General features: G+C 39.4%; 5 protein-coding genes across 5 annotated transcripts; 2 read left to right on the forward strand and 3 right to left on the reverse strand.

The window, feature by feature from the left end:
• Window positions 1-11,732: 11,732 nt before the first annotated feature.
• LOC117003434 (macrophage mannose receptor 1-like) lies at window positions 11,733-42,769 on the reverse strand. The gene is made up of 30 exons (XM_033073407.1): window positions 42,619-42,769; window positions 40,739-41,137; window positions 39,322-39,495; window positions 38,066-38,230; window positions 37,660-37,776; window positions 37,287-37,430; window positions 35,759-35,941; window positions 35,388-35,542; window positions 34,460-34,573; window positions 32,837-32,952; window positions 31,889-32,037; window positions 31,231-31,433; window positions 30,734-30,855; window positions 29,870-29,957; window positions 29,036-29,180; window positions 28,537-28,572; window positions 28,278-28,447; window positions 27,394-27,461; window positions 26,033-26,133; window positions 24,699-24,841; window positions 23,041-23,155; window positions 21,695-21,843; window positions 20,123-20,225; window positions 19,063-19,295; window positions 17,435-17,600; window positions 16,289-16,441; window positions 15,916-16,032; window positions 14,335-14,502; window positions 13,678-13,719; window positions 11,733-13,281 (listed from the first exon to the last, which is right to left on the reverse strand). The coding sequence occupies exons 1-30, from the start codon at window positions 42,677-42,679 to the stop codon at window positions 13,043-13,045; spliced, it is 4,338 nt and encodes a 1,445-aa protein (XP_032929298.1). The 5' UTR covers window positions 42,680-42,769; the 3' UTR covers window positions 11,733-13,042.
• Window positions 42,770-47,458: 4,689 nt separating this feature from the next.
• On the reverse strand, window positions 47,459-96,463 carry LOC117003600 (macrophage mannose receptor 1-like). The gene is made up of 30 exons (XM_033073645.1): window positions 96,400-96,463; window positions 96,113-96,296; window positions 94,473-94,646; window positions 90,629-90,790; window positions 87,449-87,562; window positions 84,060-84,206; window positions 79,527-79,709; window positions 75,646-75,803; window positions 73,519-73,632; window positions 71,579-71,694; window positions 70,106-70,254; window positions 68,831-69,030; window positions 68,089-68,213; window positions 66,899-66,986; window positions 65,862-66,006; window positions 64,623-64,664; window positions 64,336-64,499; window positions 63,373-63,440; window positions 62,308-62,408; window positions 61,686-61,828; window positions 60,869-60,983; window positions 59,346-59,515; window positions 57,252-57,354; window positions 56,131-56,360; window positions 54,843-55,008; window positions 54,351-54,503; window positions 53,441-53,557; window positions 51,778-51,945; window positions 49,151-49,210; window positions 47,459-48,753 (listed from the first exon to the last, which is right to left on the reverse strand). Exons 2-30 carry the CDS (start codon window positions 96,192-96,194, stop codon window positions 48,503-48,505), a joined length of 4,008 nt encoding a protein of 1,335 aa, XP_032929536.1. The 5' UTR covers window positions 96,195-96,296; window positions 96,400-96,463; the 3' UTR covers window positions 47,459-48,502.
• A 15,531-nt stretch (window positions 96,464-111,994) lies between these two features.
• Window positions 111,995-150,204, reverse strand: STAM (signal transducing adaptor molecule). Its single transcript, XM_033063998.1, has 14 exons — window positions 150,101-150,204; window positions 135,394-135,478; window positions 126,318-126,393; window positions 126,137-126,232; window positions 125,474-125,620; window positions 125,107-125,197; window positions 123,918-124,110; window positions 123,494-123,588; window positions 122,169-122,257; window positions 120,503-120,590; window positions 119,558-119,612; window positions 119,075-119,228; window positions 118,380-118,555; window positions 111,995-117,064 (listed from the first exon to the last, which is right to left on the reverse strand). Exons 1-14 carry the CDS (start codon window positions 150,138-150,140, stop codon window positions 116,812-116,814), a joined length of 1,638 nt encoding a protein of 545 aa, XP_032919889.1. The 5' UTR covers window positions 150,141-150,204; the 3' UTR covers window positions 111,995-116,811.
• A 10,403-nt stretch (window positions 150,205-160,607) lies between these two features.
• HACD1 (3-hydroxyacyl-CoA dehydratase 1) lies at window positions 160,608-178,920 on the forward strand. The gene is made up of 7 exons (XM_033063025.1): window positions 160,608-160,866; window positions 164,942-165,059; window positions 166,262-166,280; window positions 166,368-166,450; window positions 169,117-169,238; window positions 171,677-171,855; window positions 173,321-178,920. Exons 1-7 carry the CDS (start codon window positions 160,739-160,741, stop codon window positions 173,401-173,403), a joined length of 732 nt encoding a protein of 243 aa, XP_032918916.1. The 5' UTR covers window positions 160,608-160,738; the 3' UTR covers window positions 173,404-178,920.
• A 39,600-nt stretch (window positions 178,921-218,520) lies between these two features.
• On the forward strand, window positions 218,521-264,412 carry ST8SIA6 (ST8 alpha-N-acetyl-neuraminide alpha-2,8-sialyltransferase 6). Its single transcript, XM_033062958.2, has 9 exons — window positions 218,521-218,738; window positions 218,975-219,070; window positions 228,030-228,128; window positions 232,979-233,065; window positions 245,134-245,278; window positions 247,569-247,681; window positions 248,829-248,921; window positions 252,449-252,921; window positions 257,049-264,412. Exons 1-8 carry the CDS (start codon window positions 218,644-218,646, stop codon window positions 252,915-252,917), a joined length of 1,197 nt encoding a protein of 398 aa, XP_032918849.1. The 5' UTR covers window positions 218,521-218,643; the 3' UTR covers window positions 252,918-252,921; window positions 257,049-264,412.
• The last annotated feature ends 3,768 nt before the right edge of the window (window positions 264,413-268,180 follow it).

The raw sequence follows: 268,180 nt of genomic DNA on the forward strand, positions 1-268,180 counted from the left end.
AAGACAGTCAGCTGAGTGATAAAGAGCTACAAGGGTGCTGGTCATGGAAGGGATTTATAGATCCCATTTTCAGGAAGAGTTTTGTTTGCCTTGTTGGTGCTGACAGTGCAATCTATGTGTCCTGCAGGGAGCCAAAGCCAGGCATGTGCTAGCCCAGCCACCAGCCACGGGCATCCAGTGAGAACAGCCACCTCCTAACTCTTCTCTCTCTCTTCTCTTGCTCACTCCTTGCTGGATAGACACAAAAAGAGGGGTGGGGAATGGTCTTACCTGAGGTAAACCAGGCACCACATTCAGGAATTTTGAAATAATACGATTCAACTTCCTTTACCTATTGTTAGTACTTCACAGCACCTTGACCTGTGAACAGGACAGTCAGTAAACTGCAGAAACTTCTATCACCTTAAAACCACCAACTTAAAAAATACTTCTTCAGACCAGAGCACTACCCAAACCCATCCTGATTTTAAACACATGCAGGAAAAAAAATAAATGCAAAGGTTACTGTACCTGTTCCCAGCTCTGCCCTTGTGCCACCTATCAGTTGCTCCCCCTTCAAGTCAAACCATAAATCCTCTAATTTTTCCATCTGTACAAAATTATGGTGTTATAAGTCTATATGACATCTAGAAAAATGTTTTTAGTTCTTCAGGTACAAGACCTTGTGTCAAGGCGCACTGCACTAAAAACTGCTAGGATGATCTGAATAGCCTCTAGAAAGCTGGTGAGCCTTGGTCAAAGCTTCAAATTCAAGTCAGAGCCAGCTTCCAACTAAAAGACTATCCAAGGTCACATTGTCTGCAGCCAATGTCATGATTTTTCAGTCACCACTTTTCTGTAAATATTCATCTAAGTAGGAATAACATCCACCAAAGTACATTTTTTTTGGATGCTGTTCAGATCACTGCATATACAGAGGACTCTTAATTTAGCTGATTTTCCATATTATGAAGCCAATGTGCATTTAAAATGAGTTGGGGCCCCTGCCCACATTTGCAATAATCTCACACTTTTACTTGGCAGCATTATAGTCTATCACACTTAAGTCTGCTCTGGAAAACTTCAGTGCAGAATGCATTTTTCTTCTGATTTTAAATGAGGCAGTGTTGCTACACTCATGAGCTTAATGCTTCCTACTAAAACAGTATGCACTGTTTAAAACCTATTAAAGTAATTTCACGATTATAAGCCACACATAATTATAAGCAGCACATTACAATACAGAGTGTGATAAAAGGTATCTGTTCTATCTCCTATCTGTTGAGGGTGGGGGCAGTGATCCTTATCTCTGTGGGAGATATTCTGCTAATGGGCCATCCATTGAAACCAGGCAGGGCATTGTTCCTTATCTTTTCAGAACCCATCCTTCCTCCGCCGAGTCATTTTCTGCTAATGGCCCATTGAGTCCCACTGTATGACTAATAAAATTACAGTAATTTCACGACTATAAGGCGCACCCTTTTGACTAAAATTTTCCCCCGAAACCGGAAGTGCGCCTTATAGTCCGGTGCACCTTATCTGATGGACAAAGTGGCAAAATTTGCCAAACCGGAAGTGCAAGCCGCGAGGGGAGTGGCCCCGCAGCAGGGCTGGGCTGTGAGAGGGAGTGGCTCCGCGGGGCTGTGCCGGGCTGTGAGGGGAGAGGTGTCCTGTAGCAGCATCAGGATGTGAGGGGAGAGGGGAAGCCTGCCAGCATCAGGGTGGCTACCGCACGGGGTGGGAAAGCCGCTGGAATCAGGGCAGTGGTGGCGCGGGGCGAGCATCAGGGACCTCCTGGAGCAGCAGGGCCCCAGGGACACCGCACAGAGCGGCGGCGGGCTTTCTCTGGCCCCGGGGATGCCACACAGAGCGGCGGTGGGCTTTTTCCAGCCCCGGGGACACCGCACGGAGCGGCGGATACAGGCGGGCCTGGGGGCCAATGGCTGCTGGGTTGGGGCAGGGCCTTGGCCAGCAACCACGTGGGGGAGCTGGGGGCGGAGCCTCACTGCAAAAAAAAAAAGGTGCACCTTATAGTCCGGTGCGCCTTGTATGATCTACAAAGTTGCAAAATTTTGCCAGCTCCCAGGGGTGCGCCTTATAGTCTGGTGCGCCTTATGGTCGTGAAATTACTGTACTTCATCCCATTGGAAGTTGCTCCAGCCAGGGGGAAGAGCCCAACATTTCTTACCAAGATAAAAACAGAGGTTTTGGGACACTAAGGGAGCCCCTTTCTCCACTGGACTCCCGAGGGAAGCTGGATTTCTCCACATCACTACTAGACCTCCGGAGGGAAACTGCACCTTCTACAGGAGCACTGCTCCAACTGAATCACATCTGTCACTGCAAGAGGATGCAGCCACCATTGAATGGGTCTGCTACCAACACCCTGCCTGACGAGGTGTCAGGTTGTACTCTGACTTTGTCAGGGTTTGGAGTTTGTTTCTTTGTAGTACTGTATTTCTATTTTAATTTCCCCAGAAAAGAACTGCTATTCCTAATTCCCATATCTTTGCCTGAAAGCCCCTTGATTCCAAAATTATAATAATGTGGAAGGAGGGGGTTTACATTCTCCATTTCAAAGAGAAGCTCCTGCCTTTCTCAGCAGACACCTGTCCTCCAAACTAAAACAGCAACTTTTTGTTCTTTGTCCATATATAAGCCACACCTGATTATAAGCTGCACTCTGGGTTCAGACCAAAATTTTAGTCAAAATGGTGCGGCTTATAATTGTGAAATTACTGTACTCTTCATTTCCATAGCATTTTGTCAGACACTTCATCAGAAGACATGCAAACAATGCAAGATAAGGAAATATTTGCAAGACCATTTCCTATACCATTGTATAGTTTATACAAATTGTGCCCAACTCTGCATAAAAAAACAGGATAGATTAAAGATGAAAACCTAATATGATTTTTGAGCTGCAAACCAATCCTTTATATTTATTTATTTATTTTTAAGCAGCGGAATTTGATTATTTTGAGCTCTTAGAGACAAGTTGTAATACTTGAAGAAATTTGAAATTCTGAGTCAACACTGGGGGAAGCTAGGCAAGGTTTGAACATATCAAAGAAATAATAAGACAGGCAGACTAACTTGGATTCCTGAAAAGATAATAGAAAAAGCAGTACTTTTTGCTAATCATGAGATGATGACTAGATAATGAGGAATCATAGTCCTAAAGAAAGAACAGTAATTGGTAGCTTATGCTGAGTTGGTAGGTGTACTGACAAGGGTTTGATGGAAAGATTTGGTGCCATTCTGTATGTTAATAGCTCAAATAATGCCAAAGTGTACTTAAGAAATTATTTAAGCTTTGTTTCATGGTTTAATCCCAGCTGGTAACTAAGCACCCTTAATTAAATCAAATTTAGTACTCAGGAAAAGGCAATATTGCAGGGCTGTCTATTCAGTACATGAGTACAGGCATGTGTCCTTCACCCATGACAGTGAACACTTCCCCAAAGGGAATTCTAGGTCCAGTTTGGCATGTCCAGCATTCCAGGGACTGTTCCCATGAAGCAGGTTGAACACAGCCACTGCCAGCCTGTTCTGCAGCAAACAAGAGATTCTTGCTGGGCCACCCACTCTAGACCAGCTGTCCTGAGGAGCCAGCCACACAGCAAAACACTACAACATTATTAGGACAGAAACTTTGACAAGGCTGCCCAGGAAAAAGGTGAAATCACAGCTGTTGTTTGAAACTTTAAGAGGTGTTGGATCTTTCAGCAGCTGATCAGTTTTAGCTGACACTGCTTTTGGGCAGGACCTTTTCAGTACCCTATTTCTATTATGGATCTGATTATAGGTTCTTATTCACATGATATATAGAATTCTAAGGCCTTTAGGCTTTAAATTACATCATGTCTTCTATTGTTTGCCTTATCATTTGAAAAAAGGAATGGGATTCTTTCAGTAGCATTCAGAAGCACAGAGAGCCTGCTTATTCAGGCATCTTGAAAATCCCTCCTAAATTGAAAATAAGGTGTTTTGAAGCTTAAAAATATGAAGTGGCACATTGTTTCACAATACAGTTGGTGTGGCATGGAAGTGACATATTCCAGTAAGATAACACACCGTGTCTGTGTACTGAAGATTTATATGTTTGTTTTTATAAGACTATGAAGTAAAGTGCAAGGTAAGAATTTGATAGCTACTGCACAAGAACAAATTGGCACAATGCTGTTTGTTAGGAATTATAATTGTTATTTTTTCAATTGCCTTGCTGAACTTCACATTTTGAGTATCTCTGAGAAAGTGAGGCATCTCCTTCCATGTGAGGCATCATCACCAACTTTTCTGCACACACCAGGTGAAGCATCTTCTGGGCTTTCCTTTCCTCTGCTTCCTCTGTGTATTCACACAGACAGGAGTGATATGAAGGAAGATACTGGATCCACGTGTGGTCCCTCCATGGCAATTTGCTTTTGCAGAGACCAGTAAGTAGTGGGCATTCATTGAGGGACCCTGCACATCAGTCTCATCACGAAGAGTTTGAGGAAAACAGGCAATTGCAGGGGTTAAGGAACAGGAAGCAGAGTACTGACAGCAGATAGAAGTCTTGGAAGAGAATCTGGTACTGGGAGACAGTATAAGTGACTGCAGAAAGACAAAGAGGTACCCACAGCCACTCAGAAATATGAGGATGAGGAAAAGAGCTGTTTTTAGCTCCTATTTCCTTACTCTCTTTTCACAACTGATTTCTTTGGATTGATTAGTTTTATTTCACACTTGCAATATAATTAATTTCCTGAAGATTTGGGACCCCAGTTTCTGAAGGTTCACATCTGGTTTGGACCTTGATTTGGAATGTACAGTAATTTCACGATTATAAGCTGCACCATTTTGACTAAAATTTTGGTCTGAACCCAAAGTGCAGCTTATAATCAGGTGTGGCTTATATATGGACAAAGAAAAAAAAAGTTGCCGTTTTAATTTGGAGGACAGGTGACTGCTGAGAAAGGCAGGAGCCTCTCTTTGAAATGGAGAATGTAAACCCCCTCCCTCCAAATTATTATCATTTTGAAATCAAGGGGCTTTCAGGCAAAGATATGGGAATTAGGAATAACAGTTCTTTTCTAGGGAAATTAAAATAGAAATGCAGTGCTACAAAGAAACAAACTCCAAACCCTGACAAAGTTAGAGTACAACCTGAACCCCGTCAGGCAGGGTGTTGGTAGCAGTCCCATTAAATGGTGGCTGCATCCTCCTGCAGTGACAGATGTGAATCAGTTGAAGCAGTGCTCCTGCAGACGGTGCAGTTTCCCTCCGGAGGTCCAGTGGTGATGTGGAAAAATCCACTTTTCCTCTGGAGTCCAGTGGAGAAAGGGGCTCCCTTAGTGTCCCAAAACTTCTGGTTTTATTTTGGTAAAAAATGCTGGGCTCTTCCCCCTGCCTGGAGCAACTTCCAATGGGATGCAGTAATTTTATCAGTCCCACAGTGGGACTCAATGGGCCATTAGCAGGAAATGACTCACTGGAGGAAGGACAGGTTGTGAAAAGATAAAGAACAATGCCTTGCCTGGTTTCAGTGGATGGCCCATTAGCAGAATATCTGCCGTTGAGATAAGGATCACTGCCCCCCTCCTCAACAGATGGTGATAGAACAGATACCTTTTATCACACTCTGTATTGTAATGTGTGGCTTATAACCAGGTGCGGCATATGTATGGACAAAGAATGAAAAGTTGCTGGCAGCCAGAAGTGTGGCTTATACTCAGTGCAGCTTATAATCGTGAAATTACTGTAACTTTTACAACTACTGGTAGCACTCATCTACTTGACCATGGGATTTGAATACAAGGGAGCATCAACCCAACATTCCAAGGGAGTTAATGTACTAAATAGCCACAGAAAGAGACTCAGTGTATCTGATATATGACATTGTCCAAAGAAAGGGTCAGTGAACTATAATGAATAAAGATACACACATTTTGAAATTATTATTGTTTTATAAGCACTGCTTTCAGTTGTTAAACAAACAAAACAAAAATCTGTATTAAATACAAACAGTATTTGACAGTGGTGTTAGAAGATAATCCTCTATTTGTGGTACCGTGATGACAAGCCTAGCAGTCATCCATGCCCTGAACAATCTGGCTGCAATGCCAGGCACAGCTTCACTGCCAAGCTGCTCTGAGCAGAATTGGGGAATCCGGGCTTGCACATCTCATCTGTAGTCTTGTTAAGGACTCCACTCAGTGGTAAATAAAAGATGCTGCATCTCCAAAGTGCAGCAGCGTGTCAGGGAAGTTGCTTGGGGTCCACATTCCAGAGCCATTGGCCCAAGCTGGCCTGGGATCACACTAGTCCTGTCTGCAACCAAAGCCTTGTGCCCAGGCTGACCTGCTCCACAGAGCAAGAAAGGTGCCAGAGATCCTCCTGTGCTGTCCTTGCACCTGCTCTGCCTCTGAAGAGGCTGGAAATGTCTGTGACTGATCTCATGGGCACCTCAGAGCTACAGTAAAATCATTCACTCACTGATGAAGAGCAGACAGACAGCTTTCCCTGAACACAGTAAAAAATTTGAGAATATTTCAAAGCACAGAGTAAGGAATTCCCTTCTTTCACTGCCATCTCCATCCCTATTTCAGCAATTGCAGGATATTTCCTAAAGCATTACCAGTGATACAGGACCTTTAGGTCTTGTTGTCTGCAGGCTAATTCACAAAATAGGCTGGCCCTTCCAAATTTCTTTAATTCTTACTCTTTATCAGTAACTGTACTTAATAGTCACACCAGAATGAATATGCCTTTTCATTTCAGGCATTTTTACATATGAAAACTTATGTGGATTATTTTCACCACTGTTTAAAAGATGTCAAGTCCTGCAGTTTTTGGGCATGTACAATTCCTGATGAAGTCCAAAATAATAGGGCACAGAGTGGCAGCAGGAAATATTCAAAGACTTAAACACAGAATTAATTTCATGAAGAATATGCAGTAACTGATTTGAGAAATTAAATTAAAATTGAAGATTCTGAAGTAAGGAAAGACTGATCAGAGAAAATTTCTTTTAATGAAAGTAATAGTAAAAAATACACACAGAGAGCTACCATTTCTCTTCATGGAAAGGAGTGAATCTACATCTTAGGCCTCTGAAATAAATCATAATAGTCTACCACTGAGCTATTTACAAAAAAGAAGTGTACTGTTCTTCAGAGATATTTCTTTTAGAAGTCATCTTCAGCTATGAGTCAAGCTGTGTTGGCATGAGAACAAGAGTAGAATGTCATGTTATGTTGAACACACTAAATGTGAGAACAGGCAGAAAGCACTTACAAAATTCACTCTGAATGACACTTGAGTTGTCTGAACTATCAGACACCATATGAATAATTGAGGAAGAAAAAAATTTTTGAACATTTGGAATTATAGGAAAATACTAAACTTCTGGAATTTAAATGTTATGGTAGCCATTGCAGTTTTAGTCAAATTATAAAAGTGCACAAGAAGCAAAGGAAAATTGTTAATGGAAGAAAATTCATAAGCCGTCGTTTTCTCTTGTGATTCTTTAGGTGAATGCAAATGGCTTTCAAGCAAAATTTAAGGATTTCCTTCCTTTTTATCTTGCTTCCTCATTTGTTTAAAATCCATTTCCGATTTGTGTCACTATGCTAAAATCCTGTATCATTGAATTTAACATATTCAGTGAAGTAATGATAATGTAGCCACTTCTTTGTGGTATAATCAATTCCTCTTCATTTGTAATCCAACTAAGAATGGACATTTTCACTGTTATATGCGCTAAATGAACCTGCTTTGGCAAATAAACAGTCAAGGAGATAAATGACCTCTTATTTTCCAGACTTTTGTTATCTTTGCAACATACGGAGATTGCATATTTTTAATTTCCCACTTCCTGTGAAAAATTTGTGGTAAACTCTGAATAGAGCCCAAATTTTTTGCACTTTTAAGTGTGTCATTAAGCCAATGCACACAGGTGTCTTTGACAGAAGTTAACTTTCTGAAACAGCCTGACAAGCATGACCACCTCGTGTGGTAGCTCTGAAATGAAAAGCACTATTACTAGGATAAAAGGCTACTGTTCCCACTGCCCAGAATTAAAAAAACAATATATTTTTTGAAACGTGAGGTGGAGGAGAAATCTGTGGGCAGATGGGAGATGTGTAATCAAGCCTCATTTTTCCTATTCCATTTACCTTTGACAGATTATTCACCCCCCCACACTCCCTTCACTAAATACAGGCCAATGTACCTCTTCTTTTTCCTTTTATTCTCGCTTCTCAACACCCACTGAGAGTGAGCCCCAGGGAGGACAGATCCAGCAGGTTGGAAAAACAGCAGCTTTTCTTCAAACTGGAGGTGTTCCAGAGGGAACGAACACCAGGGGGTGTTTGTTCTAAACAAGTTGTTTCAAAACAAATGTTTTCACTTCTCCCAGTATCTTTGCAGAGAAAGTGCTTGCTGTAAGCTTTCTCTCAGTGGCTTCTTGGGTTGCAAAACAGCCCATGCAGTTCCTCTGTAGCACTTTAGCAAAAACCTCTTCCTTTCCAGTGCCCCAGAGGCTTCCCCACAGGTCCACTTTCTGTTCCTCTTAGGAAAACCCCGGGTCCCCTCCTATCCTCTGCACTCTAGCAGGATGCTCTGAAGCATCAGCCCCACCCTTTGCAAACTCACCATCTCCTTATCTTTCTCGATGTCTCTGCCCTGTGGAAGATATCAGGAGCCAGGGCAAGGTGGCGAGGTAGCCTGCCCTTATCCCTGATCCCCAGCTGTGGCCTTTCCAAAGAGCACAAGAATGTCCAGGCAAGTAGGAACAAACACACAAATATCTTACACACTCCAGCCCTTCCCTATCCACACACACACACACTCTCTTTCCTGGTCTGAACAGTGCTCCTGAGGCAACAGTTCACTTCAGGTACATCAGCAGGTACATCTCATATGCAAAGTGTATTCAACCCTCTATTCCTTCCCCACAACCAAGAGTCCTATTCTCCTGCACTTCTCCTGCAACATCTGCATTTCCCAGACCCCTGTTTTGCCATGCTCAGCCTTGTCTGTCTCTCCTAGGAAGGGTCAGCACTTCTAGCTCAATTCAAACTCCTTCATTTCTGCTTCGACCTTTCCCTTCAATCTCCTTTTTTTGGACACTTTGCATTATATTTTGGTTTACCATCCTCTTACCAACCTCAGTCAATGTTTTTAAATGCAGAAATCCTTATTCCTCCAATTACTGAATATTATTCCCTCCTGTTCCAGGAACATCTTTGTCATCTTTTGCCTCTTCTGGTGGACAACGAAACAACTGCAAGTCCTCCATATATATTACTGATTATCAACTATAAACAAAACTATGTCAGTCAGTTCTAAAAGTAAGTGACATGGATTTCATCTAGATATCTAGATCAATAGTCTGGGTAAAAAGCCAGTATAATGATTGCACTGTATGCATTCTCCAGAAATGAGAGCAAATATTTCCTCAGAGGAACCAAAACCACTAACCACATCCTTAAAACACTAACCACATCCTTCAAAATTTTATATAAAAGATAGTGAATAGATGTGCACAGTAAAAACTTGTGCCCAGAAAGCTGGGTATGTCAGATAAGGACACAGCTGAGAAGAAACAAAATGAGCACTAACTCTTCCTCTGTCCGGATACAGTGACATCAGGACAGGGTTGTGCTTATGGAGCAGTTTATACCTTCCCTATTGACCCCAGAAAATCTGGCTCTTGCCCATTGGAATCTGGCCTGGAGGCACTAGCTCATTTCACAACTATCTAACTATTCTCTTTGTATTTATAGAACTTCCTTGCATTTTGCTCCAAATTACTCTTCACTTCCTTTTTCAGTCCCCCAGTTTCAGAAAATTAACTGACTTGTAGTTCAAGTTTCTTTTTAGACTTGTGTTTAGGCAGGGGCCTGAATCTAACAGGTACTGACACTGATATTAGCAAATTTTCTCTGTAAACTGGTATTCTTTTGGAGGAGGAGGATGTTCCATGCTTCTTTGTATATCTGTTTGCCATGGTTCTGTCATTGTCTGACCTTAGAGAAAGTTACAATTATGAATTTTTCCCCAGCTTTTCCTTCCTTAAAGACAGTTACTACATACTTTATAATAAGTTCAGGTAGAGAACCAATTACCTTTTCATCCATGTTATAGGCTAGGGATATAATGAAAATAGTGAGAAAAGGCAGGACATTCTCTCTAAAATACCATACTAATCCAACTGAGAAAGAAGGTGTCAACATCTTTTCTATGTGGAAAGACATTTTTTAAATGCTATTTTGTTGCATGTAAGACCAAATCCACAATCCACGTGAGAGCAAGACAAGTTGGAAAATTTTGTTTCCCACATTTCTGTTTATAGCAGTGCAATGCCAAAGGTTCCTAGGCCTGGTAGAAAGATTGCTTTTACCACTAAATTATGTATCCAAGTGCTTGATGAGTATCTCTTTCCTATCACCACATGAGTAGCCTTTAAACTAAGTACTGGACTTGTCTGACGAGCATGCCTGGAGTTGGTCTATTAGCTAGGATTTGGTATGAAATAGTGGCCATGGTTGCTTTCCTTCAGGAAACTAGCTGCAGAAGACTAATTTGGAATGAAAAATCCTACAAATAACCATTAAGTTTGAGAAGAAAATCCATCATACTAGGATGTATGGAAAACTAAGGTTTCTTGTAAATTCCTGATAGGGAAGAAATGTAGATCATAAACTGCATTTCTTAAAGCAAACTGTTCTGTTTGTTTGGGTTTTTCTCTAACTGTTATTGTTTTCTCTAGCTGTTATTGTGAATAGAATTAAGCTCTTCTAATAACAAGCAAGTAACACTTGTTTCATTCACTTCTTCACTCACAGAGTTCATTCACAGGCAATGATCAGTGTTGGTTGGACAATATTCTGGAACTAATCCCAGCTGTACACTCAGTTTCAAGGACCCATACTGGCACTCCAGAGAATTCTCAGGAAATGTCTGGAAAGTTCCTCAGAGGGTCTTACTCTTCACCACCAGGCATCAGCCACTGCTGTCTCCAATATGGTCCAAGGTACACAATCCTCTCTCTGCTGATGCTTGCGGGCACTAGAAACTCTGACCCAGTGATCTCTGTGTTCAGTTCTCACAAATGCAACAGGACTGCTAAGGCTTATCAGTCCTTGAAAGCTTTCACTAATTAACTTCTCATTAAGCATATTTCCTGGGTTTGGCCTATTGTTTTCTGGTTGCCACTCCTTTGTCCAAAATTACGCATCCTGTGAACCAATTCAGACAGGCCAGACAGGAGGGACCTTTATGGAAAGTGGATTAAATCTCTTTAATCTACTCAGTGCTGTGAGAATCTCAGCTGAAATACCTTATCTATGGTGCAGTGAGCTGTCAGAAGGACCTACATACCACAGCACAGGGTCTAGGAGGGAACAGCAGATGGGATGAGGGATCTGGAAGATGTAGCCAGTGAAATGCGAAAGGAAGAGCTATCAGCAAATATTGAAAGGAGATATGAAAAAGCTGTCAATATGTAAAATCTGTCCCAGAAACTTCTAGTGGAGAACAGCACATGCAACACTTTCATTAGACAATTATTAGGGTAAAACCTTCAAATGTAAAGATAAAGAAGCAATGTGACAGTTTCACAGATTGGTGAAGACCATTTAAGAACATGCTTGACTAGGAAAAGTGAATGCTCATTTGTGTATAAAAATTTAAGCGTCCTACATCTCCTTCCTCTTTTTACTATTATGATAAATTGTTCGGTTTAAGAAGAGATACACACATACTTTTACTTAGAATCAGCCTTTTAATTCCCATTTAATGAACCAATGCAGAATAAAAACTTATTTACATATATTTCATACACACACAAAATGTTTTAACTTAAACACAATTAAAACCTGTCAAAAGGTTAAAATATCAAAAAGTATCAAATTAAATAAGGACATCCACTGCACTAAGAGCTTTGAGGCATTTGGTTGTTTGCATTTGGCATAAGACACTTGGAAAGTAAAAATTAAAAACACCTGTATGTGAGCCTCTTTTAGGGTTTATGAAGCCTGAGAATGTACCAGTAGACCAGTATGAGATGCAATGTCATCAGCTCCATCATGATGGAAGTCTTGAATGAGACTCAAAGGTTTAAAACAGACTTGGACAGGAAGAATTTGGTTCGAAATTAGAAAATACTTTCTCAAGGTAAATTTCATTGGGCTTTGAAAAAATGGCCTAAAAAATTAATGAAATCTACCCTGGCATCGGAGACATCAAGAATACTTTTATGTAAATGTTCAGGTGTGAATTAAGTATAATTTCTTTTTCCTTCCCACCCTTTTGCAGCATTCTTTGAGAACACTACTTGACTGTTTAAATGATAAACCACTATATTCAGAATACATTCCCACCTCCTATAATAGTTGATCTTTCAATGCATGTGTTACAGAACTACAGCAGCAGAAATACAATTTACACTTTGCTTTTCATCAGTCATAAACAGAGGAGGAAATTATGTTAATTCTGATATTATGGGCAACACAAAGAGTTTCTGTGGTACCTCAGTAGCAAAGAGAAGGCATGGACCCACAGCACTGGAGCATGTTGCCTGTCTGAGGCTAGGACCTGGTCTTCCTTCAAACAGGGATGTGACCAGGTGAGCTTGGACATCTTGTCCAACCTATGCAATTCTGCCAGTCTGTGCTGGAGATCAACAGGACACTTTCAGGATACTTATAGGTCTGGATATACTTTCTGGAACATGCTAAGGACCATATTCTCACAACTGAATATGGTGAACACAGTTCTTGTGCCTAAAGATGATGCTGGATGTGCGCAGAGACTGGAGCTGCCTGAGTGTTGGCTGACACAACACAGCTCCAGGTCCATGTGAAAGTTCAACAACCCTCCCAGGTACTAAAGTTTGTGAGCAGATCTCTGCATCTGCCTTGCAAGTTTGCTTGTTCCTGCTAGTAGAGAAAGCAAGAAGCACCCCATGCAAAATTAAGTAGAATTTCCATAGGAGAAAATTGCTTTCCTTAAGAATTGTTTTATACCAACACTTTAACTCTTTTCAAAATGAAGCTGAAGATTACCCAGCCTATTAAATTGTTGCCTGCTCATTTTCTTCAATATTGGTCACAAGACAATTTGATTCCTGAGTTCCAAGGTCACCACGGTATATGGCATTGTCAAACCCAGCTGTAAACATTTGTCGATCACGTCTTCTTTTATAGAAACAATACAATGTGAGGCCAGTGCCAGCTAGCAGAACAAATATCAACATAAAAATCATCCCACCTAAACTACTTGATGATGAAGCAGCAGCTTTGTTCATTGATGCTGTGGAAGACAAAACAGAACAATTGCTACAAATGCCCAGAGACTGCTGTTGCACACAACAAATATCTCCCTAAGTAAGCAACTGAGTTAAAAGAAAAGTATGGAACAATCATAATAGCAGTTAAAATTGATGCATGTTCCAGGTAAATAATGCAATATTTGGCTTAATCTCTTCTAAGGAGCATTATATTGTACTATACATACAACTTGTAAGAAAAAAAAAAATGAAGACATCCAGTTTGAGAGAAGTGTTCTCATTTTAAATATATCTAATATATAAAAATAGAATAATCATGACAGTTAAATGGGTATTTAAGAGAAAGTTTTTGGAGGAAATTCCATGCCTATAAACCTATTGAAATTTTTGTCTATTGGGCCTAAAAGAAACCAACTTACCATTATTGACAGGTGAATCATGGGTTGGCTCAACTTCAGCAACTTCAAAATTAAAAAATATGTATATTACACAGTTTGAAAGTAACAATTCAATGAAATAAATACTGCATACATAATTTTTACTTTGTGTTCATAACAAATTTTAAATAATCATAGAATCCCAGAATGGTTTGGGTTGGAAAAAGCTTTAAAGATCACCTAGTTCCAATGCCCCTGCCCTGGACAGGGACACTGCTGGCAGGAGCTCAGTAACTGTGTCCTGCTTCCCCTCAGCTTACCTATCAAGAAAATATCTGCCTTTCTTCTCAGCTCTCTCTAGTTTAATCATCTGTTCATCATCTACTGCTCCTTGCACTCTAACTATATTATCCATGAGTGTTCTCTGCACTCTCAACAGATGATTTGTCCTTCCCTACTCTAGTGTCCAGTAAATGCCCAGAAATCAATGTCTTTAAACTGAGGGGAGAGAACAGTGACTCAGATTATTCTCCAACATTATTTCGGATTATTTTTAACAGAAATTACTTTGGCTTTGATTCATATGCACATCCATCAGCAACAATGCACGAACTGTACCCAGTGCCTAAACGCTGATTGCCTGGTGTGTATTAACCAGTACTTTGGAAAGAACCCAATGCACAGAAATTCAGAACTTACTTTTGGGGACTTTGCAAATAAAGTTCTGGTCAACAGAGCAGTAATAGGTCCTCCAGGTTCCGCTTGAGACATCCATGTCCACACAGTATTCATCAAAAAGTACTGTAGGCTCTCCTTTCTCCCAGTTGACATATTCTACTGCACTTCTGTCCATCCATATCCACTCTCCTAAAATCAAATGTATTACCTAGTGAGTGAATGAAGTGGAGAATAACATCTAGTCTGCTGATCACTATGACATATCAGATCAGATCAGGAATTTTTTAGTTGATTAAATTGGTATCACAGAGCACCCATTTCTCCCTCCAGAGCACTTATTTCTCACTCTCTTAACTGCCAGAGCTTTTCAGGCAGGAGTGTACCAAATGCAAATGCTCTCAAACTTAACTTCATTAGCATTCACAGCTGTCAATGATGTAAGGAAGCCCTGTCCAGCTACCCAGGGACCTTTAGCTGAAGCCTGCACCCAGGGCTGTGCTTGGGATCCTTAAGAAAAGCAGAGCACCTGTACAAGCCAGTATCAGCAGTGCAAGCATAGAGAATGCTCAGGAGATTTTTATTTTTTTAATGTGTGTATTCAAGATCAGAAAATAACTGCATTATGAGAGCTGGATTAATTAATTATCTTTGGAAATTGAATTAGCTCTCTTGATTAGTCATCCCATCTCCTGTTGACAGTCAAGCATCTCCCATCAAACGGGACTAATAGCACTCTTCTCTCCCTCACCACGCGCTTTTTGGTACATCCAGCTGCCTCAGAGCCCCTTCCTGTGTCTCTCCCTGCAGCTGCAGCTCCCTCCTGCCCCTGCTTGCACAGCCTGGAGCACTGGGCACTATCAGGGACTGGCCAGGAACAGGTCACTGCTTCTGTAGTGCTCATTTCCAGCTGGAACAGAAGAGCCTGGCCCACCACTGGTGGGGGTGAGACACAGACTCGAGCAGAAGTGAGTCTAGACTCACTCTGGAGGTTTACCCTTAAAGTTTGCCAAGAAAAACTGGATTCAGAATTTCGATGATATAGAGTACAGTGTCAAATTTGATATTACAGCAGTTTAAAAAACAAACAAACAAAACAACCACATTAAATATATCTGGATTAAAATGAAAGGGTCCACCAAAAATTTATGGAAAAAAACATTGAAATTTAGATTAATAAATTTTTCTTGGCAGCTCATATAAGTTACGCCCTGTGTCGTCTAGAAATAGATTTTAATTTAATTTAACTCATCATTTAATGACAATACACCATTTTTCTTAAAATACTACAGTGGTTAAATGTCAAGTTATTTGAGTCAAAAAAGGTAATAAGAAACATTTTTAGTCAACTACTGCAGTGTTAATCTAAAACCTTTTACAGACAAGCTCTGATTGCAACAGAGATACAGAAAGCATAGATCCCTTGGTGGTTTATATTTTGCATATTTTAGCAGAAAAGCTATTAAATATTAATTAGTTTTTTTACATATTATTTATTAATTTTTAGCATATTGGGTCTATTATGTAGTATGTTAGTAGTACTTAGTATTCACTCTGTTTATTTAGTATCTATTTTCATCTCAGTATACATTGTGAAATAAATACCATCAATATTTTTGAACAATCCTATCCAAAACTTTCTGAAGTCACTTGCAAGTGGAGACAAGTAAAGTAAGAGAAAATTCATTTCAGCCGAATCTTCAATGGAAACCAGAGAGGCACCTAAAAATATCAATTAAATATTACATATAATGTCAGTAAGATTGTTCATTTTAAATTAATTATCTCAATTAAAAAATCATTACATGCTTCATGATCAGCATTGCCATATAGTAAAAATGCTTGATAATAAATTTAAATTAGGTGTAACTTATAATTGATACACACATACTCACATTGCATATTATCTTTTGGCTCTGGATTAAGAAGTCAAACACATAAAGAACCTCTAAAATATCGTAATAAAAAAGGCACTTACCCATTTGAATACACGCCATGGAAGCATCAGGCCAGCTTTCCTCAGAAGCGGTGTGAACATAGTAACAATGCCCACGGAAAGGAATCCAGGATCTCCCACGCTTCGGTTCAGGACACCTCCCCGGCAGCTGTGGTGGTTCACTAGGGATTAACTCTAAGAAGAAAACAAACAGGTTTCAGTAGAGTTTCAAAATCCAAGTGAAATATGTACCACATATCAGCCCTACAAATAAGATGTCTATTCCTGGAAAAGGAATATGGTGGAGATCTAACTAATTATAAAGTGTTGAATTAAGCTTGACAAACTAGTAATAAACTATTCTGGTTGGAGCTGGTTCTCTAGTCTGTTAAAAGAGGCAGTCTACACCAGTTCAACTGCAATTGTCTTCAACATGGCAATTTTTACCTAAAACCTGTGAAACAGAATGAGGAATGAGTCAGCATACATAAGGGATCTGAACACCACAAGTCTGTGGCTTGTGTCTAGCCTGTTTCTAGAAAAGTCAGACAGAGAGGTTGTTTGCACCTGCCTTTGTGCAGCATACATCTTAATCAATGTACAAGCAGAATTTATAGCCTGTTGCATCACCTGATTAAAACCAAAATAGTGCTTAAATTAGTATAAAATTTACTGTGAATTTTGGTGCAGAAATGATGAATTTCTTATGTAATTTGAAACATGTTCAAAAACTGCATGCAATATTTGAGTGCTAAAGTATTTGAGCAGAAGCAAGAGACCAATAATTGATTTGGCTCCTACACTGACAGAAGTTTCTTAACTCAAAACATTTCAAAAGACACTTTTAAATATATAAGTTTATCATTAATATATTTCTAGTTAGGCTACAGGTGATTGATTCTGTAGTTCTTGAAAAACAAGGATGCAAAAAACCACTGTGGCATGTGACATGAAATATTGCAGCTGTCTTTATAATGTGCATCTGTTGACTGGCCTGTGAAATGAAATATCTGGAAATCACACAAGACAGACTGTACCTGAGAGTTATTCCTTTAAAAAAGCAAGAGTTTCTCACAAGGCATACACTCTCTATCACAACCTTTGCATATGTGGAAAAACTAAATTCAAATAAAGACATTAACTCAAATTCCAGCCTCCCAAATCACATTTGTCCTATTCAGAACTTACCATTGGATTGCTTACAGAGAGATAAAAATGTTTCATTGCAAGATGCTGTCTTCCAAAATCCATCCAAATCTAAATAGACACAGGCTTTGTTTTTATTTGGTTCTCCACTGGCCCAGTTAAGATACCTGCTCCTCCTTCTATCTGACCATAAGTACTGGCCACCACTCTAAAAGTAAAACATAATTATAATTATGTCATACACAAGAATTAGATTGGAAGAACATTAAGATTGCACTTGAATTTATGCAAAAATTAGGAAAAATTTAGAATCATGACTTCTTGCACAAGATTATGTCATGAATATGTAAGAAACTGGTCCACAGTCCCACTCTCCACAGCAGGTAGAGCAGTGTTCCTACAGATGTTAGTTTAGCATGCAGCATGCATTATTCAATTCACACCATTTTTCTTATTCTTTAAGTGGGCAAAGGGCCTTGAGGTAATAAAATGTGATTATACAGATGAAGATTTAATCAAATGTGTCTGATATACACACAGATCAAATAAAGACTGCCAAGAAACTATTGTCAGCATTTCTCTAACATAGGCTTCTTTAGGTACCTAGAAAGCAAAGAGAAGAATCTGAGGTTTCACTGGAGCGAGAAGACCTGGCTTTCCTTGTGGCTGGACCACAGACCCATGGCACCCATGCCAACTGCACTTGTGGTAAGTTTGTGGGTCTTGCATGGACCAGCTAGCAGAGATGAGCTAAGCATGTATTTTGCCGGGGGATTTCACCAGTGTTTGCAGAGGGTGACTGACATTAGTCACACCCATGGCTTCTGTCACCCCATCCTGTGCAGCACAGATCCTTCCTCCCATCCTGTTCTTTGTGCCATTTCCTTTCCTGTCTGCTTTGAGCCTCTTGGCCAAGTTTCATTCCAGATTCCTGTCTAGTCCCAGTTTCCCAGTGCTCTCACTCAGGTGCAGGTCCAATTCCTCTCACATCAGCACCTATGCCCTCTCTCATACCGGTGTCCCACCAAGCTCTTGCTCTACCTCTCTCCACTTGATTTCCTCCTAGCTTCAATTCCAAGCATATTTTATTTATACATGTTCTTTTTTGCAAGCCTCTGCTGATGTTTCTCATTTCAGACCTTTCCACTCTTAGCTGAGTTTGTTGTCAGTTTTACTCAATGCACCAGCTTTAGCTCCAAAAGCAAGCCTAAGGAGCCTTTGTTGCCAGAGCCCTGCTCTTTCCACTATTGCCCAACACAAGCTCTTGTACTGCTGGGCTGTGAATTGAAACAAAAACTTAAACACACAGAGAAAGAACTATTTCTAACCCATTTCTTTTTCTTTGGTGTGTTCCCCAATGTGCCTTCAGAAACAGCAGTGCTCCACCACAGGAGTTTGCAGTAGACCATGGAGCAGGAAGTGAGAACTTCATCACCGCTTTTACCACTGAAGCCACTCAGTGCTGCAGCTACATCCTTGGTGGCCTTTGAAGTGTGGGCTGTGGCAGCTCTTGTTTACACCATGGACAAACATGTAAATGTGTAAATCCCCTCAATGGAGGGAAGTCAGGAACCTCTGCAAGGTTTTGATTCCTGCCACACGTCTGTGGATCTGACCAATAGCTCATCTAAGGTATTAGTGTGACTGTCACAAGCAGATGGTAGACTCACGATGTTGCTGTTAAGGCCAATCCATACAGGCTCCCCTTGCTTTAATATCTGTAACCACAGGAAAGATTCAGCATAAGGGTCCAGGATACTGGCCAGTTCTGCAGACTGGTCCTTGCAGTACTTCTCTGCTTTTTCCCAGCTCATTTTGTAGTTGACGAGCTCATAGCGGTCATCACCATAACTGTTAAAGCCAAACACTGGGTCTGTGGGTTGGGACTGCGGCAATTTGGGGTCTGTAACAAGCAAAAGAACAACCAAAAATACAACTTTATGTTGGCTTAGATTTGTAACAATGAGAGAAGATCTAGTATATTGGAGTTGTCATGTAATTAAGAGAAGCTGCAATAACAAATTAAGATATGTCTAAAAAATCCCTGCAGTGATGAAAGCCACATTTTCATGTACTGTGATAAAATTTTGTTAGAATACTCGTTAGAATGATCTTTTAGCATAAGTATCCGGAAATACACCAGGACCAGACCTACCTAAACCATATTGTACCAATATAGGGCATTAAAGGGAACAATTTCTTCTATTTTCCCATTATATGTTGGCATTTGTTACATTTCTGACAAGGAACAGGGTATGATAAACACACCATGAGGAGAAGGATGTGACTACTGCTGCTGAAATGTGACTACTCCTGCTGAAATTGTCTGAGAAAGAATGCAAAGGAAATCAAGAAATGCAGTTTCAAAAAATAAAGAACTTGCAGTGGTTTTAGTATACTGTTAAAAATTTCAGTTTTGAAGATGTAAAGACGGTGTACTCAGCAACCTTTGATTTCCAAAAGTAGTAAACTACATGATGATACATAGATATATTTTTTTATTATTATTTTATTTACTGGTCTAGTCTTTGAAATAGAAAAAGTTAAGAGATTTTCTCTAAAAAAAAAGATGTGTGATCATTTTGTTAAAATTGTCCATAATGCATGTGATTGATACTGCCATCAATTTCAGTTAGGATAGGGCAGAATGACAGGAAAGTCACTTTTAGCACCAGTTTGAAATTACCACAATAAATCTGGTCTACTAAAAAGTAGCAAAAGAAAACTCACCAGAATTTTTTTGGCAGATGTAACTTTTGCTTGCTTTACATCCTTCATCTTTCCATTTTCCTGCCTGTTCAATAGGGTTCTTTATCAAAAAGACACAATCATCCTACAAAACAAAGGAGATTAACAAGAAAAAAAGATGTGGGTAGGTAGGAAGCATTCCTACTTCTTCTGAATACACATAGAGAGGAATCATATGAAGGTCATAAAATTCATACAACCAGTGGTTAGGCACATTATATGGCAATAAGCCTTTGCAATCTAGGGAAGCCTGTCCTTGGATGACAGAGGGATTTGCAAAGCACAGCACAGAGGGAGAAGGATGTGTCTGGGACCATCTGGGTGTTCATAACTCTGGGCATGGCCCTGTATGTGAGTGCATGTGTGTGCCAGGTCTGGCCCACAGGTCTGTTGCTGTTTCACTGGAAGTTATGGAGAATTGCTCCTCAGCACTGAAGCTTCGCTGGAGAGCTGAATTCCTCCTTCTGACCCAGTTCAAGACTAAGAAGCAAAGTGGTCACCACAGCAGTAATGTAGAGGTAGTTTGTTAGAAACAACTTTTTGTGGGAGACACCTCCAGCACTCTTTCTGCTGCACTTTGGATCCTTTACCTTCCTCCTTTCCTCCCACAGCACGAGAAGATGTGGCTTGGCCTCCTGCAGGAGGAGGCAGTAGCTGCCCCACCTCACCTCAGTGTAACCTTTTACTACCTCTAAACCCCCTTCTGGCAGCAGCCCAAGTCCTGTCTGCAAGAGAAAGAAGTTGTATGTGTTGTGATTTCTGGAGGGGAATGGTCACAGCCTTCTGCAGAAAGCATAGGCATGTGTGAGATGGGGAAGCCCTGGAGATCCCCAAACCCAGCTCTAGCCTGATGGTAGCTGGACCTCAAAGAACTTTTTTACATTTTAACTGAATGCAAAGCAATTCTCTTATGAAAGGAGAAAAACTTGGTAGAGCTAGTGCAGGAGTGTAGAAATAATACTCCTGGGTAGTATTCTACATTGGCCATTTCACAATTACTGAGTAACATTAAGTTTTGTCTAACAATTACGCACAACAAGGTATAGAGATGCCAGAAATCTCAAAGCACAGAAAAAAGATTTTCCAAAATGAAGATTAGGGGAAGATAAAAATTAGAAAGGAAGACCCAGACTCCCTCTTTTGGGTATCTCATTCAATGCATTTATCTTGACAGGCTCAGATCCAAGAACTTATCTGAGTTTTTTTCATCAAATCTAAATAATACTCATCACATCCCAAAATTATATAGTTTATGCTATGGTTAAATTGAATATCCTGATGAGTCATGGTAAAGTGAGGGACATTGTTCACTTGTCTGAGTTTTGCATAGTTCTTACAAACCTCTGTCTGGACTCGTACAGAACTATGACAAATAAAGAAGCTGAAAAAATGTGTGTAGATACATTTCCCACATGGCTACTCTGCTTTTAAAAAGCAATGAGACCACTAAAAATCTTCATAGAGGAAAAGACAGAAAGATGATAGTGGCTACATACATTTTGTTCGTCTCCCCAATTTGTCATGTTTAAGTGACAAACAGAAATGGATGCTTACCATACTATAATAACTTCGGGAACCTTTTGCCCAATTTGTATAGTCTACTGGGCTTCCATCTGTCCATAAGTATGTGTGCTCCTGATTTATGTCATTCAGTCCGATCCAAGCATCTGTTGCAGCATTTTTTAAGAGGGACATAAGGAAAGCTGAAGGGAAAAAAGAAAAGTTGTATAAGGAAGGAAACTGAATGCACTCTTCCCCAGTGCTACAACTTTAGGGTGCCTGGAACCAGGTTGATGAGTTTTCTCTTTATAATAAGGTGCCAAACTTATGAAAAAAGTAAAATTAATATATATTAATAGATGTTTAACATCAGTTATCTGAAGTTAAAATTGGAAAAAATATTTACAAATTCAAAGATGGGTAAATCTTTAACAAAACAGGAATTTATTTGTATGCTCTTCTATGTTATTCATCATCTGAGGAAGCATGGAAAAATGTTCTAATGTATTACAGAAGTTAATATGAGTACACTAAGCCTTCGCATGTAGAAAATGAGTCCATTGAGTGTGCACTCCCTTTTCTTCTTTGGTTAATTCTTTGTTAACCTGACTTAATAACTTCATTTCTAAACAGGCATAACACCAAAAAAAACCTTACTTAGTAGCCAAGTATGTATGAACCAAGTATGTATGAATTTGCAGAATGCCAGATGCTGATCTCCTTAGCTCCTGCCTAGACTGACTTTCCATTAAAATAATCTCTTTGCTACAGAAAAGAAGTTTAAACCACTAGCACTGATGGAGTGATGGTCCATGTGCATCCCCCAGGACTTGAGGCAGCACATCTCCCAAGCAGTCATGAGGCAACACGCTCTTAAAACATTTGCTGAGCAGCAAGAGCAGCAGGTGCTGAGGTCCAGCAGAGCAAGGGCAACAGGGGGATCTGGAGCTTCCTGCTGCCTGAGGATGTGTCCTCCACTGACACCCACAGCATTTGGCTCAGCAGCTAGGTGTCTCATGATTTGGGTTTGGATATTACTCCTTTTGTGTGCCAATTTGGCATAGAATCATAGATTGACCAGAGTTGGAAGTGACCTCAAGGATTAGCTAATTTCTTTAAAAAAAGGGAAAAAATGGACATTTAATTATATGACAAGCCTCTAATGAAAAATTATAATATTTCAGCAGTACATCCTATGTTAACCTCCAAACTATGATTTTAATAGTTAATCAAGCCACTAAAACACTATTCAAGCATTTTTCCACTCAAGAGTTCATTCATTCACCATAAATTGTATTAATATGGAATAAATAATTGCATATGTGGCAGAAACTCTAACATATTTTTAAAATATTTTTATCATGGTGGGTCATCAGAGTCAAAACATTGGTATTTTATACCTTGCTCTTCTTTTTTTGATATAGTAGCCAGATTTCCTCCAAGATCAATGCAGTTATTTCGTGCAGCATGCCATGTCAATGTGTCATTTTCATTGAAGCCAAAGACTTTGAAGCACTGAAAAAGGAAAACGTGCCAAATCTGAATCTAGACACTATTTCAATTTCTGATAAAAACATCTGTTTGTAACAAACAAATTAACTGGAAATTTTAAATGCAAGGGGAGGTTAGCTAATTGACTAGCACTTTCTAGCTTGTCTTTAGGTTTAAATAACAGAGAAGACCTGTATTAGAAAATGAGTATAAAGCCCAATACTTTGGCATATACTTAAAAGAAGGAATATTTCAGTCTACTGATCTCAGCAGAAATTGCACTAGACCTTCTGAGCACCATTCTGAAATGTGACCGTGAGAGAAATGCTGAAGAAGACCTCAGAAAACAAAATAGGATAAGACTTGTTATTGGAGCAAAATACCTCATCTTCTGTTGTACTATTTCTGAAACCAGATTTGGCTCTCCCAGGATAATCACAGAAAGAAAACTATTCTGACATAGTAAAGAAAGCCATGAATCTATCATTTCTTGTAATATAGAGATAATATCTTATAGTAAGCTATTGCAATACCTTGTAATATCTTATGAGGTTTAAGTCATTAGACAGCTTTGTCAGAGTCAAGCAACCCAAATGTGCTACCAAAAGGAGCAACTGAGAAGTTAAGCCGTCAGTTTGTGGAAAAATGGAGATAAAGGGAAGATGGTCAGAAGTGGTGCATAAGCACTCAGGGAAGAGTCAAAATAAGAGCCTTTGAAGCTCCTCTTCCAGGTGGTGAGGAAGAGAGAGAGATTTTAGCTTGAGAGAGTGCCATGAAATGGAAAACACTAAGTTTATGACTTTTCCTCAGGACTGAGAGAAAGAGGGAAAAGGAAGATAGTAGCCAGTGGATCTCAAAAAAAGAATCTCTATCAAACCAAAAAATTTTTGCTAAACCAAAGGGAAGACAGACAGAACTAGACAAAACAATATTATTGAGAATTATCTTCATTACTAGGTGCATTCTAATTATTAGTATTGTAGTGTACACTGTTGCTTTATGCTCTTTATAGCTTCATTAATGAGAATCTAAAGATTTTTATCATATACAGTCTCTTATCCTGTAGTTTTGTCCTTTGAGAATGCTAAGATTGATTGCACCAAATCTTATAACTGTATTATTTAAAAGCCTTAAATTGTTTGGTTATAGAAAAATCTGATAAATTTGTTCAAGTGAAGGTGCCTTGGAGACTTCGGAGTCATTGCACAGTAGGCAAGGGATGAGTAAGTGTCCAGGCAGCATGTGAGAGCCAGATAAGCTCAGTGCAGTAAATGAGAACATACATATTTGCTAGTGTTTTGTGTTTCCAAAGATAGGTAAGCAGTTTCCCTCAAGTAGAGTTGCTGTAAGATGTCTTGTAGGTCTCAAGATCTCCCTCAGAACTGCTGTGGTCCCAACAGAGGCCGTAATTTCTCTTTCAGGATTTGTAACTTTAAGGTCTTTAAGTACACACAAACAGAACAAATTTGTTATAACTAAAAACCCTGCTACAACTGAAAAACTGATTCAAATATATTTCTCATTCTGCCCTTTAAAAAATACAATATATTGACATTCCATGCTTCACCTTGTTATCAAAGAGGAGCCAGTCTTCCGTACACCCACCCTTTGGTGGTGGTGAAGTGGGAGCAACAGTTGGACGAACAGTATTGTTAAGCCTTTCACAGATGAACAACTCAACACTGCCACAGTTGATATCATTCCATGTACCTGAAAGCAAATTAGTATTAAAACAAAACAAAATGCAACTGAGACTGAGATGGAAAGTGTCCTTTCCTAAGGAAAATCTATTGTAGGAAGTAAAACTGGTTACAGCATTTGTATTTCTGTCCCCCAGGAGCAATAAGTAATTGCATGTCTGTTTCTTTGAAATATTCAGGTTTTCAGCAAAATTTAGAATATAAATAATTAATCTAGAAACAGACCTATTTCAATATTGCAAAACCATAGCATTGACAAAGGGAGATTTAGTTCAAATGCTTAAATTTCTGATGTCTGTGAAGTCTCTGGAAACATTCTCTCTATATAAGACACTCAGCCCTGATTACATTCCTACCTGAGCTTCTCACAGTCTTAGAGTTTTCTGGTATCTTTTCTGCCTATTGGAGTGTGGTTTAAGAGGATAACATTAACATCATCCCTATTTTACAGATCAGGAATGAATAAGAAAATGACATATATTTCATTGACTGCAGACAGTTAGAGGTAACTACCTATGGCAGAATTTTTCACACCTAATGTTTAATGGAGATGTCATTTTAATTCAGAGAAGTTAAGGACATGGCTCATCTTATCTGACAGAAGATTTCCAAAACAGGACATAATATTTACTCTCCAAAAGTGTCCATATCCTTCCATTCAATTCTAAGAGAGCCTAGGAAGATCACCTCATCTATAGATTTTGAGACTGGAAATGTTTAAAAGCAGATTTACTGATCCAAAAAAAGACAAAGTTCTTGCCTATTTCCAGTTCTCTGTATTAATGGATATTAAAAAATATTTTATTTTAATTAAAATATTGTATAACATTGCTAATCCAAGCCATGGCCAAACCCTCAGTTTTTAGGAACAGCACATGAAAAATGAAAACAGATAGCGAATATCCTGGAGAGGTGGGCATAAAATGGACAGAGGTTAGAGAAGAAAAAATACTGACGCTATCTGCCAGTTGTCTGATGCTTACCTGATTTGTTCACTTAGAATTTTTCTCACAAAATTGCAGGTGTAATTCAATGTGTTTGCTAAATAGAGTTCAATTTTTTTAAGTACATAAATAAAATAAGATACTCCTGAAATATCATCCTGCTCTCCTGCTCAGTCTGGTAAACCACCCAGCCTTGCCTACACAGCCCTCCAGGCCCAAGACACATCCTGCAGATTGAATGTTGTTACAGCACCCACCTGTATGGGTGTACATGACCACACAGTTTTCATCATTGTTTGCAAAATTGGGTTCGTTTGGAGCCCAGGCAACATAGTTCACTGGTGTTCCATCCATCCACCTGAAAGAAGTAATTTGAGGGAATTATAACTCTAAGCTGAATTAGTTAATAGTACTTTGCATAGGATACGTCTGAGTTTTGTATTTTAAGTTTCATGTATCTTAGCTTACAAACTCATGTTTGTTCTCTGTTAAAAGAACAAAGAACAAAGCCAAGACCTTCCACTTCAGATTAGCAAAAAATATTTTCATATCAGTTGCCTGCAGTGTTGACTCAGACCAGGTCCGAACAAATCATCTTTACTGGTGTCCCAGCTTAACCTGGTCTCTGAACGCTGACAGAAACTGGTGCTGGAAATGCACCAGTCTAGCACTGGACCTGGATTTCTCTGGAGCACAGACACCTGAGCTGATTTTAGCAATTTCCTGGATCAAAAGCAATAAAATAAGTTCTTGCAGGGTAAGAAAGAGTCTTCAACCATATACTGGGAACCACTTGGAATCATTTTGCTACGCATAGGAAATCTTTAATGTCATAAACCTATTTGCTATTTTTTTTCCAACTATGCATCAGTAGTTTCTTATCTTGGTGATTCACAAATTTGTTTTCAAAAACTATCCAAGAAAAAAGTGAAAAGGTCTCAGTGTGCTGGAAGTCTAATGATTACTCAGACAAGAGTGACAATCTTCAGGTCAATAACACCTCCAGGACAATCCAATATTTTTCCAGTTTTGGAGACTGAGTAAGTACATGCGTGTTTTTGGAAGCAAATTACAGATTAGGAATTCATTAGGATGCCTAGCTACTTGCAAACCTCCTGAATCAAATTGGAAAAAAGAGTACATAGTAAACTTGGAGAAAGAATATGAAGCAAATACTGACATCTTCATCCAACAGGAAAGAGAATGAAACTAGTGAGGAAACAAGGGAGAACTGGGAAAACAACGATTCTCTAGCAGTGAATGTGATGTAGAAAGCAGAATCTCCAGGACCTGAGACTACAGAGTCTCTGTGGTCTGTGGTTTGTGGCCAACAAAGACTAAAATGAAGACTCATCTAACCAAGCTTTGAATCTCAGAATTACTCTCTAGGAAAAGAAGCAGTGGGAGAGAAGAATGTCACAGGAGTCAGGTCTGCAACACATCCAAGGCTCCAGGGGTAGAAATAGATAGATAGTGAAAATATGATGGGAGAAAACTCTGTATGAGGACATAAACCTGTCTACAGGTAGTGTCAGTCATTGAATTTCACCTCCTGGAGCCAACCATGTCAAATGTGAATACATTATGAGTCTGACAAAATTAATTTGTTTTCCCTTACCGGAATGTTCTGTCAAGGCTCACACTTAAGCCAATATAGAAGTTGTTCCCCCAGTCTTTGTAGAAAACCTAAAACAAACAAACAAACAAATTTACTTTAGTAGTAATAAAACAGATATCAAATAAAATCAAGAAGTTCAAAAAATGCTGTGGTTTCTGTGGCACAATTGCATAGTATATAATGTGCAGGGAGTTGCTGGAATTATGTGTCCAAAATGCAAAATGCAATATTTTTCCTCCAATCCTCAGTGTATAACTAGGGGGGAAAAATCCAGCAAATTATTTGAAAAAGAAATGGAGAAAAAAAGCTATCTTAAGAAGGCAAGAATGACCTCTTAAGCTGGCTTATAACAATATTTTTGATTGTTTTAGCAAAACATAATCAGAATTCACTGACAGGTTGCCAGTAAATTGTGGGGATTTGTACTTAGTCATGTGGAGGAAAGAATGTAATAAAATTTGATTTTATTATGTCATCACCAGGCCAATTTCTTCCTATAAGGAAATCTCTAACTTAGACCTTTTTGCTGCAAATATGAGAACAATTTTGACAAATTCTTCTTTGAATTCTGTGAAAAGAATGAGTTAGAAAAAACCATAATTAGTAATTGCAGCTTTCAGCTTAACAGAGCAAAGTCTTTGAAAGTTGCACTGTGAGACCTTTCCTCAAAGGAACCTGAGAATTTGAGTATGCACAGAAAGTTATTAAAATAATTATTATAATAAAGCTTGTAAGTAGATAAGTCAAAGAAAGGATGAAAGGTGGAACTGAGGGGGGTTTTTTTATGCTGGGGACCACTTCCTAATATTTCATGTACCAGCTGAAAAAAAAGTGCCTCAGTTCACAGCAAAATGGTGCATTTTTCAAGCAAGCATATTTCTTACATATTTCCAAAGAAAATTTTTTTCACTTTCACTCTCAATGACAACAAGGTCACCACCATTCTTCTTGCAAAAGCCTCTGGCTCTTTCCATAGACATTGAATCCCTGCTGAAGTAGTATTCCTTGTGCTTATATATTATCCAGTCATCTTCACCAGGAACGTGTTCATAACCTGCAAATTAAAACATTAATTAGCTCATAATAGAAATTAACTTCATTACATGTTAATTAATTTTTTTTCATTGGAAGCACAAGACTTACTGAATGTGGAATTAGGTTCTGGTTTCAGTGAAGTTCCTGCAATATAAATCAATATTTGAGTATATTATGTTTCTCAGCTCTCTCCTAATTATATTTACACAGTAGTCAGCATTTTAATTCCAAGTAATAAACTTAATGGTTACTCTGTATATGTTTATTTTTTGTCACAGAATTTCTCAGAGTTTCTGTAAAAAAGGTTCTACATTCAGCAAACAGCATATCAGCTCACATCATCAGTTAAGCTTACAGAAACAGTGCCCATCTTTGGGCTGCTGTGTTTCTCTTCCCCAGCATACTGCATATACTTTACAAACCTGCCTGTGTATTATGGATTAATTAATAGTTTTTAACTGCCTTTACTGAAAAAATATACATGCAAACTGTTTTATTGTGATTGATGGCACAGCTGTCACTAATACAATGCAGAGAGTGTGATCTGACCCAGGAAGGATGTTCTTATCTACCTCTAAACATCATTAAAAGCAGAAAATTATTTCACCTTTTTTAATTTGGCAAACAAAGTCCAGCATGTGTTCGCAAAATAAATCATTCCAGTTCATATTGAGATAGCCAGTAAACACGCCACATTTTTCATTCCCATCATAATTGTTTGGTTCTCCATGTGACCATTTCTCAAAATTTACCTGTGGTGGAAGCACAATTTTGTTACTATTTTCATTTTAAAGGAAACATTTGTCTGGTATCATTCTATTAAAGAAGAATCTACTTCATTTGATTTCATGGTCCATCATGTTCTTTAATGCCAAACCTTTTAAGGAGACGCTAGAATAGAATAATAAATCATCTGTTTGTTTATAAGCCATGTTACTAAACCAGGAAGTTCTTGCCTCATTTGTTACAAGGAGAGTTGATGTTCTCCTTTCAAGCTCTAACAACAAATACATTCTCTGATTTCTGGGTTTTTTTTATCCTGCTCTGATGTTCCAACCCAAGAAAATCCATTGGTACTGCCATATGGCCTTGGGCTGGCAGATCTTGATAGACTTATGACAATGAGGGCAGCAAAGTCATGCTGGTATAGATGTACAACATTATTTCTTGCAGCAAATGACAAATGGGAATATAGGGATCAGCACAATCAGACTTGCTTAAATCAGGAGTTAAACTTCATCATCTTTCATTACTGTAAATGTTGTATTTTATCTGTAACTATGAACTATCAGAAGATTTAAGACTTTTCCTACAGAGCAATCAGGTACTAAAGACTTAAGGTCACTTGCATTTTGTATAGCAGTTATGAGAGTTGTCTGCCAAGAGAGACATAAAAAAAAAAAAAGAGTCAAAAAGCTGGAACAACAAATTATTTACTTACTGGTGAGCCATCACTCCATGTAAATCCAGCATCAGAGTCCAAGGCACTTAAACCCATCCAGTAAGAATAGTGAATATAACCTCTCTCTCTGAATAATTACAAATAGACAGAATCAGACACATCATGAAACAGAGAAGGGGAATGTATAGCATTACAATATTGTAGGCACACTTGATACTTCAAGTATAATGTGAAACAATCATATAAAGTCATATAGAATCATTCAATTGTCATGTGGGGAAAAACAGCCTGGAACTACATGTGCCAGGAAGCAATGAAACACAGAACTTTAGGGGAAAGACCAAAAAAAACATAAGTCCACAAAAACTGAATTACATGACAATATATTTAAAGGTCTTGGTTCCACTAAGTAGATTAGGCATTCAAATTCAGATCTGCCTGTACTCATGGACTTGATTTAAACATCTATACAATCACATCAATAGGTCAGACTTTTCTTAGTCTTCTGATTTTCCCCCTTACTTAATGTAGGAAACCAGCACAAAATATTGTTTCAATCAAGAATTTTATCTATTGATCAATTTCAATCAAGTATTTTATCTACTGATCAGCTACAAAGGAGGTAAAAAGATCTGGTTTTCTCTTTGAATTAACTTCAGTTAAAGCCAATTTCGTTGGTACTTCTCTCAATTTTGTTTATGTTCAGGAAACTTTTAGTGCATGGCATCACCTTCCCAGAGGTGTGTCAAGAAAACCTTTTGCTCACCTCTTTTTACCCATTTTTTTCTGCCACTTTTTACACCTTTGTAAAGCAGAAATTGATCATCACAAATCCTTTGTCTTTCAGACAGGCAATTTTTTTTTTCTTTTTGTATTTAAATGATAGACTTTTCAGATACTTACAATCGAGTTATCAGGTTTTGCTCTTCTTCACTGTGGATACATGCAAGATCTCCTCCAATGGTTCTGCAAAAATCTCTTGCTTCAAACCATGTTTGCATTTTTTCCCTTCCTCCCTGAAAAATCTATAGAAAGTGGGCAATTAAATACTCTGTTGGGTATTACAGATATTTAGAAACACAAATACAGGCTTCTATCTTTCTGTCATTTGGTCTCGTTCTATTACTGACTATTGAATTGTTCAACCAATCAACCTGTGGTTGTCTTTCAAATTTGATTATTGCTTTTCCTATCATCTCAGAGTTCCTATGACTCCAAACTTCAGTTCCATTCACACAGCTTTTTCCAACATTCCCCAGCTGTACTACCTGGGGATGGCTGCAGACATGGTGCCACTGACTGTATGTCAAGTAGGCAGGGTAAAATCCACCTTCCATGCATGAACGAAATATATTCCTATTTAAATGGGAAATATTTGCATTCAGAAATGAAATACCTACTTTGAAGCAGAAGCTGCTCTGAGAAACAGACTGCCATCCCTCCGGACAAAATAGGAGAGGGGATGTTGTTGGAGGAGGTGGGGGGGGAGTGACTCCCTCCACCAGCTGCTTGCAGAGGAAAGTGTTCGTTTCTTCACAGTTCAGAATATCCCATAATCCGGCTGAACTCCCTGTTGCCATGGCCACACAGCCTGACTCCTCTCCTTCATAAAACATAAAGTTGTTAAATCTTTTAAAAAGGTGTAGTTTTAAAAGTAGAATTGATGACTACATCTTCTCAAAATATCTGCTGCTTATTAAAGAGTAACCTGTTCCTGCTGTGTTTGGACACCTGTGGCTCACAATGCTCATATGCATTCCCATTAAATCATTTAAAGATTATTTTTTAACATAAGTTCTTTTTACATTATTATAGGAGTTATTTAAAAATAGCCATCAAACAACAAAAACCTAATGATACCAACAGACATATGCAGTCCCAAGTGATCTTCTAGGCAGAGTTACCACAATCCCTGGTCTATCCCTTGAGCACAAATAGAAAGTAGCATTATCCTTTCTGCTGCTTTATGCCAGAAGAGTTTCTAAACCACTTTTTAGCTTTCAAACCTTCACTTTGTCATTTCCCAGAGCAGGAGCTCCATGGTCCCATGGCACTTACCAGGCATTCCCACATTCCAGTGGGTGAAGGTGACGGGCTCTCCACTGGCCCACCTGAATGTTCCATGTTCTTCCACATCTGAAAGACCAATCCAGAAGTACTTTTCTGGTTTGAATCCAATTATGGAGGTCAGAAAAGCTTGTTCATACCTGTGAAGAGTAAGCACCAAACTATTGTATCACATTTTATCAGAATTTATTCTTTTCTTCAAACAGTTCATGGTAACAATCTGGTAAATTTAAGGTGATTTTTCAATACATATGAAATGAAGCAAGCATAATTATCTTACTTCTGTAGTTCTAATTATCATGCAAAATAACTTTTCCCTTACATTTTGCTAATGTAAACTATGTCTAGAATTTAGGATTATTCTATTCACCTTTTATACCGCACTGTGAACACAAGCCAAACAATATTTAAGTTAATGTTTATATATTTCTCATTCTGCAAAAGTAAGATCTACAGTGTTTTACTGAGCTTTATGATAAGGTCTAGATCTTTTAGTCTTGTTACTGTGGGAAAAAAAAATCTACTTTTATTCTAAAATTCTTCCAGATCTGGATGTTGCAAAGAAAGGAAACAAATGGGCTGAAAAGCTTGAATCCAAGAGAAATAAATAGTTCCATGTTTATCTGTTTATTTTTAGTTCAAAAAATTTTAAAACAATCTATCAATCTGGGGTTGTTATGCAGGTAACCCAGTTTTTTAATTCCCAGAGGCAACAACAGTGCAAGTGTGCAGTAGCAATATCCTGAATGTTTGTATTGATGACCTAGAAGCCTCTGATGTATTATGCAATACTTCATCAGGTGTACCTGATTTTTTTCTGGAAAAGAGTGCTGTCACACTAGATAGACATTATGAATAACTGCTAAGTAAGAAGAAATTTCTGTTTGACACTTCCATTCTGGCTACACACATTAGAGGACAAGAATTATGTTTCCATACCTGTCTCTCACAGTAGCCAGGTAACCCTTGTTTTCTTCACAAACTTTCTTTGCTGCTGAAAATGTTGTTGGAAACTGCACCAAGGAGTAACAGTAAAAGCCATGCTTCATCCAGCCCTGTCAGTGTAGAAGCAGAGATGTGCAGAGAGACTGTCAGATTGCACAGCTTTGTGCACTTCCAAAAGCCACGCTAATACCACACCCCAAGTCAAAACTGATCTCAAAGGGCACAAAAGGAACCAGGAGGATAATCAAACATAGCTTTTGTGACCATAACTGTGGACACTGATTTGCGTTGGGGCAGGCAGCCACAGTCACAGCCACTTTGCAGCTCTCTGTGGAAAGCTTACTCTGCCTTCTCTTTGCATAAGTAGCTGTTGCAAGAGTCCACAATCTGCAAAACAGTCAGCTCAAATATTCCTGATTCCTGGAATATTGATTCCCAATTCCTGGCAGATTGACAGAACTGAGGAGGCGTGCAACCCTTGACTCGTGTGTCACACCCTGAAAAGACTGCTCTGCAGACAGTGGCTGTTAGGGGTGCAGGACTGGTTCTGCAGTAGGAGAGAGCTGAGTGAAGTACACTTGAAATGAAAAAAAGGAAGTCAATCTCCGTTTCGGTTAAATAAAGCAAGAGTTTCTCTATCAGTTCCTGAAGTATGAATATCTATGAAATTAACAGTTTTCTAGGCTCCACCAAGAACAGTCAAAATAATTTACAGTAATTTCATGAATACAAGCCGCAGCAATTTGACAAAAATTTTGGTGGAAACCCAGAAGTGCGGCTAATAGTCGGGGGCGGCTAATATGTGAATAATTTTCTGACATTTACAACCCCAGACGTGCCAGCCAGGGTGCTGAGCCAAGCACCTACCAGTATAAGCCAGCATTCCGCAATTGTTACAATGCTCCTGTGTTGCCCTGGCTGCCTGCAGGCAGCACGGGGGGCGGGGAGAGAGGCGGGAGAGCTCTCTTCTTCCCTCCTCTGCCGCAGCCCGGGGGAGGACGGGTGGGGGGGCGCGCCGCCATTGCCGCGGTTCGGGGAGGAAGGGGGGGGGGGGCGCCGCCATTGCCACGGCTCGGGGAGCCGACGGGAGCCCCACGCAGCCATTGCCGCGGCCTGGGGAGGAGGCGGGGTGCTTTGTCCGCGCCCGCCGCCGGCGCCACGGGCGCGGGAAAGCTCCGTCCCCGCCCGCCGCTGCTGCCGTAGGAGCGGGGGAAGCTCCGTCCCTGCCTGCCACCGCGGGGCAGCGCCGACCCGGAGTGACCGAGCCCAGTGGTAGCGGCGGCTGGCCCCGAGCAGCAGCACCGGGCTGGGCCACCTGGCCCCGTCAGCAGCCCCTAGCGGGCCGAGCCTGCACAGCCTTAGCTCAGCCAGTAAACCCCGCCCTGCCGCCGTTCTGTTACTAATTGCACGCCGGTCCTCGCTGCGAACGACAGAGCGGCTTATATTCGGGTGCGGTTTATTTATGGACAAAAACCGAAATATTTGCCAACACCCAGAGATACGGCTTATACTCAGTGCGGCTTGTATTCGTGAATTTACTGTACTTCTGTCATGGTTATTATCATGGGAGTGAAAGCAATACACAATCACCTTTTGCTGCCTTTGTTTTACACTTACTTTCTGGCAGCCTGGATAAGCAACTTCAGCTTCCCCTGGTTCTTCAGCCAAGGGTTTCCTTTTACAGATGTAGCCAAATTTCATGTCACAAGCGCTGTCAACCCAGGATCCATCCTAAGTATTGCAAGAAGGAATCACAAAGAGAAGTGAAAGCTAGAGACAATTCAGATCCACCAAGAATATCCATCCTCAGAAAGAACCCTTCTGTCTTCCTATGGCTGAGACTGTTTCAGCTCTCTTCCTTGCCTTGTTTTTTCCCCCCAAAATTCCCAAATACAGACAGTAATTTCCTCAGAGGTATAAGAATGAGGGTCGTATCTATTCAAGATTCAGGGAGTGATGAGAGCAGGAAAGAAAAATCACATTCCTCTCTATTTCACCAGCATAGCATCTATTATGTTTGTATAGCCAGATGACTATGGCAAGGAAATGCTGGATAAACCAAACATAAAATATGAAATAATGTCTTGTGTAAGGCTTTTCCCACAAAATCATACTTTTTTAAATAATGAGTGGAAAACAAAATAAAATCTGGTTTTGTGCCTCCAGAGTAACTCTAAACCCCATATAATTGACTAGTTTTAGAGAAAAAAGTCCATGCTGCAAGAATCTATTTCTCTATGGTCAGTAATGTTCCATGTGGATGATGAGTGATTTCAACCAATTTCAGATGAGAATTGTCCCACAGAAAAACAAATCTCCATGGAGTGCACTGCTTCTGGTGCATCACACAGTTTCCTAGATCTGACCTTGTGTATCCTTCCACACTAAGATATCCTAAATTAAACCAAGTCCATAAATACTTTCAATATTTTTAAAACCAGCATCCCCCCACCACCACCTTTTTTTTTTTTTTTTAAATTATGAATGTTTTCCTTTCAGGAGACAAAAGAACAAGAAAGTATGAAAGTAGGGAAGAAGTTTTTACCTTTCCCTTCATAAGGATGCAGTCTGCCTTATTCCAAGTGTGGGTTGGCTCTCCATAGTGCCATTTGGTATAAGTCACAGGTGTGCCATCACTCCACTCAAAGTACATTTGAACCTTGAAGTCATTTAGACCAATCCAGAGCTCATCATCTGGCTCTGAGAACACAAAGTTAATTGTCGGTATGGATATATCTTGTAAAGGAAAAATTACAAATTACATCTTACACCCACTTTTGACTGAGGAACTTAAGAAAAATAAGACCATGGTTACAATGATTAAGTGAATAATAGCAACAGTATCATCCCAGATTAAAAAAAAAAAAAAGGCAAATCAAACAAAACAAAACAAAAGTGGTCTTCAGGAATACTCACTGTAACCAAGCTGTGACACTGTAAAACTGTACTCTTCAACATTATGAATGCTTGCCAGCTCTCCATCTTCTCTTCTACAGGAAGATTGGGCTTCTTTCCATATTTTTGGTGTTCTATAAATTCTGTAGCAATGACCTGCATAGGGCACCCATTCCCTGGGGCATTTAATATGCTTTGAATCACCTAAAAATATATCATAAATGACATATTCTATTCAGTGTTTTATTTGCATCAAAAAGAAAACTACCTGCACTGAAGAGGAGAGAAGCCAAAATCTGAGGGTTCAAAGATCAAAGGACAATTTTTCCCTCCTATTTGTGCTTGGAGATCCCAAAAACATATTTTACAGGAGTAAGCAAATCCTGAATAATTTGACATGCAAATGTACAGGGCACAACTCCACATTAAATCCCTCTCTGCGAGGCTCTGGATACAGCCAAGTTCTACAGAAAAGGGACTCCTTTCCTCCTCAGGAACTTCATCTTGGTGAATTTTGTAGCTTTTTGTAATTTTTTCCTTGGAAACACCAGCTGCTCAGGATCAAGTTGGAGTTCCTAGACACCCAAATTATCTATTAGAGAGTCCAGATACAGCCATATTATACCAGAAATGTTATACCAGAAATTCCAGCTGCACAGAAACAGTTCACACTTTGTTCAACACTTATTTCTTGGTATGAATTCAGTGTGGCCAGCCCACCTTCCCTTGTTTGAAAGGTTCCCATGCTCTGCAGAGCAAACTGGAGGGGAAGATGTGTGCCCAGAATTAGTGTGTGGTCAATTGCTTTGTCTGATGCTCCCTGGACATGATTTGGACCTGGACAAATTGCATTCTCCTAAGCAACATCCTGACATGGTTTGAAGGTTAGCAGGGTCAGAAACTTTTCCAAGTGAACTGCCTGGATACAGTCAGAAAGTACAGGATATTCATGTGTCATGCATCACTGAGCTATATAATCTTATATACTCTTATATATTAGGGGAAGAAGTGATTTCACTGTGAGGGAGTGATTTTACTGTGAGGGAGTGATACTGTGGTTTTAGTTGCATGCTGGGAATTCCCAGTTAAGCAACTGCATGCCTATTTCTTCAGATAGCCAAGAGCTAGTCTGCCTCAAGTAAAAAGGGAATTAAACAGGGGAAAGGTTCCAGATGTTTAGTCTGATTTTTTCCTTTCAGAGTAAAATGAAAAGGGTCACAGAGATCAGGGCAGCATGAAATCTGGCTCACATTTTTTAGCAGGACATAGGTTTAGAGTATATATCAGAGCAGAGCAAGTTGATGGTCTGGATAACATGGTTAAATACCTTATCCTGCCTTCTTTGGTACCCTGGGCTCTTTTCCAAATGATGAACAACATTCAGACATCATCTTTAAAATGAGCCAGAAAATTGAAGTGTTCTCAGTATTTGACCCAGGTCAACAAGTGTAAGGCTTTTGTTTTGACAATATGTTGCCTTTTCATACATGCCATCCTCACAATATTTCTCACGGACTGTAAAATTGTCCTTAGCTTTTGACCAGCGTACCTGAGGGGATGGTGAAAGAATCCAGGGAGGTGTTTCTCTTTTGGCAGATATATCCCAGTTTCCGATCACACTGCTGGTTTCCCCATTTTCCATTCCTACCTTGGAAGGTCCCACATATTTTTCCAGGTTCCACAGAGGGATTTCCTTTTAAAAAATGCAACAGAATCCTTCTGTTAACAATGAAACTTTTCACCTCTTCATGAGATGGAATGTGCTTTGCAGCTGCAAAGCCACTGGGTATTATTCTTTAGAGTGATAAATCCCAAGAGGTGTGACAAGGGAGCATCACTGTGGCGGGAGGGGAGAAGAGGAGAGAGAGGCGGAGGAAATTTTGGCCCAGATGTTGATAATCATCTAAGAAAAGTGCACTTACCTGGAGCCCAGTTGAGGTATCTGAAGGGTTTTCCCCCAGTCCACTTCCAACCACTGTCAAGTGCATTGTAGAGACCAATCCAGAGCTTTGCATTGATGCCTAGGTCACTAGTGAGCCCTAAATGTCCAAAACAGTCAGGTTATTAAATGCCTCTGATTTTTTAAGTTATTCAATAAAACTGGAAATAATGTTTTAAAGCATGAGGGGTATTTTTTTTTTAGTGTAAGTTAGATTATTTCCATTACTTTAACTCAGGTTTTTGTGAGAAAGGGACAACTCCTTTAAGAATGTCACTGAGACCTATTTTTATGAGATAAATATAAGTATTCATGTTAAAAACTTAGATCTGTCTTACATTTTAAACAGTGCATTTTTTAAAATATATTTTAGGATATTTTTACTTTACCTAATAAATACATTTCTTCATGGAGGTCTGTGATACTTAATAATTCTGCATCCTGCTGCTGGCAGCTTTTTCTTGCTTGGTGCCATGTCAAAAGTGACTCTGAGTTTATCTGATAGTGTGTTTCTGTCACTGGATTTGTTTTCCAAAAGTTATTGTGGGTGGTGTCTATAAAAGATCATACCAGCAATTTGACAAGATAATCATGTTTCCTAACCCAGAAAATAAAATCTTTGCTGCAGACTAAAACTATGTAACTGTGCAATTTGATGATTTTTACATACAGAATTCACAGAATGACTGGGTTGGAAGAGACCTTCAAGATCATCAAGTCCAACCCATGCCCTAACATCTCCACTAGACCATGGTACCAAGTGCCACATCCAGTCTTTTCTTAAACACATCCAGAGATGGTGACTCCACCCCCTCCCTGGGCAGACCATTCCAGTACTTTATCATCCTTTCCATAAAAACTTTTTCCTTTTTTCCTATCCAACCTTTTGCCTCACATAAATGTACTTTGTCCATTTAGTATTAAAAATATTTCAATCACATAAGGAATTATTTATCCCTGAAAACCTAATTTTTTTTACATTGACCCTCTTCTTTTTATTTATGCAACTCATCTACTTCTCTCACATTGCAATCCACGTTAATCCACTCACTGATATATTCTACCTCTACAAGTTCTTCTCTCTTCTCTATATTGAAGTTTTGGTATCCACACTCATTTTCTTCCCTTCAAATCCCTCTTATGCTCTTCCAGACCACCCAATAACACAGAAATTACCATTTCCACACAATCTCATGTGAAGTGGGGATGGAGGGGCAGGGAATTTATGTATGGAAGCACTTGAGCACTGAAGGCAGGTGGAGGTCACTGCCTGTGTCGTGCACCCTCCCCTTCACTAAAGCCCTCCTGTTCTCTTCTCCATCCTATAACACATCACAGCCTCCTGATACATCTCACCTTCCTCATCCACTGCACTTCTTTTTGTCTTGAAACCCAGTCCTAGGGGCTTCCTCTTCCTTTATCCATCAGTCCAAGCCACCACCCTCAGAATACTCCCTGCAAGTAGCAGTCTTGATGACACTGCAGGACAGTGAGTGCCAGGAGCAGATGCCTCATTTCCTTGTTGCACAGCTCAGAATTCAGCTCTCTGTCCAGTGCTACTTCCACACTCCAAGAACATTTTGACCATAACAGTGGGTTACACTTTTGCTTAATAGTTTTCCTGAGATTTTTATAAATAAGTTACCTTTTAGTGGGCAGTTTCCAAACAACTGGTCTTTATCAAAATCTGAAGAAGTTGCACACCAGAGAGAGTCTGCATCATCCCTCCGAGGGATGCATTCAGCATACCATTTCCCCTGGTACTTAAAAGGGAACACACAGGGTGCACCAAAGGCATTTCCTCCCAGTGTGTAGATTTCTGTGGAGAAATGCAGAGATCAATACTCAACAGTCAGCTGGCATCAGATGCTCACAACAGTGACACTCATAGCCAGATTTCCATGGACAAAGATGGTTTATGCAGGGCTCAACACACCAGTACTTTGCTGTCCCAAACCTCTAAAAGGCTATTGTGCCAGTCAGGTATGACTGTGGCAAAATATTCAGAAGTGAGACTCTTAAACACTTAATTGAGCCTCAAACTAATTTTTGGTTAACTTTGTCATTCTGGACTATTGTGTCAGAGGTCCCTGTGACTCAGCTTCTCCCACGGCATACATACTTCTCTCCTCAGATACATTATCTTCTTTTTTTTCCCCTGCATCGTTAAAAAAAACTTGGAAAGGAGGTATCACAGTATTTTTATTAGTCTATTAGTCTTCATGAGAAGAAGTTATATCTTAAATTTGCAGGGACTATGCTAGGAAGTGACCCTTCCATCACTCTTCAGTCTAATTTACTGTTGTCTGTAAAAAATTATGACAGACTTCATTCCTGGGCAACAGCTGTAGTATGCAACAAAAATTTATTCTATTGTTATTTAAATTCCCAACATACCTGTGTCACAACAGAAAGGAGATTAATTACTTGATCCTAAATGCACCCTCTACATAGCCCAAGAGCCATAAAATTGTCAGAAATGACCTTACTCTCTAGGCATCCTTTTCCAGGATGATAAAACATTTGTATCCTAAACCATTATGCACCATTTTTCCTTTTGCTTTTTCTACCTTCTGTTTTTACTAGGCTTGGGAAACACTATATAAATAGTGTTAATGGTGAATTCTGTCTGTCTAAATTAGAAATTCGCTTCTTAGAGATTGTTAGTGGTCAAACCAAATAAAAGCAATAATAAAAACTAAACACAACACAATCATCTCTTCTACAAATTGATAAAAATATTTTAAAACAGTTATAGATTTCTTTTTGGTATTGTACAAACACATTTCCTATTCTTCCTTATATTTACATCATGGGCCTTTGTCATTTTATTCTATCACTTGAAAGAATTGCACTTTACAAGTTATGCAGGATGTATACAGCTATATTTGCTGAAAAGAATACAGATATATTCACCTTTTATTTCTAAGCTCTATTCATAATTGGTTGCTCTGCTGATGTCACTCTAAGAAAATGGTTGCTGCTTGTCAAGCAGGCAGTGGAATGCTTTGAGTAGGGGCAGTCAAGTTACCAAGAAATAGAGATGGAATTTCAGTACTCACCCTCGAAGCGCTGAGAGCACACATTGTCTGCACTTCCATGGATTTTCCACCTGCTCCCTTTGCTGGATACTTTGGACAGCCTGATTTTCTTTCCCTTCCCCTTACCATAGTTGAGAAATAAATCCTTGCCATGGGTTGCAAGTGTGTCATTTCTGCATTCCCACCACTGGAGTTCATTTGTCCTGTTGCACGGCTGCAAGGTGACGGGAGCCTCATCGTCCTTGTCAAGCACTCCCAGGCACAGCTTGAGTGCCACACTCAGCAGCTGGGTGGGAGAAACCCACCTGAACTTCTGAAACCCATCGTGCTCATCACAAGTGGTAGTTATGACTGAGCTGGAGTTCTGAGCTTGGGCACAGAGCTTGTTATCTTCATTATAGATTGAAAATATTCCCCTACCTATACAACAAAAAGATAATGCAAACATTTGAGAAGAAGTTTGTTAGGAGATAAAGTCAGTTAGTTACTATATGACAGTCTGCTACCAAAACAAAAACAAAAAGCCAACCAAATAAACAAACAACCAAAACAAAACCAAAACACCCCAAAATAGTATATATAGTTCATAGAAAGAGAAATCAAGGGAGGTTACTCATTGGTATAAAGGATATTCTTAAAATGGGGGGAAAAAAAGCTGAAAATACAACTCTTTCAAGAGAAATTGTTCTTCTTCATATCCCTCCTGAAACCACAGTGGTCCCAAAAATCATGCCAAAAATGACCTTCATTACATTCCATTTCATAATTTCTTCAAAGTTTTAAATGGGCTTTAATTCTGCAAGTAGAAGGACCTTTTTGCTTTAGGTCAATTAAAAATAGTTTGCATGCTCAAAATTAAATAATTTTTATATTTGGCCCAAAACAACATTATAGTTTTCAGCTCACCAAGAAAATGATGTATTTTTCATTTTTGGTTAATTATCTTGGAAATTTTTAGCAGCTGTGCAAAAAGTAATTTCTTCAAAGAGTTTTATTTGTAGGTTTCTCAGGAGGGAAGCCACAATTTGCAGCATCATCAGTTCTGAGCAGTTAAACTAAGCCAATATCCTAAGTGCTATTAATATCTACATTTGTAAATAGAAATGTGAGACACTGCAGATCAGGGGCTTGTTTCATAAGATCAGCTTCAACAAAAAGCCTGCTCCAAATCTTCACTCTTTTTGCAGCCCAGCCTGCATCTCTTCGGTCCCTTCTAGGTGAGAAGGGATCACCCAAGCAAGCAGTGCCATCGAGTTTTACCCAAGGTTTCTTGCCAAGTCCAGAATATTTAGCTGGGCCTCCATACCCTCCCATCCCAAAGCTGACAGGCAGTGGCTGAACAGCCTTGGTATTGTTGTTCTGAAGGGCTGTAGACAAGAGCAAGCCAGATCATATTTTCTCTAGCTGGGAACGTGCCATGGAAAACTCACAGCATCATTTTTTTCCTCTCAGCAGTAGGAGAGTGTGAAATCTAATGGACAGGTGAGCTGCTAAACTTCCTAAAGCTCCCAGCTTGGAAATTAGTCTTCACTATGCACTGATCAGTATGCCACAGTCTATATGAGCTGCCAAGAAACTCAAAGCACACATCAGCCAGTAGTTCTGTGCATGCTGAGAATTCGCTGCTCTGTACTGAGCTCTTCTAGTCTCTGATGGAGTAAACTGAAATCAGCTTTTCATTCAGCTTAGCACTGCCAAGGTTCTGGCCACATCTGTTGGCATATTCCCTTCACTCATATACCTGGGTTAAGGAAACAGAATGCCTTTGCAGAAAGCACCAAACTTCAGAGCTAAACAAAATATTTTCAAATTATACACTGGGACTAGAACTAAGGGAGATAACTAGAACACATGTTAAAACACTTGAAAACTTTCACACTCAGCAGAGGACAAAGGCTTACCAGACATTTGGAGAGATGTACCAATGGAGAGAAGAAAAATCAGAGGCAAGTAGAGAGACATGGCAGGTATTTCTTTCCTTTCTTCCTTTCACCTCGTATTGTTCCTAAAGACCAAATCAGTGCCTTGCAGAAAAACCCCACTGCACTGAAGTGGATTAACAAACCCTTTTTAAGACCCAACAGATACAGGGAAGTTCTGAGCTTCAAATAAGGAACTGTGTCATGTCACATGAGTAATTTTGAAATAATACATTAATGAGTAAACTTTGCTTTCTAAGCTAGTTTTTCTACTGTATAAAAGTTTGCCATGGAAATAAAAGATCTAACAGGTAACATTTTAGTGTGGATTTTTTAGACATATCTCATAACTCAGAATCATTCTTTTTTATCAAAAGGTGAGATTACTTTCTCATTTGCAGATATAAATGAAAGAAGTAATAAAGAAGAGAAAGATTTGTCTCTGTCAATACATGATGAAAAAAGTCAGAGCGCAGAGCAGTATTGTGAAAAATCTGCTGGGACACCACACAAATCAAGTAACTATGACCGTGGAGTCAGAGAGAACCAAAATTTTCTATGCCTGAAATTCCACAGAAAAGATAAAAAGCTGTTGAAACTCAGATCTGTATTCTTCAGGAGGCACCTATTCTTTTTTTTCCTCCATTCTTGACAATATGCAGGAATAATTACCCAACTGACAGCAACAGCTGAAGAAATTTGGGAAAGAAAACTCAATTCGAGGAAGAAGAGAACATGTAACTGGAAAATACTGGATTTTCAATTACTGCTTGTGAGGAAAACTAAACTGATGAGGAATACTGCCTCATTTTTCATCCCACTAGTGTGTGGAAGTTTGCATCCAATAAAGTGCATACCCTACAGGCATTCTGACAAAATTCTGATGTTTACTTTGATAAAACTTTCTCCATGATAATTTAAAGACCTCAAAAAACTTAGAGCACAGGGAGGAGAAAAGGGACTCTGGAGGAAGCTTTATGTCAGATTTTGCACTTGGACTTTGAAAAATTTCATTCCCATACCTCCAGGAGTGGTTAGTGTGGAATACCTTCCCCAATATTGCATCTGCAACAATATTCCTGCTGCTGTGGGTAGTGAAAGTCCTGGACAGCCACATGAAGATGTGAGATTTTGCCTGTATTACTCTGACTCAGATGTAGATGAACGACACACTGGGTCTGAAAATGTAGGGAATGCAGGGAATTAGAGTAGAACAAAGCCACAACAGTGAGGGAGAACAGTGGGACATCAAGGCAAGCAGACACAGCTACAGCAAAGCCATGCAAAGAAGGAAGCCTGGAAAGGATGCTGAGATCTGAGGAAAGTGAAAGAAATGAGGGCTGCTCCACAAAGCAGCAGATTCCAATTACTCAGTAAGTTATGATCCATATGAAAGGATGGTTGCACTGAGTCTGGAGTCAAGCAATCTAGTACCCCTCAACATCAGAGCGCTTGAACACGCAACCTCAATCTTCCAACTTTCCTTCCTTCCTTGTTCGGGAGCAAGACAAATGTGTCTTGTGATTGTGCTGTATAAAACATCTCAGAATATCCAAATCTACCAGGGGGCAACAAGGACAATTACAACAGAAGAAAAGAAACTGGCTCTGTTCTGAACAAATATCAGTAGTTGGTGAGGGACTAGTATTGATAAGCTGTTGAGAGAGGCTGAAAAAGGGCAGAACATACTAAGTCAGTTTTACCTCAGTGTTTGTGTGTTTGTCTGAACAGATTGCATCACAACCCACAATGAGGAAAAGAAAACCAGAGGACTGTGAAGATGTGCTCCAGGATCTGACATTTGGCAGGGCGCTGCCTGATATTTTAAAAGTGGTGAGGAACAAAAGCTGCTGGGGTTTGTGTTGAGTCAGCATTGTTCCTTTGGCAATCTCTGCTCACAGGCAGGAAGTTACACTCACAGTGTGCAGATTCACCACCTTTCTTCTGAAGTCCAAACTTCAGAGAAAAGGGGAAGCGAGAATAAAATACACGGGCATAAAGGAACACAGCAATGTGAAGAGACAAAACCTTACAGTACTGAATATTGCCATCAAGCCATTCCTCAGGTGTCCACAGAAATGGATAGGTGAGTCCATCTGGGTTCAACTGGATGCTTCCCAACATTCATTTTCATAAATCCACTTATATTATAAAATATTAAGGTGATTTTTTGATCATTTACCCTGCTATAACTTGATATAAGATTTCAATTCAGAATCCCCATATATAGGACCATCACAGTTTCCAAGCTATAAACATCTATTTATTTCAAGAAACATTCAGGAACATTCTACCTTAAAAAAAAAAAAAAAAAAAAAAAATGAACAATCTTCCTATTTTTCTATTTTCATGCTACATCATGATTGATTTTTTCTTTTCTTTCATTTTTATAAACCTGATCGAATATAAGAAATCTTGGTAGCATCAGAGGATTGTAGATATAAAATATTAGGGATCAGTTAAAACATTTATTTGCTTTTCTACTCATATTCCCTTGTTCACACTATTCATCATCTTGTTTTGCAAGGAATTATACTCCTTGTATTTACAGTAAGTATATTTCATAAAAGCAAGAACTCAATTCCTCCATGAATATATACAATAATTTCACAATTATAAGCCGCACCAGATTGTAAGTGGCATGTCCGGGTGTCGGCAACATTTAGGTCTTTGTCCATATATAAACCGCACCAGATTATAAGATGCACTTTCGTTCGCAGCAAGGATCCGCATGCCACTTTCACAAAGTTGCCAATTAGTAACAGAATCGTGGGATCGCGGGGTTTACTGGCTCGGCTTGGGATTGGGCGGATTCGGCCTGCTTGGGGCTGCTGACGGGGCCGAGTGAGCCAGCAGCACCGCTGCCACCGCCATGTTCGCTCCTCCCAGCCCGGCGCTGCCCCGCCAGGTCCGGGTAGGTTCAGCTCAGCTCGGGGCTACTGTGGGCTCACACTTCAGGGTTGGCAAATTTCAGAACTTTGTTCGTATATTGGCCATTCTGGATTACAAACCGCACTTCCAGGTTCGGACCAAAACTTTAGTCAAAATGGTGTGGCTTATAATCGTGAAATTACTGTACATGTATTTGCAAAATACAGCCTGAGACCTCCCCTAAGTAGTATCATCTACCTGGGAGACAAAGTAAGAGATCACAACAGTAACAGCTTGGTTCTAAGGCACCTGACCAACCGCAATATGAACAGCAGTCAGTAGCAGAAAATGGTTGAAAGATGGTGAAGCATCAGAGGATCACAAGGATCAGAATACATAAAATATAAAATTAGAGTGTGTCATGCAAACACGAATAATTTCCAATAAATCATTTATTTTTTCCAGTCAAATAGAGAAGCATATTTTACCTATCTCTGTTTCTAGGTAAAAGCTATTTGATCTTATATTAATTAGATATTGCTTAAAGTTTTCAAACTTATTTGTTTCTCTACTTTCTATTCAAAACCATTTTTGAGAGTCTGTGTATAAAGTATCAATGCTCATCTTCTGGCTATGACATGAAACTGTAATGATTTCCTGTGCTGTAAATGCTACCTTTTCTATATTAATCTTTTTAATGGGAAATTTTTTCGAATTCCATTGTCTTGAAATAGGAGGTACTGTAAGCCATGTAGATTAAATTTCCTCCTCTTCTGAAAATCTTTCAAGTCTTTTTAACTCACACGTTCTAAAATGAGCAGGCTAAGTAGCTCCATCTTCAGAGCAAGGCTTCTTATTTGGAACCTTCTCTATGTTTTCTGTACCTATTTGGACAGGAGAGCAGAATCGACACAGCATTTCACAGAAGCACCTACATCCACTGCCAGCTATGAACTAGCATGGCATTTTTGATTCTCTTCAAATCTGAGATGATGCTGGATTTCAGGAAAAATAAATGGATGGATGAGTTCAGAACTATCCAGGTTCCAGTATCTGGATTCCCTCCTTGACAAGAGTTAGTGATGTAATTTTTAAGTATGGTAAAGAACCAGAAATGAGACGTACCCTCTAATTTTATCTTCTTTGCAACCATACCTTGCATACGTGCACAGCAATAAAAGTTATCTGGAAGAACTACTCAGTATACAGATACCATTTTAAGATTGTGCAGGGCCCAGAACAGGACTGATCTTCCTTTAGGTGACTGCACCTGTTTGTTGTCTGCTCAACAGCCAGCACAGTGAGGCTGGGATTTCAGTCAGGCTCTCTTGTCCTTTCATTGCCTGTTTCACATAAACTCCTACCTGGCACCACTCCTCCATGTAACTGAAACAGCATGACACTTGGTACCATTAATCAGTCAGTCAAGAGCTTTCTGTCTTGAGCCACATCAGATGGCATAAAAAAATTACAGGTACTGATCCTTGAAAAAACATGCTTGAACAACTTTGCATTAAAAACGGAAACAGCAGTAGGAACAGAGCAAGGAAATAGCTGGGAGAAAGAGAGCAGAGTCAGAGAAAAGGAGTTCCTGGACGAATTTTCCCATCTTACCTACATATGTATGTCATTGAAAATTTTTACTAAATCCCTCAACTCACATTTTTGTTTGTCTTTAAGCAGATAGTCCTGGGACAGATTCAGGCAAATATGGTAAATATAATACTTGATCACAACTTTTGCTGGAATAGCCCAGTGGTATTGTCTCCTTTTTTCACTTTATCATATCACAGCATCTTATATAGATGAGACTATAAAATGCAAACCTATGTGAAAAATCAAAGATAGTTATTTTTTATTTCACAGAGCAAAATCTGAAACCACAAAATGAGTCCTTGCAAACATTTGTATGCAAGTGAGGAATCATGCATGATTTACATTTTACAGGATCTACAAAAATTAGGAATATAAACTCCTTGGGAAGTATAAGATGTCCATAAATAGTAACTGATTTAACCATTTTAGAAAGTAAATAAAATCAGTAGTAACTATTACATTGGTAAAGTTAAATTGTTCTTTACTTGCAGCACACCTTCCACAAACCTATGTTACTTACTGAGAAGCTGTAGAGAGCAGTACCAACATGTAATTGCCATAACAGCTATGCAGACACCTTCTGCTCCTAGAAACCTTCAGAACATGCACAGGCAATTCTCCCTCTCCTCAGTAACTGCTGCCTGACAAGAAGGAAGTTTTGCCATGACCTTCATCACCTCTCACCAACAAACCCACTTGTGGCCAGCCGAAGCTCTCAGCTAATATCAACCACACTTTTCCACTCCAGAGGTCTGCCTCCAGATTTCCCCTGATTAAATTCTAGAATACATAAACTAAAAGTACTACATTCTTGGTTTTCTGTGTTGTATGAAGTTGTGAAAGCTGAAATATCATAAAGGTATTTTCCCCCACATAGTTCAAAGGGGAAATGTGCCCAAATTCAGACTTACCTGTAGTAATTATGCCTGTACTTAAGTCTATGGGAATACTTGAAAGATGGTAGAATTAGAAGATAGTTACTGAACAGTTCTGAGTATCTGTTCGATAGCACGGTTTGAAATAAATCCAATGCAGAAACATCAAATCTGGTCTGCATTCCTCAAGTGGATCTACCTGCATTTTACTTTATTTTATCCATTTCTATTGTTCCATTTAATAATTAGTCAACCATATCACTTTTCTTATATGCACATTCATCAGTGTGATCATAAAATCCTGAGACCTGAAATCTTTCACCTTATATAATGGCTACAAAATAAAGTAACTGCAGTTACTTTATGCATATGACATTACACACACACAGAAACAGGCTGTTACAGTAATTGCACGTGAGAAAATACCTTTGGCTTCATTCTAATTGCATAATTTTAATAAAAAAGGCACAATTTATTTTATTACATTACATTTAATATTACATATTACATTTCCTTTTGTTACATTACAGAGTTGCATGTTCATTCTGCTCTATGTTGGTCACAAGATCCTTTGTGTCACTGATTCCAGGAACTGCATCACCATTAAAATACAAATTATTCTCAAAGCTGTCATTTGTTGGCAAGCAATTCTTTCTTCTTTTGTAGAAGAGATATCCTGCAAGGCCACTTCCAACTAGGATGATGACACCAACAATAACTATAACTCCTGTTTTGCTGTGATTTAGGGTAGAAGCCTTCTCATCTTTTGTCATTGCTGAAAACAAACAGAAAGAAATGAAGAGAATGCTACATACTCTTTATCTGGTTACTGGAGACAAGTTCTTTAGAATGCATGATCCTTTAAGAAAATGGGGTTCATTTTATTTCAAAGTAATGAGAAGAATATGTAGCAACATAAAATAACTTGATTTTAAATCACTAATATTGCATACTATATCGCAAATTATTATTATTTTTAATTCTGCATTTGGAGATGCACCCAAATAAAGTATATTGTGTACTACTAGGAAACAGTGTCATCCTAGGAAACAGGTACAGTACTTAGGTATATCAAAAATTTAAGAGACATAATACAGAATAGAATATTTTTGGTTTATGATCTTAATGTGGGAGTAGTTTCTAGTTTTTTTCTACTTGAAAGACATTCTTACCCATTGTAGGTATTTCAGCGGGTGGCATTTCAGATGCTGGTGGCATTTCAGTTGCTGGAACTTGAAAACATTAAAAAATAATTCAATTTTTTGTATTCTTATTTATTTCTACATAATTTATTATTTATTTCTATGTTTTGGAACATACTGAGAATCATGCTCAGATAAATATACGGTAATAAAACCATACAGTGTGAAAACACTTGGCTTTAGTTCATAGAAAATTATATACAGCTAAGGCATAGCCCAATCGTTGAGTGTATTCTGGTCTCATATGTACTTATTTACATAAACTAGCAAAAAAGAAGGAATATCAAAATCTCCATGAAGACTGATCCAGACATCACAGTGAAACCACAGCAAAATCTATACAGCATCTTGAGGACAGACATGGTCAAACATAATCCTCAATATAAATAAAAATTCTTGCAGTACTTGAGATATAAACATAAAAAGTGCAATAAATTTGGTTTCTCAAGAGATTTTGATGGCTTACCCACATAGAGACTTGAAAACACTCATAAACTTCACAGTTTACATCTGTGACTAAACTGTGACTTCACAGTTCACATCTGAACTAAAAGGATTGTAGCTCATTTAAATTTTAGCATCTGGACCATGAAATCTGGCCTGCTGGGTAAATGTGCTATAATTTAAAAGAAAGGTCTTTATTTTGCCATGTGGATATAAAATCAGTTTATTACTAAATCTTGAACCAATGCATCATGTTTCATTCTGAAAAAGGTGAGCTCAGGAATTTAAATTTTACCAGTCCCCACGTACATCTTTTTCATAGTGCTGTCTAGTGAGAGTAGAGAGGGTGTGGGCACCATTGTGCAACACAGATGTTCCCTCTGAATATCGCGAAACACTTTTTCACTGTGAGGGTGACTGAGGAGGGGCACAGGCTGCCCAGGGAGGTTGTGAATTTCCATCCTTGGATTGTCACTACAGGTCCTAATAAGAAGACCCTTTCCAGCTGTCTCGTGAGCCCACTTTAGGTGCTCTAAGGTCTGCCTAGAGCCTTCTCTTCTCCAGACTGAGCACCTCCTCACTTATGAAATAAAGTTAGATGCTTTATGGAATAGACCTGCTACAGAACTCTCAAATTACTACGGTAAAAATTAGCTCAATAAATGAAACAGAAAACAACACCTATTCTATGGAAAGACTTCAGTCATGATTTTGTGTTTCAGCCTCTTCACAAAACAGCAAACATAACCAGCAACAGTCAGTGCAACTCAAAACCATGCTTCTGGTGTTCCATTTATTGGTCTGTAGCCATTTAATAGTTTTTTTTTTTAATTCTGCACATGGAGCATTGTCACAGTTCTGAAAAACTATGCCAAGAAAAGCTGCATTTCTGTGACAATGTAGGACTAGATTGTGTCTTGTTTCGTGGTGAGTGACTATACAATCCTTGCATTCACACTGGAATTAGGTTGAATCCATGGCATTCCAGATCAGTAGACTTGACTGGATGAAGATAATCCTAGAAAAAGGAACTAGCTTTCATCTGCTTCAGCTCTTTGTAATGGCTCAGCATCAAAAGAGGTGAATGCCAGTAGCAGCACGAATAGTTTAATTGAATGGTCAAAAAGGAAGAGTGGTGATTTATTTTAACACTTGGTACCCACATCTATGAATTTTTATCACTGACAATGCAAAAAGTAAACTCTGAAAGGGTGGGTATATTGAGATTTTGCAGTATTTCCTGTAAAAGATACAGTCATCATTACAAGCATTTGAGTAAGTAAGAATAATTTTGCATGAGAACAAATTTTCAGAAAGGGTAGCAGAAATTCTCTCGTTTCCAGTATTGTAGAGGAAGTGGGTACATTGCAGCTACACATTTCAACCTTCTTAGGAAGCATAAGTAAGAGATTTTGGCATTGCAATATATGATGAAAGAAATTATCATGATGACTTTTAGGAATACATATGCACTTGATGTCCCTACTGCCAAATTTGCACATTCAGTTATTTCAGGACACCTTCTGTTTAGCACATTCAAGCTATGCTGTTTGCTTTGCTTTTCATTCATTCATCTTTTCCCAAGAGGAGGACATAGAGACAAAAGATCCCAATTAAATAATTGGGATAAAGTTAAATAATTCACACTTCATAAATATTAAATTCATAGAAGCACTATGTCATATTCAGAAAACACAGATACATGACACTGGCAGAGGGAAACTAAAATGCTGCTCCACAGGGAGAGCAGAGGGGATTCCCTGAGGAATATGTTTGCATATAGATGAGACAGATTTGTGTGTGCAAGGAATGGTCCTTACACTGTGATTTCTCAACAACTGTCAATAGAAAACATGCAAACTTTTCAAGTGTATATGCTATGAACAGTTAAGATATTTAAAAGCAATTCTTAGGGGACTTGACTACTGTCCAGAACTATTTTCTGATAAGAGTCATTCTATGATTTTGTTGGCATAGAAATTTGCATCCTTTGGCATTTATAAAAATTCAGAACATCCAGCTGAAATGTATTGTGTGTAATGGCTATCTGCTAATACTAGCATACAGAGCATAAAACTAATACATAATACATAATACATAAAATATAATACTAAAACTAATACATAAAACTAATGCATAAATGCAGCACTTACTTTTTGGTTTTTTACAAATATATCCTTTATAGGAAGAGCAATAGAAATTATTCCAGTACCCAGAGTCTGCATACATTTCAACACAGTGCTCATTTTGTTGAGGAGAAGGTTCTCCTACATTCCAGTTGACAAAATTCACTGCAGTGCTGTCTAGCCACAACCATTGTCCTAATTGAAAAAGCATTGCATACAGAAAAGGAAAAAAAAAAAAGATGGTATTAATTTCCACACTGACACCTTCACATGCCTCATAGTTATTGCCTTTGTGAGAAATTTACCTGTCACCACTTTTAGAGACAGACGACTAAACTATTTACTTCTGACATTACATGTTGCCGCTAAGTTTTTATGCAAATTATGCAATATCAAATTTTGGAAAATGGCAGACAAATCTGGCTTATGGTCTTGCAAAGGCAAGACAGTTCCAAGAAGAATCTCCCACAAATCATAGGATTGGTGCAGTGTTAATTATTTATTCCATTTGTAGAAATAAGTGATGTTAAAATATAACTTCACTAGAATGCTCTTTATTTCAGTAATTTGTAGAAAGGTTTTGTGTTACTCTTTTCAAAGCCCACACTGAAGTCTTTCTAGGCCCAATTTTATTTCATTTGTTTTCTAGTTTCTGCTCCTTTCCACAAGCTTTACACACACAATTTTCCTTTTTATAGCTCTCCTTCCAAAATCTTGTGATCATTGTTGCTCAGCTATGCTTGAGTCTTTCTGCTTCTTCCTTCCGGTTCTTTTTTTCTTTCTTTCTTTTAATAGCACTATTTATTTAGAATAAATGTACTCCTTGTGACTTTAAGTTGTACTCAAACAAATTCTTAGACTCAGCATGAAAATTGTATTTTGATGTCTTAAAAAATTCTACACATTTTGCATTTGTTTTGTTTTTGTTTTTTTTTTTTAATAATTCTTGACACCCTTCTTGTGAGGACATGGTAACTGCATACAATCTGGATACACATAAAGGTATGAAATTTAGGTATGCAGGTATGCTGAAATTGCTATAATCACTATCTAGAGCTACAATGAAGAGCTGAAGAAGTTTTGTGTTTATGATCACTGTAAGAAGTGTGCTGTTCTACACTGCTCTAGAACTACTTTAAGAAACATTTTTCGTGTCAATTGACCGCACAAGTAAACCTCAGTTTTCCTCTATATATCATGCATATAAATAACTACTCTCAAATTATTTCCTTTATCAAAAATTTTCACTATTCCTGGTTAAGACTGAAGCAATGTAATTGAAAAGTTGTCTTCTCCCTAAGAACTTTGCCATTCAACTGCTTGGGTAGGCAGTTGTGAAAATAATCTTCCAAAGCTCAGGAAAACCCCAAATCAAGTCACCTGAACTCTTTTGCAACCCTGCCCCTGACAGCCCCGCTGGCATTTTTTGCCTGAACAGTACAAGACTGTAAAGTCTATTATAAGAATAGAAGTATCTGTCTAACTGAATATTAATTGCATTAATGTGAAAGCAATAATCCTCAAATTTAGGATTTAATTAAAGCAGCCTGTTGACTATTCTGTCTTGCTTTATCTTCCTTATTACAGAAATATAATGTGAAATTTTCAATACTCATGTCAAATAGCTTTAGTAATTTAGTAATTATTCACTGAAAAAAAAAAAAGAAGAAGTTAAAAGTAGAGAAAGTACCATCCACGTTTCTGTACATTCCTGTCCAAAATGTTGATGTTTTCCCTTCAAGTGGTTCAAGGTTGTAGGTCAGAAAGCTGGCTTCCGCTGAGTCTTCAATTGAGACCAAAGAGGCACCTGGAAGATAAAGGGAAAGAAATATCTCTTAGAGCTGTTTCACAGTGGGAAGCATTCTCATTGTCCTGTCAACAAACTACTTCATGAGAACCCAGGAACAAACCTGAGTATCAGAAAAGAGAGGGAGAATCTTCTCACCCAGTACCAAGAGTCTACATTTGCTGGGGGTTTTCCTGGTAGGTTTTTATTGACCACATTCAGTATACACTTCCAGTGAAGATAAAGCCATAATCAGTTCCGCTGGAGAATGAGATCCCTGCATAATCTAATGGGAGACCAGACACCTAAGTCACATTGCCACCAATGTTACAAACAACAGTGCTACAGACACGTGAGGTCCAGCGTAATAGATCTTCAGCCTTTCCCAAAGAAGGAAGTTGAGAGAATGAAACTGCACAGCAGCCCTAGTTTAGTCATATATTACCCAGCCTAAACAGCTTTCACTCCAGTGGCATAAAACTGCAATAATCAAGGGAGGAATTAGATCAAGAATACAAAATTAAAAAATTCCATTAAGCATTACTGATTGCTGTGGATGAATCAGGCTCAAAATACAAGTTTTCCATTTTCATGACCTTCACTCCAGGCCACACAGCTCCTCTCATGTCTGGTCCCACACACGAGACACAGTGTGGGCCATTGGTAGGCAGAGGTTTTTCATTACCTCGCAAATTAAGGCAATAATTGGATGCAACTGTCCAACGCTTCAACCATCCTCAAATGCACAAAAACACATTACACATGTTCAGCTTTCCAAAGTCAGGAACATGTGCTCATAAAGTAGGATACTCACCTAGTCGAAGACATTCTAAAGATGCCTGGGCCCAGTTTCTTGAAGATGAAGATTCAATGTAGTAGCAATGACCTCGGAAAGGGAGCCACGACCTGTGTCCTTCTGATTCAGGACACTTTCCTGGAAGCTGAGGGGGCTCAGTGGGAGCTTGAACTGATTAAAAATAGTTTTAAAAAAACATGTCACTACTCCCTTACATTCATTGCCTTTTGATTTTTGAGCTTTTTGATATTGTAACTTCATTCAATAGCAGAATAAATAGCAGAGTAATGTGAGTCTAAGCTTTTCAAAATTTATCTAACATTACTGATGTAAAGTGATAACTATTCAGTCACCCTAGCCATTTCTTACTATGTGTTTTCCCTGATTTTAAAGCAGCCCATTTCAACCTAAGTAAATTTTAATGACTTCATTTATTTAGCTCTTGAAATAAACCCCAGCATCTCTAATGAGGTATTGATTGTAACTACAATGGTAACATTAAGTTCTTACCATCAGACTTTTTGCAAACAGAGAAGTAACTTTCATTGCAGAATCCTGTCTTCCAGACTCCAGTAATGTCAAGATAGACACAGCCTATGTTTTGCTTTGGCTCCCCTTCACCCCATTTTGTGTACTTCATTCTCCAGTTATCAATCCATTCATAACGCCCATTGGTCTAAGAAATAAACACATGAACTGGAATGATTAAACTCTGTCAGTTTACTCTGTCTATGTAGCACTTTGTGCTAAGAAGATTGGGGTTTTTCTTAGAAACAAATAACAAATACAAATGGCTCAAACTTTGAAATTTTTGTTGGGACAAACAGATATTAATTGAGAAATACAGTAATGCAATAAGTACTTTTCAGTGAAAGGGAATGAAAAGTGACATTGAGTTAATTTTAAACTTAACAATACCTTTAATTTGGGACTAAAAACAATTTAATTTAAAATAATTTATGGGAGTAGGAGTGAAATTCTGATGACTAATTTTTGGACTAGCTGTTTCCCCAGATGTTTCAAGACACATAGATTACTTTAACTTGAAATGCATTTAGAACTGTAATCATTTCCCACCAAAGCTGGTTAACTCAGCGATTCACCCTGGTGATTAATGTTAGAGGTATCTTTAGATTTTTGGGAAGTGGTGTTTCATGTTCATATATTTGTTGTTTTTTTTCATTTGCTCAGCCAAATGGAGTGTGTGGGACAAGTGTCTGTGCCAAGAAAAAAAAAAAAATACTGTATTTAAGTACACAGAAGGTATTAAAACACCAAACAACAGAGAAGGGGGAGACAAATAAAATTACACTAGATAAACTAATTATTTATTTTTCTATCTATCCTCAAAAATGTCATAATATTCACAGTTTCATAGTTTCATATTCATATATTCATAGTTAAAATATTCATATCGATAAAATATTCACCTTCTTATATTTCTCAAAATTAGGTATCATTATGAAAATAGAGGTTTTCTTTAGCAAATTCTAAAATATGATAATTTTATATCACATATATATCACATTTATAGCTAATATATATAAAGAGATATTCCAAGATGCTAGCCTAAAATGCTTATTTGGAAGCGCATAGAGTGGAATATAATAGAAAAAGTGTGAAGGTACGGACAATAATCAGATTAACAGAAGAGGATGGATTCCTGGGACAGCACAAAGAAGTACTTAGGCCCAAGGTATTAACAAATGAACTAAAGTAAAGAGAGATGATAAGACTTTTCAGCTCCTGATATCTCCATAAGAGAAGCAGTATCATGCAATTAGTTAAATGTTCTTACCACATTGCTGTTAAGACCAATCCACACAGGCACCCCATACTTTAATATCTTCAGCCAAAGGAACGAATGACTGTAGGGGTCTAAGACACTGGAAAGGTCAAATTGATTTTGTTTGCAGTTCTTCCTTGCATCCTCCCATGTCATTTTGGTATGGGTGAACAAGTAACTACTATTCCCATAACGGATAATGTTGGATAGGGAGGAAGTTGTAGAAGACAGAAATTCTGCATCTGTAAAACAAAGGATGAAAAAGACCCACATCCTTGTTCAAAAGTGGAGTATGATTTCACTGTGGTTGGAAATAGAGCTAAACAAAAGTCTTCCTTCTTTATTTCATATTCCCTGATTTATAATCAGCATGGGCTAGATGCACTATGCTTTAAGCCAGCATCAGTAGTAAAATTCGATTACAAAGCTGTAAAAAGGAAAAGAGTTGCATAAAGCAACTTCTGACAAAGGGTAAAGGAGCATTCTCTGTAATCATCAAGAACAGTATCACTGAAATTACTTAGGATTAGGTCATAACTTTTGTCATTAAATCTTATTTCATCAAATGAAATGGTGTGCAAAAACTATTTGGTTTCCCAAGAATTTTTTTCCCAAGAAATAAAATGTTCTCAACAGAGCAGTCCTTAAAAATAACCCAGATACTTAAACAGATGCCAGATTTAAATACTTTAATCTATTTTTTTGGAGGTGATTTTGCTCAAATTCAGTGCAGATGAGTTACAGTCTCACCCCAGACAGCTCAGGCTACATGTACAAACCAGTATTTTCTATAACATGTTTTGAAAGCCAGTATGCTCATAAAATTAAAAAAACTAGGGACCAAATGTCATATCAAGGGTCATACTAGACACAAAGATGCAGATGCAAATTCCAGCTCAGGAAAATAGCAACACAGCACTTGCTGGGAAGGGTCAGATGAGAGCGGTGACTAACCGGACTTCTGGTACATTTGACTATTTGACCCTTTTGTTCCTGCCTGAAGAACAATTTGTGCATTTATCTTTATTGGAAGCAAAATTATGTTTAAATACACATACATAAGCAATTCTCTGGCAAAAAAATAAAATCATCTTTTTTTAAAAAGTTTGGTTTTTGACTAAAAAGAGAAGTACCTGCATTAATTTGGCATATATATCCTCTGCTGTTATCACAACTCTGATCAGCCCACTTCCCTGCTTCCTTAACAGGTTTGTTTTTCATGGCAACACAATCAGCCTCGAGGCAAAGAGGTACAACATTAGTTTAAAATAGCTAGAAAGAGCAAATATTAAACTTTTGTCTCCCATTTACATCTTCAGACACAAGTAATGCTGTAATTCTACTCTCATATCTTTGCAACATATAAGAGCACAAGTTTTAAGTTCCACAAGTGATGTGCAAGTTCTATTCCTCTTCACAAATTTCTTTGTTACTTTCTATTGCACTACATTGGGGTGAGAAAAAAGACCAGAGAAATTCTCAGTCCTCAGACATACAGCATGGAGAAGAGTCATAGGCAATTTAAGGAGAAATTAGATCAATCATTGTAGAAAAGACTGGACAACTTTGCCCAGAAATAAAACAGAACCCTTAAAGTGCAATGCAACAATTTCTTTTTTCAAGCTGTAATAGTACACACACCAAAGTTAGAACAGCTCCTGCCCAAAGGCAGCCACTGTTGTCAGGACCACCCTTACTATGACATTACAGCTTCTGTGACATGGACACAATAGCTAGAAATTAGATTAGCACATATTGAATAAATAGTGATTTGTGCAAAAATCTGCAGGGTTAGAAGTGGCTTTGTGCAATGAAACGTTTATACTAATTTTATTCTGTTTACTTGTTTGCTTTTTTTCTGTCCATGAGAAGATGTTCAGATAATTACTTCATTTGTGGGTAGAAAGCATTGGGATTTAAATCTTGCAGACTGAATAGTTGTATAGTAATTTTTACTATGGTTACATTTTTTTTGCTAAAATCGGGTAAACTTAAATCTCAAATTTATGAAAAAGGGTCTTCATAAGTTATCACATAAGACTTCTTTAAAATCCTATTAATTAATTTAAAAAAAGAAAGTCATATATTTTTTCTTTGAGAAGTGGCATTTATTAAGTATTTTCCTTTAGAACTCCAAATTCTATGTAATTTTTTTCTTCCCTTAGAGATAAGAAGCTCACAGGTTCTACTTTCAAAGACACAGAAAAGGATATTATACATAAAAATAAAATTTCTCGATTAAAAATGCCATTCAAGAGAAATAGAGTTAGCACTATAAAGTGCTGTAGCTCCAGATCTATCGACACACACATGATCAGAGAGAAAAGAACTCTGCTACCTCTCGGATCAGTTTATTCGACAGAGAAATAGAGAAAGTGATTTTCTGGTAGTTTGGGGCCTTTTTTTCCTTGTAAAAATTTGAATGGCTGTCTTTTTATGGGTTCATGTCCTTTCTGCAACTGTGACTGGTACAATTTGCTTATTTGCTTAAATACAAGACACCTGTTTCAGGGGAATGTTTGTAAATGGCCCCTTGTAAACTACATGCCAGCTGGGAAACCTGCCAAGTTCCAGCACAGCTGTCACCAGAAGACTGGGAGGATGTTCTCATTGTTGTGCTTTTGGGAAAGTGCCATGGGGCAGGAGAACCTGTGCCAACTTAACACAGCCCATGGGAGAACACAGGCTGAACACAAAAGCTGTGCAGCCTTTACAAGCACAGAGTCTTTGTAGGAGCACTCCACGGATCCTGTCACCAGCTGATACAGCAACTGCACAGGGGATAGAAACCATTCACTCTACCTGGATTTATATTCAACGTCCATAAGTCAAGCAGCAACATACCTAAAATCACCACAAATGCATTAATTCAATCTTAGGCAAGGTGGGTATTGGTCTCTTTTCCACAGTACAACAAGTGATAGGACAAGAGGAAATGGCCCAAAGTTGTGCTAAGAAATTGACACAACTAGATTGGATATTAGGAGAAATTTCATCAGCAAAAGAGTTTTCAGGCATTGGAACAGGCCGCCCAGGGAAACGTGTTTAAGTCACTATCCCTGGAGGTATTTAAAAAAAGATGTGTAGATGCAGCATGGTTTAGTGGTGACCTAGGCAATGCTGTATTAACAATTGAACTAAACAATCTTAGAAGCCTTTTCCAGCCTAAATGATTCTATGATTCTATAAAATCAAATTTCAGTGAACAATTTGTAATTGCTATTTACCTGGCCACTATAAGCATATAAATCCATGTGTCCTGATGGGAAGCCTTTGGCCCAGTTTGTAAAGTAAACTCCTGTTCCATCTGTCCAGAGGAACCTCATTTCATGATTTATATCATTTAATCCAATCCATGTCTCAGTGGCAAAATCTTTCAAATGGAAGGTGAGGAAAGCTAGAATAAAATAAAAATGCAAAGAAAAAGAAGAATAATTTTGATATAGGACAGTTGGAATGTTCTCACTGAGATTGGTGATATCAAATACTTTTTCTGAAATACATAACACTCCACTGCTGGTAACACAAGCAGGTGAGATGAAAAGGGGATTAATGTTGAGTTTGATGAACAGGGAACTAGATATATAACTGTGGCTTTGGACAAAATACTTCATCTAAGTATCTAAGCTGGTACTGGAATGAACCCCAAAAAACATGACAGGAGAGGTTTTTACAATGTCCCAAGACACTTTTGAATCCTATTTCAAGACATTAACAGCCACGGATATCACACACATTTTTGATAACCCCACAAGAGTGGCTGCCCCCCAGTGACAACAGCACCATTGAGCCCCTGCCATTTGTGTATCTGCCTGCAGTGATAATAGTTTTGTGCTAACAGCTCCATTGCTCATTTCTCTCTTACCCAGAATTCAAGTCCTGTGCATGAACTAACCATCTGAAATATGTACTGCAGAAATTAGTAGGGTAAGACTATGACTGTTTAAAAAATGGATTCTTCAACTCTTCACAAGCGGAAAACGTAATTAGTACTAAGCTCTTATCAGCAGTTTAAATTAAAACTATTTAATTATTCAGACTTCAGACCATTGTTTTACAAGGGTTGAGTTTTCAGTGCACTCTCTTCAGTTCGCATTCAGTATGTGTTTTGCAGCATCTGTTTTTCATCACATTCACATGTAGGATAAAACAGTATGCCTAAAAAAGATCTATCAAAGTCAATCTAACATCTATCAAGGTCGTTGGACATGTGCCTTGTTTATTCAAGAATGAGGTAGTTTTCCCCTACTCATCTCCCTGAAGCACGGATGCAGCTCCTAGGTTCATTACAATAAGCTCCTCTAGAGAAAAGAGTGGCACATCTGTGTGATGAGCTCTGGGTATGTGTATGAGCACTCAAGCCTGTTTTCAAGTTGCTCAAAAGCAAGTTCTCATCCTTAAGGTGCTCTGCTTGATTTAATAGGAAAGCCATGCAGCAAGTTTATGCCACCTAGTGAAAACAGTTTGTTTGGAATGGAAATTGCAGGGTCCAGCTGGAATCATGCGCAAGCAGGAAAAAAACACTACTTTGGCTGCCAGGACAATATACACACATATATATATCTGAGCCAACACTAAAATTTGGTAGATTCAAGTGAAGACTTGTAGATTTCTAAAAATTATTTGTTTTGGAACAAAAATCAGATGTGCGATCATTATTCAAATCTGTTTCTATTCAGACAAAAACCCCAGCCAGCCTGTAAGGATTAAATGTCATCTCATCTAGTTGCTACAAAACTGTGCACAGTACCTTGCACTTGTTCATTAGGGATCGAGGCCAGGTTTCCTCCTAAATTCATGCAAGCTGTTCGTGCAGCATGCCAAGTAACACGTTCCTCTTCTGTAGATCCAAATATTTTGTAACACTAAAATATGAACAAATTCTCTATATATTATTTTACTCCAATATCCCTCAAAAGATACTTATCATTTTAAACAGAGCAGGATGGAGAAAAAGCAGTAAAATAATGCATTTATCTGAAAAAATACGTTCAACTTTAAATGAGCTTTTTTGTTGGTCCTGGTTCTATATAAAACTAGAAGTCTCATTAAAGTGTTTTGCCCAACAATTAGATTTGACCTGAAATCCCTAGAAAATAACCAAATCCTGGCTTTTCTATAGACAGTTAATAGAGCTAAGTTATGCATAACTGATCTTAGTATGCCTGATTATTAATTTTATTCTACAATACATACCATATTAATAAAGTTAAGGAAAACAAAATACAGTCAGTAAAAACCATTATGGTTACAAAACACCAAGATCAAGATATCAATACTTTAGGAATTCTGACTTAATGTATATCAAAAGATCTGAAGAGCTGACTAGCTAATTGTCTTTCATCATCTACAACTGAATTTTCTTCATTAGAAGCACCAGAAATGCACTTTTCCTGCAAAACAATGGATGGACAAACAAAGAAAAGCATGCTTGTTTCACAACTCTCTGCAAAAAAGTAACAATATTTTGTTTTAGTAAGGAACATTCTGACTAAATAATTATCTTTTTTTTTTTCTATTTAAATGCTTTGCCAAACATCCAGCATGGACTGTATTTGTTATGGTACCTTATTACGAAAAGAAAGCCAAGTTGGACGACATCCTCTTGGAGTTGAAATTGTTGTTGGAGGAACAGTGGAATTAATGGAACTGTTGTGCCTTTCACATATGTAGGGATTTGGATAGCCACAGTTTATATCATTCCAAAATCCTGGGTGTAAGATAAATGGGGAACTGTATGACACCACATCTCAAATTTGTTAATAGAAATAATTTTCACTCATCCCCACGTACAGTGCTTTTAGTTTAAAGATAAGATCAAAGCTGTCTCTAGGAAAAATATGTCACTTTATTCACACTGTAATTACAGAATCTTAAAAGCTTTGTAGAAACAGGTACTACCTATTTCATAGTGACACATTAGGTCAATTTTAATAAAAAATATAAATCAGCAATCACAACCATAGACTTCTAGCCACAGACCTCTATCAGATCTTCCCCATGTTAGGCTAAAGATAAGCACAAGTGTACAAAATCATTAAGTCCTGTAAGTGATACTATGGTCTACTTCAATGACTTTCTGCAAAAGAAAAAAATAAATATGAGGAAGAGGTGCTTCTCAGAAGAAAAGAAATGTTGTGACACAAACATACAAACAACGAAATTCATGAGAGAACATACAAAACTCACCTAAATTCTTATACATAACTACACAGTTTTCATCATTATTTGCAAAGTTAGGTTCATGTGGTGCCCATGCCAAAAAGTCCACTGGAGTGCCATCCATCCAGCTTGAGAAAAATAATCCAACAAAATGCTTCAATAACATAAAACAGAACTTCTTCCATGCTAAAAAAGTAACTTTGCAATATGCTTAGTATAGCTCCTCGTAGTAAAGTGTACAAGCTTTTTCTGGCCAAATTGCCTCTTTACTAATTGCACTAAACTTACTCTCTGCTCAGACATAAAAGGTAAAATACAAACATTGAAAAAGCTGAGCATTGATGTAAATTAGGCAATGAAGAACAAAATTGTAACCAGGTAAATTACAGGACACATCTTTCTAGTGGTCTGCAAGTGACAGAAGTGCCCAGGTTCATCCTTCAGACACATGCACCAGATATAATAAGTATATTCATCTGAGGGTCCCTACAAAACCAGCAAGGCAGAAACCCCTCCTTCTCAGAGGCTCACCTAACATCCTAACTATCCTCTGGAGGTCCCTCATTGCTACTGTGGACTATAACAACTGAGAACTACTAGGCATCTATCCAGGCACTTCAAACACAGACTGGACTGAATCCAGGCCTGAATACACATCACATGTCAAAATCAATAGGGTGCTGCATACTGACATTCAGAAAGGCCTGCAGAAAAGCGGCTTGACCTCACAGTCAGCTATCACCGTTCTAGAAAAAGAAAATATGTTTCATTTTTCCTTTATTAGAGTCTGTTCTCAACAGTTAAGGATGGGGAAAAAGAACATTTTTACTTACCAGAAGTCTTATATATTTACAGTTAGAACAGTTATTTATATTTTCAGTATAAATCACAGAATAAAGGAAACTAGAATTCCTGAATAAAAATTCAAAATGCATTAGCTGCAGTGTAATTTTTTTGTCTAACTTTGAGCAAATTCTATTTAGGAAACATACAGCATTTCTTCTGGATAATCTAGAGCTAAATTAGGATGTAATTAAGCCACTTGGGAATACAACAATTTTAAATTATGTCTCAAAACTGGGTATGACGTACCTTGTACGTTGGTCAACACTCAGTTGTAAACCAATGAAATATGCATCCTCTTTGCCATTTTTCAATATCTAGAATGCAAAAATTAAAATTTTACAAATACCCTCTATTATATTACTGATGAGTAATATACCTCTAACTGACAGAGGATATGAACTGGGTACATTCTCTAGCGACCACATTTAAGTTAAAGCAGGTCACAGCTGACAATCCACAGTCAAACTTCACCATTGGCCAAAAGGTGTGGTAACTGCATCGACACTTCCCACATTTTACTTGAAATCCACTGAAATCAGCACCTATTGCACAGTCTCTGCAGTGGATTTTATCTGACTGATTCCTTTCAAACACAAGTCCCTTCCTACATTTTGGATATAAATTGATGCATGTCCTTGTGTCCTCTCACTGTCACTCCTCAGCCAGTTCAGGAAATGTTCTATGTAATTCAATTAGAACTTTTAAGCACATTCCTGATTAAAAATAACTTGGCCTCGGTCATCATAAAAAGCAAACAATTCCAATGGTATAGGAAATGGGATTTCAAAGCTCTTTCTCATGGCATAATCCATGTCCCAGTTTCTTCTCTCTCCATAATTATATTCTCACAAGAAGGAAGTGAAGGAGAAAACTTGAGGACCAAAAAGAGACTGCTAGGTAGACTACAGGCCTTATAAACAGGTAAGATCTAAAGTCATGAATGACTTTGCATTTAAGTCAGTTGCTGCTTTGATCCACTACTTGAGATATCCTACACAATCATAATTCACCAGTGTAATACTTCTTCTTAAAATGAAGCCACAGATCCCTTAAAAATTAGCATTAGTTTGTTCTTTATACTAGTCTTGTTTACTGTAACTGCAATTTCACTATCAAAACTTGCAGAAAGGACACCATGGTGAAAAGGATCTGTGCCCATGCTCACTTTTTTTGGATGGTTTATTCCATAGTATTAATGATTTTTCTTACATATCGCCAGAGGAACTTTCTTTCACTTTCACTCTCAATGACAGAAAGATCTCCAAAGTTCTTTTTGCAGAACTCACGACCCTGTTCCATAGGAGCAGTCTCCGTGCTGAAATAGTACTGTTTGTCTTCATGGATAATCCATCCATCCTCAGTAGTCCTGTATTCTGTAAGATAATTGCCAAGTTAACTATTCTGCTCCTGAGATAAAAGACATCCTCCCTAATAAAATTTTAACAATGCTTTTGAACACACACTTACACACAAAGAGCAATAGCAGTAACACCTACCTGGAGCAGGAGATTCTGTTGGTTCAGGCTTCACGCTTGCCCCTGTAAGAAAAAAAATATTTATTATGATTGTATACTTTCTGTCTGAAAAGAAGACATTTACTGTGACTGATAGGCATGTTTAAATACTGACATTGACTTTTACAGTTAGCAATAGATTTAACAATGAAATGTAGAAGGAACTAAATAGCCTGAAAGTCTTCTTTTTGGAATACTATTAAATTTTAAATTTATAGTCTTTCTCCCTGAGGCTATTATTGATACCTTGAACTTTGCCTGAATCAAGTACTTTTATTATTCATTGAAAGCAGTAAAGCTTATGTCCCAAAGCACAAACTCTGTTTATTCAGTTGTTCTGGATGTCCATCTCTCTCTTTTCCCCTGGTCTCAAATACTTGAATTCTGGCTTAAACCAGAGGCAGCAGGAATGCAGGCTGGGTTATCATCTGATGTGGTGTCCTAACTCCTACATAGTGAGGTTCTTTCCGGTTTTTTCTGGTTGAGAGCAACTTCTACCTTGATCTAACAAATTTCCCTAGATAAAATCTCACTGGAAAAGATCTCAAGAAATTAACCAGTCATTAGTGAATTGAAAAATTTTATACTAAAGAATTCCCCTGTTTGTTTTTGCTATGGCATCATGCAGATGGGCTTTTGGACATTATCATTAGTATCTCAGGAAAACAATTTTTTATACAGAAAAACTCAGTTTAGGCTTACCAATTAGTTTTGTACTAAAATGTAATGTCACAAATAACAATATTTATTAAGAAAATCTATGCCTAAGAAATTCTCATATCAATAAAAGGCAGAGCTGATAGTGATTGTCAATAATCTAATGCAGAAAATCTATATTTATTTTGCTCCTCCGTGTCCCACCATAAGAATGCAATAAAACACTTAAATGTGCGCTTTCTAAAAGGCTCAAATTTAGATAGATGCACTGCAAGTGAAACTGAAGTGTTCCCTACATTATAAATATTGCCTTGATATCGTCAGTAAATAAAATCATCCAAACACATATCTCATGAGAATTTAGCAAGTAATCAACATGTACATGCAGAAATAAAGTGTCTTGAAACCAGGCTCCATCCTGAAACTACACAATCTTAGCAGACAAAACAGCACCTGAGGCAGGAAGAGGAGGGAGCTATTCTTATAAAGAGATTTTGAATTTTTTTTTTTAAATTTAGGTAAAAATAATCCAATAATATCTTCTTATTTCTTTCTTAGAAATACCTTTTCTTATTTGGCAAATCCATCCATACAGATAATCACAGTGTCTGTCATTCCACAGCATGCTGGAATCACCACTGATCTCTGTACAAAGTTCAACTCCTTGATAATTATTTGGTTCTCCAAAGCCCCAGTTTTCATACCTCACCTATGACAGAAGTAGATTCTGTTATATGGAAATAAAGTAAGGAAAAGAGGGAGGAGACAGCATCAAAGCACAGACCTACAAATTGTTCCTATTGTCAGGTTAAAAACTTAGGTAGGAGGAATCCAGAATCTTCCTGTGCAAATGCTAACATTTCAAACTTTTTTCAGATTGCAAATGGATTGCAGTTTAGGTAACAGTTGGTTTTGTTCACTCTTGGAAGAATATAAACATTTTTATGGGACCTAAATTCTGTGAAATACATTTAATAACATTGTTGGGGCATGCTACATCTTGATATTGAACTAATTAAATTTACAATATGAGTAAGATAGGATATTATACAGATACAATAAAAATGTTGGCATTTGCCTCAGAAAGCATTACTGCTATCCTAGTTTTTCTATATAAAATCCAGTTGCAGGTTCTACTGTAAATTGCCATCAAGCACACCTACATCTCCAAAACTACTTTTGTTTCTACAGTTTTAGTTTTATACCTTATACCTTAAACTTTTATATCTTAGTTTCAAGTGCAGTAAGTCAAACTGGCATTAAAAAAGTGTCTTCATTTCCACGGAATGTAAGCCATTTCAGATAATCAGCATAGAAAAGAACAACTAAAGAAGGACTATTTTACACAAAAAAATTCTTGCATTTGTAAGAACATCCTTTTAGTCTACATGTATTTAATTTCCTTGCTGATTCAATATGTATCTTCTAATCAAAAATCATTATGTTTTAGTCAAAAATATCAAGCCATGAAATTGCCATTCATTAGCTTTCCTAAAGAGAGCAAGATACAGAGGGTTATGATGAAACACAAAATTACACAGAAACACATACACTACACATAAATAAGAAGCACACGAAATGCAGAATATTAAATTACTCACTGGAGATCCATCACTCCAAGCAAAGCCATCGTCAGGATTCAAGTAATACAAACCCATCCAAAAATTTTGGTGGTAATAGCCATTGTTTCTAAAAAAAAATGCACCAATACCAATAAGGGCATTACAATATTTTTAACAATCTATCATTTACTAGAGTTAAGAGTTCTCTAAGGATAACTTAATGCTGTTAAAAACAACAACAATTAAGATGGAAATAAATTAAAATGCAACTAAATGCAACTGCTTCTAGCTGTTATCACTATGCATTAACTCAGATTGAAATACAGATCAAGAAAATTACCAGACACAACTCCTGTTCATAAAGTGGCCTAATATCTTTCCATAATGGTTCACTGGCTACTGCTGCTCCATTTCTCAATTCTTCATTTTTTCTGTAAAGGCACTTACAGTTTTCAAATAGAGAGTTACTTTCTGCAGTTGAATCACATTTTTAAAATATCACCTTCTGTAAGCAGACACACTTTACTGATTTATCTGAATATATTCAGTCAATTTGTGGCAATGAAGCATCTGACACTTCTTCCTTACTGTAAATACACAGCTGGGATTCTAGTACGGTCAGAGCATTTTGCAGGGCCATGATGTTTCTTGCTTCTTGGTTAGCCAGGAATGTACAAGATCCTTGAGCCTGGTTTGTTCTTGTCGTACAGCAAGTGTTACCTTTTCATCTTGTTTAGAAATCTCACATCTGTTTTTTGCAGTTCAGGGACTTACTAACCTTATTTACCTTCCTTACATAAGAAAAAAAATTAATCTGACATTGCCTCTGCTTTTTGATTAGTTCACAAAAGTGACCAGACAATCAGCATATTATTCAGATTTATTAAACTGTACGTGAAAACAACTGGCATCTGTAGTAATTTTATAATATCAACTCCTCCACAGCAAATAGCTTTACTTCAGATGACAAATGTTGCCTTAACTAGATATCTTGCCAATGTTATTGCAGCACTAGCTTTTGAGATGTGTTATTTCAGACTAGCTTTGTATGGCTATCGCTGCAAGTCACACAACTGCTATTTCATCAGCTCCACGTTTTTGCTGTGTGTTTGACACAGACACGGAATGCAGACTGGTTCATACATAAATAAACACATACACCCAAGTAGAAGTATTTCAGAAAGATGAGGAGGCTGGCTGGAGCAGCAGCTGACCCCGCGGATACTCACGCGATGGAGCGCCATATCACATACTGCTCATCCTTGCCATTAATGGAGGCCAGATCCCCACCTATGGCCCGGCAAAACTCCTGCGATTCCAGCCATGTCTTCTTGTGCTCTGCTCTGGAAAAAGGCTAAAGAGACCATTGTGCCATCAGACAAAACAGACCATGTAGATCACAAGATCAAGAAATATTAGTTACCCAAAAGCAATTGATTTACAATTATACTCTGTGGGGATTACAGAAACTCTGAGTACAGGCTTAGGAATGTGAAACACAGGCTTGGAACCAACTCTTTAAGTCAAGTTAGCACACTGCATTGCTGATGGGAGTGTCTACTGCACGGCAACAACCAGACAACAAGCTGAACAGAACTGGAATTTAAGAACAGAAGGTCAAACATGAAGACAAGTCTTTAACAGAATAAACAAGACCATGAGCATTTCAGTAGAAAGGAAGACTTCTACATATAATCTGAAAAAAGGTTATGAAACAACAGGACACACATATGCCAATTATTATGAAACAACAGGACACACATATACCAATTATTATTTGGATCACAAAATATTCCGAGTTGTAAGAGACCCACAAGGATCAGCAAGTCCAACTCGTAAGTGAATGGTCCATAAAGGAATCAAACTTTCAACCCTGGCATTATTAGCACTATGTTCTGACAAACTGAGTGAATCACATGTATGTGAAGCAAACAGAAACTACCTTAATGCAGAACTAAGCATCATACTTACTTTGAAACAGAAGCTAATACGATTGCTGGAGTCCCAGCCCTCTGGACACCGGGGTACAGGAGTTGTTGTGGGAACAGGTGGAAGTGTCACTCCTTCTGCCCACACTTTGCATATGAACTTTGATTTTTCTTCACATTTTATTACATCCCATAATCCACCTGCTATTCCAGTCCTCATGGCAACACAGCCTGGCTTTCTTCCTGATTGCAAACAGGAATGCACAAAAATGGTATTTAGGGCATTCTAAGTAGTTAGAAAATTTCATATTCTATCCTGGCAGAAAGAAAGCTGTTGTACAGAGTCAAAAATGTTTCTAATGTTAGAGCAGGTCCCTGGGAGGACCATGAAAGTCATCAGAAGGCTAAAACACCTCTCCTACAGAGAGAGGCTTAGGAGTGGGGTTGTTCACTATGAAGAAGACTATGGGGAAACATTATCATGACTACTCATTATCTAAAGAGTGATTATAATATGAAGAAAGACTTTTTACTAGAGTTTATAGTGACAGAACAAGGGACAACCATTTTAAAATGAAAGAAGGTAGGTTCAGATTTGTCATAAGGAATGAATTTTTTAATTATCAAGGTAGTGAGTAACTGGAATAGATTGCCTGGAGAAAAGTTCCTTCATGAAAGTTCTCAGGGTCAGGTTGGACTAGGATTTGAACAACTTGGTCTAGTGGAAGGTGTCCATGGCAAGGGTTGGGGACTAGGTGTTCTTTAAATGTTTTTTTAAAAACAAACCATTCTGTGATTCTGTGATTCTAATTCATGAAGGAAAAAAAATTTCTTTGTGATGAGATCATGTCAGAGATTAAATGACCTCCCACTGCTATATTTTGTCCCTCTTGTCTCACCTTGCAATCCCATTTTGTCTAAGACTCAGAGATGCTTCATGCATGCTGTGGTCCCACATGCTCAGAAGGTGGAGTGAACAAGTGAGATGAGATGTGGCTGCACAGGCAGGACTCACAAGGAGGGTCACTAGGCCTGCAGAGATTGCTCCTCCAGAGAAGTACAGGCACTGACTTCCCCAGAACAGTTGCAAATCAGAAACATGATCTCAATTAAATGTTTCTTCCCAAACGCATAGTAAAAACTCATTTCGGCACTAGGCAGGAACTTAGCAACCACATCAGATTCTTGGGGAAAGCAACTGGATGTATTTGAAAGTCATTGGCCATTATGTCATCAAGAGAGTGCTAAGGAAAATACTTCAAGCAGTGAGTGACTCATTTTGGGCCCTGGACTCATTAAACAGCACAGTCATACCTACCAGGCATTTCAGAATTCCAGTGTGTAAATAAGACAGATTCACCATTAGCCCACTTGAAGGTTCCCTTTTCTTCTATATCTGAAAGCCCAATCCAAAAATATCTTTCTGTTCTCAGCCCAACCAGGCTGGTCAGATAGGCTTGTTCGTATCTATTCAAAAGAAATCAGTCGATAAATTAATATTGTTAAATTTATTTTTTAAAGTTGTAAAAGGTTTGCTATTTTCTCAGAATTACTGCTGCACCTTCTTGAAACCATAGCTTGGATGGATTTTCTCTAGTAAAGAATATAACAAAATCATCAAATAGATATTTTACAAGCTTCAATACTTTGCTTTCTTCTCAGATGCCCAGTGAATAAGATGGCCTAATCATGAACTGACATGAAATTGGTGGTAAAGAAGAAACCTGACATGCTTATGTTTTATACCACTATATTTTGTAAGCTTCTAGTACTCCTGTATTTTATTACTTCTTGCTTCAGACAAATCCAAAACTGAAAAGGGCATTTCAGCATTACTGAAGAAAGCTACAAAAAGTACATGCAAAAGTAATATGACACTAAATTATAAAACTGAGGAACATTGTAAATTAGATCCAATGATTAAGTAAGACAAGTTGTATTTAGCAAACAAACCTTTTAGAGGTAAAGCCTGTCATAGTTCACTGTGGTGTTTAAATAAACAGCTCCTAAGAAATCAGAGCAAATTAAAAAAACACTCCCCTTAACAAGCTCTGAAGGTCACATTAATATGAAAACATTTCTATAGCAGCTGCAGTGCTATCTATGTTTAGAGCTAGCATTTTTGATAGCTGGAGCTTTCACAGTAGAACACACCTATTTTGATTATATAGAAACAAACAAGAGATTGTACAAAGCATCAAGTCATCTACAGGAAAAAATATTTTGTTTCTTAAACCTTATATTTTTCCTATATTTCACATGAAGTAATGTGCACTACTTCTCCAGCAATTTTGCACACTGTGAACCCTGGTTGCATTGTGACGGAGTTTCAAGTACCAAGCACTTTAAATACTTTGATTTCTCACTTTATTTTTTTAAAAGCACCTCAATTCAAAGACCAGATAGTTGAAAATTATATCCTTTTGCTTATTTTTACCACCTTTTGAAAGGAATTCAGAGTCATATCTCTTCATTTAATAATCAAAATTGGATTCTGTATTCCTCACTCAAGTTAGTCACCACAACTAAGAAGTGGAAGATATAGTTCTACTTTTTCTTTGACATAACCATCTATATCAATACTGATTTCACAGCTATGACCTACTTTCAGTATAAACCAGATTCCTGGATTTGAACTTACATGTAAAAACTGTGAGAAGTTCTGTGTTGACAGATAGTTGTCCTCTGAAGCTAGATTTTTGCTGATATCAGAGTCTTTATTCTGATATGCAGGTGACACTAGAAGTTGAATCCTCACGTGATCCCCTCAGACAAGTAAATGTTTACCTACCTGTCTTCAACAGTTGCTAAAAAAGCCTGATGACTTCCACAGGTTTGATTTGCTTGAGCAAATGTTACAAATGTATTTCCAATTAAGTAACAATAAAAACCATGTCTTTTCCAGCCCTGTCAAAATAAATGTGAAGTGATCACATGCGGGAAAGGGAGACGGAAAGGGAAAGGGACCAACAAAAGAGAAAACTGATTTATGCCACTATTACCTAACCACTAGACTGTGGAAAAATATACAGTAATTTCACGATTACAAGCCGCACCGGATTATAAGCCACAGGTCCGGGTGTCGGCAACATTTCGTTCTTTGTCCATAAATAAGCCGCACCTGATTGTAAGCCGCACTTTCGTTCGCAGCGAGGATCTGCGTGCAACTTTCACAAAGCTGCCAATTAGTAATCGCGGGATCACAGGGTTTACTGGCTCGGCCCTGCTCGGGGCAGCCGCCAGGAAGCAGCCCCAGCCCTGCTCGCTGCTGCTGCTGGGAGGAGGGAAAGGGGCGTGCCCAGCTGGTGCCACCACCACACCCCCTGGGGCCAGGCAGTGCCACCGCTGCGCCGCCACCCGGGGCCAGGCGGGCTCTGGCTTGGCTTGGGACTGCTCCTGGCTCAGACTTCCGGGTTGGGAAATTTCCAAAATTTGTTCATATATAAGCCGCTCCTGAATGTAAGCCGCACTTCCAGTTTGGGAGCAAAATTTTAGTCAAAATGGTGCGGCTTATAATCGTGAAATTACTGTAACTAAAAAAGTCAGAGTGGTAACAGGCAGGATCAAAACTTTTTAGAATTTTGCTTCATAAAATAATTTTCCATATCTAATAAATTATCAATCAATGCATTCTACTCACAAAGGGATGAGAGGCTTTGCTGTGCACCTTTTGTGCTCAGAACAGGATTGTAACCAGCACATAGGTATCATGCAATCATGAGGCTGATCTTGAAATGCAAACTCCAGCTTGAATTTTCAGAAAGGGAATGACACCTCAAACAAGTTTATTTCTTCTTAGCTAACATTAAAACTCACTCCTAAAGTTTTGTCAAGCAAATATCATTTACCCAGGAGCATGCTCTCAGAGAAGCTTGCTGTGAATAGCCACAGTTCACAAAACATTTCTTCTGATGGTTTTCAACTCATCACTTTTGAGAGACTTTTTCTACAAGCATGCACTTGCTTCTGTAGGTAATGGTAATATCCATAAGCATGAGGAACCTTAATTTTCTCCAACACTTGTAAGGATTCCAGGTACTCTTTATAAACACTGGGAATAATCATCAAAGACTTTCTCTGAAGCTGTGTAAAGCAGACTTGGAAGAAAAGGCAATTTCTTCAAGGAAAATAAATACTCCGTAAGATTTCCTATGACATAATGAATTTCAGTAGTTTTTTATAATTACTAGGTGTTATGCCATTAGGAGGCAAGCAAGTAAGCAATAGATCTGCTGACAATTCAGAAAAGGTACAATAGATTCATTTTACCTGGTCGCTCATAATAAGTTATTCAAAGTAGAAAGCACTCCCAGAAACCACAGCAAAGCCCTGAGAACAGTATTTAGACAGGAACACCCTCCCTGCTATGAACAATTTTGTTAGAAAACTATAGCCAGAGCTGAAACGCAGCTGATGGTACAGGCAAACTCTTTAGGGAAGTTTGAAGGCCAATCAAGGATAAATGGTCTGCTGCAGGGATAACAGGTTTGAGATTTGGTTTAGGTTCTGGAAAAAGAAAGGGAATATCAAGAGCCAAATGACAGACATAGACTAGATTTAGTCATATAGATCACCTAGCCCATCTGCCATAGAAATGAGAAGGTAAACTCTTCAGATTATGATGAAACAGAACCTACTTTTCCTGGTTTTTTCTGTCACCTAGGTGACAGTTTCTCTTTTTTTATCATTCTTAGCAGCTTATTCATATCAGACAGCTTTTTCTTCACTTACTCTCTGGCAGCCCATGTCAATAGCTTCCTCTTCTGTAGGAGCATCTGACATAGGTTTCCTTTTACAGATGTAGCCAATTTTCTTCTCACAAGAATGGTCTGCCCAAAATCCATCCTGAACATACAAAGAGAACCTCAGTCAACTGGGCTTTAATCTCAAAAAAAAATATCTGGTTTATACTTCGAAGTATGTATAATTTTTTGCTAGCTTTCAATAGAGAAAATCCTTAATCTAAGTTCAATGCTTAGTTCCAATGTCACTCCTATCTCACTTTTTCTGGAGCTGATTTACCATTGACTTACATTTTCTTTGATTTTCTACTCTTCTGAAAAGCAATCCCTTGAGCGTGATCACAATACACCATCTTTAAAAAGACTACTGATTTAATAATCACGTGGAGGAAAGAGAGATATTATTTATCCCCACAGAAATACAGCTCTAACAGCAAAAAAAAAACAACATCAGAAGACAGCACTCCTTAGTTAATACTTCCACAAAACTTTGAAGATATGAAAAGTTCTTTGTCAAAGTTAGAATTAATATTCTTATTCCTCATAATGCAGGTTCTTTGAAGGAACAATGACATTCAGTGGGAGTTGTACTGAAAGTGAGGAACATCACACCATGTTCCCAAAATATTTTACATGCACTTTGGCTGGACAGAGGAACTGAAGTATTAAGAGATTAAGGGAAACTTGTGTGCCATTCACCTGTGCCTTGAAGACTACACCTTCGTAATTGCAATTTCATACCAGTTGGTGGCAATTTCTTTTTTTTTTCCCGTTCTTTTATTCTTTCAAACCACCCCTCCCCCCAGCAAATGTAAAATAATCATCAAGGCAATACACAGACACTTGCATCAAATATTCCAAGCTGTCAGGAGCACATGGTGCTTGTGTCTGTCCTGTACTTACTGCAAGGCAAGTCCCTTGGTGGCTGTCACATCATCCCCTGCCCTGTCTGTCTCATTAACCCTTCAAATAATCACCCAAATCTCTGACGTTCTCAGACTGGGAGAAATCACCTTTGCAAAACCTTCAGACTTTTCCGACACAGGAGAACCTACTCTGAAGCTATGGGTCTCTAGTTGCAGAAAGATCATTTGCTACCTTTCCATAACTGTGTCTTCAGTAGGAATTTCATGCAGTAATTTCTAGATACTTCTTACTATCTTATGAGCTGCCTTCTGCTAATATATCTCTGTTCTCTTACTTTCTTGTTAACTAAACCCAAACACTTCCTTGAAAAAGAAGGTGGTGTTACAGACAGGCTTTGCTCCATAAAAATGTGATGGATTCAGATGGCTTCTGCCAAGGACTAATCAACCCAAAAATATCAACAATGGAAACATAAATGCACTTAGGTAGGTTAAAGTCAACAAACTGAGAAGGTCAATTTATGCATTGTTAATTTTCCAAAATAAGAAAATAACCTTTGGTATGTGTACATGCTTTTTTCCCTCCTGATAAAATAGAAAAACTCTAAAGGAGGTAGGAGTTTAATATTTTAATCATCACAAAAAGGAAAAACACAGCATCAACCCAGACTGACTTTTATACCAGGTATTATCTCTGTTCCTATAATACTCCCAAGTCAGTAATGCACATACAAGCATAGTAATTAAACCACCTAGATCCAAGATTTATAACTTTGTCTAGAAACATAAAATTAAGATTTCTATTTTCTTCTAAAGAGAGTATTTCTCTCTAGCATCAATAAAAATTGCTAGTGTAATTTTTTAAGGTGAATCCCATATTCAGTCAAAAGATATACAAGCCAAATAGATCCAAAATGTCTTTTTAGCTTCCTGAAGAAACACCTTTACATATTCATCTGTTTCCCAGTGTAATTACAAGATTCTTTTAAAATTCCACATGCACAAACTGAAATATGGATGTTGGAGGACAGTTGTCACTTCATGTCTGCTTCTCAGAGAAGACAGTGAAATTTTCCGGCAACATCAATCAGACATTCTACCTCAAAAAACTAATTCCTGACTCTAAAATAGGCTGCTTCAAGCAGTAATAATTTCATTTAAAAATTATTTTATTATTTGCTTTTGCATAGAAAAGTCCAAATGATAAATGAAATAATAAGACTATTTAATCAATGGCTTTGTGACTTTACCTTTCCCTTCATAACAACACAGTCCTCTTGCCTGTTGTTTGCATGAGTGGGTTCTCCACGAAGCCACTTAGTGTAGGTGACAGGTGTTCCATCACTCCATTCAAAATACATCTGAACCTTGAGGTCATTCAACCCGATCCACAGCTCATCAGATGGCTCTAAAACATACAATTAACAATCCTGTCACAAAATGTGAATTTTGGTCTTTGTGGAAAAGAAAAAAAATTATTCTCAGGAAGTTGAAAAGGAAGTCAGGAAATTAGGGTTCTCAGTCTCATTGAGGTCAGACTGATTCTCCTATACCCCTTCCAGTCATCAGGAAAGGCCACTCACCAAAGTGAATAAATAATAAATAAATCATAAAATAAAGGTGTTCAACTTCATAGAAAGCAATCAAAATACTCCCTTTGGTGAATTATATTGCAGCACAACTAGGTTAATCTTCTTTTCCAAATCAAAACTCTTGTAACAAGATATGAATAAACACCTATATAAAATATTACCTTGCCTTCTCCTTCTACTTTTAGTATAGTGAAGAAAGAAATTTCCTATTTTCTATTGCTAAGACACACAATGATGTCTTTCAGAGCTGAAAACCAAAGTACTTGCAAGTTTTCCCATTATATGTATTCCTATATTTCATTCAATTTCAAATTAAAATGCAATTCATATGGTTTTTCAATTTTTTTGACTTTACAGTTAAAGGAGATAGCTGTTGGCTTTTGGTTGGAAGGAAACTGCAGGACTGGTCAAGGAATTTACTTCAAAGTATCTGTTTTTGGGAGGTTTATTTGCATGTGTTTAAATTCCACTCTAACACACTGCTACTATAATGTTCATATCTAGCTTTACTCTGAATAAACTATTTGAATAAGGAGGATTAAAAATTTGGGCATTTATAATCAGGCTGAATTCCATCATTGTCACAGGGTATTCCTCCCTAGATACTTTGACTTTGTTCAGTGAAATTGGCATTTTTAAAAATATTATTTCATTATTTATTTCCAGTCTCTTATCCAGCATATACTATAGGGATCAAGTACTTGTTTTTGTCCACAGCACTACTACTCACACTGACCAAATGCATGCTCAGTCCTCTCCCTGGATAGCTGTCTTTCCAAGCAAGCTACTTGGTTGCTAGAATTTGCTCCTTATTAACGTTCTTCATGAATAATAAGGAGACTACATTTTAACAGTTTTCTCCTTAATTTATGACCTTTTATTTCTACTCATCAAACTCAGAGATTTTTCCCTGTTTAGTTTGCTATCAAAGTTCTTGCATTCTTGAATAAGTCTTCCTCTAACACACTCTATCCAGACTGACCATAGTCAACATGACAATGAAATCACCCATGGAAATTAAAATATCAGCTTTTTGTGAGCCCACACAAAAGGTCACCAGTTGCAGAGCAGGTCTCTCAATGGAACTGGAACTGTTTCTTTTCTGTTTCTGCTGTCCCTAGCAACAGAAGTGCCTATAAATAAGCTAAAAGTCATTGTCCCTAAGGCACTCTTTGTGATTAACACATTTCAGACAGAAGTTTTCCTAGATTCCACCACAACCTAAAGTTCTTCAGTACCATTTCTGCTATCTGCTAGTTTAGGAACATGGAGGTTTCCCATTCTGGCCAGCCAAGACACAGCAAATATCACCCTCCCAGCCAGACACTTGAATGACAGTCAGCCCTCTGCCCTTTCTCCTTCCCTTCCTTTACTCTCCTGCCTTTATTACACCTAAGTGTGATCAGCCCTCATAGCCTATCCATAATTTCTTTTATTTTTTTCCATTTCTCCCCTCTGAAGAAGCCCTCAAATTCACAGGCTCTCAGGCTCCATTTTCAAACACACACCTTAACACTTTACTGTAGACTGCGCTTTATGTTCAGAAGTCCCCCAAAACGACATTTCAGTACCCCTGTGTAAATTCTTTAATTTTTTTGTTTGTTTGTTTAGTTATCTCTTAAAATCTTTCTGTCTGTGTTTATTGAGCATTTGTCAGAGTAGAGGCACCGTCCATGGCCAAAGCTCCTACTGTGGTGGGCTCACAACAGGGTAATAAAGACAATAAACAACATTCTTCTGTAAAATAGCTATACCAAAGCCATCAAAATAAGCCATGCAAATCTATGGAGTCTCTTCCTACGTAACCTTCTTTTCCTCACTAGAGCTGTTGCATTTTTGCAATCATCTCTACAGCTGTATGTATAAATACTAAGGGAGTTTTCTTTCCAGCAGTTTGTAAAGCTGCTTCCCATTCTCAGTCATGCACTGGGCCACATTTGTGCCACATCACATGCTGGACTTCCGTGTAAACATCCAGAATGCACTTCTTCATTCTTCATGTTCCTCTCTAAAGTTCTCCTTTGTGGGTGATGCCAACAAAAGCTCAGCTACCATGACAATATTCATCTCATTATACCCTTTCTTCCTTTGTTTTATCATGGGACTGTGAATTGTTTGGCACAAAGACTTTTGTTCTTTCTGTACAGCAGCATTCTGATGCAGACAAGACTTTCTAGGCATTGCAATTCATGGTGTTCTCCTCTCAGTGGTGAACAAGGGTAATCCAATACAGTCATCAACTGTCATAAAAGCCTTCTTTACTTGTTCCAATTTTACTCCTATAAAAGAATACTTTCAAAATAGGCTGTTGCAGCTAGTGCGCATTTTTGAGAAGCCTGGTTTCCTTCAAGACTATTCACCTTTCAGAAACACACAATTTTACTAAAACAGAATAGCAGTTCAGGAAAGGTCTCTGGAGGAGGTATTAAACTATGAAATAACCTACTTCCCATATGTAAGATGAAAATACAACTAGTTTCCTTTAGAATCTAACTTCTATCAAATGTCCTAATGTCTCATCAAGAGGTCCCACCTTTCCTAAGAATATCTTTTAAAAGAGCAAAAGTTGTTCATGAAAGACCAAGTCACTCTTTCAAGAATGTGAAGGTAAGCACAAGTTGCCATGGAGGTAGCTAGGATACAAAAGCAAAGCATTTCAGCTGTTTGATGATTTCCACTCCAGGACTGCTGCTGTGCTGCAGCTCAAGGCACATGGTTACATTTCAGGTGAAGGACAAACTAACTCATCTTTTCCTGGCACTGAAAGCACACACAGGATCAGGACACCTAGGTGTAAACCTGCTTCTCCCACAAAAAGCAGGTAACTGTTCCTCCATGCAAGAGCAGGTTCATGTAAAGCAATAGAATGACGAAATTGCCTCAGAATCAGCATAGCTGCATCCTCTTAATGAACATGTCTTGCATCTCTAGACTAACTTGCCTTGCAACAGCTCAAATGTGTGCCCAAAAACCAAGCAAATAAGTATTGTATTTGCTATGGGGCTCATCTGAATCCATGCACAGGACAGATGGATTCTTTTTTCAGGAGAAACACAACCAGCACAACTTGAAACATAAGGACATGGCAGTGTTAATAATAGGACATGGATCTTCCCAAACTATCTTGGACCAGCAGACTTTTCTTCCCCCCGTTTATTTTTGAAGAGGAATTGTAAAATCCTTTCATCTTATGAAAAAGTTTTAAATTTCTTTAATCTATATAAAAGGAGAAAGGAAGAAGAAGCAGCCCTAAGAAACAGGAGTTTGGAGATAATGCAATTTGCATCAGTGACCACAGCTTTTCTGTGGCAGTGAAGTCTGTTTGAGTTTTGTGCTCCCATTCTGTGTTTTTTTTTCCCCTGATTTTTTGAATTAAAAATTTAACTCCTCCTGCACCTTGTGATAAGGACAATTATTTTTAAACAGTCTCCTCATTTTATTAACAGGTAAGACATGTTCAAAACCCCTTCTTTACTTAGTGTGTGTATATATATATATATGTATGTATATATGTATGTATGCTATAATGAAATACTCACGGTACCCAAGTTGAGAAATAACAAAGCTGTATTCTTCGACATTATGGATGCTCGCCAGATCTCCATCCTCTTTCCTGCAAGATGTTAAGGCATCTTTCCATATTTTGGGGTCCCTATGAATTATGTAACAGTGACCAGCATATGACATCCATTGATCAGGACACCTAACAGGCACATTAGTCTCTGAAAAGAAAAATTGCCATGAAGAGTTTCAGAATTCTGTTCTTAACTAAAGGCTAAACTTCACATTAGAAAATATTTAACAAAAATATTCAATTGTATATTTTCCTTACAAAGAGCAGTAGAGATGAAAAATATGTACACTGATAAAAATCTGCATGAATAATTGAAAGTTGGAGCTTCCACACTGTTTTTAAGAGCACTAGAGTTGCAAACAAGTGCTTGCAACTTGCAAAAAGATAATTAAAACACAGTTTGGGGTTTTATATGCATGCATATATGCATACTAAAACATAAGGTCTGCAGAGTGGTGCTTTCTAATTTTTCTACACTGATGCCAGCACTTCTCTTTAACCCCATACATTACAAAACATATTTATGAGAGTAATTATATTTCCCAAAAACTTAGGCACCTTATGGGTTAGCCCATCTGCTAGACTACAGAAAGAAATAACTGATTATACATAATCCTAAGAGAAAACAAATTGGACTACTGCTTTTAAGAATCCTTTTCAGAAGCTTAACTGAAAAAATTATGTTGTCAAAGTAAATGATTTATGCTGAAAACTTGCTTTCAGAAGCTCAGTAGAAGAGCATCAGAGAATTGCCAACAAACACATTACTGTTCAGCAAACAATTCAGCCTTGGGAGAAGTGCCACCTGAACATATAACAAACAGAGTATTGCTGTTGTAGAAACAAATTATGATTCTTGCAGCTCTTTATTTATAATCAGCAGATGGGTTTAGCAAACACCAATATATAGAGTAGAACAAGGACAGCAGGTTTTCAGAAATTCTGCTGCAAAAAAACTTGTATATGACAGAAGAAAAATTGTGTTTGTTTAACAGTGGGATAGATTCTGTAGAAATATTTAAATAGCCACCTAAACTCATTACCAGTCAGGCCCATGTTGCAGGCATGTATCCTGTTTCAACTGGACTATAGTGATGATTAATACTTAGTGTCACAACACACATTTCTGTTATAAACAGTACCTGCTCTTTCAGATCTGTGTCTAAAAAGTGCTAGCATGTTCTCACAAAATTCTAATAAAACTCAGCTTTTTTACCCTGGACAAAAGGCTCAATGCTTGGTCAAAGACTTCTCAATTCTGTCAAAGGAGAGGAAAAATTGAAATAGAGGGTGGGGGAACCCCACAAAACAAACAGAATGTACATGCTGATGTTGGGAGAAACCAGAGAGCACAGAGGTGTCAAATGCTGTTGTAGAAGTTGGTCTGATGCTCCAGACAGCCACCTAATTCATCTTACACCTGGCCTCAGCTCTGAGTGTATGGCTTTGCCATAAATCAGAGAACACTCAACTTACCCTTCTGCAAACTGCAAACACTGCATAGAACAGAAATCAGCAGTTCAGACACAGCCACAGAGTCACAAAGGTATTTATGTCTCAGTATGTCTGTGAGCATCTCTTTTTCAAGTGGATACAGACTCTGATTGCTCACTCAACCCTAAAGCAGCTATGGCAGGACAGCAAGACTTTTGCTTGTAGACCCAGTTACACCAGGGAACTTGTTCCAGGCCACAAAAAAAAAAAAATGCCGTTGATGGTCTTTCTCTGGCGTAAGTCTCATTGAAATACATTGTTGGGGATTTCTTAGTTCAAGAAACTCTTCAGTTCTTCATTTCAACTGCTCAGCAAAAATTAACTCTGTGCTTCCCCATCCTACTTTTAAAGAAACTACTACACAACTCAAAGCCATCCAGTTTACTTTTTCATCCTAATGGAAACGTGCACTACTCCTTGGACAATATTTCACTTAAACAAAAGAAGTAATGCAATTTATCACAAATAAAAACTAAAGTATGATATTACATTAATGTGTAAACAATATTTTTCCACATGTCAAGCTGATAAATTTATCAGCCTGTAACTATAGAATAGTTATTCCTCAAATAGAGAGCAAGTACTCCTGTGAAGCTGACTTTCTGTAAGTTTGACTTTCTGAAGTCTGAAAAATCTCACAGTGCTTGACTTGTGTGTCTAAAAAGGTGAAAGCACTAGCTGAAGTCAGTCTCATGATTCAGACATGCAAATTTCTCTCTTAGACCCAACCTACTTGGTCTGATAAAACAGAGATACAAAGTATATCAGCAATAACACTAAGAGTATTTCTTTTGTCTAGCTTTAAAGAAATATTTGGCAAAAGTACTTTAAGATCACCACACTTTGTTGTCTGGGGCTGAAATCGGTGTTGGCAGTCACTTGGTGGAGGTAGATAGACAGCCTTTTCTTTCAGCATTTTGAATTTGAAATAAAGTATTTCTATAATCTGCAATTCTAATTTGCTGGGTTACAGAACAAATGCTCTGCAGCCCAAAGATATTTTGATGTACAACGTGATGTGGCCCCCTGTTGGAAAAAATATTTTGTTACATGAAACAAAAAAAACCGCAAAACAATCCTGCAGATGTTTGCTTTGTGAAAATCCATCTGTAATGAAAACAAATATTCTGTAAAGATTTTTTCCAACTTTGTTTTGAACACATGAATGATTGTATTCTGTAGCTAAATGCTCCTCTGTGCCACATACTGCCCTGTTAGACACAATTATAACTTCTAGGGTTAAAATGTCAAAGGCTTGTCTTTGTGTTTAATGTCAGGTGAACAACTAAGTGCATGCATGAATTTGCAATTAATTTATTTCTTAACTCAGGAAAATATAATCTGCCACCAGCCTTCCTTTACACCTTTAGAAGCTGAGGGCACCTAACACCTTGCATGATTCCATGCTTACTCCTTTTATTACTTCCCCTCATGGGACATTTTGGAAAATATTTTAATAAGTGAACCACTGCCAATCTCTGGTTTATCTGTCACAGTGTTTACTCAGCAATTTCTGTTTAATTGAAAACTTTTTTCTCTTCCTTCAAACTGCTGACAAACCAGAGGGTGGAGCTGGCAGTTAGGAACAAAAGCCAAATGCAAAAGAGAGTAATGACCATTGGACACACACCTCCCTCCAAAAAACCTCTGAATTTAAATACAAATAATACAGCAGCCAGCCTTAAACTGGTGGTATTTCTATAGGCATCAGTGTTTCAGAACTGATGCATGAAACCTGAGAAGCTGAGCAGTAGCCAGCCAAACAACTAAAACCTATATAAATGAAAGTATTTGGGTATCACCTATATACAAATACTAATGAAGCTTTACATCTTAAATTTAAAAATAATTTAAACATGCATTGAAGTCTTTCTCAGCTAAGGCAATGAATGTACTCGATTTCAAAACAAAATTATCAAATTAATGAATTAATTAATATGTATTTTGCTATCTAGTTAATGAGACACCAGCTCATTCCTGTGGTTTCTTCTTAGCAACAATGCAAAACAAATGAGGCAAAATCCTCTGTCCTAAGTGTTTTTAACAGGATTGATTCTATATTGGTAAAAGCAGAAAAAATATTAAAAAACACCGACTGTTTTTTAAGCCAAATATCAAACGCTGTTTTTCCAAGACATCTGCTTAGCAAGTAGTGATGAAGATTAATAAATGAATTGGAAATCTAGTTCCAGTTCAGCCTTCTACTTCTAAAGTCTATACAAAACAACTTCAGTGGATTTAAGACATACAGGTATGTCCTGGGAAAAGAAAGGAACTTGGAAAGAACAGAAAAAAGGAATGAAACAAAGGAATAAGTTACAAGATATTTATAGTACACAAAGAGATAGTAAGGAAAGACGTCAAAATAAATCTTATCTCTCTTCTATCTTTCTTATGAGGCCAGTTCCAGAATTACATTTCTTCTGAAAAAATGTCTCTACATATACAATTTAAATTTCATAAAGAATTGTATCTGTTTTTTATATGCATACAAATAAATATTTTTATATTTCTATATAAACATTTCTATGCTTATACAACACATAGATACATTAAAAAGATCTAATTCTAAAGAATTTTAAAAAATTTTTCTAGTCCACTACTGACTTGCACCAACTCATAAGCAGTAAAAATTACAGGAAGAAGTGAATTAGTTTCATTGTGTACATGGGGTTTCAGACAATTACATCATTAAAAAAATATTAAACTCCTTTTTTATTATTTTATAATCAAAATCTGATGGTTCTGCTTGATTTTGGGAAAGAGAACTCCACAATTTTGCAATTTAGAACTCGAGACTATTGAAGTAAGATTATTACACAGGAAATAGGGAGGCCAGAGCAAAAAGGAAGTACATACTGTTCACTTTCAGAGAGAATCTTGGTCAAACCACAGTCTATAGAGTACTTTGCTTGGCTTTATCACATGCAATAATACCTACTCCAGTTACAGATAAAAAACATTGGTCATTAAAAATTTGTTGAGGGTTTATTACCAAACCTACCTCTAGGAATAATGAAAGATTCCAAGGTAGCATTTCCTCGTTTACAAATATAGCCAAGTTTCTTATCACATTCCCAGTTCTCCCACTTAGCACCTTTGCCAGGATTCAATGCACCACAGATTTTTCCAGGTTCTGGAGAAGGATGACCTTAAAAAAAAATAGAGCAAAACAAAAAACTACCACAACAAATCTCAACACCAACAGAGTATAAGCACAACATGGTTACCCTCCCAACTCTCACATTCCCTTCTGGTCCATGCTACCACCACAAAATGCATTTACACATAGACAACTCTGGTACTTGACAGTCCTTTAGCCTGAAGGGGTAAGTTCATTGCCCTAAGAGGTAATTTTTCCACAGCAGCCACAAGTTGTTAATTCATAATTTAACAGCCTCTGCATGTTCAAAGTCCTGGTAGAAGGTATTACAGTGTATATGTTTATATTCTTTGGGATTTTTTTACTTTTCTAAATGGAGAACGTCTAAGCTCCAGAGGACAGTCTTCAGGTAAAAAAACTGTTCCATAAGCTAGTTGAATTCTGCACTTGTTATATGAAAAACAATAAGCAATTATTTTGCTGATGTGAATGTACCGCTTATTTGTCTAAATAACATGACAATATAAGGATATTTGTAGACTTTTTGTTATAGCGGATTAGCATTAACTCTAACAAAAACACCTAGAAGAAAAGTAGAACCTGAAAAACAGAAGAAATTTCAGCAATAAACCAGGTGAACTTTTCAAGATCTGACATACTGTTATTAAACTTAGCATGTTTTTTCTTTAATTTCCAACCACACTCCACTATACTACATAAAAAGCATTGATACTACACAGAATAAACACAATAAAACAATATTTTTAGAGTCCAAGATTGTTCACTGAAATTTTCTTATACCATTAAGATTTCATTACTTTAGATTAAATATAGCCTTATATTTGCAGTCATGTTCTATCTTCTTCGCAGAGGAGAAATAGATATGCTTATTTTAAAAATACAATTTTAAATTGCATTATTGCACAAATAAGTTCAGCTATTGGCAGATGGATCCCCAAAATGTCTAAGAAAAATCAGTTTTGTTAAACATCGATAACAGTTCCATTTTTTTCCATTTATTTAGAGCTAGTGAAATGAAAAATTAAGAAGTTCTCACTAATTCTCTTAAAATATGTTAACGGAAAAATAGCCAGTTCTTAAACATCCAGTGTCATGGGGATGAGACAGAGGGAGGATGACCAGCATAAGGTGATGAAGTAGATAGATAGCACAAATATAAAATATGTTATATGGAGATAAGAGTAGAGTATTACCTTAGAATGAAATTGAGGAACATGAGGAGTTAAGGATAAATGGAGTTCATTTTTGTTACATCAAAATACATCTTAACTATTTCACTCTTTACAATACAACTGAGAGTTGTCCGCAGTTTAAAGAGCCATGAACAGCTCCTCCTGCTGCTTTGGTTCCATCTCACAACTGTATTTCCCCCATCCCTCTCTGTGTGCACACTCTCATCAGTGCCCTCAGATGACAGATCTATAAATACCTCCACAGCAACTTGCACTTCATCTCTTTACCTGTGTGCTCACTGCACTGGAGAGATAGTTATAAAGTAGTTCAATTCACTCTTCAGAGCTTACCTGCTCAAGAAGTTTGTCCACCTAAAATGTGCTTTTGGCCTTACTGACACAAGGAAGGCCCTGGGTGATACTCTGGAGTACGCACTTACAGTTACTGATGATTAAATGCTCAGTGAAGATAAAAAGCATTTACACTGCAGAACTTCAGACACCTATTTTAAATTACAGTAATTTCACGATTATAAGCCGCACCATTTTGACTAAAATTTTGCTCCCACACCGGAAATGCGGCTTACACTCAGGAACGGTTAATATGTGAAAAATTTTCTGACATTTACAACCCCCGAAGTGCAAATCGGGGTGCCGAGTCGAGCAACCTGCCAGTAAAACTTGGGACTACGTGATTGTTACAAATTGGTTACTGTGTTGCGCCACGGGTAGAGCCGGGCTCTGTGCAGGCAGTGCCGGGGGGATGGAGGGGAGAAGGCGGGGGACTCCCTCCTTCAGGCAGCGCAGCCCCGGGGGAGGCAGAGGGCTCCCTCCTGCTGGCCCCGTGGCGCGGGGGGAGGCAGGGGGCTCCCGTCCCCTCCTGCTGCCGCCGCCGTGGGTGCCAGCGGGCTCCATCCCCACCTCCCACCACCGCCGCGGGTGCCGGCGGGCTCCGTGCCCCCCTGCCACGGCGGCGCAGCACCGGGCCAGGGCGAGCGAGCTCAGCAGCTGCCAGCCCCGAGCGGCCCTGCCAAGCGGCAGCGCCGAGCTGGGCCACCTGGCCCCGTTGGCAGCCCCGAGCCCTCACGGCCCGAGCCGAGACAGTAAACCCCGCCATGCCACGATTCTGTTACTATTTGGCAACTTTGTTGGACACGGGTCCTCGCTGCGAATGACAGAGCGGCTTATAATTGGGTGTGGCTTGTGTATGGACAAAGAATGAAATGTTTGCCAACACCCGGACATGCGGCTTATAGTCAGTGCGGCTTGTAATCATGAAATTACTGTAGTCTCCAAAAGCTCCCTGAATAGCCATTGCAAGAGAACAAGGAACAAGGCAAGGGTCCTGCAACAAACACTATTACATAGGAACTCTGAATAGTCAACTAGAGATGCAGCCCTTCACCTTGTGCACAGATGGCAGAGAATCTTTTTAATGACAGCAGCAGAGTTCAACACTGTAGCCACAGTTGTGGAGTAGCTGGGCTTCTGTCAAAGTATTATAGTCTCAAATGTTCAGTTTGTTATGTTCAGATATGTTACTGTTGAAGGCAGGTTAATCCCAAATGAAAATGAAAAGCTATTCTTCAAGCAAATAGAAAAAATTGAGCAAAAATAAATTGGAAAGGAACTGAAGAAAAGCAAAAAACCCTCAAAACTAAAACAAAAAAACCTGAAAACATCATTGACTTCAAGCATTGATATACGTCTGTCATCGCAGTGTGCCAATGAGAATCTGCACAAAAGGAGGGGTGGGGGAAAAACATCATCTCACAAATGAAAACACCTACAGCACCTGATTTCTTCTGTATTCAGAAATAAAATAAACTAGGAAGATATGCAAATGAAGCATCAACAGATGATTTAAAACTTTCCTGTGGATTTTGAGGCTGTCATTTCCATTATGAATAATAAATTAATCCTGGTGCATATCCCTAGCATAAGGGCCATTACGCAGTGTTTATAACCACAATCAGAATCTTTCAGCATCAAAACAAGCTCAATAATTGCAAGGGAATAAAGCGCTAGAAAATATATTTGTTACTCAATGAACAAATTTTTGCCTTTTGAACTGCATAGCAATGAGTTTAACCTTACCTGGAACCCAGTTTAGGTACCGAAAAGGAGCACCACCAACCCACTGCCATCCACTGTTGAAATTCAAACTGTTAAGACCAAACCAGAGAGCTGAACTCAGTGTGCGAGTCAGACCTAGGTAACAGAGACAGAGAGAAAAATTGGAAGTCCACAGTAAGAGCAAACAATCCTCAAAACTTGAGAGCTGAATTCTTGTTAAGCCTTCTCTATTCTCCTGGTACAAGTTTTAACAATTGTTAACATTCTAGTTGTGGTGGTTATGATAAACCTAAAAAACAGGTCATCTTACATTGGTCAGTTCAGTTTTAGAGTTTTGACACATTTAGGTTTGGAGAATTTTATTACAACAGAAAACAAAATTACTCTGCTACCACTGATCACAATATGAAACTTTTTTTCAGAACTATTTAAATATTAAATGGATATAGTTGCAGAAAAGGTCACAAAACAAAAATCAGTTTTCTAAATTAAAAGATATCATTTCCCAGTGTGCATTTTCACTTTCATAAAATTAAAAAGTGTGAATTCACAGAGTAAAAAAAACCTGCTCCCATTTATCAAAATACATTAAAATGCAATCATTGCCAACATCATCTTTTTAACAGCATATCTTGTGTATTTTTCAGACTGATCTGATTTCAGTTCTTTAGCCAATGATAAGTCAGGCTTTAACAAAAAACAGTTCAAATGTTTTCCTCTAGCTCTGAAAAGCACTTAGAAATATCATGCTTATGTATGGTCCTTCTGAACATTATTCATAGTCATTACTAATCAATTCTCTATCTCTGCCCTAAGTATAAGGCTTGGAAGCTGGATGCCTGTTGATTTTTTAAATCAACAGCTGGATGCCTGTTGATTTTTTAAATTTAAGTGTGTTTCTGCATAGTTCACAGAAAACCATTGTGCAATATGTATCATTTGTTTCTTCTTCTACTGACGCATCACTCCAAGATGTTGCAATGTGTAGTTGGCTTTGACAACAATGATGGATGGCACATGAAACACAGTAGAGTTAAAAGGAGAAAGGAGTTGACTGGAAAGGATTGGAATCTCAGACCTGGTTTTGCACCAACACATTAACTTGCTCTGTTACTTCTTCTGGACAAACAACTTGTGGTTAGGAGAACTGAGAACTGAGCACGACAGGAAATCCTAGTACTGCCAGGGTAGTTGTATAATGAAAAACTGATCTTCAAATACATTTTGCAGCAGTCTCTCAGTTTGCAATTAAAACTAATAACTACCTTCTGTACCAGCACCAGTTTCTCCCTTGAGCACTAATTCCAACAATAATTTTCTCACAGTCATTTAAAAAACAACCCATGTTTTGACCAAATCTTTAAATTGAAAACAGAACTTTTGACAGAACAAATGGCATTAAAAGTAAATTGGTCATTCCTCTAAAGTGCAGAAATATGGATTTGGTTGATGGACTACTAGATGGATAAGGAATTGGCTGGAAGTCTGCATCTAAAGAGTTACAGTCAATGGTTAAGAATCCAAATGGAAACCAGAGACAAATGCTGTCCCTGTAGGGTCTATATCGGGACCAGCATTATTAATATGCATGTCAGTCACTTAGACAGTGGGATTGGGTGCACCCTTAGCAAGTTTGCATATGACACCCAGCTGAGTGGTGCATTTGACCCCTTGAGGGAAGAGATGGCAACCAGAGGGCTCTGACAGGCTTGAGGAGTGAGCCCATGCCAACTGCATGAAGTTCAGCAAGGCCAAGCACCAGGTCCTATCCCTGGGCCACGGAAATTCACAATATCAATATGGACTAGGGGGTGAACGAATTGAGAGCAGCACTGCAGAGAAGGACTTCAGGGTGCTGGTGGGTGGCAAGTTGGCCACGTGTACCTGCAGCCCAGAAAGCCAAACATGTCCTGGGTTGCATCCAAAGAAGTGCAGATGCAGGACAAGGGAAGGGACTCTGACCCTCAACCCTTCCCTGGGGAGACACACTTGGAGAGTTGCATTCTGCTGCGGGGTATAGTTCAAGAAAGGGATGGAGCAAGTCCAGAGGGGGCAAGAAATTTCATCAGAGGGCTGGAACATCCCTCCTGTGAGGAATGGCTGAGAGGGCTGGAGTTGTTTAGCCTGGAGAGGCGAAGGCTCTGGGGAGACCTTATCATGGCTCTTCAATACACGGAAAGGACTTCTAAGAAATTTGGAGAGAGACTTTTTACCAGGGCATGTAGCAACAGGACAAGGGGTAATAGTTCAAAAATGAAATAGGGTAGAATTTAGATTGGATATAAGGAAGGCAGTTTTTACAATGTTGATGGAACAGGTTGCCCTGAGAAATTTTGGTGCTCATCACTGAAAATGTTCAAGGTAAGGTTAGATGGAACTTTGAGCAACCTAGTCTAATCCATGATGTCCCATACCATGCCAGAGAGGTTGGACTAGGTGTTCTTTAAATGTTCCTTCCAACCCGAAGCATTCTCTAACCCTCTTATTCTACAAAATTAGACAGTGTAACATAGAGTTTGTGGTATAGAATATTTTTTCTTTCAACTGATGTAACATATTCAAAATACTTTTTAATCTAATAATTCAACAGATGAATCAGTGGACTATTTCATCATATATGTACACAGTCTGAAAACATAATAAAGAGAACTTTCTCATGTAAAATGTAAATACATTCAAGTAAAATTTTAGAATTTTCTCATAGGAGAAGTGTGCAAACTCCTTCCAAAAACATTGAAGGAGATTGAAACTAAAAGAGAATATTTATGAGTCCTTTTGTTTATTAGTTCTTTTTGTTTTCATATTTTAGGATATACTGAAGATGCAATGGTTTAAGTGAAATAGGCAAAACTGCTGACTAGTACACACTACAAGAAGCATGCAAAAAGGATGCAATTTTGGCATCTATATCTTCCATTACAAACTACTTCACATTTTTCTGCATTCCAACATTCATTCTTTATTGCCTGCATTATTTAATTGTTGTATTTTTATGTTACTATTAGTTTATGGCAATATTTAATCATGATAAAATAAATATTTTCTCTCCTATATTTCCAGAAGAGTCATTCATTATAACTATTTCAATTTACTAATTATTAGAATTGAACACATATAATTTTCAAGATGGAACATGCCATATTAGTGTCACTGTTGCAACAATACATTTTTTTAAAGAAATGAAGGATAATATTGACCTACCTGTCAGGTATGTTTGTTCATGTAATTCTGTGATACTTAATAACTCTGCCTTCTGCTGCTGACAGCTTTTTCTTGCCTGATGCCATTTCAGAGCTGTCTCAGAGTTTATCTGATACTGGACATTTGTTAAAGGGTCTGTATTCCACAAATCATCACTAGTAACTATAGGGAGAAATGAAAATGCTGTAACTCATCATGAAGACAAAGTCAGACAAAATATACCAAAAATAATGTGTAGCAAGAGACACAAAATGCCTGAACACCACTATAGACAAATAGTTAGAAAGGAATCCTGAGGTTCTTGAGTGTAGTAGTAGTTCCAGGACAGCAGAAAGGGAATGAAACAAGGTCAGTTATCTCTAGTACAAAAAATCTGCTGCCTAAGATAAACACTAAGTGGTTAAAAACATGATAAAATAGTGATTTTGTGAATGTGGGGAGCAAGACTAAAAACTTCTAGGCTGATGCTAAGGCATATATCAAGCTGAACTTTTCTCTGAGATAAACCCCAAATTTTTCTACTAATTTGGGTCACTATGTAAAGTGGCTATGGATTTTCTTACTGTGATTGTGGTAATCAGACCCAAGTGCTGAATGCAAAGCTGACATCATCAGTATCCATCTCATATTTCCCTGCAATTCCTGATTTCTTAAGCATGTGTCTGACATAGTATGGCTTTCTCCTCTGCCATGTAGCCTGACTGAGCTCCTTGGATACCAGAACTTGGCACTTTTAGGCAGTGCCAGTGAAAGCATCATCCAAAAGGACCCAACAGAAGGTACCAGGTACTCTTTACACTGCTGCAGTCTCTCCTGGCTCATCTCACAAACAAGCAACAGAAAACAGTGTGATCTTGATCTGCCAAAAATGGAACCTATGTGAGGTCCCAACACTGAGGTAAATATCACATAAAGGGAATAAAGTTGCGAGACTAAAGCAGAACACAGCAGAGAACACTGCATGTCTGCCAAGAAGGAGAAAACAACTGAATTCCTGATGCCTTTATCAGCTTCTCAAGTTGCAATCTGAAAAAAACTGAGAGAAAGAGGTCTCATCTTAATTCAGAGTACTCAGAAACTTCAGTCTGCAAATAGAGGGAAACAGTACAATAAATAAAACTCCAAAGAAAGCATGATGCATGCTAAATATCAGGAGGTCACTTACCAGTTCCACTTTTTCCTGTATAAAATCTGATTATCAATAGGTAATATAAAGTGTAATAATGACATTTTGGTAAAAATGGGAACTTTCATCTGATTATCACATTATCCACAAATCAACTTCTGTTCAAAATATTTTATACCTATCAGAATAAAAACTTTGTTGCTACATTATGTTCTAAAAGACCATATATCCCTGTGCACATGCCTGGGATATAATTAATATTGCAAAAATAGTAAAACTTATAATTCAGTAAAGGAAACTGGCTCTGACTTGATAGTAAAGGATTCACAAATCGTATGCAATTATTACAGAGAAGAGGTAAACAGGTCTTGGGCATTCCTCCAACCTTCCACCTCAGTTCCCCAGTCTCATAATTTATAGCTGACTTCCATATGGTGCTCTCTTGTAGAATTTTGGCCTTTCATAAAAATCAAACTTGTTTCTAAATATTGGAAAATTTGCTTTTAAGACGTTTAAGAGTTCAAATGTCTTTGCAGAGCAGGATTTTGGAAAATCTATATGCTATTGTTTAAAGCTCAGTTCCCCAGAGAAACAAAAGATTAATAACTTTTCTGGAATAATATATTTTAACACACAACCGAAATTAATGTTAACTCACACCTGTCCTCAGTACGTAAGTAGAAAATTATTAAAAATCTGGACTCTATCCCTACACAGATTAATTCAGCGTGCATTTATTCTCTGCAGTTTTTGTTTCTGTCATAGGCACCAGCATTTTTATGCATTGCTTAGAAGGCTTTCTGAATCCTTCGCTAAATACATGGCTTTTTCATCCATCAAGAAAGAAGCCTCAGTGGACTTTTTCCCGCTGGAATAGAGCTATAGGTACACATTGAGTGCCTCTCCTGATGGTCTTAGACCGTGCAACTTGTTGTCTTCCCCAACACTTTCTTTGAAGTGCAGTATACAGTTCAAAAAGACATGGTGCAACCTATAAAGAAGTAGCATTTTATAGGCCACTAAAAATTGTTTTCTCTAGCAACACTGCTTAGATCCTTTCCTTGGGGTTTAAGCTTCTGCTGTTACTGCCTCAGCATCTCTTTCCAAATCACCAAATAAAGGGTCATAATCATAATTAAGCCATGTCCACTGATAAAATTTCTCAACCTCTATTGATTATAATAACTGTTGCAAGTACAGTCTCATGCACTCTTCATTTTGGAGAAAATGTGAGGTGGTTATGGTCACAGTGAGAAGTAACTGAGTCTTGGCCCCAGTATGAGCAGCTGCAATAGTTTGCATCACATATTTTCCTGCTGGTACCCTTGGTCCCCTGGATAGCTTAAGATACAACACTTTATTCTTACTATATAAACTTTAACATGCACAGACTTACACATTCTATTTTTAAAGGTGTGGTTGAAGTTTATTAACTTACCACACTCTCATTCATTTCTCTTTCATAGGGATGACTAAAACTTCTGCTACCATGGCCTGTCTCTCACTAAAATATATGACCCAAAATTGAATATTTTATAGCCAGTACTGAAGAATCAGGAAGGAAACATGCAAGCAGCCAGTATAAAGCAGTTTTTTTCCAAAAACAATCACTGCCATCTGAATGGATTTCCTTGAATTATATCAAAGAATTAAACAAAATTTTAATGATGCCTCCTATTTGTTGTACTCAAATAGTACTAGGCAGGGAGCATTCTTAAGTCAACTTCGCATGAGCTTTATTAATGGGATTGATATTCCCAGCATATTTTTTATTTTCTTGAAAATTATACTGGCATAGGAGAACAAAAAATGTGATTTTCATTTGTCTGAAATACTGAATGCAATATTCATGGAAATCAGGCAAGGACACCAGCATTTTGCAGTCAAACCAGTTAAGATCAACACAAACAGCTTTCTTCACATCTAAAGAAAGGCATATTTTTCTCCTCAGCTCTGCTTGCAATCAGCTGGTGCTTTACAGCAAAACACAATAATGAAGAAAAGGAGGGAGAAGTGCTACCTTTCTCAGCATGACAGAGGAAGTAGATTGCAGACAAAATGTTTAGTACATATTTTACAGAGGTCCAGAGAAAATTCATTAAAATTTAAAAGAATTCAAATACAAGCCAGCATAAATTACTCCTATTTACTTAAAGTAAGATCAACATTTCTAAATAAAGTTCTACATGTTGATAATACTGCATTTTAAACAACAAGTATATTCAAATCAGGGAATTTAGAATACAAATACTTCTAATAGAGTTAAAAGACAGAACTAAAATACAGTACACAGATTTGGGAAACACTGGGATGTACTGAAGAGTTAATGAAAGCTCCTTCATGTCTAAAAGACAACCCATTCTTCAAAGTTAAGTTTAATTTTCAACTAAACTGTATTCTGGCTTTCAGTTCCACTTCACAGATTTCTACTTTTTGACCTTTTATATTTACTGGTTAGGCCAATGTAACATCTTTACATCTAATTGACTTTGTATTTAAGTAAATGGTGTGCATATTATTAATATACTTTCACTCAAAGATAATTGGGCAATGTTTTTTGTGTTGGGTCCTATATTTGGATATTTACGTAGCTCTTAAAAGGAAAGCAGACTAAACAGGGACAGAAACTGAAACTATTTCAAACTGTAAAGGAGTTATGGACACATTTACGGGCAGCTCAATAACAGCACAGCAGAACCATGAATGTAAATAGCTTACATTTCATTGGGCAAAATCCATACTTCTTGTCAACATCATAGTCCGAAGTGGTTCCACACCAGAACCAGCCATCTGATCTGCCAGCATCTGTGCAGTCAGCATACCATTTACCCCCAAACTTAAAAGGAAATACACAAGGGGCTCCATTGTCATTTCCTTTCACTGTGTAGGTATCTAGGGAGACACAACAATTAAAAAATGTAGAAAAGTTGATAAGCATGGGATATATTGGAGTTCATCTTTATGATCCTATTACAAAATATTATAGCAAGGAAAGCCTGCTAGCTTCGTACACCATTGTACTAGAAATGGAACATTGATCATTTGATCATTTTACTCTAGTCCAAGCTGATGCCCACATTCACAGTGAGACAATTTTTTTGTTGCTAAGGGATGCAACAGACCACAACTCTCTGAGCAAAGACAAGTACATTCCCATGCTAAATTTCCCATGCATAACAATCAAAAGTATAAAATCCACACACTTACTCAATTTTTTAAAGCGCAAGAGAATGTTGAGCATTCTGTCAATAACCCAGTCAACTGCTGATTATTTTGGACATGGAAGAGCTTGTACACGTAGACTTTAAAGATAGATGCCATGGAGTGACTCCAATATATTTTACCCAAATAATTTTATATTTGCATTTAAAGATATTTTTTGTTTGATCAGAAACCTGAGTCAATGAAACATATGAAAGTAACTAAAGCAGCTTTCAGTGTGTGCACATGTAATGTACATTCATCGATGGAAGGACATACAGGAGAACTGTACTCAACAAGGATTTTTGGAGAGGTGACATACCAGGGTCACTATCTCACAGAGCTGCTAGAAAACAGAGGAGGAAGGAATAGCAGGACATTATTACATTTCCCCCCTGCCTTCTTTCACACAATTTGCTTTGTTAGGGTTCTTCTATTATGGCGTCTGGCCAAGGACTAGTACTGTAATTAGCCATGGTGTAAACCACAGAAACTGCATCCATGTCTCCCTCTGTGACCATTTCTGTTTATCAAAGAACACTAAATGGGAAGTCAAATGTATTTCCAGATACTTATCATGAACACATATATAAAGAGAGAGACCTGTATTATACATAACTTTTTCAAATTTAACTATTTAAAATATTTTTTTTTGTCTAACATTTTAGCATCAACTCTGAGACTCCCTTCAAACATCTAGGAAGATATCTGCAATACATTGGAAATTAAGATATCAAGTTAACTAATATCTTACTGACAGTTAATATTTGCACCTCAAGAAAAAAAAATGTAACCAACGGATTAAATGCTCACACTACATCTTTCTGTATACATGTAGTCAATATTAAAAGCTATCATCAACTGCTGTGTAATAGTTATACACATGTTTTGAATAGCCATAAAATTTTTTATTCTCTCCAAATGAACCACTACCATGCATGGTTAATCATCTATCAGCACTTTGATAAGTTTGACAAAAATCAAAATGAACTACTCAAGAAATAAAAAGCTCACCCACTCCGTATTATTGATTTCACCTGAATTTGCACTCACTGATCATCAATACAATTAAGGAAATTCTTCAAGATGTCTAATATTTTAACTATCTATACATAAAAATGAGTTTGAAATACAGAAAATAATTTACAGAACTTTACCTTCATAGCCTCGAGAACACAGATCGTCTGTGGTTCCGTAGACTTTCCACCTACTCCATAAACCAGATCCCTTGTACAGCATAATATTCCTTTCCTGTTTGTTTCCATAGTTGAAAAACAGATCTTCCCCTTGGATTGCAAAGAGAGTCTCGTTTCTGCATTCCCATCGCTGCAGTTCACTAGCCTTGTCACAAGGATACAGAGTGATCGGAACCCAGTCTTTCTTCGAAGGCACTCCCAAGCACGATTTGAATGCTATGCTCATAAGCTGGTGATCTGAGACCCACCTGAATTTTTGTGCATCATTTTCTTGAACACAAGGAGCAGTAGTCACTGAATTAGTACTTTGAGCCAATACACAGCGCTTGTGGTCTTCATTGTATATTAAGAAGATGCTAGTATCTGTAAGAAAAATAACACTGGAATGATTTGGGTTGAAGTAACCTTACCTACTATCTAAATGAAATATGAATCTGGACATTCCTCTTGGTGTGAAAATCTCATCATGTATTCGGCAAAAGAAGGTGTGGACCTCACCTGTTAAAGTGGCTGTATGATGCTTCTAGTTCAGATATGAGGACATTTCAACTGTTTTGTGTAAGTGAAAGCATCTACACACAAAAGCACGAGGCAGCAGAGCAGTATGCCTAGTGCCTCCTGTAGATTTAAAGCAAGTGTTAAACTGAAGAGAGAAAATACACTAATGGTGTTAATCCTGCACCCATAGGAATTACTGCGATGAGGCAGCATGGACACTGTAGAGAGCAGAACCTGACACCAAACTCTCCAGCAGCACTGACTGCCAGGCTGGGGAGATGACAACAGCCACTAAGTTCTTCAGGCTCCATTTCCTCACAGTGGGAGCTCTATTCACAAAAGCCATGTTAAAGCATTAACAGAGAAGGATGTGTTTTTAAGCTTTATACTCAAGCTTCTTGTAGAACATACTTCTTTTTCACTTTGGTCATCAGTGACTTCTTTCTTGCATCTTTCCATTATGAATGAAATACAAGAGCAGTGGGATTTGCCGTCACCAGTTAAGCCTCTTTCTGACTTACAAAAATATACAAAACTCTTCATAGTTTCCCAGGTTATTTCTCTCTCTTAGTAAATGGTGCTTCACGACAAACATTTACACATATTCAAGGTTGATTTCAAAATGGTAGCCACTTGAAAAGTTTTCAGTTTTACTTGGATGTGTTATGGAGTGTAATGTTTTTGAGCTGATCTTGCTGAAAGGCTGAAAATTTCTCCTCTCTAATCCACCTAAGATACATTTTAGCACAGTAACTTAATCATGCTCTTTTGCATAAGGTTAACAGGATGCACAACATGTTAAAACTGCATATTAACTGTGCTATGAGCTAGGAAGGAGAAATATTAATTTATGTGACTCTAGGGGTTGAAGCTAATTAAAATACTATTTATTTTAGTGTATGACTACCAAATGAAACAAATGTCATAATGGAGAAACATTTAAGGGAGAAACAGGTTAACCACAGAAAGTCTTCCCTTCTCTGCTGAGGTTCTAATGTGGAAATGATCTTATTTTGCTGCAGAAGAACAATCTGGGGACGAATAACCTCTCTCTCAGAGAAAGAGCTGACCTAGACCTATCTCATCTATAGTTCAGCTTCCTTCTCTTGTCCTTTGGCTTCCAACTCACTGGGAAGTAATGCAAAACTGATGATCACTGGAGGAAGAAATCGTTGTCTTTTGCCAATGTGTTTTACTCACAGACAATACAAGGAAATGTATAATTATCACCACTGGTGACAACTTCTTTTTATTCTGCTTTTCTACTAGCATTTAGCACAATGTTATTGTAAACTGATATATGCAGTGCTTGCAACTCTCCTTTTCCTGAAATCGTGTTTAAAGTTTCTGGATAAAAGAGATGTCAAGCAATGTCACATGCATAGAAAACATTACCTGATATTTCAAACTGCTAAAATTGTATCCGTGGCCTAAAATAATTGTCCTTATTTTCTGGTTCTTGTGATGTTAAAGAGAAGATGCTATGCACATGAAAAAAGTATCCCTGATTCAAAAGCCTGGATTGCTGTGTCCAAGCAAGAGAGGGCACAGATTTTTGGTTTCAGAAATTAAGTTATAAAGCTGAATAAAGTGGTCTGACCAGTGGGGATGGAGAGGGGGACAAAACTTATGCTCTCTACTATTCTGACAGTGCCTTTACAAAACATTAGAAGTGTGCAAATCCAACACACCTGCTAATACAAGGGCATATTCCCAATGCAGGGAGTAGTACATATGTAAGCAGCTAAACGGCCAACACAGCCAAGAAGGCATTGAAAATAAATTAACACCAAAACAGGGGAATAGAACAAGAGGTAGCAGGATGCTGGGGCTACTGTGGCTGAAGCTGTAGTTGCAGGAGATCCTTTCCCTCAGTCTTGCTCCTCTCTAGTCCATGGTTATCAAGCAGACTCATAACCACTGTATTGCTCAAGTTTACATATTTATTTCTGCCTATTCTGCCATCAGAATCAACGAAGGGGATTCCCATATAACAGATCCGTGTGAGTAATTAGATAGTGTAGAAGAAACAAACCAGGTAATTGTGCAGCCCTTCCTCTGCCAGCTCCTCTCAGTAAACACTTGATACCACTCTTGCCAACATGATGAGCTGTATCTGTAAAATGGGCTGAGCAGAATCACACATGTCACCATTAGCTGTGTGTCACTGTTCTGCAGCAACATTTGTCCTAGAGATCTGTAACAGGTGCCGTTCTTCACTACAGATGAACCGTGGGTGGAACACTTTAAGGTCCACCACAGTGTGCTCATGAGTATCACTACAGTGTTAGTACTTTGAATTAAATCTATTTCTAACAGTAATTCATATTTTGAAACTTACTGCTGGAAGGAAGGTCCTTAAAATGCATAAGAACATGCCAGGCTTAGGAAACAACTTCACCATTACCAGTGCACAACCAGCCATTCAGGGAGATCTAGCATCCTTTCCCTCAAAAGTACCAAGTAGATCCCAAAAGAATTTTTCTCACAGGCTTTCATTTTTCTTACCTCACCACACTATGACTATTTGCCTATCTGTCTCTGGCCCCAAGTTGTATTTTAATAATTGTGCCAAGTACTGCAGAAACCCATCGGACAGTATCATTTCCACTGTGAAGACTTCCAGAATGCCAAACCAACTTCATGCTCTGCCGCATTTGCAAACCATCACAGATATGTGAGTGTAAATAAAGAAGTAATTTGTTAAGCCAGTGAAGTGCTACCAGTATTTAACACTAATGGAGAGTACCAGAAGAGCAGAGCAAAAGCCAGAATCAAAAGTGGAGAGAGCAAGGAGGTAAAAGCAGGTAGGACGACTGTGTTCTCTACACAGACTCTTGCTTACCAGATGCCCTAAACTGATTGCTGCTAATTACACAAAGGAAAAAAGGTTACAAGGCAGCGTTATGAAGATTTGCATCGCTAAATCTCAATCTAGAGAGCAGAGGATGCTGAGACATTTTCAGGAAGGGCAGGTGCAAAACTTCCACTGAAAAATAGCTGTGAGCAGGAAATCATGGTAAATCTCAGAGTGAGTGGGAACAAAATCTACGTAGACCAAGCAGAAGAATTTGCCCCTGTTTTCACACCTCTATCCATACCAGTACCTCAGTACCCTAACATCCCGCCACAAAAGCCATCTGCCAAAAGCAGGGCTCATCCGAGGGGGCTGGAGGACAGGCACAGCCCCAGGACCAGGCAGTTCTGCAAACCTCTGCCGTTTTCCCTCTCTGAGGGCAAGCTGGGTGATGGTGCTCAATCAATCAGGGACTGATAGGAGCGGTGGGGGAAACTGAGGCAGCGCCGGTGACAGCCCTGTTCGGTGTCCAGAGCGCCACGGGCACCCCAAAGACCGCCCTGGCCAGGCTTTTCCCACCGGGCACCTCTGGATGCGGGCAGGAGGGGTCCCGAGGGTAAAAGTGCGCTTCACCTGCTCCGCGCCCGCTGCGCCCCCCGCACGCCCCAGGTCGGCCCGGCTCTGTGCCCCCTCGTTTCGCGGCTCGCCGGGCCCGCACCCCGGCAGCACTTACCGAGGCGCGGAGCAGCGCGGGGCAGCAGCCCCAGCAGCAGCAGCCCCAGCAGCAGCGGCCCCAGCAGCGGCGGCAGCGGGCGCGCCATGGCCGCGGCTCCGCCCGAGGCGTCCCGCCGGGCAGCGCAGGGAACGGCGGCGGGATGGGGAAAACTGCGCTCCAAATGATAAGGAAATATCCTGTCACATGGGGCCTTTTGAAATAACAGGAATTCGCTGTTCAAACTTTGCTTTCCTAAGCTGATTTTTTTTTCCCTTAGCGGAGGAAAGAGCCTCTTTCCAGGCATGTGCAGGTGATAAAGCGGCGATAGCAGAGACGAGCACTGCTTCTCTTGTTGCTGCCGTCGTGTGGGGTGTTTGTCTTTTTTCTTTTATCCTCTTTGCGAGTCTGCCAGCGTTGCATTTGGGTCAGTGGTTTGTATTCCAAGAAAATTAGCCAACCCCGCTCGAAGGATATCCCTCTCCTTTTGTTCTGGGGTAAGGATAGGAGAAACCCAAGTCTCGAAGAATAGCCCTGCTCGAACGCCCGGGTTTCTCCTCAGAGCGAGGACTGCAGAAGGAGCAGAGACCTACTTTTGGGATCCCGGGATCTGGGCTGCGTCCCCGTCCCCATCACTCCTCCCCCGGGTGCCAGCAGGGCTCCAAAGGAGCCAAGGAGGAGCCGGAGGGGACGAGGGGGTTAAAGAACCCTACGAGGAATTGTCTCAAGTCCAATAAATTAATTTCATCCCATTTGTTTATTTGCTTGTTTTATTTATTTATTTATTTATTCTACCGGCTATGATGGTTCTGCTGTTAACAGGACTCAAATCTTGCTCAAGAATCAATGCAGGAAAGACAAAACCTTGCCTGCTAGCTGGGTTTCACAAGCTGAAGCACCTGCCTGGAGTTCAGTGATCTTTCTGAAAAGTGCCTTTAGTGCACAGTCCACCTTGATGTTTTTACAGCTTCTTTCTGCGCTGGATACAGAGCAGTATGTTATTTCTTCGAGATCACTATTAATACACAGCTTGAAGAGTCAAAACTGGATTGAAAACATCAGTCTTACTGTTGTTTTACATAGAGAGGCATTTGTAACATATGGGACTCACTGCGTATTTTGATGGGGCATACATGAGGCTCAGGGAGCACCTTATTGCTCTCTGCAACTCCCTGAAAAGAGGGCTGAGTGGGATGGAGGGTGGTCTCTTCTCCCAGGTAACAAGTAACAGGACAAGAGGAAATGGCCTGAAGTTGCACCAAGGGAGGTTTAGACTAGATATCAGGAAAAATTTATTTCCTGAAAGAGTGGTCAAGCACTGCAACAGGCAGCCCAGGGAAATAGTGGAATAACCACCCCTGGAAGTGTTAAAAATGTGGAGATGAGGTGCTTAGAGTGACAATTTATTGGTAGGCTTGGAAGTGATGGATTATTGGTAGGACTCAGTGATTTTAGAGGTCTTTCCCAACCTTAAAAATTCTATGATTCTATGAACCTGTAAAGCATCAAAACTACCATGTGTATAAAGCTGTTGTGCAGCAGGCGGTACCCCTGTGCTATCATGCACTTGGAAATCTCTGATAAGCATTAAAAAATTGTCAAAATTTTCCTTCATGGAAGTTCTGGGTGAGAAAGTACAGCACATCCAGGGAAACACCAATATGAGATTATTATGGAAAGAGGTAGAGCAGGGTAAGAAGGTACTTTGACACTATTATAAGAGGAGAAGAAACAAGGGAGATGGAAAACAAGCTCATTTGAAGTCAATGAAACTCCTGTTAACATTGGAAAGGATTCCAGCTAGGCACTCCAGCTGTGCTGGGTCCTCTTGGGGGCTACATGAGGGGAGTAAAGAGGAAGTGGTTCATAATTTCTCTCAACATCTGTAGAACCACAAAAAGGTCAGGAACAGCCTGGCCCAGGGACAGGAGGTGGGAAGTATTTCAGCCATAATCAGCAATGTTCTGTATTGTTGTGTTGATGAATTGTCATGTAGGAAACTTAATCTCTTGCTGTGAGGGAGATATTTTTTTTTCCCTAATTATTTTTCCCTAACTATTTGCGAAACTCAAAAGCCCAGGAAAACATCTAGTGTTAAAAGGAACAAGTCAGAAAAATGCTGCTGCCCTAAGTAGAACACTGCTGTTTCTAAGGCTATCACTGAAAGTTTGGGCATTTGTGGCATTCTTTTGGTTCAAAATAATCAGAGATGGGAGATGCTGTGTGAAGTTCAGTCTCAAAGGAAAAAAATAAAACTACCACCAAAGTCTTGACATGGTTATGTAAAGACTGATTATGTGATGGTTATATGCAGCAAAGGCACAAATAGGCAGAAAAATAGAATTAAGTAGATGAGTAGTGATACCTCTTTGGCTGTCAGTGGCTGTACCAGGAATGAGCTATACTCTGAAGTGACAGAAGAAACTGTTCTAGGCTGTTTTTGGAGTTTCTCAAGTGGGCAAGATGCTGAGCAACCTGATATAAGTTAACCCTTCTAGAGGACCTTCTAGCCCTTCATGCTAGATGACCTCCCAAGGTCTCTTCCAACCAAAAAGAAACTTCAGAAGAACTACTTCCAAGAGACATATTCCAGCCTCCCTTCCTGATTTGAAAACTGCCTTTTTCTCACTGTCCCTTACACTCAGTGGATACACTGAAGATATTACCAGTTCAAAGCCCTTTTGACACAGACTTACAGGATACAGACATATATGTATATGTGTGTATACATATGTCTATACATACCCCCTGTCTAAAGCAGCACAGGTCTTGATGGGCTAATTCACCTAGCCTCTGTGACTCATTTGCAGCACACTCATCAGTAATTATACTTGGATCTGGTTCCCTCTTTCATCATCAATCATATATTCTGATCTGATATAGTCAAAGGGAAGGATTTTCTGTCTTCTGAGTCAAAAGGATTCAGCAAAATCTCGGGCTGTAGTGAGTTGTAGGCAAAAAGTTACCAAAAGCTCATTCTGCTAAATAACTAATGACAGGGTACATGTCCTAGATAGACATATGTTTTCATCTTTCCCGTGGGTAGGAAGCCAGCTGACATTCACACAGAACAGAAAGGCTTGAATTTCTCTGAGACAGGTCAGATCCTCTCTTCTTGTGGCACATCCAGTTCGTGCAATTGGTCATTCTTCCTAGCAAAATACATTGAAATACTGAAGCCACACTGGCCCTTGACTTTTATAGTAGACTGGAAAATGGAAAATTCAGTCCTAAATGAAATCATATCCAGACTTGAAACATAATATGCCTGTATTGTATGTGTGAAAGAAAAACAAGTGGACTGCTATCCATGCTTTTGCATTTGCATCCAAGATGTTTTTTGGTGTTTCCTGTGGGAACCTGTATCGCTCAGACAGTATTCAATAGGTTTCTACACATTACTAATATTTGCACGGGGTGCTGCAGTGGGTTACCTGCAATGGAAGCCTAAAACCATTTTTGTATTTCATTAGTCATCCTAGAGTATTTAAATAATCTCACGTTACTGAATGATTTGGGAGACAGAGCTTTCTGGAAGATCGTACTGTTGTAAGAAGATAATTAAAATTAGGCACTGTACTGGTTTCAACTGGGATGTTAATTTTTTTTGTAGCAGCTCAGATCCTTATATGTTTTGATATCCCTGCTGATAACACAGTGATGTTTTAGTTATTACTGAAGAGTTTTGCAGAGCCTGAAGGCCTTTTCTTCTTCTCATACTGCCCCATCAGTGAGCAGGCTAGGGTGGGCAAGAAGCAGGGAAGGTACACAGCCAGGTCAGTTGATCCCAATGGACCAAAGAGATATTCCACATTCTGTGATGCCTTGCTCAGCCATAAAAGTTGGGGGAATGAGAAGGAAGGGGGGGACATTCAGAGATATGGTGTCTGTCTTCCCAAGGCCCTTATTTCCTTGGGAAGTAGCTGAACACCTGTCTGCTGTTGTAATGTAGTGGAAAAATTCCTTTTTTTTTTTTTTTTTTTCTGTTTTGTTCCTGTAGCCTTTTGCTTTCCCTATTAAAATGTCTTTATATCAACCTACAAGTTTTTTCACTTTCACCTTTCTGTTCTCTCCCACATCCTTCTGCAGGAGAGTGAGTGAGCAGCTGAGGGGTTGAGCCGTCAGCTGGGGTTTAACTACAACAGACACAGACTAAAACATTTACTAAGTAGTTTCAAGAACTTTACTATTCTATGCATTCTAATTAGTATTTAGGAGTGAAAGACTTTTTTTTTTTTTTTTTGTTTAAACCAGAATCTTTCAGGATCAAAAGGAGTTAAAAGATAAGAGGAAAATCACAGAAAATGGAGAGAAATCTTTAATTTTCTCAAAGATTTTCAATGATAGTTATACTAAATGTATCTATGAATTTGAGGCAAAATATTTTAATTCATACAGTGCTGTGTATGAACTGAGAGAGCCAGTACACAAACCTGTGAACACTGGGTGTGGATCAACAGCCACCAGAGTTTAATTCAAGTGTAGCTAAAGCTGAATCAGACACATTTCCTCCATACAGGAGCTAGTAGAAGGAAGGGTTGTGAGCACTTGCAGCACTTTTTCTTGCTTTACAAGGCTTAAGCTCATCTTGTTGACTTCTGCAAGCACACAACACAGCTAACGGGATCAGTGAACAAAACAACACATAAGTAGGATCCAGTCTAGCACTGGTTTTACAATACCATTATCTCAACAACAAATCGTGACCACTGGAGAGAAAAAAAATAAAAATAATGCAGTAATACACTGCCAATAAATTTAATTCATTTCTATGTACAGTAATGTCACAACTATAAGGCGCACCCTTTTGACTAAAATTTTCCCCTGAACCCGGAAGTGCGCCTTATAGTCCGATGCGCCTTATATGATGCACAAAGTTGCGACATTTGCCACCCCAGAAGTATGAGCCGTGAGCCGTGGGGGGAGCCGGCAGTGCCACAGCAGCCGGGTGGAGGCGGGCCCAGGGGCCCATGGCTGCCGGATGGAGGAGGGCCCGGGGGCCTGCGGCACTGCCCCTCCCGGGTACAGGCAGTCCCGGGGGCCCATGGCTGCCGGGTTGAGGCGGGGCCTCGGCCAGCAACCGCGGGGGGGAGCTGGGGGCGGAGCCTCGCTGCAAAAAAAAGTGCGCCTTATAGTCCTGTGTGCCTTATATGATCTACAAAGTTGCGGATTTTGCCGACTCCCGGGGGGTGCGCCTTATAGCCCAGTGCGCCTTATGGTCGTGAAATTACTGTAAGTACTTTAAATCCCACCAAAAGAAAAACCAAAAGAAAAAAATAAGAAAATACTCAAATGTATTCAGCACCTACATGTCCTAAAACTCTAGTACAGTCATCCTAACCTCCCCATGCTGTCAGTGGATGGAGCAAAGCAGAAGCAATAAATAGAGGACCCGTTTAGATGCCACTCTTATGCTTGGTCTTACCTAACTTGAGCCTGAGCCTGCATTCCTGGAGTTGCAATGAGCCTTTTCACTTTTTCCTCCATCTGCTCCTCTGAAACTGAACTTCAGGGCAGTGAGGCTCCAAGAGACAGAGAGTTTACCACCTCTTGTTGATGCAGTGTCTCCTGCACAAGACTTAGTGGGACAAAGATAAAGAGAAAACAAAAGTTTACTTTGTTCTCTTATGAAGTTTTGATGACATAGAAGGGGTGAGTCTAAGTCTGTAGATAGTAATTTCTGTGAAATTCAACAGTCTTGCCTTGAATTTTAAGAAGTTTTGCAAGAACTGCAAAGTTAATAAAATATGTACCAAAAAACATGTACAGCACTACATTACCCTGAAAAACCTGCCACCTTAAAAGTGCTGGATGAACCAGGACTGAAATTACTCAGGCCAGAAGCACCTGAGTAAGTGACTCGGATTCCATTTTTTGCTTGTTCGTGGTGCATGGCTCAGTCACCCCATGCCTCATTTCTCCAGTTTAAGACATGCTGATGTAGGCTCCTGGGTAGGACTATCAATACTTGCAAGACAATGGCAATTCCCAGGTGAGGTAGTTACACCATGATAAAACTTGTTTGCAGATGAAGCGATTAAGTACAATCATGAAAGCTTCCTTCAGAAGAGCAGGGAGCCAGGTGGGTCTCAAAATCACGTCAAAGACCAAAACAGAAGGCAGCAGCATCTGGGTCCTAGCTGAAAAATGTCCTGTCCAATATTCAGGGTACAATATTTCCACAGTATTTTCTGTGTTTTTTATACAATTTTTTTGCACCAGCAGTGGAGATCAGCCCTCACATATGTGGATATTGACAACACTGCTGGGCTGAGGAGCCTCATACAACCTCCCCATCTTTGCTACAAAACAGTCCTGTACCTCCTCCCTGACCAAATAGCAGCAGTTCTGTTACCAGAAGAATTTCATCTCCTGTTTTCATACAGATATAGATTATCTATAGGTGGCCTAGACTCCAATTTCTGTTGGTATATCCACAGATGAACATTTCTTAAGCAAGTCAAATTAAAAAAAAAAAAAAAAAAAAAAAGTAAAACCAAGCCAAAACCTCAAAACACAACTGGGAAAGAATGTTACCTAGAGGAAAGGCATAAGAATCCCAGACCAGAGCTTGGATTTGGTGCCTTTACTGGCACCTTGGCTAATAGCAGATCAGCCACAGTTGTGACTGATTTATTTTGATGCCTTATTTCAGTGGGAACTGGTTTCATTTGAAAATATGAAACCTAGATGTTAGTTAGACTGATTAAATTTTTGAGACTTTGTCAGTATCTTTTTTACAATTTTCCATCTCCACTATTTCATAGAAGAAACTTTTAAATATTTCAAATGACTTCTGTAATTTCAAGCACCATGACAGTCCTAGATAAAACAAACTAGTATTTCACTGACTAGTAGCTAGCTATGCTATCTGCATTTAAACCCAAGTTACCTCCACCAGAAATTAGATATCTGCAGCATTTAGTTCAGCACAAGAGAATCCTAGAGCCTTTCTGAAGGTAGAGCAGCAACTGTGCCATTTGTTATTTCGCCCAGAACAGTGTGTAGCTGCTCAGGCAGCCCCACTGTGGCAGCCTGCCAAGCAACCCAGACAGCAACGAAACAACAACTTCGTCCTCTCTGTGTTTCATTCTGACATTGTCACCTTATCTAAGCTTTCTGTAGAGTAATGGGCTTGAAATCATGAACAACTCAAAATATCTATATTTTCTGAGAGTGGCTTCCTTCTGCAGTACCAAAACATGACATTTGCTTTTTCTTCCTAAAATAAAAATACTCACTTCAGCTCTGTTCTACATGCAGTATTTTAATGGACTATTCTTCTTAGGAGTTCTGGCAGCTCTTCCTGCCTGTTATCTATGACCAGAAGTGAGCTGATCCATCAGTTTTCACAGGAAACCAAATCAGCAGAAGTCACACAGGCAGTGAAGCAGGATATAGTAAACCATGCTCCACATATACATCCCGCACTTCCTTTACACTTTTAAAGCTGAGATCCAAGTGGCAAACAGAAAACACAGGTATAGGGGGAAGAAAGCTGAAGAGCTTCATAAATCTTAAAACCTCATTCTCCCTACAAACTAGTCAGTGCAAATGTAAACAACTGAAGGTGAACATTAAGTGCTCAAGATATCACATGCCATTGGAGTCAGAACATGGTCCAAAAAGGCTTGCTTTAAACATCCTTAAATTTTGTTTGGTTTTTTAATTCTCCTGGGTGAGATGTTTAACTACTGCACCCAAAGCAGAAAACTTCTGTAAATCTCTTGAAATTACAGAACATGCCATAACTCTGATTTCACTCAGAGGCCTGGTTGACTTTTGACACAGACTTAAAATACTGCTTGGTTTACAGAAATTGAGGGTTTCTGTGGATGAATCCTCTCTATACAAAGCATATGTGTCCTCCTAGAAACAAAGCTTTAATAATAAAGATTCATTAATTTGCACAAAGTCTTCTTCCTTCTTTGTCTCTTCTAATTGCATCGTTCACTTCAAGTTTTCTCTTGCTTTTTTTCTTTCAATCTCTCCACCTTTCTCAATTCCTTGAGACCCTGCCCCATATATCATGCTAAATCAAAGAGAAGCCATATTTAGCTGTAAAGCACTAAGAACAGGGATTAAAAACATTTCATGATGGTCTCTTGCTTGTCATTGTTATTCTGAAGTAGAATATTACCTGAAAATTTTGACTACTACATTCCATGTTTTACCAGAGATACCTTCAACACTTGCCTCTTCTGTTCATTTCTGCAAGACAAACAAATATTACAAATAAAAAAGACTGAATACCTGTAACAAGCTATTGATAGCTTGTCAAGTCTAGTTTAGCTGAGGAATTCAGACAAAGTATTTCTGGGTAATTATGACAGACTGAATCTGTAGTCAAGATCCACTTAACAGCATAACATCCCTTACAGTTTTGCTTTAGGAGTCACAATAGCTGGAAGATTGAAAATCAGTGGGGGAAAGATTACTATTCATGCAAAGTATATGCCAAAAGTGACATCTGTATCAATACTTGAATACAGCATTCTCCTACCAAAGAAGGCAAAGATCCTTTCTTACCAACTTTCTCAAATGAAATGCAATCTCTTTAGTCTTGTGCTGCTGATCTTATGCAGAACTGATTATTATTCTTAATAGAAATTAACCTAAGACTATTGTACCTCAGGGGACAAGTTCTTTATTTTCCAAAGGACTTTGTAACCCCAGTGGAAAAAGAAAATAGAGACAATTTTTGATATTCTAATAAACTCTGTGTACAAGGCAGGATTAAATATTCTGTGAATATGTAGATAAGGCTACATCTGTCCTGAAGGATCCCAGAGTTTAAGAGGGAATCATGAAAGGGAGACTTTTTTCTGACTTTGTTGATAGGAAAGATTTTTAAGCCTACAGGATTTACTGTTGTGGAACATGCAGTAGGGTTGGTAATAAAAACTGGTTTGGCAGTGATCAGTCAGGAGATCATATTCCTTAATAGAGAAGTAGAACATTATAAAAATAAAATTGAACATATAGGAGGTCAACACTGTTTTTACCTGGCTGCTGCCTACATGTGAAACAGTATTGCAATGTAGTAACAGTTCTTAACAACAGTTAAGAACAGATTGTCCAGGGAAGTTGTGGATGCCCCATCCCTGGAATTCTTCAAGGTCAGGCTGAATGTGGTTCTGTGGAAGTGGAAGGTGTCCCTGTCCATGACAGAGGATTTGGAACTACATAATCTTTAAGGTCCCTTCCAACACAGACCATTCTATGATTCTGTGAATCTTGACAGGAACACAGAGTGTACGGCAAACTACTCATAAAATTTTATGATGGATTTACCACATATACTAGAGTATTTGTGTTTCTAAATCCTGCAGGGAATAAAATTAGCAAGTAGGAAGGAACTAGCACCATGTATCACTAAACAACTTGGAACCAAACTTTGGTCCTTTTTCCTCTAACAAGAATTTTTTAGACACCACCCATGATTTCTCTGAAAAAAAACCCAAACGGTTTATTTGAAAGTTTCGATAGCACATTTCAGTGAGATGCTTTGTTCTGACCCTGTGTTCAAACTCAGGTTCAGAGAACCATGACTTCTCTGCCATTTGCTAGAGACTTCCATTTGTTCTTATGTAAACCAACATATTTTTATAAAAATCATTGTATTACCTATAAATCATCAGGCCATATGATTTTTGTTGAAGGATTTGCTTAACCATTCTTCAGCAGCAGCTATAACAGTATTTCACAAGGCAAAGAAAAAGACTAATTTGGGAGAATTTTCACAAGTCTAAAAGCCATGAAAACCAAGGGAATTAAATGTTCACGTTCCTATAAGAAGCACAGTAAGTTGCAATAATCTGACACATAGACTGCAAAATAAAACACATCTGCATAATGCACAAATACCTGAGGATGAATGAGTCAACAGGGGTGAGCCATCACCACTGGCTACAAATAGATTCCAGTATGATTTCAGTAGCAGTCAGAGCATCAAACCAAGCTTCAAAACTGTGAGTGGTTCAAATACATATACGTCGAAGGACTCCATTCCTTGATATGTGTGCTTCCTGTAGCCGGAAAGTGGTAAACAGAGACAACTGACCAGTCAGAGTTTGTGCTATTGAGCAATGTCCCAATGATGACAGGCTCTGCTGAGCATCCCCCAGGTTCTTGCTGGATCCTGCTTTTCTATGAGGGTCCAAAGCACAGCTGCTAAGGCAGAGGATGTCACCAAGCCTGGGAGCATGAGGCATAGGCACCAAGCTGCACTGTCTGTTAGCAATCAAGGGTGCATGCATAAGGTCTCAAAACCCGTACTTAACAGTGTTAAGCAAAGTCAAAGCAAAATATTAGGTGCTACAATCATCACAATCCTTATATATTATATCAGAAGACTTTGCTAAAAATGCTCTAAACCTTTAACTCAAAATACGTATTTGCCTTTTTTAGCCCTATATGATTATCTGCATTACTGCGTGTTGCCCATGTTCACTCCCAGGGTTGACGTGAATTTTAGTACAAATAAGCCTTAATCAGTGGAAATTCTTACACAGGTTCTCTCACAATTGCTTAATTCTCATTTCTCACTTAAAACATAGATCACAGTCAGTATTGACAAAACCAGATTTGACTTAAAATAATCCAGAAATTTAAATTTATTGTGAGAGATAAAAATCTTTATCCTGCAACAGAGTAGAGTAAGACTTCAAAAACTAGCTACTGTGATAAGACAATTCATTAAGGTGTCCAGCTTCATAAATGTGATATGAAGTGAGCGCTATGAAGACATTGCATATGAACCAGTTCTTCAAAAGTTTAAGTTCGTTCCAGCTCCTTAAATACAGACTGACGCTTATATTACCTCATGCCCAGGTTCATGGCAACAGATTTACAATAAGCCTTAAATACTATGAAACAAACTCTCAAAAATCTATTTTCATCAAGGCATCTCAACAGAAATGCTTTCTATCTAAAAGAGACAGCCAGTAAAGCAAACTCAACATTAATTGCCCCTCTCTGTTCAAAAACAGAACAAGTTTCATTTCTATACAACCTGCAGGTCTTTTAGTTCTGTCACTTGAATATTCTCTTGAAAGACACAAATTATCCTACCAAACTCACCCACAATCACATTATCTCTTGTCCTAAGGAGTTTGGCTCACATTTTCAGGAAGAGACCCTTAGAACAGGGCAAAGTGATACTGCTGCCCACCGCTCCCAAAGTCCATGGTCTACATTGGTTTAAGCAAAAAAATTATGCTTAACATTGTTTTCAGAACACAGCATACAGCTGTCAAGTCTACTAAGCTTCAATTCTGACAGCATTTTAAGATTCATAAACCAGGTTTTAGCCTGATTTTCAAGACATTTCCCATCAATCAAAACACCAGGTTCTACACTACTTTGTGTTGCTGTCATCAGAAATGGAATTACTGTCAGGCTACCATAGAATCTACTTATTCACCTGTAACCAAATATCTACATGACAGTACAGACACTGTTGCTTCCATATGTTCTTTAAAGTCCCTTTAAAATACTCATTCTGTATTTACCAAAAGATAGAGGACATGCAGCATATTTGAAATAAGATCTACAATTGATTATTTGGGTTAGCTGAAGGAAATCCATGACATATTGTTTTAAAAAAGATAATATAATTTATGTGTAAGCATCAAACGGAAAAACCCACAAATCCTCCCCAACCAGATCAAATCCTCCCCAGCCAGATCAAAATCCCCACTTTCACCCCAACTGACACCAGAAAATTTAAGTACTTCTAACAGACCTTGCTTATTGTTTCTCTAAGACCTTCCAGCAAAATAAGTCCTTTTCAATTATTCTCCCATAAAATTTATAAATTGACTTTGCAACATAATCAACTAAATACTCCAACTTTAATATTTTGCATTCATACCAAAAACAATTAACAGTTTTTACAAATAGTGTTATTTACTAAAACAATTCTTGTACAACAGTGCAGTATATCTAAATATATACATATGCCAACATCAAAGGGAGCATCAAAACAAACAAAGCCAAACATAAATGCACTTTACTACTGTGTACACTTTATTAAAACCAAAGCAGACTGCAGCAGGTTTTTCTTTTTCATGACAAAGACAAAAATTATTTGGATTCCAGAACATGCAGGATAGAACAAAAACTCCTACCACCTTTTTGCCAAGGTAGCAGCATGAAAAGGGAACTTTAGATCTGCAATTTACATAGTAGCAAATGGAATGTTTTTAAATGCAACCATCCTAATTTAAGAAACAAGGCTTCAAAAATGTACATAGTGTTTTTTACATACTGAGGCAAAAGGTTCAAATGTCAAGGCTTTCTCCATGTTTTCCTATGGTGTTGGACAGTGTTTGTATGAAGGTCAATATTCACTGCAGCTGAAAACGAGAAAGGAAGAGCTGTAGTGTGGAGTTGATCAGCTTTACTAAGATTGAATAATAGAGTAAAAAATGATTCTGCCTGTTGTTGGCAATGGAGGTTTTTGTAATTTTTATCCCACCTTTTTCTTTAAAAATATCTCTTCAGGTTTTTAACTGGAAAAATTATGCTCCCTTGTTCTTCAAAACAGATACATACATGTTCTCCAGAGGAAGGTGCAGTTGTGTAATTCAAAGTGCCAGTGTAGCTGCTCTAATTAGAGATGTCTTTTTTCATTCTGTGAAGCCCAGCAGAGAAGGAATAAAGTAAGACCTTTGTATATAAAGACTGCACAAATATCTTTGAAATAGAAGTGAAAAATTAAGTGATATTAGAGAAAATAACAAAAAAATTGGAGAATGAGGTATTAAGCAGTGTAAATCTCATGTTCCTGCCATCTAGAGGAAATCTGAGAAGTAGCAGCCTAGATTCAATCAGCAAAATATGTACATGGTATTAAAAGCAAACCTATGTCTGTTACATCTAACCATTTGAAATCTGGCAAAATTTTCTGAAGTTCAGATTTATTTCAGTTCCTTCTGCCTCAAAATTCATGAAGAGTAACTGTACCATGAAGGCAGTATGCTGCTCCACACCTTTTGAAAAGTCTGCAGGAATTTTGGTATTTTGCTCCTTTTTACTGCTGTCTCTATGTGCTTTGGTCAATGACATTACAGACACATCTACACAGCACCAGTTAAAAAGAGGTGGGAAAATACACTGTGACTGTTTCTGCAGCTGCACACTCTGGAACACACTGCCATGACATTAGTACAGAAAATTTTAACATAGTATCCCAGTATTTTTCCTGGGAGGTTTTACAGTAAATCTTGACAGCTTTGTCATGCCCACATAAATTGAGATGATACAAATGGCTAAAAAAATTTTGCTCATAGAAGTGAAATGCACAGAAGGCACTTTCCAGAGTTTGCTCCAGTTCATGCTAACCAAGCCACTGAAATATCCCTTCCATAGTTAATTAGCATTTTTGTATTCCTTAATGAAAGGGTTAAGTAAAAAAGGGTTATACAAAATATCTTGAACATATTTAAGCCTTAAATTGACAATTTACATGTAAAGAAACAAGACATTAAAAAAATCGGGTCTTTTTATTGGACCATGAATAGCATTTCCAATGATTCCTTACTTTCAAATAGTTTACATTCTAACACTTTATTTAATTGCTAAAAAGCTTTTCCACACTGTAGATATGTGTGCACTTTCCCCTGCTCACTAACGTTTCGGTGTTCAATACCATAGTAAGGTAGAACATAAGTGAACTTGGTCAAAACAATGCATAAACAAGGAATATGAGAATAAATCATAGCAGAGAAGCACCAGCAATGGCATCTCCAGGTTCACAGTAACAAACAAGCAGAGAGGAGGTGGACTGAAGTATCATTTCTAAGCTATCAGAGAATATGAGAGGACGACTGCAGGAATTCATGAGATGACAGCATCTAGCAAAGTAGAAGGTGGCATCACTTCAGAGTATTGAGCATACAGGGCACAACCAAGCAGGAAGATATTTTCTGATAAGAAAAATCAACATGGAACAATACAGCTCCAAATTAAATTTAATCTGAAAATTCCACATAAAATGGAAAACGTAAGTTGCAACAGAAACACTATGACTTGGAACCTAAAATTACAGTGACCTACTCCACCAGTTGTAGACAATGGACTCTGATTCAAAGTCAACTAGAATTCCCAGCCTGCTACAGGAGATCCTTTAGAGCAGAAAAGCATGAAGAAAAATAGAAAGTGTCTATCTTTTTTTACAACTTTGTTTATACTGAATTTAAAGGGGCACTGAATTTTAGAAAGTGGAGTTTTTTTTGTCATAATGAACATGAAAGGTGATTTTCATTTACATAGAAACAGATGAATGGTCAAAATAAGCAAGTCGGAGAGCAGAAAAACTGTGATACACACAAGGCTCAAATGAAAAACCAGGATCTAGCATTTCTTTATATCAAGGAAAACCTTCAAGAAATTTTAAAAATGTGACAAATTACTAACAAAATGTATTTTTTCTGGATCATTTCTGTACAGAAGTTCCACCTGTCCGTATTAGGGAACATGTGGCACAACACAGGAAAATCTAAGAATTTTATATCAAAAAGACTAGCTTGATGCTTCAAGTTTCTCCTTGAATCAGGGACTAAGAACAATGGAATAAAAAATTATTTTCACTTTTGTATAAATTATACACTTCAACACACATTGAATATCTGATTTTGGAATAAGATACCTAATGCATACAGAGAACACTATCTAAATTATACTACAAGTCCTTTCTAAAGACATCACTTCTTCAATCCATACAAAATAATCCATGACAGTATGTTGGATTATTATTCTCTCTTTAGTATTTCCTTTCAAATTCCACAGGCTTTTGTGATGACACCAAGTATTGAAATAATTAATGACAGTTTGCAAGGATGCTTAAAAATTTTAGAGAAAACAAATATGTGAAAATCCTAGCATTAGATCAACCAGCTGGCTAGAACATCCCCAACTGGAACAGGTCAACCATGGGCATGTTTTGTAACAACCTGTCAGAAGTTATGCAAAGCAGTCATCTGAAAGTATCTGGCAAAACGCTGATGTCAATTAAATAGTGAAACAAAGGTTAGGTAATTGTGAACAGATGCAGAAGTATATGGGATAACAGAGCTCATTTTATAATATAATGTACAATTGCAACATTTAATTCCAGAAGCATCACACTAAAATACAGTACACAAACCAAACAACTTCTGACATACACACAGGACTAAAAGCAGATCTGGTGTTGAAGCCATCTAGTACTGCTGTAGTGGAATTAGAGTTGCTAGAAAAGACGAAACCAGGATGCATTACTAGATGGAATAGAAATGCAAAGTAACAACAGTCTTTGTACGAGAAACTCTGCTCAAGCACACCTGAAAATGCTGCCTTCCATTACCACGTTTCTTTTGCAGCACCTCATCCACAGAAAAAAAATACCATGCTTTACAAAGCATGTGGCTAAGTTACTGAGGAACACGAGAGTTTAAAACAGGCTAATGCATGTTGCTGCAGAAGAGAATTTAAAGTAACCTAAAAGTGGATTTAGATGAGATGCCTCATAAACTATTCAAACTATAGAAGGGCTAATAAATGGTACAACTGGAAATTGAAACAGACATTTAAGGCAGAAGTGTTTGTGTTAGAACAGTAAACAGAACAAATTGCTAAGCAAGGCCACAAGAGATAAAATGAAGCCCTGAAGGTTTGTTCAGCAAAGTGATTTACATGTCCATAATTCTCCATGTTCTAATAAAGAAGACTTGAATAAAATAGTGTAATTCATGTGGTGTGTCCAGTTTAAAACTCCATTGTTTCTTTCAAATCAATTCCTCTGTCTTTCTTTGGTGTTATCTCTACCAACACACAGAGTTCCGGTTTGCACTTTAAAAAAACAACTTGGAAAAATAAATTACATGATAAATGTAATATGATAAAATGCAAGATCCTGATCTGTTTCATGGTCCCATGATAAGTTAGCAGCCTCTGAATGGTAGTTTTAAGTTAGTAATTATGTCTGAAGCAGAATCATAATTTGCTGTTATCTCCCCAAATAATTTTCTAGTTAACAAGTTTACTTTGGTAGATAAGCTATCTAATAGTCATGATACATTTGTGTTCAATTCAAGAAGTAGTGAAACTTGTCTAAGTTTGTAAATTCATATATAGACCTTAGCTTGTAATTGTAACCATGATATGCAGAATTGCTGTTTTTCCTGCATTGGAAAAAGACATTGCATCTGTCTTAAAACTAGACATGAAACATGGTTGTCAGTTCATGATAAAAATAAAATAGTAAAGCAAATTATTTTTAAACATTGTGTTAAATATATTCACATGACCACGACAGTTATACGAAATGGGCACTACTGCAATCATACACTATATGTACATAACATATATGCCACAACAGTTTGCAATGGTTGAGTTTTCACAAACTAGCCAATTTAACCATACATAAATAATCTTGTACCAGTTTTTAGGCATTTTAAAAGGAATTAAATTTCCTAAATATATCAGTTCCTCCGCAAAATTAAAAAAAAAAATCCTAAAAAGTCAGTGCAAATTGAACTTGTTCACCAAGAGAAATTCTTATTAAGCTGAGGATAAACAAAGTTTAAGAGACTAAATGAAGAAACTCATAGAATCACCAACTGCCTTTAGCAGAGGTTAAAGAAGATTAGAAATCAGAAGTCCTGGATCCTATAGCAGAGCCTTCTGTGAGTAACTATGTTGTGGCTGTTGAGGTGGTGGAGGCTGTGGTTGTTGTGGAGGTGCTTGCTGACTGCCTGCTGTCTGTGGCAGAGCTGTAGGTGCTAAGTTATAGTTTGGCACCTGGGACATATTAGTTCCAGCATTCTGATAAGCAGCAACATCAGCGGTACCAGGTGGTGGACTGTACACTGAAGGTTGGTTAGAGTAGGTAACAGAACCAGCAACAGAACCAACCATTGCACTGAAAAAAAAGAAACAAACAAAAAAGAGAGAAAAAATAATTAAAGTAGAATTAACAAACAATTTACCAACAGAACAGTAAAACTGTATTTCTTCTTCAGTTGTTCTATTTATAAACACAAAAATCTAACTCTGGACACATTGCATATTTAAAACTGTAGCCAAATAGTACTCCCATTGAAACTCAAACACACTCCTCTGACTTAAACATACAATAGATACTCCCCATGGATTTAAAGCAAGACCTTTAATCTCTACTTCTGTTTTATTTTAAGGTGCAACATAGAATACCATCTATCTTCCATTCTGTTCATGAAAATAAACAAAACCCAACAAACAGTTTTAAATGGCAAAACAAGTCAGATGAATATGCAGAAATTCACTTTACCATTGTATGCTGTACTATCCCAAATTAATACCTTTGAGGACAAAGACTGACAAATACATTAATGACTCAAGATAGATGTCTCTCTCAGCTTGTTAGAATTTATTATAAGCCACACTTCCGGGTGTTGGCAACTTTTTGTTCTTTCTCCATATATAAGCTGCACCTGATTGCAAGCTGCACTTCTGGGTTCGGACCAAAATTTTAGTCAAAATGGTGCGGCTTATAATAGTGAAATTACTGTACTTTCCACAGAGAGTTAACAAAAACAAAAACCCAAACAAACAAAAACCAACTAACAAAATCCCCAAACCTTTCCACAATACAGGAAACTTAACCAAAACTTAGCATCTTTGGCCATCTACCCAATGAAGAAAGCCTCTTTTAGCTTCTTTATTTGGGTAAGCTGTATAAGCTTTAGTAAGTAATCATAGCCCATTAACTTCTTTCCCAAAATAAGCAGAATTCTTCCCATTCTTCTGTGGTAAAATATTTGACAAAGGAACAGTAGAATATACACTCTCAGGAATTACGCAGAGCCAGAGAGAGCTGCAGATAATCTTCAATGTTAAAAGTATATTAAAAGTTACTGCTACTACTATATCATGTCCATATAATTTTCTCTGGTTTATATAAAAAAAGTATAGAGCTATATAAATTACATATTTCCTATACAGAAAACTTAAAATTAGATAAAATTTTTAAAAAACCCCAAAACAAAAACAAAACAAAAACAAGAAAAAGCAAACAAACAAAAAAAACCCTTAAGTTTGTCAGGAATTTTTGCCAAATACATGACACCAATAATAAGCACTCTGGAAACAATTCCACTAAAGTATCTTTCAGTCATATTAATAATTATATTTCTGTAATTTTAAAAAGAGTCTGTTTAAATTGATTTAAACTTGAATAGAAAAATATTTAAAATTACTTTGTGTAAGACGTCTGTGCAGGCTGACCAGGAATTACTGAGCTGGCAGATGGAGTAACTGTGCCTTGGCTGAGAGAAGGGAGCTGCTCTGGAGGAAGATTGTAACCTTGAATGTGGCCCATCTGTGCACTCCCTGCCACCAAATATGCATTACCTTGAGTTTGCCCTGGATAAACCTAGGAAGTTAAATAAATATTAAAAATAAAATACAGGAAAATTTGTTATTTAATATCCAACTTCAGAACTTAAACACATCCTCTCAAATATTTTAGTTTCCTTTTTTTTTTTAAAATATCCAGGAAGAGCATTTATCATTTAAATTACTGAAGTTAAAAATGGTAATTCTTTCACAGCATTATTTTCATGTCAAATTATCTGTGAGTACATGTGGAGAAATTGTACTCCTTTGGTTGATTATTTTCTTTGATCCACTATGAAAAGCCCTAGCAGTTTTGTTTTTTAATTTGATGCAACTTAAAGGCCAGGATGGGCTTTTTCCTTGATCAAAAGGAACTGAACAGAAAAACACTAAAAGTGTTAGAACGCACAAAAGGAGAGCACCCAAAGCTTTTAGATGAAAACAAACATTTTTGGTTTTATTTTTTGACATACTGTGCAAAAAAACCCAAGAGAAAACACTGCTTAGTCAGCATGAATTTGATAAGCTCAATGGCTATTAAAGGTTACATCCATACCTGAGAGCCAGAAACACCAGATGACTGCATGTAATACTGCTGGTTTTGTAGTTTTGCGTACATGGAATACATTGGGTCCTCATTCATCAATTTGTTATATAAAGAAAGAGCCTCCATTGCTTTAACATTGAGTTCTGAAAGTTCTGAATGTTTCCTAGAAAAGATATTTTACAGTTCATTCTACCATTTAGATAACTTTAGTATAGGACAGAGAAAACAGAGTAATTTCATGAGGTTTGTTAAGTAACATTTTCTTATTGTGAAGTGATGCCTGACAAGTGCCAGAGAGTCAAATGGTACAACACTATAAATTATTATGTGATTATGGGAAAAAAATCCTCAGACGTCTTCTCAGAGAAACTACTAATAAATACACTTTTTTTTGCCAGAATTCACAGATATTAAGATATTTTCAAGTAATAACTCTGGTATTTCTAAGAATGAATTTTAATTTCAGTCAATGCACATGACATTTCTTTTTACCTGTCTATATCTTCCAATTTTTCATCTATGAGAGGTCCCATCTGGTGGCACATTGCTAGAATAGAAAGACATTAAAATATATCAGAGTAATAACATTTCTATACTGCAAAGTCAGAAAGCAATAAAAAAAATAGAAATAGATACTAGCTCATTTTTTTTTTTTAGTTAATGACTATAACCTGTATACCAAAAAAATTTTAATAACAGAGGTAGCATCATGAACAATTTAAGAACGAGATCCAGCTAAAGTTTTCAGTAGTGGTACAATTTTAAAAGTATATTTTAAAATAAAAGTCTGGTATCATCTGAATTGTCAGTTTAAGCCTATGTTCTGTCTCATAATTGGTAAGTTTCCTTTCTTCCTTTCCCAAATTCCATTCAAAAAATTTTTGTGCATCTATGAACCTAGGTAAAATAATCTATAATGCCTCTATGAAGAGGTAGTCAGAACAATTTGATACTAAAAGAGTAGGATGATTTGTAGCACTCCATGAGGTATTTGCTCCTCCAGAAATACACATGCAAGTGAAAAGCATGTGGGACACCCACAGGTCTATTCTAAACCTTCACAGCATTTCTGCTTCCTCTCATGGAACCTTCCTGACACTCCTTTTGCCACTCATGCTGTGCTACTCTACGAAGGAAAAAAATAATGGATGAATATGATTGAAGTAAGTATCTACGTGTCTTGAAAAGCAAAATAATATAGAAAACAGTTTTCTTTAGAGAAAAGTAGACTTTTTTTAAGTTAACATTTTGAACTTTGGTCTCAGAGATGTGGGAAACAAGAAGTGAGAAGATAATTATGGCTCAGGCACTTTTCTCAGGCATGCTTCTCACATGCACATGAAGTTGAAGTAGTTTCAGCTTAGTTTCAATTTGTGTTAATACTGAAAATTACCAGTGGGGAAAACAACAATGAAAAAGCTCATTCCTTTTTGTTACCCTCAAGATGAAGCAATTCTGGGAGGTCTGGCTGGTCATCAGATGGATCAGCACTTTGTAACATCTGCAAGAGTTGGTCCATTTTATCCTAGAACACAAATTGTATAATTAGGGCACATGTGGCAGCAAGGGAATTAGCCCTTTCAAGACAGTAAACTAAAGCAGCTGTTCTCAACAGCCATTTTGATCTCTTGGCACTTGAGAATCAACTAGATTTACTTTAAGGAAATACAAATGATACAAGCTACTTTACAGGAATGGAGATGCTTGAACTAGAAAAAGCCATATGAGAAAAAATAGTGGTAACAAGCGGAACGTGCAGAATACTCCTTTAGTCCTACAAGTCCTTCTGAACATGTATTATTTTCTGAGCAATTCCTATTTTTCCAGCCTGGTTATTACATACACAATACCACCACCTAGTGGGATTAGTGGAAATGTTTTAACATTGAGGGAGTACTTCAAATTCAATGAAAAGCAATTTTAAGTGCATGAAGCCTATTTAGTATATGAGCCATGTCATTACCAATGTAAATGGAAGTGTTGTTTTAAGATGATGTTTGGAGATATTTCAGGATTTACTTCAGAGTAAGTCAAGCTTAAATAAGGAGTTCAAGTGCAACTCTTTTATAATAAAATTATCAAAGGTTAGAAAACAAACAGGCATAAATTCTTTGAAAAATGTGTCTTGGAGTAGACTATATTGGTTAAAGTACCAAAAACATTACATGCAAACTATTTTTAATCATTTATTAGCTGAACACTATCAAATAAATAGCCTTTTTCACACAAAGTTATATAGGTGGAATGAAAGTAGAAAATAACACCATGTTTTGTCCTCCTTAAACCATGGAAAAATGGGGAAAAGTCAAATTAACTACTTCCTTAAAAATTATACTACGGCAAATTTAAAAACAAAAGAAGATACTAAAACAAAAATCAACCATGGACTCACTGAAAACAAAACCTATAAGGCACTCAAGGCAGGCCTCAGATAATCTATTTCAGCAAGTTACAAACTACTATCTCTTGAGGAGAAGTTTTTGAGGTGGGACTTAAATAGGACTTCAGGAAGGCAGTAACTTATTTCTCATTTCAAAAAACAATGACAGAACCCAGGTTGAGGGGGAAAAAAAAAAAAAAAAAAACAGGGGAAAAACTTCCCGGACTGAATGTTCCTGGAAACCCTACAGGATCTCACTGTGATGAGATTGTAAATATCTTACTAAATATTACTTACAGAGGAACAGAATTTCAGACTTTTCTGGGACAGAAAAAGATCTTTCTGTCTGAGGATAGAAAGTGGTGGTTATCCGGGAAATAAATCTAGTGAGTAGTCAAGATGGGGATCTCTATGGTATCCTGAATTACTTTACGCAAAATTTGAAAGCAGATGTGCCACTCAACATTAAGATTCTAGCTTGGAGGTAAACAGATGTACAACATCCGAGTAAGGTCCTAAACGGAACGCAGTTCCAAATTCAGTTTCAGAAATTTCTAACTATTTCCTTCATTCCTTCAAGACTCCTAAACAAAAGAGAATACTGCAGGTTCTTTTTATTACTTAAACAAAACCTCTCTTTCCAGTCTCTTTTTATCATATTTTTGAAGTATGCTCTGTCCCAGTAGAGCATTTAATACCAATTAGTATTTTTACCATACTTACTTCATCAATATAAACTGGTTCTGGCTCAGGTTCTATTGTCTCTACTTGAACTTCATCACTGAACTGCACTGTTTTCTTCTCTGTTTTCACTGTAAGATAAACAGCCGGATTTAATTTTACAAAAGAAAAAGTTAACAATGGCATAAGTATTATATAACTAATATATTGGCTAGTTCCTTGCATTTGAAAGCTGTACCGTGAAAATTTTAAAAATAAGTATCTTGTTGACGTTTGAAAGCCACAGACCTAAATATTTTCCTATCTGTAAACCACATTATAAAAAAACAGGTCAGTTCACACAAGCTCAGCAGAAACATGTTCTAGCAAGTAAATGGCTTTATCATAGTCTCCCTGTACATAATAAACATATTAAAAAGTCATCAGGATAAAAGACTCAGAAAGAGTGATTAGAAACAATAAGGCTAGCAAGTAAAATTTAAGATAAAACTGATAAAATAATCTATGACAAACTAAGCCCTCTTTTCTCCAGAGCAAAGTACACAACTGAAAGGTCTCAAGTTTCTCTATTCCTTCTTCACCAAATACTACATGCAAAGCATCTCATTCCTATGTAGTGGAGACTAGCACAAAAAAGCTCTATATTTAGCAGAAAAGCCAAATACAACTCTCATCATACACTCTTATTAGATAGTCCTAACACAGCACAAATTACTGCTACAGCATGTAATTCTGCTGACCTGCTCATACTTGTAGCACCCTCAAATTGAGATCACAGAAGATTAATCTTGCAAATCCATGAGAATCACAGAAACCAGCTCTAGAATCTTGAAGTCTTGTCTAATAGTTAATATTTTATTAATATTTAAAGTAGATTGGATGGATATAAATAGATACAAGTAAATAAACTGCATGCAGGAAATTCCTCTGTCCACAATGCCCATGTTCATACCTACAGTATGTGGGGTTTCTTGAACTGTTTGAACAACACTGATAATCTGTCTCCAAGTCCTATCTGGCATGGGGCCTTCAGTTTCATCTTGATTAGATATGGACCATTGCAAGTGGACAAAAAGGCAATTTGGAAAAAAACTACTGCTGCCCACATTTATCTAGGTGCCAGTGGAGTGATCCCATGAGTCTCAAAGAGCCTGCTGACAAAAGCAGCAGCACACAGCAGCATTTTTCAGCAGAAGACAGTTTGAGCAACCTTGGTCTGACCATTGTTTGTGATAGCATAGGAAGGGCTCTTCTGTTTTACTTCAATTATCACATTAACTTGCAAGTGAACTCCATCATAAGGCAAAGGAAATCACCCATTGATATAGCAGGGTTAAACATATATACATAAATGTAATGCTACTTACTCATTTCAGGCTCAGCAGAAAGATCAGCTGTTACAAAATTAGATGGAAACAATCCTATACCCTGATGAGTTTCACCTTTCCACCAATTTGGATCACTAAAGATTAAAAAAAATAAATAAATAAAGTGTCCATACATCAGAAATTCCATACTCAACATGGAACTTTCCAGGAATTGCAAAATAAAGGCTTTTACATTACTATCACATAAATATAATTTGCATATATGCAGAAATCTTTACACAAGAATTTTTATGCAAATACATTTATTTGTCAAAAATCTAGAAGATAATAAAATAAAGTATTAATACAAAAATATGTTTCCATTCATTGTATTTCAAGGTATGCTTCTACACAGAAGATATAATTATTTCTAATTAATTTTTACAGTTTAAAAAAATTCTAGTAGGCATTCTATATAACTTACCTGTCATCAAGGATAGTTATAAGTTCTCCAGCTTTAAAAGTTAGTTCGTTATCTTCAGCAGCCTCAAAATCGTAGATTGCACGGACCTTTCGGCCCTCGTGTTTGTGGTTTGTTAAAAGGCTTGAGGTGCTTGGATACAAACTGGAAAGTGTTGTTTGCTGCTGCCTTTGTTCTTTTAGTGACAGCTCAATAGCTACAAAATAAGAGTTACTCAGATGAAAATTCCTTATAAAAATGGGTTGATTGATATTAAAATTTAATTCTGTGAAAACTTTTATTATCATTCTATTGCTGTTGCATTTTAATGACTTTCTGTCTTTCTCCTAGAATTAATGGTAAATAACAGAGAGTAGAATTCTGGCTATGGATTTACTGAGGCTTCCAACATGGACAGGATAAATAAACAGCATTTAAGCACAAATAGACTAACTCCACAAAGCCATCCAATTTTTATTATTATATTATTATTATTACAATTTTGAACAGATGTAAAATATTTACATTCTTACATCTTACATCATGTTGAACTTTTCTAGCTTACTTGAGACATTAAAAAGATACTGCTGTTCCAAAGCACACTGGTTCTCTGTTAGACAGGAGCCTTTAGCCTGGATTCACAGAATCAGATTTGCACAGATTGGCTGAGGTTGGAAGGCACCTCTGGAAGTCAGCTGGTCCAACCCCCTGTTCATGCAGGGCCACCACAGCTGACTGCCAAGGACAACTTTTTAATATCTCTAAGAATAAAGACACCATGACGTGCCTGGAAAAGCTGTGCCAGTGCTTGGTCACCTTCACAGTAAAGTCCCTCCTTAATTCATAATTAACAAAATTATTTTTGCTTAAACAAGCAAAAATTTGCCCCTTCATTTTTTTTCCTCCCTATCATTCCCTGAATAATTTCACATTTCTGGGTCATTTTCAATTAAGCTTGACTGAGCAGTTTCACTCATAATAAACTCAGCTCAAGGTTGTAGAAAAAAACAATCATATTTAAGAAGGGGCAGGGTAGACACAAACATTATGAAACTCATGCAGATATGCATGACACAGATCTGTTTAAAAGTAGGCCTTGGAGAATTGACTACTGAAGAAACCATTAGCAACACATACAGTGTTACTGAACACAATGGCTAATGTTCATTTAAATAAATCAATATGCATCATGTCAGTAAATAAATGTACTCACCTTTAGCTAAATCCTCCTCTTCCTTTTTGGTGGCTACTGTGCCAGGATCTTTGGCAACTAGAGCTGGACTTGCTTTTGCCTGTTCAGCAGCCTAGCCAAAAGTAAAAGATATAAGATATAAAGACATAAGATATAAAAATGAAAATCTGACAGTGCATTAAGTTCACAATTTTGCTTTGTATTCATCTACTATATAAAAAACTAAAGTAATTGAGAGCATTTCACTCCTCAAAGAAAAGTTTTACTAAGGTAGTTTTCATTTTGTTTGCCAAACATTCTAGAATTCAAGACTACAAACGCTAAAATACAGAGCTGAGGATAAAAACAATTTGCGACACACTCTGAGAACCACAAAAATCAAATGTACCTGTGAACCAATAGCTGGGAAAGTAACTCCTTGTTCCTTGAGATTTTTTATCATAGCAGATATTAAACTAAGCTGTGGGTCATTCTTGAATTCATCAGTCCATTCCACCATAAGGGCTTTCAGCTTTTCACAAACTTTTGGATGACCCTGCACAGACAGTAGAAACTAGTTAAACAATATAGAAATCTGATCTTGATTTCAAGCGATTGCATGTTATATAAAACAAATATATAAATTCTTTTGTAGTCAAGTTTAGCACTCAGTATTTATTAGAAAGGGAGAATAGTACATCAGCATTATGTGTGTACCAGTACAGTCTGTGCTATGCCCCAAATAGAATAAGGTTACACAGACACTCTGTTTTATCTCCATGTCATCACATCTGTATTTAGCATTTTACTGATATTATTTAAAGTGAAAATAAAGTAGTTTATTTATAAATTAATACACCACACCTCCCCCAAACAGAATACTTTTGTTAACTAGTATGAAGTGGCATTCAGGAAGTTCTGAGAGCCACAGCCTTTACAGTAATCTTCTCTCCTTCCCCTCTTCCACCTTTCCAGTCCTCTGAAAGTAGATTCTATTCCACCTACAGATTACCCCAATTCTTTATCTAAATTCATCTATAGGTGAAACATATAAATCAATGCAATACATTACCTTATTCAACACATTGCTTACTTCACTGGCAAAATCTCTTGAACAGACTTCTAAATGAAAGATTTTACCACAGTTTGATACACATGCTCCTAGAAGCTAATGAAAGAAAGATTAAAACTTAGAGATTTTTTTGCAATGTAACTTTTCAGGAAGAAAATTAACTACATTAAAAAGAACCTACTGTTAATGCTTGCATAGCAACGTGTGGGTCTTTATGGTTCACTCTCTTCATAATAGAGCGGAGGCAGTCTTTAGGCCTAAAAAACACAAGATAGCTTTAAAAATATGTAATTGAATGAACATTTCCTATTGCACACATAACAATGCTTACAACATTAACAGAGAGATCGCCTGAATGCCATAAATTATTTATTAGTTTATATTTCAAAACAACAACATTTAAAAATAAACAACATAAACAGTTGTAACCATTTCAATCTGTAGGATTTGTAGCTCTCTTAATTATCAAAACCTCCCAGTAATTTATATTACCTCTTGTACTTCAAGCAAATTACTGTAAATGCTCCAGAAATGCAATTAGAGAACTTAAATTCTCTGTACTCCATGTACCTACTCCTCTATATTTCACATATATATGCAAAAACATTTCCTTACATACTGATTTACCAACACCCTTTTGCTACTTTTATTTTTAATTACCACCATGTTCCCCAGAGTTACTTTTAATCTACAGAATAATATTTATAAAAAAGACATAAACAACCAATAATTAAAAAAACCCAAAACTGTTAGACAATTGTTGGGGGTTGGGGGAGTTTTACTCTTCCTCATTTGTGGAGAATTTTTCCCATTATCATGCTAAGGAAGTTGGCCGGGTGGCTCTCCCAGCTTTTAATTGCTCAAGACAAAAGGGATGGGGTGGGACTGTCTCCCTCCCTCAATCACTGGCAGGGTTTGGGGGTCTGGGTGGCTGGTCACTTTTTCCTTCCTTGGGACACTCTCACCAGTCTGAATGCCGAGGAGAGAGGTTTCTCTGCAGTTGGATTGGCCCAGCACCCTGCTCTGCTACAGCCTCCTGCCTCGGAGATCACTGCTGAGCACCGGGACCCAAACGGTGAACGGAGTCTTCCTCCACCCTTCTCCCACCTGGGACACGGCCCTGCTGTCTCCTGCTCCCTGCTCCCACCTGCTGCTGCCACGGCTGCGAGGGGCCCTGCCCTGGTCCCCACCGGGACCCGTGCGGAGGAGAAGAGTGTCTGCGTCTAGAAAAGGGACTGGGACTGAGTTATTTGTTCTGTTTTGCCGCTGATTTTCATAGCTGATGTTGTTCTTGTTTGTCTTGTAGATATCAGTAAAGAACTGTTATTCCTAAATCCATACCTTTGCCTGAGAGCCCCCCTTAATTTCCAAATTATAGTAAACTGGGAGGGAGGGGATTTTCACTCTCCATTTTAGGAAAAGCTCCTGCCTTTTTCTTGGCAGTAGCTGTCCCCCAAACCAGGATCACAATCTACATCAAAGTCTCAAAACAATTAAATACAGAATTTAAGTCTTACCTACGTTGTGGTAGACAGAAATAACATGAAAAGAATTTGAAACGGGATTTCAGAGTCTAGCATATTAAAATATTTGTGACTTTCTGATCTATATATATTTCAATCTATAAAGTGGAGGAAAGCTGAGCCAGACTGAGGTAGGAATTATCATGGACATACAGTCATTATCTGTTGAATACCCCTGAAAAGATACCCCTGGAAGAGGGTAAGTAGAGAAAGACGAAAACAGAAGGTAAATCTAAACTAAGATTTTACACATTTATTGAGTTCACACATTTATAGCATGGTTGTCTTTGGAAGTAAAAGTATTTTTCTGTTGAACTGATATCCAAAAATTAACATGAAACTCAGGTATAAGTTACACCATTGCTTGGCTATACTATATTTGGCAGTGTCTACATTTTACAGCAATGTCCACCTCATATTTAGTGGCGCTAATTTTAGAAAGTGCTGTCACACAACACAAGTACATAACATTCAATGTATACCTTCATATACAAATTATTACAGATGAAGGCTTTAAGGCAAGTACTACTTTTCATCTATTAATTGTACAAGACTTCTTATATGTTCACTTTAATTGAGAAAGAATACAGACTAAAATTGGTAGAAATAACTACTTTCTTTAACCATTAGTTTATGAATATGATTAACAATGAAATATGATTGCAAGCTCAAAAAAGTGTTTGCCCATTGTAAAGCCAGTATTTATAAAGGCAGGGTGCAGGACCAAGAGCTTAGCAGTTCAGGTACAGGACCATTAGTCTAAGTTTTTTTTTTACAAAGGAATCCAAAGTCTTACTAAAAGTATAGTAATTTCACAACTATAAGGCACACGCTTTTAACTAAAATTTTGGTCCGAACCCAGAAGTGCACCTTATAATCCAGTGTACCTTACATATGGACAAAGTTCAGAAATTTGCCAACCCAGAAGTGGGAGACGCAGTCGGCAACGGGGCGGCCGCGGCTCCCACTTTCGGGTTGGCTCAGGGTGGCTGGGGCTCCTGTGGTGTTAGGGCAGCGCAGGGCTCCCAGAGCACCAGGGTGGCGCGGGGCTCCCAGAGCGGCACGGGGCTCTCAGAGTGCAGGGGCGGTGCAGGGCTCCCAGAGTGGCACGGGACTCCCGGAGTGCGGGGGCGGCATGGGGAGGGAGGGAATGGGCAGCCGCAGAAGCCCTGAACCGTGAGCCGCAGCCACCCCGAGACAACCTGGAAATGCGAGCCACCCCCGTGCCATGGCAGCCCCGAGCCACGGGCAGCCGCAGGAGCCCCGAGCCGCCCCAAACCGCCCCGAACTGCGGCGTGCCACAGCAGCCCCGATCTACTCTGAACCGTGGCAGCACCAAGCCGCCCTGAACCACCCTGAACCGCGGTAGCCCCAAGCTGTCCTGAACTGCCCCAAGCCACGGCAGCCCCAAACCGCCCCGAGCCGCGGCAGCCCCGAGCCTTCCCGAGTCGCGACAGCCCCGAGCCGTCCCGAGCCGTGGCCACCCCGAGCCACGAGCCGCGGCCACCCCGAGCCGCACGTCACCAGCCAGGGGCGGGCGGGAGTGCTGAGGCCCGTGCACGGGGAGGGTGCTTGGGGCTGCATTTAAAGGCTACACCCATCTGTGAAAAATGTTTGCAAACTGAGCACCTGCCAGTAAACCCCACGATCACGTGATTCTGTTACTAATTCGTTACTTTGCTGTGCGCAGCGTGGATCCTTGTAGCAAAAAAAAGGTGCGCCTTATAGTCATGAAATTACTGTAATAAGAAAGCCTCAAAGCCAAATGATCATGCACATGTCTCATGTACAATCTGCTTGTTCATATATTTAACAGAAATTATCAATATTTGAGTGTTAAATGTTTTTAAATACTCAAATGTTTAAAATAAGAAATCCTTTGATTACATGTTGATAAGGAAAATAATCCAGGTGTACCAATCTTTAGTCACACAGAGCAAGAAAATCTATTCTAGACTGGTCTGCAATTCTTATTTTTACTTCTAATTAATTCATCATACAATTTAGTATGTAAATTATGAGAAGCCCTACGCAGAAACCAGAGGGAAGCATGCACTCTATGAGTGTAGAATTCTATCTGTTTATTAGGCATCTCTCAAATCATACTATACAAATATTCAGCCACAGCTCCACTCCAATGATGATATGATCAAAATTTCAGAGGCATCACAACAAGTAGCAATAACAAAAAAGTAGGGTGAAAATATGGCAAGATACAATAGAAGCTACGTATCAGATGTGGCACCATATGGTATCATATACCAATACATACAGAAAATATTCACAATTAATTTCAGGTTTAATTTTAGAAAGCAGAAGAAAATTCTGATTCTATTTTATTTAACAAGGACACAATGAGCAGCATTTGCAAACTAAAATTCTACTCTGCACAAAATGTTTCAGATATGTTCAGGAATTTATTGTTCATTTACAGTCTAAGGTAACTCTGTGGGACTCAGCTTTCTTCCTTTTTCTTTCAGAAATAGGCAGGTCATAAAGCTTCCTGGTCAGCCTGCTAAACATACACTGCAATTACAATGTAAAATGGTACCGAGATTGCATCATTTGAGGGGGAAAAAATGGAGCACACATCAAAAAACTATCAAGTAAGCAGTTTTGCTGTTCTCTCTCTTGCATGAACAGGCACAAAAACATCCAAGGAAGAAAAAGCTAACCAGAACACTGACTTGCTGAGGTAGTGATTAATCCTTAAGGAATCAAGACAAAGTTAGGCAAGCAGCAATATGGACAAACCATTTCTCAATTACAGTTTTCCAATAACCACCCTCAGTGGGAGTGGAGAGTGCTGCAATGAACATTTCTATTTTCTCAACCTTTGGTGTAGTCTCTCAGCCACTGACTTCATTTTTTTTTCAGTTATCTTTTTTTTTTTTTTAATTAAACAACTTTTCTGGAAAAACACTGAAGTTGTGATAGTTTCAACGTACACTGATATGTCTTACGAAATAAACAGTACAACTGTCCCAAAGTCAAATGCAAACACAATTAGAGTTAGGAAGTGGCTAGCACTGAAATGACTGAAGAAGGGGGGGAACATCTTTGCTAAATTACACCATACCTGTCCTTTAATTTTTCCTTTTATTCTGCTTAATGCACCATCCAAATTTTCAAATTCAATAACATTATTTTATTCTGAGATTATAAACTATAAATTCAGTTTTGTAAGCATTTTCATTGCAGAAAAGCAACACTATGCAAAAATCTATACCTTTCCTGTAGTCAGAGCTAAAATGTCAGTCAAATATACAGTCATAGAATATCCTGAGTTGGAAGGGACCCCCAAAGGTCATTGAAGTCCAACTCCTACCTCTGCAAAGGACAGCCTCAAGAATCACACCATGTGATTAAAGTTTTAAAAACAAACAAGATTTCAAGAATGCTGTACAAAACCTGGAGACAGAAAGGACTGGCTCTAACAGTAAAACTTTGTTTTAATCGTGTTTCTATGTTGAAAAGGCAACTTGCTCGCTGAGCTAATACTGGCAAAAAACAGGATGCAAACAAAGTGATGTGCAACTGCTAAGCTGTATGAGTTTCTAAAGGAAATTCAGAGATTAAAATATGTGTTGTCTCATCATTGGACAATTTTTAGATAATCTAAGAACCTGATATGTGAAACATGCAGAAAGTGTTAATTCTATACCACACAGAGTAGTATTTCATATAGATTATTTTAAACAAGTCATATTTTCAAATATTTACATATTTTCTGTCACTCCTGTGTTTTCTATAAAAATTATAATAACAATTCTAGTTTTGAAATTCATAAAAAAACAGAGAAAGCAGTCAAAGAGAGGGATTCAAGGGAATTCTGATTTGCTAAAAATCTGTAAAATTAGTTGTTTGGATTAAAGGAAGCAAGACAACATTTTCATCACTTTGTAATTCATGGTATGGAAGGTATTACATGTAAAAAATAACAGTAGCAATTATGTTTTAGAATAAGTGCAACTGTAACTAATTGATCTTATGAGAAAATACATCACCTTTGTAGCATAACAGGTTTCCAACAATTAATCTGAATACCATCAAATTGGCAGACAATGTGCTATACCAGAATGTTACTTAATGAATAGGTTTTTCTAGGCTGCTGTGGCTTCAGGTGTAAGGCAACACACATCTAGAATGCTGCAGGATGTAATGGAGCTTACAGACTGGTACAAAGAAAGTCCACAAAGGAGAGATTTTGTAATCTAAACTTCTGCCAAGTACAGTAACAAACAGCTTGTACTGGAGCAAAATTGGTTAAAAGATTAAAGCTGATCCCAGTTAAGAAGACTTGCATCTTTGTCAGAAGAACTTAAACTGCAGGAGAATTTCAAACAGCTAAGCATATCTCATTTAAACTTCTTAATAGGAAACATGGTCTTGCTTTACCTTGCTTCTGCATGGCATAATCCATCCAAAATAAAGAAACCCCACTCTTAGCAAGTTTTAACAGAATTTGAATTTAAGTAACAAGCCAGCTAGCAGCCTATTACAAGCAGGATAAATACTACAAAGGTTAAAGTCCCACTTTTTTTACAAAACAGTTTTATTAAGAAAAAGATTAAAATACAAACACACAAAAGAAAAAGACCAATACCAACACAAACAAGCATCACAAATCCTTACAGAAATTAAGCTGCACGTTACCAGATCTCTAGCATTGTCTGTACTGCTGTCTCTTGCAGCTACACACATTCAAGGACTGCTCAGGCTATGCTGCTGTAAGACTAAGTTTTATCTGTGGAAAGTCTTTCAGTGGTTAAATAGAGTACTGAAATATTCAATAATGTAGTTACTGTTACAAGCTCAGCATCAATGTGCTCAAAGAGTAGAAATGCAGTTTTACGTATAAAGACTAATATGAAACATTTTTTGCCAGTTGTTATCTTAACAATTACACACAACAGCACAGATGTCTCAATACACTGTGTTATATTTACGTACTCCTCCAGAGACCATATCTAATCCCAAGGAATAAACTTACAATAATTTCACAAATACACGCCGCACGGACTATAAGCCGCATCTCCGGGTGTTGGCAAACATTTCGTTCTTTGTCCATAAATAAGCTGCACCTGAGTATAAGCCGCTCTGTCGTTCGCAGTGAGGACCCGCATGCAACGAAGTTGCCAATTAGTAACAGAATCGTGGCAGGGCGGGGTTTACTGGCTCGGCTCGGGCTGTGCAGGCTCAGCCCGCTCGGGGTTGCTGACGGGGCCAGGTGGCCCAGCTCAGTGGGGCCGTTCGGGGCTGGCCGCCGCTGCTGCCAGGCTTGCTCACCCACCCGGCGCTGCCCTGTGGTGGTAGGCAGGGACGGAGCCTGCCGGCACCCACGGCGGTGGCAGCGGGCGGGGATGGAACCCGCTGGCGCCCACGGCAGCAGCGGCGGGAGGGGACGGAGCCCCCCCGCTCCCGCAGCGGCAGGCGGGGGCGGAGCCTGCCTGCTCCTGCCGTGGCAGGTGGGGGTGGGAGCCCCCTGCTTACCCCACAGGCCGCGGGGATGGCAGCACGGAGCCCCCGCCTCCTCCCCGAGCCGTGGGAATGTCAGCACAGAGCCCCCCACCTCTCCCCCGCCTCTCTCCCCGTCCCGCACTGCAAGCACTGAGCTGGCCCCACCGGCCGCACAACACAGTAACCAATTTGTAACAATCGCGAAAAGCCTGGTTTTACTGGCAGGTGCTCGGCTTGGCACCCTGGCTGGCACTTCCGGGGTTGTAAATGTCAGAAAATTATTCACATATTAGCCCCTCCTGAGTGTAAGTTGCATTTCCGGTGTGGGAGCAAAATTTTAGTCAAAATGGTGCGGTTTGTAATCGTGAAATTACTGTATTTGCAAAACTGTCCTTTGGAACAAAAGTCCAAGGTGGGACTTTGCTGTCTGGCATCTCACACTGTTTCTGGCAGTTTTACAAATTATTCTTAGAGAAGCCTTTCACAGCATCAGCAGCAAACTCTCTTCTTGAGTCTGTTCCTCACCTGAATTGTTACAAGGAATGCTTCGAGAAGATGTATTTAAAACATTTCCAAGTCCTAATACTACACTGATGGAAAGCACTACAAATACACACTGAAATAATGTCTTTAAACTGTATTTTTAGTTGCTAGCTGAAACTACACTTTATCTTTTCTTGTCCAAAGAGTAAGTTCATGCATAAATTCTATGAAAGAGCTCAGTAAATAGTCAAAAATGGAAACTTTAGCAGCCCATATTAAAATGCATTTAGTTTAGTATCACATCTTCAAAACGTACATTTATCAAAGCCCTGATGACAGAGAATGGCTTCTGAAAACAAGGGGAAGAAACACAAAGCCTTTTTGTTTTCTGTGACAAAGACACTGGTGGTCTGACGGCGAGAACAATGGAGGGCAGTAGATGCTTTATACCTTGGTTTTAGCAAATTTTTGACATACAGCTGAAGCCCTTGTAGTGTACTTACTACACAGCTGGTGAAATACATGCTGGATAAAGGTGGGTGAAAAACTGGTCTCCTAGGCTCAAAGTGTTGCACCTGTAGTGCAAATTTCAGCTAGCAGGTATTATTCTTCAAGGAGTACTGTTGGGATTTCTGTTACTGTGCTCTCAGTAACTTACTGGCCAGAGCAAGTTGAAGGGGAACAATCAATATGTTGGAGGGTTTGGCTAATGTTCAGCGGGACCAAGACAGGCTGGAGAAATGGGCAGACTGGAACAAGGGTAAGGTATTGCATTTTAAATGAGGGCAGGAGTTGACCACATGAAAAGCAGGAAATTATCTGAAGGTCCTATTGGGTGAGAGGTGTCAGCAGCAAAGCCTGGCAGTTAGGACAACCAGCCACATCCTGGCTCAAACTACTGGTCAGCACATCCAACAAGGTCAGGAAAATTACCTTTTCCCTCCATTCTGCACTTGTAAGATTGCATCTGGAGCATTTTGTCCACTTTGGGGCTCCCCTGTACAAGAAGGCTATACACACACTGCCCTAAATCCAATGGACAGTTGCCAGGATGGTCAGAGAGGGTCACATACAAGTAAAGATGGGAGAGGAGATTTCCGCTTTGAGAAAAGTAGGAAAAAAAATGGGCCTTACTGCGTTCGACAACCAATTAATCAGAGTATACTCAGAATATGCAGTCAGACTCTTTCTTAGAGCTGCACAGCCACAGGACAAGATGCAATAGACAAGTTGAAACAGAGAAAATTGCAATCAAATTGCAGGATTATTTTTTTATTTCCTTACTTAGTAAATAGAACTAGTTAAATATTGAGACATGTTGCCCACAGAAGTTGTGGAACCTTTGACCTTGGAGGCATTCAAGACTCGACACGGTCCTGAGCAACCCGATCTAATTAGACCTGTTTGAAGCTGGGGGGGTTGGACTAGATGACCTCTGGAGGTCACTTCCAACTTAGATTATGATTCTGTAAGAAAAATGCCTCATGAAGCCTCCTGGGTTTACCGTGATACTGCTAAAATATATCAACCTATTTTATCTGCCACACTAGCAACAAGATGCTGCACACAAGTCCTAATTTTAACATATAAGCCAGATCTCCAAAGGAAGGATTGCAAAATATTTCAGCAGAAACCTTTCGATTTCCTTTTACTTGTAATCAATTTATGCAAAATTCAGCTGTTGCAGAAGTTTATAAAAGATAACAAAAAAAAAAATTCCTCTTACCTGGGTGCTAGACTGAAATAACAGAATTAAAAACACTTGGGGAGAAAATTCCTAAAGTCACTTACCCTGTACGTGACTGTCCAACTTTATCACAGATGTCTAAGATGAGGCCCCAGTCCTCTGCAGTGTTCATCTCACTGGTTGCTTTCTCTGATAAATAAAGTATAAGAAAATCAAAATACAAATTTAAAAAAAAAAATTAAATTGTCAACAAAGATGCTGAAATATTACCTCTTTGTATATTTCTAAATGTATGACAAATCCCTATACTTAATAAAATTAATATATTAACAATGTTATATCTAATTATTTTTTAGTTTTCTAACGTTCACTTCTGACCATTAAATTTAATTAATGAGACAACATATTTTTGGATTGTTTTACCACATCACAGATGCACCCAGAACATGACACAAGTAGTATAGCTACCAACAGATTTTTTTCCATTTGAACTATAAAGTTTAATAGGATAGGAATATCCAAAACATTGGTTCATTGTTTGCAAAGTCAGATACAACTGAATTTATCACCTTCCCAGACACTAAACTGCAATGTCTTGCAAATCCCTTCATGCATCACATCTCAACAACAAGGATTTAAAAAGTCATCATAATCATAATCACATAATTATAAACTTTTACATTCCCATTCTTATTTCTGCTTTGGGTGATATATTTCACTGTTTCTTTTCAGTTATAAAGACTGCTAAACCAAAGTTAATCTCAAAGAAGCCATTGCGACTCTTCTTTCCAAATTTTTTTAATAGGACAGGAGTCCCTGGTGAAGGTTAAAGAAATAGAGAGAGGAGGTAGAGAAGAAATAGATCCAATGTCACAAGAAAAGATGAACTCCCTCCCTATTTCTCCCCCAGAAAAGCTTAGTTACAGTAAGGATAACAATAAATAAAAGCATTAAAGGAAACTGAGCCTTACAATGCAGTTCAATAGAAGATTATCTAAATGCTGATAGATCAGATCAGGACCGGAGAGCATAAGGAAATGCACACGTATTTTTAATTAGTAACCAAACAGTAGGAGAATGGGCACAGAATAATACGGAAACTTTGTTTCCAATCCCTGCTTCATCTAGTCTTTACAGTTTAATCCACAAAACACAAAATACGCCTCAGCAATGAGTACCATCCTTCAGGGAATGTCTCAGACTACGTAGTCTAATGAAAGAAACCAAAGATTTCCTATAAAAACTTATCTGCCAGGAAAGATGCATTACCTAGATTAGCACTGGCAAAATTGCAAAAAGAAAGACAAAGCAAAGCATCTAATCTCCAAAAATTACAAGGATTATTCATATCAAAGTTGATGGTTTTTCTTATGAATGAGTTTCTATGTTCTACAATTGATGTCAATTACCGTTAATTAGTTTCTTAACTCAGAACAAAAATGCAGAAAAGTAAAACTCTACGGTTATGTGCTCACAAAGTGTTTCTTAGGAAAAATTCAACACTGACATATATACAACTGAAATGATAACACATCAGCTGTACTCCTCAGTGCATGGAAAAGAGCAAAACACTATAGGGAAATCCTAAATAGAAGTTACAGTAATTTCACGATTACAGGCCGCCCCTGATTATAAGTCGCACTCTCGTTCGCAGTGAGGGCCTGCGTGCAACAAAGTTGCCAATTAGTAACAGAATCACGGGATCGTGGGGTTTACTGGCTCGGCTCGGGGCTGGGCGGGCTCGGCCTGCTCGGAGCTGCCGATGGGGCCAGGTGGCCCAGCTCAGCACTGCCGCTTGGTGGGGCCACTCGGGGCCGGCTGCCGCTGCCATGGGCACCGTCCGGCTCACTCGCCCCTGCCTGGCGCTGCCCCGCGGTGCTGGCAAGAGCCCGCCAGCACCTGCGGTGGCAGGTGGGGACGGATCTCGCCGGCACCCGTGGCGGCAGGCGGGGACGGGCCGCGGGGCTGGCAGGAGGGAGCCCACTCCCTCCCCGCTACGCTGCCGGCACTGAGCTGGCCTCCACTCGCCGTGCAACAGAGTAACCAATTTGTAACAATTGCAAAATCCCAGGTTTTACTGGCAGGTGCTCAGCTCGGCACCTTGGCTTGCAGTTCCGGGTTGGGAAATTTCAGAACTTTTTTCATATATTGGCCGCTTCTGAGTGTAAGCCGCATTTCCGGGTTGGGAGCACAATTTTAGTCAAAATGGTGCAGCTTATAATCGTGACATTACTGTAGTTACTACTCCGTATGTTCTCACAGATAAAGTAAAACGACACTATCTCTTCTCTCTAAATCCTATCAGAAAATCTGATTGATTAGAAAAAGCATTCATAATCAACAGAAATATCAAAAATTATGGGTAGACACTATGCTAACATGTAGCACTACGACAATGGTTGATCAACCAACCATTTCATTTTCCTTTCAGTCCTCTTGTTCCAAATCATGCTTATGACCAACAATCATAGAAATTTGTTATTTTCAGGTAAGACGCTTGAACTCAATGCCTTGCATGATTCATCACAGACCAAGGCAGTCTTCTGAAACTGCAATCTATGCGCACAGCAGTTGTTCTGCTACCAAAGACAGCCTCAAATCTGCAGCACCAAAACTGCTTTTTCGAAACACATAGCCAGAGTCACCTACATTGCATTCTTCAAACTGAAAATGGCTGATAAGCACAGTCCAGAGACACACAGAACAGACCACATGGAGGCAGTTTGCTTCCAGGACTCCCCTTTTGTTGCCAGTTTTCCTGCAGCTGGACCAGCTCCAGTCAAAGTGTGCTTGCATAGTTCTCTCCAAAGCCTTAAGTTCCTGCCAGGCTCCAAGCTCACACAAGGAGTTCACAAACCCAAACTGGTCACCATTGCACTTCAGTTAGCACATCCTTCAGCAGAGAGATGCGCAATCCAACAGAACTAAAACCTTGGTCTTTTCCATTGTTCTATATAACAGACAATTGTCTATATTTTTGACAACAATTGATCCTTCTTTTCTCACAATGTCAGCAAAGAGAAATGGCAATCAGTTATGTCTTCTACAAACCAAGAGTAAACTAATGCACACTTAATGTTTTAATATAACAGCAGATCGTGCTTTATGCTAATTTAAACACTTTGGTTAAAACTACAAATAAGATAGTGATAAGACTGTGGTGAAATCCCCAATCCATATTACCTGTGCTGGTAGCCTTTCTTTTAATTCTCAATGAGAACATTTTGCAAATTTATCCATGAGTACAATTACAACTTTTCTGTTATGGCCGTGTTCTTTCTTGGCAAAGTTAGTCCTATATAAAAAGTGCTATTTGCTTGCAATGCCTTCCCCCAGGGTACCTCCTCCACCAACAATCACTAGTTAGTTTCTTGCTAAATTTCACCCTGAGACCAAGTTTCACTGTATACTTTCAGTCTTCTGTAGTAGCAATCATCCAATAAATCAATTAGATGATAAAATTAATGGTAAGGCATAAGATAAAAAATTGCCTCTAGAGTTTTACTTAAATTCTGTCTCAAACAAGAGGAGTTAAAAATTACGAACATACTGAGAATGTTAGCAGCACACTGTCTGAGCTGACTGTCCACAAAAAAGGCCACTATCTCTGTCAGAGCATTAGCGAATAACTATTGCCTTTCACACTCTGGGAACAGGAGCAACAAAGATGCTTTGACAAAATTCCTATGTTGCATCAATGTTTTGTGGACAAAATTATTACTTAAATCTATTTAAGTTAAATACTTACACTATTGTCACTTTAAACCAATGAATACTCTCTCTTCTAACATGAGGTACACATTCACAGGCAATGTGTGTGTTCGGTAGCTGCCTAACGGCTGGCACTCCCCCAACCTTCAGGCACAGCTGATATGTCAATGGCAGACTCTGTCTTAGTACTGGAACGGACTCTTAGAGGGGAGGAAAAACATACATTTGTGTTTAAAGTCTTAGGACAGGTTAGTACAGCACATAGAAGATAACCTAAAGAAGAAATGTTCTTCATCTTCCATTGAAATTGAAAACAATTCCTGATTGAAAATAATTCCACCATAACAGAATTAATGTTTAGTTCAGACTCTATCCCTCCACCACATCATTACTTTAAAATCTTACTCAACTTAGTGAGTGCAAAGCCAGGATCAGATAGCATTTCAAACTTTACAAAAACAACTTTAAAAGAAAGCACTGGTTCTTTCATGAAATCAGCATACTTCAAAGCTTATTAATGCTATACCAAACACAAAGGAAACCGGACTACATCACAGCTCTATTCCATGAAGCTGCCCCACTCAAATTCAAGGCATTGTTTTCTGAACACAAGCAAGGCCTACAAATGAACACAGTAATTTCAAGCAGTGCAATACTGTACAATCTTATCTTGTGTCAGGTTAATTTGTAGCAATTAATAGTTATTATTAATCCTAATTACTATTAATAGTAGTTAGTAAAATAGCAGTTTTAAATTTTTTAAACTACAGTAACTTCACGATTATAAGCCGCACCTGATTATAAGTCGCACTTTGGGTGTCGGCAACTTTTCATTCTTTATCCATATATAAGCCGCACCTGATTAAAAGCCGCATGTTACAATATAGAGTGTGATAAAAGGTATCTATTCTATCACCATCTGTTGAGGATGGGGGCAGTGATCCTTATCTCTGTGGGAGATATTCTGCTAATGAGACATCCATTGAAACCAGGTGGGGCATTGTTCTTTATCTTTTCACAACCCATCCTTCCTCCAGAGAGTCATTTTCTGCTAATGGCCCATTGAGTCCCACTGTGGGACTGATAAAATTACTTCATTCCATTGGTAGTTGCTCCAGCCAGGGAAAAGAGCCCAACATTTCTTACCAAGATAAAAACAGAGGTTTTGGGACACTTAGGTAGCCCCTTTCTTCACTGGACTCCAGAGGAAAAGTGGATTTCTCCACATCACCACTGGACCTCCAGAAGGAAATTGCACCTTCTACAGGAGCGTTGCTCCAACTGAACCACATCTGTCACTGCAAGAGGACTGCAACCACCATTTAATGGGACTGCTACCAACACCCTGCCTGACGGGTGTCAGGTTGTACTCTGACTTTGTCAGGGTTTGGAGTTTGTTTCTTTGTAGTACTGTATTTCTATTTCAATTTCCCTAGAAAAGAACTATTATTCCTAATTCCCATATCTTTGCCTGAAAGCCCCCTGATTTCAAAACTATAACAATTTGGAGGGAGAGGGTTTACATTTCAAAGAGAAGCTCCCGCCTTTCTCAGCAGACACCTGTCCTCCAAACTAAAACAGCAACTTTTTGTTCTTTGTCCCTATATAAACTGCACCTGATTATAAGCCACACTTCGGGTTCGGACCAAAATTTTAGTCAAAATGGTGCAGCTTATAATCGTGAAATTACAAGTTTTTTTCCCTTGGTTTTCTTTTTTTTTCATTACACATCTTTACCGTTCACCTTTATATTTTCAGGAGTTATTTAATATTATTTTCTTACCAGTAATTCCATAAAGACAAACACACATATTTATAAAAGCCATAATTTAAGAGGAAAACAATACTTGGATCTATGGGTTCTTTGGTCAAAAACAACAAGGATCAGGCACAATAAATTATTTCAACAATTTATTTAGTTCCTAAAACAAACACAAAAGAGACAAAACCAATATTTTTTGGCCACTTTGCAATGCACAGAGTTTGGAATCACTAGGCCTCTCTGCTTTTACTTCTGCATTCAGAACACTAGCCATACTGGGCCAGGCCAATTCCATCTTGCTCAACGTTCAGTCTCTAAAACATACATTATACCTAAAACAGACACCTAAGAAAACATAAAACAGAGCAAGGTGAGCATTATTTGTACTTCCCTACCAACACACCTTTCAGTGACCAATAATTTGCAGCTTCGTAACTCCTGAGTCAGAATTGGTGCTTCAGCCACACAAACGTCATAAATCACACACAGAACAAATAGAGTGTTCTAAAGCAAAATGCACCTCCTATGACAGAAATCTCAGCTGTGCTTGTATCTTTAACTTCTTATTAATTTGTAAAATATAATGTCCTACAAATAAAGCACCTAGATGCTGAAATCATTCTTCCAAACATATATTGTATCTTTTTTGAAGTAAACCTCTGAATAAAATGTGTATGACACTGAATAGCACCTGGTTTCTAAGGAAAACATCATTCCTCATTACAAATGCCACAAACTCTCACTGAAATACTGTACCTAAAACCCAGAAGACAGCATTAGACCTACTGAATGAGAAGCCAGGCCAAAAAAGATCTAAATATAAGAGATTAATTATGTATACTTTGGTTGAAAGTACACAGACTCTTGCATGGCCTCTTTGGGGATACCTAAATCAAACTGCCTCTCCTTGTCTTGTAAAGTTCATTAAGTGTGTTGAGGGCCCCATTTCCCTTTAATTTACACAAACCTGAATGCTTGGTGCATTGATAAAATTCTGCTTGCTCCTCTGGTTTTGGGTGTTATTTACAAATTATAAGAAAAGCAGAAATATTTGCACTCTGATTCTATTTGAAGTTCCCTATTACATACAAAACACAATTGCAGTTGATTATTTTAGGTCAAAAGAATAAAAAAAATCCAAACCCCTTCTCTCAGAAGAAAAAAAATTCCTAAAATTCATGCCTGTCCTAAAAGAAATTTATCATCACATTTACAAAGTACTATTAGGCAAAGAAAGGTAGTGCATGTTGAAAAAAATCCATTGCCAGATTTAGTTGATGCTTTAGGTGCTGGTAAAAGGAATATAAATATTGCCGCAGATTTTCCATGGAAATATGTACTGGTCACTTGTTTTCTCTGCCTTAGTTCTGCATCTTAACAATAGCCTTTTACTGCCTTATTAGAAATGTGCAAGAGTAAAAACACTCATCACTGTTCAGATACTGCAATTAACCACATGGTGCATTTCTTAGGGCAGAAAACTTAGTGACTATCCATTGCTAACATTTTCAGAGGCAGGTCTTGGCAGACTTGAGCCTCCCAAGCTTTAGTTTTTACTGAAGTTTATTTTGAAAGAAAAACCACAGCCTCAGAACTGAGCTATTTTTCCACAATGAAGTCTCAAAGATGTCAAAACTAGTAGAATTTCAAGAAATAACAAATCTACATCAAAACAGCCTCAAATCCAACACTTAAAATGTACAGTAATTTCAGGATTATAAACCGCACCTGATTATAAGCCGCACTTTCGTTCGAAGCGAACTTTCACAAAGTTGCCAATTAGTAACAGAATCGCGGAATCGCAGGGTTTACTGGCAGGTGCTGACCTTGGAAACATTATTTCCAAGCGAAAAAAGATACAGGCAATAGCTACGGCAGCGTACCCTGAAAGTTTTATTAACAAGTGGAAAAAGATGCGAACAATAGTGTAGTCATTTTATAAGCATTACCAATGGATCTGCCTTGCCTTTAAACAACCGCTCATCCGCGCAAGTGCACAGCCGCGCAGGTAGCCAGGCAGCCACGCGGGCAGGCGGGGAGCCGGCTAGATGTGCGGGCGGGTGGGAAGCCAGGCGGGCTGGCAGTCGGGCAGTCGCACAGGAAGGCAGGGAGTTGGGCAGGCATGCAGGTGGGTGGGGAGCTAGGTGGGTGGGCAGCCGCACAGGAAGGCAGGGAGTTGGGCGGCTGCACGAAACCGAAAACACCGAAAAAGTACAGAGAAATGTCATGGGCTCGGCTCGAGGTTGCTGCAGGCTCTCACTTCCAGGCTGGAAAATTTCTAAACATCATTCATCTATTGGCCGTTCCGGAGTACAAGCCGCACTTCTGGGTACGGACCAAAACTTTAGTCAAAATGGTGCGGTTTATAATAGTGAAATTACTGTACATTATTTGAAGTAGTTAAAACAAGTATCAGTAAAAGCTGTCAGAAAATTCCACCAATTTAAGTTTTTTAACCATCCTACTTATTATTTGCTCTTACTCTATTCATGGATGTAACATCATTTTCACAGTTGGACATCATTAAAATGAAATACTGAAGTGGTAACTTCAATTAGAAAGAGAAGAACGGCTACAGAAAGTCTTCAAAAGAATAGCTAAAGAAAAGTCTTAGAATCACAGACACGTATTACAACCACTTCGTAGCATGATAAAAAATTCTTAACAATCTGTTATATCGTAAATAACATAGATTTAAAGAAAAATTCAACACGCCACTCAGCCTTCTCTCCTCTTGTGCTCAAAGTTTTGTTTTCTTCACAAGACTAAATAATTTCCCTTCTCTATGAAACTGCAAATACTAAAATTCCAAAGCAATACAGTTTAAATAGCCCTTAAAGACTGAAAGTGACTGAATTTTTTTTCTTTATTTTGCAGGCACTTGCTGAGAAATTTGGCTTACATACCATTCCACATCACTGAAGTTAAACACAATTAAATTTTGTTCTTTTTGTCTGTCAAATAAAAAGAACGAATACATTTGTTGGTCTGTTGGTCCATTCCACAAAAGCCACCACTTGAATATTAACCACTTTGTATTTCACTAACACATTCAGAACTGCACAAGAAGAATATGTTCAACCAGATTTCATTTAGACAAGACTGAAAATAACCCCTAACAATCAATGACACCATGGAGAGAAACTTGAATTCCATGTACTATTAACTTTGATAAAGCTATTACCAACTTCTGCAGTTCAACTGTACATTTGCAGTGTTCCCAAGTCTTTCTGGGAGCAATTGTAGGTGCCCTATGAAAGCACTGCAGCTGATCTGAGGCAAAGCAAGCAGCAGTGACTGAGGTCACCTCAACTCATTCCTTCAGAAAACTCTGTAGGATCTCACCTTGCATGTGGTGTATGAAAATGAATAAAATTAATATCACGCAGCTCAATGAACAGAGCAAAGTGAAGACAAAAGGATTCACAATCTGGATAGAAAAGGTTGAAATCATAACACAAGCTGAGCAAAAAGAATTTAGATGTGCAGATATCTCATGCGAACCCTAACAAATGCACAGAACTCAAACCGCCTTTCACCCAGAAATATTACAACACAACAGGAAGGTGAGCACATTAGAGATACATGAGAAGGATGAATAGTCTGTAAACAAGGTGGATCACACGCATATCATACAAACAAATGGTGTCAGGATATATTTGCAGAAGCCCACAAGCCAAGCCACAGTACAAGAAGCATTTCAGAAGGAAGATCAGTAAGAAACTTACAGTAATTTCACGAATACAAGCCGCAGCAATTTGACAAAAATTTTGGTGGAAACCCAGAAGTGCGGCTAATAGTCAGGGGCGGCTAATATGTGAATAATTTTCTGACATTTACAACCCCAGACGTGCCAGCCAGGGTGCCGAGCCAAGCACCTGCCAGTAAAAGCCGGCATTCTGCGATTGTTACAGTGTTACTGTGTTGCCCTGGCTCCCTGCAGGCAGCACGGGGGGCGGGGAGAGAGGCGAGAGAGCTCTCTTCTTCCCTCCTCTGCCGCAGCCCAGGGGAGGACGGGGGGGGGGGCCCCGCGCTGCCATTGCCGCGGCTCGGGGAGGAGGCGGGGTGCTTTGTCCGCACCCGCCGCCGGCGCCACGGGCGCGGGAAAGCTCCGTCCCTGCCCGCTGCTGGCGCCACGGGCGCGGGAAAGCTCCGTCCCCGCCCGCCGCCGCTGCCATAGGAGCGGGGAAAGCTCCGTCCCTGCCTGCCACCGCGGGGCAGCGCCAACCCGGAGTGACCGAGCCCAGTGGCAGCGGTGCCCGGCCCCGAGCGGCAGCACCGGGCTGGGCCACCTGGCCCCGTCAGCAGCCCCTAGCGGGCCGAGCCTGCACAGCCTTAGCTCAGCCAGTAAACCCCGCCCTCCCGCGGTTCTGTTACTAATTGCACGCGGGTCCTTGCTGCGAACGACAGAGCGGTTTATATTCGGGTGCGGCTTATTTATGGACAAAAACCTAAATATTTGCCAACACCCAGAGATGCGGCTTATACTCAGTGCGGCTTGTATTCGTGAATTTACTGTAATTTTCCACATCAGGTATGCAGTGCTATTTTTATCAGTTAGAGGAACAGATTTTACATGTTGAAGATCTACTATGATTCTTCTATATTCGTTATTATAATGCACACTGTCACAGCTGAAAGGAGAAGCACTTAAGTGACAGTTTGTACCTGGGAGGAAAGAAAAAGAATTACCAGAAAAGTAGTCTTGAACTATGGAACATACTATGTTGGCTTCAAAGTGCCAAACTGAACTGGGAGCCTGCTAATTGATAGTGGAAAAGATTTCTTTTATTGGTTGGTATACTAAAGGGGTATTCCACTTAGTCTTATCCTGTCAGCACTGCCATTTTTCAATAAGAACCTATCACCAAAGGTAGCTTTAAGTAAGAAGTTCTTGTTTTTCGTATTTATAAATTACTGAAAAGGGGGATGGCTATTGCTCCTTTGCAGCCCATTTCCTACTTGATCTCCCTGTCCCTTTTAAAAAGGACATTTAAAACAAAGCTGAGAAAAACAGTAGGCCAACTCAGGCAAAAAAAGTGCCAGTCTCATGACAAGCTGAACCAATCCTTGGAATTCATCTTCCTTTGCAGCCAGGTATTAACTCACAGTCTGCAGTCCCCATAATGATCTGGGGTCAAGAAACTCATCTGTGACAATTTTCCCTTCTTATGCAAACCTGGTCCAACACAAAAAGTCCAGCTCAGAGAGACATGTTAATCAGATGTTTTGAGTATGCTGACTTAGCAATGGGATAAATCTAATGAACAATGAGTTTAAACAGCAAGAGAATTTTATTTCAAGAAATTGCACCATGGGAATTATGTTCTTACATTCTAATAGCATCAAACTATAGGCTAATCATATGTAATTCAAGCATATTATTAATTATTTGAAGAGTCGATAGCATAAAATTATCAACAATTGCTAGAGTAATAAAACATGGGGAAAATGACTGCAAGTCACATCAAGTTCTACTCCCTTACTAAACCACCTGCTTAATTTCCCACTACTGTAAATAACAAGCCTGAATTTCTTCCCAATCCTGTGCTGCCTCGAACCATCACACTAAGAGCCAGAGTAATACCCAGAGCAAACACCTTCATTCTTTACTGCGTGTAAGCTTAAAAAAAAAAAATTAAACTTTCCATATTTAACACCTTCTCTTAATATTACATGTGATTTTTATGACAACTTATACCAGAATCTGAGTTACAGACTTTATTCTTGAGATAATATCTAAATGACACTTGAGAACTGCTGTAGCAGTAAGTTCTTCATCAAACCTAGTCTCAGCACCACTACATTACTAATTAGCCAGTCATGACAGATTAGGAGACAGTCTTCTGGTTCTTAAAGCAAATTTCACCATTATTTTACCTGAGTCAAACTTAAAGATAAATCTGCATTTCTCAAGAACAACTCCCTGGGAATAATTTTATCATAAAGATTGAGAAATACAGCAGAAACAGACAACCCATAAACCTGTAAGAACACTTTTAATTCTAACCTCTTAAATGGAGGATGAGAGTTTCTCAATTTACTCTCAAAAGGCCCAGTGACTTGAAGACTTTCTTTTGTAAAATTCCATTATTATGTTTCTTACTTGGGCACATCATCAAAGGTTCCCCAACTTGATTGTGAAAACTTGTGTAACCACTGATTAGCATCCCTTTCTGTTGAAATATTCCTAAATACAGTAAAAAGAAACTTCAGAAAATGAGAAGTACAGTAATTTCACGATTACAAGCCGCACCGATTATAAGCCGCACTTCCGGGGTGTCAGCAACGTTTCGTTTTTCCTCCATATATAAGCCACACCGGATTGTAAGCCGCACTTTCATTCGCAGCAAGGATCTGTGTGCAACTTTCACAGAGTTGCCAATTAGTAACAGAATCACGGGATCACGGGGTTTACTGGCTTGGCCCTGCTGCCAGGAGGCAGGGGAGTGGTGTGCCCGGCCAGTGTCACCAGGAGGAGGGAGAGGGGCGTGCCTGGCCAGTGCCACTGGGAAGCGGCAGAGGGGCGTGCCCAGCTGCTGCCACTGCCGTGCCGCCCGGGGCCGGGTAGCGCTGCTGCTGCGCCGCCACTGCCCCGCCACCCGGGGCCGGGCGGGCTCTGCCTTGGCTCGGGGTTGCTGCTGGCTCGGACTTCCGGGTTGGGAAATTTCCAAAATTTGTTCATATATAAGCCGCTCCTGAATGTAAGCTGTACTTCCGGTTTGGGAGCAAAATTTTAGTCAAAATGGTGCAGCTTATAATCGTGAAATTACTGTATTTGGGCTTCCTCCAAAAATTTGGATTCCTGAGGATGACAATGGTTAACCTCCTTAAATCTCTGGGCATTCTTTAATATTCCTAATTTCATAACAGTCTTAAACAACATTTTTTAGCCAACTACACCTAAAAAACAGGTGCACAAAGTTGGCACTAGATGGTAAACTATTACAGATTACCAGATTCCACTGCAGCAGCATGCTAACAGGACTAGCCAAATGCTGCTAACTGGCTAGACAAACTGAAAATTTTTTCCTGAACGTAAGACATACTTATGCTCCTCAAAGTGATGGAAAATAATTTCATTCCAGATATGTTCTCTGCAATCCATCATCCTAAATAGTTCCAAAATAATTTCCAACTACTCCACAGTACTGATCAGATGTTCAATAGACATGAAGGCACAGCTATTACGACTACTATCAACTACACAAATGTCCAAATTCATATGAAATTAAGAACAGCTGCTGGCTGCCTTTCTCCTTCATCTGATTTAAAAAAAACTTCCTTGCTAGGTAAGAACAAAAGCAGAGCAATCAACTATCACTCAGAGAAAACAAATGAAAAAATAGCACTATGGCTTGACAACTTTTGGAAGTTTCTTGAGAACATGAGAGCTTACTCTACAGTTGATGTTATCTTATGAAGCCTGCCAAAAAATTCATCCAGATAATAGCACATTCCCAAGGGGCCCTGGAGAAGAAGAGCCCAGGGATGCTTTCTGGGAGGCTTCATCATTCCCATCTCCCTGGCACAAATCCAGTTAAGTGATGGATAAGGCAGTAGGCTCCTGAAAGTAGGCTGTCACCAACAGAACAGCCTGCTGCTCCTGCAGTCTCCCTCAGGACACCATGAAAGGGGACAAAAGAAAGAGGCTCTTTACCAGTGAAAATGGCCCATTGCCCACTATCTGCTTTTCCAAGAACAATTTGGTACTGAGCGGTTATTTCTATCTCCTCATACAGCTTACAGAAAAATGCTTTTGAATGTTATTTACTGGTGATCACATTAGGCAAGCACAGTAGGTAAGGCATTGGCATCCTCTGCACCTAGACAAGAGCAAATGAGCCATGGAATTAACTGCTGGGTGCTACTGCCCTGTCTTGAGACTCGCAGTGCTGAGGAGCACATCCAGTGAACTGGGCTCTAGAGAGATCCCTTCAAGCAGTCTGAGCTTCCCTGCCAGCCAGAGGCACTAGGAAGAAAAAAAGTGAACACCTGCCAGAACCTGAGCCTATCACTTTTTAATCTTATTAGTTCAAATCATTCTCTAACAGTCCATGGAAAACTGGCAAGCAGTACAATCTCTTCCTCACTTTTAGCTGTCAAATTACACTAGAAGACAGCAGAACAAGTAAGAAGAATTATTTACCGCTTTCTAAAATAAGTCAGTCAAGTTTGCTACCAGCAAAATCATTAATTGAAGAGCAGTCTTCAGCTTAAAAGTGTTAACATTGCAAAACAAGAAGAGTGAACTATGTCTTATTTTGATACAACAGACTAAGAATTTTCTCATAACATACATACAGAATTTATGTCTCAGTACACAGTGTTTATGCACTAATCTTTTCTCCTGAAAAGATGAACACTTTTCAAATGGTTTTGACTTGGTCTTTCTTTGAAGAACTGGAAGAATTAAATTGCCATCTAAATGTCTAAAGTTTGATAAACACTAAGAAACACTGTATCTGCAGCTGAAAGTTACAGCTAGCCTAGCTATTAAAAAATTAGTTTCAAGAGATTTACACAATGTTACGCTGCAGAAAGAAAATAACTGTGGGGAACGGGTGTACTTATCCACTTATGAGAAAAAGTCACTTTATATTATGGGATTCCCCAGACAAAGCTTTTATGGCTCAAAGTAAGAGATGTCTGCAGCAGGTCGAAAAAAAACATATTACACAATCTCAAATAAGACACACAAAACTAATTATTAACTATGTATATGCTATTTTATCTTCAGTTTCAACACATTAGCATTAAGCACAATTTTTATCAAGTAAAAGCCAGGTACTTCCTCTCCATCTAGTCTGGCCTTGGAACAAGCAAGGTGGGGATAACACCTGAGCTCAGCACGTCAAGTTTTACTTGAAAGGAAAGAGAAAGCTCCCACAGGAATCCCCTTTAAAGAACTAAATACAAAACGCTTTAACGATTTTGTTACGCCTGTCTGTGAAGCAGCTGTGTAGATGGTGGGTTTTACTGTTCGTCCTTTCAAAAACACTCCAGCGCGGACCTTTCTCAGTAGTTGTTTCGCCGTGCTGCAGCGTTACTGGTGCTGAGCAGGCCAGCTCGTCCCCCACGAGCATCCCCGCGCTCGCCCCGCGGCCCGCAAGGCCAGGAGGGCCCGCGGGGGCCCCGGCGCTGTCACCGGCCCGGCCCGGCCCGGCCGCTGCCGCCGCACCGTGACCGTCGGGCCACCCGGGCCGCCGCCGCTGCTCCCGCTTCCCGGCCGGGCGCCAGCGAGCCCAGCAGCGCAGGGCCGGGTCAGCGGGCCGGCTGCCCAAGGGGGATGGAGCGGGAGCGGGTCGGGGAGAGGCCGAGCCGCGGGAGCCACTCACCCACATCCTGGTCGAAAGGGTTGGTGGCGAAAAGCGGCATGGCGGGGCGGGGGGTGCGGGGCGGCCGCCCCTCCCGGCAGCGCGGCGGCGGCGAGAGAGAGAGCAGCCCTCGGCGGCGGTGGCGGCGGCAGCTCCTCCCCCCGCCCCGGGCAGCTCCGCCACCACCCCCTCGCAGGCCGGGCCCGCCTCCCGCGCAGCACGCCGGGAACCGGGGCCGGGCCCGCCGCGGGGCCTAGCGGCCGCAGCCGGCCCGGCCGGCCCCACCGCCCCAGGCCACCTGCCCTAGACTGAGGTTTATGTTTTTTAGTTACATGGAGTCCTTTCGTCCCCCCGCTCGGGAGGCGGGACAGTTTTGTGCCCAGAGACGTTTGCTTCCTGTGGAAGATTTTTGGAGCTTCCCTATGAGTTGTGCTGACTGAATATTTTCATTGGTATTGCCGTGGTGCTTGCTTGTGACGTGGGTGCAGAGTGCAGGCTGGTGGTTATGACAGCATTTCTCACAACATGGCACGAGAACTGAGCTGTTCTCCGCGGTCACATCCCATGGAAAGCAGGAGCTATCAGCTGGTCACAGGGCCTGGAATATGCCGTGGCCTCTGGTTGCCTATCTTGGTGTTCCACTTTGTAAGCCTATGTTGCTGCCTTTAGTGGGGTGTGTCCCACGTTAACAGTATGACTCATAGGATAAGACACTTTCTGCCTATTCCTGCTGTCACATGAAACTCAAGTCATTATCCTTAAGGCCTTTTAGTTCGGTTCAATTACTCTGAACCAGTTGGATTGCAAATTAAGTAAAACTAGGCTCGTGTATACACTTGGGGAAAGAGTCAGACACAGAGTAATAAGGGCACATCATAGCCGTGCAAACAAGAAATGAAAAAGGTACTGTGGCTGTTTGCAGGGCAGAAACACTGGATGCAATCAATAGCACTACCCGTGCTCAATAATGAATGTGATTGCATGCATCAGGCAGACTTCTGACACATCAAATGAAAACTGTGCACCAAGCCTCTTCCCACGAGGATTTACAGTCACTAGACACTTTGCTATTTTACTAAGGTTTTTTTCCCAGACCTCTAGTTCTGCTTCTTTACCTATCCATAGCAACTGTTTTCAGCAGCTAATGTAGGTCAGCATTGATCTACTGTGTAGAACTGACTACTTGTAGGGTATTGCATGTTTTCTTTGGTTCCTACCTCAATTAAACTACTAGATATTCTCAGAGGATGCTTTACCTCCTTCCCATTCATCATCCCCCATTATGTTCACAAAAGACATATAGTAGATATTCTCTGAGCCTGTTTTACCCCCTCCTTTCTCATTCCTTCTTTCTGATGGGTTCAAAACAAATTGCAGGATTCCTTTCAAAACAAGCAGAGTTTTTATTCAGTAGTCTTGCAGGAAAAGCTAACACAACACTCATAAGGAACTGGGGTTTAAGACTGCCTTCAGCCTAAAAGCATTCCAGCCCAACTTTCCTTCTCGACACCCTACTCAACATTGTTTAAAAAGGCAATCTGTACCAGAAGGCATCTTAAGACTCTGTAATCATGGCTCATATTTTGATTCTGTAAGGATTTTTTTACTGTGGAGACAGTGTGAAGTCCTTCCGAAACTACATGTTGTGTCTCCCTCTTTTCCCTGTCTCAAGGCTCTAGCATTTTTCCATGGCACCGCAATGGGTGGTAGTTAGAGCACTCTCCCAGGAAGCGTGGGGTTTACTTTCTCAGACATATATGGCTATAGAAACCAACTTTTCCACCTTATGTGTGAGTAGTAAAATGAATATGCTATTAAAAACAGGTGTGTTAATCTATATGCTATTAATAAATAGGTGTGAACTACATCTTTACTGGATGTAGTTCAAAATGCTTATATTATTTCCTACTGCTGCCTAAGTTAGCTATCTAAAAGTAAGGTGTCTAGTTCAAAGGTACAGTCTCAAATTGCGTCTAATTTTGGGGTATCTACAGCTGAAAGAGAATGTAGCAACACTGCCCTGTGTCCACAACTATGTGCTGCGACCACATTTCTTGTATTAGATTTGGAATTTGATCCATTTCATTTGTGGCTGCACAATCAGCTGATCCAGCTGAAAACTACCTCACTGCAGAGAGGTTCCCTGTTGGATCATGTCACACCTCTGACTCACCTTGGAATTATATCAGGCATGTACAGAGGTGAGAAGGCATAGCTGGGGACAGTACTTCAGTGGTCTGGGTCAGGAAAAACAGGCATGTCCAGAGGATTATTCATCTGTTCTATTTTGGACCTCTTTCTGAAGATCGCCTTTGCAGCAGTGACTGTTGATTTCACAGATAAGCCTATCTGTCCAACAGTTCTCTGGCTTAGGGCTTGTCTCCAAACAGCCTTACAGCAAGTTTTAAGTAGAGTGGTTTTTTTAAATATGTGCTACTTTTGTCTGGAGTAAGCAGGAACACATGACTTGTGCAGACATTTCTTTTTTCTTTGCATATTTCTCTTTCTGTATAGTACTGTTGTTCAGATACAGCTAAGAGATCATAGAATGGACTTTAGAGGTAATCTAGTTCCAATTCCCCTGCCATGGGCAGGGACATTTTCTACTACACCAGGTCGCTCAGACCCCTGTTCAATCTGGCCTTGAACCACTGCCAGGTTTGGGGCATCCACAACTCTGGCAACATGTTCCAGAGCCTCAGCACCCTGACAGTAAAGAATTTCTTCCTAATATCTCATCTAAATCTACCCTGTTTCTGTTCAAAGCCCTTGTCTTATTGCTGTGTCTCTACAGTGTCCTTGTTAAAAAGTCCCTTTCCAGCTTTCTTATAGGCACCCTTCAGATACCAGAAGGCTGCACTGAGGTCTCCCAGAGCCTTCTCCAGTCTGCACAGCCCCAACTCTCTCAGCTCATCTCCACAGCAGAGCTGCTCCAGCCCTCTGATCATATTCATGGCCTCCTCTGCACTCACTGCAGCAGGTCTACATCCTTCTTATGTTGAGGTCCCCAGAGCTGAATGCAGTACTCCAGGTGGAGTCTCATAAATGCAGATATTTAATGAATTTCCAGTATAATGCACTTCCTGGATTTTAAAGATGTGGCATGCTTCTAAATTTGATTGCGTGTTTTATTTATGTTGTTAGTTTATATAATTTATTACTTATTTTTAAAATTATGACAAAGGTTTATCTATATGAAGGGAAATTCTGGATTCTGATGATAAACATTTCTCTACAGTCTTCAGTAGGAAAGGATACTTCGGAGCAGTAACTTGTAAATAATGATCTGCTGGGGAAGTTCTAATGATCTTTACAATCACTCAGTTGACACCTATCTGTATTAGACAAGCATTTTCTTAAAATAAGGCAAAACCATTGTAACCATGCAGTTCCAGTTTGCTGGGGTAGTATTTTATTTGTCGTGCCCATTTATTTTAGCATATCTTAGTTTTATAGCTGCTGCATAGTAAAAATAAAGTGTATGATGCCAGGAAAAAGTTAGGTCAGTGCACTTCTAGCAAAGAGACATATGAAGAACAATGTTTGTCTCACAAATCAGTACCACTGACCTTTATTTTAACTGCATTTTCATTATAGTCCACTGTGTACATTGCTTTTGGAAGTGGAAACTGTGAAGAAAAGGTAATCAAAGGAAAAGAGAAAGGTTCAGAATAGAGCAAGTGCCAGGCACCCATTTAATCACAGCTTTTGTGTTTGACAGGGCAAGTACAAAATGTTTTGGATGGCATACAAGATGCTATAATGCATAACAATATGATAATATGACAAAGGCAAAATTTTTCCCAGTTACAGGGCACAGGTAGATGCTTTAACTACTTGGACCACAGTGATTTACTTCCCATCTATAATCTTACTGCATATGTTTTAATATTTTGCAAGTGTCCAAGCAGCATGACTTACAGTATTCTTATCTATTCCATTATCTATAGAGAAAATATATGAAACATCAATACAGTAAGTCTGGTGTCTCCTGTTAGGAAATCAGGCTAAAATTATTTAATTGTCCCTTTTTACCCTAATATTTATGAAGTATATAAGTAGGCTTATATGAAGTATATAACTGGAATTCCGTCAAACCCATGTAATCTTAGAACTAGGCAAAGATTCTACTAATAAACTTTATAAAATAATTCATTTTGCCCTGACCATGTTATAAATTGTGATGTGCAACCTTTTAGTTAATGTTTGCACACAGATGCCAGAAGCAAGGGTTTATATCTTCCTCAATCTCTCTGAATTCAAAGCAGTAATTTCAAATCCACTCACATGAAGTAATATTTCACATATTTGCACTGAAGTTTTGTTAAATGATTTTGGATAACAAGTTCATTGAAGTAAAAAAGGTGTTTATGCTATTTGCTTGAGTAATCTTATGGTAATGTATTGTGATATATTTGTGAAGGGCAGACAACCTGCAAGGAGCTGGCTGCTGGGATATCTGGGTGCCTGGGCTTCCCTGGGGATGCTTGCCAGAGCATCATTCTGTGCCAGTTTCCCAGCACTGCTGTAGGGAACCACTTGTCCTAGTGCTTTTTTTGGCACAAACACCTGTTCTGTGTGGCCAAACTGACTACACCCAATATGGTCACTTTTTCTTGCTGATAACTCAGACCAGTTTTCAACCAATGATGAGGTTAAAATTAATCTTTTTGTTCTCCATCACTCTTTGAAGAAGGAAGTAGAAATACTTCTACTGACCACAATGGGCATCAGATTGGAACACTACTCACTTGATAAAGAGCCCTTTTTAACTCAAGCTCTTGAAATAAAACTAACAAATTTAGATTGTGTCTGCTCTGAAACTAATAATGGAAGCAGTCTCCTCTATAGAGATTTTAAGCAAACTACCATTGAAATATACAGAAAATCAGAAGGAATTTTTAGTATTACTAAAGTGTGTTTTGTGAAACCTTGTGAAAGATTTACCAGACATCTGTTGGGCAAGGTAGAAAAGCTTCTTTATAAGAAGAATATTACTTTTATTGCATAATATAGAAAAAGGAATTTAAGAATATATTTATGCTACCAGTTAATTTCCAAAGTGTATTTTATTTTACACATGAACAGTACAATTGAATTTAATAGTACTAATTTCTGTTTTAATCATTATATATATATATGTATATATATTAGAATGAAGTTAGCTTCTTGATACAGCCAGTCTTCAGTGTACAAAGACTTCAACTGTGCAGATTGCATCATATCTAAAATATCCTATAATGTTGTCCAGAGTTCAATTATTCTAGTATAGCAAAAAGTACACTGAATTTGGATGAATCAAAAGCTGAGGTAAACCAAAACCAAGTGAGCAGGATAGTAATCTCTCTTTAACATGTATTTGTCCTTCAACATTGCAGTTTCCATTATGGTTTTGTTCCTGGAGAGGATTAAATAGAACAATACACAAGGGCATCCCAGACTTAATGTGCTTTTCAGAACATTTAATAAACCAATGGGTTTCAGATATGTAGAATCAATAGCTTTCACACAAAAAATTTTAAATGTTCACACCAGAATTTTTGTATTTCTATAGCAGAAATATAAAATTCCACTTCAGCCTGTGTTCATGACACTTCTTTTCCTTTGCTGTCTACTGAGCTGTACAGTCAGAGGCTTAATATGAATCATTTATTTCGCAGTAGCAGTGCAAAACTCCAACTGCTTCAGAAGTGCCAAAGATGAGATCTTCTAGTTCTTCCCACAAGATTTATGCAATCCATCTACACCACATCTTTTGAAAGCATCTTCTACCAAACTCATGGCATAGTAAATGAAATAATAGATATACAGTAATTTCATGACTATAAGGCGCACCCTTTTGACTAAAATTTTGGTCCGAACCCAGAAGTGTGCCTTGTAGTCTGGTGCACCTTATATAATGGACAAAGTGGCAAAATTTGCCAACTCAGAAGTGCAAGCCGTGAGCTGAGCCGCGAGGGGGAGTGGGAGTGGGCAGCCACGGCCGGCAGGAGCTGCATGGGGTGGGTGGGACCGGGCAGCCCCTGGTCAGCAGGAACCGCATGGGGAAGGAAGGAGTGGGCAGCCCCGCGCCACCCTGAGCTGTGGGCAACCCCGAGCCGCCCTGAACTCTGGGCAGTCCTGCGCTGCCCCGAACCATGGGCAGCCCCAAGCCACCCCTAACCGCTGCAAGCCGTGGCGGCCCTGAGCCACCCTGAACCACAGCAACACCGAGGTGTGAGCCGTGGCCGCCCCAAACCGTGGCAGACGCAAGCCGCGGCCGCCCCGAGCCCCACCTCGCCAGCTGGGGGCGAGCGGGAGTGCCGGGGCCCGCGCATGGGGAGGGTGCTTGGTGCTGCGTTTAAAGGCTACACCAATCTGTGAAAAATGTTTGCAAATTGAACACCTGCCTGTAAACTCCACAATCGTAGGATTCCATTACTAATTTGTTACTTTGTTGCGCACGGCACGGATCTTCGCAGCAAAAAAAAAAGTGCACCTTATAGTCCAGTGCGCCTTATATAATGTACAAAGTTGCGAAATTTGCCGACTCCCAGAGGTGTGCCTTATAATCCGGTGCGCCTTATAGTTGTGAAATTACTGTACACATCTACATGAATACACAAAAAGACACACACACACATGCTGCAGAAGGACAAGCAGAATCAAAGTTGTTCAAGTTTTTAACAAATTCCTCTTTTAAGGAATTTAAGGAGTTTAAGTTATTGTCTAACATTTAACTAGTCTGAAGTATAAAGGTGATTCTGCAGTGTTCATATCAAGTAGTTCTTGAAGCGTTCAATAGTAAATGACTTTCCCCTGTGATAGTGGAGCTGATAAGTCATTATATTATTTTCAGAGCACTGTAATTTTTCATTCCATAGAAGTATTTCCATATTGAATAGATAAATTTTGTAACAAAAACCCCAAAACACTGTAGAATATTTCATTAGAAAATAATCTCATATAAGCTTCACTTTGTATTTCTGGAATCAGATTGGAAGTAAAAACCATACAGCTTTAAAAGGTTTTGAGTATCTGTGTGTCCAATAGGAATTAAATTAAACAGAATAGAAATAAAATATATATTGATATTATCAATCATGAAGACTAAGAAAAACACTCATTTTTTGTAGTAACAGTATAGCAGTGTTGATGATTTGAAAGTAGAGTAAATAAAGGTACAGTAATTTCACGATTATAAGCCACACCATTTTGACTAAAATTTTGCTCCCAACCCAGAAGTGCGGCTTACGCTCAGGATCGGCCAATATATGAACAAATTTTGGAAATTTCCCAACCCAGAAGTCTGAGCCCGCAGCAGTCCCGAGCCGGGCCGGAGCCCGCCCAGCCCCAGGTGGCGGGGCAGTGGCGGTGCAGCGGCAGCGCTGCCCGGGCCCCGGGGGGCATGGCGGCGGCAGCAGCCAGGCATGCCGCTCTCCCTCTTCCTGGTGGCACTGGCCGGGCACGCCGCTCTCCTGGTTCCTGGCGGCAGTGGCAAGCGGGGCCGGGGCCGCTCCCTGGCTGCCTCCCCGAGCAGGGCTGAGCCAGTAAACCCCGTGATCCTGCGATTCTGGCACTAATTGGCAACTTTGTGAAGTTTGCACGCGGATCCTCACTGTGAACAAAAGTGCGACTAATAATCTGGTGCGGTTTATATATGGACAAAGACTTAAACGTTGCCAACACCCGGAGCTGCGCCTTATAATCAGGTGCAGCTTCTAAGTTACTGAAGTTACTGTAAATTGCGAGGGAAGGCTGGGAATGAATATGAAACACAATGATGCTCTCACAACATAAAAGATCTGACTGTTTTGAAATTTATTGACAAGGTTGGTTTGTGTTTGAATAAAAGCAAATTCACCTCAATTGATAAGCCAGTCATAACTGATTTTAAAAGTTGATTTAGATAATGCAATTAATATATAAGCCTATTCACTTCTATTGATTAAATTTCTGTAAGTACAGAAAATCTGTCTTATGAATAATTTTGAGATTTTTTGGGTTTCAAAAGGTGCTAGCCAAAGTTGAAATATTAGATGAAATAGTTTTGCTACTATAAAAGAATGTTATTTCTAATTAAGTATACTGTATTAAGGATACTGTACTTAATACTTTGACAATAGATGACATTTTATCAAATTTAAATTAAGTTTTCAGGAAGTAAAGACTAGTAATCACAAATATATGAATTATAATTGACAAAAATAACAATAGGAAACATATGAAAAAGAAATTACGTTACAACTAATTTATTGCAATTCCTGGAACATATAATTATTTAAACAGATTTGTAAAAAAAATAATTAACAAAACAAATACCTTTTGAAAGTGCTGATGAAAAAATGTCACACAGGAATTACCTAGGATATGAAGTAGCTACAGATTAAGGAATAAAATATCTCCATGTATTAAAACATAGGAAATGGAAACAAGGAGAAAGTTTATTATAGTAAAATTAGAGCAGTGGGGCATTTATGAAAGTTCTGCAATATGTTTTGTGCTTAATACTTTAATAAGTGGTTGGGAAACATAGCCAAATGGGGATGACAAAACTCGCAAATGAAACAAAATGTTTAGTTTATTTAAATCCAAGAAAAGATTGTGGGGATATTCAGAAAGTTTTCATCAATTGGCTGAATGAGTAGTGTGATAGCAAGAGAAACTGTAAGCTTAATAAATAGTGAACACAATATTAGAGCAAACACATTGAGATTTTTATCCTCACCACTGAGTTCTGAATTGACTAAATTAACTGAAGACAAACCCAGTCATCATTACAGATAACATGTGCATCCAAAATCAATAAATTTGAGCAAATAAAAATAGGGGAAGGAAAGTCATACAGAATTCTAATGAGAATTAGACAAACATTGCTTATCAAATTTCAAAAGATTCTGAGAAAAAGCATGGCAAACATCCAAGAAGGGATTTAAAAATGGAAAAATTTTACTTCAAAAAGAAAATTGGATTTGTTGCCTCAAATCTGCTGTGGAAAAATCTCAAAAGAAAAATGGCAAAGGACAGCTACAAAGTAGTAAAAAATAAAAAACTGATATTAAAAGTTGAGTTTGAGTCATGCCTTTCTCCATGTATCATAATTTAAGTCTTCATCTGCTAATGAATTCATAAATTGACAAAATCAAATGAGAAAAAAACTCACTTTATTCATAGTATGCAGTTAATTTTTGATGCCTCTTTCTGCACTACATTGTCAAAGCCAAAAAGTTAGAATGGTTTGAAGAGAGAAGAGGAATTCAATTGGAGAAAATGTGTAAGTAAGATAGCAGGAATATCCAGAATTAAAATAATAAATATTGAAAATATTGTGGAAAACTACAGTTTAAACCAGCTTATAGCTTTCACACTGAGATGACATCTAGGCTTAGATTAAGCTGTATTGGCAAAAACTTTTGAGTTAGGTCATTCAATTCTGTGTGTAAATTCTCTGTCTTGATTTTTTAACTGCAGGATTCTCAAACTGGATTATACTTATGACTTGAACACAAAAAGCATCTGTGCATGTATAATATTAGTACTTACTGTAATCTTACTAGCATATATAATGTGCTCTTTTGCCAACTACTCATTTTGCGTGTTACACTTTTGCTGTTGCCAGTGAGTGCATGTTTTGAGGCTGAAAGATGAACCTCTGCTTTTGTGGTTTGGTGAGGAGGGAGAGACTTAGGTTTTGTTTGGCACATCTGCTTATCTTAACATGAAAGCCCTTGATCTGAGACATCCAGGTATCCTCACCATTGAGATACCCACCCCATTCTAAAGTAGATGGACTCTTAAATTCTACTGAACAAGTAGCATTTCAAAGACATCCTGACCCTGTTTTGGAATTCTTCTGTCTATATATGTCTGTGTCCGAAGTATTTGGGCTGAGAAGCCATGGTCACCATGCTTAGCTGTGGAAATGAGGAGTCTCCATCCCCAGGTTAGCAGAGATGGAGCCAGGTGTCAGGATAGTGAGTGCAGCCCATGCTTTTGAAGCATCATGTCACATTAGCTCAGGCTGAGGCTGTCCCCCTTCCAGAGCCAGTCCCAGCAATGCTCCCTGTGCTGGCTTAGATTTCCTGTGCACTTGCACAGAGAGCATACATTTACAAGGTAACATGCAACTCAAATCTCATCCTTCAGTCTGCCACCTGGGTGCTCTTCAGGCCCTTGGAAGAAATTTCCTCTTCTCAGACGTGATCCTTAGTGTTCCTCATGTACTGAGGGTGGTATTTATGGAGACCCACCAGACCCTCGAGGTCACCCTGGCAGGTGGCTCTTTGGGGGCCTGGGCATATTCTCCGGCCAGACTCCCGGGTGTTCTATCTCAGACACATATTTCTGTGTTTCCAAGAACTGCGCTCTTTTCTGTCACTGTTTCTGAGGTGGGCTGTGCCCGCTGCCTGACGGTCAGCAAGGCCAGGTACCATCCCAGCAGGATGTCCCCGCCGCTGGAGGCTCGCCCGCCCCCGCGGGCTCCGGGTGACCCGGGGAGACCCGCGGCGCGGAGGGAGGAGCGCGCAGGGCCATGTGAGCCGCTGGCGGCGGCAGCGGCCCTCGGGGAAGACAGATGGGGTGAGAGACAGCGCTCGGTCCGGCTGTCAGCGCGGCCCCAGCCCCGCCGCGGAGGGAGCCCCTCCTCCCCGCCGTGCGCGCCGCGCTCCCGGCCAGGGAACCATGGCGTCCAGCGAGGAGGACGGCGGCGGCAACGGCGCCGTGGAGGAGAAGGAGAATGGCAAGAAGAAGAAGCTGGGCGCCTTGGCCACGACCTGGCTCATCTTCTACAACGTCGCCATGACTGCGGGGTGAGCGAGCAGCGCGGGGCGCGGAGCGGGGGCGGCGCGGCCGGGACGAGGCGGGGACCGGGCAGAGGAGCCGGGACGCGGGGGAGCCGCCGGCAGCGGGGCTCTCCTCGCCTGCCGGCATTGCCTAATACGGTGCAGCGCTGCCAGCCGCCGGCGTGTCACCCCGCGCCCGCCGCGGAGGTTAAGTATAGCCGGGACCGGAATGCCGGGCGGGGGAGCCGCGTCCCTCGGCTCGGCCCCGCCGGATGCGGAGGGGAGCGCTGGCCGCCCGCGGGGAGCCGAGAGCGCTCCTCGGGCCGGCTGCCGCGTGGGCTCGGGTCGGTGCGCCCGGGTCCGAGCGGGCAGAGCCCGCCCCGGCTCCCGGCAGGCAGAGCTGTCCAAAGCCGGAGCGGCCCGCGGGCACCGGCGATGAGCGGCACCGGCGGAGGGGCGAGAGCTGCACTAGCCCAGGAGGTTCATTTGAGCTTTGCTCCGCGCTGCGAGGCTTTGCTGTGAGGAAGGAGGGTATTTGTTTGGAATAACAGGTCATAATAGCAGTCAGGTTTATGTTGTTGGCGCTCGAAGCACATGTTCTCACGTCTTGAAAATTTTCCGTGTTCATTAACTCTCGGCGGAAAAAACTCCAACCGATTCATTTCCACATACTTAAAAGAAAGCTAAGAATAAAAAAATATATAACTTCTGGTGTGATATTCATCATGAGAACAGTTTTACTGATGGGTGATCTCACTGCGCTTTGAATCCCCGTAGACTAAAACTAACCTGCCGCAGTTGAGGCAGGAGCTCCAGCACTGATGGAAAAAGCCAGGAATGTGACCGTAATGGCTTTCTTCTCACTAGCAACTCCGAATCTTGAATATGTATTCAAGTCTGTTCATATATTACTGCAGCACTTTTTGAAAGTGCTTTTACGTGAGGTTAATGTTACCTCATTGAGTTACCGGTCTTGTGCTCCATGTGTGAATTTGCTAATGAACACTGACTCTTGCCACTGACTTTTTTATGTCTCTAAAAGATTATCGAACCGTATTAGTTTTGACCTTAGGTGCTACTTCAGTATCTCCCACTTCCTTCTCTCACATTTTCCATTAATATCAAAAGAAATCAAGATATGCAAAATTGGATTTTTTTTTAATGTGGAACTAGAAAAAAAGATGTAGGAATAAATTCTTGTAATTATTTATGGGTACAATTTAAGAGAAAAACACATATTTGAAATACAACTATACTTAACAGAGACACTACACAGGATAAATATTTAACTAGAATGGTATATTTGTCCAGTTGTCCAGGCAGTGCAATATAGCAAAACGTTTCTGGAGTTTTAACAGATGAATGCATAACTACATGTTAACAGCCATTCTAATAAAAAGCCCTGCAGCTTATCTTTGTTTCTAAATTTCTAACCTTTAAGGGACTAAAGTGGCAAATCAATACTCAGTCTTGCTGAAGGTCCCAAGTGGAGATGCTTCCTTTATTACAGAAAATGTTTTCCATTTCCTGGTGATTTGTAATAATCAGTATGTGGGCTTTCCTGATATCCAAAGTGAAAGCCACTGACAGCTAAATAAATCTATCTACGGACATTTTCTTTAATGAATAATCATTTAAGAAAAATACATTTGCTGTCCTTGAGTGTGGTCCAAGATTACTTCTCTCTGCAGTGCTTTGGTTGCGGAATGAGATGTGGAAAATGCCTTGTTAGGTTAAATGTATTATGGCTTCTCAGTCTAAGTCTTGGACAGAGCTGTTGCTGCCATATTTGTGCTGCCAGCTGGATGTAAACTCACTGTCACCTTCCTCTTGTCAAACACTTCACTCTAAAACCGGGCAGCTCCCTGTGAAAAACTACCAGTGATATTCCAGTAATTCCTCATTTCCACAGTGGTGGGAGACAACCTGAAATAAATGCACTCATATTTTAAATCTGTTATAAAACCTTAGTAACACTTACAGGGGAAAATTTTGGAGCGCTGACAGATCGGATTCATGGGCTTAAAGTAGAAGGGATCAAAGAGGGGACTCATTCCTGCTGCGTGGGGAAGCCTGCCTAGCTCTATGTGAGTTTGAAATGCTGTCATGGAGTGCTGGAATGGGGCACACCGAGTGACTGCATAGCAGTGGCCGCCGTGCGTAGGAGTTGTTAAGGGGCTGATAGGAAGTCGGTGCCATCCGAGGTGAGCAGGGAGCTGCCAGGATCCAGGCAGGTCTCATGCTGTTACAGCAGAATGGATCTGACCAAAGATTACTATTTCCAGGTACCCTGTTTCCAGTGCTAGCTTATACCTTATGCTCAGGGAGGACTGCAAGGACACGAGTTAAATATTTATCCAAATGTTTACGTAAATATTTCTCTGAATGTTTATAATCTCTCTGAATCTGCCTCTGAGTATTTCTGAGACCCTTCTACTTTGTCACTTGGGCCCTTCCTTAGCCAGAGCTCATAATGCTGTAGAATATACTTGCTATGGCTTTTTGGAGAATGAAAGGACTGAGTTATTGTTCCCAACAACATCAGAGAAGACATTAAACTAAAATTTTTGTCATTTTTGATTTTTATTTTTACCTCTCAAAATAGCCATTCATACCTCTTGTTATGCCTATGTCTATGTTAAATAATTTTTGTACTTTCTGAGTCTTTTTAGATTGAAATCTAAAGTTTTCAGTCTTCTTGCTAATGTGATGTTTTAAGAATGAGATATAAGTCTGAATGGCTGAGGGAGTTGGATTTTTTCAGTCTTTTTTCAGAATGGAAGGCTCCAGGGTGACATAGTTGTGACCTTTCAGTTCCTGAAGGGAACCCACAAGAGAGCTGGAGAGGGACTTTTCACGAGGGCCTATAGTGATAGAAAAAGGTGTAATGACTTTAAACTGAAAGAGAGTAGATTTAGATTAGGTACTGGGAAGAAATTCTTTACTCAGAGGGTGGTGAGGCACTTGCAGAGGTTGCCCAAAGAACCTGTGGCTGCTCCATTCCTGGAAGTGTTCAAAGCCAAGTTGGATGGGACTCTCAGTGACCTTGTCTGGTGGAAGGTGTCCCTGCTTAAGGCAGGGGGTTGGAACTAGATGATCTCTAAGGTCCATTCCTACCCAATCAATCGCATGATTAAGGAAGATATACTACTCTGTTTTGAAAATCCTTATTATATAAAAATGGGTTTATTACATGGAAGGAATTCCTCATGCCTTGGATTATTTTACGGATTCTGTGCTGGTGGTGGGATCAATCCACAGTTTGGATGTTTATTTTTGTATCTCAATTTCCATTCTAAATCTCAATTTATGTTTTATGTCAAATTCTACTACGAATAAAAGATGCTGTTACTTTTTCTTTCTTTTACATCAGAAGGGTTATTAGTTGGCATCATTGTTCAGTTTCCTAAAAAAACAAAATAAATTTATCCAGCCTTCTCAAATGTGCTAGTTCATTATATCTGCTTCTGGAAGTCAGAAGCACAGAACATCCATCTTTCGGCACTTTGGAGTCTGATTTTTAAGTCAGCTTTTAAAACACTACTCAACACTTTGAAAAATGTAATTGTAGTGGTAACTTCATTTGGACAATCACGAACAGGAGAATTAGGATCACTAGTCAGTCCTGAAATCGGTGAGTTGAGGGGCCATGAAAAATGTAAAACTGATGTGCATAAATTCTAGTCCTTTACTTTTACAAACTTGCAACCCAAACAGTGACTTTGGTGCCAACCTCATCATGTGGTTTCAGATAACAGTATTTAATAATCAAGATGCATGAGGATTTAGCAGTAAAAAAATACAGTCACTTCGAGAGAAAGCTCTGATGGATGGGTGGCTTTGGGGGGGGTTCCCTCAATTACATCAATCCTCAGAAGGCAGCGACTTATTCTCCATTATTTTCTGAGTAAAGAGATGAGTGTAATGTTTACATAATATTTTATACTATTTACGTCTAAAGATAATTTTTATGATCTAAGAACACCGACAGGTGAAGAATCAAAGTTAATCTGTGAAGAAAAATACTCTGCTAAATTATTTACGATGGATGGATATTTTTAGAATTCTAATTTGAAATGTATCCATTCTCTTTCTTTTATAGGTGGCTGGTATTAGGTATTGCCATGGTGCGGTTTTATATACAGAAAGGAACACATAGAGGCTTATTCAGAAGCGTTCAAAAGACGCTTAAATTTTTCCAGACATTTGCTTTGCTTGAGGTAAATTTTAAACATTAGTTTGCTTTACTGGATGCTGCATATCGTAGGTAAAACACATTATTATCCGAAATGTAAATTAAAAATATTATATTAGTACTAAAAGTCCTTTTTACTTTATTATTTAATGAAGTTTTGGGGGTCGGGCAAGGTGATTACTTGTAACAAATGGGCACGTGTTTTTCAAACTTAATTCTAATATTTAAATCAGTGCCTGGGAACTGCCTTGATTTGAGAGTCTTTAATGCAAAAAGCAGAATCTCAAAGGCACTACACACCACAGCCAGCAGATCAGCCCTCTAGTGTAGCAGGTATCACCATCTCAGAGATTATAGCTTACCTTATATTCTTTGTACTGGACCTCCTAACCTCTGTGCCTTTCCTGCTTCTGCTTATTTTCAAGATAGGATTCACAAACCCCATACAATCCATTGCAATGAGGTCTGTGCAAGATGTGCAAAGTATTCTTTAAGTAATACTTTTGCAAACTATACACTAGTAGTTTCTGTTCTGATACATTTGTAGAATGAAGCTTTATTGCTGGGTTTATGGAGCACTTGCAGTTCTTTCCCAGGCACAATAAAGAATGTCTATCTGCATTTTAACTTTTTTTTCTCAATCTGCCTGCAACATCTCTAGTTCAAACTGTTAAAATCATGTCACCAGCTGTATATAGGCTTTTGTGCTGTTAAACTTTCACAGTAAGTAATTCTATTCATCCCTGCCAAAATAATGAAAAGCACTTTATTGGCGAAACATTACTGACCAGAAAATGCACTGTATCTAAAGCTTCATAGCTGTCTTTGACAAAATTATAATAATGGTATTAATCTGTAATGAATGCAGAACATTTCAAAATTGCTGTGTGTTTAGCGTTCCTTATATGACTTCCTCTACACTGTCCTGTAAAATTCTTCTTTGAATAAGGTAAAGGAAGAGAAGCTTACTGGTTGAATAAAATGCTTTAGAGGTATCTAAATCTAATATTTGCAATTAATTAGGAAAACAAATGTCTTTCGTGTATTTGCGCAGCTCATATATTGAGACCATCCCAACACTGATTGCCAGGGCTCTTTTTAAGACTGTTAGTGGGAGACAAAAAACAGAATTGAGCCTAGGTTTAGATTAATATCAAAAGGCAATGTTTATAGGGTAGCTAGTAACACACTGCACATCAGTAACCTCTGACTTATTTTTATTCACAGGTAATCCACTGTGCAGTTGGTGAGTTCTTTGTTTTAGTTTCTCCTGTAACTAGTTAAAACATGAATTGTGGAACAGAGATAACATGTTTCTCTTTTTAAGGAATAGTTCGCACATCTGTGCTTGTGACTGGGGTCCAAGTGAGTTCAAGAATCTTCATGGTGTGGTTCATTGCACATAGTATAAAACAGGTATGAGTGTGAGCAAATTATGCTTTGATTGCTTTTAAGGAGAAACTATTACTACAGTTTTCATTTCACGAGGAAGACCAATCTAAAAATGAATGATGCTCCTGTAGAGAATGCTTACATATTTGAGTGCAATTTTGGAAGTTAGGGTTACAAAATAGAATTTGTGTGATTCTTGCCAGGAGACTCAGTCGTGGTCTTAGCTGTGAATCAGCAGTGTCTTCAGCGTTGTGCCCTATGTGGTCTGCCTAAATGAAATCAATAACTAATCCTGTTATTTACAAGCAAAACTATCCTAGTGTTAACAGTTCCCTTTCAAAAATTTCAATTAGCTCTTGCTGAATAAAACACATGAAATGTAAATTTATGTCTTTGAATTTATGTCTTAAATTGAATTCACATGGATAAACAGAGTTGCAATTTTGCAGTTTTTTAGAACCTTCTCAAAATTGTAATGTTATGGTAGTATTAGCATTTTATGACATCCAGTATGTCGCAGTGGCACTTAAGGACCTGGGTAAATGACAATGGTTTATTTGCCTGGCTGTAGGTGGCTGTAGGTGGCTGTGATCCATTAGCAGGCAGTTCACAGCTGGTAGGTAGGACATTAGGTTCAGTTTGTGAGGTGTGCTTTCTATGAAGGGCATGTAAAATAATTAAGTGATAGATTTGTCCTCCTGAATTTCTTCAGAACTTGAAAAGCTGAGCCATTAAACTGTCTCGCCAGCAGATGGCATAGGCCTTTCTGCAGATGAATTATCCTAGCACCTGCCTCAGTTATCAAATCTTCATTTCATTTCACAAGAGGACTTGTTTTCTACACTGCACCTTTTCCTTTACTATCAATTTTCTTAACATGGAATAAATTAAATAGGCTTTTCATAGGGTTTTTTTTTTTGTTTTTCTTGTTGTTTTGTTTTTTGGTTTCTTTTTTGTTTGCTTTTGTTTTTCAAACTTTTTATATTTTTCTGTAAGGCAAAATGTCTCAAAGATTAATAAGATTTTTATATTGAATGTCTGCACGTGAACTGGACTATAGCACTGCATTTTGCCAGTTTTTATTATCTGCAGTGGACTAAATCTTTAGCATATCCAGCAATTTCTTTTATTTCCTCTATCTGCACTACTGTAGCTGTGTCCAAAAAGAAATACTTTTGAATGTGTGTCTGATTGTATTTCATGCTGTTATTGCTTAGCAGGCATGAATGTTCAGGGTCATTTTAGGTGGTGAGAGGCACATCAGTGATAATAGCCAGAACCAGACCTCCCCACTTGACTGCAGATTTGCAGGGCAGCAAATAGGAATTCTCTGCATACTTATTTAAAGCTCTTCTGCTTGGATTTAGCACCATGACATGAATCCAAGTTTGACTTATCAATGTTTGTCTCTAATTGCATGAGGCAAAGAGCAGCCTAATTCTGTCTTTACCTTTGCTTATTTGTTTGGGTGTCTGCACTTCAGTTGCTGCTATTTGTTTGTGATTTTGGTGCTATTTTTATGTCTCCATTTTCTCTATGATGTTGGTGAGATGCTTCTGCTAAAACTGCACCTTCTTTGACTGACACATTGAGGGTGCAATTTTATGAGGCCTTACAATTCTTGATTTTTGACAAAGTTTTGGATTGTCAGCATCTTGGAGATATATTAAGCTTTGTCACCCTGTTGCATTTTATTTTGAAAAATCGTTTCCTTTTTTTGTAATTTTAACAAAACTTCTGTTGCTTTATTCTATTTCACATATATCCCTGGAGCTTATTAGCCTTCAGGCATAGTGTATTACAAAATTCCTCCCCTCTTAAAGGAAAGGAAATTACTTGTGTGTAATTCTTCCTCACAGAAGATAGTGTTTATAATAGATCCCCAGGTGCCTTCTTTGTATTTGGGGACTTTTGGTTTTTTGTTCACTCAGAGTGAAAAAGAAGCCATGTTTTGAAACAGCAGATGTGCTACCTGCCAGTGAGGCAGTTTAATGACTCAGAACTTAAACCTTTCACAGGATGGTTCTGAGTTTACCCAAACCTCCCGGTCTACTAACTACTCTTCATTTAGTGAGCTGTCTGTGCTCCAGCTCCTTAACTATCTTAGAGCTCCCTGAAGTCTGCCAAACTTGATCTTCTGTGACCAAGTTCCAGTTAATAGGTTATATGAAGCAATTACTTTTGTCTAAAGTTTCGTGGAAATGTGCATTATGCATTGAAGAAGAAACAAGATTAAAAACAAGAGAAAGTCTAGTAAATGCGGTAGTGAAATGCAGAATGATTAAAAAGTGATTATGAGAAGAACATACCTCCTGTGGCATTTTGTTGTTCTTGCTGTTTTGAGGACTAAGAATGTAAACAAGTAGGTCAACCACAAAGGAAAGAGGGGTAGTTAGATAGTCTAGTGGAATGTAGATAAAGAGGTCTAACAAGCATAATTATAGGATTTTATATTTTGATATTTGCATAATGAATGAAAATTGCTCAGTTGACAAATGTCTGTATGTTAGTAAACACATATGATAATGAAATGTACATGGTAATGGTTTCAGCATATCACTTTTGTGCCAAAATTTTCTTTCTTTACAAGATATTAGTTCTGCTCTATATCTTAAAGAGAAGTCTGTTGCAGTTTGCACAGAAAAGAAGCCTAAGGATGAAGAAAATGTTGGTTCTTTATACTTCTGCAGATCCAGAATGAGGAGAGCGTTATTCTTTTTCTGGTCGTATGGACTGTGACAGAGATTACTCGATATTCCTTCTACACATTCAACCTGCTCAACCATTTGCCATACTTCATTAAATGGGCCAGGTGGAGATGTCTTTCACTTGAGTTTCTCATGATCTGTGCATGTTGGTTTCATGCATGAACTAACACACAGGAGAGCAGGTGTTTGAGCTTTGGTTATGTGTCAGCAAAGTGCAAATGAGTTGCTTTCTGTACTTGGGATCATTGTTGCTTGGTTTAAAATGGTAAGAATATTTTAGCTAAGGTTTTTGTGGTATGGTTTTTCTTTGCTTTCTGTGTCTCACAGTTTGAACTCTGCTTCCACTTACGCTAATTTTTTTTCTCTATCTTTGGAGTCATCTTTAAATTTGCAGTATGACTCTTTATGATGCTCTTGAATACAGTGCCCAAAATTAAACACCTGTGCTAATCTTTGTGGATGTTGGTTCTTTGAAAATGTGGGAGTTGTTGTCACTCAATCTATGTTATTATTACTTTATAAGAGGTTCTTCTTTATCAAAGCTTTTTTAAGATTATATCCATGTAGTACAGTTAATACTGACTTAGGTTAGCCCACCCAAAATTGTGTTTCATATCAAAACTGTTTTGATTTTGAAGCATACTTAAGGTTGACAGCTAGATCACATATACTACAGAGACTCTGTGTGTTTATCAGGAGACTTTGCAGGAATAGTATTCTATGTAATTGCTATTTGAAAAATACATATAAGGCAGACTTATTATGTTAGAAGAAAAAAATATCTAACCTCCATTCAGTACAGGCAACTCTTATTTTAAAGAGTTTGTTATTTTCCTTTATTTTTGTTTTTTAGATAATTCAGATTTGATGTTTCAAACATAATTGTTTGATATGTCTGATATTTATGTCCATTCTTATAAAACATTTTCTTTTTGCAAGTGAGAGACTTGTCTAAGCACGAAGTGACAAACTTAAGATAGTCAAATTGGCTATCCACAGTACTTTTTTATAAGTAGTTTTTTATATAAAATTACTTGTTTCAGAAGGAGAACTGCACTCAGAACACATTGCATTGACAGGTAATAATTTGTCCCATCAGATCAGTGTGCCTTGAATAACAGGATTTTGTTTCCTTAATATAGACTATAGGGAAAACTGACATTCGCACTGTTCAAATATTAATGTAGAAGAAGCATTTGAAAATGTATTATTTTTTCATAGAGTCTGAAATATCCCATCAAGATTTCTGGATAAACAAACAGCACAACTGGGCATGAATTCAGTACCAAGAGAGATGGAATTTCTGATATTTACCTTATAAGTGCATAGAGACAAACTATATATAAGATGTCAGTTCCTTCTTATCTAATCCACGTTCCTCAAAGTGCTGCCAAGCAGTAGGACAAGAGGCAAAGGGTAGAAGCTGATGCACAGAAAATTGCACCTGAATATGAAGGAGAACTTCTTTACTGTGCAGGTGACTGAGCACTGTAACAGATTTCCCAGTGCGACAATCCAGTGACTCCCTCACTGGAGATATTCAGAAACCATCTGAATGACACAGACACACAATCCAGTGCCATGTGCTTTAGGATAACCCTGCTCGAGAAGGGAGGTTGGACCAGATGGCTCATTGTCCCTTCCAACCTGAGCTGTATTCTGTGATTCCCCTCCTCTTGAGTCTTCTAAGCCCTTCTGCTTCTAGGAGGGTCTCATGCTTAGTTGCTGGTGTTTAGGATCTTAATTTCTTTTGGTCAGGGAGTGCACACTGTACCTTTCTCTCTATGTGACAACTCTCATTGCTGTTCCCTGTATGAACTGAAGAATTGTTCCTTAGGAGAACCTGTACATCCATGGTGCTCTGTGTGAGAGGACAGCACAAAGCCTATTGATTACAGTTTTCATTTTGTCACTGCCCTTGTGGCCTTTGGCATTCAAACCACATTTTATTTCAGCTAGATACTTTGCCTTTTATTTGAACATCATGTCACTTTAAAATGGATCTGATAAGTTCCTGACACTGTCATTTTCTTTTCTCTTTTTATTCTGATTTCCATTAGTGGTAAATGCAGTATTCCCATGTTGTAGTGAGTAAAACAGGCTTCTGATGTTTTTCAACATTTTCATTATCTTCAAACAAATTGTACTACATACAATTGACCCAGTGTGTATGCACTCTGATGAAAATATGTAGGATCATCTGAATCTGAGAATCAGTCCTGGTCTGAATCCTGTCAGTGACAACAGGAGTAAGAATGTACATTTTAAAAAAATCATAATTGGAGACTAAAAATTTTAGGATTGTTTTATTAGAGACACATAAGAACATTTTGATACTTCACTGTTTTTTGAATAAAGCACTGAGGAATGCATTTGCTTGTCAATCTAAGCAACACTGTGTCAAGTCAGGATGTGATCCTTGATTCTGGTACAGGAACTACTTTAATACATTGCTGAGCCACTAATACTAAAAAGAGAAAAATTTAAGTTTATGGAGTATGTCTCACAAGACTGTTTTTGTTTTTGTTTTTTTTCAATGCAGATACAACTTTTTTATCATTTTGTATCCTGCTGGAGTTGCAGGTGAACTGCTAACCATATATGCTGCTTTACCCTATGTGAAGAAAACAGGAATGTTTTCACTGAGACTTCCCAACAAATACAACGTCTCCTTTGACTACTATTACTTCCTTATTATTGTCATGTTTTCTTATGTGCCATGTAAGTATTGTTTAACTGTAGAAACATTTTAACAACATAATCAATCCTCAGCGATGCTATAAACACTCCCAGTATTCAAATTTGTTGAACAATTCCTACTGTAAAAGCCTGCTGTCTGCTTTTACAAGCTTTGCTATGCTTTAATTGGTTAGGCTGAAATTTTCTGTTCCGTGACCTGCTTAGGAACATAATCTGTCTTAAAAATTTCAGTGAAAATGCTAAAATTATTTCTCAGATCCTGACGAAGTAAGAAAACTTTTTGCTTACACACAGAAATGTCTATAACTTTGTCACTGAGACTTTCTCATGCCTCTCCCACTTTGAGTAATGACTTAAAAATGTTCCTGCAAGTTGTGCAGAGATTTGCTCTGGCTTTTTGCTACTAATAATCATTTACCTTGAAAAAATCACTATTCAAGCATGCTCAGGAAAAACTTGAATCAGTATTCTCTAAGATTTCATTTTCACAGAAACCATGCTCCCCAAACCTCTCTGAACATCTGCAGTCCCTGATTTCATCACTTTGTCCTTGTACTTATGCATAGCAAAAACCATGGAGGTAACAGCAGAGAGACTATCTGTCTTTCACTTCCAGTGTTATTTCCACTGCTACCTAAGCAGTGAAGACAAGGAGAAAGCAACCTCAGATACCAGATACTCCACCATGAATAGGGCTAGACCAAACTACGCAAACGTAATATTTTAGATAATATTTATAATATAGTATGTAATTTTAAAAATAATCTATACATTGGGGCAGCAGATTAGTGAGAGAGATTGAAAAGCAGGAAAATTGAAGTTAAAAGGTCTGTGTTCTGCATTCATGAAAGGTGTTCATTTGAGGAGGCAGCCTTCAATATGGACTTTACAGTATGCACACACATGAAATTTTTTGTCCCAAGAAATCATGAAGGTCAACAAGAGATATTTATGTCAACAAAAAATATTCTAAGGTGTGATAACTAACTAACAGTTTTACATCTGTTTGTGTAACAACACTTCAGGAAAAAATCCAGTTTTCTAGCCATGAAATATAAGGATTGACTCTGCCAGCAGGACAGTAATATAATAGACGACACAGGGACAGGGAAGAGGGATCTCCTTACTTCACACCTGAAAAAACAGGGTAAATTTGTATCCTCTTCCAAGTCTTAATTCAAAAAGGCCTAGAACAGATTTGAAATCTGCACTACCAGAATATGGTTAAATCCTGTTTCTACCAGGAAACTGTTGAAGTTCCTTGAATACAGGGTGTGTATTCAGGAGGCCTTGTCTGACCTTTGAGTAATTATTGTTTTTTAAAATCACTGCAATGTTCATGACTTGTTATTATTCACCTCAATCAACTCAACCACTGTGTGCTGTAATTTTTACTCAGTTCATCATTCTGTAAAACTGTGGTTTTCCATTATGTGATCTGTTGAATTTTTCCATCTAATTTGCTTTCTTTTATGCTTTGATCAAGTGTTTCCACAACTATATTTCCACATGCTGCGGCAGAGAAGAAGGGTGCTTCATGGAGAAGTGATTGTGGAAAAGGACGATTGAATCAAGCTGTGTAACCATGGTGCTTTTAGTGGAAAGGAAAAGAAGAGAGGGTAAAAACCCAAAACTTCCTCTGATTTTTCTGAGTCCAAGTTTTAAAACATGGAACAAGAATAAACAACTGTGCCTAAAATATCATGGATTGTATTATTTTTGAAGTTGATATATTTTCAGAGCTACCTTTTCATCCTCAGATTCACTTTGGTTTTTGATTGTTAATTTCTTCAAAGAAATATTTTCTTATTTTCAGTAGGTTGACAATTAGCTTTAAGAATTGGAATAATTGGCTACTGTGCTTTCTGTTCTGAAAGTTCTGTTATGATGTGTAGTCATTATCAAGAGCAGGAGAGTTGATAAGTTGTACTGCAAATGAGTCTTCTGGAAATCAGAGTGTAAATTAGGTAATGATGTTTTTCATAGACTGGGTGAATTGGATGGTATTTAAGCTTTATATTAATACCTTTCCAGTTATAAGTACTCTAGCACATTGTTCAACATTTTTTTAATTACAGTATCACTGTAGAATTCCAGAAGGACTTTTGAAAGGAGTTGAATTCTTCATTGTCAGTGCAAATTTAAACCTTCCTGTATTTTCATTTGTAATTTTAAACATACTTAGAATAATAGATACAATATTAAATGGTTAAAAGTTTTTTCTGAGGAGTAGACAGGATGTGCCTACCTTTCTCTAATCACTGGCTGGAATGAGATTCCTTTGCAGAGCAAAGCTGATTGTCAGCATGTTTACTATTCTAAATTTAAATTACGTATGCAGAAAAATCAGTATTGCATTGAAAAACTTTAGCTATGGTGAGATATTTGACTTCTTTTAAATAGCTCAAATATATTTAAAATAGCATCTTAAAATATAAATTGTGCTTTGATTCATCCCACTGGGCAATTTTAATTACTCCCTCCCCATTAATTGTTTATATGTGTTGACCTAATTCTATTTCATATCTTCAGTAGTCTGCAAGAAGGATCTACAGTATGTTGATTGAAGTTACACATGGTATTACACTGTATGATGGCTGAGTGGGATAGATCCAACAAATTAGAAGATTTTGATCTAACAGCCTTGCAGATTCAGAGAAAAGGTGATGCATTTGAGGAAACGTGGGTACTTAGTGAGAGAGAGAAGATGGAAATGTAGTAATGTGGTATGAAGCCTTGAAAATGTAGGCAACAAACCTGTCTTGCTTCTGACTTCACTGATGTCAAAAGAAGTGTAAATATGTGTGGAAGAGCTGCCTCAGGCAGCTGTAAGTCAGAATATTTGTGATTGCTGAGGTAATTTCTGGAGTACAGTCTTATATTTTGGCTACCTCAGGGATGAAGAATTGGATAACCTCCTGAAAGCCGAGAATAATAACAAAATTAGTTGAAGTGAGAAAGAAGTCAAAAAGATTGAGTTGTTAATTTGTGTAATTCTTTGTTATATGATAAATACATGGAAAGGCTTTTCTAAGTATGGACGTGTAGCTATGATGAGTTTGAAACAAGGTAAATAGCCAATGGATATCAGAATACAGGTCCTACCAATAAGATCAATTAGGTTACAGAATGACATAATAGTGCTTATCAGTGCATGCAGTGTCTTGGAAGGTTTTCAGGTAGAGTTGGCAAGAGATTAAACTACATTTTTGAATAGGCAGTTTCCATTTTTAGCTTCAATGATTCTATGATAATACAGCTTTTTTAAAAATTTGTAGATATGCCAGAATAAGATGGATAAGTTAATTTGGTAAAAAAGCAAGGACTTGCTAGATCCCTAACTTTCAAATTCCATGTTGTGCCTTGAATTTGTGATATTTATGCATGCTTTCATTAGACATAAATTAGTTTCTTTTTATATGACAGGTGCGTAGTGGATTTGAGAAAGAACAGTTGTATTTCTTAAAATTTTAAATTATGTCATCTTTGTATTCCTCAAATTTCACACAAGGTGCTCTAATTTAACTTACTATTTCTGTTTTATATGCAGCTAAAATTATTAAAAGTTTAAAATATAAACTACATTTACAACACTGAATCACAGAATAGTTGTGTTACATGTGTTCAGACTAGCAGTTGTATGTGTTCAACATTCTTTCAGTACTGTTTTGTAAACTATGAGGAACATATTGGCAGTTTTGAGAAATATATCTCCATTAGCAGGCAGAATAGTGTGATGAGATATGAGAAACTAAGATTGGATTAAGTTCTGTGGCTTTTTTTTTACTGTCAGGGCAGCTCACTGAAGACCATAGCTATCAATTCATTGAAAATGCATTGGATACTTAAAGATGTGATTTTGAAATCCTTGATCAGATGAGTGTATCCCATAGATAGTACTCCTTCTAAAAGGAATACTTGCACTATAAAAATTCATTATATTTGTTTTCATTGTGGCCTAAAGATATTATCATGTGCTAATCAAGGACCTATTTTTATATCCTCTTGTACATGAAAAATGAAAAAAATGCAACACTGTTTGTTACAATCTTGGGTTGCACTTCCATAGAGCAACAACGTACAAGGTAATGATACAATTTAAAAATGGATTTACAGCTACAAAACAACCATGCTGAATAATGAATTAATAAAAGTAAAGCTAAAAATTACTTCACATTCAATGTTTCATTGACCAGAGAGATTGCCATGTAGATTAGTTTACATGGCATTCACCTAAAAAAGTAAGCAACATGTTCTTTTCTTCCTCCTGTTTTTTTTGACTGAAACCTTTCATTGAAGACTCCTTTTCACAGAATCAGTAAGGTGGGAAAAGACCTCCAAGGTCACCAAGTCCAACCTTTGACTGAACACAACCACATCAACTAGACTGTAGCACTGAGTGCAGTGTCCAGCTGCTTCTTGAATGCTTCCAAGGATGGTGGCTCCACCACTTTCATGGGGAGCCAGTTCCAATGCCTGACCAGCCTTTCCATGGAGAAATTCTTCCTGATGTCCAACCTGAACCTCCCCTGGCACAGCTTGAGGCCTTTTCCTCTTGTCTGACTGCTGGTTGTTCTGGTAACATATCTTCTGAAACATAGTGAGAATTAGAGGTTAAATCTTCTTGCTATTGACTTCAGATGAGCTAGGATTTTATCCTAGGTAGCTTATTTAAATTTCAATATACCATCTTGAAACATTTAATTATCCTGTTAAATGGACATTAAAACTTAAGTATGATTTTCATATGGTGCTCTCTTTCCAACTTCTTTTTTACATCTGTCTTTTTTGTCTTCCTCTCTGCAATATTCCTAGTTTTCTAAAGCATTTAAATCCTCCTGCTTACGTAAGATTAGGAATGTATTCAAACATCAGCATCTCTAATGTTTTCATGCAGTCTTTAACAAATTGTCCTTATAAAGGTATTTTCATACTTGTTCTGTGTAGTCTTTCTAAAATTAATTCATATAGAGCATGGCTTTATGAAACTTTTTGAATAGCAGTACAGGGAGAAACAGGGAGACTCCTTTTAATCAGGTGACATTTCCTACTATTGGTAGAAACAGAAGCCATCTTTTATATAAACTCCACCTGAAAACATTTGGATTTTTTGAGGTTCTCCCCAGCACTCCTGTACTGTGAAAAGCTGTTGGGGGACAGTTTGGGTTGTTTCACAGCTCAGCCCAGAATGTTTGGAGGTCAGATCCTGACTTCAGGGCATGGACGGCAGAAGGGAATATGGTGCTGAGATATTACATCTTCTACGTTATCTGCCAAGGGTCACTGGTGAGAAGTTGTTGATGTCATTTCTCCCATCCCAAGGACGTGAGGTGAGAGGAAGCTCAGTGTGCTCTCATTACCATCTGTGAGGGTGCTCAGGAGATCAGCTGGGAGGATCTCTGTGCTCAAAGGGCATGTTAGAGGAAGGGCTTTCCCACTCCACCCAGCTCTCCTTTGCCATCTGTTGGCTTGTGTGTCTTGGGATGCGCAGGTCTGCCAGGATGGGCATGGCGCACCAATCTCAACAGCACAGTTCAACATACACTGCCTTGGAGAAATGCTGCAGGGTGCTGTTTCTAATTCCCATTGAACATAACATTTAGCCAGGTTCTTGCTCATGGGTAGATTGCAAGGCTAGTTAACGGGGAGATGCAAGGAGATCTTTTCTGTGATCAGGTGGAAATATGTACATTTTAAATCTGGGTCTAGCTACTGCTCTGACTGTGGTACCTGCAATCTTCACAGTAGCTTACTTCAGTGGATATTTGTGTATGTGTATGGTTACTAAATAAACCAGAATTAAACCAATTTATTAAACTAATTTATTTAAATTAGTTAAAATTACATAAATAGTTTTTGAATCAAACTCTTGCTTAATCTGCCTTAGAAAGAAAAAAAGAAAAGAAAGTTAATACAAATAAATGTTCTGCACTAGGCAGTAGGACTTCATAAATCACAATTTTTCAGGCAGGCAAACTGGCTGCAGTTCATAAAGGATTTTTAAGTCGGGTTTTTTGAACAAAAAAGGTGAAAGCTTTTCTGAAAATCAAAGTTTATTTAATAATGTATATTTTAAAATGTGCTGAGACTTACTGTGTTATTTATTGCCAGATTACAATTTAAATTCACGCTGAACCTACAGTTTTTATAGATGATTAACTGCTGCCCATTAAAATGTTTCATTCTGTGTTTGTTACAATGGCTGTTTAAAAAACAAACTCCCCATTTTTCTGCAGAGCTCTGTGTTCTCTTGCTCTAGTGAGTTGCAGTGTTGTTTTTGCCTGCCATGCTTTGCCAGGCTGCTAAGGTGGCAGGTTTCATTGTGCCAAGGGTGGCTCCATGGGCTTGCTCCCAGGAGGGCACAGCTCCACCGTGGGCGGCACTCTCAGGTCGGTGTCAGTACCACTGTGCCACCGGTGCCATCCTGCAGTCTTGAGTGCCTTCAGAAGGACTGACAGCTCTACAGATGTCCCCAGCTACTCATCCCTGTGACTCCCCAGATGGAGAAGAGCTGTCTGGTGAACTCCTAGGTCACAAAAGCAAATCTGACAAGTGAACTGGGAGCTGTCCCGAGAGAACTGCAGAGAATGATTGTTGGGTGACTCCAACCCTCTCTAGGAAGCTGCTGACAATTTCTCATCTGCAGCTGGTGGTGGCTGGTGATGTGTAGAACTTTCTGTGTCAGGTTGTACCACCTGAAACATGTTGTCTTTTCATTCACACCAATCCTGCCGCTGTTCGGTCTTGAATGTATGTGAATGTCCTTTCAGTTTATGGCTTTGTAAAAGTGTAAGTGCAGAAAAATTTGTCCAAGTGTATAGAATGTATATGTATAGAATTGTACTTAGTTTCTTAATAATGTGAATACACTGCAACTGCTTATTATTGTTATTTCTTCTGAAATGCGTTATCATTAAAAGTTTACACGGACAGGAAAGCAGCACAGTATTATACTTCTAATAACTTATTTATTTGCAAAAATTATAATATTTTTTGAGATATAGATTCAGATATTTGTTTTAGAGATTGTTACTACTGTAGCATTGTAAAAATTATTCATCTATTAAAAGACATATTTTAAACTTCGTTCTAGCTGATTTTTAATTTTTTTTTTTTTTAGTATGTAGAAGGCAGTTCATATAAGCGTTCAGCATATTACACCAGACTGGTATCTGTTTACAAATGCTATACATTTTTATTTAGAATTATTTCACAAATTAATCTTGAGGTCCCCTGTAACATATTTATTCTTACCTTTTTATATTTATTAAAATATATTCCATAAAAAATATGTAGGTTTGAGTAGTAATAATATTAGTTTATCAAGAAAAAGCAGAAAACACAGGGCATTAAAGAGAATGTCAGCATGTATGAAAAAAATTGCATTACAGTGATCCTGAAATAGATGTTCCAGTAGTAGATGTTTCAGCGTTTTGGAGCAGGACTTTTTTGTGGTATTATCCTTTGAGAGGGGTGGAGGCAGTGAACATCCTCTGTCTGTCCTTTGCTAGGTGACTAACAATGACATTGCAGCTATGAGGATTTTGTTGCCATGACAGTATGAGAAAGCAGTATGTGAGCATTCACACCTACTTCTTTTGAATTAGGAATCAAGTGGTTGTAACCCTAAGGGGCTTAACTGCATATAAAGCTTAAATCCTGTTAGTCAGCTATATTATAATGGAGATGTAGATCTCCTAATCTGAAAGTCACAGAAACGGTTTTCTGATCTAAATTTACAGGACAGGATTTATGTGTCCTGGCCCTCTACCAAGGTTAAGCCATTCAGATTTCTGTGGAAGCTAGTGGAAGAATATCCACTGATCTCAACAGGAGTGTGATGGGACACAGACATTTGTGTATCCTGTTCTGTGTAATTCTGGATTTACCAGGGTAAGAGTGAGCTGTAGCCTTCCTGTTAGTAGTGTCTGGGAGAGAGGCTGTGCTTGTTGTGCATGAGCTGTTGATGGTGGCACGCTTCCTCCCAGCTTTACAGGGTGCCCAGCACTGCTCCCTGCAGAATGCTCCAGGGCACCTGGAAATCTCCAGTAGTACACCACTATTGCATTATGCTGATTGGAATTCTGCAGAGTTGTAGAAACTCCCTTCACATATCTACATAGGTTTCTTTAATTTCTGAAATTAATATAGGCTCAGTGAGACATCCCATTAAAAATAGGTAGGGTGTATCATCCCTCACAACTGCTTGGACATTCCTAGTTTGAAATGCTGCTGTCACTGAACAACTTTGATTTTCATATATAATCTCTTGGTGGTTTGTGCTCATACCACATTCATAAGATGGCACTTTGCCTGCCCTTAAGTGGCTGTTCCAGATTTGGTAGAACAAATTGCAAATGGCAAGCAAGAATGGTGTCCTGTTCCACACACCAAGCACCCTCCTGCGCATGGAAGAGAATCCCAAATCCTGGGTGTGTAATAACATTTGCATGCCTTTTAATTTATCATGTATGAAGCTGAATAATATACTATAGACCTTCAACTCATTAAGAAAAGAAACAAATTTTGTTACCAAAGTCGGCAAATGACATTTTGTTCTGTAAATTAAGCCTGGGAAGACCATTGAGACTCATTCAGTGACAAAACAGAAACAGTATTGTGGATCTTGCAGCCGACACTTGCTGCCAACTGAAAGCAACTATTTAACATTCCTTGTGTTTTCATTCAAAGTGAAGTAATATTACTGAGAATTTAAAAAATTGAATTATTGCCAGAAGGAGTCTTTTTACAGTGATCGTCTCTGACCGGGGCTCAATTGATTTGATCTTCCAATCTCTACATTATATCCAGCCAACTCTTAACAAAAGAGTTCTGTCTCTAGGAAAGAAAGAATCCTGGAAGCAATTCCTTATGTTAAATAAAAAATGTATTTTAGACTTCATGAGATATAAACGCTTTTGAACATTTTCATATGCTTAAGAAATGTTTCTTTAAATAATTTGAAGATTTATTTATTTATTTTGTTCTCTGTTCTTACTACAGTAATAAAATGCTTGAAAAGGTGTTGGAAATGTAGAGAATGATGCCCATATATTAAATATCCTGGTATTGGATCTTTAAAAAGGTAATCCTATCTCAGGGTACCAGGAAGAAAGCAGAGGCACAAAATAACTCTGCTGAAATGGAAAGAGTAGCTGAAATATCACACAGCTGCATGTTCAGCTCCATTTGATCCATAGGCAGTGGCCACTGCTGTCTATTATAAACATCGCTGTATTCATACTTGCTACACAAGTTTTTGAATTTTTTAAAATCAATAGATGTAAATAGTTACTGGTGGTAGAAATGTGTCACTGTTATGTGCAGCTTGAGTGCGAAAAAAGAAAAAAGAGGACATGGTATTTCCATTTCTCAGTGTTTTTAAACTGGAAGATTTTCTTAAGAGTCATATTAGGCAGTGTTGCCATCATGTTTTTATTTTGCCATGAAACCAAATATAGGCTACTTTTTAGATTATTATTTTCCCACAATTTCTTTGCTGTGTAAAAATAAGTCTATGGTCTTGGTGGTTTTCTCAGCTGTCTCAGGGCCCTGCTATTTTACAGGTCAACAGTAAACCACAACTGGAAGAAGACTTCATTGTGATATTCTTAAATTGGTGCAATGGCTGCAGTCTTTAGGAATAACTTTATCCTCCCAAAAATTGCAGGATAAAGATAACATATTCTATACTAATATATTTTATGAATACTCTTGCCTGCTAAAAATATCTATTAGGTGTGAATGGGTCTGTGTCGTTTGTTTGTTTAGTTGTTTGTTTGTTTGTTTCCACCTGTATAGTTACTTAAAAACTAATTACACCCTTGCCTAGTGAATATGAAATCAGTGGACTTTTGTGGTTTCAGATAAGTGTTCCTTGAGTTTATGGCAAGTCTGTAGTCAACTTCCTTGATCGTTAGCTTCAACTGCAAATATTTGCAAGCTGCAAATATTTGTGGGAAATATACAGTGACATCACCTTCTGTCTGAATTATTATACTTCAGAATGTCATTCTGAAGGCATTTAATGTTTAAACATGCTTCTCTTTTAGTTCTGTTTCTTTCTGATCTGTGCATTACATCTCCTGTAAATAATGTCAGGTTATTGTTCTCTTTTCACTCCCCTGTCTCATTTGAATGCTTGCTACAGTCCTTGAGCTGTTAGACAGCACTAAATTGAAGGTAACTCAGTCACCTTTCTATGGTCTGTAAAGCATTCAGGGTTAGGCTATGCAGAGGGCAGAAAGCCAGCAGAGAACAATGGAACTGACACTGTGTGCTAGGTGAAGAGTGAGAGGCTTTAGCCACGTGCCATGTGTAGTATGTAGGATGTATGTTTAGGGAACTGGAAAGGAGTCTGTTTCTGAGTCACTAACTCCAGGATGGCTGCCGTGCTTGTGATTGGAACAAACTTGCTATTTAACCTTCGGTATTGAGAAGACACATGAGACGTGCTTCACTGATGAGAGGTACCATTTATATATCTGCTCTTGGTTTTCAGTTCTGGGCACACTGTGTGCCTGCAATTTGCATGGTTCTACATGTTAAAAGAATTAACACCTTCCGCCAGTGTTTTAATGTAGTTTAATTCTGAGATGTCAAGAACTTCTTGGAAGAAATAACACCTTGGACTGATCTGATTCCATCTTGAGAGCACAAATGTTTCAAGGAGCAGAAGTAAATCTATTTAGGGTTTTGGGTGCCCTCCATAAATAGTTCTGGCAGTTCATTCAGTTCAGTCTCCCATTTTTCTGATGTCATCTTCTCCAGCATAGTCTGTATCTTCTAATTCACTCTGCATTAAGGAATCTCATTACACAAAATAAAATATGTATGAAAGAGAAATAGGAGGTATGTAGGTGAGCCAGCATAGTGAAAATCTGAGACCTCTCCTTCCTTACTGCAGTCTTTTTTGACAACTGTGGAAGGAATATGAGATGATGAGGAATGATTCTGAGGAATAACAAAACTGTTGGTCACCAACACTGGTCTAAAAGTTTCTGACTGAAACTGTTTGAGGGGAGTCTGTTCAGAGATGTGTTTCTTTTAAGTGCTTGCTGAGAATTTCAAAAAGGGTCACAAGCCCTTTTCCCCAAGGCAGTCTTTCAGACGTGATGCTTAAACCTTCAATGTATCTTGTGCTAGTGCCAAGATTTCTACCTTTTAAAGGCTTTAACCTTCTGTGATTCAGTTATACTTACATTACAGGGCCATAGCATCCCTCCAGTGATGATCTTTCTTCATTGTGTATTTCGTATTTCCCTGAGAAAAAAATTATTCACAGCCCAAGTAGAATTACCTGGTATTTCCTCTGGTTAAGAAGGTTATTACTCTGTATTTGGTGATTGCAAGCATGGAGGTTTTTTGATCATGGCATGCTTAGTTTCAAAGCCGTGAGATATACAACAAACCTTAAATTGGAGGAAGGGGTTGAATTACTTCATTATTTACTAGAACCTCTGAGACTGAAACAGGTGCATATTGAATGATATAATGAGATATGTTTAAAGTCAACCACAGACCAGCTATTTTTCAGTATGTGTCTCCCAGAAACCACAGGTAGAGAATTACTCATCTCATGATGATGGACGCTGCCCCGAGCACTAACCAGTGTCATCCTGTACAGCACCTCTTTGGTGAGAAACTGAGAAATAATTGCCATGGAACTACCCTGAGCTCTAAATAGCTGTTATTCTTTAGGTACACTACTTACTGAGAGGTTTCATCTGCAAATAATACCTCTTGAGACTGTGTGCAGGCAGGATGTGATAATTTACAAAAGCCCTTAAGAGATTGCATTTTGAAATGTCACAGCTGGGTAGATTTGCAGCTCACAGTAGGTTTAGAGATACAGATCCTGGGGCCAGATCCTTTGCTGCCATGCCTCAATGGAATCGTGCTGACTTGCACAATTTTAAAGACTTGACTTTTAAAAGAGCTTTTCTAAGAGTAGTTCAAAATAGGAGTAGGTAGTATGTGTGAAATGATGATGTTTTTCTTTTTTTAATTTAAAATAATTTAAATTTATTTAACAATTTTATTTTAAAAGCTGGAAACATTGAAGGTTTTTCTTCTGTTCCAGTTCTAGAGTAAATATTTCGCTGAATATTCTAATAATGTGGAAATTCATTTTTGACGGAAAATTGCATTATTTTCCTAGAAAGTTCTTAGCCAGCGCAACTTCCAAGTCCTGAGGCTGGGGATGGGGATATAAGGAGGGGGGTGAAAGAAGGTGAATGAAAAGCCACATTGCCTCCCCAGCTGTGAGCAGCCAGTAGAGACTCCCACACCAAGAAAGCCAAGGAAGCAGAGTGGGCACAGGGGCAAGGGACAGTTGCAACAATGGTCATAAAATCTAGACAAAAGATTTCCTGAATCTTCTGCCAGGCAAACAATACGAGGTAACGCTGCTAGAGGATGAGGGAGTGAAGGATGAAGTAATCCCCAACTTGAGAAGAATACAGTCTCATTCAGTGAGATTTCATTGTATTAATTTTACCTCATTCTGTCACTGACAGAGTAATCTTTTGTTCTGAGTGAATCTGTTTCCTTCCAATAAAAAGCAATGTGATGGAAACTTCTATCTTGTCATGCATCAATTTATTGCATTTGACTTGGAATTTGGAGAACAGTGGCAGGAACTGGGGAATGGAGAACCAACTAACTCTTCTTCCTGTGTTTTTACTGCATCTCCAAAGGAGTGTTTGGTTTTCTGTGCATCGGGACATTAGCCCTGATTCACTTAAACTCTGTACCGAGAAAATTCTCTAGGGTCCATCTGAAACACCTACACAGCCACTCCCCTGAAGCCTTCCAGTATCCCTGAAGCAGAGTCTCATTAGAATCCAGCTATTTGAGTTTCACCTCTGCCAAGGATTTGGCTTCAGACTCTGGTAGCTTCCAACACTTTCTGATGCAGGGGCAGATCTTCGAAAGAAACCAACCCCTGCCATGAATCTGGACCCTTGCAGTGGTTCATGCTTTCAGTCTGGAGTATAGTCAGAGTTAAAATAATCCCTCTTCTAACAGGTCACCCATCTCATTTTTACCACTATGCCCTCTGGTAAGGATGATTGACTGAAAGAAAAGTATTTCTCAGAAGCTTAGAAAGAGGCTTAATGTTGTGACAGACAAGAAACTGGCTGAGAAAACAAAGGATGAAGTGACTACAAGAACGGTTTAGAAAGTAGGAACATGGGATTTAACAACAGTGCACAGTAAAAACAAGCTAGTTCCAAAGTATAAATGCTGATCTTGCGTGTCTGAAGTAAACAAAGAAGGTTTCCATGTTTCCCAGATTTTTTTTCTGACACCTAAAGTGGACCATATGGCCATTTGGTGGGAATTCACATAGTGCCAAGAAAGTGAAGTTGCTGGTTTACAGCAAATGATGTGTGGCCCTTTGTTTCTATAACCCACATAATGTATATTTCTCTTTTCTATATTGCTTTAAGTTTTCTAAACTGCTTGTCTCTATATCATTCTTTGGAAAGCTGAAAGAAATCAGTGACTCTCATTTCATTGTACTTGGCCTTACTTGGTTTAAGGCTATAGCAAATGCAATTTTTCCTCTCTTGTATGTGAGTCTCTTCTGAAACAGAAAACATTATATTGTTTTCACAAAGGATTGATGCTGTGTATTGGACATAAAAATAAAGGGGATGATGAAAACAATTATAATAATACAGTATCTGCAGACAAATGGCTTTTCTGACACAAAAAACCAAGAAGAGTTATTGCTGTAAGTGTCAATTAATGTTTTTAAAATGCTTTAATTGCGTGGTATCTATTTCAGACTCTTGAAATGCAGAGGTAATTTGGGCTAAAAGAAGATATGATTCACAGTGAATATGTAACTGTGACTTGACAAGGGGCTTAATAGCTGCCTGAGGCAGATCAGAATGTGTGATAATGAGAATCTAGCAGAAAAACACATCATGGAAGTGAGCCTCAGAGTTTCCCTGGGTAAATGGTGTCAGTGACTAGTTGGTCATGCTCCTTCTACAAGGCAAAAAGGCAGAAGCGGTCAGTCTTGGCAGCAGTGACTGCTGCAACCTTGGAGTTAGTTACAGAGTACCAGTTTTTGAAGTAAATATGTGCATGCATTCATTCATAGTCATATAGTCATATTCATATATATAATTACATACATCCATATATAAAACCTTTTTTCTTAATGCAGTTTAGTGAAATGCATTTCAGCATGACAGAGGAGTGGGATCATGATAAAGCCTCAATTTACTGTGCTCCATTGTCTATTCATGTCCCTTGCCAAGTCCTTTCTGGGAAACTGTAAAAAGAAAATTATTTTCTGGCTTGGGTTTGGACTTAACTCTGTTCCCCTTACTGCTACTGTACTCTTCTCTGCAGGGGATCGTTTTACATTTTCTTAATTGCAGAGAGAGATGTTGATGTTGGCAGCGGTTGTACTGAGAAAAGGGTTTTAATGAAGTGCGGTCCACTTACTGCACTGGAACTTTAGCACCTGCAAGCTGAATGATAGCATCCTGTCAAGTTGATGTTGATGACTTTGTCACCAGGGGAACAGATTTATTTGCACCTATGCATTTTATAGCAAGATTGGGCTTTAAAAATGCTTTGTCATGTTGCTTTATGACTACATGTATTTTTCTGTTTGAGAATATTGTTACTTGGAAGTAAAATAAAGGGGAAGCTATTGGCTGGACATCAAGGTGAGATTCCTTTCAAAGTAATTTCAGGAATACAAGCCGCACCGTTTTGACCAAAATTTTGGTGGAAACCCAGAAGTGCAGCTAATACTCCGGCTAATTTATTAACAAAAAAGTGGTATCTACCCTTACCTGGTACCATGCCAGTCCTGTCCCGAGCCAAAACGGTTTGAAATCCATGGTGTTCCGACGATGAACCAATCAGAGAACAGCTTATTGCCTGCCTGTGGATAATGGCTTTACTGAGGGGCAGGGGGTGTTACCGGGGTGAGTTCCCTCGGCAAGTTACCTCGGCAGTTTGATAAAAGTGTGTGATATTTCTCTGTACTTTTTAAAGTGTTTTCAGTCTTGTGCAGCTGTACGGCTGGCTGGGCTCGCACGAAGAGGGGTGGGGAGGCACTCGGCTCGCACGGACGGGGTGGGGGCGGCGCTCGGCTTGCACAGAGAGGGGTGGGGGGGGGCACTCGCCTGCGCGGATGAGCAGGGTGGCTGTGCTGGCACGGAGATGTGGCTCCGCTCGGAGTTCAACCGCTTGCCCGCGCGGCTGAGCTGCTGTTTAAAGGCAATGCGGATCCGTTGGGAATGCTCGCAAAATGACCACACTATTGTTCGTGTCTTTTTTGGCTTGTAAATAAAGGGTACGCTGCCGCCGCTATTGTCTGTGTCTTTTTTCACTTGGAAACAATGTTTCCGAGGTCGGCAGTCAGCCAGTAAGCCCTGGCGATCCGCGATTGTGTTACTAAGTGACGACTTTGTGAAAGTTCGCCGTGAACGAAAGTGCGTCTAATATTTGGGTGCAGCTTTTTTATTGACAAAGACATCAACGTTGTCACTTATACTCCGTGCGGCTTGTATTCGTGAAATTACTGTAACTTTAGACTCATGCTGCAGATGTTTGCAGCCAGGGCAGGTACACAACCTTCCCTTTAGAATGGGGGAGAGAAATGGGTGGTTCATTTAACTTTTTGTAGACATCGAATTTTAATTGAGATGAACCCCGCTCCAACCTCTTTAGCTATAAATGCCATACTGTCCCTGGCTCTAGTATTCCTAGAGGCTCAATGATGAAGGACTCCACACTGCTCATAGGCTGCCCCATCAGGAGGAGACTGGTTGTATCCCTGCTACATATCAGCTTTCATTTGAGAAACTCCCCAAAACTGATGACTTTCCAGGGCTTGTAATTCCCGCTTGGAGCAAATGAAGGAAAACATTGCAGACTGTCTTGAAAACAAAAAATCAATCCTGTATTTTTCAGGTTGTTGTCTATGAGAAACTGTGCACCTCTTAGAGTCTTCCTAAGGAGTCCCATATATGTGACTGTACTTTCAGTTCATGCTTGTGTATGTCCTCTCTCCAACAGCTTTTTAATCCAGCTGTGAATTTCAGCCACATGAAAAAGAGACAATAATATTTCAAAGACACTGTATTCCTAAATTATTTTTTTTAAATTTTATGCTTTAATACAGAAGAAAAAGTCAAGTGAATGTTCCCATTAAAGAAAGGCAGCACCATCAGCTGGTCATGGACTTGCCCCTGGCTAAAGCGGGGTACACACGCACTGGCTGCCTTTCCATCACCAACAAGCTCTGGACAAGCCACTGCACTCGGCTCTTTCTCTAGCTGCCACTTAGGGGATGCAACAGAAAGCAGTGATTACAGAAATGTAAGAGCAGAATCTCGAGTTGCTGAGAGAGAAAGGCATTAGGGAGCTGCTGGGTCTGTGATGAAATGCTGAGTAGATAAAAATCCGTAGGAATCCAGGCTTAAACTGATTGTTCTGCACATGTCATTTCTAATCACTTGTAACATTGTAAATACTGTTCACTTCTAGAGGTCAAAGAAGGATCAGGAGAATTTGAGGGAATAAAATGTACATACTCCTCAGAAACTGGAGCAAACAGCTGATTTGTCTTCACCTGCAGCATCACTTCCTGCAATCTCCAGTTCCCTGCAATGAAATCCTCTTAACATCCCTCTGAAACACTAGTGGAAAGAAAATTTCACTCTGTCTGCACTTCTATTTAGCTAACAGAAAAGAGGTAATCTCTGCTGCCTGGGTGTTGTCCAACTGTTATACTTAAAGGGTCTACTTAAACATTTTAATGAGAGAAAAAGGTATAGGAAGGGAGTTCCTTTGAGCAATTTATTATAGAATAAGGGAAATTCTGCAAGCCACAAAACACAAATCAGTGTGGAAGGGAATCCAGGCTGAAGCATCCATAAGAAAGTGTGTCCCCTCACTTTTCTGGTTACAATCAAGCTAAACAGCTGCTTAAAATTGGCATGTGCCTGTCACTACTGTGTCTTATGACTCAGACCTCTTCAGCCTTTGAGTTTGTCTTGAATATCCAGAGCATCTTGTGGGCCTTGTGATGTTCTTCCAGTGTTCCCTGAACTGCTCTGTCAGTCAGGGATTCAGGAAATCAGTCCTGATTCTCTGGTCTGTCCTATTGAGGACTTCTTGGCCCTTCAGCTGGAGACTCCATGACCCAGGAGTTAGCATAAATAAGTTGACTTCATGCTGTATTGAACACTGTGGATAAAACACAAAACTTTTTTTTTCACTTTTAGTGGTAATGGTTTGTTTTCTCATTTTGTTTTTATCCTTTGTTTGCTTCCTCAGAATTAAACTTTTTGCCTTTCTAGACCTTTATTGTGTCCATCATTCTTTTCATCTGTGCATTTGATTTTTGTCTTTATGGACTCATACTTTTTAATGAGCCTGGATATTTGACCTGTTTTTCACCTTAGAACAGGTGCAGTAATCTATTCCCTAAAAGTGAATGTTCAAGACGTTATTACCCTTTTGTGTGGAGCTCTAGAACACCCACCATTGCAGCCATTCTGTGTGTCTGTACTCAGCAGTATGAGGTTTTGTCTTTGAGGTCTCAAATTAGTTCAAAAGCCAGTATTGAGCTGATACAAACTTTAACAGAGTGATGTTCTGCTCACATAATTCCCTTTTGAGACATTCTTTTTCACTGTATAGACTGTGAATGAGTCCTTGTTTTTTAATAGATACATTAAATCCCACTCTGAATGCTCTTAGAAAATGTTTTCTCCTGGGAATATAAAAGTCCTGGCCTAAGTCTGGCTGCTGAAAATACACATGGTGTTTCAGAGGGCTGCAGTTGTACACAGATTCCAACTATGATTTTCAGTCTTTGGCCTGTAGAAATCCAGGAATTCCTTAATTTTTCTCTGTCCTTCATTGACTAAGGGTTTAGTTACTCTCTATTCTGTAAAACTGTTTTCTGTTCCTTCTAACACTTGCAATCAGATCTGGTTCTCTTTTGCTAGTACTAAATAATCTCTGCCTTCTCACAAGTTTAAATCCAGACTGTTGATTGGATTTTTTCCCTTGATTTTGACATCTGATCGCCACTGCAATTTGTTCTGACATAGTGATTATAATACCAGTGTATGGTGTATTTTGAGTTAAGACAAGTTATAGATCTGCTATACATGGCGCAGAATTTCTTCCTGTCTGAGCAGTTTCTCTCATAAAACTGATACCTCTCAAGAATACTTTCTTTCTTCTAGAGGCAATACACCCCTTCAGTGTCTTCAATGCTGGCTGGTCACTGGCTCAAACTTCAATAGTTCCCTATGCAAACCTGATTACATGGAAATCTAATGCCTGTCTCCTAGCAATATTTTTAAAAATACCCACTTCTGGGCCATCTTTCTTTCATGTTGCCTTCCCAGAAAGCATAATGGTCACTTGAACTTCTTCCCCTTGCCAAATACATTTCTGGAATTCTTTTTACATTTCTTGCCGCTTTAACCTCATGCCTCTCCATGAAACACTATATTCACTACTTCTTTCTACTTCTAAAACCTTCTCTCTGTTTTTGAATCTACTTTTTCTTATTCTATTTCTCCTTGCATCAAGGAGTATTCTTTAGCTTGGAGTTTTTTCAGAATTCAGAATTACAGTTTTTAAGCACAGTGAGTCATTACTACAACAAAAGGTAAAAAGAAACACAATGTGAATAAATAGTACATTAGGGAAGGAGACAAATCTATGTAGCCCACTCTAAGACTGCCTGCAGACAGCTAACTCTGGCAAGATTGTTCCAAACCAGCACATTTCAGTCTCTGTCATGACCTCCTGTCCTCACATGCAGTCTGTAATCACCTGCCCTTGAGAAAAAATACTCACTTGGTCAGAAAGTCAGAAACATGTTAAAGAAATATTCTGGACACTGAAGAAGAGTCCTCTGAGCAAGGGAAGATGTAGGTAATTATTTCAGCTATTGGCAGAGTTACAGATAGTTTTAAAATATTAAACCTTTCCCAGCTGTTTGTAAAAATACTAGTTGGATGGAAAAAAAGATAAAAGGATAACATCGAGCTGTGACTGTGAAGAGGATCTGTGCTTCTGGAGACTGATGCTTCCTAAATTATGAAGGGTAATGTGTCTGAAAGACACAGTTAAACCCCATGAATCACATTAATTGAAGAGAAATTGTACTGCTACCCTAAAAGCTGATCCCAAAATGTTGTGTTCTGCATTTGCAGCATGAACCATACTCATGACTAGTGTGTTGTTAGCAGCAATAAATATCTCTTGGGATGGTTGTTATTGAAAGCCTTGAGAAAACAGAGATGAAAGAGACAAAGGTTTATGGTCCCGGGTAAGAGTCACAGGTATTTTGAAAGATGCATCTCATTCAGCAATAGAGACAAGGATTTAACAACAGTTCTGCAGGCATAACTAACAGCAGGAAGTAAAGTAATTTAATAATTTGAAAGGCAGCTTCTGTAGGTGAAATATGGAGAATAAAAGGTCTGGGAGAAGGGATGCTTCACTTTTAAAAAAATTATTTATTTTTTCCAATAGCTGAAAACAATAGCAACAGCAGCTGGAAGTACCTGAGAGTGAGTGACAGTGAAGGAGCCAGGATGAACCACAAATGACAGTAAATAAGTGACTTGAAAAGGCTCTAAGGCCCCTAGTGGCTCTAAGAATAGTGAATTTGGACAACAAAAGCAAGAGTGCACTTTGAAAGAAAACATGAATGTGCTCTTCCTCTTGGCCGTATCTGAACCCTTTCTCAACTCATAGATCAATGCAGAGGAAAAGATGTGCTGAATCTTTCAAGTGGCTGTACTATTCTATAATAAAACCTGAGCAAACAGGTTTTGTTTACCAGCCTTTCAGTGAAGCCACATTTTTCAATCAGGAAATCTTCTCCTGTACCATTCTCCAGTCTCCTGAAGCAGAAGGTTAGGTCTTCCCTTGACATTGACAAAGCAGCACTGATTTCCATTGGAGAGTCTCTAGAAGTTCACTTCAGAACTTCAGAAGTGAACTTTATAATGGAAACAATGTTTAGTTTTTGAGTATGAGAAATAATTTTTTTTCCATCAACCCAAGAGTTCAGTGAAAAACAGGTGCTACAATTCTGTGAAGTTGACAGCAACTTTTGGTGATGTCTGAATGTGGAAATTTTGCAAATAGACCTGGATTTCAGTCATAAGCATTCTCCCTCTGAATAAACAGCTTCACATCTGTATTGTCCTGCTTGTTTAGATGCTTCACTTTTAAAGCTGGGCTTTGTCAAGGCAAATAATAGGCTAGGTGCCTTGTGAAGTACCTATAAACACCTTTCTTAGTTGCCAGAGCCCCTTAATTTCCAAATTATAATAAATTGGAGGGAAGGGATTTTCACTCTCCATCTCAGGAGGAGCTCCTGCCCTTTTTCTTGGCAGTACCTGTCCTCCAAACCAGGACAGATAGGTTCTTGCCTTTTTCTCTCCCACTGGGATTCTCAGAAGAAGCTTGGGTCAAAGTTCTGTAGATCAGAGAATTTTGTTCTGACTCAATATACGTACTTTAACAATGTTCCTGTTTAGTGAATTACTTATTTTCATCTTCATATCATTATCTTGTTTTAGCACCTCCTTAACTGGAGACTGTTTTGAGGGGCAGCAGCTGCTAAGAATCTGGCAGGAGCGTGACATCTCACCTGACAGCAGAACTCCCTTCTTATTGTAGTAACCACAGCTTGCTTACATCTGAAAACCTTGTCTTCATCCATGAAAAAAAAAAACCCTTTAACTAAGATCTGCTATCACTGGTAGCCCCTCTGTAGAACCTGGCCAAGACATGAATAGTCTTCCTGATACTTCCCTCCTATGTCTGAATACAATTTCATGGAAAATTAAATATGACGGTAGAACTTGCCAGTGACTGTGAGGTGAATGATAGGTCTTCTCTCTGCTCCCCAGTACATTCAGTGTTCATAGCACTGAGTTTGGCAGAGCTGCTGGGTTTGCTCATTTCCTTTACTCGGAGCCAAGATTCCCAGTAGTGTCAGGACAATTTTAGAAGCAAGATACACTCAACTGAACTTCATCTATGAAGAGATGAACAGGTGCTTATAGCTGAGTTGTCAAGTCCATATATTACCTTGATGGGTTTTTTCTGTCAGAGTCATTTTTGAGTATGGACTTTTGGCCAGCTCTCAGATTTCTGGAACCAATCTATTCCTGAACTGATTCATTCTTGGGAAAACAAAAATGCAGAGAAGATAGAAACAAGATGTGCAGTATGCAGAGCAATTTTCAGGGGTGGCGTAGTGGCGGTGCCTGCTGCTGGAGTTGGAGCAGATGCAGGGTCTGTTGTCACATTGTCAGATTTAAAGTCCTTTTCCCCTGAGGATGCTGAGTACTGTTGAACATGGCGTGATAGGCCTGGGCCAGGCCCAAACACATTGCAGTGATCTGGGTCTTCTGTGGGGTGCCAGGGTTATAAGACACTTTTTAAGAATATTTTGCTTCTTTCCTGGTTTCTGCACATATTGAGGGGCAAGGTACAAACACATTAATTGGAGGTGCCCACTGCCCTAGGGACTTGCTCATACAATCCCACCCTGCCAGTCTGAACTATCCAGCTTTTGGGCAGATCTCTGGGTAATATTCTTGATTATTTGTCTGGCCTTGAAGAAGGGCTGAGCCATTTGCAACAATATGCTGGCTCCTAGCAGAAAGACCACTTTGGTTTCAAGGGTAATCACAGGTTATTCAGAATCTGTAAAATTCTTGACTACTGCATTCAGCCTGAAGGACAAGGAAGTAATAAAAGACAGGAGGAAAAAGAAAAGGAAGCTTTTCCCCCATATGTTGTTCCTCTGAGAAAAAGGAAAAAAAGCCAAAGGTGTGATTTTCAGTAGTTCCCAGTAGATGACTCCCAAAGAGGTGCCTGCAATACTGAATACATCCACTAGGTTGGTGTCCCGACCAGCAGCACTGTCACAGCATAAACCCAGACTAAGGAATGCACCACAGAGAACATGTACTGCTAGTGAGGTATTACAGGTATAACCCAGACAAAACACCACAAATATGAGGGCAAATAAGTCCACATGTTAACTAGAAACTATTGCTAAACAAGTACAATGAATGTTTATAACAATTTTTTTCTAACACGTTCTGGTTCTTATCTCAACCTTTGGTGCCCCTGTTCAGGTGCCAAAAAGGGACTGTCATGGTTTTAAGCCCAGCTGGAGACAAAACACCACCCCAGCCCCTCTCTCAATCCCCTTGTCCCTGGTGGAATGGGGAGGAGATTGAAGTAAAACTTGTATGTTGACATAAGAAGAGTTTAATAATTGAAAATAAAGTAGAATACAATAATAATGGTAAATAATGATAATTAGAAAGGAAACAAACCACTGACGCACAGTGCAATTGCTCATCATGTGCTGACCGATGCCAGACCTCCCTCTACAAATCCAGATCAGCCATGCTTCCAGGTAACTCCCCCAGTTTATATACTGGGAATGATGCTCTGTGGAGTGGGATATATTTTTGGTCAGTTTGGGTCACCTGTCCCATTCATGCTGCGTCCCAGTGGATTTTTTTTAGTGCATCTCTTCACTGGCAGAGGATGAGACAAGGAAAAACAAAAGTCCTTGACTTATAATAAAATGACTTAGCAAAAAACCACATCAACACCTCTCTCATTCTGAATCCAAAACACAACACTATAACAGCTACTGAGAAGAAATTATTCTGGCTGAAACCAGGACACTGAGATAGGTAAAAGAGTTGTTAAACAATATCCAGAATGCTTTCTGCCATTATACCCTCTGTCAAGCCTGCTAACTCAATGGATTTTAACTCCTCTGTGCTTTGCTACATTGCATGACTTCAAATTATATTTCAGGGAAGGAAAGGGCCGGTGCATCCACCTGTGTAAAGAAGTGATAAGGAAAGGTTATGAGGTTTCATGAAGTAAGGAGCTAGAGGCTAGGGACTTCTGTGAGAAGGACATGGACAGGGCATGGACACCCTGACATACAGTCAGTGAATTTAGTCTACAGATTTTGAAGTTTACAGCCTGCAAGGCCGAAGATGTGGCAGTTGACATGCTCCAACTGAATTGGAAGCGTCAGAGACCCCCTATTGCTGTCCAGACCAGCAAAGGCATAAATCAGCAGGAACCTGGCTGGAGCATTTGAATGGATGCCCGTACTGCTGAGTAGTGGCTTGCAACAGGAGCGGGTCTGTGGGGTGAAACAGTTGGCACTGGGGATCCAATGTCCGCACTATCCAGGGTGGGGGCATGGAGGGGGGTGGAGGAAGCTGTGAATGCCATTAGTGTTTGCCATTAGAAGCCTGTCTTCTGTTTAATTCAATCTGAAAGCAAACCATCTTGTGTACCCTGAGACAACTCCACAAAGCAAACCAAAAGATGATTGATAGGGTGACTGACTTTAAAAACCTTCCCTGAGTGTAATACCCTCTCTGTTTATCTGACAATATGTAAAAATAACCTGAGTGGAAATCATTCCCATGGGCAGGAAAAAGTTTGATAAAGAAGTGAACTAATACTCATGGGAAACAAAGTAGTGCTTGTTCCAGAGTTCTCTGCTTAAGATGTTGAAGTACTTCTCACACAACTGTTAACAGTTTGTAAAATACCACAACTCCAGCAAATGCTGATCACCCATGCCTGGGTCTCTGGTCTCTGGCACCACAGATCTCTGATCCTGTTCTGGGCCTAGGGTGATGCTGCATATCCAGTAACACAAACCCGTTTCTATTTCCTCTGATCATTAATCACTCAGGATTTCATTGGTGTTTAATGATGATACTTTGGGCTCTCCTATAAAGACTATAAGATTTCATGTACTTGGAGCCCTTCTGCCTTTCTAAGGCACTTACATTTTCTTTTTCTAGGAATAGCCTTGATGATAAAACGAGTCACCTAACCCTCTGCCAACAGTGAACATGATGACTGACGCTTAAATGGCACCTCTCATGCTAGGAATGTTTAAACCTATGTGTGGAATCCTTGCCTGGCTGCTGGCTGTGCTGTCAATACGATGCCAGAGCCTTTCTACACACACAAACCAGGAGGTCTCAGTGTGAGGATTCAACACCCTTCATTACTGCCTTGGAAAGGATCTGTGTGTAAGGCACTGACGTGGCTGGCAGGCATAAGAATCATACAGGGAGTTATGGTGCTCCTATGCCATGTTGCAGGGAACAGCAATGGAAGGGAACTATGCAAGTCCTCTGGTGAGTTTCCTGCAGCCATGTCACTCTTCTCATCCCTCCTAATGTGCCAACAGCTTGGTCCTGTAGCACACCAGTGGTCTCCTGAGTGCTGCAGAGATCCAGGAAGTTGAGCATGAGAAGGTAAGTCACATGAGCTTTTATGTTTATTCTGTTCCTACTGGCTTAACATAAGCAAGACTCGACTGTGTGCCTTAGAAGCATGAATTAGTTTCTCAGGAAGGTGGTGCCTAGTAGCACTAATGTTAGAAAGAAGACTAAGTATTTAATATTGATAGTTTATGGAACACTCTTCATGGACAGAATCACAACACAAAAGCATCTGAGGAGCAAACAGCTCAGCTGTTCCTTCAGCCAGCCAGCCAAACACATCTTCAGGTGCTCTACCATAAAGTACTCAGAGAAACCTGTAAACTCTAGAAATGGAATTAGAAAAGTAAAATTGCACTTCATATTTTATTTTATGAAACTTGAACATCTGTAGAGCTGATTCACAAGTTCTTACAAGATACTATTGCAAGTATCAAATAAAAGTATTCTTTGGTTACAAGGGAAGTCAGCGTTGCTGCAGCCAGAAGCAAGCAAGTGGGAGATTGAAGAGGATGGTGTCATTTGGTGCTGATGGGAGCCTTGGTCTTTTGAAAGCTTGTGCACATCTGCCTAGCGACATCAGTGGTTTTCTATTTAAAGTCAAGCACTGGTTCGCTGAACCTGACTCAAAGATAACTGCAGCTTGTTTCATAAAACTGGAAAATTAATCGGTGTGAAATGTATTGGAAAACAGAACGGTTATTTATATGCCTCAGCAGTTTCCTTATTAGGTAAAACAAGCTTTTGATTGTTCTCCCAGGGCATACAGTACCTCAATATGCTGCAAAATAGGCTGTCAGAAAATGAGCCAGCACGACTTGCATATCTCAGTGACCATATCTGTGACAAATGGAAATGAATACTTTGAATACAAGGTCAAAGTCTAATCATCGAAATGGCAATGGCTCAGTCACTAACTTCTTTAGATGTACTCTTCACCCTACATAAACAGCCTTTCCTGGGTTGACTGGGACCCAGTGGGGTTTGCAGGGGTCAGGGACCACTGGTTGTCGCTATTATGAGTTCCCTAGACATCTAAAATGTAATTTCTTCACCAATCTGAAAGAAACCACCATGGGATCAAAATCCTCCTATGAAAAAGGAAAGCAACACACATTAAAATAGTGGGATTAGAAGCTCGTAAAACAAAAGAGTGGCTTAGGGTTCCAGATGTATCATGTTACAAATGGTCTTTTACATTTGGCTCTACTCTTTGGAACCATTGAATCACTTCCTACTTGGGCACGTTTGGAAATGTCAGCTTTTTCCAATTCAATTCTATCTGGTTGCATCAACTGAAAATTCGGAGTGGCTCAGTGACTAAGAGTGGGAAAGACTGCACAGAGGAATATAAATGAATTCATTATCCCAGAAGAATTAAACTCGTTTTAATAGCACCACCCTCTACCCTGAACAATGCTAGAATGAAAATTAAAAGGCAGGTCCTTTAGCAGGAAGAAAGCATTCCTTTTTTGGTCTACATTGCTTTTCAGCAAGTAATGAAAATCACATCCATAATAATAAGATGCAGGAGGTCTGGATGCTCTCTCCTCTATCCCCAAGGAATGGGGTGATGAAAAATTATGTTGACTTGACCATATGTCCAGAAGGATTAATTTTGATTCTGTAGTCTTGGTATCAGCTGCCACCTCAAAGGAGATGACTGTGATGGTGATGTTTCTAGGCTACTGAATACTTGCTATCCCTGACCTGAAAAATGACAAGACCCCGGATTTTACATGTTTCCAGCCTGACTACAGACTACTGCTAGGAGAAAGAATAACAAGAGATGGTGAGACTGCTTTAAATGCACCTTTGCATCTCGTCAAGACACAGATTTCCTAGTCAAAGATGTTATTTCAGGGTGTGGGTTCATTCAAATAATGTCTGAGATGAGGTTAAGTCATATCACAGCAAAATCTCTGTGCAAGCTGGCAGAGCCCCTGTGGCCAGCAGCACCTGCACAGACATAAGATCTTCCGAGCCCCAGTGCTTAACTTATGTGACCATGTTATGTGGGCAATATACAAAATGCGATTTGCTTGATGATTTTGGAGTGCAGACAAGTAATTTTTAAAACCTTGTCAGCCCCTCTGTGGTTTGTGCCCTTCCTGGGGCAGTGCTGCATGCCTGTTCACACCACACAAATCCTCCAGGGTGCTCCCAGGCCACCCCCAGCAGCTGGTGGATGGACTTCTTGTGTGGGCAAGCAGCTGGTCTGCCACCTCCTGCCTCATCCCCTTCCCCACAGGAGCACCCAGAGCAGCTGTGTGGGGCTGATGCTGCTGTGCCATTGACTGGACAGAAGCTTCTCTTTGAACACTGCCCAATTGACTGGAAGTTTGAGTGTTTGGTTAATGGCACTAGTATAGACTAATGGAAAACCAGCTCGATACAAATGGGTTGTAATAATATCCAAGTGAATAATTTCCAGTGTTTTGTTAGTATTTTTAAATAAATCCAATGCCACGTTTCTAGAAGATGTCTACATTTTGAGCAGATTGTTTCACCACACAAAGGGTTTCACTCTGCTGATGTCTGTCTGCAGGAGAGTGGAAAGAACTCAGCCACAAAGCAGCATCCATGGACACGTCATTTCCAACATGACATTTATGCCCTTACCATATTGTGTTTGCAGACATTCATCTGCAAAGATTTTCTTTTTGTCTTCCTGAAAAAATTGTGGTTTTTTGAGTAAAACAATCAGTGAAAGTGGCTACAGTGACACTATCCCCTTTAAATTATAAAAAATAAACTGAAAGAATACAAAGCACAACTTATTTCTGATTGTTATCTATTATTCATACATAGTGTCAATACCTCATTAGTTCTGGTCTGTTTTCCCATGTCAAAAATCTTGTTTTTCATGCCTACAGTCATGCAGTAGAAAAAACAGCATGATCAATGACCTCAATACAATGAAAATAACCCGTTTAAAATGATCTGTTTGCATACAGTCTAGAAGCTGAAAACTTCACATCCCATTTCTGAAAAAAAACCCAACCCAACAGCATCTCAGGGATACGAAATTTATTTTCAAATAGAAATTAATTCCTTCTTACTGTTTTGAGTGAGGTATTTGAATGAATTCTTGCAAATAACACTGGCAGAAATTGGGATGAGCTTATAAACACCCTGTAAAAAAAGGAAAAATAGCACTTTTCTGATAACATATCCCTCTTCATAAAAATTGCAGCTAGTCCTACCTAGCCAGGATCTATTTGTGAGCATTTCTCAAAGTGATGAATGGTGTCTCAGCATTTCCTTCTCTCTTTCTGATGATTTGTTATAATGACAGCCGCTTTTATCATATCTCTATTTGTGAGGGCCCCTCACTTTCTTCCTTCTGTTACTACAAAAGCTCTCAAAGGAAGCCTTTGTGTGGCAGGAGAAGCCAAATTAACATAATACACAGCATCTATAAATAGTTGCTTCAAATTAGGCTTCTACAAAACCTTGAAGCAATAAGTCTTCTTTTTTTTTTCCTACTTCTGGTAAAAGATAAAATCTCCCATCACATTTTTTCCTTTATAAAATCTTAATGTTGTTGCTCTTATTTTGTGTATTTTTCAATGCTTTGATCCCACCACAGGTAAAAGATGGCCAGTTCGTTGTTCCTGTATCTTGAATTTGTGCAAAAAGACCTTTTTAGAAATATTGCATGTGGTACTGACAAATTAAGTACCAAGGACAATGCCAAATTATCTGTCTTAAAGACAGATCCATGAAAACATGGATTTTTCGTAAGCTCTGCTCCTGAATTTTTTCAAACCCTTTGAGAAATGCTTCCAGATGTAAAAGAAATTGGAAAGAACTTATAAGCTGAGAAGGATTAAGACAAGGCTAATCAAATCAATGTCTGGCACGAGGACCATGAGAAAATGTTAGCCACTATTTGTACATCATAACAATCAAGTTATCAGATATCCAATGTAAATTAAATAACAGGGTTTTTTTTCCTCCACATAATTCCCAACCAAAGTGCAAAATTCAATTCCATGTAACAAGGAAGTTCAAGAGGAATTTAAACAAATTCTTGGAAGACTGTCCAGAGATAACCAGTAACCTGGAGATTTCACAGAGCTGAGGGTTTACACTAAGGGAAAGCTTACTGGTTGCATCCATCTCCTTTTGCTTTTTTCCTCTCGGACAGGGTTGGAGAGAGGCATTGAGGCTGCCCTAAGCACACACAGTGGTTGTTACGATCATGAAGTCTCAGGTGTTGCCCAGGCTGTGCTCTGGAGGCAGACCCAGTGCCAGCTGGTACCTGTTGGGATGGGAGGTGTGCACATCTGCCCAGGGCTCCTTCCCCACATCTGTCTCTCCTCTCACCTTCGGGACAGGCTGGCACAGACATCGAGTCCCAGAGCATGAGTGCAGCTGTGCGGTCTGTGGAAAACCAGCATTGGTATTGCTGGCTGATTGGGAGGGGTTGCATTGGGTTACTACCACTGGGATTGTCAGTCAGTGCCAGGAAGGACGCAGCAGTCCCAGGAAGGAGGCAGCAGCACCAGCTGTGCCAACAGCAGCAATCCGGCCCGTGCACCGCTCTGTCTGCTGTGCTGGCATGGAGGCTCCAGACTGTGCTCCAAGAGGCTGGAGCTCTTCTCCCTGGTCATTATTTGTTTGATGCTTTCTTCTAAGGACCAAGGGGTGCAAAATGATTTTTAAAATTATCCCTGTGAACTATACAGTCTCTTTTCCGCATTAGTTGTTTACTAATGGCTGATACTATCAAACACATCTTAACAAAACCTGCATAGCAACACACCAGGTTTTCCAAATTTTTTTTCTTTTTAGTTTCTTTAACACTGAAGAGCTTCCTTTTTACTTTTTCTCCTCAACAATTTAAAGGATTAATATTTCAGTTTTTAAAGGAAAAGCTTGGTTTTTCAGAATCTCATGACTCCAGTGACTAAGCAGTGAGGGAAACACTAAATGACACAAGATGCCTCATTAAATCACAGGCATACTTCAGTTTCATGAGATTTTGTCCTGAGAATATTTTCCTGATCTTCAAAGTGGCTAACATTTTAATCTTGTCTGGGGATAGGCAACCATCTTTAATCTAATCTAATCTAATCTAATCTAATCTAATCTAATCTAATCTAATCTAATCTAATCTAATCTAATCTAATCTAGGGTTTACAATGAAGTTTACTCATGACCAAAGTTCTGCTTTCTAATTCCATGTCAGTATTATACATTGCTATATCCTGGACAAATTACGATCCCAGCTGATGTATAAATATAAAGGTTATTTACATAAAGTTTAGACTATTGTATCAAAAAGCCACACAAAGAATGTTTTGTTCAAATTAAGAATAGCAGGTTCACTGAAGAAATCCTGTGAAAATTATTATTTCAAACTAATAGGGCTCTTCAGTAAATATGTTTTGAGAAAAGGCAACGGCTGAATAATCATAAAATAAACTCTTTGTGTAGCCAAGCTCAGTATGCTTCTGAGGCAGCACCATCAACATTAATTACTACTTCCCCTTCCCCATAACAGTCACTTCATCAGGAGGAATTTACAAAATTAAAATAGCTTTTTATTGAATAGTTGATTGTTTTGCATGATGGAAATTCCTTTAACACTTCCACTTCTGTAGCTCAATGCAATGACTCAAAAGCAACAGACAAAATTTCTTAAAACATGTTCACAGGAGATGTTTAGGAGCAGAATTCTTGCCCTGGTTTTAATTTGACTGTCATTTTCCAGGAAGTGAGTATTTTCTTCTTTTCTTCTTCTTTCTTTTTTTCTTTTATTTGTAACAGATTAAGAGGGTTTTTAATACTCTTGCCAACTCTTTTTTTAAGGAGTTTAGCTCCTCTTTGTTCACTAAGACATTCCAGCTGTACTGTCACCCGGAGAGGTCTCCTGCATGGCTGGGGTGTCTGTGCTCACCATATTTTGTGGCTCTCAGGGCTCTTTGTGCCCAGGCCCATTCACCTGGCACATTTATGGCTCAGTACATTAAAACCTCTGGCAGCCTGACAGAATATGAGTTGTAGAGACATGTAGGTGTGCCACTGACAGACTTGGGTGAGTGATGGACTTTGCTGTGCTGGATTAAGAGTTTGACTCTATGATCTTAGAGGTCTTCCAGCTTAAAGGATCCTATGGTTCACTGGTTTGAACCTAGACTTTTGTTATTGTTTTCCTCATGAATGCAAATAGAAAAATCAACCCAATATTCCTTCTAAGTTTCTTACAACTTTGAGAAGAATGAACTTTTGGTAGTTGAATTCCCAAAGCAAGTACACATTTTGTGACTTTCTTAATATGAACAGTGTGAGCAACAACCCAGGTAGTGCTCTGCACACCAGTGCCATCCAATCAGGGTAGGAGGATTCTTCACAGATGATGGGTAAGTTATTTTGGCGGATGCAGGATTTGTCTGTGTAGTTCTTAACAACTAATTCTGCTCTCTGGGGAATTTAACAGCAAAAACGCCTTTGATTTCTCTGGTAAGTACTTGAAAAATCCCAGCTGCTATAAGGTGAGTGTGGCAGACATCTTCTACATGAAAACAATAAAAGCTTATTTTGGCTCCAAATTCAGGAGAAATTGAAGTAGATAGTGTAAATATAGCAGGTTATCCTTGGATAGGATAAGCCATGTCAATAAGGTCATGAGAACATGCACTGTACCAAGCCTCTAAATTATTTTTCCCACATGATTAAACATGCAAGTATAATTAATGCCTGTATCTATCAAGCTTAGTCCATATCAAAAATGTGACTTTATTCAGTCTTGTGTCTCTAGTAGAAGTGGTGTGCCAGGCTATGTAAGTACAGTAATTTCACGAATACAAGCCGCACCATTTTGACTAAGATTTTTCTCCCAAACTGAAAATGCGGCTAATACTCAGGAGTGGCTAATATGTGAATAATTTTCTGACATTTACAACCTCAAAAGTGCCAACCAGAGTGCCGAGCTGAGCAGCGGCAAAGTCGGCATTTCGCGATTGTTACAAATTGTTACTCCGTTGCGCCGCAGGTGGAGCCTGGCTGCCTGCAGGCAGCACGGGGGGCGGGGAGAGAGGAGGGAGAGCTCTCTCCTGCCCTCCTCTGCCGCAGCCCGGAGGAGAGACGGGAGGCCCCGTGCCGCCATTGCTGCGGCCCGGGGAGGAGGTGGGGGCCCTGTGCTGCCATGGCCGCGGCTCAGGGAGGAGGCAGGGGGCTCCGTCCCCGCCCGCTGCCGCAGGAGCGAGGGGGGCTCTGTCCCTGCCTGCCACCACAGGGCAGCGCCGGGCCGGGGTGACCGAGCCCAGTGGCAGCGGTGGCCGGCCCCGAGTGGCCCCGCCGAGCGACAGCGCCAGGCTGGGCCACCTGGCCCCGTCGGCAGCCCCGAGCGGGTCGAGCCTGCACAGCCCGAGCCGAGCCAGTAAACCCCGCCCTGCCGCGGTTCTGTTACTATTTGGCAACTTTGTTGCACGCAGGTCCTCGCTGCGAACGACAGAGCGGCTTATACTCGGGTGCGGCTTATTTGTGGACAAAAAACTAAATATTTGCCAACACCCAGAGATGCGGCTTATACTCAGTGCAGCTTGTATTCGTGAATTTACTGTAATACGCATTTAAAAGCTTGCCATCACCTCATGAAATAGTATGTCCAAGTGCATGAAAAAAATCAGTGTTTTTAGATGAGTACAGGAATGCTTCTAATACCCCTAAATTTTTCTTAGGAGAAGAGGGCTTTGCCTCACCTGTAGCTGAAGCACTGTCTCTGGGTTTTCTATACACATGATAATAAACATCAGCTTAAATATGTTCACTTCTGGATGAGATAAATTTCTCTCCAGAAGTGAGTATCTTTCATTTAAGTATAAATGGAACCAGGGTGAAAGTTTCAAATGTGGATGTATATATTTCATATGACTTTATCTGATAATATGAAACCCAGCCATGATGTACCATCTGTGTCCTATAAAAGTAAACTTTTGTGTCTTTGTTTTTTGAAGATCTTCTACATAAATAGATCTAATGAGGTTGATACTTTCAATTAAAAATGTGTAATTTCAGCTTCCTTTTATAACCAGATGCCCTTACAAGGTTTTGTATCTATAACTGGCAAAACCAGCTTGTTTGTACATCATTTATTCATTTTGCATTCTGTCTAGGCAAACACAGTATCTATAGCCTATTTAAAAACAAATTGTGAACGAGGAGATAATTTTATATTTCATAACTTATTTAATTTCATAAAAATGTTTTCTTTACTGAAATAAAAGACTGGACTCAGGAATCTAACTGAAACTTCTCAATTCTTTACAATTTTACCCTTATGATTGCAGAATAGATCAGTACAGTCAAAGGGGGAGCTGTCTCACTTTTTCTATATGTGTCACCTATACACAGATACACATATACACAGACTATAGTCTAATGCCTGTTTGCTATAACCAGGAAAAAAACCCAAGAGAGATCTGATTTTCATGTGCCTGCCACAGAGCTCCTTCAGTGTTTCTTCACTCAGAGCCTGGGGAAAACACAGCTCCCTTCCCTGCTGTCCCCTCCAACAGCTGCTGGAGTTTGTGGTTAGGATGATGCTTTCCATGCGGTGAATGAGTGCGCAGCTCAAAGCACCACCACTCCCATCACATCCAGCTCAGGACCTCAGCCAACTTGTACCCAGGGCATGAGTTCCTACTGGAGCTCTACCAATGCTATTCTCCATGCTCTGCTCACATCTCCCTGGCCCGCACTTCTTTCCCTAGTTTCCTACAGGACAACTGGCAACACCTTCTCATCATGCATTGGAAGTGCATTCACATAGTAAAGTGTTCTTGCTTTTGCTTAGCCTGAAATATTTTTGTGTTTGTTAAAAATGGCCTGCACTCTGTTTATAAGTCTAGATAAAATACAGGTTCAATAAATGTGAAATGTCAGTAAATGGTAAAACAGTATTTATAACTGGGCCAGTCATTAAAGACCAAACATTGAGTTATAGTGCTGTGTTGCAACTTTACAAATTATATGGTGTCGGAACAGAGAAATCAATATGTCACAATTTTGAATTACTCGGCACCTTTTAATTTTCAGAGATCATCTCGCTTCAGATCTTGTCATGCATCACTGGGCCACACAGGAAATGGGCCCTGTGTTCAAACAGGCACTGGTTCCTGTCTTACAGAGCTCGGTAGGCTACATGCAAATATCCTGTCCAATACCTGCCACTACACGTCATCCTCAGCTAGATGCTAATGTGCCTCCAAATGCAAACATGCAATTCAGCGCTGAAAATTTGGTTCACTGTGGTGGAGAAGGGGAGCTAGTTCCTATTCCTCCAGTGTGGACTGAATTTGCAGTCTCAATCTCATCCCTGTACAGAAGATGGTTGGTTGTTCCACCATACACATTACGGAAGAGTGAGTCACACAAGACAGGAAAAGGTGGTGCAAGGGCTGAAACACTGTTTCTCCTTGAAGAAGATACAAGTAATGTGGTTTGGGGCAGTTTGGGGAAGTGCTGAACTTGCTGTTTTCGTGGTACTCGCAGGCCAGCTGTCAGCAGTGGGGTCATTCAGTTTTGGCCATACCCAATAGTTATCAAAAAGATTTCACATATTGCTTACTTGTTAAATTGTCAGTTTACTCTTAAGGACAGCCAAGCTGAGCCTGAGCGCATCTGGGGAGCCTGAATAAATTTTCTCCAGCTGCAGGTTCCAAGTGATGATGCCTTGCTTTAGAATTGACTTTTACACACACTCAGCTATTCGGTCAAATGCATACTCATGCAATATGCAAACACGACATTAAAGGCAAAGGATTTTAAATGCTGGTATTTAAAATGCACATCTCCCCAGCACATGATAATGGTACTTTAACCATCAGCATTCCTCTCAGCTGAAAATGACTTCATCCTCCCTCCCCTCTGCCCCTAGTGCTCAGGCTCCACACACTCGACACGCCATCCTGTCCCCCACACTGAGCCCCTATGCTGCCCATGCACATCTTCACTCTCCTGGAGCCTCCATCCTCCTCTCCTTGCTCCTGCTCTCCCTTTTGGGTTGTCTTCCCAAACACTAGTAAGTTTTTGGATTTCTTCAGATCTACTGGTGATGCCAAGGCTGTTAAATATAGAAGATTCATAAATGGTGTATGCAAACCATATATTTATAAATTTAGTCTATTTAGATGGACTTGTTATCTGTAGGGGATGTCCAAATAAATAGTGTGGGTGTTAAAGCTCTCAAGGTTAAAAATGAGGCTGTCAATCTGTGAGAAAATGATCATGTGCTCCAGAAAGTCTCACCTGGGAGCTAGGTACTGAATCCCTGTTTTGAAAATAATGCTAAACATAAGAGTTGTTATTGATACCTTCTGTTCAGATGACACTCACTCTTCCTAAGCTACATTTGGTTTTCACTTCTGCTAGACTTTAATTCTTTTCTGCCAGGCCATCAAAGACACCAGATATAATAAACTAAAATGTGCTTTCTCTAGAAGTACAGTAATTGAGAGGGAGACAAATAGATAAGTGACTGTCTGAGGACCATAGGAGAGATTCTGGCTTACCCAGCACACAGATTTTGCAGGAATGGCAGTATATTTGCAGAGCCTAATGAAAGTGAGCCAGGGTTGCAATACAATCAGCAAGGCCTGTCACTGAGGGATATCAGCATATTTACTGAAGTCCAATACCTAGCACTACATGTTTAGAGGAGAGAGACTGAGAGAGTCCTAATTCCCTCCCTTGGCCTCTGCCTGCCGCCTTCCATGCCCCTAGCCATAGCACAGGCCTTCCAAGGTTTCTCACTTTTTCCCTATGCCAGAGAGGGGCTCTGCTGCTTCGCAGCTGCCAGGGACAGCCCTAGTCCAGCTGCCCCACTCCCAGTCCTCTCCCCAGCAGGACAGCAATTGTCATGCACTGGGTGAGGTGGCTCTCTCATATGTTGGCATGAGTCCTGTCATGTTTTGGCCCATTCTCGACTCTGGCCTACAATCAGCATCATTCAGACAGAAAATTACTTCAGAATTTCGGGAGAAAAAGAGACATCTGAGACAACTCCGCTTTACAGCAAGCATTTCCAAATATCTGTATATCTTGCTAGCTATTAAAGTGCCCTGGATTCATTTCTGTTTGGAGGTAAAGGGTTTCAGTTCCAGTTAATAAATGGCTCAAGTTGTTACTAGACAAACAGAAATAAAGAGCTGTGTAGAGTTTCCTCCCCTGCCCTTCCTTTTACTGATGATTCTGAAAGAGGAAGGCACCCTAATGCTAAGAGGCAGATTTTTTTGAGTGGGTTATTTTCCTTTTTATAATATTTTATAATACTTATAGTATTTATAATATTTATAACATTTTCCTATTTATAATATTTCTCTTCCCAGGATGTGCTGAAGGTTCAGTGACTGTCTTGCTTTTCCTCATCACTGCATGAATATGCCCCCTGGCCTGTGTAAACACTGATGTTTCACTTCAGAGACACACAGACCTTTCAGAGGACTCTGGCAGATGCCTCACCAGAAGCTCAAGACTGGCTCCAGGTTAACATGTGCTTAAAGCTGCATCTGAGCTAAGGGATCTTGCCAAACCCTGACTCTCAAGCACCCTCACAATCACTTTTCTACATAGTTCCATGATTTATGGGACATGGTTTCTCCTTCAGGTGGTCTCTTTCACAGCAAAGTATCCCAGTTACAAACTCCATCTGGCTGACCCCACTGTTGACACCCACATGCCTCACCTGCACCCCTTCAGCACCCCCCTTGTATCATAGCTTTATCCGCATTAACTTCAGGGCTGCAAATAGCCTAGGAAGTACCCGATGAGAGGAGAAGTAAAATCTAGGATTTGCAGCTGCTATGTTTCTATGAAACATTCCACAATTTTTACTGCAGAAGAGACTGTGAGAATCACTATTATGTAAGAATATGTTCAGGCTGCAATCTGGGCAGTTTTATTTTTAACTCTATTTAATGAGGTTAATGGCTTTTTCCCAGTTTAAAGACAGAGGTCCTGTCTTTCTTCCTCCAAACTCCTCAATTCTGTGAGTTCGTAGTGCTGCTCTCTACCATTTCTGTGGTGTTCTTCCACAGCAATGAAGTAGTACATCCCCATACTTTGGCACAGGCTTCTTCCTTATTTTTCCATTTACTGTACTCCATGAATTTCAACAAAGAAAATGCAGGAATGCAAAAAAAAAAAAAAAAAAAAAAAAAAAAAAAAAAAGAAGGGCTCTAGTTTTTTCAGTGCACTGTGATCCCCAAAAAGACAGCTGATCAGACTCAGTGGATGATCTTCGCATCCCAAGATTCATACACCTTCATACACCTGTCACTTTTTTTCTTCTTCCAAGTGATCCCTACTATTTGCTCATATCATGCATTTATTTTCCTGAATTGTTGCTCTGATTTTTCATAAATGATACTGACTGACTATCACACCCCATCACTTGTATCATAAAAGATGATTCTATGGAATTCCACTATGGCCGCTCATTTCTATCACTGTGTATTTTGTATGCATGCTTCAACAAACATGTGATTCCAAATTGGATTTTTCTACAGATGGGCTGGACACACTGTGTCACACTCAGTGATGGAAAGAAATGTTTAGTTTGACTTAATTACCTCAACTATTGGCCACAGTGCCCAGTGAGATCCCTTCCATTATGTGGCATCCCTGGGGGCGTATTCCCCCTTCAACCATGCAGACATTTTAAAAACCTCTGGGAGCTGTACAGTCAGTCTGCATGCTGATCTATGAGTAAATGTTGCTCCAACAGTCTTTGTCAGTGCTAATTTACTTGCTTTGTTTGTTTACTTGAGGTTTTAATAACTGTATTAACAGTCTTTGCTCCTGTTGTATTTGACATTGTGCCATTGGTCCATTAGGATTTGGTTGAGTGTTGTGCATTATTTTTAATTTGCATTCACAGTATGATCTGTAATAACTCCCACTGAATCCTAGCAATGGATGCTGTGAATTTGTATTAACAGCAGCACTGTTTTGTGGAACGGCAGTAAAATTCTTTGCAAAAGAATACTTAGGCATCATCTCCTTTAGCGAAGGAGATCAGAGTTCCAAACAACAACAGAGACTTGCAAATTGTTTCTGGGCTAATTGTAATGGAAGGATTCATCTTGGATAGAAATCACTGGCACAAGCTGCTGTTGATGCCAGAAGTTTACATGGTTTCAAAAAGCAATTAGACACAATTATAGAAGAAAAATCCATGAAAGGCAACTAAACACACAGTTCAGAAATTCCCTGAGCCATTGATTGCTGGAAGCTGAGAAAGGGTCCTAGGGATGGGTCACTGCACAGTTCTTCCCTGGGATTGTGCTGCTGGGCACTGCCTGAAGAACATGCTGTTCTAGTCTGACCCAGTATGGCCTCTGGCATAGTATCATGTTAAGATGTCGTGCTGAGAGCCTTTAGGAAGAAAAGAGAATGGGGGGAAAAACATTATTTTCCTTCAGGTTAACAACCTGCAAGTTTTTTGGTTTCTGAATTAAAATCCTCCTTTGTACGTAATTGTAATTCAGATCCTCTTGGCCCATCAGCTTCCTTTGGAAAAGCATACACACCAGACTGAACTATAGTCATGGGCACATGCCTGTGGTACCCTTAATTGGATGAAGGCTCACACTGTGGCTGGCAGTAGAGCACTCATTTTCGGTAGTTACTGACCTCAAGTTTGGCAATGAATGTTTATCTGCCATTGGGCTGGATCATCATTGCTAAAGAGGAGAAGCTGGTTTCTCAGTTAAACTAAATAAAGGAATCTGGTGAAGCGCACACCATATCTTACTCTGATGGATATAAAAACATAGCTTACAACAGTGAAAAATCATTAATTTTGTGTGCAAGAAGCATGTCCTGCTGTTGGTTAGAACAGGGAGCTAATAACACCAGGTGATGGGTTCAATCCCCATACAGGTAATTCACTTAAGAGTTGGACTTGATGATCCTTGTCTGTCCCTTCCAACTCAGAATATTCTGTGATTGTGTAAGTATGACATCTTAAGAGACACTCAGAGTCCTGAAGACTTCTCCATGTGCCCTGATTTTTTTCACCTTGACCTTCTCCAAAAAGTGATTGGTGCTTGACAGGATGAGTCATCACTGCCACATTTGAATATCTCGAAGTGGTGGTACATTTAACTGCTTTTAAACACCTCATGATTTTTCCAGGTTTATGTAGGTCTCAACAAACTGTTTGCTGGCTAAATTCAATTATTAAATTACTATTTTAATAAAGTCTAATTTTTAAGTTACAGGACACAAAATTCTGTCCTGAAAAAATTAGAGAAAAAACATTAAGGCAAGATAAAAAGCACAGCAGCAAGAGCCACACAAAGTGATTATTTGGTCCAGACTTTTTTTTTATTTTAATGGGGTATGGAATGGATTGCTTTTGTGATTTTTCTTTAGTGGAATAATTTGGGCCATTTGATGTCCTGGAGTCTGGCAGATGACACCTTAGTTCTTGCAGTTTATCATTATGTAAAACCATGTTGCCCAAAACCATGGGTGGAAATAAATGAAGTTGTGAAATGCAATGAACCAATGACTTTTTCCCAGTTTGAAACACATATGTTTCATTTTTGTGAATTTGCTGGAAGTTTTTTTGCTAAACACTCACATTGTGAGTGCACTAAAAATACCAAATTAGTTGTCTCACACCAACACCTCACTCTGGGGCCTCTTATGCTTCCCCAGAATGTGGGACTCCAGTTTCATTGAACATCTTCAGTACCTTTCTCTTTTTCTTAATTGTAACAGTCATTTCTCCTCCTATTTGCAATAACTAATATCCCTATGACAGCAATTGCTTAGATGAGAAGGCAGCACTAGGAAAGCATTTAATGAACATTAATTGCTTCTTAATATGATTTAGCTGCTGGAAATAAGAAGGCTAAGCTGGGTCCATGTGACCAGCAGCCCTACAGGCACCTCCACCAGACTGCTTTCGAGATGAAATCCTGCTGACCTGGGGGACAGCAGCCTTTCATGGATGATAACCAAGGCTGCATTTTGCTTTTCCAAATTAGCAGCTAAGTAGGGCTGTAGGAGCTCAGTAACAAAGTCATGATGATACCACCTGGCTGATTAGTGATCTCTTCCTTCTGTGCTAGCCAGCAATTATCAATTCCTGCTGACTTCGGAAGCTAATGGGAATCAGAGGATGGGGGATGCTGCCAAGATGCAGCAGCTTCCAGCTGTGAGGAGGATGACAAGATGGGACACAGACTCTGTGTACACTGTTAAGTCTCTCTCTTTTCCTGCGTGGCATCTTTGGCACCTGTGCCTTTATCATTTTGACCCTGTACATTACATTACCAGACACTATCACTTCTGACATGGCAACGCCTCATAAGAGAAACTTGGTCTTTCGAATCCAGCGTTCCAAAATTTGATTCACCATTGATTCTCATCTCACCCTTTAGTAGGGTCACTTAACCTTTCTACTAAGCTACTGTGCCAGCAAATTAAGGCTGGTAGCATTTAAAGATACTGTGACAATCAATCAATACATGTTTGTATACTTGTTAGTAAACAACAAGCACCAAGTGCCAAGTCTAATTTAAACACATATAGTTTATAATATTCCCATTTTCTTTGTGAGAACTTTTGTATGACACAAAGATTAACCTTCTGATCTCAGGGGGAAAAAAAATCTTTACTGATATTATAGACTAGTGTTGGCAGCAGACCTCTAACTTGAAATATGATGTCCTCACTGGCATCACTAAATTTCCCATGAATTAGCTGGTAGTGATACCTCAGGACTCATGGGAAAACTTTTGCAGAGGGAAATAACAATGAGGGCAAAACCCTAGTCTTTTCTTGGACTGCAATTCTTAGGCTTCTTTTATTCAGATCTGGAATTGAATACCTCCAGGCTTTTAAGATGAAAGACTTATTTTTTTACATAGGGTATTTAATGGGTATTATGAAATAGCTAATAATATCCACTAACATAAGCAGGAACCTTCATGTTTTACAGAGGCTTGCCCCGCTCCTCAAATACTCTGCAGAGCTGGCCTGGGGTGCTATCATGTAGAACAGATGAGATATTAGAGGTTCTTAATCCCAGGGATAATTATTCAGTTTAATTCTTGGCTTCCATGAGGGCAGAGCAGGAGAAAAAGAGAGCAAGATAAAGGGGGCTCAGGGTTTTTCAAGGGTCAGGAAAAGGGACATCTGGGTACAGGGTTACAACATCTCACCCTTTTTTTGTTTAAAAGAAGAAAGAAGGATATTAGGTTATTCTGGATACAAATTATGATCTTTCCCACCACTTGGAGTTAGTAGGAGCCTTAGATTGTTTCAGGGTTTTCATCTCTATGTGATTTACCACTGCGACAGAAGGCATGAGACCACTAACGGCCTTGAGAACTAAGGGTCGAAGGATTCCGAATGCCAGTATTACAAGGAAAAGAATAACAAAGAATTACAAAATAGTTTTAACTATAGAAGTCCACCACCCCGTGAATCCCCAGCCCTTGAACAGTTTGTTGAACCAATTTTCAGATTCTTGCTTCACTTGTCCAATCAAGCGGTTCATGTCTCGGAGGGCAGCATGGATGTTAGGAGCTTTTGAGGTCAGGATCATGCAGCAAAGTCCTTCAAATTCCTGGCACTCATGTCCATGTAGCAGCAGGAGAAAATCTATGGCAGCACGATTTTGGAGTGTGGCCTGCCTGGTAATTTGTTCATCTTCTAGGAGGGAGCTGATGGCAGTGGATGTCAAATTTGCCTGTTTGACTACCCAACACTCTAGGTGGCCCAATTCACCCAGAGCCTTGGCTGCTGCTGCCCATGGAAGAAACATGGATACAGCAATTCTTTTTGACTTGGCCCAAAGGAAAATTTCGGAGTCACAATCTTTGTCCAAATTGTCTGCACTTCTCTTTTGGATTTTATTCACTGATTTGTTTTTATGAGTCCAATCATTAATTAAGGTTTCGTTGGGTGCCAACAGGGACAACCGCCCAAAGGTACATGATCCTCCTAAAAGCTTAGAGGGAATTCCTGCCCATGCCCGATCTCCACAAATCAAGAACAACCCCTTAGGGAGGTTCTTGGGACTTGTTAGAGATGGGGAGTCTGCTGCAAGGTGACTCAAAACCTTGCACCACTTTTTGGCCGTGAATTCCTCTCTATATTGTATAACATTGTGGAATTCTTTGGTGTCAGAAGGTTTTGGATAAATTACAAGCTGAATGCAGTATTGTGCCGGATAAGAACCTAACAGCTGTAATTCCTGAGGTTCCTGAGCTGCTTTTGGCAAATTGGGCAGCAGTTCCTCCATAGGATTCTTTTCTGTTTGCTGCCTAAGAGTTTTGTATACTGAAATTGTGTGTGTCTCGGGAAATTCATTTTGCATCTCTATTGCAAAACTGGCTGAATATTCTCTAGTCTCCAAGGGAACTCCTACCAGGCAGGTGGACATAGGATTTTCTGCTGCTGCCAAGGACAGGCATATGTTTTCCTGTTGGAGTGTCTTTGCCAGGGTCACCCAGATGTTTTGATGTGGCTGAGGGACGATCCATGCGGCTGCCTGACTGTTCACTGTTAACAGGATGATAACTTGGATGGGGTTCATCACGAGTTGAGTGGAAGGAAGGTATTCTGTAAAAAGAAAACAAACGTTTTAAAACATGTTTAAAGTCTCTGAGTCTGCCAGAAGGTTGTCTTCTATGTAGGTTCTCTTTCCTCTCCGGTGGCGTCTTCTTTTTGAAGCAATTGCGACTTGCTTCTCTTCCCCTTCAGCTGGAGTTTTCTGTTTGGGGACAAAAGGCTTCACCCATTTCTGGGGAATCCATCGAGGGCCTGAGGGAGTGGACACGCACACATAACCATGTCCCCAGGTAACAAGCTCATAGGGACCTTTGGTTTCCCATGTTTCTGGATCCCTAATCAAAACTGGTGGATGCTGAGACAACTTGAACTGTTTACCACTGTTAAAATGATGAACCACAGGTGGATTCATGTTTTCAAATGAACAGTTCAAGAAATTGATAGTGAACAGGGCTTTACAGAGCTTCTGCTGTGGAGACATCCACACAGTTGAACTGCTCTGTCTAGCCAGAACCTGCTTGAGCGTCTGATGTGCACGCTCAATCACAGCTTGGCCTGTGGGGGAGTGGGGGATGCCTGTCTTATGTCCCACTCCCCACTGCTGGACAAATTCCAGGAACTCCTTGGACACATACCCTGGGCCATTATCTGTTTTGATTTCCTTAGGGATCCCCAATACTGAAAAAGCTTGCACTAGGTGTTGTTTGCCATGCACAGCTCTTTCTCCTGCGTGGGCAGAGGCATAAACCGCACCTGAATATGTGTCAATGCTTACATGAACGTATTTGAGGCGACTGAAACTGGGAATGTGTGTGATGTCTGTCTGCCACACCTCACAGCTGCCAAGGCCTCGGGGGTTAACCCCTGCACCTAGCGATGGCATGGCCTGGAGCTGGCAGCTGGGACAGGTGGCCACAATGGCTCGAGCCTGACTCCGTGTTAACTTGAACTGACGGATCAGACCTGGCACATTCTGATGGTATTGCTGGTGGCTCAGCTTTGCCTGTTGGAAGATGTCTGGGAGGCGTGCTTGTTCTGCTGGGGTGGCAAGGGAGTCTGCCTGACGATTCCCTTCTGCGATCTCACCTGGCAAATCGGTGTGTGACCTCACATGCATCACATAGAACAGATGTTCTCTGTGAGAAATTAGATAGATTAGTTTTGACAGCAACCTGAAAAGCTGCTCATTGTTGACCTTTTTGAGCACTTCCTGCTCCGCCCTGGACACTACCCCTGCCACATAAGCTGAGTCTGTTACCAAGTTGATTGGCTCTGAGAACTTCTCAAAGGCTCTTACCACTGCAGCCAGTTCAGCTACCTGAGGCAATCCCTCCACAAACTCAACATCAGCTTCCCAATGCTGAGTCTGAGGATTTCTCCAAGTCATCACCGATGTGGGAAGCCCCAGAAGTGTCTGTGAACACTGTGAGAGCTTTGAGTGGTCTCCAACTCCTCACGAGGGATGAGGTGGAATTCCTCATTGAACAGCTTGTGAGATGGGGCATGGACTGATATTTGTCCACTGTAGCTGTCCAGAGACAACTGGAGACTGGCATTGCACTGGAGCAAGTGCTCAAACATCTCCTTCGTCAGCCTCTCAGGAGAGTTCCTGCCCTCCTCAGAGAGTTTGACTGGAAGGTGGATACATGTAAAGTCACAACCTGCCAGCTCATACAGTCTCATCCTTGCCTTACGAATCAGCTGAGCTATGAGCTCTTGTGGCTTTGTGATGGTTTTGGATCTTTGTGGGAGAGACTGCTGACTCTTTTTGAAGAATTCTCATCCCCTGGATACAGGGGAGGTTTTTGAAAGTCCTCCAGTCCCAGGTGAGTGGATTTTTCAGAAAGGGACAAATACTCTGAGGTAGTTTGCTGTGACTGGCTATTGTTTTCTGTTTGAAGTAAAAGTTTTCTAATTTGCAAAAATATTGGGAGGAATATAGAGGCTTTTTCATCTCCATTTTCCACTTTTAAAGTTAATAAATCTCCAATTTCATTCCAAAATAGAACCGAATTCATATCTTCCATATTAAGATCTGATTTTTCCACAGACAGCCACTTAGCAAACTGTTCTAGTTTTCTGTTAGAAATATTAACATGTGCAATTTTTAAAAGTTCTCTAATTTGTGAAGCCACACTCTGTTTTAAACTAGATTGCTGTGTGCCCATTTTTTAATTTTATCCACAGCAATCTACTCTAATATCTACCCACAGTGCACAGTTGAAACACAGTAAAATGCGGTTATAGTTTGTATCTCCCACGCGTTGGAAGGAGAGGATACAGCTGCCAGCTTTGCTGATCCCTGCTCCCCACGGAGACTGCGCTGGCTGCAGCGTGTGGCGCCTTTGTTTGAAACCAGTTTGCTGGCGTGCTCAACTCCCACACGGCAGAAAACGACTTCAAGGCTTACACCACCACCCCCACCACACATCTCCGGCTCTGCACAGCTCCAACCCCCCCAGGGCGGATGCTGTGTTGAGCCTCTCCCGGCACTTCACTACCACAGAAACCCCCCGAACCCTCCCCTACGGAGGGAACTTTTACTTATGAGTCTCTAGCGAGTTCCTGGAGCTGTGGAACACTGTGCAGTGTAGTCTGCTCCCGAGGTCGCTCAATGTTGGGCTTTGAGTTCTCGACCTCCTCCCTGTAAGCTAAAACTGCTACAAAAACAGTCTTGCCTACAGGGTAGCTGGCTTACCTGTCGGCTTTCTTTAACCCTTTAAGGGTCACAGCCTCTCACATGGATTTTAATAAAAAAAAGACCACTTGGGCACTAACTGATACATCACCCTGGCCTTGCCCCGCTCCTCAAATACTCTGCAGAGCTGGCCTGGGGTGCTATCATGTAGAACAGAGGAGATATTAGAGGCTCTTAATCCCAGGGATAATTATTCAGCTTAATTCTTGGCTTCCATGAGGGCAGAGCAGGAGAAAAAGAGAGCAAGATAAAGGGGGCTTGGGGTTTTTCAAGGGTCAGGAAAAGGGGAGGGGAAATTTGACTTCTTGCCAATCCTGTTCAGAGGGTCAGTCCATAGGTTTTACAGGGGTTACAGGGTTACAGGGACATACCATTCTTAAAATATCTGGGTACAGGCTTACAACAATGGGGGATTGATATTTCTAGTATCTGCTGATCAACAAACATACACGTACCTTGAAAAGCTTGGCTGTTGGCTCCCTATTTGTTTGAATACAGTGTCAACTGGTTTTATAGGATAGGCCCAAAGCAAGCATTTTGGGAAATGGTGATGAATCACCTTCACATTCAGGCATTTATGATTCACGACAATCTCAAACCAGCAAACTTCTTCAACAGAAGTTTTCACACTGACTTTGTTTCACTATTACTACTAAGTACCGCAAACCCAAAAGACAGCTGAGCTGTGCTCCCGGGGGACTGTGCAAACTGCTTCTAGTTCCTTCCCACCAGCACCCACAGCCCTGCTCTCCAGCAAGCAAATGAATGCCCCAAAAAACATCATTAGATGTTTCCCTGCATACCCCAATACAATGCCAGACGGTGCTGTGTTGTTCCTCTGGTGTGCTATAGGCATACTGTTTCTTATTGTCATACCTAACCACACACAATATCAAGTCTGTTACTTCGTTAAGATAGTTGCAGCAGAGCTCTTACTTTGAGACTTTCTAGCCGTGGTTTGATGAGAAGCAGCTCCAAGGCATAAGGAAATGCTCAGACACAGATAACATGAAGGATAGGGAAGAATCTCCAAAAACATGGTGTCAGACACTCATGATTGAAAGGCTGCTCTAAGTCACAGTATCTGTTCTACCCATTCTTTTAATAAGGGGGGCTAGTTATTGGCACATTGTCACCTTACTAGGTTTCTCATTCCAACGGATGGCTTTGTGAAAGCAACACTGAAAGCACCATTAGATGGAAAGATACAGTTACTACAGAAACATTTCTTTACCACAACCTCTGCCAATCACAGACTCATAGAATGTTTTAGGGTGGAAGTGACCTTATACATAATCTAGTTCCCTCCACGCCTCGACATAAGGAGGGACACCTTCCACTAGGTCAGATTGATCCAAGCTGGCCTTGAACACTTCCAGGGATGGGGCACCCACAGCTTCTCTGGGCAACGTTCTAGTGCCTCACCATGCCCACAGCAAAGAATATCTTCCTAATATTCCATCTAAACCTGCCTTCTTCCAGTTTAAAGGCATCCTGCTTGTCCTATCATTGCATGCTCTTGTTCAGAAGTCCCTCTCCAGCTTTCTTGTAGGCCTTCTTTAGATACCACAAGGCTGTAATGAGGCTCTCCCGACTGAAGCATCCCAGCTCTCTCAGCCTGTCTCCAGAGAAGAGGTGTTCCATCCCTTCAGGTCATATCATGTTCGTGGGTCTTCTCTGACCAAGTCCACATCCTTCTTATGTTGGGGGGCCCCAGAGCTACACACAGTATTCCACGTGGGGTGATTTTTATCTATAATATACATATTTTTATAATATACCTTTTATTAGACGAAACAAAGGACACGTTGACTATTATTTCTGTAATTCAGGTAAAGAGCTATTGAAGGAGCAGCTGCTTCGCTACATCAGCCACGGTGACCTCGCCGGGCAAGCCCCGCACCCTGCTCCCGCCGTCGTCCCGCACGGCGCCCCTCTCCCCCACTAAAGTTTCGGCAGTTTCCACCCGCTCGCTCCGCCGCCCTGCCCAGCGGGAAGCGCCGCGAGCGGCCCCCGGCACAGGCGGCCCGGGTGCCGCCCTCACGCCGGCCGGGCCCGGCCGCCCCCCGCCAGCACCGGCGGGCCGGGCCGCGCGGCGGCCGCGGAGGGGGGGCCGATGGCGGCGGCGCAGAGCTGCGGGCGAGGGGCGGAGCGCAGAAACCCGGTCCCTGCCATGGCCGCCTCCCCCTCCCCGCAGCCTTCCTTAAATACTATGGGGCGGCCGTAGCTGCGACGGGCGCTGCTGCCGAACGCACCATGCGGGCTGTCATCGCCTTGGCCGCGGCGCTGGGCAGCGGGCTGCTGGGAGGCTGCCTCATGCGCCTGGGCGGCCAGCAGCCCCTCCGCGCCAGGTAGGGCGGCTGGACGGCCTCGCCCGCGGTCCGGAGCCGGCTGGGGAGGGCGGGAGGAGCGGGACGAGCCCCACGGGGAGCGGCGGAGCCTGGCGCGGTGCCCCCGGCTCGGTCTGGGCTCGGTGCGGGCGCTGGCGGCTCCGAGCGGGTCGTGGGCAGGAGAGCTGCGCCGCTCGCGCCGGGTGATGTTCAGTCACTGGTCCTGACAACTTTTGTTCCCCCGTCTCGCTTGCCAGGGGCTGGGAGGAGGAGGCAGGAGGAGCGGCTGTCACGCCGAAAGTGGTGCGAGCCCTCAGGTCTCCCCTGATGGCCCTTCCTCAGACCGAGAACAGGTAGGGGCTGGCCGCCCGCAGGTGGGTCCGTGGGGTCGGGTCTACAAGAGCGGAGATTCGCTTTCGCTCCGGTTCATTTTTCCTTTTGTTTCGGCAGCTTGATCAGAGAGAGCGTTAGAGATTATTAGAGCAAATATCACTTCGCTTTAACTATAATGAATTATTTGCTCATGGGGCCTCTTACTGACGGCTGTCACTCTGCCATCGGTTTTGAGCCCAGTAAAACATTGCTTAGAGCAGTTTCGTTAGCGTACGATCCAAAGGTGCCTGCTGAATGGCTTGTTCCAGGTATCTTTTATTCTTTCTAGGAAGGTGGAGCTGGGTGATTTCTGTTACTGTTTTTGGGATTTGCATTTAGTTACAAATACAGATGTATCATTTACAATCCGTAGGATGAAGGCAAGACATATGAAGCCTGTTTTGTTTTGGGTTGGCATGGTACTTTGTGGGAGCCCTTGAATCTGTGTTGATCCTGTGTCCTGACCTTTTAGATCAGTGTAGATCTTTGCTTTACAGCCTGTTATTTTATATTGTGAAGTTAATATGAAGATGCTTCATAGAAATCGGCTGTGAATCGCGTTGTATACCTTACATGCAGACTTCAATACTAATGATTATTGTTTTCATGCTTTTGAGTCTCCACACACTCTAGGAAAACTGTGGGTGCAGAAGATGGTGGTGTGATCCACACACGAGATAAATATTATATAAGAAGTAGTACTGAAATATTTTTGCTTTCCTCTTTTACTTTATATGGCCTTATTAACTTTGTAGTTAGCATGACTTTTATACATTAACATATGTTATGGTCAAAAATACATAATAAGAATTAGAAAGGACTTAAGAATTGGGTCTTTCACAGAAACTGTGATGTCCTAGTTGTGGTGAAGACAATGGTGACAGTGCAGTTAACTGTACTGAGGCCACTATCTCACTCAATGTGGTTGAATTTGACAGCCTATGCTTTCCCTTAGTGAATGCAAGTGATGTTAGTTGTAGTAACGATTGCAGTGTACCTTAACAGTGCATTTCTTATGTGTTTCTGATGAGAGACCCTTGTGCTCCCTCCCTCAAAATTTAGAACTTTCACAAGCTGTAAGTTTATAGCATCGTTCAAAATTAGAGTGAAAGAAAGAACAGAATTCTGCAAATGTTCCTACCTGGTGTTATGAGCTTCTAGCCTGCTTCTCTTTCCTATTCTCATTTTTTTCCCCTCTCTTCATTTTTTCCCTTCTTTCCCCCTCTTCATATTGGTTTTGCAGTATGAAATGTTCTGCTTTGCTTTTTTTTGTAGCCGTTACTCCGTTCTTCTCATCACTCTGTTTCGGGTTATGTCTGCGGTTCCCGCCTGGCTCATCTCCTCATGCTCTTCCTGCTAGTTTCTGAGCTGCCTCTCCTTTCACTCAGCTCTGTGTGCTATACCATGGAGTTGAATTGACTAGAAATGCTGGCAGAGAGCACTTCAGAGAACAGTCTAGCTATTTCCCATCTGCTGTTACGAGTATACTCATAACTGGAGCAAAGAAAGTAGAAAGAGCACATACCAAAGAAGTCTGAAAGTCCGTGTCATGTTTTTAATGCTTGTAATAGGGAAAATGAGATTGAGATTTTAAATATGTATATTTTTTTCCTTATTCTACTTGGAAGATTTTGGCACCAATTTAAAGCTAGTTTTGGTCAGCCTGAAATTGCATTTCTTCATGACTGAGTGAGTGGAAAAGTGTGTCAAGTAAATAATTCATCAAAGAAAGTTTCAATTTAATTAAGCTCCTGTAACCATAGTGTCTTTGGAGAGATGTCTTGCCAGCTGAATCCAAGAGTGTATGTGCTTTCTCACCTGAGTGACTATGATCAGTAAGCTGGCCTGACAGGAATTCGTGGTGCATGTTTGGCTTATGAGAAAGGAGAGAGAGCTGCTGGACTGGGCTGACCAGGAGCTGTTACTTCATCCAGAGAGCAGCAAGACTGGGCAGGGAGCCATGCTGGAGGGGTTTGATCCAGACAGCAGCTGGACTGGGCCTGGCTAGGGGCCATGCTGGAGAGGTTTGATCCAGAGAGCATCTGGCCTTATTCAGGAGGTTCAAACCAATCCCTCAGTGATGGAGATAGATGGTCTGGTCAATAGGAATTAGATTCCACTGTGCAGTGGGGAAGTATGGTTCTCCTAAACAGCCCTGACCATTTGAATGGTGTTGCTGTTATTGGCAGCAATGTCTTTTCTTGCATAAGATGTACATGGGTGTTTCCAGGAAATGAAAAAGAAAAAAAGCCTAGGATGTATTCTTGACCTCTAAGTATAAGTAACCTAAACAATCTTCACTGTCACAAGGTAATCTTTTTACTTATCATTACTTCCTTTTCTGTTGGAGGCATATTTGTAACCAGACATCTCCCAAAGAATCTCTAAGGCCCTATTATTCTGTTGGCTTGCAGTATTGAACTCTAACCTGTTCTTTTACTTTGAGTAATTCTTTTAAAAGGATGAAATTGAAGAATGAAAGGATGAAAAGCAGGGGGTTGGATCAGACTCTCTTAGATATTTAGGCAGCTATTATGTGCAGCAGTATTTAAATACAGGGTGACCAGGCGCCTAAAGTTCTCTGGTGATCTGTATCTTGGGGAATAACCTTGATGATGTGGTTTGATTCTTACAGGACATTGCTTACTCCTTTTTCTTGTTAAGTGTCAGCTAAATGGAGCAATTTGACTGCCTCTGCAGTGCACCTTGCATGTTTAGTCTTGGGCTTATTTCACTGCCTACTGTGCCTCTTAGTAGGGCTTCTTACTGAAAAGAAAGGCCACTTAGTAAGTAAGATATGGGCACTTAGGTCAAGTTAGTAAGATATGTCTAGCAGTCCCCAGATTTATTCATAGAGCCAGTATCATTTATACTGCAATACTGTGTTCTCTGGCAAATTCTCCTATCTATGGCTCATTCTATCCTCTCAATTTTTAACCTGTAACTGCAAGTACAATTTATATTTTCTTACTCCAACAGTACAACCAAAAAAAAGAAATCTTGCACTTTTCCCACCTTTGGACCCTTAGTCTTCCCTCTCTGCTTTCCTCTCTTCCTAGCTGTATTTGTTCAGGCATGTTTGTTTGTGTAGTGGTTGCATTAATAGTAGAACAGAAGGCTCAGTACTGCTAGTGACTATCAGGGGAAAATGAAAATAGTAAGAGAAGGTAGGTACTATTTTCTTTGTTATAAGGCCCAGGGTGTGCTAGGTTAGATTTAGGCAGAAATTCTAGCTCCTATTATACTACTAGGAATATGTAGCAGTTAAATAATGCCAGCTCCTGCAAGGGAAGTGAAAATAGCACTATTTGCGTATACCTTGCATAAAGACTGCAGTACCCTGAAAAACTGACCACTATTACTCTGTTACTCTGTGTTGCCAGTTTTAAGGCATTCAGTTACTATTTCCCTAGATTGTTTTCTGTCTGCAGGTCCAAGGCAAGCACACTGTAAAGACCACGGAAATAATTGAACAGTAGGAGGAGGTGATTGAGGAGCTATGAGTAAACAAGTTAGTATTAATACAGTGTTCCATAGTGTTAATTTCTCCAATTCCTCTCTCAGTAGCAGATCTGCATGCAGGCCTAGGAAACAAAGAGCTACACTTAATTAACAATGCTACAGAGACCTGTACATTCTGTCTCCTGTCAAAATATTGCATTCAGGCAGTCAGAAGGGGAAGAAGAGATAGGCTAATAGCACAATTATGGAGTAGCCTCGTGTATTGCACAAATAGTTTGCTATGGTTTAGATTAGTCAGCATTGGGGATCTACTTCACTAATTTTACTGCTGTCTTAATATTTTGCCCCTTCATTCCAAAGTGATGTGTGCAGATATATTTTAGGAGCACATTTTGAACGCATGCCTCACGTATTAGTTCTGTCTAAATGAATAGGTGTTCAGTTGAAAGCTGCTGCCAGGATACATTTATGTTCTGACAGTAGTGAAAGGTCTCCCAGACTGCTTACTTGGTCCAAGTGAAACTGCTCTGTCATTCTATCATGTGCCCTTGTAACATAATTTTAATGTGAGTACTTTATTCTTTTCACTTCACCTACTATGAGACTCTGAATGTTGCTTGTCATGTTACCTGTCATGCAGTTTATGGATTTTATAAATAAAAAGTATCTGATGTTATACATGACCCTGGTGAATGCACTGGAGGGTCTTTCAAATAATTTAAAGATGCAGTTTGTATTAAAGACTGTATTTAGCATTCCTTAGAAAAGCAATACCTCTATAGGAACTTGAAAAAAGATAGTAGGATCAGTTAACAGTTACTGTGATTAATGTTTCAAGACAAATTCTTACTCCTGTGGTTTGATGAAGCCATTTTTATAGTCCATTTCACCAAGAATTTGAATTGTGTATTGTTAATCAAGGTGTTGTGAACTTTTAAAACATCACCATATTCTTATCATCTGATTAATCTGAAATAGCATCAAAGACAGCACTTAAGAGCAACCTTCTTGGGGAAGTATGGATTGTGGGTTTTTTAATAGTATTCAACTAACAGATTGAGATTAAAATATAAGTTAGTCCCTTCAAGGGAGAGATTAAGGCAGAAGATATTCTCAATCTGTATAATGCTATTCAATGCCATTTTGGTAGATTGATAAAAATGTGCAATTTTGCATACGTAAGTTATCCTTTTTAGCTGGAGATGCTCAGCTGGACCACTTGTGCTGCTTCAGACAAACGAGCAAGAAGCTGGGGAAAAGAGCAACAACTGGCTCTACTGGGTGTGGAGTGAATGGTCAATGAGTGAGATTTTCCTTTACTTTCAGTATGGACTTATTAGGGAGTTAAATTTTTGTTGCTTTCACTGCTGTCAGACAGTTCAGCTCTGAGAAATTTTGAATATCTCATCCTACATTCTTTGTTTCCACCTGATTTTGAGGGATTTCTATAGGAGTGGACTTTCAATCTTCAGGTTACAGCCCAACTCACAGCAGCAGTTTTCCTTTTTCCATCTGGTTTTTTTTTTTTTTCCCTTCCATTCATCCATCTTATGCCCATCCCATTTTCCTACTCTGATAACAGGTGTTAGTTTTGTTTTTAAAGAGTGTCCTTTTCCTTTCCCTGCCTGTACCTTTCTGATTCTCTAGAATTCTCTATTACTTGACACACCCCTCTGTCTGGCATGAAACCTCTCTCCTCCCTTCACGAAGGCTCCCTGTTGTCTCAGGACTGAATGCTACAGGAGCAGCAAAAAGACTTTCCATATAGTGTAAAGGACTTCCCCTACAGTTTCTGTATTTCTTATTCTAAAGGCAGATTCAATCCTTGTTTTAAAAAATTCTACAGTTTGAGGATCTGCTGTATTTCTGAGAGCAAGATCTAGAATAAAAACGTGCTGACAAGTATGGCACATGTTCTTAATTTACTGTGGATTTATTAAAGTACAGATGGTGTATTTCCTGAGTTCTTAGAATTACCATAGGAAGTATGTGATCCTCAAGCTGTTCATATATGATTTTTAAAAAAACCCTGTTTTTCAGATTTGGTCCAATGAGATTGCCTTTGAGAACATGTAAGCCCTAAGGAAAATACAAGTGAAATTTCCCTCTCTCATCAGTTTTATAAGTTCAAGCCAACAGAATGTTTCTACTTTAAGTTCTTGTTTATCTTAATAGTTAATGAAATTTGGTGAATGTAGCGTGATATCTGCATTGTTAGGCACATTATTGATTTTAATTGCAGAAGTTGTAGTGCTACTGTAAGTGTAGTGAACAGAGTGTCATCTGCAGGTAAATTCATCTAGTGGTAGACGTTGCCCTGCACAATTGCCGGAAATGGGCAGAAACTTGGTCTGAGTCTGATGTCTGCACAACTTCGCAACAAATAATGCAGTAGAAGCCTGGACTGCCTCTTGCACACCCATTTTTTTATCTAAATGCGAAAGATTTCACTCACGTGAAGCAGAGGCCACTCCTGACAGTGAAACAGAAATTCAGAAATTTAACTTTTAATGGAATGAGTCATTGTTTTGCATCTCTTGTAAATAAATTGCTTTAATTTTGTACCTTTTGCATCACATAAAGAGCTTTGAGTAATTTTATGTGTAAAAAGCCATTGAAGAAGCATTTTGGTGATCTATCGTGTGGCTGTAAAAGTGATTGTGAGACTTTAGTACAAGATAGAATAAAGATTTATTTTGTCCTTTCTGTTTTCTCTGACTTCCTCTTTTTTGAATTTTTTAAGTCTTGAAAATGAGTGCATAAAAACCAATTATGTATTAAAAAATGAGGCAACTTGCTTGCATTGATCTTATGAATTTAAAAGGACTATCAGTCTGTGGAGTAAAGCTGGTATTTGAAAGAATATTTATTCATTGCCCCACAGATCTCAGGACATAAATTAACAGGAATCTGTAAGGACTTGTAATGATTGTTTGCAGAGTTGTGAAAGAACATTGGTGCTCTGCTGTTGCCTTCTAACACACCTTGCAGGGAGCTGATCAAACCTCACTGCTTACTCTGACTTGGTCATTCTGGTAGCCTTCATGTTAGACTGGGTCTCTTCTGGCCAGCTGTGGCTCAGAAGGGCTGGGGCCACTTCTTGAATCAGCATCCAACATGTTAGGTTTTAGTTATAATAAAAGGCTTATTTGCAGCAGTAACATGCACTTGGCTTATATCAATAGGTTTGTTTTTTGTTTTCATTTTGTTTTCTTTAAGATGCTGTTTAGGCAGCTAAACTTTTGCCTTTAGCCATTTATTTCTTTCAAGCTGCAGCTGCAGAATAATCACTTGGGGTTACAGAGTTGAAGAAGCATGATGTAGTGCTAACTAAATTTGCTTGGGAACTGGAAAGGGTCTACCTGGTTGCTCTGCATAGACAGAACCATTCAGACCAAGTTGCAATAAACCCATGTATATGTTTTGTAGGGAGACTATTTACTAGCACTTGCTATGTGAAATCTGCAAAGTTCTTAGCTCTGAACTGTGTGTTCTGAGAGTCTTCTGCTATTTGTATTTCATTCCTTGAGGAAAAAAATGAGATAAAGAGCTGTATGCAAAGGCAGCCAAGGAGCTCTCAATAGGCAGTGCCAGCTGTTAGTGTATATTGAAGTCACTGCAGAGCTGAAGGGATAGCGGTTCATGTTGTGTTGTCTTACTGTTGTCCTCAACAAAGGGCATACAGACCGGATACCTCCTCAGCAGCACTGAGTGCATACTGCGAAGAATTTCTTGGTGGTGGGAAGAAAGGAAGAGGGCTGTTCCCTCCCCTCTGCAGCCTTCTTCCTGAGCCTACATCCTGTGGGAATTGCTACTACGGGTGACTGAGTCTCTAGAAAATTCGTGGACAATTGAAAGCAAAAGAAAGGCAGTTCTTTCCTTCCCTGTCAGCTCTGTCCATGAAAGTCAGTTCTGTAGCAAAATAAACATTCTCTTTCTTCTTCAGTCAGTGTTCTCATTTGAAGTGTTTAAGAAAAGAAGGCTCAGGAAGGTCCTTATTAATACCTGAAGGGAGACTGCAAAGAGGATGGAGCCAAGTTCTTCTTAGTGGTGCTCAGTGCTAGAACAGAGGCAGTGGGCACTACCTGAAACACAGGAGCTTCCCTCTGGCCATCAGGCATCGCTTTCTCACTGCAAGGGTGACTGAGCCCTGGCACAGGCTGCTCAGGTAGGTTGTGAAATCTCTGTACCTGGAGATATTCAAAAGCATCTGGACACAGTCTGTGCTCACCCTCTCTACGTGGCCTTGCCTGAGCAGGGAGTTTGGACTAGGTGGCCTCTAGAGATGCCTTCCAACCGCAGCCACTCTATGGTTCTGTGACTTGAAATGGCATCTTTCCCAAGCAAGGTCTTCAAAATCAGCTTATCAGAAATCTTGTTGCTAAGGGGTCTCCATGTCGTAGCAGGTGAAGGCAGTGGAGTTTGGTCCTTGTCAGTAAAAGCAGTGACGGTTCAGAAGCACAGTGCATTGTGTGCAAAGCAGGAAGGCCCTTCCTCTTTGTGTGTGAGTGCCTCTGTACAGGGATGTTTGTTGTTCTCTAAGAACAGTGCACAGTGTCTGTCTTCTGTGTTTCTACTTCTGGTTTGGACAAATAGGCTGCAATGTACAAGGGCTCTGGAAGCAGTGAATCAGTGGAAAGAAGCAAAAAGGAGGGGGAGGTGGTAGGGAGGAACATGGTGAGAAGTAGGGAAAATAATGCCAGAGGAGAAATCTTTATGATAAATGGCAATCCACAGAGTGGAAAGCTGATGTTAGAACAGAGTGATTGTATGAGATTGGACCTAGATACAGGATGAATTGAGGTGAATGGAATAAGACCTTGGTATCTCAGTCATTTACTAATTTATATCAGTCTTCTACAAGGGTTGCCCAGAGCAAGAGGACCACACAGGAATTTGGTGAAAATAAGACAGGAATCGCTATCTGGCATGTGCCTTGGTTCCTTTTGCAATATTTGTTCTTTCTGCATAGATAAAGAATAAACAAGGCAGGAATTATTATGCTTGAGTGAGTGAGTTAAGGTTAAAGTAAAAACATTCACTTCACCTTTGGTGTTTCCTATATATAATATAGTCACTCTGAATATTGCATTTCGTCAACAATTTTAGGAAATCACATTTGTGAAATATTTTACTAGTGAATATTTTAAATATCTTCAAAACTTAATGTTCAAGAGGTTTCCCATTTAATTTTTTTAAATTACATTTGCTGATTGCAGTGTAAAGTAGAAAATGTAATTCAGACTGTGAAAAAGGGTTATTATAAAGAATCAAGTATTTTATAGTCTCTACAGGAAACTCTCTTTTAATAATAGGAGCTTCCCAATAGAAGTCCATAAGATTTGTTTGGTAATGTTTTCAGCTAAATAAATGGTTATTAATCTTATTGTCATAGCAAAGCAAACGTGACAACATTTGTATAATATGGTCTCTCTTTAAAAGTTCATAGCTTTTTCTCCTCCTGCTCCCTTTTCACAGAACAATTCTTAATAAAAATGGAATTTACCAGTTTGAACAGGCTTCAAAATGTAAGGCAATTCAGGACAACCTTTTGTCATCACCTATCAAGAATAAAAGGTAGGCATTTGCTGTCCTTTCTGCTTTGTTTGTTTTAAATAGAAGGGTGAAATATTGTCCTTTTTTACATAATTCTTGGTTTATTAATGTGGAGCTATGCAACAGAAAACTGAATTTGTTCAACCAATGTTTGCTGCATTTTTTCTTCTACATGGGTAAGATTTATTCAGGGTGGAATTTTAACTTTTTTATTTTCACAATACAAGATAGCATCTTGTCAGTAAGCGACATTACATTCCAAGTTATTCACAAAAATATTGAGTAGAAGTGTGGGATATAATTAATATAATTTAATTTTTTAATGTCTTTTCCCTGACTGATGAACACTCCTCCTTATTATGAGCAACTTCAGTTAATGATTCTGTTCAGTGTTGAAATAGCCTATTCTGATGTTGAATAACTCATTCCTTAATCCAAAGAAGAAATCACTCTTAGATGGTTGGATTTACAAAAAAAAAAAAAAAATCCAGCAATTCATAGGATAACAGACCATGAACAGTTACTCAGGCTATCATTATCCAAGAGAAAAAAATACAGAAAAATTAATTCTAACCTAAAGACATTGATAAGATGAAGCTCAGAGTCAGAAATGAAGTGAAAAATTACCATGCATTCAGAAAGAAATTGCATGTACTGAAAAGTTATTAGCAAGTTACAGGGAAACATTTGGTAGGGAGAAGAATTAAAGCATCATCCATAATGCTAGTTCTGAGACCTGTAGGAGACATAGGCAGTTACTGTCAAAAATTGTAAGGGCCTTCTCATACTTGTAACAGAAAATGCACTTAGGGTAAAAATGCCAATTACAAAGCAGAAACACAGCAGCCTTTCCACAGCTGTCTCTACCAGATAGAATTGCCCTTGCTCAGAGATATCCAAGCTCACCAGCTCACACAGAAAAGCACCATTTCCAGGTCTTTACAAGTCTTGTGCTTTTATCTCATCTTCACCCCACAAACACTCCCTGCCCTGCACTGCTACTGACATGGTGACTCAATTTAGATACCAGCTTCAGCAGGAAGGTAGTTCCATTTTCTTTGCATGCAGTTCCAGCAGGCAGCTGCAAAATAGGAAGGCCTTGATCCCTGTTTGTCCATTTCCATCATTGTTTGCTTATACTGGCTCTGATGTTAGATGGAATCTTTTTTTATCTGGCTTAACACAATAAGGAGGAAGAAAAGGTACATGCATATCCTTTCCTTTCTGGATTACTTTTTACTCTGTTAGTAAAAGTGAAAGCATTTGACAAGTGCAAAACCCAGGAAAAGAAAAACAGGAGAGGAGTCGGGTAGGCACCCATAGTGACACAAGGGAGATGGACTGTAAGGAGGAAGAATGGACTGCACCAGATAACTACAACTACAGCTGCAATAAAACTACAGTAATTTCACGATTATAAACCGCACCATTTTGACTAAAATTTTGGTCCGAACCCAAAGTGCGGCTTATAATCAGGTGCGGCTTATATATGGACAAAGAACAAAAAGTTGCTGTTTTAGTTTGGAGGACAGGTGTCTGCTGAGAAAGGCAGGAACTTCTCTTTGAAATGGAGAATGTAAACCCCCTCTCTCCAAATTATTATAATTTGGAAATCAAGGGGCTTTCAGGCAAAGATATGGGAATTAGGAGTAACAGTTCTTTTCTAGGGAAATCAAAATAGAAATACAGTACTACAAAGAAACAAACTCCAAACCCTGACAAAGTCAGAGTACAACCTGACACCCCGTCAGGCAGGGTATTGGTAGCAGTCCCATTAAATGGTGGTTGCATCCTCTTGCAGTGACAGATGTGATTCAGTTGAAGCAGTGCTCCTGTACAAGGTGCAGTTTTTCTCTGGAGGTCCAGTGGTGATGTGGAGAAATCCAGTTTTCCACTGGAGTCCAGTGGAGAAAGGGGCTACCTTAGTGGCCCAAAGCCTCTGTTTTTATCTTGGTAAGAAATGTTGGGCTTTTCCCCCTGGCTGGAACAACTTCCAATGGGATGCAGTAATTTTATCAGTTACACAGTGGGACTCAATGGGCGATTAGCAGACAATGACTCCCTGGAGGAAGGATGGGTTGTGAAAAGATAAAGAACAATGCCCTGCCTGGTTTCAGTGGATGGCCCATCAGCAGAATATCTGCCATTGAGATAAGGATCACTGTCCCCACCCTCAACAGATGGTGATAGAACAGATACCTTTTATCACACTCTGTAGTGTAACATGCGGCTTATACTCAGTGCGGCTTATAATTGTGGAATTACTGTAGCTTTTTTCTTTTCCTGCTTCTGACAGTTCAGTTCTCTTGAGTTGTGAAGGGCTCAGTTTAGTCATAATCTTCTAGTCCCACTGAGAGTTTGCTAAGTGTGGAAGATGAAAATTGTGCCTTGTCACAGATGCAAACGCGAGCCAGAGACCAGTTTTAATGCAGCATTCCTCTTAAAATTATAATTTATTTTTCTATGTGGAAAGTGGACATGATTTTACTTGGGGTAGGATAAATTAGTTACCTTTAGCAATTGCAGTACTTTTATGAAGCAAACAATCTATTTTGAATGTAGAGCAGAGAGAAGAAAGTTTTCAATTACTTAATTTCCCTCTGCTGCTGCAACCACCAGTGTTTTTATGTATTGCTTTTTATCAGTTCTCATGCCCCACTTAAAAACAAGTGATGTTTCTTGCCGTCCCAACTCTTGTAAAACTGTTCAAAATAGACACTTCTAAGTGACAGCCTGAATAAACTCATGATTGTTTGGGTCAACACTAAGCTATTTTTGTTAAAATAATACAAGTTAGATCTTGTATGGAGACTTGAGTCCCATAGAATTTTAATCATAGCATCCATTCCAGCTTTTCCTCCTATTTCCCCAGTTATTATAAGTCACTTACTGTTTTTAAAAATCCTTGATTAAGATCCTGGCACAAATGGGAAAAGTAGTAAATTGTACATGAAAGCAAAAATGTCTTCATTCTTTTGACTTATATTTACGAAGTATTTAGTGTATGAACAAATTTAAATCTCTTGACTGGGCTTTCAAGAGCAGAGATCTCTTTGCTCTTTGGTTATATGTAGCAATGTAACCAAAGTAACGGATCATTTAAAATAGCAGATTGTTTTATTTTTGAGACAGTTTAAAGGAAAACTTACATCTGTAAATATTGGCCTATTGTCTTTAGATGATTGAGCTTTGGGGAACTCTATAAAGTAAATGAAAGAAAAGGTGTAATAAGTTACAGTAGTTTCACGAATACAAGCCGCACAGATTATAAGCCGCACCCCCGGTGCCTCGACAATGTTGCTGTCTTTGTCAATAGATAAGCCGCACCCCGAATATTAGCCGCACTTTCGTTCGTCGCGAGAATCCGTGCGCAGCTTTCACAAATTGGCCAATTAGTAACAGGATCGCGGCATAGCGGGCTTTACTGGCTCGGGGCGGGGCCAGGCAGGCTCGGCCCGCTCATGGTTGCCGACGGGGCCGGGTGGCCCAGCTCAGCGCCACGGCTCGGCGGGGCTGGCCGGGTGGTGCTGCCGCCGCCGCCGGGCTCGCTGGCCCCCCTCTCCCGTCAGCACCGCCCTGCTGCTGCGTTCGCTCGCCCGGCTGGCAGGGCTGCCGCCGCCGCCGCCGGGCTCGCCGGCCGCCCCGCGCCGCGTTCGCTCGCCCGGCCGGCGGGCTGCCACCGCCGCCGCCGCCGGGCTCGCCGCTCACCCCGCGCCGCGCCCGCCCCGCGCCGCGTTCGCTCGCACCGCGTTCGCTCGCGCCGCGCCCACCCCGTGCCGCGCCCGCCCCGCGCCGCTTTCGCTCGCGCCGCTTTCGCTCGCGCCGCGCCCGCCCCGCGCCGCGTTCGCCCCGCACCGCTTTCGCTCGCGCCGCGCCGTGTTCGCTCGCGCCGCGCCTCGCTCGCCCTGCGCTGCGCCTCGCTCGCCCCACGCCGCGTTCACTCACCCTGCCGGCAGGGCTGCTGCCACCGCTGCCAGGCTCGCCGGCCGCCCCCTCCCGTCTGCACCGCCGCCGCGTTTGCTCGCCCTGGCCGGCACTGCAGGCCCCCGCACCGCCGGGCTCTCCCACGCTGCTGGCCCCGATTCTGCTGGGCTTCCCCCGCTGCCAGGCAGCCCCACCCGCCGGCCTTCCTGCTTCTGCCATGCTCCCCTGCACTGCTAGCCCCAGTTCTCCCGGGCTCCCCCGCCCTGCTGGCTCAGGCTCTGCTGCCCTCCCTGCCCCGCCCTGCTGGCTCAGGCTCAGCCGCCCGCCCCCCGCACTGCTGGCCCCGCCTCTGCCAGGCTTTCCCACCTCTTCCGGGGCCGGCCGGGCTCCAGCTTGGCTTGGGGCTGCCGCGGGCTCTCACTTCCGTGTTGGCAGCTTTTAGAATTTTGTTAATGTATTAGCCGCCCCGGAATATTGGCCGCACTTGCGGGTTTCCACCAAAATTTTGGTCAAATTGGTGCGGCTTGTATTCGTGAAATTACTGTATGTTTCATCTTGGCCTGAAAGAGCTTTTAAGGTTTAAACCACCAAGTACAAGAGAATTATTTATATTATTTTTGAATTTTGCACTTGAGATGATTTCTAATAACTTCAAAATATTTATGGTCAGTTATGTAATTTTGAATCAAGTATACTTTTGAAAGTTTCTGAAGTTCATTAGGTCATCAGTACTAAGATGAGATGTTTAATAGATCATGCTAGTTAAATGAGGATAGTGCTGTTATAAATTACAAAAATAAAATAGGCCATGGAGTCCTAAAAGCAATCTATTATACATGCACCATGCACATTATTATTAATAAATGCATCATTTGAATGTTTTTAGAGAGTGTTTCTAAATATACATACATATATATTCTAGTGTTTGATGTTGTTTCCTTTTTTAGATACTCAGAAGATTATTATCTTGACATAGTCACAAAACTGCAGAACTGCACCTGGGTAAAGAAACCAGAAGAATCTACAAAATTCAGGTAGTTTTCATTGTCTCATTTAGAAAAATTGTTTACTCTATATTTTTATAACAAGCCATAGATTTAAATATTCCCTTTTAAACACATAATTTTTATTGCTTGTAGCTATTTATATGAATTTTTTTTTTATGCTGGAGCTCTTCTTGTTTGTTGGAATTTAACTGTGTAATCTGAGTAGAATAAAAGAACTACAGAAGTAATTTCATCTGTCTTCACTATAATGATTAGTAAGCTAACTTAAATAGAATTAATTAATATATTCCTGGCATAAATCCAACAGTGTTAAAAATGTACTGGTAATGTTATTTTGTCCATCTGAATTGACACACTGATAAAAGCAGTAATGAAGCAGTGTGTTCCTCACCCCAGGACCATTGCCTGTATTACAGAAGTGCCCAAGGCACTCATTAGGTTTGTCACTGCATGTCATGGCCCCTGAGCATGACAGCACACGATTCCTTCTGTCCTTGTTCAGGATGGCACAGAAGGACATGCTCAGTAGGGATGGTGAGATCTGTAAAGCCTAAACTCTCATTTGGAAATCATGTAGGTTTTAAAGAGCAGCTTCACTGTGCCATCCCTGTTGTCTCCATGGAAAAAAGTTGTCTGAAATTGCATTTTTACATGGATCAGAATTAAAGATTTTATCATGATTGTTAAATATAGATAAACTGACCTATCTTCTAACTCTTTGGAGTTAACTAGCATTGTGAGCTTAATATCCACATGCTGAACATCATCCCTTTGGAAGAAGTAGTTTTGGGGTGGGGGGAGACACGGTAAAGGGTTTTGTGAGACTTTAAATTGCTGCGCTTGCTGTGTATCACAGCTGACTAATGGTGTTACCCAAAGTTGAGGCAGGATTGTACACAGAGGTAACACAGAGGTAGCTGTGCACAGAGCTATCAAGTATGATAAGGAGCTGTAAAGCAGCCCATTCTATTTCAGGGCAGGTGTTTTGCACAGAGTTGACAGGAGATGAAACTGCTGTCACCTGCTGCTCACCCTGCTACATTTGAGCTTTTTGTTTTCCAATCTAGCTTTTGTTTTAAACTTCTCTTCCTACCAAATGGACCAGCCACCACGTACCAGCTATTTGCTACTGCTTCTCCTGTACTGGGTGTTTGAATCAGTGGCACATTAGCTACTCCTTGGTCGGACCTGACTTACTCATTTATTGTTTATACAATCTCCCCACTACCAGGCTAGCTTCTATGTCTTTTAGGCCCATGGGAATCAAACACCCAAAACATCATATAAGACTGGACTTTATGTACAGGATGCTTACTGTTCCTCATGCTGTCTTTGGCTTCCAGCAAGGAGTGTGAGTCATAAGTAGTCAAGGTGGGTTATGCAGCCAATGATCAAACTACAAAAATTCAAAAGACAAAACTGTGGGATGCACTAAGCCACCAAAAAAGTGTGGACTGTATGTACATTGAGATGATCTTACTAGCTTTAGTTTAGCTCAAATACCAAGCAGAAAACCATCTTGTAAAATCCATGGTTCATCACAGGCTGGAGAAACTTGTTACTAAATCAATATTCAAGGGCTGTGCTCTTATGATTTCCTTGGGTTTTAACATCCAAACTAGCTGGAGTATTAACTAGTTCATATGTATGTAACCCATACTTCAATTCTGACGACAGTACTATATATTCTGTTCCTGAAATTTGATCTGATTTGATGTAATCAAAGATTTCCATTGATATGACTTAGGACTTGTGCTTTGGTGCATTGAAAATTATTATTTTACAGAAGATGGGTGCTTTTGCATAAGTCTTGTCTTTCTTTTTTCATTCTTGGTCTCCTCTTTTTTTTTTTTTGGAAATAAGATATTAAAATTTTACAGTTGTCTTTAATCCATGGCCATACTGGAAATTTTCAAGGCTCTTAGCAGTTGATCAATAGAGTCTTAAAAAACAAAGATTTAAAAAAGAAAACCAAATTCTATATAAAATTTTCTGGCTAGATCTCCATGCTTACAGCACTCCCAGACTTATTTATCAGACTTAAGCCTGCAACTAGCTTTGCAAGGGCACTTTAGCTGAGAAATGATGCATTAACAGAGCTATGGGGGAAAAAAAGTTTCTAGAGTTGTAGTGAAATAAATGAATTAATAATCCCTGGGCAGTAGATCTCTTCTTTTTTTCTGACTTAGCCTAGTATCAGTAATAGCTGTGTAATACAAATATTGTACAGTCTGAAAATCTCATTTAGTAGGTAGATAAACACACCTATTTCCAGAAGAGGAAATTAATCTCTCAGTTGTGCAGCAGAAACTGTGTACTACAGCCAGCCACCTTCAGCAGGAGAAACTTGAAGCAGCCTGTGTCACATTATTCACCTGCCAGTGCCACCAGAAGTCTGCCTGCTGACAAGACTGCAGAGAAGCTGCTTGACTTCTTTTCCTGTTTGTCCATCTGTTAAATGGAGTGAACGCTTAGATGCTTCCCAGGCGCAGTGTCAATTTTATGACATCTCTCTATTATCCTAAAGTTCTAAAGAACAGGCATGCATATTTATAAGGGATTTAATGTCTTATGCTTCAGGGCATAAACTAACCTCTAATTAATGAGGTTCAAGAGCAGCTTCTCCTGGGTAGTTAATTTTTCAGAGAAGCTTTCCTGTGTTTTCCTTTGCAGCTTTTGCTGTTGGCTTCTGTCATGCTGCTAGTGGAGTGAAGGAATATGTGATCTAAGCCAGTAACTCCTATGTTCCTAGAAGACAGCACTGTGTGCCAAGGAGAACAGCCATTCTCATTGCAAGCTGCTCTCCCAGCAGATCCAGGCCAAATAAAAGGATATAAATTAGAAGTGCATTTCAGGAAATAAATACTTGTCTTTTTATTTGGCAAAAGGACTGCAGCTGACAGCCATGTCTGGCACAAACTACAGTGTTTTTGCCAGCTCTCTGTTGGAGAGCAAAGTACAGGACTCCAGGCTGACCATCTACTACCTGGCTCAGCTTTATCCTGCAGCTGTGCAAAATGTGTCCATTTGTTGTCAGAGGGCTGCCCTTTCCCAAATGGCTCCCTCCCTAGCTGCTCTGCTGTGCAGGCCCACATGTTCTCAGCTAGGTTGCTATCTGGCAGTGCTCACTGGTTCTTGATGGCTATGTGATGCTTACACATGCATTTCTCAGAATTGGGAGGAGCCAGGAAACAAGTACAAGCCATGATCTCTTTAATACCTCCCATATCCACAGTCACTCTTCTGTGGTTGACTTTTGTCCAGAATCTGTCAGGGAACCAATCTTCTGGCATTTCACTTGTTTTTGTGTCTATAACGGTGGCATCAGCATTGCCAGAGATAGACTTCCCTCAGAGAAGCAACTGCAAGCACTTGCTTCATTGCTCTTGAAATCTAGTTAAGATTTATTGTGCCACACAGTAGTATTTGTCAGACGTTGTTAAAAAAGGGGTATAATCCTGCTAACAGTGATTTTGGGAGTCTTCTCCAGCATTTACTCCTAGGGACATATAGAAAACTATATTTTTATTCAGACTTTTCCTTTATAAAATTTGTCTTCTCTTGACATTTTAAAAATTTCTTTTGCTCTTTACGGCTCTTCAATCATCTAGCATCTCCACATTATGCCTTTGTTTTTAAGCCTAACTGAATTCTTCCTCCCTTTCCAGGATTACAGATAGCTCTATCTTGTTTTACACAGAACAAGTCCTTGGATTTCTTGTCTGTAAGAGAGAAACTTGGAAAAGTGGGAGAAATAATCTCACAGCTGACTAGGAGGGTCATCCTTAATGCTTTAGGGTAGCTTCCTCTGCAAAGGATCTTCTAGCTACAGTCAGCAGAGTCTCAAGTTCCCTAGGTAACCTGAATATTAATTATTATATTAGTATTCTGCAAAGGTTTTCCACTGTAAAGAAATATTTCATTAGTGCAACAAATTACAGAGCCCAATTAACTGCAAGCTGTAATTGTTTTTTCACACCTCCACAAGCTTTACAGGCTTTTAAGCTTGATTTACTCTCATTTGGGCTATGCATGAATGGTATCAATCTGCAGGTTTTCAAAATAGTTGTGACTCCAGCTTTTGCGGAAATCTATTAAATACTTAACACAGGCCTCAAATTGAGGGGAGAAAGGCTGAGTAGATGCTGTGTTTCAGAGAAGCCTCTGAGCATTGTATTTCTAGCTATCTACTGAGCTTGAAGCCTGTCAAAGCAATGCAACAGCACTTCAGGACAGGTATCACACTTGAATAGTGAGCTGTGGGTACTGATCCCTCTCCCCATAGAAAGACCATTCTAGAAAAACCATATTTGCATCTCATAATGAAGAGAGAAGGCTATTCCTAGGTGTAAAACACAATTTTAAAATTCCTGATGTTGCACTGCAGTCTAGCTGGCAGAATGCTGCCCTCAACCAAAATATTTTTTTTCTTTTTTAAAAGAACATTTCTACTTTAAAAAAGGAACATAGACTCTTACAGAGTTAGAAGATCAACCATTTTCCTAGTCCCATTATTTTCCCTCTTCTTTTTTATTTTACTTGACTTCTATTACTCTTTTTTCACTTTAATATCTCTTCTCAAAAGTGTCTGTTAAACATTCCTGCAAATTATAGAATACCACTTTTTGAAGAGATTAGTTTTGTTGTAAGCTACCCTCTAACCCATGTAACAGTATTGCTTAGCACATCTGTGTACTGCAATGAACCCCAGCTGAAACACAAATAAAACATACTGCAAGGTCAATTTATGCTTATATAAGCTCACACCACCACATAAAATCAATAGCTTTTCTAACACTAAACAGATCAATATTTCTGCTGTAATCTCTGAAATCTTCCAGCTTACAAGAAAGCACACAGAACTCAGACTGCAGAGCACTTAGGAGTACATTTACTGCACAGATTTAATAGATGATATGTAAAATAATGAGTATATATTCAAAGACATTTTATTTCAGGAATGAAAATGATGGGTGGAGAGATAGTAATTAGTGACAATTTGAAGAAATGCTTGAATCTTTTAATTGGCCTACAGACTATTATACACTTTTCTAAAGGGTGGAGGATTCCTATAACGAGAATCTAATTTTGGATCTGTCTGAGCTAATTATGTCTTCATGGCAGACTCTCTAAATAGTCTTTGGTTTGAAAATTTTATTACACTTTTTACATATTCAGCCTTGATTTCAGATTCAACCCTTTTGGCTTTCTTTGTCTTAGACATTTATGATGTTATTTCATTTATAGGCAATTCAAGGGCTGTCAGTGTATCATTCCCCTTCAACATGTTCTGTTTCAGATATCAGATTTAGCCACCCTTCTCTTAAAGTTTGGAATATTTCATAATATGCTCCATTGCACTTTGATTGACAAATTGACTTGGATTGACAAGAGCCTGGAGAAGCCTGTATCATTGTCTAGAGCACCTCCAGTGCAGTACAATAAGACAACTGCTTGCTCATTATAAAATAACACATAAATGGACATAGATAAAAAGTAGTCTTCCTGCTTGTAGTTGTGCCCTTGAAATTTTGCTGTTATGTAGTGAAATTTTTTGTTCTTCTACTGTCACGAAGTATAAAACCTCGAAGTCTTTGATGTCTTCACATGTCCAGCACAATAACTGACGTGAACTAATGATTATAAATATCCAAGCTAGGTAAACTATTACAACAAGCTTAACAAATTTATGTGCTTGCGTATTAAAGCAAGTACAAAACCTTTTCTGGTTTGTAGTAATCTACAGACTTTTTTTGTTTGAATGCTTTGCTCTTTGTTCTTGAACTTACAAGCTGTGCTGTGAAGTCCACTTAACTCACAGGAGTTACAGCTTTAAATATTTGCTAGTTATAATTTGTGTTTGGTTCTCTTTTATGTGATGTGTAGATGTTTTTGTGTCTAGGGTAACTGAAAATCTGCAAGGAGATACTTCTATTTAAGCATTGCTGGTGTCAATAATGTGCATGTGCTTTATAACAGGACTGATATGGTACTGTTTTTGCAAACAAACATTCACTTTATAGGTGTTTTTAAATGGTGACTTAAAACCAAATACCTTTATACCATTATTGAAAAAAGTTTGTCCTGATCACTATAAAAATACTCCAGTTGACTAAATTTTGCACCTTGCCTAGGCAACCTTTTTCAGTCTGTTCCCTAATACTGAACTTAAGCTTTCTTTAGAGCAAATTAAAATTATTTTCTTCACCCTTCCCACGATGGCCTTAAAGGACAGTTGAGCATCTGTTATTTCTAACAATGTTTTGAATATTTTGATACTTTTGCAGTGTCTGTCTCCATCCATTTTTCTCCTCCTCCCACCCTAGTTTAGTCCAATGCATAACAACAGTGAAATATTTCACACTATTCTCAGTAATGACAAATGCCTTCAAGCCACAGATCCACAGGCACTGGTGTCATACTGAAGCATTTTCATTGGAAAAAGTTTGGTGGAATGGTAAATTTTTGAACTCTGCAGAAGTTTTTTTTACATAAAGACAAATTCATATTCATCATAGATTCTTCTCATAACATTCAGAGTAACCCAGTGCTGGCTTTTGAACCAGCTGAGAGAGTCTGCTAACCTTTGGCTAACCAGTGATTGTTTTAGCCCTTGTAGTTGGTCCACATGAGTTGCTGAAGTTGTTGGAATGTTTGCAGTATCTTCAGGATCTGTGCACACTGTGACTTGTCAGCAGCCATGTGCAGTCTATACAGAAGGCCCGAATCAGCTAAAATGCATATATTCACAGTACAGAACCAAGGTAGCTAATTTTGCTGCTATCTTAGCTAAAGAGCAACTGCAGGAGCTGCAAAGATACTATATCAGCATATTTAGAGCATGTGTATTCCACTAAACACAGTGGACTATCCATATGGAGTGATTGTTATGCAGAAAAGTTTGGAAACATGTAATCAAAGCAACAGCCCTCTGTTACTGCCAACAGTTTAGCATGGAAAATCTGCATAGCAGTTGGAAAATAACATTATTTGGCTTGTCTCACAAGACAAAATAATTTTGATAGCTTGCTTCAAGAAACCTTCAAGAAAGGATTTTTGTACAGTCTCAGTGGCCCTGAACCTGAAGAAATTACAGTAATTTCACGACCATAAGGCGCACCGGACTATAAGGCGCATTTCTGGGTTTGGGGGAAAATTTTAGTCAAAAGGGTGCGCCTTATAGTCGTGACATTACTGTATTTGGATTCCATAGGCTAAAAATTCTGCATCAGCTGAACAACAATACAAACTTGGGTCCTACACCCTTCAGCTGCAAAGGAAAAATTTAGTGAAAGTGTATACTGAGCAACAAAAACCGTTTTTTAGTGCAACTATGTGTGAGTCTGTGTTGTTCTAATGTGATCAAAACTTCCCAGACAAATGCAGCACACTTAGGTTGTTGACTAAGATCATGACTGTACTTAGTCATATAAGATTTGTATTATCTGTCAAAAGGATGTAGTCTTTTTCCAGGTTCTTATTTTGTTCCTCACTTATTACAAGTGCCTGTTCTAGTCAACTCCCTTTCTGCTTATCTTGGCATAAGAAACACCTGTGTTTGGAGTTATTCCTCAGGATTAAGAAGTAACTCTTAGATATCACTCAGCTTCCAAATCCCTGCAGGAGATATGTTGGCGTGTAAGAGTCGAAATGAGGGATGAAGGGCTCCAGATTGGCTCTTTAAAATGCTGTTTATTATATCCAGATGATACAGCAATTCACAGGTTGTGGCTGACAAGAGCCTATCCTACAGCTTGTCAGCCACAGCTGTAAGCTAGTGTGAAGCCAACTCTAGTTCTGGTTACAATGCATTAGATACTTTTCTTTGCTGAATATTCTAATACATGACAACCAGTCAATACTTTTGCTATTACCTATAGCCTGTCATAACTACTAACATTGCCTTATTCATGTTACTATTTTCCAGTCACAAAAAGTATGCTACAGATTAAGCTAGACGTTTTTCAGTTTTCTTTCAGTGGGAAATTTTGAGACCTCTCTTTCTACTTGCAGCATTGGCTTTCTTATTTGCCTGTGAAAATCTTTTTGCTTGGTAAAAACATCTTTTTTTTGAGGTGGATTTATCCTTTGCTTTGAGTCATAAAAACCAACTTACTTCCAACTCACTTTACCCTTTGACTTAGTTATCCAGTAAGACTAGATCAGCAATTTTTCTTCTACATCAAAACTTGCCATCATGTCTATTCCTTCTTCAGATTCTGCATTTAAAAATCTTTCTCTTATACATACATATCTGTGAGACCTTCCTGTCAAATCCTTATCTTTCCCAACATAGGGGGAAGAGGCTTCTCCAAATAAGAAACTGTCAGTAATAACCTCTGCTACAGAGGAGATATTTTCCAGAAGCACAGGTACAAACCGAGTACAAAACTTGGGTAGTTTGACTCAAGCATTCACCTTCAGTCTGGACTTGTCATGCTATGACTGGATCATAAACACCCTTTGTTCTAGAACAACCCTGCAGTTTGTCTTTCATTAGTTTCAGTCTGACAAATGCTGGAACTTAAACCTTCTTGCTGTAAGCTACATTCATGTTCTGAAGGGTATGAGATGGATGCTCAACCTGTATAGCAGCATCCTATCTTCCAAGAGCTGCTTCCATATCGCAGGGTTTTTTCCCAGTCAGAACAGGCAATGTGAATTGCTTTCTAATAAAAAAAAAAAAAAAAAAAATAAAAAGTTACTACTTTTTGATGGTGTTACAATTTTGACCCTTGTTCTTATCCCACCATCTTAAGTTTCCCTCTTCCCAGGTGGCATGAAAGAAGTTAAAATGTCTTAGCTTTGTAACTCTTCACATAGAGCCCTTGTAGGATATGTGTTAATCTTATGAAGTAAATGCTCTTCAGTGAGTTGTCACCTCCTGACAGACCACATATGAATGACATTCACACTCTCATGAAATTGCAGTAATAGATTGCATGAACTGCCCAGTCTCTACTCCTTCCTCATCGTTTGCTCTCAGTTGTAGATTACCACGTTTCACAGCTTTTACAAAACCCTGTGTGAACAGATTGCTGAATACACTGCCGTGGGTAATGCTGTCTGCAGATTGCATGCATTTCCACTGGAGCTTTGTACAGAGATGCTTGAGCACAGTGGGATTCTGTGTCACGATTTGATCTAAATAAAATGTCTCTATTGTTACCACCAAATTTTTAGCATGGATGCTCTAAGAATATCTGTCATTACTCAGTATGTATTCTCTTGTTCTTACTGTGTTTCTGGACTAGCTTGGCTCTGCTTTACTTCCTCGGTGAATCCATAATATTAATTTAAACTATTACTTTCTTATTAATTCTGATATCTGTTTTTCTTCCGCACTGCTTCTGCTTTTATTGAAGCACTCGTTCTTGTGGAATGAATAATAAAAAGCAAAAACATGTCATCTCTATTAATGAATAGGGTCTGTTATCAGTTTGCCTTTTCAGGGTCTGGTAGCCATCACACACAAAAGAGCTGTTTTACTAAAGTTGGCAGGAATATTCTGGCATTATTCCTTCTCCTCTGAATGTCCAGTGTTTGACACAGATAATGTTAATCCCTGCTTCATTTAGCTTCAAGAAAATAAACAAGGAGATCAACATTAAGGGTTATGTGATTCCTCATTTCCATGTGAGTGCCAGGGAGCAGTGAAGGACAGCTGCTTCCTGAGGGACAGGGTGTGGGATTCCAGCGCAGTAACCTGGCCAGCAGAGCAGAAACTGGTAGCTGGGCTCCTGTAGCAGGAATGGGGCAGCCCTAGTCCAGGCATGAGCACCTCCTTGCGAACAGGATGGACACAGCTGGAGACTGGCCCTGCTGTGATGTTTCTAGGGCAGTGACTGATGACTCTGGAAGACTGAAATAGAGTCCTGGACCCTAGACAGGAGAGGGGCAGCCCCAGGATGCTGGACAGTAGTGAGGCTTGGTGGAGCCCTTAGGACCTGACACTGAGATCTGAATCCTCTTATTGCTACAGTATTTTTTAAGACCGGAAAGAGCTGGTTATAGCAAAAAGTGACAAGAAAGAAAAGCAAGTGTGCTCCAGTCAAAAACAATAACACTGGTTTGATAACATCCAGTGTTCCCAGACATGGTAATTTCACTCTACTGCCTTACTGCATCCTTTCTACTTGGCCATATATTTAGGATAGGATACTATATATTCACAGAGCAATTGTTTTCACCGTGTGGATATCTCCTGACCCCAGAGCATAGTTGCAGTTCCACTCACAGCCTTGGACCTAGTGGTTTTCATTGGCCACAGATCTTCCCTGCCCCTTCAGGTTTTGAGCAGGCCAGTGGGAATCACCATGTTTAGGGAGTGGAGTCGAATGCAGCTCATGGAAATCTGAACCCTACTGGTTCCTCTCTCAGGAGCGACATTTGCTGGTTACTCTCCTAGTGTGGTTATTTATGATCTGTGCCATCCCAGCACTCCAAGTGTTCCTCATACATCTGGAAACTTCGCCTTGGAAGAGTTTCAGAACTCAGTATTTGAAAAGGGTTAATATATACCAGTAAGTCAATTAGCAACTGAAATGGTGCTCTTTTCTTTCTTTGTCTCCTTTTGTATTTTATGTATGAATCAAACCAACCTTCCCAAGTTTTTTTTCCCCCTCATTTTGGCCATTTTTTCAAGAGAAGTGAGGTTGAGAGTTACCCCCGATGTTCATTCTCCTCCCTGTCTTCCGAGAAACGATGTTTAGGTTCTTCTATGTTCTGGACTATGCCTCAGTTCAATCAGAAACCTTAAATTATTATTTTTTGTAATATCTATAATAATAATAATTATTTTTTAAAAATTATTATTGTTATTCTTGTATTTTCTCTGTCTACATTGTTGATAAACTGAAATGTAGCAACTTTTCTTAGCTGTGTCTTAGCCCATTGAAGTCAGCTCACTTTCAAACAGAATTTGGCTTCTAATATTTAACTAGTTTCAACAATTTGTTTTACTTTAGACATTGAAACAGTATGAAATAAAGCTTTTCTATTCCTTTGGCTCTAATGGTAATTTTTTTTTCTTCTCAATTAACCTTCAGTGTGGTATTTTCAAAATTCTGGGCAATTGTGTTATAAATGTATTTTCTTCTCTAAATTGTTAGTAGTTCTCTTTATATCTCACCTAATGAGAAATCTGTTTCCTAGCAATTGATACATAATGTCTGCCCATGAATATTTCAGCCTTACAGCCTGACAATCAGATCCCATGGCAGCAGAGAGGATGTTGTTGCCTAAAGCAAAATGAATTATAGTGTTTTGGGTTTGATTTCAAAGGTCTGATGGGGATTTTCATTTCACTTCATTTCGTTTCATTTCACTGTTAATAATGTAGAATGTTCATACACATAATATTTTTATAAGTTTGGAGGTAACAGGAGTTGTAAGATGAGTGATGTCTTCACTCCCACAAATGGTTTGAGTAGTGAATCCTTTGAATTTTTATTTTTTTAAGGGCTTCTGCTAGGTGTTTTGGGGAGCAACTAGGCTATCTGTCTGGCATATAGGTATCTGCCTTCTTTATGTACAAGCTGTGATGTAATTTAGTTAATGTCTGTGGTACTGTGAACAGGAAAATTGTGATGAACAGTTGCGGAAATCAATTATTAATTAATTGGCTTGCAACCATCTAAACCACACTGCCAATGCCTTCCATCTCAATCTCTTTTATTTCCATTTTTTTCCCCCCTTCTTTAACCTTCTAGTTTCTTACAATCACTTGTTCTATGTTGATGAAAAATCACATTTTTAATTCTTAATTCTTAATTTGGGCACTGAAGTCTCTCAGTGTTTCTGTATTAATCTAAGCAATTAATAATATTGAGGAGATTGATTTTAAGTTTTTCTCCGTGGGGAAAGGAGACCAAGAGATAAAAGCAGTTATCAGTTCTTGGTCTGATTAGTTTCTGAATGCTTACTGTGAAAAAAGACTTGCTTAGCATAGCAAGTCAAAGGAAATGACATCATAGAAGGTTAATGTAGCCTTTTGCTGCTAGTTAATTCAAAGTGGTGTTCATTGATGTGGTTCTCTAGCACTGCTTTTCTACTTATTTGCCTGTCTTTGAGCAGTTTGTTTGTGTTTTTTGCAGGTCAGAATTAGCTTCCTGCTGTGATGCAGTCCACAATTTTATTGCTTCTCAAAGCAACAGCCCACTGGGAAGTAACATGAGTTACGAAGTGGAAAGTAAAAAGACTATCCTCATTACAGAGGACATTTTTAAGATGCTGCCTGTAGTAAGAACTGTATCTTTTTCTTGTTATTATAACCATTATGTATATTTTAGGTTAGTAATTGAGATGCCGTGGTTCCTCTGGAAGAGACCCATCAGCCCCTGTATGCACTTTATGCACTTCTTTATTCACCTTGCAAGGTGTTGCTTGTTTTTGGGTTTTTTTGGGTTTTTTTTTTTTTTGGTTTTTTTTTTTTTTTTAGTTTTCCTCTGCAGTTCTAGAGGCATTTACTGATATCCTGCATCATAGATTGGAGGTAGAGTTGCTACAGAACACAAGTGGTGTCTGGCTTGGCAGTAAGTTGAATTCAGGAGCAAATACTCTGAGAACATTTGCCTTGTTTTTATCATTCCTATTTTTAAAGGCATTTCAATCTGGAAGAACATTTCATATTTCTCATATGTCCATGCCATTTCCAGTGCAGGCCTGGGCATGTAAGTTATGAAGGACATTTTGATACAGAATAGCATAGAACATAATAGAGTAGAATAGAGACATTTCAGTTGGGAGGGACCCACAATGGTCACATAGTCCAACTGCCTGATCAATTCAGGGCTGACCAAGTCAAAGCAAGTTATTAAGGACATGATCTAAATGCCTCTTAAACAGTGACAGCTGGGGAAAACAACCACCTCCCTAGGAAGCCTGTTTCAGCAATTGACCATCCTCTTGGTAAAGAAATGCTTCTTAATGTCCAGTCTAAACCTCTCCTGCTGCAGCTTGGAACCATTCTGATGTGTCCTATCACTGGACAGAAAGGAGAAGACATCAGCACCTTCCTTTCCCCTTCCCTTCCTCAGAGAGCAATGGGATTACCTGTTCTTTTCTCCAAACTAAACACATCCAAAATCCTCAGCCACTCTTCATAGAACATTCCTTCCAGCCCTTTCACTAGCTTTGTTACCCACTGGGGCAGGGTGTTTGAAGCCAGAAATGCAGGTTGAGAAGAGGAATCAGATTTTGTACCTCAGGATTACAGTATACATACAAGAAGACCTCGAGACTAGACAAAGAGTTTGTATTTGGTTTCTTGGAGCTAAGAGCACATGGGAACCCTCTTACCCATCTCTGGCATTTTTGATTTGTGAGATCCCAGCTTACATGAGTCTTGTTCTTCCTAACACTGCTGTGAATCAGTCTTTATTGGCTTCATTCCAATAAAGGATACAGTGATTCCAAATTTAAGCTGGAGAAATGATAAAGATAGTATGTTTTGTGTGCACATATACATGGTAAATTGACCAGAATTGTCTGGTCTTTTTGCTCTCTTACCATTCTTTCAGAATTGAACAAAATATTCGAACATGTTGTTTTGTAATATATTGCCAGGCAATATGATGTTTGCTCCTTTCCCCACACTTTTTGCCTTCTTCATAACAGTGTCCCTCCTTGCTTTTCTTTGGGAAAGCTGATGAGAGAAGAAAGAAGGATAATGCTTTCCATAAGCAAGTTTTGAGTCACTTTTACAGCTGGGTTTAATTTCTGCAAAGTATCCCAGCTGTTGGCCTCTGGTGAATGTCAGTGCTCCCACAGCAGAAGACATTAAGCAAGATGTATGAGAAGTTTCTGAGACTGGGATAATAGCCAGCTATGTTAACGTCAACCTGAACAGCCAACAATTTACATTAATTTTATAGGTTGTGAACTGTACTGGTTGTCAAGTGGATGCACTTAGCTCCCACTCAGCTTCCCCACTGCCAGACAGCAAGCCGTAATAAGAAGAAGAGCAGAGAGTGTGAACAGCCAGAAACAGTAATCTTTTCAATGAAGCCTCACATACACAAAGAGTTAAGCCAGGGCACATCGTTATCCTTTATTGCGTCTTCAGGTTCCTCTAAATTTGTTATTCTGCTTCAAATGTAATTGTGTGATGAGACAAGTGAGGAGAATTTACAAAGTTACCTTCTATCACCCAAAAAAGTAAACTATTATATGACAACCCTGAGACGGTTACAGTGCAAAGGAAAATGGGTAAATTTAAACTATCTTCAGTATAAATTAGTTCATTAGTTTGTGAAGGTTTCAATTCACTACTACATAATTTTAGTGTTAAGTGTATTTAAAAGTTACTCAGTTTTAACAATCCAGTGTTATTAAGTTCTGATAGCAGAGGTAGCAGTTCTCTGTTGGTGCCTATTTTTGGCTCTTGGCAGTCCAGGTCTGGCAATCCTGTCTGCTGACTGGTGAATGCTTTTACTGGGATTTACCAGATTAAAGCTATAGAGCAAATAGACACAAAGAAAGAATCAAAACACTTATAAAGAATTGGCTACATCTTTCCATTTGTTTGCAGTCCTCTCCTCTTTCAGTCTATCCCTTCAAGAACTGTGCTGTGGTTGGAAATGGAGGAATTCTGAAAAATTCCAGCTGTGGGGATGAGATTGATAGCTCTGACTTTGTGTTCAGGTAAGAGCTGCTTCATCTTCCTGAAGTGTGTCCAACATTCTGAAAACTTGTGAGGATTGGAAGTGTGCCAATGCTAGTTTGTAGCAATGAGGAAGGATCTTGAAAATTCTTAATTTCTGCCTCTTTAAGGATACTTCTGCTTTGTAGTTTTCAGAATGCTGCTTTCTAATTAAAGAGTGGACTGGATGATACATGTATGATCTGTGATTGCTAAGTCACCTTGCAGTGATGTGAAATGTGATTATCTGAGAAACTGACATTTCTGGTCATTTAAGATCATTTAGGAGACTGGTATTAAATGTCATGTGTATCTCTGGTTTAACAAAGCATTTACTTTGACATAGTTTGGCTCACCCGTGAAGCTACTTAATTGCCCTGATATTTGTTTCATCTGTTACTCATTTTAAAAATTAAGCATCTATTTAAGTAGCATTTTTAATCTCCCTGGATGGACTGGGAGAAAACCGGGTGCACTCTGAGTGTAATTCTGCCCACTCACAGTTTGTAGTTCATGCAAAGAAACAGAGCAACAGAGGGAAGTTTCTTTTCTCAGTGATGTCCAATCACACAGCATGCTGGATTTTGTTTCCTTTTTTCACTTTTTCCTAATATTTGGGCTTTTGAAAATCTTAAAAAAAAAAAAAAATCTTTCCAGTTAGATAACTGTTTTAATAACAATGGGAAGTCTGTACTAAGATGCCAAACTTACTAAGTGACTGAATTTTAAAAAATGCTTTCTTTACATTTTACAGAAATCACTGTTTCTGCAATAGGGCAAGTTATGCTGTTGTTAGAAGACATTGTAGAAGCTTTCAGCAGAAACAGGCTGTTTAGGCAAGAGGGGCAATATTTCCCAGCAACTAGCATAGGGCATTCATAGACTGGCTCCTCCTGGGATTTTGACTGTGCTCCTGGTTTGTGATAGGATTTATGAAAATGAGCTCTCTGTGCCCTATTTTAACCATCTGTACAGTAGATTAAATATCTTTATGGGAAGTGCTGTAAGCCTTATTTAATATTTGTAAAGTGCTTAGACATCTCTGGGAGCTGACATGAAAGTGTCATTGCACAAGAGAGGAATTTGCAAATAATACCTGTAAAGCATTTCTGGTGCATATCTGTTTAAACAAATGTTTCTCAATTTCAGGTGTAACCTCCCTCCAACCACAGGAAACCTTAGCAAAGATGTTGGCATTAAAACAAACCTTGTGACTGTTAATCCAAGTATCATAGCACAAAAGTGAGTACTCCTGCAAATCTGTTTCAGTGCAATGGTGTATAATTGTTTGTCACGATTGAGATTTTCATGGAAATCCATGCATACAGAGCACTGCATGTAGATTACCTCATTAAGCCTTAGTTTCCATGTAGAATATGTACTAATTTAAATGGGAATCTTCTAAACCTGGCCTTTTTTGTATCATAAAGGAGTCAGCAATACCCAGATTAGCAAGAGCCTTGGCTGATACTATTCAACAATTTATGGCAGAGTAAAATTGGTGATTGTAAGCCCAAGCCTCTTCTTTTCCCTCCATGACCCTTATGAACCCAAGCATTTAGAAAGGAACTGTAATCATAAATCAGGAAAGCCTAGAAATGTGGGTCTGACTCTCTCAGCAGTACTGTGAGCACATGTTCTTAGGTAATATGCTTAGAGGCTCTTCTGATGAGGGCTGTTTCCTGAATGGAGGCCCAGCTTCTGTCATCATTTTTTCAGTTCATATGAATGCTGCTTGCTCACATACTTTTTTCTCAGCAGAAGTGGATTTTTTTTCACCTTCTTGATGGAAAGAAAATCTAATAAGGCCAGCCTGAATAATCTGACATCTTCAGCAGGCTGGAACTGAGGCTTATCTATGAAAAGGACTGCTGTGCCATGTTATTTACTGCTAGCTAATCTTACTGTATCTTATTTTCTGTCATAACTGTATTGTCAAAAAGACAACATAAGGCAAAGTGCTTTTTTTCTCCTTGAAAGGAATAACTACAGTGAGTACATAGAAATTACTAACAGACATTTTTTCATTGATTCAGGGATAAAACTCCATTTTTTGCAATGAGTACTATGTTAATGCTTACCCAACCCTTTTTTTACTTTAATGAAGATGAATTATTTTTGTACAAAATTAGATTTAACTCACTGATGTTAGCGGGGCTGCACAAGGATATGAGGAAGGGAAATTGTCCAATGACTCGGCATCCTTGATGACATCTGACCTGATCCACTATTTTTCTGGGCTTAATCAAAGTGTTCTGCCACAGCTGCACTCATTTTTTAGCCAAATAAAGTCACACTAGGGTTAATAGGAGTTAAACTGAAGGAAGTGGGAGATAAACCTGTGGGAGGATTAAGGGAGGGTATAAGAGGACTTTATGATTTTTAAAAAGTATTTATTTAAATATTCAGAAAAAAAAACTGTAAATGCTTTTGAGGAAGATGCAGGAAGCAACTTGGTACCATTTAGCAGAACCAAGTTTGTTTCTTCTCTAAGAAGACCTATTCTGGCACTATTCCCTGTAATTTCTCTTCCTTTATTTGCATACTGGCTTAGTCTGATATTATTATTGTTAAGGTTAATCAGCTTTTGAACTGTGTTTGTCAGGGTGTAAAATGTAGGTGAACTCTCTTGGAGAAAAGCACATTTCTTATGTGTCCTAATGGAACTGGGCTACACTTCTCACAGTGGCATATCTAGAAAGGAGATTGAGACACTGTTGAGTTGTCCAGGTTTCTAGCTAAGGACAAATCAGATTTGAATTCTGTCCTTTACTTTACACTGAGTAAAACCAGAGAAAATTCTTGTAGTGGAGGCCAGAAATTCACCCTTCAGCCACTTTTCCTAGGCATAGGCTCAGGCATTTCTTGCTCGCTTTGGCTGTGTGACTCTTGCATGCAAAGAGGTTCAGGGTCAATAGCAGTGCCTGAGTCTCTCTCATTCCATTTCAGAGTCTGATGGTAATTACACTTTTCTGGGGAGCAGAAGCTGTAAGTTTAAACCCCTTCAGGTTGAAAAGGGGCATATCACTCCTTGCACTAATTTAATTGTGCAAGAGGTAACTCTTCCATTAATGTTTTGAATGGAAATGGCAGTGACTGCTGTCCTCTGTCTTCAAGTGCTGCATGAAAAGAGGCTTTGAACCTACTCAAGTTGTGAAGAGAAATTAAACCAATTTTTCCAGCTTCTGCTGCAGCCATTTGTAAAAAGTGCACTCGGATAGCCTTTGAAAGGTGTAAATACACTGCTTAAATAAACAACTACCTATAAAGGAGGACTCAGTGCTCTGAGTCCCAAAGAGGTGGAAGCTCCATATGTTTAGGTGATTCAGAAAAGTCAGATCTATAGAGGACATGACTTGAGTGACCCCTTGTTTGCCTCACTTTTCAGATAACTTGGGAATTTCACTAGTCAGTATTTGGGAGCACAGAATTATGCAGTGGTGACAGCTAAGTCTCTTTGCTCTTTGTTGGGGACTGAAAGTATCTGAGAATAAATCCTCACCATTTGTGAAGTTAAAACTCTAAGTCTTTATAGATGTCCATGTGTTCTCTTTGTAGCTGAAGGACATAAACAGGGATGCCTATAACTTTAGCTATTTTTAAAGTATATCCTGCACTTGAACACACACTAACCTTTAACACTCCAGGACTACTCACATACATCCTTGGATTTCCACACAGGGTAGACACAGAGATTTTAAAGAGAGATTTTTGTATACCTGTTGATGTAAGAAACTGTCCTGGTTTAAAGGGACAGTATTGCCAGGAAACGGAAATTCAGGAGCTCTCAGGCAAAAAGGTATAGGTTTGGAATAACAGTTCTTTACTGATATATTTACAAGACAAACAAAAACAGCATCAGCTATATGAAAGAAAAAAAAAAACAGTGACAGAACAGAACGAAACTCAGTCTCAGTCCCTTGTTCCAGTCACAGATGTCCTCCTCATCCGCACAGTCCGATGGAGCAGGGCAGGGCAGCCTCTCAGTCGCAGCTGCTGCAGGAGCAGGGGAGCGAGACGGCAGCTCCGTCCCAGGTGGGAGAAGGGTGAGGGAAGAACTTGCTCACTGTGGGCGTCCCGGTTCTCAGAAGCAGGAAGCTTTAGCAGTCGGAGTCCAGGGGGCCTGATCCCACCACAGAGAAAAAACAACCTCTCTCCCCAGTGTTGGCTGGCGAGCTGCCAGTGTCCCCCCACCCACCGAAGGACAAAAGCAGCACTCCACCTTCTGCAATCAAGAAAATCAGGGCCAGCCCAGCCATCCTTTTGTCTTGAGCACTTAACGGCTAAAAGGGGAGCCACCCCGGACAGCTTAACATAATAATGGGAAAAATTTCTAAACCTCCCCCAGCCCACAACAGAAACACATTTCACAAACAGTATATATAGAGAGAGAGTCTGTGTATATATTGTAGTGTATGTATTTTTAGATAGAGAAACTATGAGCACAATTTATTTTTTGCATTCTTCTTAATTTCTTGGATTGATCAATTCTGTAAACATTTCCTATTCTCATTAGCAGTGGATTTGACCTGTTTCAGTATCTCCTGAGTTGCCAGTTTAATCCTATGTAGTGTGTTCCTATTATACAACAGATTTCAATAGGTGCACATATGACAACTCATGATAGGGTGATGTAAACTTGCAGTGCAAACAGGCTGAACTGCTGCAGCAGAGTTCATAATGCATCTTTGTAAGTGCAGTTGTGCTGTTCCAGTCTGTAATGTTTGTGTCAATGTTACATTCCATTCCTAAAATTTTGTACTTTGCAGATACAAGCAGCTAAATCAAAAGAAGACAGAATTTCTGGAAAACATTGCAGTCTATGGAGATGCTTTTCTTTTACTGCCGGCATTTTCCTTCAGAAGCAACACAGCCACTTCTTTTAAAGTATACCGCACTCTGAAAGAGTTCAAAGCTACCCAAAGGGCAATATTTTTTCACCCCACTTATCTGAAAAGTCTTGCCCAGTTCTGGAGAACTAAGGGTGTGAAAGCCTACCGGTTGTCATCTGGTTTTATGATCACTAGTGCTGCTCTTGAGCTGTGTGAGAATGTGAAGCTCTATGGCTTCTGGCCTTTCTCAAAATCCGTAGAGAAGATGCCAATCAGCCACCACTATTACGACAACCAGCTGCCTAAACCGGGTTTCCATGCAATGCCCAAAGAATACAACCAGATCCTTGAGCTTTATGGCAGAGGCATTTTGAAGGTGCAATTTGGTAAATGTGAATCAGACTAAAAAGGTAGGTCCCATTCTTACCACGTGAAATGTCTTTATTTCACTAATGTGCCAAGGGAAAACTTGTTTTACAAATTGTGAGTCTGTTCTTCCTTAGAGAGACATTTCTACTTTACACTCAATGAAAGCTATATTCCTAAATAAGTGAAAGACTGGATCTTTCTGAATAAATATGTATTACAGAGTTGAGAAATATTTTCTAATTGTGAATATTAGATGGGGAGCATAGCTAAGTACAAATTATCTCCATAAACCACAGTCAATCAGAAGTGTCTCCTTATCTCAGATACATATCTGTGCCAACTTATGTTTGGTTTGGTATCAGTTTCCAGGTACCAGCCTCCTTTAAAAATTGCTTTATTAAAGGCATTCACACATTGTGATTTCCAGAAGGAGACACCTGATGCTGGCGCAGCCCTTCCAGGTGTGTGCGGAGAGCAGAGTAAGGATGAGGATTGTTCCATTAAGGGGAAGCATGCATCTGTGCCTCATTTCCTCTTGTTAGGTAAAGATTCAAGCAGTGAGGGAGCTGCCATACGCTACAGCGTATCTGGCTGAGCATTTTACCTTGAGGCAGCTCAGAATCTGGAAATTACAAATATAGGATGAAATGTCATTCCTTTTCCTCTGTTCTTTCTGTCCCAACCCCTTGGACCTCTACCTTCTGTGTATTGCCTCAGAGAAACGCAGCTCAATCTGACCTTTGACCTTGAGCCAATTTGCTGTGTACACACTAGAGATGACTCTGAAAAGATTTGTCTGCATGTTTTCAGTCTTGATTTGCCCTGTTGACAAAATGAAACCAATTTGTAGAAATGCTTCTTCATCTTTTAAGCTAACTCAGAAATTCCTGATTTCACAGAACTCTATTTTTCCAGGGGGTTCAAGTTAATATAATAGTAAGTGAAGTGTACAGTAGAACTGCCATTATGTACTATAAACTTTAATTGGACTGATGTAATCTCATGACTGTATTACTCAAGTTAAATAAATAGCATCATCTTTTTCAAGCCAGAAATTTCAAGCTTAAAAGCTAAGGGCACTTTTCTTCTGGCTGGGTTCTGAAATGTATTTGAAACTATCCTTTGTTGATATTTAGAAAACGTGTTGTCAAAGATACATTCACACTTAGCATATCATCAGAGAATGCTAAGTTTTAAAATAGCAGATTGTTAGTACCAGGAAGGCACAATTTTATTCAGTTTCAAGGGGGGGTTTAAGAAACAGAATTATTAGATTATTAGAGTAATATAAAACCTGTGAGAAGGGACCTAGAATCCATATAGTGAATCCAGTCTCTGAGTCCATAGTGGGAGATTACCTAGGAGGAGATGAATTTCATGTATATGCAGTTTCATGTGACTAAGGTATGCTTTTTTTGTTTGTAAAAGGTTGCAGCTTATTGGAAAGGTTAAGAAATACATAATGTATTTTTTCTTAGTGGCTAAGATGTTTATATCCAGCAGTTTCCATTGTATTTGTTATTCCTATAATATAAATCTTTGGAGACATACTGTGAAATTCTAATTGTAGTAACTACACAAACTAAGAAAATGAAAGCCAACTCCTTAGAAATATTTACTCTAGAGAGAAGCAGATAGAAGCCACAAAAATATTTAAGTATCTTTATGTGTTAATTTAATGCTGTCCATGCTTGATGCACTGAAAATCACTTGTGGCCTAATTTGCCAAATAAGCTGTAAATGAAAAAAAACCAAAAACACTAGAAGAATAAGTTATGCTGCCCTAATTTACACCTATATTTACAAAGAGTAAACCAAAGAAATGCTATTGGTATGAGCTACCATTCTACCAATAGTATTACCAACTATTAGAGATAATTGAAATTCTATTATGAGTATATTTTACTGAAGACAACCTTTTCTAATCTCTTTCTCAATCTCTTTCTCTTTTCAATTTCCATTTTATGTTCTTCTCCATGCTCTGTGTTCTTCCCTCTTATTGGTTAACTGGAGGTTCCTTACACCTGTAGGTGCCCACAGAAGGCTCAGGCAGAATCTCCCACATACATTACTGGACACAAAAATTTGCTGCTGTAAATGAGAAGTGAAGGAAGCTTCTCTTCTGGGAGCACCTATAGGGAGAGTATAATTGCATCCCAATTAATCATTTTTGGCAACATTGCTCCTATACACCATCCTTGCCATTGGAAAGGTGAATTTTTCTTATTGGATAGAGAGAATTGTCAGATGTGAGAGCCCTGTAGAGTCCCACAACGTGGGAAATTTTGCCTTAATATCCTCTCCTGTATCTTTATGATTATGTTCAACAGACATGTACAGGTTGTCGCTAAAGTTGGTACCCACCTATCACAGAGGGTCAAACAGAAAATGCAGCAACAGCAAAATCTTGAAATATAAGTAATTATCTTTATTATTTTTTGTTAAGTTACCAAATCATTTTTGCTCTGGCTCACAGCTGAAGGAAGTCTTATTTGTTCATTGGTTTAACCTGATAAGCCTGAAGGGCATGTCATTAGCTTCAAGTAAACGTAGGTTCAATGAGGTGAAATGTCCTGATTCATATTTTAAAAATAGGAAAAATAGTCTGATTAGAAAAATTGTCAGATGATAAATTAATCAGACTGGCATAAATTTGACTGCCCAGAAGCCTGGTTAAAATGCAAATTTTTGTCTGAGAATCCATCAGGTTTTCTGTTTGCTAGGAAAAGACAGTAGGGCAGATGAGTATGTGTGGCTTCAGCATACAAAACAGTGACATTAAGGCATCTGCTCAGAGGAGTCAGTCAACACGAAAAAACACAGAAAGGAAGAATGAAACTGAGACTCTGAGCCTAGGGAAGAAAATAGTGCTCAATTGTCTGAGCAGAAGGACTGAGGGAGGAGAGGTGTGCTGATGGCTACGAAGTAAGAACTGCTGATCTCTCAGCTGTGTATCTCACCTGGAAAGTAAAAAGTAGATATGAGTTTTTTAACTCCAACCAAACCATTAAATGTGATCTATTTCGGACAGAGAACAGCAGTGACTCCCTCCACTCAAGGTGGAGCTGCCAGAGCAGAATCCTGAGAAGCAGGGGGATACCTGCTTACTTTCTCAGGGACTAGCATCAAAAAGAATATTGTTTTCCAAGCTCTGTCAACATGTGATATTTTTTTAATCTTGAAATTTGCTGCAATCCAAGTAAGTGATAAATACTGTTGCACATAACTTATTTATAACTGTAGAATGCCAACATGAGCTTAAATTCTACTGCAATTCTTTTATGCTTGTGGTGTCCCAATGTAGCTAGCATACATTTCACTTTTAATTACCTTGAGAAAAATGATACCACATTTTAAAATAAGGACACCTCTGGTTCCTGTCAGACAGCCAAACTGCAGACTATTCTTGATTTGGGCAAATATTATCTGATGTGTAATTATTAGATATGGAAAGAAAGGTTTTCTGCCTTAGAACCCCTGCAGTACAGCTTTTAAGTGCACACTTTGCTCATGCATTCAGTGAATTAAATTTACATGTTAAGAATAATGTCAGTAATGAAACAAGTGGAGATAAATTTAGTAGGTTTAGTTAAAACCTATGAGAATAGAAAAGTATGGGTTAAATCAAATTAGAATTTATGTTAGGTTTCAGTTCAAATGAAGAAGTACATACATATCTAGAAGGGTTTTGGTTTTGTTTTCCACAGCACAACTATCCTGTTGAAGAAACAGAATAATTGCAATCTCTGGCGATTTCAAAATATGAGTATGATAATATAAATTATAAACATATCCACATTCAAATTAGCAATGGGTGAGCCCCATGGAGATACTGGCTAGACCTAGCCTTGCTTAGCTTAGGAAGCCCAGGTGGGGTAAGCATGAGTGGTTCTGGGAGTGTTCAAATGAAGGAGTCCTCCTTTAGAAAGAGCAAACACTCGAGTTAGACCAGGCATAAGTATTCCAGCTTAACCAAGAGAATTCTGAGAGCCTGTGATTCTCTATAGTAGATCTCATAGACTCATAGCCTGGAATGCAGATGAAAAGCTGATGCAGAAGGTGCAATGCATACACAGAAGACTAAACTATTGGCTTATTTCAAGAATAACAAGCAGTTTTTCTACTATACAAGAAATATCAATAACATATTTTATTGTTTTAATTTCAGGGTGATGATCCTAAGGAGACAATTTGTGTATCTCAGCAGTTCGGTGATGGATTTGATCTGATGTGATTTTGTGAGCATTAAACTGCATTATTACAGTAGAGAAATATTTTACGCTTGGGGAGAAAAGGGAGTGATTTTTTCACACAATAACTGCTACATTTACAAATTTTGAGTGATTCTTTCAAATGCAAAGAAAAAATTATTTGGAAAATTCTGAAACTCCTATCTGCTGGTTTAATGGTAGCAAAGCACAATCTCAGGATGGTGGCAATATGTGACATTCATCATGTTTTGTTTCTTAGAGGATCATTAAAATATTTTGGCCTAAGATCTCTGGTTTTGTTGATATCATATATTGTAGGCAATATTCTCTGCATGAATTGGCAGTGAACATTTTCAATTAAGAACTTCATCCTGTAAATACTGGCATTTGTCTACATGAGAGAAGTGATGAGAAGAGCTGCAGAGGACTAATTCATTCAGAGCCATGTCAGTCTTAGTTAGTCCCAGGGTGCACAGATGAGAAAATCCCTCAGGTCAGAGGTAGTTAAGTGGTTTATGGGCTTTCATTTTGTGGGCAGTAAGTAGTGCTGTGGATTTAATGGGCTTTCATTTTGTGAGCAATAGATGATGCTGTGGATTTAATGGGATCACTCATATGAGTGATGTTAATTCTGAGAACAAGTGTATGAAGGACCAGAGCTTTATAATTATTTATAAACCACTTTCCTTGCTTGTGTTCCTGTGTAAGGTCCACTTCAGCTCTAAATGAGGACCGTCAACCTGGTTCCACACTACAATCCCCAGAGTCCTGATAGGGCATGACTTTGCACACATTCTTGCTATTCCTTCTCTGTGTCTTGGCTGATACATGAGATGGAATTTCCATTAGAAAGATGATGGGTACCGAGCCTATAATTAAATTTCTTTTCATGTAATATAGTATTCAAATGTGACTGCAGATAATGAAACTGCACTAAGCATTATTAGAAGAATGTTCCTCTAACCATCAATCCCAAGCTCTTCTACACCAGGATCTATGAGAAAACTGACCACATTTCCCTAATTTACAACCTGTGTAGTTCTTTAAGTTTTCCATATGGTCCAGAATACCTGTGGAGCAACATCCTGCAGCAAGAGAAAGTGAAATATCAGCCCAGTGGAAAGAATCGCTTTGACATTTATGGGAGCTTTGACAAAGAGTTGTACCCTAGTTTTTACTACTTGTAGCTTATATGTTCTACTGCACACACACAAAAAAAAACCAACCAAGAAAGCAAACAAAATTTAAAAATTGTAATAACCAGATTCTGTTAAGAATTTCACAGACTCTTTTGAGAGTCCATTGAATGGTCAGTTCAAAGATAGAATGTCCTTCTTTTACACTCAGATACTATGAGGTATTTTGTTTATTAAAATTCCTTTTTCTACTGCAGCATTAAATCCCAAATCAACTGATTTAAAGAACATTCAGTATTCCACTCTTTGAGGATTATATCTGCAAAAAAAAATTCCTACTTAATTGAATTGTACTTTATGAATTAAAGTTCAGAAAAGCCTTTTAGATGTATACTTCATAAGAGCATTACTGCATGTAATATTTGAAAGCTTACCTTGCAGCAGTTTTATAATCACATAAACACTCCTGGAAGTATTAGAATCAATCATTATGGTTACAGGTCTGTTGATTGAGATACATTCAGCATCTGGATCTATTTCCAGGATAATGATATCAGAATCCAATATTACTCCTACCCAAGCAGAAGTGTCCATAAATTCTGGCTGCAAATATCAGCATTAAAGTCCATTTTTGAAAATAAGGGGTTTTAAAAAATACACAGTGCTTTGGGACAATAACTGATGCTACTAATATACATGTGGACCTCCGAGAGTCAGTAGAGCCTTTAACAGAAAAAAAGACAACAGAATTGAGCTGATGAGTCCATCTGCATTTACCAGCTGGTAACTGGAAGAGGGGAGCACAGGGGTTTGATTTACTCTGATCTGTTCCAGTTCCAGCACCACAATTCACATTTTTTCTTCACCAGCAGTGAGATTTTTGCTATTTTCTGACCACAGGAAACTGCTGCTCATGAGCAGAGAGCTGGCTGCTGCAAGAACCTGCACCCATGTTATAACTGTTATAGATAATTGCCTACTGCAACATCCTAGTTATAGATCAAAAAACAATTTGGTCCCAAAAGAGCATCTCCTCTGCTATAACTCACTCACATAGAGTGTTTTAATGGAAGCTGTGCAAAGTGATATACTTATCCTTTGGGTGATGCAAACAGCTGAGGTTGAGGAGAACCTTGCTGCATTTCATCCAGACAAAGGCACACCTGTCTTCATATAAGGACTGTAACTTATTCCAGTCTAATGTAGAGCAGTGAGGTGATCTTGGCTGCGTAGCAGCTACATGGTTTGTCTTGGGGAAAATTCATACATCTTTTACAGGTTCTTACATTGTATCCAGAACAATTGTAAGTGCTCTATGCGCACACAGAGATAATGCAAGATCATTCATTGCTGGACTAAGTTCAATCAACTACCCAACTTGAGTAAAGGGGCAAAACCTGGTTGTGTTAGGTAGAAGATGTGGAGAGGAGAAAATGAAATTTATTTGCAGTGAAGAAGCAACTTTTTTCAAAAGCAGTTGTTAGTACCATGTTGCACTGCCTAAGTGAATAAAGGTAAACAGTCTACCCTGACACACCACAAAGAGCTGAAGTTACTGTGTGTCAGAACTATTTCTGTGCAGATACATTATCTGAAGCACACATGTATTAGTAACTGGAAAGATCATCAGAATACATTTTAAGAGAGGCTTAGCCAAAAAGAAGAAATCTATTCTGGCTTCCTTGACAAAAGAGGTCTTAACAGAAGGGATGTGATGTAGCACTTACAATTAAGAGCAAATGGAAATTTCTGTAGTAAAAGCCACTGACTTTTTAGCACTGTTTCCACAAATTTTAAACTTGCCAATGACTTGAAGGCCTGATTCTGCACGCTCTCAAGGCACTCAGTGATTTATGTGGATCACAGGGCTGATAAGAAATGCTTGAAGGAATTGTTGACCTTTCTATCCTTTCCTACTTATGCTCTTAACTCTCCACAGAATAAAACATACTCTATTACAGTTTAGATTAAGATCCTCAGGATACTCAGGCCTTGCTCCAACCACTAAGTATGAGATGTTAGTTGCGTCCACTTCACTCTACAGGAGGGCAGACATTGTATTCAGCTTTATTATAGCTACTGGTGCTGGGTGGATGGGTCGTGTTAATTTGGGTGCAGCCTGCGCAAGTTAATAGCGGCATTTCTGCATCACAGGGTACCATTAGATTGATAAGACTTGCTGAAGTACACTCACTGTGGGAAATGCTGATTTTTTGGGTAGCTGAATACATTATTTCTCATTTATTTTGCACCTGTGGCAGGTTAATAATAACAAATGGATTTTGTACCTGGGAATGTTCATGACACTTTTGCAAGACTGAGCCAACATCAGTTTGGATTAATGATTCTAGACCAAAGGTTGGTAAGGACCTTTCAAATCTCTCTATTTCACATCAGGAATATTCAGTTTTAGGGTTTGTGGACCTCCAAAGCTGTCACATGCTGTGGAGTGAATATTGAGATTAAATAGTTTTCTAAAGATAGAAACACTGACTGTGTGCTAATATTTCCACTGTACCTTTGCAGAAGCTGACAGTGTCCTTGCATGACTCCATCACAGCACCACTAGTTTAAGCCTGCCTGGCTGCTTTTATTCCTTTTTCTCCTCTGAATCTCTGATGCCTCCTCCTTCAGGATCCAGTGCTGTCTTGAGTTGGTTATTTGTCTTTACCTGGTGGAGTGCTATGCAGCCCTGTTTAGTGTCAGTTTGGGAGTTTGTGTGACTGTGAATCAAACATTGCTACGCTTACAGCACAGTAAAACATGCTGTAAACGTCTGGGTTTACACCTCAAGGAAGGCAGCGTGGTGTGATATTCATGTTTCCTAACTGGAGGTGCTAGAGTTGGTCTGTAGCTCTATGGTGACTCAAGCTGGAATGGCTGCAAGGTCCAGTCCCCATTCTTGTGCTGCTCCCCTCCCTTCATGCTGTGTCTGACCTCTGACACCAAGCTGTTTTGGCACACTGAGATGGCAAAACCCTGCCATGGCAACAGAATGCGAAAATTGGTTCATGCTAAGAAATGGGGGAATTTCACAATCAAAGCAAAGGAGAGGGGAAAGGCTGTGCAGATAGGATTGTAGGGACATAACAGGTGTCTTTTGTTAGCTGACCTAGAGGTCCGCTGAGAGCTTGTCCAGGTTCACAAGGTAACATCTCCGAGGGTCTGCCTGGTCAGAAGGGAGAGATGGGCCCCTGCAAGGGGGATTGGCAGCACAGTAGCTGTTCCGGTGTGCTAAATCCCATCTCTCCCTGTGGTACCAGCAGGTGCTTAAGGCATCAACACTGAGGACTCCAGGTGTCTATACGGTGTTTGTCATTGCTCACCTTTCTCTCTTTCCCATTACAGTAATTTTAACATGCTGGTGACACCAACAGATTCAGAAATGAGAAGCAGAAAAAATTCTCAGTTTGCTGATTGTAAACTTGCAAAAACTTGCTTGTTATTCAGCATTCCTTTGTTTTCAGCCTCTTCTAATCCCAGCTCCTAAAACAGTATCTGCAGAGAACAGAGGTGAATGAAACCTGAGGGGGTTGAGACCAGTTACTCTCACTTTGATTCTCTATCCTTTGTACAGTAATGAGATGACTGACAAACCACCATTCTTGACAAAAGATGAAATTTTCTCTCTTGATTGATTCAGGAAAAAAAACTATATTATCAAGACGACTTCTTACCTTCTGTGGCTCTCTAAATTACTAGCAAAATATTCCTATTGTTAGGTATTAGTTGATTTTATTCAGTGCAAATACCTGGATCAGTTAATTCATCTGGGTTAATTGAGCATGTACACCTTGAACCTGCGCAGACTCCTTAGTGGAGCTGCAGCCTAACTCAGCAATCTAGGTTTCGATCCATTTGACCTAGAGATCTTTTTTTGCCCTGTCACTTGCTCTCCTGTGACAAATTTGTGGGGGGAGGTCCTGAATATCCATGCAGTAGCTCCTCCAGGGACACTCAGGTCCACAAAGCACACATCCACCTGTGTACAGGAATCTGTGAGGCCAAACCCAAAGAATATTCTGTGGAGTGCTTTATTCTGAAACAGCCCTATCTCAAACAGCTGATAGCCACTTACTAGCCAACAACAGTGACAAGGGGGCATGTAGTTACTTTAGAAGGCCCAACTCTTTATTTTGAATTCTGTCATTCTAGGCAAGATCACCCTTCTCTGAGCTTCTGGACAGAAAAATTTCAAATGCTGCTAATCTCTCAGAGTGCTCTGGGGAAATCCTTAAGGCTTTTCACCCACAACATATAACAAGTGGGCAGATTTCTATTTATTAACCTTTGTTCCAGATTTCCATAAAGTATTTAATTGGCTCGAAATTATCATTATGATCAAGTAGAGCAGAAACGCTCTGTAGCATGCCACTAAACAAAGGGACTATTGCTGTTACTTTGTGGTCTCCTTTCATAGGGCACATTTCAGAATACCTTCCTATTCTGGGAACGTGGCTCACCAGAGGAGTGACCCAGGGTTACTGGGTTACAGCTACAGGGGTAGCAGCCTGTCAGTGTGCACTTGGTGTCGAGATTCCTGCACTGCAGCAAGAGCTTAACACGGTGGGAGTACATCAGCTTGAGTTTGCCATTGACCAAGGAGTCAGTGTAGTGCTGTGATGTGTGGTGATTGAGCTCACATCATTCTGAGCACAAGCAATAACTGCCCTTGGGTAGCAGATGTTGGCAGATAGTGGTTTAAGGATGAAAACAGTCTGTGAAATACAAGGAGTGGCACCCTCACGTTTCTGTCAAAGGAACGTTCAAGTCTGTCTTTTGCTAAATCCTGATGTACCTGCAGCAATACATTAGTATTTGTTGCTGCACCTGGTACTTCTGTGTCTTGCCTTTGTTTCATCCCTCTCTTCTCCAACGAGGGAGAAAACTCGCAACACATGATGGAAGTATTTAATGATCCCATCATGCTTTCAAGGCAAGAGCCCATCAGAATGAATCATGCAAATGGTTGTGACAGGATAGCCTATTGTCAATATTGCAGGGCTTAAATTCCTCACTGTTCACTTTAGTCCCTGACAAGAAGAGATTCTTCACAGCAAGTCTGTAGGCCAACAGCATGCTAGACTTCTCAGCTCTTAGCTTGACTGTGAGATGTTTCCCTAAAAACACTTCTTCCTTGGTGTATTTACTGTCAGTGTTTACAAAACAAACACATTCTTGAATTCTTGCGCCATTGAAGTATAACAGCTGACATTTATGCATTTTTATATGTACTGTTTATATAGTGGCTTCATATGTATTCTTTATGCTAATATTTTTGATATTCTTTTGAGTACCTAATTAAAATTATTTTAAATATTCATCTTTTTTACTGCCACCAGTGTAAAGCGTGTGGGAAGTTACATAATGTCACCAAAAGAAACAGTCATACAAGCCAAAATAATTTTAAGGGTATTTGACTGATTTCTGGAGGAGTATTTTCATTTAGTCTTATGGACGCTTGCATCTTAGATTTACCTTTCTAAGATAGGTCTGAGAGGCAACCTCTGCTTCTGATTTAGTTCAAGATCTGCAAGGGACAAAACAGTTAAATGGAGAGGTCCTATACAGGGCTGCTCCTCAGAGATGGCAAATGCATGGCTTTTCAGAGGTTGGTCCATGTAAATGTAATAGCTTTTGCCCAGAGGTGTCTCTTAAAATGTGTATTGTTTGCATTCATTTCAGCTCCATTCTTTCCAATGCAATTGTCAAAGCAGAGCTTATTCCCCCGTGGAGCTGGTATAATTGTGCTTCTCCACATGCACCAAGCTCTCTAAAGCTGCTAGTGTAGGCTCTGCTACTGCTGTTCCAAAAAGGTTCCTCAAATTCTCTCAGTGCTGAACTTATTTATGTTTTCAGATGTGAAATTGATATTGTCTGAGTAGAATGTGTGCAGTGTAATGTAGAAATGTCTCTGCGCAGGGTTTAGGAGGAGGCAGGAACCCCTCAGCTGTGTGTGTGCTTTTATTACAGAAAACTAAGATGAAGTTGTATTGTTGAGTCATCTGTTACAGCTGGTTTAATTTGTACTTTGTTTTCATGTTTTAAGTGCCTGATGATTTTTTTGTCAAGGAGGCAATGTTTTCACTGTTACAAGGCATACTTAGGATTCTGTACTTGTTACCTGTTCTGTAATAGAATATTTTTGCTATTTATGTTTGGAAATAAAGACTTATTAGGCATAATTGTGGTGGGTTTTTCTTTTGTGCATTCCTGAGACTAAACAACCAAAAATATGTCTCCAGAGGTAGCAGCATAGAGAATGCATTAGTCTGAATCCCTGGAACAGTATTAGACACTGACAGTAGAAATGTAGACAGCTGTACAAGGAAAAAAGCAAACTGTGCTTAAAAGCAAGTATTGGGGATTGGGGCACTGGTGCACGTGTAAATATCTGTTGCTTAAACGGTACCTTCAAGTAATTTCAGTCTCTTCTGTTCTTGAATGGCAACACAATTAACCATCTTCTTTTATTATTTCAAGTCATTATTTTAAATACTTTCAAAAATTATTTATTGAAGAAACATCAAAAAGGAAAGGAAAGGAAAGGAAAGGAAAGGAAAGGAAAGGAAAGGAAAGGAAAGGAAAGGAAAGGAAAGGAAAGGAAAGGAAAGGAAAGGAAAGGAAAGGAAAGGAAAGGAAAGGAAAGGAAAGGAAAGGAAAGGAAAGGAAAGGAAAGGAAAGGAAAGGAAAGGAAAGGAAAGGAAAGGAAAGGAAAGGAAAGGAAAGGAAAGGAAAGGAAACAAGAAAACACAATTGTCACCATCTTCCTCTGAAAATAGCTCTTAAATTTGAAAACTATCTCTAAAAATAACTAAATGCTTTAAAAATAATGATTAATGGAAAATGTTTAAACAACAGACGCAGAAGTTTTTTTATACAAAACACTGACTAGGAGTACATCTAGTAGATGTGTATCTAGTAGATTACTATGCATGTTTTAGTCACTTATGTCGGGATCTTTTCTTAACATAGGTTTTGGTCACATACAAAGATGCTTGCAGTGGATGAATTTCAAACAGATAAAGTTCAGTGAAAGAATTTTCCCTCCAAGTGTTTACTTTTTACTTTTGGACAGAAGGCACTTGTAGAACGTCTGCGCCACTTACTGTGACTTCTCCAAATAGAAGCTGACTGCCTCCTTAAGTCAGGTCAAATATGTACATGCAGCTGTTTTGTGAGGAGGAGTATTATCCTTTAGGGCCCTCTAGGGACTGAACTGCAATTGCCAAATTTTATTGCAGACAGAACAGAGGTTTAGAACTGAAAGCTTTTATTTGGCCTCATGGACCATCAAATGGCTTCTGCCTGAAGATAAAGTTCTGGATCTTTGTGTCCTACCTCCCTCTCATAGTGCATGAGTCTTTCAGTGATGATCAGAACCAAAGGGTTTCTTTTGTTTGCTGTGCTGGCAGCTGGTATGGCATAGATGAGTGATGCAGATGCAAATGTGTCCCCATAATCAGAGCAGGTTGTAAATCAGAAGTGTGATTTCTGCTGAGGAAGGTGTCTTAGATTGAGTTTAACCATCTCAAATATTTATGAGCAGCCAAATGTTGAAAGAGCAGCACTTCCAGGTGATTCAGACTGCTTGATGCAAGTACAGAATAACTGAATGGAGCCCTAGACAAAGCATTGCCTTGTTTTTATCCTCTATTTAGAAGGGGAGCAGTCTGGGAAAAGATGAGAAGAGGAGAGTGGGAGGGAAGTGGTTGTGCACTGAGTCCCTGTCCTGGAATGGTAGTACCTCTGGATCACACCAAGTGCAAACCATGTTCCTAGGGGCAGAGCACCTACCACCAGCTCTCCTGCTGTGAGAAATACTTGGTCACTGGGGTTAGAAGGGCTTTAGAAGGAATGTTCCCAGGAGCCATTATATGGTCCAAGACCAGGTTACATTTTCCTCTTGTCTCTGTTAGGCAAAGTGTCATGTGAAGGTTTTTACAAAATGAGGGCACTGGCTTAGTCCAGAAGAAGAGAAGGGCCAAAGTCCACAAGCTAAAAGACATGGCAGTGGGCTAGGGAGTCTGGAATCACAGTCACAGCCCTGCCAGCAGCTGGAAAAATACACAAATGAGCTGAGGACATCTTAAAAGGTGAGGAGAAATTGCCTCCTTCTCAAGGATCCTAGTATGCCCATGTTCTGGTAACTAAATGTGCCTGAGTTTTGAAATACATGGCTAATTAGTTCTAGCTTGCCTCTTCCATCCTGTATCAAGTGTTTATGTCATCCTCACTCTGCAGCAGAGCAAATTAATACTGAATAGGAATGTTAAGGTCTCATGGCCACTGCAAACTGATGGATGGAACCATCTGGTTAATGGAGATACCATAATGAATGCATTAGTTCTTAAGTATAGCATGGCAGATACTTTATCATGTAAGTTTAAAAAAAAAAAAAAGAGACTCCAGTGAGGACTGAATTTAAACTGCTGTCTGTTTTCTACAGCACAGGGAAGCAAAGCTGAATTAGTCCAGGAGCTCACATACTGCTGCTGTCATCAGAGGAAGAAATGCTGGATGTGCTGGGAAAATTACATGAGTATTAGAAATGGAATAACTTTCATATTTGAAATTACTTCTATTAGGTAATTTGAGAGACTGTTAAGGCAAAAATATTCTGACTGAATTTTAAGCACAGTGCTGCTTGTGTAAATCCAGCCCTGCAGGGATATTGGTACTTTTTGTTTAGCTTTTAATCTTTGTAAGGACAAAAATTGCTCTTTTATTATGTGTAGAGTTTTAATAAAGTAAAATCACTCAGTGAAGGTCCCTCTGTGTGAAGTGCCCCTTTAGTACTGATAGTTTCTTTTGAACAATATGAATTGTGCAAAAACTTTTGTGAGCCCAAGCACGACCCCAGGAGTGGGCACTCCCACTGTGTGTGCCCTCTTACAGCGCACGGCCACAGCTCGTGCCTCTGGGCTGCTGCCAGCCCCCACCCTCGGGTTCCTGCCTGGAAAGTAGCAGCAATTGGCCTGAGTCACCTGTAGGAGGGGAAGGACTTGAGGTTACCGGTGGTATACTGCCTCAGTAAATGTCCTGAAGTTGGATTATGACCCAAAAGACAAGCAAAAAGGCTCTTCTCTAGCTGGATTTTAAATTAGTTGGTTCCCTTAAAAATATATATATATCTATATATGTATTTTTTTTTACACTCTCAGGAAAGGTTTCAAGGCTGGATCAAAAAAAAAAAAAAAAGACTATGATGTTCTCTAAGGCATTGGAGTAGAAGAGTAATAGACAAGGTTTAAGATACTCTGGATATGCTTGTGGGAAAGTTATGAAGGAAGGATGAGGGGGTGTGATTATTAAGCGGCAGAGGGAGCGACTTAAAATGGAAGATTGCAGTACTCTGACGTTGAATTCACAGTTCTCCATCAAATGCTGGTGTAAAATAACTGTGTTTAAAGAAGCCAAACATGTTGGAGCACTAAATGGGCAAGAGTAGGAGGCAGATGGGCACTTCACCTTGCTGTAAAGCTGAGTGAGGTGGCAGAAGGAAATAGCTCTAGACCATCTCACCACCCACAGTCTCCAGTTCAAGGCAGGGAGACTTTATGCCAAGCTCCATGGTCCTTTAAGTACAGGAGACTCCTTCATAGTCAGAGTGACTACTTTATATATAAATTCCTACATCATAAACACCTACATTTACTAGACCAGTCCCACCATGTCCTACACTTTCCCAATCTACATTGAATGATTTTTCAACAGTGCCTGAATCATAGAGCTCTGAACTCTGTTAGTCCTGTTTGCTTTGATGTAATACAGATAATAATTTCTAGGATGAAATCTCTTTTTCTGAATACATTTAATATCTTTCAGAAGAGTCTAAAACAGAGAGTCTAGAGTCTTAGAGTCTAGAAACTCAAAGAATATTAACTTAGAGCATTTTTCAAGTTCATCTTACTTGCAGTCCATTAAAGTGAAGTGACAACTGAGGTATGACA

This window comes from Catharus ustulatus, chromosome 1, assembly GCF_009819885.2.
Source record: "Catharus ustulatus isolate bCatUst1 chromosome 1, bCatUst1.pri.v2, whole genome shotgun sequence".
Lineage (NCBI taxonomy): Eukaryota > Metazoa > Chordata > Aves > Passeriformes > Turdidae > Catharus > Catharus ustulatus.

Coding starts and splice junctions, on each gene's coding strand:
- STAM (XM_033063998.1), bottom strand. CDS start 150,140: ATGCCGCTTTTCGCCACCAACCCTTTCGACCAGGATGTGG. Junction 135,479..150,100: donor CCCTTTCGACCAGGATGTGG/GTGAGTGGCTCC, acceptor TTTATTTATCAG/AGAAAGCAACCAGTGAGATG. Junction 126,394..135,393: donor GTTGGACAGTCACGTACAGG/GTAAGTGACTTT, acceptor TGTGTTTTTTAG/GCCTAAAGACTGCCTCCGCT.
- LOC117003600 (XM_033073645.1), bottom strand. CDS start 96,194: ATGCTGTACAAGGGATCTGGTTTATGGAGTAGGTGGAAAGTCTACGGA. Junction 79,710..84,059: donor ATCTTTCATTATTCCTAGAG/GTAGGTTTGGTA, acceptor TTTTCTTTTCAG/AGACTAATGTGCCTGTTAGG. Junction 73,633..75,645: donor GTGTTGTTATGAAGGGAAAG/GTAAAGTCACAA, acceptor TTGTATGTTCAG/GATGGATTTTGGGCAGACCA.
- HACD1 (XM_033063025.1), top strand. CDS start 160,739: ATGGCGTCCAGCGAGGAGGACGGCGGCGGCAACGGCGCCGTGGAGGAG. Junction 166,451..169,116: donor TTGCACATAGTATAAAACAG/GTATGAGTGTGA, acceptor ATACTTCTGCAG/ATCCAGAATGAGGAGAGCGT. Junction 169,239..171,676: donor TACTTCATTAAATGGGCCAG/GTGGAGATGTCT, acceptor TTTTCAATGCAG/ATACAACTTTTTTATCATTT.
- ST8SIA6 (XM_033062958.2), top strand. CDS start 218,644: ATGCGGGCTGTCATCGCCTTGGCCGCGGCGCTGGGCAGCGGGCTGCTG. Junction 233,066..245,133: donor GAAGAATCTACAAAATTCAG/GTAGTTTTCATT, acceptor TGTTTTTTGCAG/GTCAGAATTAGCTTCCTGCT. Junction 247,682..248,828: donor AGCTCTGACTTTGTGTTCAG/GTAAGAGCTGCT, acceptor TCTCAATTTCAG/GTGTAACCTCCCTCCAACCA.
- LOC117003434 (XM_033073407.1), bottom strand. CDS start 42,679: ATGTCTCTCTACTTGCCTCTGATTTTTCTTCTCTCCATTGGTACATCT. Junction 34,574..35,387: donor GCATCCTTATGAAGGGAAAG/GTAAAAACTTCT, acceptor TGCAATACTTAG/GATGGATCCTGGGTTGACAG. Junction 30,856..31,230: donor AGAGCAGCTTCTGCTTCAAA/GTAGGTATTTCA, acceptor CACTTTCTATAG/ATTTTTCAGGGAGGAAGGGA.